The following is a 288,358-nucleotide window of genomic DNA, read 5'->3' on the forward strand; positions in this document are numbered from 1 at the left end:
CCACACCTGTAATCCCAGCCCTTTGGGAGGCTGAAGAGGGAGGATGGCTGGAGCCCAGGAGTTTGAGACCAGCCTGGGCAACATAGTGAGACCTTGTCTCTACAAAATTTTTAAATCAGCCAGGTGTGGTGGTGCACACCCATAGTCCTAGCTACTCAGGAGGCTGAGGCAGGAGGATTGCTTGAGGAGTTTGAGGCTGCAGTGAGCTATGACCTTTCTTTTTTTAATTGGAGAGATGTTTTCTAATGCTAGATGCTGTGAAAGTGGCAGTGGTGCCTTTAACTGCTTCTGAAGGCAACTATATTTCCTTCGTGACTGATATTTTTTCTTAAAAAAAAAAGGCAGGGAGGTAGAGTGTTAACTGAATTCTCTGTCAAATTAAGAGTAAAAATTATTTTCTGTAGCTACTTATTAAAGCACCACCATTAATGTTGGCATTGGCTACTTATTGAGCACCTACTATGTAGTCTTCTAGAGGTGGAAAGGAATTTAAAAATATATGGCATAGTTCCTGCCCTTGAGGGGACTCGCATTCTTACTGGGAATATATGACAAACACATAAAAAGATAATAAACAAGTTACACCACAAGAAGTCACAAAAAGATGAAGAGACTTAAACTGGGTCTTAAGATTGGCAGAGACAAAGGAACTATAGAAAGGGCAAGAAGCAAGAGTGAGGCTGGGCAAGGTGCATGGCTGACTGGGAAACGGTAAAAACCCAGTTTACTTGAGGTAAGTCAGTTCACCTAGGACTCTGAAAAATATGAGATGGTTGCCAGAAAGAAAGAGCCTACTGAAGAGAGCAAGCCTTGGATGTCAAATCAAGAAGTTTGGAATTTCACTGTAGACAAGTTAAAACAGAAGAGTTTCACATAAAGCAATATTTGGGAATACTGTGTTAGAGACATGCAGGATAGATGGGAGCAAAGAGTACTTGGAGGCAGTTAGAAAGCTACCGGAAAACTCCAGGTATCAAGTGATGGGGACTCACCTGGAGAGTAAGTAGCAGCGTCAATTATTACTAGTTTCATAAGCTAGTTTCATAAAATATAACTCAATTATTTCGGAGTTATGCTACAGATGTAGCATCAAGATTTTTCAGAGGATGCTACCAAAATAAAATTGGTGAGGTGTGTGATAGTTTTTAAACCTGTCTAGTAACTGATCAATTTTAGTGATAAACTGAAGATGAAAGGAATTTTATTGTGTTGACGTTTTATTTAATAGGTTGTGACTTCTGTAGTATTTCACTTTCCATGTCCAGTCGATTTGGCATTGTGCTTTCAAGCACTGCCATTCTGGTAATAAGAGAAAAATCTAATTTCAAATGTATTCATTAACTTCAGGGAAATGAAAATCTTAGCTTAAACTTAAATACTGGCAACTCAAAAAACTTGGCAGTGATCCTTTATGTGTTCCAGACAACTACTGTTCAAAATGCAGTAGGTGAGTTCCTAATTTGTCATCAGACAAGAAGAAAACTTGTTAACACTTAGAAGTGAACCTTTGCCTACTTTATCAACAAACGCTTCAATAGAGGAACAGCTTCTGAAGACACCAGTTTGAGTACCAAGACTGTGAATGAACAGAAACCAAATACCCCTAATTTACTATAGGGAACTGCCTGAGAATAAAGACAAATTGTTTAAACCCAATTTTTTTTCTATTATAAATCTGATGTTTGGGGCATATCAAGGATGCTGACCATCTTAGACATATCCATGTGGAAACACAGCACATTTGATCACCCCATAGCCAGGCAGGCCTCGTTGCAATTTGATTCCTCTATCTGAGCCGTTAAGAGCTTGGTTTCTTTACCAAATAGGAAAACAGTCAAGTAATGCAATCCTGAATTTTCACTTTGACCTGCTGTTTGTAGCAACTGCTGTGTGTGAGCCATTGAAGTTTGGTGCTGTTGCCACCTTCTTTTCAGGCTGCAGAAAGTCTTTTTAAGAGGATGTAGCTAAATCACTGCTTTTTTCCTAGTCCATCTGGTCATGAGTGTGTGTGACACTTAAGATCACTAGCAGATGTTGAATACCGAGTACTCAATAAACACAGACTGGACTGTTTCCATCCTCAGCTCAACCCACACAAGGGAAAATGTTTCTTTGCCTTCCTCTCTCTCCAGTTTCTACAGAAATCCTTGTTCCCTTTACTGATTTCCATAACCACAGAACAAGTTTGGAGATCAATGTGTTTTTAAGCTTTGAACCTTCTGAATCATGGTTTAAGCACAAATTCTCCATAACTCAGATTTGCAACATATAAAATACAGTTCTGTTAATTAATCCTTTGACTTAAGGGATGTTAGATATTGCCTTGGGGTTTTTGGAAGACACGAAGCAAGACAGAACTGGCCCCTAACAGTGTAATTAGTCTAAGAACACTGGATGAGTTAATAAGTTAAATGCCTAGGAAGCATAAAATTCACATCCATGTTAAATATGAACATGCTCAATATTATACTCGGGGAATGACTTCAAGGTGGAAGTTTTCATTCTTACAAACGTTTATTTTCCTCCAAATTTATTGTGTTTTTCTGTAATGATGTGAAAAGTCTTCTTTTCCCTTTTCCCCAGTGTTGAGGTTCAAAAAGCCAGATCTTAACCAGAAACTAATCTTCATCTCTTCAATGTCTTGTATGTTGATTTAGTTTCATATGTAAGTATTTATATTAGTTTTCCTCAGGGATTTATACATCGATATATATATATATATATATATATATATTCCTACACAGATATATACAAGCTTTTTATCCTCATCTTACCACTTGACAATACAACTTTAAGTATGTTTTACACAGCTGTTCCTTGGTCAAGGTCATTTGCAAGAGCAAGTCGGTTTCTGAAGAAATCTTGTTTGGTGGGTGAAGGATCCATTGAGGGATTCTCATTAGTTTTTTCCCTGTATTCTGATCCACTGGACCTAAAATCTCAGCACACAGATAAAGTACAGGTTGATTTGGTTTTAATTGTCTTCAAATATTTTATCTATCCCAATTGTTTTGCATTTGTAAAACAGTTGCTTCCTAGAACTGGAATACTTTTTACTCCCCTGAATTTCATGACTCAGGACATGTGTATCTAAGATTTGCATTGAACATAAAGAGAATATCTTTCTAATGCTTTATGGGGACAATTGTGACAACTGTATATGTCAGTGTAAGATATTGTGTAATTACATCATAATAGGGGAACAAAAGCTCAGAAAATTCAAGAAATCCTGTTTTTGATTCAATGAAGTAACAACTCCACAAATTACCAAGGACCTTAAATTAAAATGGATGGAAATCATGGTTCTCAACCAAGGTTATCAAGGACCTTCACTGAATTTGGCATTACATTACAAACTCTTGCTTTTGTTTGTTTTCATTTGTAAATGAAAGATTTATTGAAGCCAACCACACATATATGCTACATTTGGTAGAATGCAGAAATTCATACAGTAATCAGATTGCAGAGATACTATAATCTCAACCACCACAAAAGAGACCAAAGCCAATCAATAGTCAACAACTCAAATCAGTCCATTTGAGTCCCCAGTCGAGGGTGCATTCTTCCTTTATCTTGGTTAAGCCACTTGGGTAATCCATTCCAGCTCTGCACCTTCTCCAGTTTTCTCATGTCAGAAGTCCCTGGAGGGAGGAGGCTTTCTGGAAATAACCTCTGAGAAGCTAGACTGGGGTCCTTTGCCTAGCTTAAACTCTGACCTAGAATGGGTAAAACTAGTCCAGACACTAAGAACCAATATCAAAAAACCTCATGCAGGGTGTATGAAAGTGATGTTAGACATGAAGTTGCTTGTCCAAAGCTCCTATACAACTGACCAAGTTCTCCATATGCTGAGGCTGTCAGGGATGCTTCTACTATCCACCAAAGAAGGATCCATGGCCTGCGAGTCCTTGCACTATCATTGGTTTGCTACTGTTGAGTCCTCACTCTTGTTATTAGATAAGGTAATCATGACTCTCATTTACTGAATTAATGGGCAGAATTCAAACATCTCTTTACATTATTCAAGGAAAGAAGTTGGATCCACAAAGACTAAAAACCCTAACATCTGAAAACCTGATGACTGACTAGATATTTTCACTTTGTCCCCTGATATTCAATATCACAGATGAAGCCATAGCCGCCCACCATGCTTTCTACTTCTGGTTGGTAAGGAACACCTTTCCACTATATCCCAGTGCAGAGAGGAAAAACTATTCTGTCTCTCAACTCCAGTAAATCTGGGTACTCATCAAGCAAGATATCTGGGTGGGATGAGGTTCTCTTCCTTTTCAGGAACGCCCCTGAGTTCTCCCTTGAAAGAGCCTCCACATGGCCCACCCTAAAACTCCAGGCCTTCTCTCATCTTTTACAGATCCCCCTACCTCCAGTTCAAATCATCCCTGATTAGTGCAGTTGTGCCCCAAATTTAGGAAGATATATTTTTGACCATCTCATTCTTTCTCTATGTCTTCCATTATTCAGAAGGCTAGGAATGCCTATTATGTTTCAGGGGCAGGAAGTTGGGGGCAGGATTTGAATTGGGCTGCTATTTCTTCTTGTTCCCCCACAGGACAGTTACTCATCAGAAAGTCATTAGTCAAAACTTGAAATCTTTGCCTCGTATTTCCCCTCTTAGCTACATCTGGTCTATCCAAAACCCAACATGTCACACTTTGATGGTTCCAACATGCAACTGTTTAGTGTTTACCTGAAAATAGGAAAGCTTTGATGTCACCACCAGCCCCAAGGACCACAGAAATCTTCACCAGTTGCGTTCCCATTTCTGAAACAAATGCCAAAATCGCCCTGTCTAGTTTTCAAAGTCCACAAACTCAGCTTAAATTTTTTTAACTGCTCTTCTCACAAATTGTACCTTCCCTATGTCTCCAGTATCTAAATTTCTCTGCATTTCTTGATATTAATTAAACTAACAGCTAAATTGCTCATCCTAAATTGCTCATCCTTTTCGAAATCCAGCATTCTACTATAGCCATGACTAAAAGCTCATTTTCATCCTTGTAAAAATCATTTTATAACTGACCTCTTTATAATGCTTACATGTATATGGCCACCTGAACTCTTCCAAAGGTGTGGCCATTAGGCTCTTAAGTAGTGCATACCTAAATTACTAGGAAATAACCTGCAGGATCAAGGAGAAAAGGCCAGCAGATTTGCTTTTATTCCCTTTCTCTATAAAACAGAAATGGCTTTTGAGCTCCTGGAGCCCTGTGGCTGATTGCAGGGCATATCTGAGCAGACATTATAGGGACAGGCACACTCGCTGGGGAAGGGTACAATGGCTGCCAGGACACACTGACACATAACCATCCAAGTATTTGATGGAAAGAGGAAAAGACAACAGACCTGTTGCTAACTTTTCCTTTCATTCAAGTGACAAAGAAAATAGCACATTGAGTAGGTCATACTAAGTCTAGATTTGCTATAAATAAACCTTGAAAGCTTGTTTGGAGCTGGGGATGGGGGTAGTTGAATCCAGTGCTGCAAAAACCTCTGACTTAAGAAGGTTTGGTTCTCTGATTGGAAAAACTATCCTCCTTGAAAGCTTTAGGAGACATGCATCTGTCTCAAGAAATAAAGGGGCAAGGAAACACCCATCCTGTCGGCCAGTCAGTCAGCCCTGGTAATCAAAGCAACAGCCCTGTGCCACTCCACCTTTACTTCCACTCAGACAACACTTCAGATTTTAAATACAAAGGACAGCACCAGTATCGTGGAGGCAATCTGATTGATGGAGGAGGGACTGATATATGAGAAAGGACAAGAGGACTAAAGGAATCCACTGGCCCTTTACCTAAGGAGAATCCCAAACAGCTGCAAGAGGACTGACAGCAATTAACCAACATGAGTTTGGAGAGCCCAAAGCAAATGAGCATTCATTTAATAAATATTTGTTGAGTGCCTACTATGTGCTACATACTATATCTTGTATTAATAGTTAGGTTACCCTTAAATTGATCTGTAAGCTCCTAATGGGCAGGAACTATTTCTCTTACATCTTTTGTGCTGGAAAGAACCTAGTATATTGAAGACCCTTAACTGAATGGTTGATTTCGAATGGCTTATTGAGAAACATTTGTAATTAAGGTTAAGTAATCTAAAATGTTTACCCCTTCAACTATCCCCTTTAATGTTAAAGTTACATAGGAAATGAAATGGAAAAGGAGAGAGAACTCCAAAGTGGGTAAGAGTGGGAGAGGGACTTGAAATGAGCTTTTAAGGAGACAGAGAATAGGTGAGATAAAGTTATCAATGGATTCTTTAGCAGCCCTGCTTTCTATTACATGGTCTGTTCAACAGCTGAGGCTGGGCATGTACAAAAACTGCTGGGAAGACACCAAAAGAAGAGGATTCACTGAGATAAAATGATTACATACGGGGCCCTGTAGAAGTACTCCCTCTGTGTGTGATTGAGAAAATAGACAGTGATGGGATTGATGGAGGGTGATGACAAGAAGGGAGACACTCTGATGCATGTAAATTTTAAAGTGCTAAAGAGGAAGAGAATGAGCGAGGAAGTAGAATTAATCATTTGGAAGCCATATTCCTTATCTTCCACTATCCCGAAATTTGAGGATAAAAAGAGACAGAGTACCATCTACATTCCCTACACCTAAGCTATCTCACGTGATCCTCTTCCCCACTGTCACATCTGCCATCAAGAATACACGTTGACGTAAGTGTTGCAAGATGTATATATTGAGATGAAGTATCATTTGCCTCAGACTTCACAATAATCTAGGCTTAAGTCTTTGACAGCCTCTGTATAGATCCTTCTAGAATGGGACAGTTTGCCTTCCATCCTGTTCAAAGGCAGGGGAATAAGTATCAGTCTAGCTAACATCAGCCTACCACAGTTAAGTCTGTTCCCTCTAAGAATCCTCATTTAAAATGTTTGAAATCACTTAACATTTCCAAACTTTAAGATATGTAGCCTTTATTCTGATCAATTCTGGGTACCTTTCAGGGACATGTGACCTTGTATCTGCCCAGGACAAATGTGCCTGAGATGGAAACAATCAGAAGGTCATTCTTTTCCCCAAATATTGTGGGTATTTTTCAGGATTTTTTTAATGATGTCAACTTGACTCTCCCTTTTGAATCCTTGTGGGCATGAGCCTTCGGCCCTCCCAGCCTCAGAGGGAAGAGAACCCTTTCTCAGGTTTTCTGTTGCATCTGGCTCCATGCCTAGCTTCATCCCGAAGCAGCATTCTGGGTGTGTGGGGCCACCAGCCAAACAAGCCCCTATGGAACAAAAAGTGTGTCAGTGTAGACAGGAATGAGCCTCCAGAGGGCTGTGGGGGAGGAAGGCAGCGAGCCCCAGACACGACACAAGTGGCTTTGCTGGCACTGGCCCATTTGGACCTGTGAGACCAGGCTCTACAATGGCTCCCGTACTCAGGATTGGCCACTTCTTAAAGTCCCAGGGCTTGCTGCCAGCCTGACCTCCTGACATGCAGGAGGAAAATGGGCTGAATGTCTCTCCTGGTTCCTTCCTATAACTGTCCACAGGCCTGACTTCAGAGTGCAAGTTCCTGTGTAACGGCTGGGACTATGTCGCTCATGATTCCTATACAAGTGTCTTGCATAGTGCATGCATATAAGATTGAATGCTTAATTGATGAGAAGAATGGTGTGTTCTCATCTGAGTTAAAAGCCACTGCCCTTCCTGTGCTACACTGGGGCCTCCCTGACCTTCCTCTCTACCTTATAATGGAGCAAATTTTCCATGGTCCTCATATGAAAACACTCAGAAAACGCTACTTAAGCTGCCTCTTCAACCCATGCAAAGTCTCCGAAGTGCCCACTGCAGCACCCTAAGCACCTGATGGTACTGACTGCCCTAGGCCAGATCTAAAAAGCCAGGAAAGCCTGCCAGACTGACAGTCATCTGTGTGGCTCCACCTTTACTTCCACTCAGACAACACTTCGGATTTTAAATACAAAGGACAGCACCAGTATTGGTGGCGGCAACGTGATTGATGCAGGAGGGACTGATCTATGAGAAAGGACAAGAGGACTAAGGGAATCTACTGGCTCTTTATCTAAGGAGAATCCTGAACAGCCACAAGAAGACTGACAGCAATTAATCAACATGAACTTGGAGAGCCCATAGCAAGTCCTCTACATTATACCAAGGTCGGTGGGGAGCTACAGAAAGCTAAAGCCTGGTCTTCTACATGCTAGGGCTTTAAAATTATAGGTCCGAAGGCTTCATTAATTTCTTGTTTCAGGTGATAAAAAGATGTGATTACTCAGATCAAGCTACAACAAAGTCAAACTACAGATAAAGCAAATATCCACACTAGAAAGGACTCTGGTGATTTCTTCAACAATCTCCCACTAGATGCAGGGACCACTTTCATAGCATCCCTGACCAGAAGCATCTCATGAATCCATTCCCTCAGGCCGTAGCCAGCTCCAGTTCCATGTAGCTGCATTTTTAAGAAATTCTTCCCGTTAGCCACTGCTCCCAGTTCTGCCCTCTGAGTCCAGAGAGGACAAATCCACTCCCTCTGCCTCATGTCACTGGTAAAACATTTTCTTACATCTCTCTGATAAATAGGAATTTGGTGAATCTATTGCTCATTGCTTTCCAACGGACAGCACCCAGTCATTATAAATGACAGTGGGCAAAAAATGGCTGTTTTGGGAATACTGTGGTTAAAAAAAAAAAAAAAAAAAGCTAGGCTCAAGCTGTGCCCTTAGGATTGTGCAGTCCTTAGAAGGATTCAGGAGTCTGGCCGGCCATGGTGGCTCACGCCTATAATCCCAACACTTTGGGAGGCCAAGGCAGGTGGATCACTTGAGGTCAGGAGTTCAAGACCATCCTGGCCAACATGGTGAAACCCCATCTCTACAAAAAAAAAAAAAAAAAACAGCCGGGGGGTGGTGGCAGGCACCTGTAATCCCAGCTACTTGGGAGGCAGGGGCAGGAGAATAGCCTGAACCTGGGAGGTGGAGGCTGCAGTGAGCCGAGATTGCGCCATTGCACTCCAGCCTAGGCAGCAGAGCCAGACTCCATCTCAAGAAAGATTCAGGAGTCTAAATCCCAAGGGTGGGATGGAGAAGTGTCTGTTTCCAGGTTCTCCCACCCCTGTCAATTTGACAGATGTTGGCACTGGGTCAAGAAAGATGTAAGTCTATGATCCTAGAAAGAGGAATACAATTCTCAATTCTTTAAACCCTGAATAAGGTGGGTTGAGGATCCTGCAACAGCATGCAAGCATGCACTGGGTTCCTTAGCAAAACTGAGAGAGAATGCAGGGCTATGGCTAAGTGCAGAGCTGTTGCTCTTCCTTCCTATTCCCCCTTCTCCAGTAACAACAGGCAGAGACCAACAGTCAGAGGCCCACCAATCTCAGTACCACCCTCCCCACAGGAGGATAATTACAATGAGACAAACCAGCAAAAACAAAGTCCTCACTGCAGGGCTGCCCCCAATTCCTCCATCAGGACCATAGTCTAAATCAGCCAGTGACCTCGACCTTCAAGGAAAAGGTGATTTCCCTGTGCTTCCTCACTTATCGGCAACTCTCCAAAGGCAGCAATAATGCCTCTGTTTAACTTTTCCATCTACTAAAATATGAAGACTTGTTATTTAAAACTGACTGCAAGAACATCCTCCACCAAGAGGAACTAAGCAGCAGGAGAAATCTAAGGGAGAGAGAGGTAGGCTGAGCCAGTGGAGATTGAAACAGCAGTCTCTCAGGCAGGCAGTGGCTGGACTGGTAAATCCCTCTACGGTCAAATGCTAATGCTCACCTCTCTCTTCCTTATATTTTATGCTGGGGCGTGGCCACTGCCTCCTAGACTGTAAGACAGTGCTGACCAAAATGTCTGGTGGATGATGTTTAAACAACAACGACCTAGAATCTCAGAAGGCCCACAGGAGGAAAATGCCTTGTTTTTGCCTCCTATGGAATACAGAAACTCCATTAAAGTGATTTCTAACTAGGGCCAAGGCAAATCCACTCATTCAGGGAAAGCACTAACAGAAGTCCCAATAAACATGAATTAGCACCCAGGATGACAACAGGCCCCCAAATGCAGACGTACTGAGATCCCTTAGACAACTTTCCACAGATGGGGAGATGTGATGGAGCACCCAGGACACCCAACCCCAATAGCGGATCCCACTCCTCCCAGTCTAAAGGGGGTTTGATTGTCACCAGCTCATTTCTCAAGGGAACCACCTCTGCCCACTCCTCCTGGGACATATGACTTTGGGAACAAGGAAGAAGGGACAGAAGACAGAAGAGGCAGGGCAGACAGCTGAGTTTGCTTCTACTCTGGGAGATTACAATGAGAAACATCTTCACCCCGCCAGAATTGTGGCTACTGGGTGCAGGCACTGTACTTGAAGCAGTTGTGTGAGACCAGGGTACTTGATACTTATTATTGTTAAAACCTCAAGATTGAGCCCAAAGGGAAATGAGTTACAAGGCTGTCTTGTCTAAGGGCTACTCACTTCTTTTTAAAGAGCTTGCGGAAGGAGCTGCGAAAGCCCCCTTTCTGGTCTTGCCTGGGATTTTGATCGCTGAAAGACGTTTGTTCACTTTCTCTTTCTTCTTTGGGACAGAATCTGGTAGTATCTTCTAAATGCATCTCCTGGAAACAAAAAAGAGGGATTTTTTTCTTTACTCCTTTCCAACGTTATTATGGATCCTGACTATGGGACAATTTTGTGGTGTTGTGACTTTCCTCTCCCATGCCGAAAGATTACCAGTGGGCACCCAATCCCAACTAAAGCAAACCTAGGCTAATGAAGAAACCAGTAGGTGAAAAGAGGATAATTTCCTGCCGAGTGTAGTATTTTCTATGTATCAAGGCAAATAGTCTAGTGTAATATATAACAATAATTAAAGATAAGGAAATAAAATTAGCTAATGTTTAAAAAGAAGACTGCAAGAACATCCTCCACGAGTGAATAAATTCTTATTTTGACACCAACCCTGTCGTGCTAGAAAACCCTCATATCTCCAGGTGTTTCTCTTTCTACAAAATAAGGATGCGCCTTACTTGTAATGCTAGTTTTAAACTCATATTCCTCACTCTCCATTTTAAGCATAAACGAGGGAAGGCATTTTTGAGAAGTCAGACCTGTTTAGAAGAAAATGTCAACTAATACTTTCAACCTGAAAATGTGCCTGTAATACAGTTTTTACAATTCTTAACCTATGCTATTTGGAGTATAAAGTAAAATAAGTTAAAAATAAGGCTGCATCTTTTGTGACCTCTCTAGTTTTTTAAGTGTGAGATGTGCTAAATAGAAGTGCATGTATATTTATATGCATACAAGCCAGATATGCACTTATATATGTTTATATTCCCTATGAACAAAGTATTCACCTTGAGGTGACTATAATTTAAAAGCAACTTTAAAAACAGCTGCTGAATTTTGAATAACCTTTAGAGAACCCCAAGTAGTCAAAGCAAAAACCATACCAATGATGCCCTAGAAGTCTCATGAATTAGATGGGTGACTGCTTGCTGACAGAGAAGCAAAGTGTGAGGATGGATTTTTTTTTTTCCCCAGAAAACATATGGGTCTGACTTTGAGAACTGGGGGTTGCAGATATAGAAATTCTCTGAGATTCTACTAAGATTCATAACTAGACCATGGAGACAGACATGCAGTGTTTCTTAAAGTGTGGTCCCGCCACTACAGGATCAGGTTGGGCCTTTATTTAAAAGGTAGCTTCTTGCGCCCCATCCGACTTTCTGAATCAGAATCTCTGCAGTGAGGCCTAGGTAATCCTTACGCACACTTAGATCTGAAAACGAATGATTTAAGGGAGGGGTCCCCAACTCCCAGTACTGGTCTGTGACCTGTGAGGAACTGGGCCGCACAGCAGAAGGTGAGCAGTGGGGGGGGTGAGCAAGCAAAGCTTCATCTCTATTTATAGCCGTTCCCCATTGCCTGCATTACTTCATGAGCTCCACCTTCTGTCAGATCGGCAGTGGCATTAGATTTTCACAGGTGCACAAACCCTACTGTGAAATGCACATAAAAGGGATTTGGGTGCCCACTCCTTGTGGGAATCTAATGCCTGATGATCTGAGGTGGAGCTGAGACAGTGATGCTAATGCTGGCGAGTGGCTGAAAATACAGATTAACATTAGCAGAGAGGTTTGACCGCACAGAGACCATAATTAATCAATTGCTTGCCGACTCATATCAAAACCCTATCAGTAAGTGGCAAGTGACAATTAAGCTGCATCTGGTGGCAGGCTTTATAGTGGCAAGTGAGTTGATGAATTTCAATGGTACAGCTGCATCTGGTGGACTTAAAAGTAGGTTTGAGACAATTTCAAATCTCCATACGTTCTGGATTAAAGTCAAGGCAGAACATCATGAGATTGCCACAAAGCACTGAAAAGCCTGCTTCCATTTTCAGCATCCGATGTTTGTGAAGCCAGCTTTTCTGCAGCCACAGCAACCAAAATGAGATTACAGAGTCAACTGGACATAAGCAACACACTTTGGGTGTCACTCTCACCCATCACCCCCAGATAGGACCGTCTAGTTGCTGGAAAACAAGCTCAGGGCTCCCACTGATCCTAGATTATGGTGAGTCGTATAATTATTTCATTATATATTACAATGTAATAATAATAGAAATAAAGTACCCAATAAATGTAATGCACTTGAATCATCCCGAAACCACCTCCCGCTCCGCAGCCTGTGGAAAAACTGCCTTTCCCAAAACTGGTCCCTGGTACCAAAAAGGTCGGGGACCACTGACTTAAGGCATGCTTCTGCCCACCTACACTTAATGTTTATATCAATCACCTGGGAATGATCCTAAATTCTGATTCAGTAGGTCTGGGGTGTAAATTCTGCATTTATAACAAGTTCCCAGGCAATGCATTTGCTACTGCCCCCAAGGACCATATTTTGAGAAATGCGCTTTTAGAGACTATTTAGTGACTAAATCTACTAATGGTTTAAGGAAAATCTTTCTATGGAACCATGATCTCAATAGCATTTCATACTTTATAAAGCCTACTCAAAAACTGTATCTTCTTTGGCCTGATCCTCCCAACAACCCTGTGAGACAGGTTGTCTTATTTTGAGATAACTGGAGGCACAGAGAAGCCAAGTGATTTGTCCAAAAGCACCCAGCTACTGGGCAGCAGAGCCAGGACTAGAACCTAGATCTCCTCACAGTCATGTGTTCTCACTAGAGCATACCACTTCTTTCTTGACTCTAAAAGAGACAGAACACTAAAGACTAGGCCTCAGCTGGCTCTGCTGGGCTGGGTGAAAGATATACAAAGGGATGAAACACTAGGAGTTTTGCACATCTCAAAAGCAAAGAGTTGATACCTTTAAGGATAGAGTTTTTGAGGGATTTATCTTTTGCAACTAAAACCCCATCCCACCACCACCTCCAACACACATAAACATGCACATATATACTCAGACATGCAGACATGCACATACATGCTCATGCACATATGTATGCCCACATGGTCTCTGCCCACCTGCACTCTGCATGCAACCTCTCTCTAGGACTCCTAACAACCAGGCCATTTTAAGTTTTTAGATAGAAAAATTGTGTCCAGAAACAGAAATTAGTAACGGGAACTTTGCATGCTTGAAAATGTTAATGCTATTGCTAGAGAAAATGCCTCTCTTAACTGACTTCCATCTGACATTTCCTTGGTATCTCATTTTGAACTGACTTGACGCATGCCTGACACTGTTAGGAGATGAAACTTGCTGTTCAGTATGTGCAATTAACAGTTCCTGACACACTGTTTATTGTTATTTGGTATGTCTGGTAAACAGCCACAAATATATTACTCATTGTTTGCTTCTCAGATATATTGTTATTTCTGATTAATGGTTTTTGCCTTGCAATTGTTGAACCCCAAATTTTTCACAGATCAACTACAAAAGGACATTGCTATCACATATGAAATAAAAGTTCTTTACAGTACAGACTATACTAGTTAGAAGGTTTTGTATGTAAACCTCTGCTCATCCTAAGTCACACTGAATTGGCACTATAATTTCCATTTACTTCCCTTTTCAATAAACTTCTAAACTCTGACACATGCCTAAGATTGATTTCTCCAAAAAGTTCTGCCTAATCAAATTTTACGAAGCTTGGAGTTGAAAATCAGAGCTACAGGAAAATCTGAGAACCCCAGGGAACCTCAGCAGCTTTGGCTGAGCACACTACCACCTTTTTGTCCTCTGCAGGGACCAGACACAGACTTTGCTGGAGTGCAGGTGGGCAGCAAGCTCCAAGGCTCTTCATGATCCCACCCCTTCCTGTTCCTCTGGCCTAATTTCCACCACTCTGACCTGGCACAGTATGCCAGAGAAAAGGCATCACCCAGTTTTTCTCATGCTTCCCCACCTCACTCTTCCCCTAGCCAACTTCTAGGCAGCTTTTACAATCTAATTCAGACATTCAACTTATCTAGGAGGCCTTCTCTGACCACCATGACCCCAAAGGTTTTAAATATCCCTCCCATGTGCTCCCACAGTTTATTACATAATCCTGTGTTCCTGTGTCTCCTTCCTGTACTAAGCCAGGGGCCCCGGAGGATAGAGACTGGTTTATTTCTGAATGTTCAGTAATTAGCACAGAGCCTGGTACAAGACAAGCACTCAGTGTTTGCTGAAAAATGAATGAATAAGTCAGTGATCATCACTGTTTCCATTCGAAAATGAGAATAGTTGGACCGGAAGGGTGGTCGCACAGGTCAGAGCTATCATGTTACTTATGCTCTGCTTAATCAGATCAGAGCAATTATTTGCTCAGAAACTATTAGCACTTCCTGGATAAGTATTTAAAGACCTCTTTAAATGCCCTCCAGGCTTGCAGACACCACAATTAGATATCAAAATATCAAACACCGGTAGACCTGCAGACACAGATGTTGGCCATCAAAATACCTCAACATTCACTGAGGCCAAAGAAGGTGTTTCTATTTTGGGATGTCCCTGTCCCAAAGAAGTTTTCAAATTAATAGGACACTTTTTTTTCCAGTCAAAAGCAAAGCAAGCAGAAATAAAGCTGGCTTTGCAGCAAACTGCGCAGCGAGTCTACCTTGAGCTAGGGCAACTTGCCTCCTCCCTAGCTACAAGCAAGAATGCTGCCCGGAGGAAGTGGGGTACGCTGGGGCGCCGTGTTCCATATTCTCCACATAGAAACGACACCTCACAGGGAGAAGAAACACACTGGCCGGGACCTGCGTGGCGTGCAGTGCTCCGAAAAAAGCGCAACTCTTAACATAAGCAGGAAGAGATTCCCCATAACTCCCTAAATGTGTGTGTGATAAATCAGGTCTAAAGAGTCACGGGCTTCTCTGCTACCTCTGCCGTCCCTCGTGTACCTTATGAGGAATGCTCTTTGGGTCCTGGTACTGGAGAACAGACGCTGCCACTTCCCTTCCAGGGCCCAGCAGTCTACAGCTTGTAGGGCGCGAGGGCTGCCCCTGCTCTCCCTCGGCCTCCGCCTCCGCCCGCCGACGGCTCGCGCAGCCGCCCCCCGAGCGCGCTCCCGAGCCCCTAGCCTCGCCCGGCCCCGCTCCCCTCCACGCTAGGAGAACTCGGGATGCTTCCTGCAGATCTAGACTTGGGGTCGTCGACGCTGTGGGTTTCGATTCGGTTTTACTTTACCCTCCTTACTTCCAAATAGGTCTGTTTTTCGCTTTGGGACCTCTGTTGGGGGAAGAAGGTCCGGGGCGCGCCGCGAGCGGCTACAGCGGCAGCAGCCGGGCCGTGCGGCTGCGCGGCGCGCTCCGCCTTGATGGGCGCGCGGCCGCCGCTGCTGCTGCGCGTGCTGTAGAGGCGCGGGGCCACGCCGTCGGCGGGCGGTGCACGCGGAAACTCCTTGAGAGAGCGGCTCAGCGGCTTGGCCTTGCCATGCGCCTGCGCCTGCGCCGCCGCCTCCAGCTTGTAGGCGCTGCTGCTGCCCGCCGGCGACGTGGCGCTCTTGGGCAGAGGCTGCAGCGGGTGCTCCGGCCGCTCGGCCTCCATGGCGAAGCTGACGGGCCGCAGGAAGCAGATGTCCAGGCTGGACTCGGAGGAGGCGGGCGAGCAGTTCTCGAAGAGGGCCGGAGCCTGGAACGGCTCCTCGTCGTAGGGCGCGGGCAGCGCGAAGATCTCGCCGCCGTACTCGAACTCTTCGTAGGCCGCGGGCACGAAGCCGCGGGCATCGGGCAGGAGCTCGGCCGGGGCGCGCAGGGAGCGCTCTACGTTGCCCAGCGGCTCGGCCGGAGAGGGCTCGAAGTCCATCTCCGGGATGGCCTGCAGGGGCCCGGCCAGCGCCTTCACGTCCTGCTCGGCCGCGCAGAACTGCGTCGGTGCCAGAAGGCTCTCGGGACGCTCGTGCTTCCTGCCCTCCAGCTCCCAGTCACTGGGCTTCCCGGGCTGCATGCTCTCCATCAGGCTTTGCTGCTGTTGACTTTTCTTCACTGGGGGCATCAGATGGCTTTAGGGGGGAAACAGAGTACAAAAGAGGTGTGCTGACGGCGGGTTAGTGCAGGCCTCTCGCCTGCCCGCGGCCCTCCTGGCCGCCCTCCCAGGCGCCTGCGCATGCCACGTCCCAAGCTCCACAAACTTCCACTAAGGCGCTCCCACGAACCCCCGTCCCCAGGCGGAGAGTGGACAAGGCAGTCCGTCGAGCGGAGACCCGAAGGTATTGTCTGAGCTTCTGGGAAATGGCCTGCGGGCCAGGGACGGGCATCACCCCGCGTGGAAGCCCTGACCCTCCTCACCACCCGCGGTGCTCCAAGGCACACCTTCAACTCTCTTCTCTCCCTTGCTTGCCCTAGCAGAGTCATCCAAAATAATGGAAACTCAACTTTTGTTCGACTTGTGGATCTTCACACTCAGAAACAAATTACGTTCCTAGATAAAGTAAACGTGGCATGATCTTGATAACTTCTGAATGAGGGCATATGGAGTTCACTGTACTCTTCTACGTAAATTTGAAATTTTCATAATAAAATTTTAAAAATATTCGTTGTCACTGTAAAGCATGCTATATAATTCATCTCAAACTTCCACCCACAAAGAATTACCAATATGTAAAAAAAAGCTGTCACTCGATATGCCCAATTTCATGGAGGGTTTTTGGTTTTGGAGTCATGGGTAATGGATAATTTACACAGTTTACAAACTAGGATAGGGTACCAGCAGATGGGATGTCCAGTTGTGCTGGACTTACATTGACAGATGTAAACGGACACTGACCAGAAGTGGTTATTCTGCTAGTTTATGTATTCATATTTTAATTCTACCACAAAAATGCACAAAGACTTTGGGAGGCCGAGGCAGACGGATCACCTGAGGTCAGCAGTTCGAGACCAGCCTGGCCAATATGGTAAAACCCCGTCTCTACTAAAACTACAAAAATTAGCCGGGCATGGTGGCACGTGCCTGTAATCCCAGCTAGTCGATAGGCTGAGGCAGGAGAATACCTTGAACCTGGAAGGTGGAGGTTGCAGTGAGCTGAGATCATGCCATTGTACTTCAGTACCAAAAAAAAAAAAAAAAAATGCAAATATAAATGCTAAAACCAATATTTTACTCTAGTGGTCTTAAAATGAAAATTAGGTCTCACGTTAACATGTGCAAGAGTGAGACAAAATATTGACCTCATTTGAATTCTCTTTTAACTTGGAAGAAAGATTGGGGGTTTTATTTTCCATACGCAGGGTGCAGTGGCAGCCATATTGTTCAATCTGGGTATAATCTCCAGGGGTTTCATATTTTGACTCTATTTGTTACATTTCAAAGATGAAGTTTCATAACTGCCTCAAGAGTTGAAGTGATCCATGAAATAAATATCTACTTTCTGCCTCTCTTCCCACTTTCTACACCTGTCCCTTAACATTAGTGCCTTCCTCTGGGACCCAAGCATTGGGTTGTCTGCTTGGCTGGCACATATAGGCCTGATAGGGAAAGGGGACGGTGGAATCTAGGCTGCCCTGCTAACCCACACAGACTGGCTGGGTCCCAAAGGCATTGACCTTAACCTTCCCACAGCAACAGGTGCTTACGTGACAGCAGGGCCAGAACTGGGAGCAGAAGGGTAGGGTTGCAGCATCTCTTCTGAGTGGATCCCGGTGTCACGGACAACCTCAGGGCCTGCAGTGGGGGAAGCATCTTGCCCGGCATTGGCACACTGGGAAGCCAGCCCTCTGTACAGCTTCGCCATGGATGACCTAACAGAATGGAAGTAACGGTTCTCAGGTTGTACGGTGGCAAACTGGCTCTCTGAACACAGATTATGCCAAAAAACATGGAGAGATGTCTCAGATAAAGTTTGCTGTGAAGGTCTCTATCTCCAGGGGCCTTTGCAAACTAAGTTGCTTTGCTTAATAGGGTGCAAGCTGGCAAGAGTAGGGAAGCTGATTCACTGGCTGAAAAGAACTCGGGGGAAGGGTTGGGGGTATGGAGAGACATGTTCCATCACAGGAGCCCTGGCTTGGGAGACAGCATCTTCTTCTGGTCTGAAGCTTCCACAGAAATGATTCTGTTTTCCTCCACAGGAGTTGGGATGAAATTGAAGGAAATCCAGGTCATTAGGAAGCTGTGCTGTGGGCTGCTTCTGTTCCCTCCGAAGCTCAGATTCTCCCTAATAAACCCTTCCTATTTCTCCCTAATATAAAACCTATTCGAAATTCCTCTCCCTTATTTGCTTTATTTTTGTCCATATCACATATCACCATCTTATTTATTTGTTCACTGTCCAACTCTAAAAAGGAAGCGCCACATGGCAAAGATTTGGTTGGGGCCGTTTTGTTCCTTTCAGTATATTCAGTGCATGGAACAGTGCCTGACACACAATAGGTGCTCAATAAATACTTGTTGAACTGATAAAGAAAACTATGTTGTGGCCTTTTAACTGCAATTTTGAACCAGGCAAGTTTAGAGTCGTTGAACTATTTTTGAGGTGGTTAGCAACATGGGATGAGAGTGGGTCTATGTAAGCAGTAGAGTGAAGTGTTACTCTGCTAAAATAATTTCCACCGGGTAGTCAGTGACTTACTCCTGTAGCCAGTCTGACTAGCTCTTTCTCTCCCCTTCTCTCTTCCCTTCTACCTCCCACCACTGCATTTCAGCTACTTAACACACAACGTGGTTACTTGTGAAAGACACCCAGAGTAACTGGTCTTTGACCCTCTAGACCGCACCATCAGAACCTTACTTCTTGAGCTTTTTCCGTTTCTGAATAAGCAAATCTTCATTGCACTGAAACAGCAGGGTGTAGTGTGAGATAAATACTCGGAGGCGCTGGACACACACCAGTAGTAGATAATAGTCAGGGTGCTCCTGCTCTGTGAACTTCAGGACGTTCTGGATGGAGGGGAAAAGGAAGCAGCATTGCATAATTAGCAAGAAAATTTGTTTTGTCTCTTCTGCACCTTACCTTGATCTATTGTGGGAGATTGATAGCCATTTAATCAAAACAACGAACAATACACATGGCCCACCTAATTATACGCTGAAAGTATGACCATACACTGGCTGCTTTCTATCATACCAAGGGAAAATAAGTTACTATCGGACCTGTTTGAGTTGAATGTGAGCATAAAATAATTTCATCTGAAAAGTCAGAAGCATCTCCTAATTAGACCTCTGAAGTAATAGCGGCATTCTAACAATTACTGTCTATAAGCAGTGCCTTAACTCAAAAGAGCCAGACCAATGTTGACAACGTCAGGCATCAAGGCAGGCGAGGGAGGGGGATGTTTATGATCAAGCCTGGTGGCCCCTCCTGTTACATTCCCCGCTGTACATTCCCCGCTGTGCTGTAGTGGAACATGCATGTGACTGGTATTTGGGAAAGCTAAAATGTATCTAGTACTTCCTATCGCCAGGTAGTAAGCCCTTTACGTATACTATCTCATTTAATTTTTACCTCAACCTGCTTAAATAGGTACTATTATAAACTCCATTTAACAAATAAGGAAATTGAGGTACAAAGAAGGTAAATGATCTTCATCAGGTTACACATCTAGTAAATAATGGAGGCAAGGTTTGAACTCAAGTCAGAGAGTAGAACCAGGTCTTGTTTGCCATATTCTACTATTTGCAAAACCTGGGTTTCAGTCCTAGTTTTTTTTACCTACTAGGTGTGTTAACTTGGGTAAATTGTTAACTTTTTTGGCCCTGCATTTTCTCATGTAAAATGTGACAACAATAATACCTAATTCATGGGATTGTTGAAAAGATTAAATAAGATCATTATTGTGAGAAAATGCTTTTAGGATCTAAAGCTATATACAACTGAAAGTCTTTTCAGGGCACGGGTGGTGGCTCACACCTGTAATCCCAGCACTTTGGGAGACCAAGGTGGGCAGATCACGAGGTCAGGAGATCGAGGCCATCCTGGCTAACACGGTGAAACCCCGTCCCCACTAAAAATATAAAATTAGCCAGGTGTGGTGGTGGGCGCCTGTAGTCCCAGCTACTTGGGAGGCTGAGGCAGGGAAATGGCGTGAACCTGGGAGGCGGAGCTTGCAGTGAGCCAAGATTGCACCACTGCACTCCAGCCTGGGCAACAGAGCGAGACTCCGTCTCAAAGAAAAAAAAAAAAATACAAAAGTAAGTCAGGCATAATGGCAAGTGCCTATAGTCTCAGCTACTCAGGAGGCCAAGGTGGGAGCATTGCTTGAGCCTGGGAAGTTGAGGATGCAGTGAGCCAAGATCAAGCCAAGATCACACCACTGCACTCCAACCTGGGCAACAGAGCCAGACCCTGTCTCAAAAAAAAAAAAAAAAAAAAAGTCTTTTCAGTTTCGATACTTTGATACTGGACTACTGGACTACTGGACTACTTCTACCTGAGATTAGTCCCAAGCATTTCTAAGATGCTTTCATTACTTAAGAAGATCAGTCAGCAATTAAACCAGAACAGGTGGGTGGTGGGAAGAAGATCTGGTGGGGGTTAGTGAGCCTCTCTTTCAATTCTTCTTCCTCCAGGATATCACAAGCCCTGCAGGAAAATGGTGTGAAGACATCAGCTCATCATCTTCATGCCTTTTCTGTGACATAAAGCTTAAACATGGCATGGTAAAACCTTGGACCCATGCCAAAAGAAAGTAGTCAGGATAGCAGTTAAGTGAGCAGATTAGATGGATATTTAGATGTCAGGTGGTGGCATTTAGATAGCTGTAAAACCAAAATGGAAAGAACTGAATGAAGTGCTTAGAATCTAGCAGGAGTGGTTATAGAAAGGTCCTGGATCAGCTGAGGTGGAAGTTGCTGGTAAGTAAAGACAGAACTTCAGAGGTAAGCATAATGAGCTGAACATTTTTAGAAATAAAGATTTTAGGCTGGGTGCAGTGGCTCACACCTGTAATCCCACCACTTTGGGAGGCTGAGGCGAGTGAATCACTTGAGGTCAGGAGTTCAAGACCAGCATGGCCAACATGGTGAAACCCCATCTCTACTAAAAATACAAAAATTAGCTGGGCATGGTGGCACATGCCTGTAGTCCCAGCTACTCAGGAGGCTGAAGCAGAAGAGTTGCTTGAACCCAGGAGGCAGAGGTTGCAGTGAGCCAAGATCGCACCACTGTACTCCAGCCTGGGTAACACAGCAAGACTCTGTCTCAAAAGAAAAAAAAAAAAAAAGAGAGAGAGAGATTTTAGCTCATACCACAGGGTATCATGGGTTATGGGGTAATCATAGCAATCGAAGTAAACGCTTCTTAGAAATATTAATGATTCTTGAGGCTTTACAGTATTTCTCAGTTGGGAGCCAAAACCAATAATTATTTAGCATGCAAATCAGTTTGGTGGCTTTCCCACCCATGCCTACCTGCAGATGTATCAGATATTCAGGGATGCGCTGGACTATGTGAAAAAACAACGTGTAGATGTCAGATTTAATCTCTTCATCACCCTGAATGAAAAAAAGGTCAGGTCACTCTTCAGTGTTCCTCCATCTGTGGCAGCAGAACTTGAGTCGGTCCCACCAGAGTAGGAAGGGTTTCCTCCCGGAGCATTTTCTTCCCGGAGATTGTCACAGAGCATTGACCTCTCATGGGAGAGGCCACATGTTCAGGGACATGCCCTAGGAGACAGCTCTTCTCCCATAGGGAGCATATCATATATTTCTTTTGAATCCACCCAAATTTCCAAACTACCCTCTCCTTCCACTCAGTGCAGTTGCAGACAGAAGCCGGCACTCAATAACCTCTATTTGAGTTGAATTAATTCATTAAGACTCTCCAGCAAGTAATCATGACAATGGTGTAGTAATAGGCTCTAAGGGAGACTTGGTGTCTCAGAAGAGTGGAAAAGGGAGTGTCATTAGAAACTAGTCAGCTAGCTGCAGAAAACATGCTGTACTTTCTCTGTGTCCCTTCCTTTTCTCTCTCTTCTCTTTCCCAGGTATTTGCTGAAAGCTAACATGGTAGGCATTATACTGGGTTGGGAGTAGTGGGGGGTTGAAGTAGAAACTTAATAAGACAGAGCCTCTCATCTCTTGTGAAATTTGATTAACTCTTAGTGTTGGGGCTTCTGATACTGTTTGTTCCTATTGATCTGAAATAACTAAGCTGTTATACATGTATATGTGCTTACTGAGCACCTAATGCATCATTGCAGTAGCAATACTTCAAGCAACATGACTAGAGCCACCTTATGATCTTATAAACCGACAAAGGATGACTGAAGTTTAATATTCGGATTCACCTCTTCTGAGACTGAAAAAAACCCGCCACATACAGCAGGTGAGCTGCAGCCTGGAGATCTCTGCATAGAACGCCCATTATAGAACTATAGTTTGTCTATAGTTCCAACGGAATGGAACAGAGGGTCAGTAAGGCAGGGAGAGGACCAACACAATGGCACTGATCCACAAGTGAGTTCCTTTAATGCCAGGTAGTAGTATTAGTGGCTGTGTTCGGGCCATTCCCCAGCCTAGAAAGCAGAGTGCATGTGCTGTATTGACTGCATGGATGAGCAACATCATATGATACCACGTGCAGATGAAGGATAGCATATACATGGTGTTAACTCACCTCTTTCAGGACTACAACATGAACCAATGAGATGCACTCAGGTAGGTCCCTTAGGTAGGCAACATAATAATCCAAGAAATTATTCTTTAAAACAAACATAAAAAATGCATGGTAAGAACCTGAAAACAGGATCTATAATATTTTCATAGAGTCATATATGTAAAAGAAGAGTACTTTGCAGAGATTATCTTATTCATTTAATATGTTCTTTATTTTATATATTTTGAGGCTTTAAAAAATTTATCTTAGACCGGGTACAGTGGCTCACTCCTGTAATCCTAGCACTTTGGGAGGCCAAGGCGGGTGGATTGCCTGAGCTCAGGAGTTTGAGACCAGCCTGGGCAACATGGTGAAACCCCGTCTCTGCTAAAATACAAAAAATTAGCCGGGCATGATGGCGGGTGCCTGTAATCTCAGCTACTTGGGAGGCTGAGGCAGGAGAATTGCTAGAACCGGGGAGGCAGACCTTGCAGTGAGCCGAGATTGCGCCACTGCACTCCAGCCTGGGGGACAGAGCGAGACTCTGTCTTAAAAAAAAAAAAAAAAAAAAAAAATGTATCTTAAAAAAAAATTTTGGTTTTAAGGTAAACATCCCTACTGTTTTGGAATCAAAACTCAGCATCTCCTCCCTAATGAGAGAAAGTGAAATAATAAACCAAGGGAGGAGGGAGGTTCATGTAAGTTGAAAATGTATTTTTTTAGTCATTTAACAATAAAAACATATATTTTATTTTTGTAATTAATTTCATTTCAGTCAATCATCTACATCCAGATGAGGGACTCTGCCCATCCCGCTTCATATCATCCAGATCAGTAGTTCACAACATTTTCTAGTAATTGCATATTTCCACTAATTGCATATTTATCTATGCATTATCCCCTTAGGAAAATCATTCTCAGCTTATAAAGTTATAATAATTCTCAGCAAAAGGAAGAATACTGAACACAAGTAAGTAAAAGTGATATTAGAGGATATTAGTACATTATATCCACTCTAGTCTATAGAAGAAAATAATTTGTAAACTTTGTATTGTTACCCACAGATGAGAATAATTGATACACAAAAATTGATTTCAGGCAAAGTCTGGCTTGCAGACCAATTTTAATTAGCCCACACAATCTTTTAAAAATAAGAAAATTTCCCACAAAACTCTGGATTTCCAGCTTTTCTTAAAATATCAGAAGCTCTGGCAACTCTAGTCCTTTTTTCCTGCATAATGATTGGACAAAGCTAAGTAGCTATTCCTTGTAAAACAACATAGCTGCTCCACTGCAGCTCACACTTCACACCAGTCCATACTGTCTTCACTTCACTCATTGATGCCACTGTCTGGCCCTGTAGGCATTTGAGTTTGCAGCCTCTGGCTTGGATCATGTTTCCTTTGTAGGATATTATAGAGATTGCAAAATTCAAGATAATAGCCACCCATCACATTTAAAGAAAAAACCCCAAGGAATGAAAATTGTGTGTGAAAATACACATGTATAAACAAACTCTCATATGTATATATATGCATGTGTGTGTATATATTTCATGTGTATATATGTACATATATGTGTGTGTATATATATACACATGCATATATATACATGTTTTAATATACATATACATTTTTTCTTTTTTTAATTTAATAGAGACAGGGTCTTGCTGTATTGCTCAGGCTAGTTTTGAAGTCCTGGGTTCAAACAATTCCCCTGCCTCAGCCTCCCAAAGTGTTGGGATTACAGGCATGAGCCACTACACCCAGCCCACAAATATATATACATACATTTATATAAACACAAACACACACACAATACATACACACATCCACATGCATACTCGACGGAGGCAGTTTTAGTACAGTGGAAAGTTTTGAACTAGAAGTCAGAAGACCTAACCTAGGGTTCTGAAAGTCACTCATCTCCAACTACCTAGCTAGCGGGGTGATTTCAGCAAGGCTTTTATATCTCTCTGAATCATTCCATGATCTGTATGTAGAATGAGAAAGTTAGACTAGATCTCAGTGTTTCTTCTAGCTCTGAAATTCATTGCTTCTAGATTCTCTATTAAGAGAAGTAGACAAATGAGACACAAATCCATATAAGTAAAATGTATGAAGGGGTGGAAAAAACCTTACCTCATCATTTGTTAACTTAAGGAATAAATCTCCAAGAACGCCTTGGCGTGGCCACTTCAGGACCCTTTCCTGCAGTGCGTGAAGCAGATCCAGGTGCTGCTGGACGAGATACCGTAAAGAGCCAGGGAAGAGGCTTGAAACAGAATAGAGACGGAATCACACAAACCAGGTGTGGAGAAGAAAGGACCCTACAAAAATACATGCAGCAGGGCCCATTCTCCCGGCCATCCAACATACTCTGAGTCACAGGCCTGCATTTAGGATTTTTAAAAGTTTTTCATTGCACACCTAATAGCAGATATCCTGACTACAAAAAAACAAAACAAAACAAAACAAAAAAACCCTTTACTAATGGCTTCTATACAAATGTGTATTGAACTAATAAAGAGGCCTGGCATGCCACACCTGTAATCCCAGCACTTTGGGAGTTGGGCAGATCACCTGAGGTCAGGAGTTTGAGACCAGCCTGGCCAACATGGCAAAACCTGTCTCTACTAAAAATACAAAAATTAGCTGGTCATGGTGGCATGCACCTGCAATTCCAGTTACTTGGGAGGCTAAGGCAGGAGAATCACTTGAATCCGGGAGGTACAGGTTGCAGTGAGCTGAGATCACGCCACTTCACCCCAGCCTGGGTGACAAAGCGAGACTCTGTCTCAAAATAAATAAATAAATAAATAAATAAATAAATAAATAAATTAAATACAAATAAATAAAGAGCACATCACTTGAAAGACCTTTTTACATGCTCATTTAAATGACACTCAGTGGAAATTCTAATGGATACCTTTTTCCATGTTTTAGAGCTATTCCTATTTGATGTGCAAAATAGTCTATTCTAATTAGTGTTGTAGATGCAGCACTCAGGTGGCATCTATGTGACTATTCTCAGTTACCAGTAGGAGACTGCTATTTAGGTAAGTAGGAAAATTTGTTTAAAGTTGGCAACTAAAAAGCTCAGGGAGTTGTAGGGTACGAGAGGGTTTCTTTTTTCCTTTTCTTCAATTTCTAAGAGGAATACGGGGCCAGGACAGAGTCTTGTCTGAGTAGGCTATTAATACAGTTTCGATGTGTGTCCCCGCCCAACTCTCATACTGAAATGTAATCCCCGGTGTTGGAAGTGGGGCTTGGTGAGACGTGATTGTATCATGAGGGAGAATTTCTCATGAATGGTTTAGCACCATCCCTTTTGGTACTGTCCTACCAAGTGATAGTGATAGTGAGTGAGTTCTCATGAAATCTGGCTGTTTAAAAGTGTTTAGTGCCTCCCGTCTCTCTGTCTTGCTCCTGCTCTGGCCATGTGACATGCCTGCTTCCCCTTCGCTTTCCACCATGATTGTAAGTTTCCTGAGGCCTCCCCAGAGGCTGAGCAGATGCCAGCATCATGCTTCCTGTACAGCCTGCAGAACCATGATCCAATTAAACCTCTTTACTTTATAAATTACCCAGTCTCAGGTATTCTTTATAGCAATGTGAAAACAGCCTAACACAGCTACTGACCAGGCCTGGCCTGCTACTCCCTGAATTTTACAAAGCACCTTTCCTATCTTTCCATCCCTCTCTCCTCCATCTTGCAATGTACCTCCTTTTTTTTTCTTTTTTTTTTTTTTCAGAAGTGATGAAGGGAAGAAGGGAGATGTCAGAGAAGGGTGGGGTGGAGAGGAGAGATAGAGAATCATGGGAGGAAGAGGAAGGGGGACTAGCTGGGTAAGAGTGAGGTGATTAGAGGCCTATAGGAAAGAGGAAGAAAAAAACAAAAAGAAGCAGAGTTTTTCTGGGTTACAGCAAGGATTGGAGCTCTAACTTGGTGATTTAAGGTAGGTTCCTTTATGCTTTCAGCACCGCAAGTTTAACAAACAGGAAAGAGATGGTCTGGTTGTTCTGAACTTACTTGAATATTTCCCAATGGTCAAATGAGAGTAAACTGCTGGACAACTGGGGTGCTTTCCCAAGAAGCAAACCTTTGTTGGAACAATAGGAAGGATGCCAGATTGAAAGGTTTTTTCCAACTCATTTCCAAGCCAAGCAAAGTGACCCCTGTGACTGTAGCTCAGAGGAGACACACAAACATGAGAATAGGGTACCTAGACCCCAGTGAATGGATACGAGGAAGCCTTCCACTCCCATCTTCCACTCCCTCCACCTCCTGTGCCTGGAGCCCCCACATGTGCAAAGGAGGAGAGGCCTCCTGACCTGAGCACTTACAATGGAACAGTGGGCTTAGGAGATCAAAGAAATCCCTGTCCAGATCAGAGAGGAATTTGGAGGGGTGGCTAGGAGATATACTGACTGGGAGAAGACCATAAACCTGATGGAGAAAAGCACAACTGATTGTACTGAAAGAGTAAAATGCTGCACCAGCCAAAGATCTAGGTGCAAAAGATTTCTTCCTACCCAGTGGTTGTAAATGACTTTGTGTAATAGTCCTGGTGTGACCCTGGAAGATATTAGGGCACCATGGGAAGATCTGACTTTGTGATGAATTGTCCATATATGTAGATAATATGTCTTGGATTATTGATTTCCTTTTTCTTTCCTTCATTCACCTCCCTCCCTTTCTTCATCCCTTCTTCTCTCCCTCCCTCCCTCTCTGCTTCCCTTTCTTCCTTCCTTCTCCCTTTCTTTCTAGAGAGCTGCATTCTGCTACACTGTGGTCAGTGTACTTGGAGAATGGCAGAGCTGGTACCAATCTCCTCCTGGACTGCCCACCGGGATGATCGTTTGAGATTTCAGGGTGGGGTCGGAGAAGGCTAAGGCCCCCATCAAGTACGGTGGAAGCACATAAAATTACATGAAAAACAATGACCTATAGTGGGTTCTGTATGAAATATTGAAAACGGGCTTTAAACCTTTTAAACAAATTTAAAAAGGGTATTATTTGAAATTAGGGAGGAGTGTGAAATCAGAAGACAGAGAGCAAAGGGAGAAAGATGGCAAGAAGTCCAGCCACACTTCACCTGTTTCACTCTTTTGCCTGGCGCCAGACCTGACGCCCAGAAGCAACTTTTTCATGAAGACAAAGTATTCAAGGCTCAGCTTTTTTTTTTTTTCTTTCTATTCCTTACTGGGGATGAAATTATGGCAACATGAGTAGTTTATCATTTCTAAAGTCTTTAAAGTTTTTATCTCCTAACAACATAGTACTTAATCAATGAGGGAAATACACTAAAAGCAAGAAAGAAAAATCCAGTTACAGTTTCAGGTTAATAACTTAGCTTTTGCCAGCCCAGAATGAGGCCAAAATAACTCCTGAGCTTGGCAGTAGCAGGTTCCCGCCACCTTGGAGGGGCATGGTCATTAAACGTGTGCCACCTGGTGGTGATCTGTAGCACGAAGCTTGTTGTGCTCTTGGTGGACATAGCACTGGAGTTTAGTTTACAAGGCTAATCAACAATCCTGCTGAGCTGATCACTGCCCCTTCCGTAAGTGTTCAGACAGAACTGTGATCCTGAGGCTGTGACTCTAACTAGGTGAGTCAGAGTCAAAAAAGCCCAGAGCTCCAACTTCTGTGATCCTTCGACAAATGACAGCCTGGGCAACAGAGTGAGACACTGTCTTTATAATAAACTGAAAAATTAGCTGGGCATGGTGGCTCATGCCTGTAATCCCAGCTGGGGATGCTGAGGCAGGAGGATCACTTGAGCCCAGAGGTTTGAGGCTGCAGTGAGCTGTGATTGGGCCGCTGCACCCTTCTCCAGCCTGGGCGACAGACAGAGACCCTGTCTCTAAACAAAACAAACAAATGAACCATAGCCCTCAAGTTCTGCCCAGGTTTTAGCCAGCAGCATGTGCCCCTGCAACTTCCAGCCCTTTCAGCCAGGGGCAGGGCTGGCTTCAAACAGGCTGAGGAAGCTCTTGAGTGACTCACTTTGTTTTAGGAAAAACCTAAGGTTTTATTTAATAGGTTGGAGAAGATGTGGCCACCTCAGGCTTGAGTGTCAAGTTGTACTTGCAGTGGGGGTTATTTGCATCCCAGGTTACTTTCCAATTGGGGTAAAATGCTGAAGGCTTGTGGCTTGTGATGGGAAAATTAGTAAATGTTAATATACTTCTTTTCATCTTTGCATGGAGAAAAATGCCAGTAGAGAAAAGGAACAATCTCATTCTGCTTTGCATTTCCTTCAGCTGGTTTATTTAAAGTACACACAGAGGCTAGGCACAGTGGCTCACACCTGTAATCCCAGCACTTTGAGAGGCCGAGGTGGACAGATCACTTGAGGTCAGGAGTTTGAGACCAGCCTGACCAAAATGGCGAAACCTCGTCTCTACTAAAAATATAAAAATGACCTGGGCATGGTGGTGTGTGCCTGTAATCTCAGCTATTCAGGAGGCTGAGGCAGGAGAATCACTTGAACCCGGAAAGAGGAGGTTACAGTGAGCCGAGTTCACACCACTGTACTCCAGCCTGGGCAACAGAGTGAGATCCTGTCTCAAAAAAATAAAGAAAGAAAGAAAGTACACACAAAGGTTTCAGAAAAGCTTTTAAAAAAGAAGAAAGATAATGAGTGGAGGAGAATAATGAAAATCTAACCCTAAAATAGAAAAACGGCAGCACCACCAAGCTCAGAACCAGAGACTTCATATTCAGTACTAACAAAGAGTGTGGGGTTGAAGCTTTTCTCTGCTTGGTCCATGCAAAGAAAAAAGAGGGTTAGCCTAGCAAATAACTACCATGAATAGCATTATTGCAGGTGTCTTGAAGTAACTACGATCTCACTTTCATAGAGGATTGTATGATAGCTTTAATTTTTTAATCTTGTAGGATTTGAGGGAGAGATCTACTCTTTCCTCCCAGTGATGGGTCATAAGAGAACATCTTAGAAAAATAGGAAGTGGCAGCAAGTCAACAAGGGCCCTCTCTTTTATCTACCCAAATCTTCTGCAGGGTCTGGTCTCTCCCCTACGACCTCCCGCCTGCTGGAGGCTTGCAACAAGGGCTAGACAAACATATCTAGCAGTCCTACTTAACAAATCAACTGAGATCTGAAGTGAACACTTCCAGGCTGTGCAAGAGGGAGGACTGAGTTTTGAAATAGGAAGAGACAACTCTATGCTTCTGGCTCTCTGAGAAACTTTATATACTGCTGTTAAGGCGGTGGCCTTGGGGAAGTGGTATGATGTATAAGAGCACACAATACAGGGTCCAGCAGGCCTGCGTTTGAATCCCGGCACTCATTGGCTCCGCAGCTTTAAGCTTCTCTGGGCTTTAGTTCCTTCATCTGTAAGGTAGGGGTCACGGGGTTCTGCTGAACATTTCGGGAAGTTATAAATCAAGTGCCTAGCAGAGCAGCTGCTTACTACTCCCTTCCACAGTTAACAGTTCTTTCTCTTTTCCCCGCCTGACCCCGCCTCCCCAGATTTTCAGACTAAGAAAAGATGCTGCTGGCTTAGAATCTTCTATGTGGAAGCAAAGCCACACCAAAGGGTACACCGCCTTTAGATTTCATTACCGTAAACTGAGTAGGTCTTTGGCAACATCAAGACAGCTGGAGCCTATAGAGACTGCCAGAGGCCTGCAGCGCAACTGGGAGGATCAAGGAGGGGGAATTGGAAGGGCCAGATGGGGAAGGAAGGACTGCTGAGAATCTGGGCAGCATCTTAGAGGTGAGGCCCAGTCCAGATGGTCACAGCTTTAGCTGGGTCACCTTAGCCTTTCTGTTCTTGTTGCTCTGTATTTTGTGTACCTCGGTTTTGTAGTAAAATAATTCTTGAAAATAGTCAAGCCACTTGTGGGTTTGTCAGGGAGTAGTGGCTCACTCGGTCATTTAGGTAGGAGGGGCAGCAGTGTGTTTTGAGTGTATTGTTGGCAGCCACCAAGTCAAATAGATTTGGGAGGATGGTAAGGAGCAGGAAAATATAATTAAGGGCTTCCCTGGGTAGATTCAGAATTTATGAACCACCAGTGTATATTACCCGATGGAATATTTAAAGTAATAATGCCACATATGTCCATAGTAGTCCATAATCCAGACTTTCCATTCTTTTGGATTGGCCTTTTCCTCAATTTTTCTGGATTATTATATATTCATTACATTCATCTTTTTCACCAAGTCTTACTTTCCTCCTTCCTGCTTTCTCCCAATAGAGAGGGAAACAGAAAAAAGTCTAAAGACTATGAACAGATATAGGTGGAGTGTTGTGACACTGGGAAAGCGTGCTGTTACAACAGGTGGCAGACCCTATGAGCACACACACACACACACACACACACACACCCATGCCTTACCCAGTACTGCAAGATCACCCACACGAATGATAAGGCCCAGGTCCAGAGTTACGTCAGCCCTGTGTCATTTCTCTAATGGCCACTGAGTGCTTCGGTTTGCCATTCACTCTCTTGTGCTTCTAAGAGACCTGTGACCCATGGGGACTCCATGCAGATGGCAACAGAGACCAATGCCTCCCTCAGTGTAGCATTTGTTCCCCCTTTAAGTTTTTAAAAGACATGTTACAGACACTGAAGGCCCAGGAGACTATAATCATTTTCTTACCTTGATGAAAATCTAAGTTTAAGACTTGCCAGGGGTTCCCTGTTGCGATGACCTAAATGTGTCCCCCAAAATCCATGTGCTGGAAACAACCCCCAATGCAACAGTCCTGGGAGGTGGGGCCTGTGGTAGGTGTTTGGGTCGTGAGAGCTCCGCCCCGTGAATGGATTATGTTTAGGTCGTGAGAGCTCCGCCCCGTGAATGGATTACGTTTAGGTCGTGAGAGCTCCGCCCCGTGAATGGATTACGTTGAGGTCGTGAGAGCTCCGCCCCGTGAATGGATTACGTTGAGGTCGTGAGAGCTCCGCCCCGTGAATGGATTACGTTTAGGTCGTGAGAGCTCCGCCCCGTGAATGGATTACGTTTAGGTCGTGAAAGCTCCGCCCTGTGAATGGATTATTGCCACTACAAAAGGGGCCTGAGGGAGTGGGTTCTCCTGCTCTCTCCTGCTCTTCTGCCATGTGAGGCTGCAATGTTCCTCCTCTCTGGAGGACACAACAACAAAGTGCCATCTTGGAACCAGAGATTGAATCTGCCAGCGCCTCGATCTTAGACTTCCCAGTCTACAGAACTGTGAGAGAAGAAATTTCGGTTCATTATAACTTATCCAGTCTATGATATTCTCTCATAGCAGCACAAAGTGAACCGAGACACCTGCCATCACTGCCTCTTGTCTTTTCAAAGACTGTTTCTGGAACTCTTTATAGGCCCCAGAAATCCCAAAGTGGAAACAATAAACCACTTACCTTAAATCCTAATCAATCTGAAAAGCAAAGGCAATGAGTGCATGGATACCTTCTCTCTTTGGAATTCCTCTTTCCATCTGACCCCTGGAATGTGGCTTTTATCTTCAAGATCAGAGAGATGTTAATGACATATTTTCTTTCAGATTCAAGCAGTTCCAGGGCCACAGTCTGTCTTTTAGCTTTAGAAACAAACCAAAGAAGGACTTGATATTAACCATTTCTTCCTAAAATCCCATTAAATGCAAGCAATAAAAGCGATAAAAGGATATTGAAAACAATTTTAAAAAACCATCTGCAAGTTTTTGAAAGGTAGAAAGCAGAATGGAGGCACCATAATTCATTCAGCAGAGCAAAGGGCACAAAGTCTTGGTGTCCCCATCTGCAGCTGGAAAATCTGCTGAGAAGCATCTGGAAAGCTCAAGGATTGGAGACACCAGGGGCAATAGAGATAGTGCAAATAAGTGGCAATGCTGAAAGCAGGAGCAATCATTGAAAGTCTACATATGGGGCAATTGAACCTCCAGATCCTCACCCCCATACCAGATGGCTTCCTCACTTCCTCTCCACGGCAAACAAGAAAAAGGAAACTAGACAAGCCCTGGTTTCTGGGATCTGGGCTAAAGACTTATGACATAGTAGAGTTCAGATGCTAAAATGAAAACAAAGGGACTCAGGGAAGGCTTCATACTGAACAGCGAGACTTCCCTCAGCCTCCTTCCCCTGTAGATCCCAGAGTGCCAGCAGCAGCCAGGTTTAAACTCTTCAGGCAGGAGATTGGAGGGTCTTCCACTTGAGAAACTGAACTGCCCAAGGAAAAAAGATCACAGACACTGATATAAAGAGGTCAGCTATCAGCCAGGCACGGTGGCTCACCCGTGTAATCCTAGCACTTTGGGAGGCCGAGGCGGGTAGATCACCTGAGGTCAGGAGTTCGAGACCAGCCTGGCTAACATGGTGAAACCCCATCTCTACTAAAAATACAAAAATTAACCGGACGTGGTGGCACATGCCTGTAATCCCAACTACTCAGGAGGTTGAGACGGGAGGACTGCTTGAACCCAGGAGGTGGAGGTTGCAGTGAGCTGAGATCGCGCCCTTGCACTCCAGCCTGGGCTACAGAGCAAGACTCTGTCTCAAAAAAGAAAAAGAGGTCAACTATCAAAAGTTAATTTGCCATCTGATTAGCCTATCCATAATGAAGCCCACTGATTGACAAGCTTGGCCAATACAAAATTTCCAGAGTTTTTCTAAGAGCTCTTTCTTACATATATTTAGCTAAGAATGCTCACACTTTTGAATAAAGCTTATACCATAAAAGAATGAGAAGAAAAAAGCATATACACACATATTTTTTTATAAGGAGGGAGGACCCTGAAGAAACAGAGACAATGCAGGATACAAAAGAATAAACATTTTTGATCTTACAATTCATATTCTCAAAGGAATATAAGAAATATATTCCAGTCATTTAACAATTGCAGGATACTATTTTTAAAGAGAGAGGCTAATTTTTAAAAAGGAGAAACTTTTAAACATTGCTTAAAAGATAGAAAAAATTAAAAGGGTAGAAGATGAAGTAAAATAAATCTCCCTTTCTTAAAAAATAAAAATGATAAGAGGGGCCAGGAGCGGCGACTCACGCCTATAATCCCAGCACTTTGGGAGGCCGAGATGAGTGGATCACAAGGTCAAGAGATCGAGACTTGCCAACATAGTGAAACCCCGTCTTTACTAAAAACACAAAAATTAGCTGGGCGTAGTGGCGTGTGCCTGTTGTCCAGCTACTCAGGGGGCTGAGGCAGGAGAATAGTTTGAACCTGGGAGGCAGAGGTGGCAGTGAGTTGAGATCATGCCACTACAGTCCTCCTGGGCGTGACAGAGCAAGACTCCGTCTCAAAAAAGAAAAGAAAAGAAAAAAAAAGATAAGAAAGAGGTGTATTGAAGAAAAAGAGAAGAGCAAAAGATGGCAGTTGAGAAATCAATCCAAGAGGTCCAACATCAAATTAGTAGAAGTTTCAGAGAAAAGAAAGAAAATGGATGAGAAGATATTATCAAATTAATAACAGGAAAAAAAAAATTCCCAGGACATGTATTTCCAGAGAAAAGGACCCTTGTGCCCAGCAAAATTAATGAAAAAGACTCACATCATTATAAGGCATATTACATCACTGTGAAACTTTAGCACACCACGAACAAAAAGAAGATCCTAAAAGTTACCAGATAGAAAAATCAGGTAACGGGCTGGGCATGGTAGCTCATGCCTGTAATCCCAGCACTTTGGGAGGCCGAGGCGGGTGGATCACGAGGTCAGGAGTTCAAGACCAGCCTGCCCAACATGGTGAAACCCCGTCTCTACTAAAACTACAAAAATTAGCCAGGTGTGGTGGTGGGCGGCTGTAGTCCCAGCTACTCGGGAGGCTGAGGCAAGCGAATCACTTGAACCTGGCAGCCAGATGTTGCAATGAGCTGAGATCACTGCACTCTAGCCTGGGTGACAGTGGGAGACTCCATCTCAGGAAAAAAAAAAAAAAAAAAAAAAGAAAGAAAAAGAAAAATTAGGTAACATACAAAAAACTGAGTATCAGAATGGTACTGGACTTCCTAATAGCAAAATTAGAAGGTAGAGGACAGTGGAACAATTGCTTCAAAATCATGAGGAAAAAAGATGTCATATTTGGCCAAATTATTAATCAACTATGTAAAAACATTTTTGCAAAATTATGACAGCAAGAGAAATCTGACATAGCTGGCTCCATCTTGCTTCTAACTTCAAGCTGCCCTTGTACATTCCTGAGCATAGGCTGAGATTTTGGGAGCAATTTAGTTCATAATTCAACTTAAAGCAAGGATGCTAATAGCCCTTCCCAAAACTAACCCCATGCCCTCCAATTTGGTACCCAAACTAGCTTTGAAAAACTAATGAAAGGTCAGAAGGTTAAGATTATGAATTATAAATTCATATTATGAATTACACTAAGATGTAAGCATAGTTAAATGATAATCAGCCATTGTTCTGGAGGTCACAAGATTTGTAACTTCCCTAGTTACTCCTATAGATAACATCACTACTGTAGAACCTAAGATTGGTCTTTTGAGACATTTTTCCAGACTTTTCCATTTCTGGAAGCTGACTGATTCCACCTGGACCCACAACCCATGACTCAACCAGTCCTGTGGCCCTCACCCAGAGGCTGACTCAGCATATGAGGACCACATCCCTGTGATTTCATCTGCAATCAATCAACAGCACCCATTCCATAACCCCCTGCCCAGCGAATTATCCTTAAAAAAACTCCAGTCTCTGAATTTTCAGGGAGATTGATTTGAATAATAAACTCCAGTCTGCTGCGTAGCTTGCTGTATGTTTATTCAACTCTTTCTCAATTGCAATACAGCAGTTGCAGTAAGTCAGCTCCACCTGCACAGCAAGCTGGTAAGAAGGACCTGCCAAGTGATTACATATGCAGAAGCTACTGGATGATGTGTTCCACCAAAACCGGAAGTAAACCAAGAAACCAAGGATACAGAAGATGAAAAAAATCAATAACAGCAACACAGAAACAGAAATCGAACAGAGGAGAAATATAAAGGGAATTCTTAAGAAGACTGGAAAGTCCCAGGATGATGGCAGTACATTGGGCCAAAGCAGAATAGGATGACGGAGGCAAATGCTCTTTTAAAAAAAAAAAAAGATGGCTGGGCATAGTGACTTGTGCCTGTAGTGCCAGCTACTTGGGAGGCTGAGGCAGGTGGATCACTTGAGCCCAGGATGTTGAGGCCAGCTTGGGCAACAAAGGGAAACCCCCACCTCTTAAAAACTAAATGGATAAAAATAAATTAAAAACTAAAAACACTGATGATGTTAAATAGTAAAGTTTCTGTTATATTGCTAAGAAAAATTCAAGATCTATATAAATGAAGAGATATACCATGTTCTTCAAATGGAAGACTCAATACTGTCAATATGTCAATTACCTGATAATTGGAATTTTTAAAAAGAGAGTCTAAAATTAGATACCCATATAAGACCACTTGACTTTCTGCATGCAACAATGGGAAACAGAAGGTATTTTCAATTAATGGTGCTGAAACAACTGGATAGCCATCTGGAAAAAAAAAATGAACCTGGAGCCCTTTCTCACACTGTACATCAAAATTTATTCATGATAAGTCATAGATCTAAATGTGAAAGCTAAAACTATAAAGATTTTAGAAGAAAGCATACCAGAGTATCTTCACAACTGTGAAATAGCAAATATTTCCTAGAAAGACAAGAAAGTCACAAGCTATTTTAAGAGTTTAAAATTGACAGCTGGGTGCAGTGGTGCACACCTGTAGTCCTGGCTACTTGGGAGGCTGAGAAGGAAGAATCACGTGAGCCCAGGAGATCAAGGCTGAAGTGACCTGTGATCGTGCCACTGCACTCCAGCCTGGGCAACAGAGCAAGACCCTGCCTCAAAAAAAGTTGGGCAATGGACTTACTTAGGCACTTTATAAAAGAAGATATATGAATAGCCAATAAGCATACAAAAACATACTTAATACCAGTAATCACCAGGGAAATGCAAATTAAAACTACAGTGTGATACCAGTACACCTCCCTGAGAATGGCTAACATGGAAAGGACTAAACATCCTTCCCGAGTATTGGAAAGTATGTGAAGCAACTGGGCTCTCATACATTGCTAGTGGGAGTATTAGCCAACTGTTTTAGAAAACTGCTTGGCATTTTCTTTTAAAGGTAAGCATAATCATAACCTACAACCCAAAGATTTCACTCCTAGTTATACACCCAAGAGAAATGAGGGCATATATCCCCCTGCTAAAAAAAAAAATTTGTACAAGAATATTCATAGCTAGCTAGGCATGGTGGCTTACGCCTGTAATCCCAGCACTTTGGGAGGCCGAGGCAGGCAGATCACTTGATATCAGGATTTCGAGACTAGCCTGGCCAACACAGTGAAACCCTGTCTCTACTAAAAATATAAAAATTAGCCAGATGCGCTGGTGCATGTCTGTAATCCCAGCTACTCAGGAGGCTGAAGCAGGAGAAACACTTGAGCCCAGGAGGCAGAGGTTGCAGGGAGCTGAGATCACAATATGGCACTCCAGCCTCAGTGAAAGAGCAAGACTCTGTCTCAAAAAAAACTGTCCATCAACAGGAGAATGGATTTTTAAAAATGTGATAAATTCATTCAATGTGATTAATAAAAAGGAATGAATTGTGTGCAAAAATATGCATAAATCTTTTTTAAAAAACATTATGTTGGGAGAAAGAGGCCAGACACAAAAGAGTACACACCGTATTATTCCATTTACATGAAGTTTAAGAACAGAAAAAACTAATTTGTGGTACTAGAAGTCACAATAGTGGTTCTTTGGGTGGATATTGACCAGCAAAGTGCATGAAATAACTTTTTCAGATTCTTTCATGCACAGAAATATGCATATCTTGATCTGGGTGGTGATCACAGGGGATAGACACATGTAAAATGTCTATTAGCTTAAATGTAAGCTCTGTGAATTTTACTGTATGTAAATTCACCTTCAATAAAGTATTAGTAAAAAAAAAATAGTGTCAAACTGTTTTTCTTTTTTTTTGAGATAGGGTCTTGTTCTGTTGCCTAGGCTGGAGTGCAATGGTGCTATCATAGCTCAATGCAGCCTCGACCTCCTGAGCTCAAGTGATCCTCCTACCTTGGACTCCCACGTAGCGGGCACCATAGGCACATGCCAGGAGGCCCAGCTAATTTGTTTTTTTATTTTTTGTAGAGACAGGGGTCTCACTATGTTGCCCAGGCTGGCTCCAACTCCTGAGCCCAACAGATCCTCCCACCCTGTCCTCCCAAAGTGCTGGGATTACAGGTGTGAACCACCATGCCTGGCTAAACATATTTTAAAAACATAGAAGCACAGGAAGACTGCGTACCTAGCCTGAGCCTGCCATTCTCCCTCACCCATGTCCCCCAAAAGAAAACATGGAAGCAAGTACCAGAAAAAACTGTCAAAAGAGTTTAAAATTGTTGGCGCTCTTCTTCATAACAAACCTTTTAATGCTATTTGACTTTTCATGTATTTGATTTTAAAAATTCAAAATAATTTTTAAAAATTACCTCCCCCAAAATAGCCAGGAGGAAATGCCATTGTCTGACACAGTAAGTGTTCAGCAATGATTTGTGATATGAAGGGAAGGAAGGAGGGAAAAAGGAGGGAGGACAGGTTCTCTTGCAGTGTGTGATATTTTGGTGGTAGACTGTTGATGAAAGGCTTGCTTCTAGAAGATTCTACATCACTGGCTAAATAGTTCTGCCTTCTTCTCCACCAACCTTATGCCTTTTTCCCCCCCATAGCACTCCATTACTAAGTGTCTTGAACACGCAGAATCAAGGTGGTAGTCACTGGCCCCGTGACCTCTAATGAGTCCCTTTACCTCTATAGGCTTTAGTTCATCTGAAAAGGAAACCAGGAATTAGGTGGCCTCATGTGTCCACTGAATCTGAACTGCAAGGATTCTCACCTTTGAGTTCAAAGCTCTGGTACATCCCGTTCTTTAAACTATCAGCCTGCATTCCCCCTTGGAACTTACCAGCTAAGGAGGTTTCACATAAAACGGTTTCCAAGGAGCTGTGTCTACCCTGGCCAGCCTCCTTGAGTTTATCTGGGTGGTCTTTCGTGACGTATTCTTCACCCCATTCTTTACCATCCTTAGGCTGCCTCCACATGCCAGATGGGAGATGGCCCTTGGACTGGATATCAGCCGAGAGGCAAGACTTGAGGTTTTCTTCTGCTTCTGGAGTTGTTGGGTTCACTCCTGATGGGGTGGGGGTGGGGGCAGGGAAACAAACAAAAGTGCTATCAAAATCTTTTTTAAAAATATGTTTGTTACCACTTTGGGAGGCCGAGGCGGGCGGATCACGAAGTCAGGAGATCGAGACCATCCTGGCTAACATGGTGAAACCCTGTCTCTACTAAAACTACAAAAAATTAGCTGGGCATGGTGGCGGGTGCCTGTAATCCCAGCTACTCAGGCTAAGGCAGGAGAATGGCTTGAACTTGGGAGGCAGAGGATGCAGTGAGCCAAGATTGTGCCACTGCACTCCAGCCTGGGTGACAGAGTGGGACTCTGTCTCAAAAAAAAAAAAAAAAAAAAAAAAAAGTTACTCTTTTTTTTTCTTTTTTGAGATGTTGTTTCACTTTTGTTGCCCAGGCTGGAGTGCAATTGGGCCATCTCGGCTCACTGCAACATCTGCCTTCTAGGTTCAAGTGAATTTTCCTGCCTCAGCCTCACAAATAGCTGGGATTACAGGTGTGTGCCACCACACCCAGCTAATTTTTGTATTTTTAGTAGAGCCAAGGTTTCACCATGTTGGCCAGGCTGGTCTTGAACTCCTGACCTCAAGTGATCCACCTGCCTCGGCCTCTCAAAGTGCTGGGATTACAGGCATGAGCCACTGCACCCGGCCTTGTTACTAACTCTTAATGAATCTGCCTTTGTTTGGGTACAACTATCCCTTGAGGATTAAATATACCAATTAAGGATTAAAAGTGTACACAGCTGCATGGGGTCCCCTCTGTTTCTGGTCTATACATCCTCTATGCTTTATACATAGTCTTTACTAAATAAGGAGTTTTTAAAAATGAATTTATCAAATAGTATAGCTAATTTATAGTATGTATTGACTCCTTATATCTGCTTCCTTTCAGGTGAGCACACAGATGCTGGAGCACTCCTGAGAAGAGAACACAGAAAGAGGAGGAGGAAGGGTGCCAAAAACGATGTCTTCTTTGGGCATTTTCCCCTTGATCCTAATGCTAGAAAGGAAGGAGAGAGGGAAGATTAAATAATTTATAAAATTCTGATGAATTGTCAATTAAGTAAATTCTTTTTAAAATTTTGTTGTCTTTTATCTTCTTTTGTTTTCCATTATTTAGTCCTTTCTTTATTACCTGCACTACACAGATGTAAAAGTAAATAACTTTTGAATTAAACTATACAGTGTGTGATCCATGGAAAACTTACGTCATGCTACATTAACCTGCAAGTTTTTGGCAAATGTGAATTCATTAGTCATTGAAATAAGCCAGAAAGGATAAAACATACTGGTTTTGTCTTAACCTTCCCTAGCCCTTCTCTCTCCTTGGGTTCAAATGAGTCACTGACCTGCTCTAGTACACATCTTGGAATCTTTGTAACTTCGTAACTTTATCTTTTGTGAGTTCTTTCATGCCTGGTTTGAAACTGAGGAAGTGGACGCAGGGAAGATAGAAGAGGAAAAGAATGGAATTGCTGGAAGAAAAGAAAACTAAGAGAAGAGCCACTTACCAGGACCCATCATTCCCTTCACATTACTGTCTCCTACATGAACAGATCTGGACTCTTGGGCTGCAGAGAAAGGAAAGCATTCATTCAGCATTCGTTCCACTAACATGGACTCAGCACCTTCCGCGAGCCAGGCACTGGGGGCAGACTCAGAGATTCTACAGTTTCATGGGGGAGGCAGCGCAGTAAAAAAAAGAAATTACAGTATCGTGTAGCAAGTGCTATTTTCTCAGCTGTAAAAAGATGCAATAGTGGTACTTACCTCAAGGATTACAACAAAAATAAATAAGTTAGTATTTGTAAACTGAAGTTCTACCTGGCATATGGTAAGAGTTAAATAGTTGTTTAACTATAATGGTGGTGGCAGTGGTATGATGGTAATAATAAAAATACTGTTAAAATGTAAGCCAGCCTGGGCAGCATGACAAAACTCCGTCTCTACCCGCCCCCCGCTCCCCACCCCCCCAAAAATAAAAGAGAAATTAGCTGGGCATGGTGGTATGTGCTGTGGTCCCAGCTACTTGAGAGACTAAAATAGGAGGATCGCTTGAGCCCAGGAGGTTGGGGCTGCAGTGAGCCAAGATTGTGACACTGCACTCCAGCCTGGATGACAGAACAGGACCCTGTCTCAAAAAAAAGAGTAAACCAGACCCTATCACTTCTCTGCGTAGCCCTCCAATGGCTCCCATTTCAGTGTAAAAGCCAAAGCCCTTATAATGAACATACAGCCCTGGAATATCTGCTCCCAACTCATGCCTGCTGTTTCTTTCTTTTTTTTTTTAACTGCACCTCCTGTTTTCTCCCTGGTTCACTCTGCTTTACTCCCGCTGGTCTTCTTGGTATTCCTTGAACACATCAGTCATATTCTCACAGGACCCTGGCACTGGCTGTTCCTTCTCTTCCCCTCAGTAGCCATAAGCGAACTTTCTCATTTCCTTCAGGTCTTTGCCTGGCACCCTGTTTAAAATGACAATTCCTCTTTACTTATTTTTTTTTTACTTAACTTATCACTCTCTAACATACTACATATCTTACTCATCTTGTCTATTGTCTGCTTGCCTCAGAGAAATGGCTCCATGAAGGCTGGAATTTTTGTTGTTTTGTTTATTCCTATATCTTAACACCTAAAACAGTGCCTTGGATGGAGGGAGGGAGAGGAGGGGAGGGAGGGAGAGGAGGGGGAGGGAGGGAGAGGAGGGGGAGGGAGGGAGAGGAGGGGGAGGGAGGGAGAGGAGGGGGGAGGGAGGGAGAGAAGGGGGAGAGAGTGAGAGAAGGGGAGGGAGGGAGGGAAGGAAAATGTCAGGGGGGCTTGAATGCAGAGAGAGAAGTCAAGGGTAACAAAATATAAGTCTGAAGAGAAAAGCAGAGGCAAGTTAAAACATGGCCATGTACTGTGTTAAGGAACTTGGACTTTATTCTGATGGTGATGAGGAATCAAAGAGAATCTAAAAAGGAGCATCCAGAAAGTGGGTGGAAAATCAAAGAAGCAGAGTGTCAGCTAAAAGAAGAGAATGTTTCAAGAAGGTGGGTATCAAGGGTACCAAAAACTATCAGGAGAGGTAAGGAAACCATTTTAGTGAAGTGGTAAGGATGAAAGCCAATATTGAACAGGTAGAATAAATAGGAGGTAAGAAAGAAGAGATGAATAATAAAAGCATATCTTTCAACAAAATTAGTTTTCAATTTTCTCAAGCAAGAATATATCAGGAGTAGGGAGGCTAAACATCTTGAGAGTTTCTTGGGTGGGGAAAGGAACCTAAAGGAAAGGTATACTTGGGCCTGTAAAATGACGTTTTCAAACTGACAAGTTCTACAATTATCAGGCACATAAATGAAGTTGTTGCATCAGGGTTCACATAAATTGGCTGCCTTCTCAGACGGGGGCCGTCAGCCATTTGTGGTAAGCAGCTCCAGATGGCTCCAATTATCCCCACGCTTAGCATTCACGCCCTTATGTTATCCTTCCCCTAAGGTAAAGGCTGGATTTACTGATTAGCCTCTAATTAATAGAATATGGCAGAAAAGACAGAATACCACTTCTAAGATTAGGTTCTAAAAAGACTGTGGGTCGGGCATGGTGCCTCACACCTGTAATCCCAGCACTTTGGGAGGCCAAGGTGGGCAGACCACTTGAGGTCAGGAATTTGAGACCAGAGACATGGCAAAACCCTGTCTCTACTAAAAATACAAAAATTAGCAGGGCATGGTGGCAGGTGCCTGTAATCCCAGCTACTCAGGATGCTGAGGCTGGAGAATTGCTTGAACCCAGGAGGTGGAGGTTGCCGTGAGCTGAGATCGTGCCATTGCACTCCAGCCTGGGCGGCAAAAGCAAAACTCTGTTTCAAAAAAGGAAAAAAACAAACAAAAAAAAAACCCACTGTGGCTTCTGTATTGAGCATTCTTTTAGATCACTTGCCCTGGGAGAAGCTAGCTGCCAAATTGTAAGGCAGCAACTTGCAGAGGCCCATGTTACAAGAACTGGAGCCTGCCAATAACCAAGTGAGTAAGCTTGGTGTAGATCACCCGTGAGTAGAGCCTTCACGTGAGATGAGAGCCATGGCCAGCACCTTGATTACAGCCTTAATGAGACACCTTGAGCCAGAGGCACTCAGCTAAGCTGTGCACAGATTCCTGACTCAGAGAAACTGTGAACCATGAATGTTTGCTATTTTAAGCTACTGAATTTGGGGACAATAGATAACAGTTGTACCATTTTATCGTTAACAGTGGATAAGCCAAGACTTTCTGAGTTTTTGGTTCTTGACCCCTGAGTTTTAACACAATCTGCCACCAAGTATGTGCAGAATGTCTTATCATGGCACATTATTCTTAAATTTCTGCAGCAACTCAGGAGAATAAACTATGACCATGTCTATACAGGAGGAAAGGAAGGAGGAATTGCCACTAAATAGTTCACTGAAATCCATGTGGGCACTAACATCATCTGGATCAGCTGTTTTCAGTGGATTCAACACATTCTGTGATTATTCATGTCCCTGGGGGCTGTTACACATTGTCTAAACATGCACAAATTTACTTTGTAAAGATAATTTTTAACCTTTTATCTTATGAACATGTTTAGCTGCTCCAGACTGGCATTGAACTGACTTTTACATTCTAAGCCTATCCTATACTATACTCTTTCCCAGATAGGATCATCCTTTTATGTAGAGCTGTTCATGTCCTAGAGGAAAGAAAATAGAGCCACCTGCAATGAACCCAGTCCCCAGATGGATCAAGTGAGTTTTCCTAGGCTGCGCCTATCAGTCTCTCAATGAATTACTCAAACAGGTAAAAAAATAAAAATAAAAAGACAGGCCAGGCACGGTGGCTCACGCCTGTAATCCCAGCACTTTGGGAGGCCGAGGTGGGTGGATGACTTGAAATCAGCAGTTCGAGACGAGCCTGGCCAACATGGTGAAACCCCTGTCTCTACTAAAAATACAAAAAATTAGCGAGGCGTGGTGATGCCTGTAGTCCCAGCTGCTTGGGAGGTGGAGGCAGAGGTGGGAGAATCACTTGAACCTGGGAGGCAGAGGTTGCAGTGAGCTGAGATCTCGCCACTGCACTCCAGCCTGGGCAACAGAGCAAGACTCTATCTCAAAAAAAAAAAAAAAAAAAATTAAAAAGGCAAATCTGTACTTCAAAGTATAACAATTAAAAGCCACTTGATTTAGATTTTTAGATTCAGTTATTCAGAATACACATTGTCTATGAGTATATAAACCAAATTGTTCCATTAGTCTTAAGGATAGAAAACCACCAACCCTGCCTTTGACACACTGACAGTTGGTTGAGAAATCATTGAGTCTTTGTCTTGAGGACTTTCTACGTGAGACCATAAATAAGAGGAAATGTCATCTAAACAATGTTAATATCTACATTTATTTTTCTGTCTACAGGTGCTTTGGTAGACATGGTTGAGGATACAAAGACGTGGCAAATTTTTTTGTTTGTTTTTTACTTTTCCTGAGTTGAACATAAGTTAATAACCAAAACTCAGACCTCCACTGGAAAGCCAGTTTCTTCGGTACCATTTTTTAATATCTGTTCTAACATCCCAAAGGTCAGGAATAAGAGTGGTGACTGTTTCAGCCCATAGGCAGCATCAGCTCTGGTTTTCCAGAGAAAGACAGGTGCTGAGTTAGACTGCCAATAAAATAACTTATTAGAGTAAGTGATATTTTTTCTAACATTTCTCTCTTATGGGTTAGCACAGTATTGACTGTACAATGAATTATTTTTAATTCAGTTGAAATTTAGAAGTATCCAGATTAGTATTCTGCCTCCCCAAAAAAAAAATATTTAAAATTGGGCAGACTCTTGTGGTCTCTTAGATCCTCTGGATTCTTCTAAATTTCAGTTACAAGCAGAAAAATTCTACGCAATACACCATTTTCTTTTAACAAAGATGGAGGGTTTAAGCCCATTCTTAAGCCCTAGGAATCAGGGAAAAAATACTTGATTAATTCAGTATGATTTGTGAACTGTACCTTTTTCATAGGCCTGAGACGGCAAAAGGTTGGTAAAGTCTTCGCTTGGAAGAACAGGCTCAGGGATATTGATTGAACGAAAAGGACTTCCTTGTGCTTGGGCAGGCCCGGCCTGGGAGCTGTGCTCTTCTTTTTGAGTTTTCCTAGGAAAGAGAAACAAAGACAAGGCTATTCTGGTTCTTAGTATCTGATAGGTTACGAGGAGATTCAGTTCAGAACAACTCAAGAAAATGTCTAAATTATTAGGTTGAACTATATAAATTGCTATTTTTGAAAATTAAAAGTGGTCAAATACTAGCAATTCATATGGTTCAACTTAATTCATCAGCTCAGCTGGAGAAAAAACTTCAAATATTTACAAATCACCCTTCTAATTATAATATCCACATTCTTATTTTTTTGTTACTGGCTTCCTTCTCATCGGGATCTTTAGAGTTTGCAGTGGTGACAATTTGCTTGAAATGATTTATATTTGCTTAGCAATGCAATTCAAAAGTACCAGGAAGCAGCAAATCCTTTCCTGAAAACAACCTATTCTCCAAGGTCACACACATATTATTCCTACATTTCTATTTTCAATTTGATAATATTAAAAACACGTAAGTTAGCCGGGCGCGGTGGCTCAAGCCTGTAATCCCAGCACTTTGGGAGGCTGAGACGGGCGGATCACAAGGTCAGGAGATCGAGACCATCCTGGCGAACACGGTGAAACCCCGTCTCTACTAAAAAATACAAAAAACTAGCCGGGCGAGGTGGCGGGCGCCTGTGGTCCCAGCTACTCCGCAGGCTGAGGCAGGAGAATGGCGTAAACCCGGGAGGCGGAGCTTGCAGTGAGCTGAGATCCGGCCACTGCACTCCAGCCTGGGCGACAGAGCCAGACTCAGTCTCAAAAAAAAAAAAAAAAAAAAAAAACAAACAAAAAAAAAACACGTAAGTTGAGCACTGTGGCTCATGCCTGTAATCCCAACACTTTGGGAGGCTGAGGCAGGAGGATCATTTGGGCCCAGGAGTTCAAGACCAGCCTGGGAAAACATAAGGAAACCCCATTTCTACAATTTTTTTTTTTTTATTAGCTAGCATGGGGGCCACACCTATAGTCCCAGCTACTCAGGAGACTGAGGTGGGAGAATCATTTGAGCCCAGGAGTACAAGACTGAAGTGAGCTGTGATCATACCACTACTCTAGCGTGGGCAACAGGGCAAGATTCTGTCTCCAAAAAAAAAAAAAGAAAGAAAAAAGGAAAAACGAAACCACAATCACATAAGTGACAATAAAGATTATATATGTTTAATGGTGAAACTTTACTTGATTCAACCTGGTCCAGACATCATTTAACATAAATTTATTTTCAACCCTAGAATTAAAATAATAATTGCATTAGAGATATTTTACAAAATTAATAAAAAAAGAAAATCACTGATGGTGCCACTATCTTAACACAACTCTCATTATTTTTAAGTGTTTCTTTCTAGTTGTTACTTTACATGTTTTTATACTTGTAATCAAAGCATTCATGCCATTTTATGTCACTTTCATTTTACATATCATATTAAATGGATTTTTCTATGTAATAGGTACCATCTGTCTTTGGTATTAACCCATTTTATAATTCTATAACCTCCGTTGCATGCCGAGCTGTGGAGCACAGTGGCCAGCAGGCTGTATACTGAGAGTGGGGAAGGTGTTCCGGGTGTCTCTGCAGAAGCCATTGCTTATGGGTTTGCCTTTGGTACATTTTTAAAAGACACTCACTTGGCTTTAACTTTTCGAGATTCTCTTCGCTTCTCCTGTTGAAGTTGTTCGATTTTCTGTTGCATTTCTTCTTGTTTGGAGGTAATGGCTTGGATCATCGACATGGCATTGCTCAGTTCTTCCTAAAAAAATAAGAATTGCTATGTTTTAACGTGGTACATGGGTTAGCACAGTATTGACTGTACAATAAATTATTTTTAATTCAATTGAAATTTAGAAGTATCCAGACAACTATCATTATGAAACAAAGACAAGGTTATGCTGGTTCTCAATATCTGATAGGTTATTATGGGTAATGTATGGGTTATATATGGGGTAAAAGTATATCACATAGTCTAGCACACTGTACACTTTAAATACATACTTATTGAATGAATGAGAGATTTTAAAAATTTATACTTCCATTGTGGCATCAAATTTTAACACAGAGCTACAAAAAAGAAAACATGAAAGATATTTTTCCGTGATAACTATGAATGGCCCAGAGGAAAAACTCTTATATTTTTCTTTTTTTTTTTTTTTTTTTTTTTTTTGAGACAGATTCTTGCTCTGTCGCCCAGGCTGGAGTGCAGTGGCATGATCTCAGCTCAATGCAACCTCCACTTCCTGGTTCAAGTGATTCTCCTGCCTCAGCCTCCCAAGTAGCTGGAACTACAGGCGCCCACCACCACACCCAGCTAATTTTTGTATTTTTAGTAGAGACAGCGTTTCACCATATTGGCCAGGGTGGTCTTGAACTCCTGACCTTGTGATCCGCTGGCCTTGGTCTCCCAAAGTGCTGGGATTACAGGTGTGAGCCACCATGCCCAGCCAGAAAAAGGCAAGTTTTCTACTCCTGTTACCGAGACCAAAATTCTCTTGTCAGCAGGGAAATTAAAGAGGGGCCTACCTTGAAATAGTTTAATGAATTCTTCATCTCAGTAACTTTTTCTTCCATGGAACATCTGCAGCTCTTAACCTTTTCTTCCAAAGCATATTCTCCATGTTGAATTCTTGACAGTTCTTGCATTGCTTCTGTGAAGCCAGTTTTGAGTTCGGAGGCCAGTGCCTGCAACTAAATAACGCATGAAAAGTTAATTCAATTTTCTGGAAATTATTATAAGTGGCACCATTGGCCCTTGAATTTTTCTTTTGTTTGAGAAATGAGGCTCCTGAAAATCTACAGACCTCATTTACTAGTGTACTTCAGTTTGGACAACTTAAGACAACCTTGGCCCCGTTTATCTAAGAAAAAGAGTGTCTTCTTTATATACAGCACATGCTGAAGCTTGATAAATGACAAGAAAACAAGCTGTTAATTAAGTTTACGAGTGCTTCTACAAGCTTCTATTTATTCTAACACCTTTGATTAAAATGAGATTTGCTTGAAAAGAAACATGTATGTGAATCTTGATCCAATAACTCTTTGAATTCTGTGAAAGAAGAAAATGGGTCATATTCTCTCTGGTTATTATGAGAGGCAAGGAAATTCAGTTCTTGTTTTCTTAAGAAATTAAAGAATAAACAGAAACAACTAAGCATAACTGAGAATTTATTTGAAAGGAAAGAAGGTTTTTTTTAAAAAAAAAAATACTCTTAGATGATATCATGGGAAAGGAGGTAACAGTATTTTCAATGACAGTGGGCTTTAACTCATAAGGAAGGCACAGAAATATCTGGTAGGGTATGGTAGGAGCTCAGAATGTTGTTGATGGTGATATGAATCATCTTCAGCAGTCAGTCCTGGTCATGTAGGTCAACTTTGACATGAAGAAAGAGGTGTTTGGGATCAGGTAGGGTACAAATCCTAGTTCTACCCTAAAGTACTAAGACCTTAGAAATGTTGGTTAACTTTTTTGTAGCAGTTTTCTCATCCATAAAATAGCTATAATAATATCTATTTCACAGGGCTACCTTGAGAATTAAATGAGTAAACGTAGGTAAGCGGCCTACCATAGCATATACTTGGTATACAGATGTTCAAGAAATGTTCATTCTTCTCCCCCTTTAGGTGGTAAATCAAAAAGTTAAGCACAAACAGAAATGTGGAGAAAATGGAGCACTTCTAAAATTCAGTTTTGTTTATTGAACAAATGAAAAAAGCATTTTCAACAGACAGTAAGTTAATAATAACAATAAGATAATAACATTACTTTCTTGACATTTACGATCTTACACTCTGTTAAGTAGAGGAACTCTTAGCTCCACGTGTCTCTTTAAAACAGAACCATTTAGAAGGTTTATTCTATAATCAAGTTTTGTTGTTGTTGTTGTTGTTGTTGTTTTGTCTTGTTTTGAGACAGGGTCTTGCTCTGTCACCCAGGCTGGAGTGCAGTGGCATAATCTCAGCTCACTGCAACCTCTGCCTCCCGGGTTCAAGTGATTCTCCTGTCTCAGCCTCCCAAGTAGCTAGGATTACAGGCATGTGCCACCACACCTGGCTAATTTTTGTGTTTTTAGTAGAGACGGAGTTTCACCATATTGGTTGGGCTGCTCTTGAACTCCTGATCTCAGGTGATCCAACTGCCTTGGCCTCCCAAAGTGCTGGAATTACAGGCATGAGCCACTGCGCCCGGCCTCAAGTATTTTTACGTTAAAGGAATGAAAACCAAAGTCCAGATACCTTAACAAATTTCTTTGAATGTGTATTTCGGAAAATTTTCAGAATCAGGCCATCCACATGATTCCCACCTGCAATGGCACCTCCCACTCACTATACAGTGACTTTGTCTCCTATATCACATTTTAAAAATATAGGATTTTGTGGTTCATTGTGCCTTACAAAGGATTGCTGGGAATAGAGAGAAATAAGAGGAACCAGAGAGATCATTTTGAGGAAAAAAGCAGGGCTTGTCAAGTATTTGGGGCTAGAAGGCTGGGAAACATCATGAGCAATCTATTTTTCATTTCAATCATTTTTAATTATAATGAATCTTTGCAATTGATTTTGGCTTACATCCTAACTCAGTCATCATGGTGGATTAAATCACCAGATCAACCACTTTCTGATCTGGTAATTTTTCATTATGTAAATGTATCTTCTGTAAGCAAAATAAACAAAAGTGATGGCTATATAACATCAAATCAAAAATGTATGCAAGTTTTAAAATTGGAAGAAGGAAAGCTGACATTCTTCTTAGTAACATTCACTTAGGTTTCCTGCTTGGGAAAAAACAAAAAAAAAGGGAACCACTACCCAACAGAAATAGGTTTCATTATCCTTGCTTCCTTAGGCAGAGTTTTCTGCAGAGACCAAAAGGCAGCAGCAGACTCCTAGGAAAAGGACCTTCCTGCCTGCAGAACCCCAGCTCTCAAAAACTTATTAAAATTTCCCCTAACAGCCAGGTGACATAGGAACTCTGGGAATTCTGAAGCTCTTTTTGAGTTGTGTGCCCATTTCCTACCAACATATTACTCTGAGCTCCATGGGTACCTGCCACTGAAGTGTTGCTACTGCTTTGTAAACAGCTTCACAGCCCTGACCAGCCAGGGAGGGGAAGCCGTCAGGAGGACACACACCTGATACAACACGTCACTTTTAAGATGCTGAGGGATCTTAGTATCTTTAGCCCCTACAGAGTGCTTTTCAACTATCAACCTGACCACTCCCTTATAAACAATAAATACTGTGAAGACACGGTCTTAACATCTTTTCTCTGCTCTCTCTTCAGCTTTCTTTTTTGACAGCCCACAGCCCACCCCAAGGATTAGAAACGGGTGTCTACCTTGTTCTCCAGCGAGTTGAACACGTTCCTCATCTCGTTGATTTTTTCATGAAGCTGCTCTAGAGAGGTTATGATCCCTCCATCCTGCCGCTGGAGGCGGGCTCCCACTGGAGGTAGGTTCAGGGAAGACTTGTACTTCGAAGCCTACGGTACCACAGAGGGCATCTTAGGCTCAAAGAAATAGGGGAGAGGAGTCCGAATTCTTCCTATTTCCTGCTCTTAATTTCTGATTCTCAATTTTCTTTCTTTTCTTGGCTTCTTAACTCTTCTTAAGATGAATTTTAGTCAGTGTCTTCCAATTTTTTTTTTCATGAAAGATCCCTCAGGCCTCAAACTTAATTTTCACAAATTTCAACGTGTGTTTTACGGGCATTTCTTCCTTTTTGCCACATTACCCAGGCCAGGAGGCTACCAAGAGGTAAATTAGGGGGACTGGACCTGTGGCTTGGGAACCTTGCAAAGTCATAAATGTCAAGGTTTGGGAAACCTCCCAATTCCTACAATTCTATAAAAGCAAAAGCCAGGTGTTTCGCAGTGGCACATACACGATGGCAAGGAGGCCAAGGTAATTGCTTTGGATTCCCCCCTAAACCAGGGTCACTGCAGAAACAACATGAGTTTTCTGCCAACTTCCATCTTCCAATTGTAGGGCTCTTTATTGATCCCCAGAGGTACAATGATTTAAAATAGAAAGTGAGGAGCAAGTAATCTGAATGTCGAGAGTAAACTTCCCATATCTACTCCTCTACATTCCCTGCAGAGGCTGACCCTTCAAGTCATTCTTGCAGGGCCTTATTGAGACTGACATGCAGCCTGGTGTGCTGGAACTTTATCTTATTGATCCCCGGATACACCACAGGCCTAGAAGAGTTAACTTCTCTAGTATCAGAAGAATATTCCTCAATGGCAAAAAGAGACTGAGTCTCAATCAGGATTTACAAATCCTAGAAAACTTTCAACGGCAGTTTTGATGATGAAACCTATTACTGTAGGACTGGTTCCCATAGTGTTTCAGTTAGAGGTCCTTTTGGAACATCACTTATTTTCTTAAATTATTTTCATTACGGAGAAAAATAAAGAAGAAAAAAGAGAATTGCCAAATAGAATCATCCCAAATTTCATTATTTCAGTACAACCATTAACACTCACATTTCCTTCTATTTTGTTCTATGCATATAAATGCAGATGTTTATATGGTTGAAATCACACTGCAGATATATTTTGATTCTACCTCTCTTTTTTCCCTCCTGATATTCTAATAAGGCGTTTACGATAACCTTCAAAATTTTTCTAAATGTCTACGTTTGATGGCTACATGATATTCCATCCTATGAATTTGCCAGAGTTTACCTACCCATTCACTTTTGTTGGAAATTTATGTTGCTTGTAATTTTTCAATGTTATAACTAATGCTGTCATACTATGTTTTTGTTTTAAAGTTTTGTATATATTTCAGATTATTTCCTTAGAATAAATTCCTAAATATGAAATGCCTGTGGGTCAAAGATGTCAGGTAGTGTTTGACCCAAAGGGAAAGGTACTATATCACAGGGAGGCAATATATTCAACTAATTAATAACTATGCAAATTATATTTGACCAGCGGATTTGAAAAGTTATAGCAATATGGCTGTATATTCTTGGAAACATTATATGTGATATGTAATGTCCTAAATTCATGGATTTAGAAAAACATACCTTGAATAATAAAATATATAAAACAATAGAAATAGAAGAAGCCACAGTGTTTACATTCCTAAGACTACAAGTGAGCTTAAAACACAGTTGGAGTTGAAATCATTAGTGTGAGTGTTGGGCTAGCATTAAATTGTGCAGTTACTATGTCTGTTGCCTTAATTATGGGATCCCCTCTCATGTTATGAGATCATAATTTTAATAATCCATATGCAAAATGAAGTAATCTAGGGTGAAATGATACCACCTGACTCGGGAAAAGAGATCTGATTCAACGACTTTGAGAGGGGTATGTGCAGTGGACAAAGGATAAGAGAAAAAGGAAATACGGAATAGACTTTTCTAAAAGTTTCTAACAATTACACACACTCACCAGAACTAAATATTATTAATTATTATTTGCTAATTAGTCAAAATATAATACTCCTTATTTTAATCATTGCTTCTTTGAGCTTCAACTTTTTCTTCGCTATCTATAATTTTACTTTGGTAAATTGTCTGTGTTATTTGCTAATTTTCTATTAGGGTTTTAGAAGTTTCCATTTTTATTGACCTTCATGAACTACTTATTTATAATTAAACCTTGAAATATTTGTTGTGTCTTTCTGATTTTGTTATTTGCCTCTGAATTTGTTTAACATTTTTTTTATGGAAATAGTTTAAACTGTAATGTGGATGAATTCTCAAATCTCTTTCTTTGTGATTTCTTCCATTGCTTTTTAACTTAGATATTTCACATTTGGAGACAAAATAAATACTCACTTATTTTAAAATTTTATGGTTTGAATTTTTTATATTTAAGCCTTTAATCCACTTTGGCATTTGTTTTGATTGGGGTATGAAGTGAGGATCTCTTCTTTTTTTCCAAAGAACCAGACAAAAATCTTTCCAACACTGTTTGGCACAAGACTGAATGACTGCATGAGACCTCTTGGCTCAAAGCAATACAGACATCTTGTAATATAGTCATCCATTCATTCATTCAACTCATATTTATTGAATATGTATTATATGCCAGGCATTGTACTTTACACTGAGAATACAACAGAGAGCAAAATGGACTAAATTCCTGCCCTTAGAGCTTACATTCTAGATGAGAAGACAGAAAATTAAAAAACAAACAAGGTGATACATACGATAATGTCAGGTAGGGATAGGATCTATCCAGAAAATAAAATGAGGTAGAGAACTACCAAAATATTATATTTTGCTTCAGGTGCCCTCCCTTCTATTATAGATTTTATTCTATTATGGTTAACTCCTCCCCAGCTCCCTCCTTTCTCCTTCTCTTCTTCTTTCTTTACTTCTCCTCTTTCTTCTTCTTCTTTTGGTTAAATGTTGCTTGGAGTAAACAGACTGGGGCTTAGGAAGTGTTCTTTTAAAACAAGGATGGGTTATAATAGCATCACAGAGGTCATATAGACCAACTTCATTTCCATTGCTTTGTGTGTTCCACTGCGAACAGATGTACTAGGATTTGTAGTGCAATAAGATAATGAGGCCACCCCCACTGCAGCTATATTTAGCCAACATTCAGGGAGTGACCTACATAAAATCTATAATAGACTTTAAATCATACCTGACTTTAAAGAGGTACTCACACTCATTCAAATGTCATACACAGGTCAGATGAGAACAGAGGGGAGGTGGACAGGGAAAGCGTCTGGAGGACTTGGACCAGTGAGGCATCAAAGCAGCACTGAGTGAAGACCCATTTTTTTTTGCTTCTAGGCCTTTGTTCAAGCTAGTCTCCCTGCCCAAAACAACCTTACCTATACCTACTTGTCAAATGATCAACTTGTCCTTAAGTACCTAAATCAAATCCTCCAGTCAATACTAAATCATCCCTTCCCCACAGAATTTTATCAACGCCTCTATCACAATCCTTTCAACAGCCTACCTTGTAAGAACTATTATTCTATGTGTTTTTCAGGTTGTGGACACAGAAAAATCAATGAGAATGTCTGTTTCATCTGTTTAATCTGCCATGAGGCCAAGCAGTAGACTTTGCACATAGTAACTGCCCAATAAATGTGTATTCAGTTGAAATGATGCTGTTTCCCCCATTCATCCTATAGCTGGCCTGAGTCTAGGGGCAATATGGTTAAATCATGTTTCCATAATCTTGTGTTGATTTGCTCCAGTTTGGTCTACAGCAAAGATCTTTTACATGATAATTCTGGGAACTAGTTGTCATTTTCACTTCACCGTCACTTAAACTAGACAAATCTAAATAACGTTTCCCCTAAACTATCTACTCTTCTGGACTCCTGTATTTCTGCTTGAGAGAGTACTCTTTTTCCTAGTGACCAGGGCTTAAAACCTTAGATCAACTTTGAAAGCATCCTTTCTCCCAACCCCCACCAAGCTCTGTCAATGTTTTCTTCCTTTTCACGTATTCCAGGAAGCACTGCCCGAAGTCTGGAGAGGAGCATGGGTTTCCCTAGCCCAAGCTACTTTTATATTACAAATTATGTCAGAATAAAGTTTCATGATTTTTAAGAACAGAGATGTACTTTAAATTTACAGTTGGGAGACAGAAGCCAAGTGAATACCACTTAGAGGACCAAGGCAATCTCATATGACTCTTACTGCAAAGATGTTCTGCAGAACTTTCATCTTCCTTGTAAAGCAAATTGTTCCCATTGTTTAAAAAGAGCTTGAAAGTTTTTCCTGAACAGATATTTGAACATTTGCAATGTTAACCCCCTTTTCATTCTCAATTCTCCCTGCTAAAATAGAAAAGTAAGAAAAACAGATCTTGCCCTCTCCTCTCTGATGGAAATGTTATCTTGCAGTGTAATGGCCATGGCGATGGGGGCAGCAAGCAAGAGAAGCAGAGTTGAGGTGGGGGTGATAGTGCTGCATTTCATAAACGGGATAACTTGTCTTTCAATAATGAGTTCTCAGCCAGGCACAGTGGTGCTCACATATAGTCTTAGCTACTCAGGAACCTGAGCTTGAGCCCAGGAGTTAAAGACCAGACTGGGCAACACAGCAAGACCCTGTCTCAAAAAAAAAAAATCAGTTATCTCCAAAGTACACTGTGAGTGGCGAGACCCACTGAGGTGCCTGTCTCACAGCCCTGTTAAGAGAGTAAGTGCAACGATATATGTGGAAGCACTTGTGAGTGCTAAAAACATCTACACGTAAAGAATAGTCAGTCATCACTGTTATACATGGGAGCATTCGAAACAATCGATTTGTCTTTACCTGGTAAATCTGCGTGGAAGGATTATTCACCGGCATATGTTCATTCTCTCCTGCAGGGAGAAAAAGCTTTGTTCAATCAACACTACTCATTCTGTCCCTATCCTCTCCAGATACATGCAGGGAATAAGGAAACTTACAGGATCCTACATTTGTGCCTGCATGACAAGAAACCGATGATTCCAGAGGAACAAAGAATGAGCTGAAGTAGGTGGTGTCCATATTCACACATCCTAATCACTAAACCGTTATCTACCTGATATTCTCTTGCAATAGAAAACCACGTTTTACCACAGTAGGGAAGTTTCTCAACCAAACTGAATGATGTGTGATTACTAAATAGCCAGAAAGGAATTTGCAGGAAGTGTCTCCCTTATGTTCTTGAGGCTAACTGAAATTGACCTGCGGGAACAGTTCTACAGTCAGGAAGGTGGCTCTTCACCAGGCACTTACTGATCTCAGCAAGCCTGCATAAAATATCCTCTACTTCCCCCACCTCTGATCTTTGCCAGACTTCTGAACTCTGCCCTGCTGTCACTGCCAAGTTCAGCTAAGGGAATCTTGCTGTCCTCCTGGGCAAGAGGCTGATAGAAGGAATTGTCAACGGAAAGGTTCTGGGAAAGATGCAGGCAGAAGAAAACAGTAATGTATAATACTAGACTTCAGGAAGCACAGGGCACACACAGAGAAAGTAGTAGGTTGTAGAAAACCATTCACAGGCCAGGCGCGGTGGCTCACGCCTCTAATCCCAGCACTTTGGGAGGCCAAGGTGGGTGGATCACCTGAGGTCAGGAGCTCAAGACCAGCTTGGTCAACATGGTAAAACCCTGTCTCTACTAAAAACACAAAAATTAGCTGGGTGTGGTGGCAGGCACCTGTAATCCCAGCTAGTCGGGAGGCTGAAGCAGGAGAATCGCTTGAACCCGGGAGGCGGGATTACAGTGAGCCAAGATTGTGCCATTGCTTTCCAGCCTGGGCAACAAGAGTGAAACTCCGTCAAAAAAAAAAAAAAGAAAAAGAAAAAGAAAGAAAGAAAGAAAAGAAAGAAAAGCAAAGAGAAAGGAAAAGAAAACCATTCACAACCTAGGGAGAAAAAGAGGTTGGCCTAGAATGCACTTTCAGAACCACATTGGTTGGCCATAAAGATGAGGCAATCCATGTAAAACATTCAGCTAGTTGCTTATCCATTTAGCTTCTTCTCCAGTGTGTCACGTTATATGCATCAAGCAGTTTATAGAGGAAGCCCCTGGTTGCAAACATTTGGTTGTGTGGTTGTGTATATTGTTCTCCTAAGGCATGCTGGTACAGGAAACCCCTCCAGCCTCAGTATTTAAGTCCATAAATAATATATAACCTTAGCCCAGAATTTATACACACAGCAGGCTGTCCCTATAAAATCCATATGATTTGAGGTTACCCAAACTTCCTGCATAGGCTTGAGTAAAGATTATTTAGACAATTTCATACTATGTCCCAACAGCCTGGTATAATAGCAAGAATCAGGGCTTGGGAGGAAAGATCCAGATCCCAGACCTAACTTTGATACTTTGTAGTTGTCACCTGACTTCCCTATGACTGTTTCCTCTTCCGTAAATTGGAGATGATAACAGAATCTACTTCTATATAGTTGTTTCTATATGGTAAAGATTAAAAGAGAAAGCACTTATGCTTCTAGGCTAGTCTAGAAGATGATAGATGTCTAGTAGTTGAATCTGTGTCTTGGCCTTACCCAGCAAGTTGTTCTGAGGCAGTCCTAAAGTTATTGCTAAGAACAATAAAATAACAACACAGACCAAATTCTAATAGCATTTCCTATTTTTTCAGCACCCAGTCTATATTCTTCATAGTCATTATATGATGATAGGAAAATGAAAATAGTTAACATACTGTCATGTCTCGAGACAGTGGTAAGACAAAGCAAAAACCTGCATTCCTTGAATCCTAAGTCCTAAAACAAGACATGGGAAAAATCTGACCTTGCTTTGTTTTGGTTTTTTCCATAGTGCCGGTTACTTCTCTTCTCCAGCTTATTCTTCAACATTGCATCCTCATCGTCCTGCCTCAGGCCACCTCCTCTTCCCTGCACCTGTCAATTCAAATCAAGAGTAAAGGATAACAGGTAAAATTGTCAGAGAAACTGGATTTACTTCATATATTAACTTAAAAAAATTGAAATGAACACAGCTTGAGATACATGCAATTTCAGAAGAGGAAAAATACTGAGTAAACATTTAGCATAAAGGTAAATACATTTTGTGAATACATATGAAATTCATTATTCAAATTTAGGGTAGTTTTTCAATATGCTACATTCTTTTTTGGATCAAATCAATTAATTAAGACATATTGGTTTTACTAGCAAGTTATAGTTTAAGGAAATTTTCTTTTTTTCTTTTTTTTCACACAGGGTCTTGCTCTGTCACCCAGGATAGAGTGCAGTGATGCAATCATGGCTCACTGCTGCCTTGACCTCCTGGGCTCAAGAGGTCCTCCCACCTCAGCCTCCCAAATAGTTGGGACCACAGGCATATGCTATCACACCTGGAATTTTTTTTTTTTTTTTTTGTAGAGATGGGTTCTCCCTATGTTGCCCAGGTTGGTCTCAAACTCCTAGGCTCAAGTGATCCTCCAACCTTGGCCTCCCAAAGTGCTGAATTACAGGTGTGAGCCACCACACCCAGCCCCAGGGAAATTAAGGAGAAAAAATTGAGCAGATATGAAGGCCAATACATCTGTTTCTATTCCATTAAATAGTATGTTCCTTGATAGCCTTGTCCCCACTTTCGGCACCTGGTAGACTCCTTTGCACCCAGGAAATGCTTAGCAAACAGGCCATGTCTGATGTGACCATTGGACATGAAGCTGCAAAGTCAGAATGTAGTCTAGCACACAGTCAGTGTTGTGATACTGGCCCTCTTTTCAGCCATCCAGCATTTTAACCCTTTCCTAAGTTTGAAGAATTCTCCTGCCTTATGAGACTTGATCAAATGCCTCCCACTATAGAGGCTGAAAGCACCAGGTTCTTCTAGCCTTCTTTGCAGCTAAGGCATGACAGATATATGCCTAGGACATACCACTCAGATGCACCTACCCCAATTAACACTGGCAGTTGCAAAAAGAATTCCTAAGGCAGATACTCAATATTCTTTCTACCTTCTAAGACAGCAGTGGCAGCGAGGGTGGTGGTGGTGACCATTATCCGTTACAAACATATTAGGAAATTCCAGGTGCTAGTTTCGGTGCTTTCCTCACTAGAACAGTTGTATTATGTGATTTAGGCACTGCTGCTGGCCATAGAATCCCAAACTCGATTCTCCAGCCTCCCAGCAATTCCGTAAGCTGTCCCTCTCCTTTCAACAAATTCCTCTGCTGCTTAAATCAGCCAGAGATTGTTTTCTGTTGCTTACAACTAAGAAACCTGACTGAAACAATACAAATATATGAACACTATCCAAGATTAAGAAAACACAAGTTTAAACTTTGTTCATCACTTAGAATAGACAAATCTAATCTATAGTGACAAAATGCAGATCAACAGTTGCCTAGGGCAGGAGGTGGAGGGATAACTGGGAAGAGGCATGGGGAATTTTTTTTTTTTTTTTTGAGACGAGGTCTCACTCTTGCCCAGGCTGCAGTGCAGTGGCCTTAGGATGGCTCACTGGAGCCTTGAACTCCTGGGCTCAAGTGGTCCTCCCATCTCAGCCTCCTGAGTAGGTAGGACTACAGGTGGAGGTCAGTATGCTTGGCTAATTTTTTTATTTTCATAGAGACAGGAGTCTCACTATGTTACCGACGCTGGTCACGAACTCCTGGGCTCAAGCGACTCTCCTTCCTCAGTAGCTCAAAGTGCTGAGATTACAGTCATGAGCCACTATGCCTGGCCGCACAGGAAACTTTGTTGGATGATAGAAATGTTCTACTGCTTAATTGTGTCAGTGGTATACGGGTGCACAAATTTGCCAAAACTCATTGAATGTATGTTTTAATTGGGTGCATTTTATCTTACATAAATTATATCTGAAGAAAGCTGATTTAAGACTTCATTATGGGCTGGATGTGGTGGCTCTTGCCTGTAATCCCAGCACTTTGGGAGGCTGAGATGGGCGGATCACTTGAGGTCAGTAGTTCGAGACCAGTCTGGCCAACGTGGTGAAACCCCGTCTCTACTAAAAATACAAAAATCAGTCTGGCATGGTGGCAGGTGCCTGTAATCCCAGCTACTCCAGAGGCTGAGGCAGGAGAATCACTTGAACCTGAGAAGCAGAGGCTGCAGTGAGCCGAGATCAACCACTGCACTCCAGCCTGGGTGATATAGCAAGACTCTGTCTCAAAAGAAAAGGCCAGGCGCGGTGGCTCACGCCTGTAATCCCAGCACTTTGGCAGGCCAAGGTGGGCGGATCACCTGAGGTCAGGAGCTCCAAACCAGCCTGACCAACATGGAGAAACCCTGTCTCTACTGAAAATACAAAATTAACCGGGCGTGGTGGCGCATGCCTGTAATCCCAGCTACTCAGGAGGCTGAGGCAGGAGAATCACTTGAACCCCGGAGGCAGAGGTTGCAGTGAGCTGAGATCGTCCCATTGTACTCCAGCCTGGGCAACAAGAGCAAAACTCTGTCTCAAAAAAAAAAAGACTTTATTATAAAATATGGAGTGTATCCAAACCAAAACAAAAATACTTTTTATTCGCATACTGAGGTTTATAAAGCAAAATAATACGTTGGCAGGGTGGGAGGGTACACACAGGTAAAAAGCCATTGGAAAATAGCTACATGGTTATAAATGACGAATATAAAGAAAGGCCCAAAGTCAAAGCCATATGCTGTTTAAACTCTTGCACATTTTTCACGTAAGCATGAAAGTTATGGCAAGCTAGGGCATCTTCCCTAACTATCTTTAATCTTTTTTCATAGCTGATACAAACATTTCTAAGATGAAAACTTTCTTCTCCTTAGCAATTGTTAATTTACTTGACATCTAATCCATTCTAGGATGAATATAATGAAATCACAGAATATTACCGTCAAAGAGGCTCTAAGAACATTATTCTATCCAAGTTCTTCATTTATAAAAGAAGCAAACGAGACCTAAGGAGGGGAAGAGAAGTGGCCTGCCCAAAGCCACCAGCTTTAAAAATGGTCTTTAGAAGCGATTTCCGTTACTATTTGGGGGAAGAAAATCTTTAAATATGCAAAGCCATACCTTTGTGGGATTTTTGTGGGTGATTTTTCCTGGAGATTTAGTCATTAATCTACAACTAATTGAAAACAAAAAAACAAAAAACCCATATATCATAGGTAAAATGAAAACTTACACATTTTCTGAGCTAGAATATCCTCATGCTCACATGCTCACATATGTACATGTGACCACTTATTTCAAGACATAAGACTTTCTTTTATTTTATTTTTTGTAGAGCCAGAGTCTTGCTTTCCCCAGGCTGGAGTGCAACGGCATGATCATAGCTCAATGTAACCTTGAATCCTTTGGCTTAAGGGACCCACCTGCCTCAGCCTCCCAAATAGCTTGGACTACAGGCATGTCCACCATGCATGGCTAACTTTCCACTTTTTGTAGAGACAGCGTCTCCCCATATTGCCCAGACTGTTCTTGACCTCCTGGCCTCAAGCAATTCTTCCACTTTGTCCTCCCAAAGTGTTGGGATTACAGGTATGAACCACCATGAGACATAATAAACATGTGTGATGGACAGTGAGTTACAAATTTTATGTAGTAAATTACAAAAGCAACAAAACTACATTAGAGGCCAGGCTATGGTGGCTCACGCTTGTAATCCCAGCACTCTGGGAGGCCGAGGCAGGTGGATACCTTGAGGCCAGGAGTTCAAGACCAGCCTGGCCAACATTGTGAAACTGCACTCTACTAAAAATTTAAAAATTAGCCAGGCATGGTGGCACACACTTGTCATCCCAGCTACTCAGGAGAATCGCTTGAACCCGGGAGGCAGAGATTGCAGTGAGCCGAGATGGCATCACTGCACTCCAGCCTGAGGGACAGAGCGAAACTCTGTCTCAAAAAAAAAAAAAAAAAAACCAAAAACCTACATTAGAGAAAATTTGGAAAGTATATAGGGGACTAAGCAACTATAATGTCTCTACTTAAACAGCTATCATGATCACTTGTTTGTATTGCCTGTTAATATTTTTTTCTCTAGAATATTTTACATAATTATTAATGAAGCCTACCTAAAATTTTGTAACTACCTTTCCCACCTATATTATAGCACAAACATTTTATTTTCTTTTAAAAATTGGACCATGGCTGGGTGCAGTGGCTCATGCTTGTAATCCCAACACTTTGGGTGGCCAAGGATGGAGGATTGCTTGAGTCCAGGAGTTCAAGATCAGCCTAGGCATAGCAAGATCCCATCTCTTAAAGGAAAAAATAAAATAAACATGGGATCATTATTGTTGTACAGATAAAATAAGTGAAGAAAAACGTAAAAAAAAATTTTTTTTAAACTGGGCCATTATTATTTATACTGTTTTTATTGTGGCTCTTTCAGCAGAGGTAAAAGTGTTCCTCCCCAATCCCAACTGATGTTAATAATCTTTGGTATTCTTTCATTCTTTTATCCATCCTCATATAATCGCATACAGTCATATACAGAATATACGTATATGGAGTGGGGTTGTCATTGTAGGTTTACATATTGTACTTCTCTGCATCTTACTCTCACGTAATACACTGTGGCAATCTCTCCAAGTTAATTGTTACAGATCTAAGAAATTACTTTTTTTTTTTTGAGATGGAGTCTCACTGTTGCCCAGGCTGGAGTGCAGTGGTGAGATCTCGGCTCACTGCAACCTCCGCCTCCCAGTTTCAAGCTGGGATTACAGATGTGCGCCACCATGCCTGGCTAATTTTTGTATTTTTAGTAGGGACGGGTTTCACCATGTTGGTCAGGCTGGTCTTGAACTTGTGACTTCACATGATTCGCTTGGCTCAGCCTCCCAAAGTGCTGGGATTACAGGTGTGAGCCACTATGCTTGGCCCTAAGAAATTACTTGTAATGACTGCATAATATTCCATGGTACAAATGACTGTGTTAACCATTTCTCCACTGATGAACATTCCCTTTATGTCCATTATTTTGCCACTGCAAACAATGCCACAACGAACATCTTGGTACATACAGCTTTACATATTGGTGCTTTTATTTATGTAGAGTTTCCATAGATGTGGCTAGGCTGCTTTCCAAAAAGGCTATAACTATCCTCATTTCCCCCAGGAATATTTATTGCCTAAATACCTTTCTCCTGCATTCCAGCCAATAGTGGATGTTAACACTTTTTAGTTCTTGTCAGTCAGATGGGTGACAAGTGATAGTTTATAGCTACTTTTGCTGATTGCTGGTGCTATTGAGCATCTCTATGTCATATACTTACTATACATTAAGATTTGCTCGTCTGTCAGTTTTCTAGTCCTCTGATTTGCCTAATTTTCTTTTAGGTTATCGGCCTTTTTTTTTTGTAGCAAGTAGTGAGAGTTTGTAAATAACATGTATTAACTGTTTATTTGTTATACGCAATGTTTTTTCCCATTTATCTTTTTGTCTTTTGACTTTGTGGTCACTTTTGCTATTAAAATATATATATATTTTTTTTCTGAGACAGAGTCTTACTCTGTCCCCCAGTGCAGTGGCACGATCTTGGCTCACTGTAACCTCCACCTCCTGGGTTCAAGCGATTCTCGTGCCTCGGCCTCCTGAGTAGCTGGGATTACAGGCATGAGCCACCACACCCAGCTCATTTTTTGTATTTTTAGTATAGATGGGTTTTTGCCATGTTGGCCAGGCTGGTCTCAAACTCCTGGCCTCAAGTGACCCACCCACTTTGGTCTGTCACAAAGTGGTGGGATTACAGGCATGAGCCACCTCACCCAGCTGGTAGATTGTTTTTGGTTTTTATTCTATTTTATTTTGTCATTAAGCTTATGTTAGCCATAATGAATTGGAAGTTTTTCATCTTTTTCTATAACCTATAAAAACTTCAATTACATTGGAATTATCAGTTCTTTAAAAGATAATAGAGCATAGCTATGAAACCATTTGATCTTGGTACCCTTTTTAAAAAGTAGTCAGATCTTCAAGCCCTTTTGTGTTTCTTCAAAAGAAATTTATCTAGGCAGCTTTTCAACTAGTTAGTCATTTATATTTTCCTAGGAAACTATGTATTTCCTTAAGTTTGTCAAATTTGTTGACAGAGCCTATAGTCTCAGCTACTTGGGAGGCTGTGGTGGAAGGATAATTTGAGCCCAGTAGTTCAAGGCTGCAGTGAGCTAGGCTCGCACTACTGCACTCCAGCCTGAGTGACAGAGCAAGATCCTGTCTCAAAAAAAAAAAAAAGAAAAGAAAATTTTGTTGACAGAGCATAAGCATTTTCCCATATGCTATGTAAGGAATGGTGGAGAGAGAAGGAACATTTGTTGAACAGCTGCTATGTGCCAAACATGATGCTTCATATTTTATTTCTATTGTCTCATTTAATTAAATCTCATATTGATTCTGTTGAGGATGTATCATTATCCCCATTTTCCAGATGAGAATACTGAGGCTTGGGAAAATGAGGTAATAATATGCCCAGGATCATGGCAAAGGGAGCCAGAATTGTAATTTAGGTACATCCATATGATTTCAGAACTGGTTCTTTCATTTATTACACCTGGCTTTCTCCAAATAGTTTCACAATCATTACATTTATTGACTAAGAAATAGTTGCTTGAGAAAATGTGTCATTGTTTTCTTTCCCTCCCCCAATTATTAGGGTATTTTTCTGTTTTTTACGATAATAAGTGGATATAAAAAGGAATAGAGTCCTTTTTCTTCATATTTAGGACATCTTTTCTTAAGCTAAGTTTCCAGAACAGAATTTCTAGGTTGACGAGAATGATTGTGATAATGAATATGTATTAAAGGGTACAGTTTAAAAGGGAGCTTAATAACAGGATTACACAGACAGGTAATATGACTTATTCTGGAAAAAGCCTTGCTATGATTATGAAAGTCCCTTTGAGATCTCACTTGCAGTCTGCTCTTCATTTTGTACTGGGAATCCCTCACTCTGAGCCTAGTAATTCTTCACTCTGTTCTTGATAGCCCTTGAATCACTGCCTGCCTTTGAATAAATAACCATCAGATGCTGCCACATGCCTCTCAACAAGTTAATGTGGCTCCTATTCCTCCCTGACCTTCCTCCTTTCTTTCCATCTCTACGGTTGCAGTGCTAACCTCTAAAAACACCCATTCAGGCCTTGGTAAACTCTCGGGCAAATAATGTTAAATTTCTGGAAAGAGCCTGTTGGTCTCTATATCATGCCTGATCATGATACAAAGCAATGGTTTTCAGTTTATATTTTTTGAAGCCCTCAGGCTTTCTTGAGTCTGTCTTGAGTGGAGAGAGGAAGCCACCAAGCTGGTGGGGTTCTGGGTTCCCCTTCTTACCCCCTTCAACCAGAGTCTCTCTGTTCTTGTCTGATTCACATACTACAGCTTTCGGGGAAGCACTTCCTTTTTTTATTTTTTATTTTTATTTTTTTTTTTGAGACAGGGTCTCACTCTGTCACCCAGGCTGAAGTACAGTGGCAGGATCATGGCTCACTGCAGCCTCAACCTCCTGGGCTCAAGCAATCTTCCTGCCTCAGCCTCTCAAAGTGCTGAATTACAGGCATGAGCCATAGTGACTGGCGGGAAAGAATTTCCTTTGAAAATCAGTTTCTGCTGTTTAAAAACAAAGGTTCTAAAATCACTGATATAGAGAAATAAGAATGTTGAAACAATAAGAAGTTATAGCCATATTTTTGTAAAATTAATTCAGAAAAAAATTTTAAAATAATAAGTTAACAGAAACCTAAAGAATACTGAAAAGTCTCCTGACCCTCCCCCAGACTGACCTAGAACGTGTATCCTCCTCCTGACATACACACATAAGACCACAAAAACTGAGGATTGTCTATTATTTTCCAATTACTGCTGTGACAGAAAAGGAAAGTTTGGCACTTTGGGGAATTGAAATTAATTGAAAGCAGACTTGAGTTAATTTCCATTTCAGTGTCCTTTATTGAATGGGTCTTTAGTGCACATTTCTAATTTAGTAGAATGAGAACTTTTTTATGCTGGGGGGAGGGTGATGAGGAAATACTTTCCCCTGAAACTAAAGTAATTCATCAGGACAAATCCTGCAGCCTTTTTCAAGAAGAGGGTCTATATGATCTTTGTGGTGTAGAAAAAATGCTTTAAACATTATGAAAAGGGCTATTTCCTTTTTTTTTTTCTATAGCGCCTAAAAGCAACATTATTTTGTGACAGTAACACCCTGTTTGTTCATGCTTCGTAGTTTTCAAAGCACTCTCATGTACGTTATCTCACTTGATCACTACAGCAATGCTGTGCGCTGGGCCAGCACATGTTCCATTCATTTTATACCCACGGAAGCCATAGCTTGTACAAATTATTTGCCCAAAGTTACACTGGAAGTTGCTTCAAGTAAGACCAGTAGTCTTTCTATGATTCTCTATCTTTAAATAAACTGCTTCATGTCACAGTATTCCAAAGTACTGTAATTTCAGGTACTACTTTAAGGTACCATTGTCATTAAAAAAAGGTATCAATTCCTGTGTGGGCTCTGATAGTCATCTGAGTAAACAGGTTGAATGGACTGATACAAGGAAAAAAGTTTTGGCAGGTTTGATGAGAGAGATTGAGAGAAAGAGAAATAATACAAAGTAGGACTACAAAGAGGGATGTAACCAGCAATTCAGAGAATATGAAATATTACTTGTAAAATTCGATATGCAATATTTGTTGCCAATTCCTTCCTTCCTTCCTTCCTTCCTTCCTTCCTTCCTTCCTTCCTTCTTTCCTTCCTCCCTCCTTCCCTTCCTCTCTCCCTTTCTTTTTTTCTCTCTCTCTCTTTCTCTCTTTCTTTCTTTCTTTCTTTCTTTCTTTCTTTCTTTCTTTCTTTCTTTCTTTCTTTGACGGAGTCTTGCTCTGTCGCCCAGGCTGGAATGCAATGGCACAATCTCTGCCCACTGCAACCTCTGCCTCCCAGGTTCAGGCAATTTTGCCTCAGCCTCCCAAGCAGCTGGGGCTACAGGCACAAGCTGCCATGCCCAGCTAATTTATTTTGTATTTGAGTAGAGACACGGTTTCACCCGTGTTGCCCAGGCTGATCTCGAACTCCTGAGCTCAGGCAATCCACCTGCCTCGGCCTCACAAAGTGCTAGGATTACAGGCATGAGTCACCACACTCAGCTGCCAATAATTTCTAAAAGCTAGATGAAATGGATAATTTTTGAGGAAAACATACATTATTGAAATTTGTTTTAAAAACAGTAGAAATGTTTTTATCCAGAACAACTATCTGCAGAAAATATTAAAAGGGAAGGTCAAATATCTACTCCCCAATAAGAAATGATTCAGCATCATATCACAGGAAGGTCCTATAAATAACAGTGTCTGTGTTATTTAATCTATGCTATAGAATAGGATGTATGTAAATAGCTAATTTATTCTATGAGGTTCTGAGACCAACTCTAGGATAGCCTAAATAAATAAATAAACATATTCTAAATAAAATGTCAGAAAACAAAAATATAACACTATGATCAGCAAAGCTTGTTCTAGAAAATAAAAATTAATTAATCAATGTAACGCAAGAAAACAAAGAGTACAGTATGACCCTTAGAAGCAAAATGGTAAGGAGATAAGACAATTCTCACAATATGTAGATACACAAGTGTTTAAAACTAGGATACCTCAATGAAAATGTAGCTTTTTATGCCCACCAAACAACAACAACAACAAATCCTTGAATACATAGCAATTTAAAGTGGCAAAGGCAATAAATTAAAGAATTAAAATTAAAATTAAGAATTAAAATTAAAATTAAATTAAATTAAAATACAGGCACAGTGACTCGTGCCTGTAATCTCAGCACTTTTGGAGGCCAAGGTAGGCAGTTAGCTTCAGCCCAGAAGTCTGAGACCAGCCTGGGCAAAAGGCAAAACCCTGTCTCTACAAAAAATAAAAATAAATAAAAAAATAAAAAAGAAATTAGCCAGTCATGGTGGTGCACTCCTGTAATTCCAGCCACTTGGAAGACTGAGGTGGGAGAATCACCTGAGCCCAGGAAGTCAAAGCTGCAGTGAGTCATGATAGAGCCACTGCACTCCAGCCCGGGCAGCAGAGTGAGACCTGGTCTCAAAAAAAATTTTTTTTTAATTAAAAAATGAAATAAATAAAAGAATTAAAATAGGACTCGGTCACCAGACATCTCAAACAATAAGTGGCCTTATTTTGAGAATGGTCCCTGGTGCTCAAGTCAGCCCCTTACGTGACCCTTTCTCAAATATGGGTGCTGCTAGAAACAGGGTGGCTCCTGCCACTGAACCAGGTAACAAGGCCATCACCCCTCCTTAGTTAACTGCCTGCATGGCTGTCCCCTCCCCAGACTGTGAGCAATTAAGGAGTACACAGGGAGTTTTACTCATCTTTCTGTCTCCAGCTCCTGGCACCATTCTCAACATACTCTCAACAAATATTTGTGGAAGTGACCTGAATTCTCATGCAATAGACCACCAGAGAAACATGCTTTTTACTACAACTTGTTTCACATCAACAATAAAGACTTAGTGGTAAATACAGGGAGTTTGGTTTGAAGATAATTTTTATTAGGAAAAAAGCCCTATTTTATTTTAACAAGCAAAGTTCCACTGGCAGAAATATATCCCCTTGTTCCCACTCCCTGGCTTGAAAAACCAAGAGAGAGTAGGCTCTCCTAGAGAACGGTCCCACACCAAAACTAACTGTAGTGATGTTCATCACGGCCAGCAGCCCCAAAGTGCCCAGAGCCAGTGAGAACAGGAGCAAAGCATGCAGAGTAGGTAATTCCATAGCTCAGGAGCACAGAAGGCTCAGAAATGAAATAACAAAGATCCTTCCATCCTCACTCCACTGGCATGTTAATTTTTGTCATTGTTCACCTAAGATCAGTCAGGATAGAGTCAATTGGTAGAGTTAATATGTGTCTACATCAATCAGGAAAAAAAGAACATCAGCATGCTATCACACACACAAAACCAACCGCTGGCCAGAGATTATTTTAAGTTTAAAAACGCCTCATTGAAGACATGAAAACTTCTCAAAAGTTTCAGATCAGGGCTGAAAGTCACTTCCAGGGGCTCTTCTGACTCATTTTAATGCTTGGCATACTTAAATGTGTCAGAACCAGATTTTGTGAGCCTGAATGTCTCATGGTCTCTGTGTCTGGTCAGGGAAGATATGCTTCATCTCTTTTCTTATCCTGATTTGACTCTCTTTAATCTCAATCTTTCAAACAGATTCTCTCCCTGGATTCATCTGAGTGGAAGTTAAAAACCTCCTGGAGGCCAGGCACAGTGGCTCAAGCCTATAAATTTCAGCACTTTGAGAGGCTGAGGCAAGAGGGTCACTTGAGCCCAGGAGTTCAAGACCAGTCGGCAACACAGTGAGACCCTGTCTTTACAAAAAGTTTGGGTTTTTTTTTTTTTGTTTTTTTTTTTAATTAGCCGGGCATGTTGGCATGCACCGGTAGTCCCAGCAACTTGGGAGGCTGAGGTGGGAGGATCGCTTGAGCCCGGTAGGTCAAGGCTGCAGTGTGTCATGATTGTGCCACTGCACTCCAGCTTGGATGACAGAGTGAGCCCCTGTCTAAAAAAAACCAAAAAGCCTCCCAGAGACACTGTGCAAGAGGCAGAGAGCCCCAGTACAATGTAAATATCTACTTCAAAAGACAATAAAGTGACCGTCGCGATACTTTCACTAAGTAAGTCCCGATTGATAGGAAGGAAAGACAAAGAAGGACAAGAGCGCTGTCCTGGGAAACGCTGGAGGGAAAGAACCCTGAGCTCCACAGACAACTCCCTCCAGTCCTAGAGATGGCCCCGATCTGCAGAGGAGTACATTAACATGGAAAAACTTCAGTCCTCAGGAAATGTTCCTTCTGCTAAAGCAGAGGCAGTTGCAGGACTCCCAAGATCTGAACCAGGTGGCTGAGTTAGTAGTACCTTGTGAAATGGATCGTCAGTCACCAAAGCTTAATTTAGGTGAGAGGGGAAACCAGGTTACTGCTGCCCCTCCTGGGAGAATTTTTTCATAGTTCAGATGAAATGACATCCAATTTGGAACTGCCTTTGGCACTTTCAGAACAGCTAGAAAGGAGAAAAAGAGTACAATCCAATTTTCAGAATGACTATAATTTCCCACTACTGCCCAGTGAACAAAGACTCCCAGTGAGCAAAGCCTTCAAAAGTTGGAAATCATAGTTAAACCTTGAAAATCGATGAGTTCAGTTAGAAAAATAACCCACAGCCTGTGCATACTTGACAGGGGTCAGCGATGGTCCCTGGGTACTAAAACCACAGCACTTTCCCCTACAGAGCTAGTCCACTCACAGGCCTTATGCATTCCTACCTAGGGATCTCGGTCCTACAACCCTCTGCTCTCTGTCAACCAAGTCTTGCTCAACCCTCAAAGGGCAACTCATGTCTCATACCGTCTCATACCCTTCATGAAGCCTGCTTTGGCCATTCTCCTCAACTGTCATCTGTCATCTCTCCTCAGCTAAACCAAGGATCATCTTGTTTTTGAGACAGGGGGTCTCACTCTGTCACCCAGGCAGTGCTGCAATCATGGCTCACCGCAGCCTTGACCTCCCAGGCTCAAGCGATCTTGCCACCTCAGCTGCCTGAGTAGCTGAGACTACAAGCATGCACTACCAGACTCAGCCCTTTGTGTGTGTGTGTGTGTGTGTGTGTGTGTGTGTGTGTGTGTGTAGATAGAGACAGGGTTTCACCATATTGCCCAGGCTGGTCTCGAGCTCCTGCACTTGAGCAAGCCTCCTGCCTTGGCCTCCCAAAGTCTCGGGATTATTACAGGCATGAGCCACTGCACCCAGCCAAGTCTCATCTTATAACCAATTATTATCGCAAAGTCCAGCAGCAGAAGCCTAGATATGGGAAAGAGTCAACATTTTTGTTGATCAATGAAAAGCGTAAATTCATCATTAGTTTGATTATTTCTTTTATAATTTCAGCTTATCTCATACATGCCCTCCCTAGAGATAAGGCATACTGAACCCCACCAATTAGTACATTTTTACCACATCTGAAAAGTTTGGAACAATGAGAAAAGGGCTAGAGACTTGCCATAAGGAGGCCAGAACACGCTGGGGCTGGTTTTGCTAAGAAGGGCTGGTTTTGCTAAGAAGCTATTTTTTGATTCCTCAATCCATTATTGCATTATTTCAATGTCCTTGTTTGGAACAAGTTGGGGCAGGAATAAGTTAATAAAAAATAGGGCCGGGCGCGGTGGCTCAAGCCTGTAATCCCAGCACTTTGGGAGGCCAAGACAGGCAGATCACGAGGTCAGGAGATCGAGACCATCCTGGCTAACACAGTGAAACCCCGTCTCTACTAACAATACAAAAATTAGCCGGGCACGGTGGCGGGGGCCTGTAGTCCCAGCTACATGGGAGGCTGAGGCAGGAGAATGGCGTGAACCCAAGAGGCGGAGCTTGCAATGAGTGGAGATCGCGCCACTACCCTCCAGCCTGAGTGACACGGCAAGACTCGGTCTCAAAAAAAAAAAAAAAAAAAAATAGAAGAGAAGTGTTCCATCCCCCTGCCTTCAAACTGAATTACATACTTCTCCTTTGTTCCAGGTAGTTAGATAGCAATCCTGTTCTTCAAATTTTTTTTTTTTTTGAGACAGAGTCTTGCTCTGTCACCCAGGCTGGAGTGCAGTGGCACAATCTTGGCTCACTGTAACCTCCACCTCCTAGGTATTTTTTTGTAGACATGGAGTTTCACCATGTTTCCCAGGTCATGTTATCCTGATTTCCAACTCCTGGGTGAAAGTGATTTGCCCACCTGGGCCTCCCAAAGTGCTGGGATTACAGGCATGAACCACCACACCTGGCTTCTTCAGCATTTTTTAAAGTATGTGAGGAAAGACACTGAACAACCTCACTTGAAGTCTATTCTGGGACTGCTTAAGCATATGCTGTAAGGCAGTCAGTCCCAGTGCAGATTATGCTCTTTTCATCTTGTTCCGATGCCACTGGAAAATGATTCCTTTACCTGAAGACAAGTTGATCTAACAGGGTACACACACGCTGCCCCACACCATTTCCTGCCTTTAATGCTCTTCAGAGGGTCTTCCATTTTGATTTTTGATAATGCAATCTATGAACATTTTCATCAGGCTTCCCGCTGTAGAACTAAATAAAAGCGTTCCTCAAAGAGTCAGGAAGGCAGGGCACCTGCTGGCCCATGCAGTCTGGGAATAGAAGAATACTAGACTGAGATCTAACCCTGACTTCTTACTGTGGGGCCTTAGGAAAGCCAGGCCCCCTCTCTGGGCTTCCATTTCCTCATCTGTAGTATGAGGAGGCTTTCAAAGTCCTGGTAGCTCTAAAATGCTGAGGCTAAAATTTAACAGGATAATTCCAAATATCACTCAGCAGTGTGGTAACACGGTGATATCACCACCAATGGCCTCCCTTCCCCAGCCCTCCAGCCCCCAAAGCCTTCTGTTACTGTTCTTTTGTTTAATCCAAAGAAATCATCACCTCACCCTAAGCTGAAATTATGCTAAACAGTTCATCATTTCTCAATTCCTAGTATTTTCACTATGTAGTTTTACCTATGTTTTAGTATTCAGGTCTTTAAGGAAAGGAAACAAAACTGAGTTTTTCTCTTTCTTTCTTTCTTTTTCTGGGTAAGTGAATGTCCCTGGTCATGCTTATATTTCTTTCCAATGAATACTGTCACTGCGCTGTTCCATGGTCACCTGAAACTCAGTCTGTTGAAATCACATTGGTATCTTTAACCTCTCTAGACTCCCCCTTCAGGTTCCCCTAGCTCTGCCACCGGCACCACCACTGACCCACGCTCAAGACCCCGAATGATTACCTCTCATCCTAAAATCCACCAGTTGTGAAATCCTTACAAGTCTTCCTTGGTAAGGTTTCTTTCATTTTCTCCTTTGTTTTTCATTGTCGCCTCTTTGGTTCCGCCCTGACTGCTTCCCCATGCCTAAACATCTCTAGGAGCATCCTAGTTAGTTTATCCATCCTCTTCACTGCTACTACATTGTTTTCCTTTAAATGTCACTTAGATGATCTTTTGCTCCTGCTCAAAAACTGCAATAGGCGTTTCCTTTTTTCTTTTTTCTTTTTCTGATACAGAGTCTCGCTCTGTCTCCCAGGCTGGAGTGCAGTGGTGCGATCTCGGCTCACTGCCCACCTCTGCCTCTCAGGTTCAAGCAATTCTCCCTGCCTCAGCCTCCCAAGTAGCTGGGATTACAGGCACCCACCACCATGCCTGGTCAATTTTTGTATTTTTAGTAGAGATGGGATTTTGCCATACTGGCCAGGCTGATCTCAAACTCCTGACTTCAGGTGATCTGCCTGCCTCAGCCACCCAAAGTGCTGGAGTTAAAGGAGTGAGCCACTGCACCTGGCCTGTTTTTTTGTCTTCATAAAATAAAATCGAGATCTCAAGGTCCTCCATAATGTCCCTGGCCCGCCCCTCCAGCCTCATTTCTGATGTGTAGGAGGTCTGCCAGCCGCCTCAGCCTTGTTCGCCACTTGCATTCCTACTTTGTCTCTCCCTCTCCCTGCTGCCTGGTCTCCCCCGCTCACCCCACTCCAATGGACAAATCCTTACTCATTCTCCAAAGTCTAATGCAGGCCCATTCCCTCTCTAGAACTTTCCCCCTTCAATCCAATAGGAAATTATCTTTCCTTTCGTGGAATAACTATAAAACTCAATAGGAATCAAAACAAATTTTTCTACTGTTATTCATTTTATGTAAATAATCTCATTTTCGAAGTTCATTGTAAACTTCTTTGAGAAAAGAGGCTATTTTTTCCACCTCTTATTATCCCTGGTACATAGGATATATTCTAACATAGAGTAGAAGTTCAATAAAGGCTTGTTGACAAAGACACTACACTGTCCTAAACACTGGCAGTGGTAACTATCTAGCAAATAATCCCCCTCAACTAATGAATTATTGATAATTAATTGATAAGGTGTTCTCACATCTAAAAATCATGGATGTAGAGAGTAAGGGAGAAATAATTGGTAGAAGAAAATCCAGACTGGGAGAGTAGAACAAAGGGATTTAGTGTTCTATCTAGGCCCTAAAGGACATTAGCAGAGTTGCAGGGTCATAAAATAGGATGATCTGCAATAGCTTAGCCCTTGTTATATATATTAGATTCTAGTGTTTTAAATTTAGAAGCAAACTCAATCCTTTTCTTCCTTCACCCACTTGGGAATGCACCTTAGAATCCTCACTGCCTGGTGTTTGTCCACTTCTTTCCTCTTAACACCTGGAGGGCTTGCCTTTGGCCCCTAGTGTCTGCCATCCATCTGTTCCTGGATGCTCCTGTCTCCAAAACAAATTATGTGATGGGCTTTGAATAAGCCAGTAGATGCAGAATAAATCTAAAAAAAAAAAAAAAAAAATCCATCCCTTGAAAATAGTATTTCCAGCCTAGTCCTTGCATCTTTAACTCTTTCCTATACATTTTTTAGCTTAGGTACTTCCTTTAGCGTGTGGTATAAATCTGGATGTAAAATTCACATGCAAAACAGATCCCTGCTTCTTAAAATCCTGTAAATTCAGTTATGATAGTTTAGTTTTAATGTACTGTTAATTGTCCATTGGTAAAAATTAAATAAATAAGTAGATGCAATACATTTGAGAAGTCATTAAAATGTTTAAAAGACTGTTTGGAGCCGGGCGCGGTGGCTCACGCCTGTAATCCCAGCACTTTGGGAGGCCGAGGCGGGTGGATCACAAGGTCAGGAGATCGAGACCACGGTGAAACCCCGTCTCTACTAAAAATACGAAAAACTAGCCGGGCGCGGTGGCGGGCGCCTGTAGTCCCAGCTACTCAGGAGGCTGAGGCAGGAGAATGGCGGGAACCCGGGAGGCGGAGCTTGCAGTGAGCCGAGATCGCGCCACTGCACTCCAGCCAGGGGGACAGAGCGAGACTCCGTCTCAAAAAAAAAAAAAAAAAAAGACTGTTTGGAATCATAGAAGCCCAGAGAAGCTCATTTGTGGAAATCCTGGGCTATAAGGGATGTGAGGAAGAAGAGCTAGGTTGAACCTCAAGCTATGATTTATCTCCACTAAGGCCTATTTCTTTCCTATCTCTTGGCAACTTCAGAGCCTTCTCAAATTGACAATATCCTCCTACCCGACATCAAGGATAAAAAAGATCTAAGGTCTCTGCTTAAATGTCACTTTATTAGAAAGGCCTTCTTTGACCCATACATATAAGAGAGGAGTCCTGGCCTCTATGCCCTATCTCCCTTTCACTGCTTTATTTTTCTCCACAACATTTACCAATCAAATGATAATGTTATATATTTCTTTGCTCATTGACCATCTTGGCTTATCAGCGCCACCGCATGAGGGCTTGGACATTTTTGTTCGCTGTGTATTCCCCAAGACCTAAACCAGTGTCTAGCACAGAATAGGCCTTGAATAAATAGGTGCTGAATAAATGAATAAACCAATCTCACAGTTCGGAAGGATCAAACGAAACAAACTGCACCCACCACAACTACTTGCAATATGGGCTAAGGAATCAGTGTAGAGTGGTAAAGAAAATCAAACGGAAAGATTATACAGAGATCAGCCAGCCAAGCCCTGTCACTTTACAAATACAGAAAATGAGGTCCAGAGAGGAAAAGTGACTTGGCTACGTCATAAGCTCCTGTTTTGACAGAAAAAATAAAATGATTCACTACAGAGTCCCAATTTCTTATATACATATGATGATTATGGAATCGGATAACACGTCTTTCATCTCAGTGAGGCAGGCCTCAGAAGTAAGTGGTATAAAATGGCCGTCAGGTCAGATGCCTTGCCCAAATATATCAACTTCACTGCCTGTCATCAACATTATGACTCTATTCCTTTGAATCCTGAGAGATTTTTAAAAACACACTTTAATCTGTTCTCAGCTAATACTTCAGCCAGTTGAGAGCAACACCGAGAGCTATGCTAGTTGTTAATAGGGAGTAGAAATGGAGAATTTGAGTCTGAAGTCTGGAAGATGTGAATTAAAATCCCAAGTCCATGGTTTAAATAGCTGGTTGACCTTGGGAAAATTACTTATCCTCTCTGAGTCTGCTAGCTCAGTCTCTGGAATGACCGTAAGTCTCTAGTGGTGATTATTGCTATGTTTTGCAGTTTGGTCCTAGTACAAAGCTGCAAGTTCAGCTCTAGCCTGAGATCAGTAGAGATAAGAGAACAAGCAAATGCAGAAGTCTCCTGAGGAGTCCAGATGTAAAGGTCTTCCAGGATAGGGATGTGTTAGCTTCCAAGGTCTGAAGCACCGAGCTCAGAAGTGAGCCCCACCCGGGAGTTGGTTACTGCTGCAGCTGTCAGAATGCAGAGCTCCCATCCACAGCGCAGCTTCAGCCCAGCAGTGGGTAGGAAGGGAGCTCACCAGCAACCAGCTGCTTGGCAACTCTGGGCCTAAAGTTGGGGTTAGAGTGGGATGAAGGAGCTGCCCTGGCACCAATTTATCAGAGGTGCTAAAACATCCCCGGAAATGTGAGAGGGAGAAAACTAGGTTTATCAGGATTTCTCTTCAGGAAAGTCTCTTGTGTGATTGAATGGTATGCTTCCTTCTGGCATTTTTTTTTTTTTTTTTTTTTTTTGAGACTGAGTCTCGCTCTGTCACCCAGGCTGGAGTGCAGTGGCCGGATCTCAGCTCACTGCAAGCTCCGCCTCCCAGGTTCACGCCATTCTCCTGCCTCAGCCTCCCGAGTAGCTGGGACTACAGGCGCCCGCCACCTCGCCCGGCTAGTTTTTTGTATTTTTTAGTAGAGACGGGGTTTCACCGTGTTAACCAGGATGGTCTCGATCTCCCGACCTCGTGATCCGCCCGTCTCGGCCTCCCAAAGTGCTGGGATTACAGGCTTGAGCCACCGCGCCCGGCCCCTTCTGGCAGTTTTACTGATCATGAAAAAGTAAGAAAAATAAATAAATAAAAAGAAAGAAATGCTTCGATAAGCCCCTTGAGGGCAGGCGTGTGTGTGTGTGTGTGTGTGTGTGTGTGTGTGTGTGTGTGTGTGTGTGTATGTGTGTGTGTTTCGAGTGAGAGTGGGGTATCCTAAATGCAGGTTTGAATAGCAACACATGGTCACCAAAAAGCCTTTAGCCTTCAAAGAAGACTGAGTCTGGTTTTCTGGTGGGATTTTCATTTTGCTGAGTGGTGTAGCCAGTGTGAGGTCAGAGCTGAACTTTACTGATCCTGGACAGGAAGCTGAGCTGAGTACTGCTCTCAAGAGCCTCCTCTTCCACCATTCCTCCAGGAAGAGATCACCCTCTCTTCATTCAAGTGTGAGATATTGAAAGAAAATCCGTTTAAGCAAGTGTCAGACTTTTACTCTGCCTCAGGTATCTTAATTCAGCTCTGTCTGTGGGACCTTAATCTCAAATCTCAGAAACCCCATCTTACTAACTCCACCTCGTCGGCTCTGCAAATCACTACCTCCCCATATCCTGTGGAACTGCTCCTCTAATCAGAATCTGGAGAGGTTGTCTGGGTGGAGCTCCTGGTGTGTCCCTGTAGCCAGTTAGACATTGGTTGATACAATTTTGCTGCTTGTAACAGCTAGTGACTGGACTAGCTGAACTTACTTGGTTTGTTCCTCTATTTCAGAGTAATTCAAATAAAACTTTATAGTAGTTAGTATATGTGATATACATGTGTAGATGATCACAGTTCATGCCTTTCACCAAACACTTTCATGCCTCTGTGCCTTTGTTCCTCCCATCTTCTATCCCTCAAATATCTTTCTTTTTCTAATGAAATACTTCTCATCCTTCGGGCTCAATTCAAGCGCCTCTTTCTCTATGAAGCTTGCCCCAATCCTCTAAGTCGTAATTAGTCAATCCCTCTTCTACTACATTCTCAGACTGCATTATTAGTATTTCTTCCTGCCAGGAATTATAGGCAATAGTCTCTACGTATTTACTTATTTATTTTTCGAGATGGGGTCTTGTTCTGTTGCCCAAACTGGAGCGAATGCAGTGGTATAATCCTAGCTCACTGCAGCCTCGATCTCCAGGGCTCAAGCAACCTTCCTACCTCAGCCTCCCAGGTAGCCGGGACTACAGGTGCACACCACCACACCAGACTAATTTTAAATTATTTTTTGTAGAGGCGAGGGCTCGCTTTCTTGCCCAGGCTGGTCTTGAACTCCTTGGCCTCAAGCAGTACTCCCCCATCAGCCTTCCAAAGTGCTAGGATTACAGTCATGACCCACCATGCCCAGCTGACCATTTCATATTCATATCCATTGTATCTGGCAGGTAATGATTCTTTTTTTAATTTCTTTTTTTTAAATCCACAAATTATAAATTGTATATATTTAGAAAGTATAGTGCAATGTTATGATATGTGTATTCAACATAGAATAAGTAAATCAAGCTAATTAGCCTACCTGTCACCTCATGTATTTGTCATTGTTGTGGTGAGAACATTTCAAATTTATTCCCTTAGTAATTTTGAAATATACGATATATTAACTAAAGTCAGCCTGTTATGCAATAGATCTCAAAAATGTATTCCTCCTGTCTTACTGAAAAGTGTACCCTTTGACCAACATGTCTCCATTCCACCCCCTCATCCATCCACCCCCAGCCTTTGGAAACCATCATTCTACTCTTGACTTCCATGAGTTTGACTATTTAGATTCCACATGTAAGTGAGCTCATGTAGTATTTGCTGTTTGGTGCTGGCTTACTTCTCTGAGCGTAATATCTTATGATCCTAGAGTGCTGGACTTGAAGCCTCAGAATAAACATGGCATATCTCCTTATAGTAGCAATTTTACTCTTTATATTAGCAATTTTACTTTTTATACTAACAATTTTACTTAATTTTCAGCAATTAAAAAATTATCAAATATTTTTAATGTTCAGATATTTTATGGAGGGGAGTGCAAAATTAGCTGGACTTTTAAAGATAACTACATTTAAATCATTTGTTCACATTCCTCTGACATGGGAACTATTTGCAGTGGGCACTCAACACAAGTTTGAGTTGAATTTAATTTCAGGAGATGTTTATAATCAATTATTTCTTTCCCTAAAAAAAACCCACAGAACTTTATTTATTCATATTAACAGCAAGAAGACCATTCTTTTTTTAAAAAAATTAATGAGTTAGAAAAGGCAAACTGGAAAAATCAATGTTATTTCACCTAAATTGTAAATTTTGGCTTAACAAAGCTCACTATTTAAACATGTCTGAGAAACCTTTCAGAGCACTACCCTTTGGCAAAGACCAAATGATTCTTTGTATTTAAAAAATTTTTTATAAGATACATTATACACGTAAAATAGCATATGCAATACATGTACAGTTTACTTTTCCAAGTCTTTACAGTATCTGATAAGTAAAAAATTTAACTGAATAATAAATAAGTATTTATCCAGTGAAATATCCTTGAGACTTTATGAAGCCACTGCCAAGAAGTAGAGCATAAAACTAATATTTTCCTTTTTTTTTAAGTATATCAGGTTAAGTACAGCCAAATAGAAATGAATCAGCTATGATGTTATCTGCAAGCCTTGCTTTATACTACATTGCTTTCAAATCTCAATTATAAAAGCAATACATGCTTAATGTAGAGATGTTAAAAGCCTGACCCACTGGACCCTTTTTTTCTTTCCTGCTCATTGTAGGTGGAAGGGTCAATGGGAAGTCACATGGCCCATCTGGAGCGCCTGGAAGACAGCAGAGGGCATGACAATGGCTAAATCAGGAGCGAGCGATCCACCTTGAGTGACTGACACTAGCTAATCTGTGCATGGGACTTACTGCAGCCAAGGAGTCAATGTGCTGCCCAAATTTTGTGTTTGACATATACCCCTTTTATCTCATACAGTTTCAGAACTTTATTCTCCCAACTTCCTTTGTAAAAGCAATGACTTTGCAATCAATTCCATTTTATTTTAGCAATATATATATTTTCAATAATATATCATTTAGTCAATGATCCCCTCCAAAATCAGAATCAAATAGTCTTATCTACTTTTTATACCTTATTCCGTCATCCGAATTATTATTCCCATGATGATTTATTTAGCCATGCACTAATATAGACTTTCTGCCTACTGATGAAAGTCTTGATCAAAATCATTCCGTGACTCCTGAAGTTCAAATGTCCTAAACCAGCGGACAAACCCCTTTGAGTTCTGGCTTCTGCCCAGCTCTGCAGACTCACCTTTAGTCGCTCCCATACACACTGGGCTCCTATCACAAAGACAGTCATGGTTCCCCATCGATTCTAGCTTCTGGGGCTGTTCCCTCTGCGGACATCCTTCCCCTGCACAAGGCTAGTTGTCAAACTCCTAATGTCCTTCAAAATTTTGTGCAAATGTCATTCTTCCCTGTCTTCTTGATATGTCCCAGGAGAGTTAAGCCCTGTTTTTCTGTGCTGTGGTATAGCATCTTGTCTACATTTCCATTATAGTATTTCTATCCAACTATACATTTAAAAGTCTCACTTCTACAAGATCAGGGGTCCATACCCTCAAGGTTTCCACGAATCCTCTAAATTATAGGCAAAATTGTACAGGTTCATTTTCTTCTTGGGAAAGAGTTCAGAGCTCACAGCAGTCTCTCAAAGGAGTCTATAATTACTCTCTCAAAAATAAACTTAGAACCACTGCACTAGATTGTGAGTCCCTGGGAAACAGAGAGTGAGTTCTAGAGTTCTTTGTGTCTCTGCAGATAGATGCCTAATGTTAGCTGAATGAGCATTTCAGTTATTGTGTAGAGGTAGATGCTTATTCTAGTAAAGATATATAGTAAATTCAGCCTCCTCTGTTTTTTGATTTAAGTAGATAGAAAGTGTGATTCTGTGAAAAGTGTGAATATTTTTCATACATTCAAGTGTGATACTGTGAAAATCCTTCCATATCTTTCTCTTGCCAACTGTACGATGAAAAGTACACTGGGTTGAGCCAGGTGTGGTGGCTCAAGCCTGTAATCCCAGCACTTTGGGATGCTGAGGCGGACGGACCACTAGGTCAGGAGTTCGAGACCAGCCTGACCAATATGATGAAACCCCATCTCTACTGAAAATACAAAAATTAGCAGGGCGTGGTGGTGTGTGCCTGTAGTCCCAGCTACTCGGGAGGCTGAGGCAGAAGAATCACTTGAATCCGGGAGATGGAGGTTGCAGTGAGCCAAGATTGTGCCACTGCACTCCAGCCTAGGTGACAGAGTGAGAATCAGTCTCAAAAAAAGAAAAAAAAGAAAATTACGCTAGGCAAAAAGAAAGATATGGAAGTATTTATACCAAACTACTAACAGTGGTTATGCTTGGAAAGAGGAATGGGGTTAGGGGTAGGACGGGCTTTTAAATCTTACTTAAACTCTTCTGTCATGATCACGTTTGTATTTTATTTTACAATGAGCACTTTTGGGTTTTGAAATTTAAAAATAATGTTTTAAATTATGAGACTTTTTTCTTAAGTGTGTCAGACATCTAGCTTCCAATCCCAGCTCTGCTACTTACTTCGTTTTATGACTTGGGAAAGTTTTAATCTTCCTAAGCCTATGCTCCCTCAACTGTCAAGTGGGCATAATAGTTACCTAGCCCACATGGTTATTAAGTGACAAAGCCCAGCATGAAGTAGGAACTCAGAATACATCACTTCAATGGAAAGTAAATGTCATCTGTTTTTCGCAATCATCAAAGACGTCCAAAATAGAACTTAATTAAAACATAGTATGACTGAGTGCAGTGGCTCACACCTGCAATCCCAGCACTTTCGGAGGCCAAGGCAGGCGGATCACTTGAGGTCAGGAGTTCAAGACCAGCCCGGCCAACGTGGTGAAACCCTGTCTCTAATTTCAAAAATTAGCTGGGCATGGTGGCGTGAGCCTGTAATCCCAGCTACTCGGGAGGCTGAGGCAGGAGGATTGCTTAAACCTGGAAGGCAGAGGTTGCAGTGAGCTGAGATCACACCACTGCACTCCTGGGTGACAGAGCAAGACTCTGTATAAACAAAACAAAACAAACAAACAAACAAAAACAGTTCATTCTTGTCTCAATGCTATAAGCATTCATTCATATATGCAATCAAGTCTGATGCAACGCAGCTGGTTTAGAAGGTGGCTATTTGCCCTTACTGCTAGCTAATTAAGTAATCTCACAATTTGTTTATTTGACGGTTCTCAAACCAAGAAGGGTTATAAAATTCTACAAAGAAATTTATAATACTTCTGCTTCAAGAATGATCACTGGTTTAAGCTAAGCTCTCAGTTTGCCTGTGTTCTTATTAGAAAACAGTTCTTTGCAATTTTCACTCACCTCGTGCCCTGTCTCCACCGGGAGACATCACAGCATGTTTTTTGAAGTCTTCTTCTTGTTTTCTCTAGAAGTTCTGTAAAAAAAACAAAACGCCATTGATAATGATAGCTACCTTGCATTTTATACCATCATTTTTTTCCTATAATTTGTAATTAAAAGTTCTCATTATATATGCAATTCACTGTTGTTATAAATTTCTAATAGATAAAAAACATATACAGTAAAAAAGTAAAAGTCTTTGTTTCTTTTAGTCTTTTAATTTTTAAGTCACTTGGTATTGAGTAAGTACAATCACGTCAGTATTCATATGTTTGGGGGACTATTAAAAATAAATTTCTATGTATTTAAAAACATAGCTGGAGAACTCCAACATGGCTGAGGGGGCATTGCTGAATCAGAAGAGTTCAAAGCAGTTGATGCGACCTTAAAATATTGAAAGCCACAAATCTAGAGTCTTTTCTAATATTCCACATTAAATCACCTACTTCAAGTGACAAGTGAAATGTGTTTGTAATAGGTTTTTCTTTAGAGGCCAATCAAAGTGATCTATACTCAAAATTAAGAACAAATCTATTTAGAAAACATTCTGTGATTTATATAATTTTTGCTGCAGTACAGGCAGTTTGGCCAATTCACCGAATCTTCCTGGACTTCGGTTTCCTGACCTGTATGATTGGCTTAGTAATAGTAATACTCGCCTCACAGCGTGGATGTGAAGAGTCAGGGACCTGAAGCCCGGAGGGAGGGAGACTGGGATGTAGAGTGCGGGGAGGGGCAAAGCCTTACTTGGTCACCTTTTGTCATTTTATCAAGAGGCCTTTATCCTGGGTGAATCTGTTTATTCCCAGCTTGGCTTGCTCTTTTTTTCCTTTAACTTAACAGATTTTTTTTTCTTAAAAGATTACTTTTGTACATAATGCTGTACTTTGTCTAAAGGAATATAAGAGGCCATGTAAGGCTGGATACTGGCTCTGACAGACACTGCTAGTTGCCACCCAGGATTCATTCTCTTTTTTTTTTGGAAACCCAGTTAAAAGACTGTATTCCCCCTCTTCCTCACAGCTAGTGTAACCATGAGTCTAGATTTCTACCCATGCAATACAAGGAGAAACACTGAGTGATCACTGGGAAGTTTCCTAAAAGGGAGAACACACCTTTTTTCCCCATTCTTCATTCTTGCTGGCTGAACACCAGTGAGATAGGTGGAGACCTAGCAACCTTCTTGGACCAAGAGTTGATATACTAAGGATGGCAGAAGAGCAGATGAGAGGAACCTGGGTGCCTCACACCAAGGAACTCATCTAACAGCACTGGACTGCCTACCTTTGTGGGGTTGTTTGTTTGTATGTTTGTTTGTTTTTAATGTAAGAGAGAAATACACTTCTAGCTTGTTTAAGCCCCTATTCTTCTCCCCCCGCCCCCCGCCCCCCGCCCCCTAACCCCGGCATATACAGATTAACCCAACCCTTACTGATATGCTGGTCTTCTAGGAAGCTATCCAGAGCCCAAAAGCAAAAAAAATTTTTTTTGAATAAAAGGCAGGTTTTCTCTCTGAAGCCCAGGCTGGAGTGCAGTGGTGTGATCGTGGCTCACTGCAGCCTCAACCTCCCGGGCTCAAGCAATCCTCCTGCCTCAGCCTCTGAGTAGCTGGAACTACAGGTGCATGCCACCATGCCTGGCTAATTTTTTGTTTTTGTTTTTTTGTTTTTGACAGAGATGGGGTTTTGCCATGTTGCCCAGGCTGGTCTCAAATTTCTGGGCTCAAGTGATCCCAGTGTCTCGGCCTCCTAAAGTGTTGGGATCACAGATATGAATCAGCCTGGCAAGAACGACTTTTAATTCTGGAAAGTTTTCTTATATTTCCTTGGAGCCTATGTGTGCTTTCTGCTAATTAACAACAAAGTCTTCAGTCTTCAGACTCAGAAGTCTTCACTCCAGCCCTTGTTTGTGCCCTGTCTCCCTTGAATTGCCTACATTTTAGATACTACTCACTCATTTGAGCTCCTCAGATAGAAACCTGGAAAATGAGGCAACTCGATCGGGAAAAAAAGAAGAAAGTTTGCCTAAAATTAAGTTTTTAGGGGTTTAAACAGAGTTCACATGCATTCAACAAGTATTTAATAAGCATATACCATATAAAAGGCATTGTACCAGGTGTTGGGAGAAATGCAAGGATGTCATTGTTTCTGCTTCCAGTCTAGTAGGGAAGATGAGACACACAAATAACTGTAACATGTCATGGATTGTGACAAATGAAAAAGAAAAGTGTAAAGTGCCTAAAATTTTCAGAGAAAAGATGTATTCCCTTGTGGGGATTAGAGAAAGCTTCATTAAGAAGACAGGATTTGAGCCAGGCTTTGCACGATATGTAGAAATGGTCAAAAGGGGATCACCAGAGGGGCCAGGCACAGTAGCTCACACCTGTAATTCCAGCATTTTAGGAGGCTGAGGCAGGTGGATCGCTTGAGCTCAGGAGTTCGAGGCCAGCCTTGCCAACATACTGAAACTCTGTCTCTACTAAAAATACAAAAACATGGTGGCGGGTCCCCGCTCTCAGGAGGCTGAGGCAGGAGAATTGCTTGAACCCAGGAGGCAGAGGTTGCAGTGAGCCGAGACTGTGCCACTGCACTCCAGCCTGGCAACAGGGTGAGACCCTGTCTCAAAAAAAAAAAAAAAAAAAAAAAGAGGATTACCAGAGGAACAAAGCACAAGGCCTAGGTGGACTTAGGAACCCTAGGGAGCAAGGAAGGTAGAGTAAAAGGTGTCGTTAGACAGGTAGATTGGGGGCAGATAGAGGGCCTTAAATCTCTTCTTTGGAGCTTGCTCTGCAGTGGAGAGAATAAGTCATTGAAAATGTTTAAGCAGTGGTATAACAAGATCACATATCTCTGGTAAGAAGATGACTTTGTGGCACGGTAGAGGAAAGAGCAGCTGCAGAGAGGCCAGTGAGCAGGCACCTTTAATAACCCAAGTAAAAGATGATGATGACCTGAATTAGGGAAGTGACTCTTAGAAAGGAAAGGAGGGCACAGATAGAAGTAACATTTCAAAAGTTGCTCCATGAGCCAAATGTATGCTTCACCCAAGAAAAAGAGTTGGATAGTCACTCTCAGATTCAGAAGGAGGAAATATGTCCATAAGATAATTTTTAAAATTACTCTAAACTTATTTGAACCGGAAGACTAAAAGAAGGCTGAATATGCTATAATAATGAACTTGTTGGTTCTACAATTTTAGCAGAACCTTAACTTTTGTTTTTCTCATATGTCAGTTGGGGGTGCACTGACTAACCCTGCTACGAGATGGGGAAAGCACATTAAAAAATATCTCAAAAAAGAAATACAGCCATCCTTTCTTTCCCATTGTTCATCCTTTGCCCAGGTGTTACGGTACTTAGCAGATGTCAGTTAGGTTTTTCCCCAGTTATCTATTCACCACCTTTAGGCATCATCTCTACCCACCCCCACCTACTCACACACTCCATAAGAAATCCAATGAAAATTTATGAGGAGGAGATTTTTTAGAGAGCGTAAGAATTTTCCAGTATTTGCTTCTTTATCACTCGCTAAAACCATGCCAACATAGCCTGGGGAAAGGTGGAAAGGGCTGGCATTGCCCCATATAAGGGAATTATATCCTCAAATCATTTGAGATAAGTAGGCCCCAAAGACAAATCCACAACAGTTACTCCCTCATTCTCAGGAAATAAATTCTAGAGATTTCTTCAAATGGATACATTTGAGAATCCGATTAGCTGCCACTTTCTCTTTTTCTGATTATTTTAGGAAGACTCAAACAGATGTTAATACTTACTACCCTGTCTTTTTGTCAATAAAGGCACGAACAGACAACAAAATAATCACGAACATACCAATCAGAAGAGTGCTTCCTGTAATATTAGCATTTATGATTTGTTTTGTTCATCTTATTTGGGGCATTCAAAGTGCTTTACAAATAACATAATGAGTGTTTTTTCCGTCCGTGACTCCCAAGGTGATTCCTGGCACTCTCGAAAGGAACAAGTGATTAGTCAAGTCCTCGGGGCCCAGCAGCAGTAATGCGATGCATGTTGGTTAAACTATGTTTCACACTCATGTAAATTGCGTGTTGGGGGGTGGGGAATCTTCCACACTGTCCTTGAGAAGATTAGCAAGAATTATGAACTTAAAGATTCTTACATTTATAAAAATCCAAAGAGAAATATTGAACAAATCATACTCCAGTCCTAAAATCAAAATCTAAGGATCTTAACCTGTGGTCCCAAGAACAGGATTTCAGGTCACCTGTAAATCTCCTGAAATTGTATGCAAAATTTTGTGTGATTATACCTTTTTTTTTTTTTTTTTGCAGAAATGGTGGACTGGTTTCTGAAGATTCTAAAAGCAATTCTTGACACCAAAAAGGTTAGGAAATGCCGTCATTAAAGAAAAAGAAAGGAAGGAAGAGGGAGGGAGGAAAGGAGGAAAGGAGAGAGGAAGGGAAGGAGGAAGATCAGTTGATCTCTGTATCCACACTGCTTAGTTTATTACTGGCCTGCTATGTTGAAGTACACCCTTATACACAGAGAAAAGGGAAGGTAAATAAAGGGAATTAAGAAAAAGTTAACAATAAGGCCGGGCATGGTGGCTCACGCCTGTAATCCCAGCACTTTGGGAGGCTGAAGAGGGAGGACTGCTTGAGATCAGGAGTTCAAGACCAACCTGGGCAACATGACAAAACCCCATCTCTAGAAAAAATACAAACATTAGCCAGGTGTGGTGGTGTACACCTGTGGTCTCAGCTACCTGTGGGGGCTGAGGTGGGAGGATCGCTTGAGCCCAGGTGACAAAGTGAGACCTTGTCTAAAAAAAGAGAAGAAAATAAAAAAAAACACAATAGTATGATCATCTTCTTTCAAAAGCCTCCAAGTTTTCAAATGAGTTTAGATTGCATTTTCAGAGCCCATGGTATGAAAAATGTAGACATTAATTAATTTTGTGAAAAATGTTTAGAATAAATATTAATCAAAAACTTTTTTATCTAGTATAAATTTCTGATCATTATGTTGAATCCTTCAGAAGTAGCCTTCAATGAAATAGCTATCCCGTTTACAGCAATATGATTTTGTATTAAAAGGGGCTATTAAAAATATAAAAGGGTGATATAAAGAGAGATTTCTACATATTCAGAATACTATTTCAGCATATAAAAACTCACATAATTCCAATACTAATTATAATAGAATGCTACTCTCACTTAAGTAAAGACAGTGTTTAAGTGAAACTCAGTTCTTCTCATTACACGCCAAAGCCCCATGAAGTGCTTAGAATTATGTTTCTCCAATAAAGCCCCCATGTAATTAATCAGTACACATTTCCAATCAGGATGTGTTTTTTGTTCTGTACATGGAGGAGTGAATGCTGAAGATTCCTCTATTCCTTTTCTGTGTTAGAAAGGAATAAACCAATCTCCTTCTATCCCTAATCTTTTTCATTCTTTAATTATTCTTAATCCCAAAGAGGCATGTCCATGTCAGATTTATGCTGCCTAGCATCCTTTCTTTAAGACTGCTCTCAAAATTTAACTCAGCTTCAACTATATTTATTAATATGCAGAACAACTTCAGTCTCCAGTTTATTGATAACCTGCAAAGTGCAGTTAAGACAGAATATAAAAATTAAGCAAGGAAATAAATGAAGGTTTTACAAATTGTTATAACTTTTAAATAAAAGTTATTTCTTTGAATGGCTACCTTAAATAAATGTTAGCATATATCGAATTTAAATTAGTACACCATATGGTAAGGATTGATGGGTTTTCATCTCTTATAAAATTGTTTCCCCTTTCAGTGCCCCTTAAAGCATATAAAAGCGCATACTTACCCCATGTTGCTTGCGGTGGTTATATCATCCTCAGATCAAGGCTTATCTGGGTTCTGAATTAACTTAAAGGTTATAAAAAGAAGGAGTAGAGAGGTTTGACTTCCCCTGAAACGAGACCGTAGTATGCTAACCAGGCTTTTAAATGATGAAAACTAGTGTCTCTTCTAATTACATAAGCTCCAGGTCAAATTCTAGCATCAACTAATCAAATAACTGAACTGCATTTAGTTTCAATGAGTAAAAGGAAGAAACCCATTTAGGAGGAATATCTTTGGTGTATTAGAAAATTGAAAAGTTGTACATTGAAAAGTTATTAATATAGCAATACAAGTTAAATATTTTAAGAGTAAAATGTATATCTTGCTGCCTTAAGTAAATTGAAAAAAATTAGGGAAAATTTAGTTTGCAGCAAAACAGATACTTTTCTATATTTTCCAGAAGTTTTTGAATTTAAATTATATGTCCTGGTCCCTGAAAACATCTTCTCACCTTATCTTAACTTGTCCAGTATTTAACTCTTCATAAATTTCCATACAATAATAATATTTAATTCTAAAGACATGCCAGCTAATGTTAAGCAACATATGCAAAAATGTCCAATTCTTAAAATCTATCTTTGAAAACTTACAAATAGGGTGTTTTGAAATTAACCATAAAGGTATTATTATGAGAAACTAACTAACATGCCATTTTTATTTTAACATTTTAGAAGACATTGCAACCCAAATTTGTGCCAGTACAGCAAAAATAAAAATATACATTTTTTGGCAATGATATATTGAGAAACACAAATATTCAGAAGATTTTGAATAGAGAAATATGACAAAGAAGTTATCTATTGCATACATTATTTTTGTCAGTTTTAGAATATAGAGTTTCAGCAAAAAACATTCAGGTCTTTATTGTAATTTTTAAAATGTAGTTGACATATACTGCTCTGGAAATGTTTAAATTATTTTATGTAAAAAGTAAAGAGATTTTCTGGACATAGAATATATGACAACACACAGATCTACTTTTTCAGAAATTGAGACATAATTTACATATCATACATAAAATTTGTCCCTGTAAAGTGAACAATTCAGTGGTTTTTAGTATATTTTCAAGACTGTGCAACCATCACCACTGTCTAATTCTAGAAACCTCATGCCTCCCAATTCATTCCTCCCCTGGCAACCACTAATCTATTTTCTGTCCCTAAGGATTTGCCTATTCAGAGCATTTCACATAAATGGAATCATACAATATGTGGCCTTTTGTGACTGGCTCCTTTTACTTAGTACAATGTTTGTTTGTTTGTTTGTTTGTTTGTTGTTTTTGAGATGAGGTTTGGCTCTGTCACCCAGCCTAGAGTGCAGTGGCACGATCTTGGTTCACTGCAACCTCTGCCTCCTGGGCTTAAGCAGTCCTCCCAAGGAGCTGGGACTATAGGCATGTGCCACCACAGCTGGCTAATTTTTGTATTTTTTGTAGAGATGGGATTTTGCCATGTTGCCCAGGCTGGTCTCAAACTCCTGGACTCAAGCGATCCACACACCTTGGCATCCCAAAGTGCTGGGATTACAGGATGAGCCACTCTGTCTGGCCAGTACAATGTTTTTGAAGTTCATCCATGTTGTAGTATCAGTACTTCATTTTTTATGGTTGAATAATATTCCATTATGTGGACATTTTGTTTATACATTCATTAGTTGATGGACATTTGGATTGTTTCCAGTTGGGGCTATTATAAATGTCTTAGTCCATTTGAACTGCTGTGAGAAAATACCTTAGACAAGGTAATTTGTAAACAACAGAAATGTATTGCTCACAGTTCTGGAGGCTGTTAAGTCCAAGATCAAGGCACTAGCAGATTTAGTGTCTGGTAACGACTTGCTCTCTTCTTCAAAGATGGCACCTTCTTGCAGCATTCTCTTGTGACAGAAGCCGCAAGCAATCTCCTTCACATCTCTTTTATAAGGGCATTAATCCCATCTATGAGGGCTCTGTCCTTATAACCTAATTACCTCCTAAAGGCCTCAACTCTCAATATTACCACAGTAGAGATTAGGTTTTTGTTGTTGTTGTTGTTGTTTTTAGACAGAGTCTCGCTCTGTTGCCCCCGCTGGAGTGCAGTGGCACCATCTTGGCTCACTGCAGATTCTACCTCCCAGTTTCAAGCGATTATTGTGCCTCAGCCTCCCGAGTAGCTGGGATTGCAGGCGCACACCACCATGCCTGGCTAATTTTTGTATTTTTAGTGGAGAAGAGGTTTCACCAGGTTGACCAGGCTGGTCTCAAACTCCTGACCTCAAATGATGCACCCACCTTAGCCTCCCAAAGTACTGAGATTACAGGCGTGAGGAAATTAGGTTTAAACATGAATTTTGGAGGGACACATTCAGACTATAGCAATGAATAATGTTGCTATGAACATTCGTGTACAAGTTGATTCCTTGTGTACATACCTAGGAACTGCTGAGTCATGTAGTAACTCTATGTGTAATTTTTTTTTTTTTTTTTTTGAGACGGAGTCTCGCTGTCGCCCAGGCTGGAGTGCAGTGGCCGGATCTCAGCTCACTGCAAGCTCCGCCTCCCGGGTTCACGCCATTCTCCTGCCTCAGCCTCCCGAGTAACTGGGACTACAGGCGCCCGCCACCTCGCCCAGCTAGTTTTTTGTATTTTTTAGTGGAGACGGGGTTTCACCATGTTAGCCCATGTTGGGATGGTCTCGATCTCCTGACCTTGTAATATTTTGAGGAACTGTATTCCACAGCAGCTGCACCATTTTATATTCCCACCGCAAATGCATGAGGGCTCCAATTTCCCCACATCATTGCCAATCTTTGTATTGTCTGTTTTTTTTTGTTAAATTTTTATTATTTTTTTAATATAGCCATCCCACCAAACAATGCATGTTCTCACTTAAAAGTGGGAGCTGAACAATGAGAACACATGGACACAGGGAGGAGAACAACACACATTGGGGCCTGTTGCCGGAGCAGGGGAAGGGAGAGTATCAGGAAAAATAGCTAATGCTTGCTGGGCTTAATACCTAGGTGATGGGTTGATAAGTGCAGCAAATCACCATGGCACACATTTAGCTATGTAATAAACCTATACATCCTGTACATGTACCCCAGAACTTAAAATAAAATAAAATAATAAAATAAAAATAGCTATCCCAGTTGATGTGAAGTGGTATCTCATGGTGGGTTTGTGGGTTTAAAGTGCATTTCCCTTAAGAGTAAGTATATTAAGCATTTTTTTGTTTACTTATTGGCCATTTGTATATCTTCTTCAGAGAAACATCTATTCAAATTCTTTGCCCTTTTTTTTTTTTTTTGAGATGGGCGTCTCGCTCTGTCACCCAGGCTGGAGTGCAATGGTGTGATCTCAGCTCACTGCAACCTCTGCTTCCCATGTTTAAGCGATTCTCCTGCCTCAGCCTCCCGAGCAGCTGGGATTACAGGTGCCCGCCTTCACGCCCTGCTATTTTTTGTATTTTTAATAGAGATGGGGTTTCACCATGTTGGCCAGGCTGGTCTTGAATTCCTGATCTCAGGTGATCCACCTGCCTCAGCCTCTCTAAGTGCTGGGATTACAGGTGTGAGCCACTGCCCCCTGCTTCTTTGCCCATTTTAAAAATTGATTTTTTTTTTAAATTTTTTTTATTGTTGGGTTGTAAAAGTTCTTTATAAATTTTGGAAATTAGACTTTTTATCAGTGTCATAATTTTTATTGCTATGGTTTCTGGAAATCTGGAGGTAGCAGTGAGCTCAACCAGTGGGGTGGGGGTGAGAGAGAGGACCACAGGACTACGCCTTTATTAAGGTCCATGGATGTTATCCCCTAGGCTTTCCCTCTGGGGTTGTGGATTGGCTAGTTTAAAGAAAACATGTGGAAAGAGGGAACTTATTTTTGCATGACTTATGTTGACCTTTAGGTTTTATCATGGTCAGCACCTGTGAGATGTGTTGGGTTTGGGTCAGCAGGGTAAGGAACAAGTGGGCTGTATTGCAAACAACTACAAGGGGAAGGAAAGTTTTAACTAGGCCAACAGTAATGGGATATGACTGGACGTCAGACAACTTATGTCAGGCCTAAAAATGGATGCTGAGGCAGCGGCTATGTTAAGCAAATTTCTGACAATCAGATATGATTTGCAAGTATTTTATCCCATTGTGAGGATGGTATTTTCATTTTCTTGATAGTCTCCTTTAATGTATACTTTTTTAAAGATAGAAGTAACAAGAGTTAGCATCCTTGCCTTGTTCCTAATCTTAGAGTAAAAGCTTTTCAATTTTTCACTGTTGAGTATGATATTAGCTGCGGGCTTTTTATATATGACCTCTGTTATGCTTAGGTAATTTCCTTCTATTCCTAATTTGTTAAGAGGTTTTTTTAAAATAATGAACAGGTGCTCAATTTTGTCAAATGCTTTTTCTGCATCTGTTGAGCTGATTATGTGATTTTAATCCTTTATTCTGTTAATGTGGAATATCACATTAGTTGATTTTCGTATGTTGAACTATCCTTGCATCCCAGGGATAAATCTCACTTGGTCATGGTATATGACCCTTTCCAAATGTTGTTGGAAACAGGGGAAACTCTTCATGACATGGGTCTTCACAATGATTTCATGGATAATGACACCAAAAGCACAGGCAACAAAACAAAAAGTAAACAAGTGGGACTACATCAAACCAAAATCTTCTGCACAGCAAAGGAAACAATCAACAGAGTGAAAAGGTAACAACCTACAGAATGGGTGAAAATATCTGCAAATCTGGGCCGGGCGCGGTGGCTCACGCCTGTAATCCCAGCACTTTGGGAGGCCGAGGCGGGCGGATCACAAGGTCAGGAGATCGAGACCACGGTGAAACCCCGTCTCTACTAAAAATACAAAAAATTAGCCGGGCGCGGTTGTGGGCGCCTGTAGTCCCAGCTACTCGGGAGGCTGAGGCAGGAGAATGGCGTGAACCCGGGAGGCGGAGCTTGCAGTGAGCCGAGATCGCGCCACTGCACTCCAGCCTGGGCGACAGAGCGAGACTCCGTCTCAAAAAAAAAAAAAAAAAAAAATCTGCAAATCATATATCAGATCAGGATTTAATCTGTAAAATATATAAGGAATTCTTACAACTCAATGGTAAGAAAAAATTAATAACCTGATTTAAAAATGGGTTAGGAACTGAATAGACATTTTTCCAAAGAAGGCATATAAATGGTCAATAGGTATTTGGAAAAATGCTCAGTGTCACTAATCATCAGAGAAATAGAAATCAAAACCACAATGAGATATCACCTTATACCAGACAGCATGGCTATCACCAAAAACAAAAAACAAATGCTAAGGAAGTGGATAAATTGAACCCTTGCTGTTTTGTCTCTCTAAACTCTCAAATCCTTGGCTGGAATTACCCCAAAAGCAGTGGCAGGGGGATTTCCCACAAGGGAGTCTCCAACTGTCCTGAGATAGGGCTGGCTGGAATACCAAAGAAAAAAACTCTAAGCTCTAGGGTGATCAGTCCAAAGAATGTATTAGGGAAACTTCCGTACAGAGTGCTGCAGCAATCGCTGAGACAGAAAAGAAATGTTATACCCAGGTATGTCTGCAGCAAGGGGATCAGAGTCTGGAGTTTCTATGACAGTTTGAGAAATTTGGCTCAAGGCTGGGGGCCAGTTTCAGTGTTTTGAGCAACAACCCAAATACCTTTCTCAGTGCCTGGGAATGTTCAAGGCCCAGTTTGCATTCAAGCCTGCTGAGAAAAACCTGTAGCCAGCCGGGTCACAGAGTAGTCAAAGTACTCTGTGATTTTTAGTGAGGGCAAAGAAAGAAAGTAGGAAGAACTGGATTACCATACACTTGCCCACTGTTGCTGGGAATGTAAAATGGTGCAGCTGCTATGGTAAATGCTATGGAGGTTCCTCAAGAGATTAAAAATATAACTATTGTGCTTGCTTTGGCAGAACATATACTAAAATTGGAATGATACAGAGAAGATTAACATGGCCCCTGTGCAAAGATGACACGCAAATTTGTGAAGTGGTCCACGGTAAAATAATAATAAATAAATAACAACAAAAAAAAACTATTGTATGAGTCAGCAATCCTACTTCTGGGTGTTTATCCAAAAGAATTGAAGCCAGGTACAGTGGCTCATGTCTGTAATCCCAGCACTTTGGGAGGCCAGGCAGGCCAGGGGTTCAAGACCAGCCTGGCCAACATGGTGAAACTCCATCTCTACTGAAAATACCAAAAAATTAGCCAGGGGTGGTGGAGCACACCTGTAATCCCAGCTACTTGGGCGGCCAAGGCACAGGAATCACTTGAACCCAGGAAGCAGAGGTTGCAGTCAGCTGAGATCACGCAATAGCACTCCAGCCTGGGCAACAGTGAGACTCCTCTGTCTCAAAAAAAAAAAAAGAAAAAAGAATTGCTATCAAGATCTCAAATAAATATTAGTACCCTAAATTCACTGCAGCACTATTCACAATAGCCAAGATGTGGAAACAAAACGTCCACCACAATGAATAAAGAAAATGTGGTATATACATACAATAGAATACTATTCAGCCTTAAAAGAGAAACCCCTGATTTGTGACAACATGGATGAACCCTGAGGACATTATTCTAAGTGAAATAAGCCAGTCACAGAAAGACCAGTACTGTATGACTCCACTTTTAAGTATGCGGTATTTAAAATAGTCAAATTTGGCCATGTTGGGTGGCTCACGCCTGTAATCCCAGCACTTTGAGAGGCCGAGGCGGGTGGATCAGGAGTTCGAGACCAGCCTGGCCAACAAGGTGAAACCCCATCTTTACAAAAAATACAAAAATTAGCTGGGCATGGTGGCACATGCCTATAATCCCAACTACTCGGGAGGCTGAGGCAGGAGAATAGCTTGAACCTGGGAGGCGGAGGTTGCAATGAGCCAAGATCGTGCTGTTGCACTTCAGCCTGGGCAACAAGAGTGAAACTCCATCTCAAAAAAATAAAAAATAAGAAAAATAAAATAGTCAAATTCATAGTATCAAAGAGTAGAATAACGGTTACCAGGGGCTGGGGTAATAGGAAAACAAGAGGTAACTAATAAAAGGCCATGAAGTTTCAGTCAAGCAAGAGGAATAAGCTCTAGAGATCTGCTGTACAACATTGTACCTGTAGTCAACAATAATGTATTGTACACTTAAAATTGTGTTCATTATAGCAAACTAACACAAGAACAGAAAATTCCAAAAACTGGGGCTACCTGAGGGTGGAGGTTTGGAGGAGGGAGAGGATCAGAAAAAATAACTATTGGATACTATGCTTAGTATCTGGGGGACAAAATAATCTGTACAACAAACCCCTGTGACATGAGTTTACCTGTATAACAAACCTGCACATGTATGCCTGAACCTAAAATAAAAGTTAGAAAATAATAAATAAATAAATAAAATGTATTATAGCCTTAAAAAATTTTTTTTTCAAAGAGGGTGAATGTCGACCAGGACACACAAGCACAAACTAAAAAAAAAAAAAAAAGACGACAAAACTCAAACAGAGGATTGGAAATCAACTTTGCCGGCCGGGCGCGGTGGCTCAAGCCTGTAATCCCAGCACTTTGGGAGGCCGAGGCGGGCGGATCACGAGGTCAGGAGATCGAGACCATCCTGGCTGACACGGTGAAACCCCGTCTCTACTAAAAAATACAAAAAACTAGCCGGGCGAGGTGGCGGGCGCCTGTAGTCCCAGCTACTGGGGAGGCTGAGGCAGGAGAATTGCGTGAACCCGGGAGGCCGAGCCTGCATTGAGCTGAGATCCGGCCACTGCACTCCAGCCTGGGCGGCAGAGCGAGACTCCGTCTCAAAAAAAAAAAAAAAAAAACAAACAAACAAAAAAAAAACAACTTTGCCAAGATTTGGATGATTCTGCCGTAGTTATTATAATAAGCAGACTGAATTGAATCATGTAATTTATTTTAAACTAATTGTAAGACAATGAAAATAAAGTTCAAAAAGACGTAAGGAAGTGATGGTTTTATTGGGCAAACTTACAGGGGTAGTGTATGAAGTCATTTCAAATAACAGATTAAGTTGCTTTCCTTACAACTAAAAGCTTCAATTACTACATTTAAACTTTAATTTAACATTAAATCTACAATGTGAAGCACATCTACATGTGAAGTTTTAATTTCAGGTCTGGAGCAGCTGTAAAATGAAAGTTACCACTCCATTCTAGTCCTCGGACATCAGTATATTCCCCTTCACCTTCTACCCTGCAATAGTAGAAAATAAGTTTTTCATTAACAAAGACAAATAATTTACAGTCCAGATATAAGATTGTCTAGCATAATATATACTATGTCTGAAGCATTATATCTTTCACTTTCAAGCTTTGCTTTTAAACCCAGCATCCTGCCTTCACATACTACAAAAAAAAAAAAAAGAAAAAAGAAAAAGAAAAAACAAGTACTATTCCAAACACACACAATCAATTATTTGGCGTCCAAGATTTTAGGATCACATAATCTAAGTTCATACAAAACCAAAACAATGAGTTAAAAAAATGAAGAGTTTACATTGGCTCTCTAGCTTAATTACTTCATTTATTCAACAAATATTTCTTGACCATCAATGATGTTTGAGGTGCTATGCCACTGTACCGGGCCTCCAACAATTTTTAGAAACTGTATTATAAAAGAATATTTAGAATTAACTAAATATAGTATTTAAGCAGCTGGGCACAGTGATTCACACCTGTATACTCAGCACTTTGGCAGGCCGAGGCACACAGATCACTTGAGGTCAGGAGTTCTAGACCAGCCTGGCCAACATGGTGAAACCCCGTTCCTACTGAAAATACAAAAATTAACTGGGGGCTGGGCACGGTGGCTCAAGCCTGTAATCCCAGCACTTTGGGAGGCTGAGACGGGCGGATCACGAGGTCAGGAGATCGAGACCATCCTGGCTAACACGGTGAAACCCCGTCTCTACTAAAAAATACAAAAAACTAGCCGGGCGTGGTGGCGGGCGCCTGTAGTCCCAGCTACTTGGGAGGCTGAGGCAGGAGAATGGCGTGAACCCGGGAGGCGGAGCTTGCAGTGAGCTGAGATCCGGCCACTGCACTCCAGCCTGGGCGGCAGAGCAAGACTCCGTCTCAAAAAAAAAAAAAAAAAAAAAATTAACTGGGTATGGTGGTGTGCACCTGTGGACCCAGCTACTTGGGTGGCTGAGGCAGGAGAATCGCTTGAACCCAGGAGGCAGAGGTTGCAGTGAGCTGAGATCACTCCACTGCACTCCAGCCTGGATGACAGAGTAAGACTCTGTCTCAATAAATAAATATTTAAGCAAATGTACCAGAAAATAATCTTTCAGAACTGCAGTGATTTTTTCTTTATTTTAAGCTTACCTATTTTCATTGAAATTTCCAATATACTTTGCCCCAGTTGGGAATGTGTAAGTCCCCAGTCCATGAAACATATTATCCTTAAATTGTCCTTCATATACTGCTCCTGAAAAATGCTCAAGTCTTCCAAAACCATTCATCTGTTTATAACAAAGGAAATTACCTTAGAAACTAATCTTCAGTTTCCTAAGAACCTTTCAAAAATGTACAAATATAAGTCTATCATCTGCTAATTATTACTTAATCAACGTTGTATTGTCCTTTATTTCCATAGTATAAAGATAACATTTTTATCATTTTCATTCATCTGTGTCTATCTGTGAAGCCCACTAAATCAAATGTTCTGGATCTGGGGCATTTGAACATCAAGGGGTCCATGATGAAGATAATAGGGGTCCTCAAGATACCCTGAATGTATCAGAAATCTTAAAGGGCAACCAGTTTAGTTAGTTCAAGAAACCAGTACAAGTAGTTGTTAATAATTCAAATTTGGATTCAAGCAGACCAAGGTATACTTTCCTGTTTTATCATTTACTAGGTGGGCAAGAAACCTGAGCCTGATTTTCCTCATTTGTAAAATAGAGTATTAATGGTACCCAGCTCATGAGGGTGTTACGAGGATTAAATGAGAAAATTATGTAACAGATTCAGCTTTACTCAATGAATAGGAGATGAGAAAGATAATAACGATGATTAGCTCTCTGCAGTGAGTTTAATATTACTCATAAGTTAATATGTGTTAATATGATCATTCGTTATTTTTATTATATAGTCTACTCATTATAGGAGTTTTTGATTAATGGTGAAATGCCTGGAATCATTAAACCCACAGGGTTATTTATCCACTGCCAGTATTAAAAACAACAACAATACCTTGTCATCTTTCCAGCTTCCTGTGTAGACAATCCCATTAGGAGTGGTATGAATACCTATTCCATTTCTTTCATAGATTCCAGAAGATGTTCTTGTACAGTCGCCATCTAAACAAAGGAGAAATACTGAAGATTATAAATGAGAAAAGTTATATCTGGGCCTAATCGCAACTACACCTCATGGGTTTCTTTGGCTCCCTAGCACTGAAACCAGTGAGACCCGAGATGAGTAAATCCGTGGACGTACAACATCTTGTAACAATTGAGACTCAAAGGCCAGGAAGATTGACAGATCCCATAGGTTTCCAAGGCATATCGTCTAGAGTTAACAGTGGAGTTTTGATTTTAACATCTCTTTATCTATTAGGATTTCTGTTATCTTAGTTAATAAAGTTAATATCCTAATAGTTTTACAAAATTTAAGTCTCTTTTTTTATTCTTAAGCTATTTAATTTTCTGTACAGAAAAAGTAATTGCAGTGTATGCTTACCATACTTGTCTCCATTTGGAAAGATAAAGCTGATCTTATACACTTCTGAAGCTGTTTTAAAAGATTTAAGAAGAATGACATAAGTTTACTTTTTTTTGATAGAGGCAAGGTTTCACTATGTTGCCAAGGCCAGTCTCAAACTCCTGGGCTCAAGGCATCCTCCCGTCTCAGCCTCCCAAAGTGCTAGGGTTGCAGATGTGAGCTACCACATCCAGCCAAACGTAAATATTCTTATGTCATAAGACCTATAACCAATGTGCTTTCAACACTATCCAAATGGACTTACTTCTCAAGATCACAGCATATCATGATTACTTGGCATTTCCATTGTCTAATGTAGGGTCCTGGGGAAATAAACAATTTTGCCTACATGATCTCCTTTAAAATTTATTTATTATGATAGCTTTATTAATATATAATTCACACACCACAAAATCTACCTTTAAAAGATACAATTTCACGTTTTTTAGTAGATTCAGAGTTGTGCAACTATCATCACAATCTAATTTTAGAATATTTTCATTATCCCAGAAAGAAACTCTGTACCCATGAGCAGTTACCCATTACAATTCCCCTCAAACACCCCTCACCCCACAACCCCAAACCCCTGGCAACCACTAATCTACTTTCTGCCTCAAGGATTTGCCTATTCTGGATATTTCCTATAAATGAAATCATACAATATGCGGTCCTTTATGTCTGGCTCTTTTCACTTAATGTTTCCAAGGTTCATCCATGTTGTATCGTGTATCAGTACTTCATTCCTTTTTATAGCCAAGTATATTGTATAAATATGTTGTACAGAAATAGCATATTTTGTTTATTCATTCATCAGTTCATGGACATTTAGGTTGTTTCCAGTTTGGGGCCATTATGAATAATACTGCTATAAACACTGATGTAAATTTTTAAAACATACAGCTTCCTAGGAGTAAAAAAAAAAAAAATTGGTGTACAAATTTTTGTGTGGATATGTTTTTATTTCTCTTTGGTAGCCCATATGGTTTACTGATTGTCCCACAGAGGTAAGGCGGAGTGAGGAATCTTTAAATTGGCAGTAGGAAGAAATGGAAAATAAAGATAGCAAGTGGGGAAGGGCTGGTAGGTCCACACAGAATGAGAATGGTATGGAGACCAAGTGAAAAAGGAAGAAAGAGGACCACAAGACTGAGGGGGATTCTGGGCCTCAGATCCCTGGACACTTAGTGGACTAAAACATTAGAAACTGTATTTTCCGATACTGAAGAAAACTTATGTAGAGAGGGTATGCAGGCATATCCTCTGTGACTCATCCTTCAGAATCACCTGAGATGCTTCTAAGTTTCTTCTCTCTACCCCACATCTACTGAATCAGAGTTTTTATGGGTGGGGCAAGGGAATTTAAAAATTAATTTAGGTGCCAGTTGAGAAAGGCTAGAGGTTCATCCCCTCTGAGGAAACAGAATTAACACAATAGGTAGAGGACTTAAACTGTAATATCCTCAGAGAGAAAGGGAGAGTATTAGTATCTTTGAGATAGGAACAGGTGATTATAAAAAACAAAGAACAATTAGCAATCCAGGAAATGAATAATATAATTGGTGAAATAAAACTTCTTAGAAGGGATGAATAGCAGAATAGATACAGTTGAAAACAAATTAGTGAACTGGAACATTAGGTTGAAAAATGTGCTTAGAAAGTAGCACAAAGTGCGAGTGAGATGGCTGGAAAAATATTTTTTTTAATTAAAAAAAGCAAGTAGCACAAGGAATTTTAAAATAATGGAAAGTGGATCCAAAATGCTACTGTCAGTCTAATAAGAATTCCAGAGGGAAAGAACAGGAGATATTTGAATAAATACCCAAAAATTTCTCAGAACTGAAGAAAATGACTGTTTGGACTACAAATGGGAACTAAGCAAAATCCCACACCTAGACAGGTTACAGTAAAATTTCATGACATAAAGACCAAAGGCCAGTTAGGCTAGTTAAAAACAAGCAAACAAAAACCACATTACCTACAATAAACTACAAAGGACTGACAGTAGCAACAGTGGATTCTTAAAAAAAAAAAAAAAAAAAGGCACTTAACCCAGTGTCTAAACTCTAAATACTAGCTATTGTTTTCTTGTAGCCCCAGGTCAGGTATGGGCTCTCCCACAAAGCCTTTCTTCAACCTCAGACTCCTTCAGGAGCCCTCACAGCACTCTGGGCCTATTCCTACCGTCGTACTTAGGGTTCTAGTAAAACCATGGCTTTGTACCGGGATCCCCTATCCCACCCAGTTCCTCCAGCCCACGAATGGCGGATTAGTCAAATCTCTTCTCACCCTACTGTCCTACTCCGTGTTTAGTACTAATAGTAACAGAACGTCTAGTGAATGAAGGGCACTTCGGAAGCAATCGTTAAATGCCTATGAAGCAGAGCATTTAAACGTAATCATATCAGAAACTGGACTGTTTTCAATTGCCGCTAAAATGTTCTACATTCGAAACTTGGGAATGTCAGAGCTAGAGGGAACCTCACAGAGACCGCCCGGCACCATAGCGGAAACTGAGGCCCAGGGAGGTTGGCACGCGCCTCGGGTGTCTCAACAGCGACAGATCAGAGCTAGATTCCCAGACCAAGGGTTCCCCCGTGCTCCTCGGCTAGACGGTTAGGAAATATGTCATACCCCTACAGGAGTTACCGGAGGCCAAGCAAGTTCTGACTCCACGCTAGTTCGACTTAAAGGAGCCCTTCTCTGCCCGTGTCGTTGGGAGGATGGGCACTCACTTGGCCGAGAGGTGTTAGAGAGATCTTCCAAACTCTGCGACTCCCCCTGGGCGGCCAGCTCTGCAGCCGGGAGAGAACTAGGCGCTAGGACAGCTCCAGGTGCGACTTGGTTGCTGGGGCGACCGGGCACCTCTCACCCGGAAGCGAATAAGCGAGGGGCTGAAGCTGAGCCAATCAGAAGGCGCCAGGGCTGTGCCGCTGCAGCTGGGCCACCGCAGGGCTGCTCCAAGTGAGAACCGGGAGGGTGGCCAAGCCCTGTGGGGACCTCTGACCCTTGGGCAGCACCTCCCGACAGCTGGCTCGGGACCCAACTCTGCGAGCCAGGTACGTCTTCCACTTCTGCTGACAAGTGATGCGCGTTGTGCGCACGGTCTGCGCGTCGCCCTGTTTGTCAGTGTGTCTGCCGCCTCCTGCTCCAGGAGTGGTCGGGATCTGAGGAGCATCGCGGCCCAGTGTTTCATCCTGTCTGCCTGGGGCCGGTGAATCTGGACCAGCAGGATCCCAGGCCCCGGGACCGGACCAAGGCGGAGCTCTGCCGCTGAGGTTGTGCACGCTCAAACTGCAGTGCGGGGGCGGTGGGGCTAGGAGACGAGGCGTGAAATTCAGGCTTGGAGCAGGCTAAGGGGTTGATTGAAGGGGTCAGGCTCCGTTCCCTGTCTCTGTCTGTGTGGCTTTTTTGGGGAGAAGGGTGGGGACGATGTGAGTTCGAAAAAGGATACGAGATCTGGATATCTGGATGGAGCTGGTTATATTGTGATCAGTCAGAGATCTGCCTGGGAGGAGGGTAGTGTGTAGTCACTTTTCAGTGCCTTGGCTGTCAAACAAAGAATACTCTTACAGCCAAACTTAGGTCCCTGTATCCATGGTGAAGAAAGATAGTTGGAATCTTCCCGGGCTAGATGGAATAGATAGTGGAATCTAACCACGTGGATTATACAACCTAATTCCTATTGCCTGGAAAACTCTGGGAGAGTGGTATTGGATACCATTACAGTCAGCAAATCTTCGTTTAAAATTTTGAGCGCATATCTCAGATCTACTTGTAAAAGTAACATTTTCTGGATTGATGTGAGACAACTTGTTTTGAATCAGAGTAAGCATCCTCTTGCTTTTTCCTAATGTTTCTCAGTACACAAATTTACCTGGGCTGCATGGTTTTTGAGAGGAAGTTCTAATCTGTCTGTTTGATTTATTTCCTTTCCGTAAATTTTAGAAATCATAGGTAATTACTGATGCACAACCTTACAGAATTCAGTTTGACCTGTTATTTTTCTTGCCTGTTAAAATTTTAATGACTCTACATTTTTGTGAGTAAAGTTGACATTTGAACAACATGGTTTTGAACTACACGGGCCCACTTAAGGGTGGATTTTTTCCAAACCAACACAGATTGAAAATACAGTATTTCAACTAGGCATAGTGGCTCATGCCGGTAATCCCAGCACCTTGGGAGGCCAAGGTGAGAGGATTGCTTGAGCTCAGGAGTACGAGACCAGCTTGGGCAACAAAGCGAAACCTCATCTCTACTTAAAAAATTTTAAAGTAGCTAGGTGTGGTGGTGCGTCTGTGGTCCCAGCTATTCAGGAGGCTGAGACAGGAGGATTGCTTGAGCCCAGGATATCGAGGCTGCAATAAGCTCTGGTCATACCACTGCATTGCAGCCTGGGTGATACAGCGAGATCCAGTCTCAAAAAAAAAAAAAAAAGAAAGAAAGAAAAAAGAAAAGACAGTATTCCTGGAATGCAAAACACACATACAGAGGGCCGGCTTTTCCTGTATGCAAATTCTACAGGGCTGACTGGAGGACTTGAGTATCCGTGGATTTTCGTATACATGGGGTTCTGGAACCAATCCCCTGTGTATACTGAGGGATGACTATTTCATGGCTCGTTCTCTCAGTTTCTTCCGGATGTCCTTTAAAATGTGATCTCAAAGAGGCCTTACCCAACCACTCTATCTAAAATAACTGCCTCAAGGTTTTTTTTTTTTCTCGATAACACTTAAGTAATAATATATATCTATTTGTTTAATGTCTGTCTTACCCTCTAGAAGGTAAGCTTCATGAAGCAGAAATTTTGTCTTCTTTGCTGTTATATCCCCAGGATCTGGCACATAATAAGTGCTCAATAAATATTTGTGGAAAGAATAAATAGATGAATAAATCTCCATTCCCACATAAGTCATTTTTCCAACCTTCAGTCATTCATTCCACAAATAGATATTGAATTCCTACCGTATGCTAGACACTGTGTTAAGGGTACAGTGGTAAAAAAAAATAGACATAGTCTTGTTTTCAAAGAGCTTTCTGGGAGTAGAAAGGAGAGACAAACTTAAGATAAACACTGAATACATATGTATAATCATCAAGAATTTTGAAGAAAGGAATACCTAGGAAGACCTAGTTTAATATCCACATATTTGTGAGTTTCCCAAATTTTTTCTAGCTTTTGATTTCTAATTCCATTTTGGTTGGAGAACATAGTTCATATTATTTCTTTCTTTTTAAATTTATTGAGGTTTATGGCTAAGCAAGGTGGCTCACACCTGTAATGCCTGCACTTTGGAATGCCAAGGTGGGCAGATCACCTGAGGTCAGGAATTCGAGACCAGCCTGACCAACATGATGAAACACCATCTCTATTAAAAATACAAAAATTAGCCAGGGAGCATGGTGGCGGGTGCCTGTAGTCCCAGCTACTCGGGAGGCTGAGGCAGGAGAATCGCTTGAACCTGAGAGGCAGAGGTTGCAGTGAGCCAAGATTGCACCATTAGCACTCCAGCCTGGGCAACAGAGCAAGACTCCATCTTAAAAAAAAAAAAAAAAAAAGTATTGAGGTTTCTTTTATCACCTAGCATGGTCTATCTTGGAAGATGTTTCATGTGTACTTGAGAAGTGTGAATATTTGTCTATAGACACTTATTAGGTCTAGTTGGTTTAGAGTGTTGTTCAAGTCTTTTATTTCCTTGTTGATCCTCTGTCTAGTTGTTCTACCATTATTAAAAGTGAGGTATTGAAGTCTCCTACTATTATTATTGAATTGTCTAATTCTCCCTTCATTTCTGTCAGTTGTTGCTTTGTGTATTTTGGTGCCTTCTTATTAGGTACATATGTGTTTTTAATTGTTATCTTTTCCTGACAGATTAACCCTTTTGTCATTAAGAAATATCCTATCTCTAGTAACATTTTTTGCTTTCAAGTCTATTTTGTCAGATATTAACATAGCCACTCCACCTTTCTTGTGGTTGCTGTTTGCAAGATCATCTTTTTCCATCCTTTTACTTTTCATTTATTGTGTCTCTGAATTTAAAATGCCTATCCTGCAGACAGCATATATTTGGATCCTGTTTTTTAATCCAGTCTGACAGTCTCTGTCTTTTGATTGGACTGCTTTATTCTCTCACATTTATTTTTATTATCTGTATACTGGGAATTACATCTAATTCTAGTCTACTTTTGGACGTCTGTATGTCTCAATGTCTATTTTTTCCTCTGTTCTTACTTTTTGCTTTCATTTGCATTTAGTCATTAAGTGAATATTTTCTAATGTAGTATTTTTGTGATTGCTTTGGGATTTATGAACAGCTTCAGATTTATACTAGCTTAATTCCAGCAATATTGCTATGGTTTGAATGTTTACCCCCAAAGTTCATGTGTTAGACGTTTAATTTCCAATGCAACAGTATTAGGAGATGGGGCCTAATAACACGTAATTCAATCATGAGGGCAGAGCCCTTATTAACGGATTAATGTCACTAGCATGGGAGTGGGTTAGTTATAGCAAGAATAAGTAATTATAAAATAAGTCTGGCTGCTGGTGCCTTTCTCTGTATCATGCCCACTTCTGCCTTCCATCTTCCACCATGAGATGATACTCAGCAGATGCCACTGTCATGCTCTTGGACTTCCCAGCCTCCATTACCATGAGCCAAATAAACTTCTATTGTTTATAAATTACCTAGTCTGTGGCATTCTGTTATAGCAGAAAACAGACTAAGACAGATATATAGAAGTATTACTTTTATATATCTCTATTCCCTTCCTACCTTTTATAGTATTATTATACATATTATATCTATTAATGTTATATACCCAACTATACTTATTACAAGTATTACTTTACTGTCTGTAGTCATTTTCTCAGCACAGTACAATTATGCTCCCACCAATCTTTGTGCTGTTATTGGCAAATATATTACATACATATTACCTTCCTGTAGGTTACAGGCCCAACGTTATATCATGTACATCTTATTTTATATAATTGCTTTTTAAAATCATTTCAGAGGGAAGAAGAAACAATACATTTATACTGGTTTTCAAATAAATAAATGTCCAATATAAATCTGGATTTTTAAAAAATACTTACACAATTACCTTTACTCTTTGTTTTTTCATGTAGATTTAAATTACCATCCAGGGACACTTGCTTCAACTTGAAGAATTGTTAGTATTTCTTGTGAGGCGAGTCTATGTCTCAGTTTTGTTTGTCTGAGGAAGTTTTCATTTTACCTTCATTTTTGAAAGATAGCTTTTTTTGGTTAACTATTTTTTCTTTTTCTTTTTTTTTTTTTTTTGAGACAGAGTCTCACTCTGTCACCCAGGCTGGAGTGCAGTGGCACGATCTCGGCTCACTGCATCTTCTGCCTCCCAGGTTCAAGCGATTCTCCTGCGTCAGCCTCCCGAATAGCTGGGACTACAGGTGTGTGCCACCACGCCCAGCTAATTTTTTGTATTTTTAGTAGAGATGGGGTTTCACTGTGTTAGCCAGGATGGTCTCGATCTCCTGACCTCGTGATCTGCCCACCTCAGCCTCCCACAGTGCTGGGATTACAGGCGTGAGCCACTGTGCCCAGCCCTATTTTTTTCTTTGAGTACTTTAAATATATATGTCATTACCTTCTGCCCTCCATTGTTTCTGTGGAGAAATCAGTCATTAATTTTATTGGGGTTCCCCTTGTAAGTGATAAGTTGTTTTTCTCTTACTCCTTTCATGATTTTCTCCTTGTCTTTTGACCTTCAACATTTTTGTTGCAACTTATCTATTTTGTGGATCTCTGTGTTTATTTTCTAATAGTTGGAGGACATTGAGCTTCCTGCATGTAGAGGTTATTGATTTTCAGTAAATCAGAGAAGTTTTCTACCATTATTTCTTTGAATATTTTTTCTGCTCTTTTCTTTCTTTCCTTTCCTTCTGGTATTCTAATTATATGTGTATGATACCCTTGATGGTGTCCTACATTTTTCCAAGGCTCTGTTCACTTTTCTTCATTTATTGTTCTCTCTGTTTTCAGTTTGCATAATCAATGTCAGTCTGTCTTCAAGTTCATCAGTTCTTTCTCTTGCTAGTTCATGTTTATGGAGCTTCTCTAGTGAATTTTTAATTTCAATTATTATACTTTTCAACTCCAGAATTCCCATTTGGTTCTTTTTAATATATATAATTTTTTATCTCTTTATTGATGTTCTCAATTTGATATGACATTGTCATCACACCTTCCTTTACTGCTTTAATTGTGCATTCCTTTATTTCTGTGAATATACTTACAATGACTATTTTGAAGTTCTTTTCTGTTAAATCTGACATCTGATCTCACTCATAGACAGTTTGTGCTTTTCCCCCCCAGTGTATGGGTCATACTTAAGCGTTTCTTTGCCTGCCTTGTGACTTTTTGTTGTTAACTGGGCATTTTAGATAACACACTGTAACAACTCTGGGTACTGATTCTCCCCTTTCAGGGGCTTCTTATTGTTATTTGCTGGTTTACTTTTTAGTGACTGGCTAGAATATTTTAGTGAAGTCTATTTCCCTCCCACGATTTTAAGCCTCAGTTGTTGCTCCTCTGGGAGGCACAGCTTTGGGTATGCCCATGGTTGATTGCTCAATTGTTTTCAACAATGCTCTGGAGAGTAAATTCCTTTACAAACTAATCCAACCAAACTATGGCTTCTGTGAAGCAATAGTTTCTGAGATCCCGGTTTAATACTTGTTCTAATCCCAAAAAGGAACTTCCTAGTGGTCTTATTCCTTGGTTTGCTTCCTGCAAACTAGTTGGCCAACAGTCTAAACTGTATCTTCATTTAATCCTGTAATCTCCCTTTCCCCACAACCTCACTATTCTTGAAAGCACCTTTAAGTTTGAACTTCTCCACACTCCATTGTAAATGGAGTCGGTCCTTTGGAAAAAGATGAGGAGCTATCTGTTTTATGGCCTACTTCCCTTTTGCCCTTGGCAGAATCTCTGAGCCCAAGCTGTGTTCCTGATAGAGCGTATATACATTTAAATTTTGTCAAAACATATATTAAATTCATGGAAACTTCTCAACTGGATTTTTAAAATCCTATACTAGGCCAGGTGTGGTGGCTCACACCTGTAATCCCAGCACTTTCAGATGCTGAGGTGCACAGATCACTTGAGGTCAGGAGTTTGAGACCAGCCTGACCAACATGGTGAAACCCCATCTCTACTAAAAATACAAATATTAGCTGGGCATGGTGGCAGGCACCTGTAGTCCCAGCTACTCCAGAGGCTGAGGCAGGAGAATTGCTTGAACCCAGGAGGCGGAGGTTGCATTGAACCGAGATCGAGCCACTGCACTCCAGCCTGGGCGACAGAGCAAGACTGCATCTCTAAATAAATAAATAAATAAAACTCTAAATTAGACCTAACCAAATGAGAATCTAGGATTACTTTCTTTAGTTAAGAAATCTGTGTCAGAGACATTCAATAATATTAGTCCTGAGGTAGAAGTACTTATAAATCTTTTGTGAAGATTTATCCACACTACCCCTAAATTGGCTGGCTCTTTTTATTTTGTAGTTTTAAAATGTTTTCACTGGAACAGATTCAGAATCCTGCTCCAAGATCAGCTCTTTTTACATGTGCATTTTCCTTCATTTCTTTAAAGTAGCCTATATTCATAAGTTTGGCAAACAAAGGATTATCATACCTGTCTGGTTTTATGATGTCTACATTAATTTTTTTCTCTTACAGGTGAAAATGAGTTCTTCAGTAAGAAGAAAAGGCAAGCCAGGCAAAGGAGGTGGAAAAGGGTCTTCTAGAGGAGGAAGAGGAGGCAGGAGTCACGCCAGTAAATCTCATGGGAGTGGTAGTGGTGGCGGTGGCGGTGGCGGTGGTGGTGGTGGAGGTGGCGGCAACAGAAAGGCCTCCAGTAGAATATGGGATGATGGAGATGACTTTTGTATCTTCAGTGAATCAAGGCGCCCTTCCAGGTCATTATAACTCTTTGAATGTTTAAATATGGAAATGGTATCAACCCCTAATGTATGGGACAACAGATGGCTGAGAAGGGAAAAAAAGTCGAGTAATTCTGGTCAAATTAATTGTCTTCCTCTTTGTAACCCATTTCTTTCTTTTTTTTTTTTTTTTTTTTTGAGACGGAGTCTCGCTCTGTCGCCCAGGCTGGAGTGCAGTGGCGCGATCTCGGCTCACTGCAAGCTCCGCCTCCCGGGTTCACGCCATTCTCCTGCCTCAGCCTCCCGAGTAGCTGGGACTACAGGCGCCCACAACCGCGCCTGGCTAATTTTTTGTATTTTTAGTAGAGACGGGGTTTCACCGTGGTCTCGATCTCCTGACCTTGTGATCCGCCCGCCTCGGCCTCCCAAAGTGCTGGGATTACAGGCGTGAGCCACCGCGCCCGGCTTTGTAACCCATTTCTGAAGGCATGATGGGAAATAACAGCTTTTGTGTGTATGTAGGTTGCATGACGCTGTGAATTGAGTGTAATACTGCTGTTATACCCAGTGTTACTCTGAAAGTAAATACAGAAATAGTGTGAGGAAAATTATTTTAAGTATTCCTTAGGCATCATAGATTGATGTTAAAATGATGATGTTAACATTGAACATGGCCAGGCACAATGGCTCACGCCTGTAATCCCAGCACTTTGGGAGGCCCAGGTGGGTAGATCTCTTGAGGTCAGGAGTTCGAGACCGGCCTGGCCAATAGGTTGGAATCCCATCTCTACTAAAATACAAAAATCAACCACGCATGGTGGTGGTCAGCTGTAATCCCAGCTACTAGGGAGGCTGAGGCAGAAGAATTGCTTGAACTTGGGAGCAGAAGTTGCAGTGAGCTGAAATCACACCACTGCCCTCCAGCCTGGGTGACAGAGTGAGACTCCATCTCAAAAAGCAAACATTGAACAGCCTAAAGTGCAACATGACTGTACTGTGTCTTTCTAGTTGATAAGCTGTGTGTTTTCCAGCCAAATCAGCCATCATCTGATGGTGTTACATGTGGTGACCAGTAACAGATGTCTTATCTAGGCTTCTCTCCTATTCAACTTTTAACTAATGAATAAATTATGGGAATTCTAGTAATTCTAATGAGTAATAAAAGTAAACATTTTGCTATTGCATGTTATACAGTATAAATACAATTAGGCATCACTTGTTGACAGAGATGTGTTCTGAAAAATGCATTGTTAGGCGATTTCATTGTTGTTCAAACATCATAGAATGTACTTACACAACCCCAGATGGTGCAACTTACAACACACCTAGGCTATATGATGTAGCCAATTGCTCCTAGACTACAAATCTATACAGCATGTTGCTGTACTAAATATGCAATTATAACACAATGGTAAGTATTTGTGTATGTAAACATGTCTAGTTATAGAAAAGATATAGTAAAAATAGAGTATAAAAGATTAAAAATGGTACCTGTATAGGGCACTTACCATGAATGGAAGTTGCAGGATTGGAATTTGCTCTGGGTAAGTCAGTGAGGGAGTGGTGAGTGAATGTGAAGGCCTAGGATATTACTGTACACTACTATAGACTTTATAAATAGCAAGCAGCATAGTCTCTCTGTGTTGCCCAGGCTGGTCTCGAACTCCTGGGCTCAAGCGATTCTTCTGCCGTGGCCTGCCATAGTGTTGGAGGTGAGCCACAGTTGGCATGAGCCACTGTGCCTAGCCAAGAACCTAACTTCTGAGTTAGCTGCAGCTCTATGATTTTTCAAAACATGTGGATATTATACATTATTGGAGTCCATAGGTGTTCATTCATTCAGTAAGTATTTACTGAATGCACCAGGCACTGTTTTTTGTTTTAGGGACTTCGAATTGCAGCAGGGAGTAAAATATTGTCCTTATCTAGATAGAATGGGATTTGAGATAGAAAAGACATAAACAAATGTATAACATTACCCGTTGGCACATGCTATGGAGAGAAATAAAGGAGTGTAACAGGGATATAAAATACCAAAATAGAATTACTATGTTATGTAGAAAGCCCCCCAATAAGGTAGATAGCCCCCAATAAGATATCACGTGAAGAGAGGCAAGAAGTAAGTAAAGGAATAAGCTGTGAAGTTCTGAGTATAGAATATTCAAGGCAGAGGGAATAGCAATTTCTTAAGGCAGGAATGTGCTTGGAAGGTTTAGGAAATAGCAAAAAACACAGGGCTGGGGTGGCCTCAGGAAACTTACAATCATGCCAAAAGGGGAAGCAAACGCATCCTTCTTCACAAGGTGGCAGGAGAGAAAAGAATGAGAGCCAAGTGAAGGGGGACGCCCTTTATAAAACCATCAGATCTCATGAGAAGTTACTCACTATCACGAGAATAGTATGGGGGAGACTGCCCCCATGATTCAACTGTCTCCCACTGGTTCCCTCCCATGACATATGGGGATTATGGGAACTGCAATTGAAGATGAGATTTGACTTGCAGCCAAACCACTATCAACCCTATAAAGAATGTACAGTTATTACGTATCAATTAAAAATTTTAATTAAAAAATAAAACTAAGAGAAAGTATGAAAAACAAAAGGGATTGAGAAGGAGCTGCCAATGAAGTAGGAAACTAAGAGAGTGGTTTTTGGAAGCCAAGGGACAAAGGTGTTTTAAAGGAGAATAGTCAATAAGATTGAATTGTATGCTTAAAGAGGGTACACATTTGTGGAAAAATGCTTCTGGCAGGTCAAGGAAAATGTGCACTAAGAATTATCCACTGGATTTGGCAATGTGGATATCATAGTTAACCTTGACAAGAGCTGTATTAGCATAGGAAATACTGATTGGGTTGTGTTTCAGAGAGACAAGGAAAGAAAATGGAGACAGAGACAATGATTTTGATAACCTAAATGAGAAGCTTTACTATAAGGGAGCTAGAGGAAGGAGAGATGGGGCAGTAGCTGTAGGGAGATGTGCACTCAAGGGAGGATTTGACTTGGTTTGATTTTTTTTTAAGAGGGTAGACATTATAGTATGTCTGTATGCTGATGGGAATGATCCAAAGAAGAATGAAAAACCAGTGATGTAGAAAGGAGGATAAGTGTTGGAATGATTTCCTTGAGGAGATTAAAGAAATGGCATATAGTTTACAAATAGAAAGACTGACTTTAAGATAAAGGATGGTTCACCCTTAATAACAGGAAGGAAGGCAAGTCACAGGGGTGTACAAATAAATGGTGGTTAAGATAGGAACATGTGAAACTCGCAACTCCCCCTCATTTTTACTGATCATTTCCTCATGATCAGACAAAAAATAAAAGATTATATATGCTGTGTAATTTTTTTATTTCTTTTTTTTTTTAAAGTAGGATCTTGCTATATTGCCCAGGCTGGTCTTGAACTCCTGGGGCTTAAGCAATCCTACCACTTCAGCCTCTTAAAGTGCTGGAATTACAGGTGTGAGCCACTGCCCCTGGCCTTTTTTTTTTTTTTTTTTTTAATAATCAGAAATAAAGATAATTGGGTATTTTAGAAATAGGACCTAATATTCACAAGGAAGAATGAAACTCAGTGGTTTTCAGATTTTAATGCAGAATGAAATGAAATGCTCTTTGTGTGTAGCTTATTTCTTTTCAGAACCCTATAGTGCAGAGGAAACCATCATTAGCATTGCTTTTTCCCAAGGATTCTTGAGTTAGTGAAGCCAGAATTAATGATTAAGAATCTGGTAAGACTTTTTTTCTTTTTTTTAGATGGAGTCTCGCTGTGTCTCTCAGGCTCTAGTGCAGTGGCGCAATCTTGGCTTACTGCAACCTCCACCTCCGAGTTCAAGTGATTCTCCTGCCTCAGCCTCCTGAGTAGCTAGGATTACAGGCACGCACCACCATGCCCAGATAATTTTTGTGTTTTTAGTAGAGACAGGGTTTCGCCATGTTGGCCAGGCTGGTCTCTAACTCCTGACCTCAGGTGATCCAGCAGCCTCGGCCTCCCAAAGTGCTAGGATTACAGGCGTGAGCCACTGCGCCTGGCCAAGAATCTGATAAGGTTTTTTTCCAGCAGTTTTGATATAATGAAGTCTGGTAAATACTATAGAAAATGGAGAATCTCCTCACATTCATTGTCATCTTTTGTAAGATACTTGACAATCCAGTTTGTATTGTGTATATTTGGGGACCCTGAGGAGAGTGTAAAAGTTCTGATCACAGATAATGTGTGTAATTTTGCTCTTTTGTCCTCTATAGACCTAGCAACAGTAACATAAGCAAAGGAGAGGCACGCCCAAAATGGAAACCCAAAGCCAAAGTACCCCTTCAGACTCTACATATGACTTCTGAGAATCAAGAGAAAGTGAAAGCTCTTCTCCGAGACCTGCAAGAACAAGATGCTGATGCTGGATCTGAGTAAATTGTTTTATTTGAATAAACTATGATAGTAAGGAAAACATACTGGCAGTGTGAAGGTCCTGTGCATCTTTGGAATGCTGTGTCAGTACTGATTCTATTGTGGCCATATAATTAGTTGAAAGTGAGTCAAGAGAAATACAAGAATAATTATTCAGCAACAATTTTAGAGTGAGTTTGTTTTGTAGCATCCATGGGATTGCCTTTGTATCTTTATTTTTTTCCAGGGCAGTGCTCATATGGATTCAGTAACTGATTTATCTGTAATCTTCCAGATAAACCCTTGTAATGAACAAGTAGAAGTAGTGTTCAAGGAGCAAATACTGACTTGGTCAGGTGCGGTCTCAGGATTTGCTTATCATGACCATCTGCCTAAGAGAAAGCTTTTATTCTTAAATCTTAGTCGCTCTTTTGTTTGGGATTTCGGTTGAAGGAGTTAATTCCTTCTTTCCATTTACCAGAATTAATTAGTGGCCAGTCATGAACAGCTCATTTTCCATCCTATCTACAAATCTCTTATCTGTTTGAGATTTAGAAAAGGAGATTATGTAGCAAAACGAACAATTAGGGATAGTTATTTTTATGAATGAGAAGACAGAGGATAGCCAAGGTTTCTGTGATTAAGAACATAGGCTCTGGAATCTGCCTGCCTTTGGTAAAATCTCTATTTGCTCCTTAATGTGTAACCTAGGCAGTTACTAATCCTCTTTGAGTTTTAGTTGATCATCTTAAAAAAAAAAAAGGACATTCCAATATTACTTGGCACAGTTATTGGGAAGATTAAAGGAGTTAGTTCATATAAAGCACTTAACACAGTACCTGGCATTTAATAAATGACTGCTAAATGTTAATTGCCAAGGTATAAATTAATAGTTCAATATAAGATTAAATCAGCAACTGAAGAGTAGTCAGGAGCCTATTAATTAAATTCTTAGACCTTTGCTAAATTTTTCTTTGAAGTAAGTAGAAAGTAATATCTAATATATGAAAATGTTGCCTTTGCTAGAAGAGGCATTTCTGGGGAGGAGGAAGACGATGAGCCTGATTGCTGTAACGATGAGCGGTACTGGCCAGCTGGACAGGAAACTTCCCTCGTTCCCGACTTGGATCCTTTGGAATATGCTGGCTTAGCCCCAGTGGAGCCTCATGTTCCAGAATTTACAGTCTCCCCATTTGCAGTGCAAAAACTTTCCAGGTGATTGCTTTAATCATTTTTAGGAGTTGGGAAAGAATTCAAGGAAACTGAAATCATAGAAACCCACTACCCCTCTTTGTGTACTTTCCTATTTTGTGGGTTCCAGCAAAGCCTGCTAGGCCTAATATTCTATCTTATCAGATGGGGTCATTCAGGACGGCTTATTGTTATCAGGGTTGCTTTTTCAAAATACAAGCCCTGCCTATGTATAGTCATAACTTCATATAAGCATATTTAAATGAATTTTACTGTAATGGTGTGATACTGCTTTTTATGTGCCATTTTTGTCATGTTTTGCCCTTGACAGGTATGGTTTCAATATTGAACGCTGTCAAGCAGTCCTGAGGATGTGTGATGGAGATGTGGGAGCATCACTAGAGCATCTCCTTACCCAGTGTTTTTCAGAGACATTTGGAGAGAGGATGAAGATCTCTGAGGCAGTCAACCAGATAAGCTTGGATGAGTGTATGGAACAGCGACAGGAAGAGGCGTTTGCTCTCAAGTCCATCTGTGGAGAAAAATTTATAGAAAGAATTCAGAACAGAGTCTGGACCATTGGATTAGAACTGGAATATTTGACAAGTAGATTCCGCAAATCCAAGCCAAAAGAAAGTACCAAAAATGTACAAGAGAATTCACTTGAAATCTGTAAATTTTACCTCAAAGGAAATTGTAAATTTGGATCGAAATGCAAATTCAAACATGAAGTGCCCCCAAATCAAATTGTTGGAAGAATAGAAAGAAGTGTAGATGATTCTCATCTTAATGCTAATGAAGATGGATCTTTTTTATATGAACTTGAAATTCGATTTTCTAAAGACCACAAATATCCCTACCAAGCTCCCCTCGTGGCATTTTATTCCACCAATGAGAACCTACCTCTGGCTTGTCGTTTACATATTTCTGAGTTTCTTTATGACAAGGCCTTGACATTTGCGGAAACTTCGGAACCTGTTGTATATTCTTTGATAACCCTTTTAGAGGAAGAATCGGAAATAATCAAGTTACTAACGAATACCCATCACAAGTATAGTGTCCCTCCCATGAACGTTCTGCCAGTACCCTCTAGGACCAGAATAAATAATCCTGCCTGTCATAAACCAATGATTCCAAATAATTCTTTTGTTTCTAATCAAATTCCAGAAGGTATGTAAGGCATTGATCTTGTGGAGGGAGGCATTCAGAATGATGGGTTTAGAAGTCAAAGCTTTTAAAGCTGATCCAGGATGGCTTAGTGATCTTGAACAAGCTGAACAAGCCATTCAGTCCCATGGGCAAAAGGGAATGAGAATTCCCTGAACTGTAATTGTGTCCAACTTTAATTGTAAGGCTCAATTGTGTTGCTTAAGGCCCAGTTGTGTTGCTGTGGATAGGCTTCCTGAGTTGAAGTTTGTTGTGATGTGTGTTTATTTTAACCATATAAAATCTGAGGCTTGGAAGGACCTTAAGGTACCTTCTCAGAAAATCTATTTTATTTAATTCATTTGGTTTTCATATGATTACTTCTTATATTATATACTGAATTACTTTCAAATGAAATTTTAGAGATATTTTGCTTTCAATACCACTATCCATACCCTCCTGCTTTTGGTATACTAGATCCCCAGAATTCATTAGGGATAGCTCTATGAATCCCTAAATCCTCAAATACTTGTGCAGGCTTCTAGCCTAGTCTAGATCCAGGTTTACTGTGCAGATTCTTTTTATGTTTTTGAGGATTCTTTTTATGTTTTTGAGATGGAGTTTCACTCTTGTCCCCCGGGCTGGAGTGCAGTGGTGCAATCTCAGCTCACTGCAACCTCTGCCCTCCAGATTCAAGTGATTCTCCTGCCTCAGCCTCCTGAGTAGCTGGGATTACAAGTGCCCACCACCACGCCTGGCTAACTTTTCTATTTTTAGTAGATACAGAGTTTCACCATGTTGGCCAGGCTGGTCTCGAACTCCTGACCTCAGGTGATCTACCTGCCTCAGCCTCCCAGTGCTGGGATTACAGGTGTGAGCCACCACACATGGCCTACTGTGCAGATTCTTACACCACAAGTAAGCCCCTTTCAAAGAATTCTCTGCTGGGTGTAGTGGCTCACGCCTGTAATCCCAGCACTTTGGGAGGCTGAGGTGAGAGGATTGCTTGAGCCCAGGAGTTTGAGACCAGCCTGGGCAGCATAGCGAGACCCCATCTCTACAAAATATATATATTTTCTTAGCTAGTCAGCCATGGTCGTGCACTCTGTCCCAGGTACTCAAGAGGCTGATGTTGGGGGATCACTTCAGCCTGGGAGGTAGAGGCTGCAGTGAGCCATTGCACTTCAGTCTTGGAGACAGAGTGAGACTCTATCTCTTAAAAAGAAAAAAAAAAGGAGGAAAGAAGGAAGGAGAGGAAGGAGAGGGAGGGAAGGAAGGAGGGAGGGGGAGAGAGAGAGAGAGAGAGAGGAAGAAGAGAAAGAGAAAGAAAGAGAAAAGAAAGAAAAAAGAAAGAGAAAGGGAGGGAAGGAGGAAGGAAGGAAGGAAGGGAGGGAGGGAAGGAAGGAAGGGAAGGAAGGGTCCTCTTTTATTTGTTGCTATCTTTCTTTCTTCCAGAGAAACAAAAGAAACGTAAGAGTCCTTGGGTAAACTTCAATGAGTAGAGAATAGTGATGCTGTGCTGAGATGTTAGGGCTGGTCAGTTAGCCAGGTTCACTCACTAACCACCCAACCCACTCCCAGATGCCAGCTTCTAGGGCATGGGATTCAAATATGTTCCTTGGGAAATGACAATTATGTGCCATGGCCTTTTTTTGTAAAATAGTAGTTTTATTGAGACATAATTTATATACCGTAAGATTCACTCTTTTAAAGTATATAGTTCAATGTTTTTGGATTTTTACAGAGTTGTGCAACAATGACCACCTTTTAATCCCTGGACATTATCATCACTGCCAAAAGAAACCCTGTACCCATGTACCATAACAGTCTCTCCTCATTTACCCCTTCCCCCAGGCTCTGGCAACCACAAATCTGCTGTCTATCTCTATGGGTGTGCCTACTCTGGACATGTCATAGAAATGGAATTATACAATATGCAGCTTTTTGAGATGGGCTTCTTTCACTTAGCATAATGTGTTCAAGGTTCATCCATGTCCTAGCACATATCAGTACAGCATTCCTTTTTATTAGTGAGGACTATTCTGTTATGTGGACATACCACATTTTGTTCATCGATTCATCATTTGATAGACATTTGGGTTGTTTTATGTTGTAGGATTTGGGGACACTTGCAAATAGTTGAAACATTCACTGCTAATTATGTTAATGTTACTTTGTTTTTAATTTGATTTAAAAATAACCACTTATGCTTGATAAAAGTTTACTTGAGGATGCATTTTAAGTTCTTTGGCAATAGAAATACTGGAAATGAATGAACTTACTTTATTCAAGTTTTAACTTTTTCTCCATTTTGACTTTTTGTTTGACTTGATACTCTGTTAGACAGCGACTTTCCCGTTTTGTTAAAGAAAGGGCTCTGTATTGAAACGTTTTCTTTTATTTCCTTCAAGTTGAAAAAGAATCAGAATCTGAGGAGTCAGATGAGGATGAAGGTCCTGCACCTGTTATAGTAGAGAATGAAAGCTATGTGAACCTTAAGAAAAAGATTTCCAAAAGATATGACTGGCAGGCAAAGTCAGTACATGCTGAAAATGGTAAAATCTGCAAGCAGTTCCGAATGAAACAGGTAGGGTATGTGAGAGAATGAGTAGCATTGCCTCCCTAATATCTGGATGATGGGATTAGGAATTAGGACACTTTGGCTACCCTCCCTAATATTCTTTTGTTTCATTTTCTCCCTGAGTGGTCAAAATTTCTACAGGCCACAACAAACTTAAGTGTATATGCTAGATGGTTTTGGAAAATCCTGTAGCAGACACACACATATATGCCAAATGGTCTCAGAATCATGTGCCTTTGGTACTGTGACGGACAATCTGGTATGTAAAAGGAATATCAATACTGTGGTTTAATGGCTGGGCACGGTAGCTGACACCTGTAATCCCAGCAGTTTGGGAGGCCGAGGTAGGCAGATCACCTGAGGTCAGGAATTCAAGACCACCCTGGCCAACATGGCAAAACTCCGTCTCTACTAAAAATACAAAAATTAGCCGGGCGTGGTGACAGGTGCCTGTAATCCCAGCCACTTGGGAGGCTGAGGCACAAGAATCGCTTGAACCTGGGTGGTGCAGATTCCAGTGAGCTGAGATTGCGCCACTGCACTCCAGCCGGGCAACAGAGCAAGACTCCGTCTCAAAAAAAAAAAAAAAAACGAAACAAAAACAAATACTGTGGGGTTAGAGCCAGGTGGGCATGGTAACACATGCCTGTAGTCTTGGCTACTTGGAAGGCTGAGGCAGGAGGAGATAATGCCAGCCTGGAAAACATAATGAGACCCTGTCTCTAAAAACAAAACAATACAAATACTGCGATTTACATTAGAAAAAATTAATATATAAACGGAGAAGGATGAGGAAGGACTTTTACCCTGTTTCAAAGACTCAAAGGATAAATAATGTGCCCAAGGTCACATAGCTAGTGAGTGGTTTAGCCAATTCTGTTTCTAAAGTCTATTTTGTTTTTACCCCATTCACATGAAGGTTATTTTAATAGAATTCATAAGTGAACCGTGAGGGCAAAGTTAGAGATAGGGCAGAGGCAAGTTGCTTAACCAATATGGGAATTGGATTAAATACTCTCTTAGGGCACTTCCAGTTCTAAAGTTCTGTCAGTCTGATTTTTGACACCATATAACACCATCACAGATGTAGTGCAATACCCATAGAACATCACAATGTATATAAATTGCACTGTAGATGATAGAAACGAAAAATGAGATATTCAATTTGATCAGTGTGCTAAGTTTATGATAAAATTATATATAGGAAATGGCATGTTCCTGTAAAGTTATTACAGTATTCAAAAGTACAGCCAGAGTTTTAATAAACAAGGCAATGTTTATAGCATTGGCCATTAAATATGAAATTGATTTATATAGTTGTAGTGACTGCCCAAAAATAATGCTTTAGTGAGTGCTTTTCTATTATTGATTTAGGTAAAAATCTGATACTATTTAGAGCTATGCTGTCTGATATGGTAACCCCTACCCATGTTTGGCTGTTTATATTAATTAATTAAAATTAAAAATTCAGTTCCTCAGTAACACTGTTCTTCGCATTTCAAGTGCTCAATAACCACATGTGGCCAGGGGTTGCTGTATTGGACAGCACAGGTATAGAACATTTCCATCAACACAGAAAGTTCCATTGGACAGTGTTGGTATAGAGACCCTTGCTGGGAAGAACTGGATATGTGCTAAGCAAGAGGGCTTTATTTCACTCAGAAAATCTTTCAGTTTATTCAGATGTTGGAAAACTATTTAATGTATAGATTCCACAGCTCATTCTGACTGATTCTCTGAGCAGCATTCTGAATAAAGTCCTCTACATCCAATCCCAACAAATCCAACAAAGGATCACTCAAGGCCAGGAGTGCAAGACCATCCTGGGCAACATAACAAGACTCGGTCTCTGTAATTTAAAACAAAAACAAAAACAAAACTGTAATCCCAGCATTTTGGAAGACCAAGGCAAGTGGATTACTTGAGCACAGGAGTTTGAGGCCAGCCTGAGCAACATGGTGAAATCCTGTCTCTTCAAAAAAATACAAAAAGCTGGGTATGGTGGCACACACCTGTAGTCCCAGCTACTTGGGAGCCTGAGGCAGGAGGATCGCTAGAGCCTGGAGTGGAGATTGGAGTGAGCCATGATTGTACCACTGCACTCCAGCCTGGCAACACAGTGAGACTCTGTCTCAAATGAAAAAAAGAAAAAAAAGAGAAGTAACCCAATGATGTCTTATCTTTGATTTTATTAGGCTTCCAGACAGTTCCAGTCCATTCTGCAAGAGAGACAATCACTCCCTGCTTGGGAAGAAAGAGAAACCATTCTTAACTTACTGCGTAAGCACCAGGTGGTTGTCATAAGTGGTATGACTGGGTAAGAATGCAGTTTATTCATTGGCAGCTTTCATCTATAAATATTATATGCACCCTGGTTACCATAACCAGTTCAACTTGTTAAAAACTGTAACTGGATTTATAGACATTATATACCTCTGCCTTGAGAAATAAGGCAAAACATCCAGCTGAAGACTTTTAACAAGGCTCATGTTTAAATTTAAAGGATAGTTCTAGAACATTTAGCTTGAAAGCTTTTTTATCTTCTAAATTTATTCTGATTTCCTGTCACCCAGGGTGGAGTGCAGTGGCATGATCTCGGCTCACTGCAACCTCTGCCTCCCGGGTTCAAGTGATTCTCATGCCCCAGCCATCCAAATAGCTGGGATGACAGGTGCACCCCTATGGTGCACCACCATACCCAGCTAATTTTTTTGTGTTTTTAGTAGAGAGGGGGGTTTTACCATGTTGGCCAGGCTGGTCTCGAACTCCTGGCCTCAAGTGATCCACCTGCCTTAGTCTCCTGAAGTGCTGGGATTACAAGTGTGAGTCACCACGCCCAGCCTTTATTTTTCTTTTAAAAACAACTTAATTGTGGTGCATTATTTTTCCTGTTTTACATTCTCCTATTTAGCAGGGACAAGTTGCAGACTTTATTTAGTTATGTATTCAAGATTATACAATTTAATAATTACATTTGTGTCCAGACTCAGTGATATGGTAACAATTCGTATCATCTAGTTTATCTTTTTAACCTCAGCCTAATCATAGCCAAATTAATACATATCAAAGGGAAAAATGTAAAATATTTTGATAATCATAAGCTAATACTCCTTTTCTTTAGGGTTCATGTGTAGAGTTTACATTCCTAGAAGCATTTACAGACCTTAATCTAATGTCTGTTCAATAGTCCCAATTTTACAAATGTTACTAAACTATTATTTGATTGTCCTTTTGATTGGAGTGCAAATTCCTAGAATTTCTCACCTCTAGGTAATAAGTCAGGAGGTTGTTTTAGAAAATACCTGAATCTGAACAATTTGTATTCTAATTAGCTTTATCACTTTCCTCATTCCGTATGATTGCTTCTTTAGTTAACTAGCCCTTGAAAACTTCATTTTAGGACTTATTTGTTTTAATATACAGATGTGGGAAAACCACACAGATTCCACAGTTTATTCTGGATGATTCTCTGAATGGACCACCTGAAAAGGTGGCCAACATCATCTGTACCCAACCCCGACGAATCTCTGCAATCTCTGTTGCTGAACGTGTTGCTAAAGAAAGAGCAGAGAGGGTGGGTCTGACCGTGGGATACCAGATTCGGTTAGAAAGTGTCAAGGTTTGTATGCTCTGCTTATTTCCTGGTAACAGAAATTCATGATTTTTAGGTATAAAGAGTTCTGGGGGTTAGGAGATTCATGGGCAATTTGGGATATATACTTTCAGGTTATTTTTAAATTAATGATCACCTTCGGTAGGGGTGAAGTCCTTTTAGAAATATCTTGGGATAAGAACTCTCATGGCTGGGCGCAGTGGCTCACGCCTGTAACCCCAGCACTTTGGGAGGCCAAGGCGGGCGGATCACCTCAGGTCAGGAGTTCGAGACCAGCCTGACCAACATGTAGAAACCCCATCTCTACTAAAAATACAAAAATTAGCCGAGTGTGGTGGCACATGCCTGTAATCCCAGCTACTCGGAAGTCTGAGGCAGGAGAATCCCTTGAACCTGGGAGACGGAAGTTGCAGTGAGCTGAGATCGTGCCATTGCACTCCAGCCTGGGCAACAAAAGCAAAACTCCATCTCAAAAACAAAAAACAACAACAAAAAAACACTCTTACTTGGTTGTACTAAATTTCCTCTGTAAAGCTTTTTATTTTTTATTGACAAAAGTCATCTAGTAAAGACTGTTATGTTCTTGAATGTGGGACTTAATCCATTTAACCAAATAAGGAGCAGACAAATTGAGAACTGATTTCATTATTCACTGTTTTTTAATGCTTTTTATGAAAATCTTAACATTTTGATATGAAGTAGAAAGGATTTTATTACTGTCCCTGGCAAGAAACTATATTTAGTATGGTTTCCTATTAAATGGAACTGCTAGTGTTTTCAATATTCTTTATCACTATCCATTCAAAATGGCTTTCCAGTAATGTTTCCTTTTTTTGAAAATTTTATTAATGGTTTATATTGCCCTTTCCTGTGTAAGTCCTCAGCCACCAGACTGTTATACTGTACCACGGGAGTGCTGCTGAGAAGGCTAGAAGGAGATACAGCTCTACAAGGAGTCTCCCATATCATTGTTGATGAAGTTCATGAGAGGACAGAAGAAAGGTAAAACAAAGACTTTCCTAGTGAACACACACTCACATGAAATGAAGGCATGGCAGAAAAAAATGTTTTCTAGTTCCAATTCAGTTTCATGCAGCTAGTAATGGTAATTTGCCACAAGGAAGACCTATGTTAGAGAAGAGCAACTGGTTTGATTTCCAGGGTCTATAACACTAAAAAGGAAGGACAGCACATGCTCATCACTTATTAGATGGAGTCATCCTATTAGATTAGAAGGTATACTTCACACCATCCTGGGCATTATGCTAAGTTGATACCTTACTCAGTAGAAGTAACAGATGTCATGCATGCTGTGGCTGAATGTATCTTCTTCCTTGTTTATTTGGTCAGTCATTCAGTCCTGACATTGATTCATGTATTTATTGAGCCTGCATTAAATGCCAAGTGATATATTAGTTGCTGGGGATACAGTGAGGAACAAGCATGTATGGCTCCCCCTCTAACAGTCTGGTAGAAAAAACAAATAATGAACAAGTAAATAAGTAAATGATTGCAAATTGGAATAAGCACTGTGAAGGAATAAATGGCATGCTGTGTTTGGAGAGAGAGACCCATAGATGCTCAAAGATCATATCTCTGTAAAATGACAATTTAAATTGAAAACTGAAGTATGGCCGGGCGCATGGGTCATACCCATAATCCCTGCACTTTGGGAGGCCGAGGTGGGAGGATCGCTTGAGCTCAGGAGTTAGAGCCCAACCTGGGCAACATAGTGAGACCATGTCTCTATGAAAAGTAAAAAAAAAAAAAAAAAAGCCAGTAGTCTTTCTACTGGGGATACAGAAAAAAAAAAAATTAGCCAGGCGTGATGGCTCACACCTATGGTCCCAGCTATTCAGGAGACTGAGGCAAGAGAATCAATTGAACCCCCAGTAGGTTGAGGCTGCAGTGAGCTGTGATAGCACCACTGCACTCCACCCTGGTCAACAAAGCAAGACCCTGTCTCAAATAAAAAAAAAGGAACTGAAATATGAGATGCAATCCCAGGTGACAAACGGGGACAAGGAAAGCATGTTTGAAGATTGTGCAGTGGGAAGGGGCTTTGTGAGTCCAGAACAAGGAAAGCCAGTGCACCTGCTGTGTAGCAGCAAAGGGGAAAGTAGCACAGGGAACAAGCAGCAGGAGCCAGACCTTCCAGAGCCTTAAGCGTCGTGAATAATAAAGCATGTGGATTTTACCTTATGAAATTAGAAGTCATTAAAGGGTGAGGCATAAAATAAAAATTCTTGCCAGACACAGTGGTGCATGCTTGTAGTTCCAGCTACTGAGGAGGCTGAGGCAGGAGGATTGCTTAAGTTCGGGAGTTCAAGGCTATAGTGTGCTATGATTGCACCTGTGAAGAGCCACTTCAGCCTGGGAAATATCATGAGACCCCATCTCTTAGGGAAAAAAAAAAAAAAAAAAATTAAAAGTCTCAATATTTTAAGTACTGAAGAGGGCCAGGAAGATGGATGGCATTAATCATAGTTTGTCATGTGGATCATGCCCTAGAGCAGTAAAAGAAAACTAGTAGGGGAAAAAAAAAGAGAAAGTCCTGTGAAAATTATGAAGTTTTCCCAAAAAGTAGTATACTACTATAAATACCTTGAGAAGAAGAAAAATAGTCTAAGTAAATTTGGTGGACTGATAGGAAAGCAGAAAATAGCTAAAAGCAAAACATTAAAAAAAAAAAAAAGGATTGTTGGCGGGCACCTGTAGTCCCAGCTACTTGGGAGGCTGAGGCAGGAGAATCGCTTGAACCTGGGAGGTGGAGGTTGCTGTGAGCCGAGATCACACCACTGCACTCCAGCCTGGGCGACAGAGCAAGACTGTCTCAAAAAAAAAAAAGGAATTGAACAGAGAAGATGTGTAACCAGAAGAACTATTAGAAGAAATAATACATTACTATTATTAGTAAATAAGACATATGAAGTAATTAGAAACTAAAGAAAGCGGACTTTTAGATAAAAAGAATAAACCAAAAGAAAAAGAAATAATTCCTAGAACAAGGCAATAATAAATATTAAATGACTATACAGAAAACGTTGGAAATCTCTAAGGGGCAAATGATCTTTTTGTAGAAACTCCAGAAAACAATGGAAAAAAGAATTAATGGTAAATAATGTCATTTTGCAGCTGTTGGAAATGAACATCTGAAAGAAGAAATTTTTTTAACAAAATCACTGAACAACTTGGAAGAGGAAACCAAATAAAACATTCTCTCAGACTAATGGTATTTAAATGATTGAGTTATAAAGATAAGTTTAAACTTTTAGGGAAAATTATATCCAGTATAATTTTGAATATGAAGAATAGCTTTAGATTCTATAACATTTGTACCTCCACAGACTTAAAGAAATGAGAACATAGCACTGGATTTGGTTCCTGGCTAAAATAGGAGAAAGATTTTTTTTTTTTTTTTTTTTTTTTTGAGACGGAGTCTCGCTCTGTCACCCGGGCTGGAGGGGAGAAAGATTTTTATAAAACCTAAGGATCTGTAGAATATGAACAGTTAAAAATTCAAAAGATGTTCACATCTGAATAAAGATTAATTACACAGTGGAGAAGGGTGCTTCAAGCATTTACAAATACCAGTTTACAGGAAAGGGTATACAAATTACGAGGAAAAGTAGGGGAATATTTGCTAACTCTGATTGAAAAAAGCAAAAACTAATAAAATCTAGAAACAAAAATCAGTGAAAATATTGACAAGATTAAAAGTTGAATATAGAAAGGTGACAGTTGTGTTAGTTTGAAATTTTGATAAATTTTCTAATCACAGAGATAACATGATCATTCTAAAGCATTCAGTAAATATCAAAAAATGTAAAAGAATAATCTCTGTCCCCTATAAAATTGCTAGTTACATGTTATAATTTTGGTCTCTTTTCTTCAGGGAGTATACAGGGAGTTAGAAGAGGGGTATGGTAGTGAGATGTACTTCCACAAACACTATTGGGATCATATAGTTTTGTCATGCTACTTTTGATTTAACAGAATGACAGCATGAGTTAACAAATTATCTTTTTTTTTTTGAGACGAAGTCTCTGTCATCCAGGCTGGAGTGCAGTGGTGCAATCTCAGCTCACTGCAGCCTCCACCTCCCAGGTTCAAGCGATCCTCCATCCTCAGCCTCCCAAGTAGCCAGAACTAGAGGTGCACGCCACGAGGCCTGGTTAATTTTTGTATTTTTTTAGTAGAGTCAGTGTTTTACCATGTTGGCCAGGCTTGTCTTGAACTCCTGAGCTCAAGTGATACGCTCGCCTTGGCCTCCTAAAGTGCTGGGATTTCAGGTGTGAGCCACCACGCCCAGCTGAATTATCTGTAAAATTAAGAATTACATAAGGAAATTCTGAAGTCTGGATATACCATAAATTACTTAGCCATTTGCCTGTTGTTGTTAGATTATTTCCCTTTTCCCTGAAAAAGAAACAAAAATAGTCATAAATGTAATTAAATTAGCTCTTTAAAAAGAGCTAAGTAGTATAAGAATATGCTTTCATTAAAAACTCAAACAGGCCAGGTACAGTGGCTCACACCTACAGGCCTCCCATTCTGGGATTGCTGATTATATGTTTAGTAATCCCAGCATTTTGGGAAGCCAAGGCAAGAGGATCACTTGAGCGCAGGAGTTTGAGACCAGCCTTGGCAATATAGGGAGACACCATCTCTACTATAAAAACAAAAACAAAAAAATTAGCCCCAGTTACTTAGGAGATTGAGGCAGGAGGATCACTTGAACCCAGAAGTTCAAGGCTGCAGTGAGCAGTGATAACACCACTGCACTCCAGCCTGGGTGACAAAGCGAAACCTTGTCTCAAAAAAAAAAAAAAGAAAAAACATTATGGATAAAGTGTAAGTCCCTCTTAATACTCCCAGACCACTGTCAGTTCCTTTCTTAGAAGTAAACTGGTAATACGTCCTTCTATGCATGGATATAGACGTTTACTTTGTTAGAAATAGTTACTTTTGTTTTCTGACCTTTTTTTCTTACACAGATGATATATTCATTTAGTAAGTCAATGGATATTCACTGAGTACTTACTATGTCCCAGGCATTGTTGTAGATCCTGGAGTAGTGAATAAAATTCTTGTCCTTGTAGACCTTCTATTCTAGTGGGAGAGCTCATCAATAAGCAAGATAAATAAGTAAAATACAGAATATGGTAAGTGCTAAGAAGGAAAAATAAAGCAGAAAAAAGACAATAGAAATGTAAGGGAGGAGAGCATTTGAAATTTTAAATAAGGTAGCCAAAGAAGTCCTCACTGAAAAAAATCTTTGGAGTAAGGACTTGAAGGAAGTGAGGGAGCTACCTGTGTGAAGGTTTAGGAGAAGCCCAGTAATCCAGGCAGATTAATATCATGTACAGAAGACCCGAGGTGCATGCCTCAAAGACAGCAAGGAGAACAGTAGGCCGGTGCTAAGTGAATGAGCGGGAGAGCACTAGAAAAAGATGGGGAGCATGGGGTGTAGACCATGCCGTATAGAGCCTTGTTAGTAAGGATTCTAATGAGAAGTCATTGGATTCTGAGCATAAGAGTGGCACAATCCGATTTTTCTTTTCTTTTTCTTTTTTAAGAGATGGGGTCTTGCTATATTGGCCAGGTTGGTTTTGAACTCCTGGCCTCAAGCATTCCTCCCACCTCAGCCTCCCAAACTGCTAGGATTATAGGTGTGAGCCACCGCGCCGGTCAGCACAATCAGACTGACATTCGAAGAGCATTATTGGTTGGCTATATTGAGAACAGATTGCAAGGGGGCAAGGGCCAAGAGTCCAGTTAGGGTGGTGGTATTCTGCCATGTGTATTATTCCAGGCAACTTGGGATTTTTCCTACTAAAAATATGTCTTAGAGGTTTTTTCATGTTATTATCTAGAGCTCTACCTTATTCCTTGTATCTGCTTCATGTTATTTCATAGACTGGATGATATTGTTATAATTAATCATTTCTCAGTTGATGGACATTTGGGTAGTTTCTATTGTTTTATTATTACAAACAATGCTATAATGAAAATCTTTGTATATGCGTCTTTGTGGTACATGTAGGTATCAAGAAGTAGAATGATCAAATTTGTACCCTATACCAGCTAAGAGTAAAAATAAATAATAATTATAAAATTTGATGATAAATCCTGTTGGGATTTTGATTAGTACTACCTGGACTTGGTTTATTTGAGAAATAATTTATATCTTTATACAGGTTGAGCATCCCTAATCCAAAAATCTGAAATCTGAAATGGTCCAAAATCTGAAACTTTTTGAGTGCTGACATGACACTACAAGTGGCAAATTCCCCACCTGACACCTTTGCTCTCTGATGGTTCAATGTACACCAACTTTATTTCACGGACAAAATTATTCAAAATATTATATACAGTTACCTTTAGGCTATGTGTATAATGTATATATGAAACATAAATGGATTTCATGTTTAGATTTAGGCCCCATCCCCAAAATATCTCATTATGTATATGCAACTATTCCAAAATCTGAGAAAATTTGAAATCTGAAACACTTCCGGTTCCAAGCATTTCACATAAACGATATTCAACCTATAATAGTAAGGCTTCACATCCAAGAACATGACACACTGTTCTATGAATGTTACGGGGTTTTTTCCCACAGAGATTTACACATTTCTTGCTCAAAATATACTAAAAGTTACTAATTTTCATGTGTTGAATTTGTTTGATCCTCAGGTGTTTCTTTTATTTTCTCTAGTGACTTCTTGCTGCTAGTTTTGAAGGACATTGTATCGCAGAGGCCAGGTCTTCAAGTTATTTTAATGAGTGCAACTCTAAACGCTGAGCTTTTTTCAGAATATTTTAATTCCTGCCCGGTTATTACTATACCAGGTGAATAAAGTGCATCATTAAATATGTATCATTCTAACAAGCAAATATAATTATTTTAAAGTTTGAGACATAAGTAGATATGTATACCTCTTTCTAGAGAAGTGATTTATTTATAACATAAAATCATAACCATATAATGCAGCTGATAAGGAGGTAACATATCTTGCTGGGAGATTTTTTTTTTTCCTTTCTTTTCTTTCTTTTTGAGACGAAGTCTCGTTCTGGAGTGCAATGGCGCGATCTCAGCTCATGGCAAGCTCCGCCTCCTGGGTTCACACCATTCTCCTGCCTCAGCCTCCCAGGTAGCTGGGTTTACAGGCACCCGCCACTACGCCCAGCTAATTTTTTGTATTTTTAGTAGAGATGGGGTTTCACTGTGTTTGCCAGGATGGTCTTGATCTGACCTCGTGATCTGTCCGCCTCGGCCTCCCAAAGTGCTGGGGTTACAGGCGTGAGCCACCATGCCCGGCCATTGCTGGGAGATTTTAATTTTTTTTAGGGGACTTTTTAAAAAAGTCATAGTTACTTATTTCTAGCATTCCATTGTGTTTAACATCAAAGTTTATAGTGGCAGTCTGTCATAAAGAGGGAACTTGTGTCTGTGACAGTGTATCTGTTCATTTCTGGATTCTGCTAAATTTCTGGATGTTGGTCCACTCTGGCAGAAAGTGAGGCTGGATAGTCTGTGTTTTCTTTTGGCACTTCCACAGTCTCATTGTGGAATTAATTTATCACCCTGAGCTTTGATTTATCCTTCTTCAATTAAATACTAAAAAGACACTTTGCAAACACTGACTGATAAACAATAGTGCAGTTTATTTTAGTTATAGAGAATGCTGGCGATAAATCTAGGGAAGAAATGTTGTGTTTGATCTAGAATACAGTCGTTGAATGTTTAGAGGTCCTCTGTAGTGGAAGTGCGGGGGGGAGGGTATAAAAGGTATAACAGGTAAAAGAAAAAAAGTCTTAGCAAAGGATCATTTCTCTACCTATACACTGTCTTCCGTTTACTGACTGAAATCTACCCTTTCGAATTTCTGTTACCAAGAACTTTTCTTCTTGATACTTTTAAGACCACAGAACAGATAGAACATTAGCATGACAAGCTTTAAGAGAATTTTATATATATAAACTATTTCAAGATGGTTGAATGGGTGTTCTCAGGCTTTTCTATTTTATCTCCTTGTTTTTCTAGGTCGTACATTTCCTGTTGATCAATTTTTTTTGGAAGACGCAATTGCTGTGACAAGGTAAGGAAGATACTAATTAAGATTCAGTGAAAGGACCTGGCATAGTGGCTCATGCCTGTAATTCCAGCACTTTGGGAGGCCAAGGTGGGAGGATCTTTTGAGGCCAGTTCAAGACCAGCTTGGGCAACATATTGAGACCCCCATCTCTTGAGAGAAAAAAAAAAAGATTCATTGAAACTTTGAAAACAGAATAATATTTGACCTTCAATGTACCAGAATACTAATACATGTGTTAGTCTGTTTTTCTAATTTTTCTACACTTGATCTTAGCCAAAAAGCCAAGAAGTGATTTTCTTCTATTTTTTCTGTTTGAACATTTTGTTCTCCCCTCTCTTTCAGTAAACAGGTGGCCAATATTTAAATCCCTCTACTTACTTTTTCTTTTCTTTTTTTTTTTTTCTCTTGAAATAGAGTCTTACTCTGTTGCCCAGGCTGCTGTGCAGTGGTACAATCATAGCTCACTGCAGCCTCAAACACCTGGCTCAAGCAGTCCTCCTACTTCAGCCTCCTGAGTAGCTGGACTACAGACACACACCACCATGCCTAATTTTTTTTAGTGGTTTTGTAGAGACAAAGGTCTCTACGTTGCCCAGGCTGGTCTCAAACTCCTGACCTCCAGCAGTCCTCCTGCCTTGCCTCCCAAAGTGCTGGGATTACGGTCATGAGCCACCATGCCTGGCCCCCTCTACATACCATAACTTTAGCAAGTAGCTTAATCTCTCTGTACTTTAAGTTTAATGAATTAATACTTGCTGATTCTGCTGAGAGCATAAAAAAATTAATGAATTAATACTTGCAAAGTGCTTAGAACTGTGCTTGGCACATAGTGGATGCTCTCAAATGTTAGCAGTTATTGGCCGGGCATGGTAGCTCACACCTGTGAACCCAGTACTTTGGGAGGCCGAGGCGAGTGGATCACCTGAGGGCAGGAGTTCAAGACCAGCCTGGCCAACATGGTAAAACCCCATCTCTACTAAGAATACAAAAATTTGCTGGGCGTGATGGTGCATGCCTGGAATGCCAGCTACTTGGGAGACTGAGGCAGGAGAATTGCTTGAACCTGAAGGCAGAGGTTGCAGTGAGCTGAGACCGTGCCATTGCACCCAACCTGGGTGGCAGAGTAAAACTCTGTTTCAAAAAAAAAAAAAAAAGTTAGCTATTATTATCATCATCATCATTCTTCTCGCGTAGAGTTTGCAGTATAGCCTGAGTGTTAAGGTATCTGTATAAACAATTGTAAGTACTAGGTAGAAAATCTTAACTTCCATTGTATATAAACAGATCTCTCTTCTTTGAAAGCTCTACTTTCTCTTCTTAGTCTTTGATCTTGAGGATTCCCCAAGATTTTCCTTGCACTCTTTCTTCTCACTATTAACTCTCCCTTGGCTACCTTAGACTCGTGTGATTTCAGCTGTCATCCCTGTGCCGAGAACTCCCAGATCAGTATCTTCATTCCTGACCTCTGAGCTCTAGAATGAAACACCCTTAATATCTGGCAGCTTAAATACAAGTCAGGATTTTTCTCCTTCTCTGTTCCTTCCCTCTCTAATAAGCCCCCCTCCTAATTCCATATTCATTTAATGGTACTGTATTCTCAAGCTAAAAACCCAAAACCAGTGGTTCTCAAATTTTAATGTGCAATAAGAATACTTGGGGAGCTTATTAGAATTATTATTTTTTGGGCCCTATCCCACTGCCATTGAACATGAGTTTCTGAGGAAATCATCTTTCAACTAGTTTACCTGTCTTTACTTTTTCAAATTCACTGCTTCCAGAGTACATATATATATTTTTAGACAGCCTCACTCTGTCACCCAGGCTGAGTGCAGTGGTGCGATCATAGCCCACTGCAGCCTTGGTCTCCTGGGCCCAAGTGATCCTGTTACCTCAGAATACTAAGTAGCTGGGACTACAGGTGTGTGCCACCATGCCTGGCTAATTTTTTTATTTTTAGGGAGACAAGGTCTCACTATGTTGCCCAGGCTCAGAATTATCTTTAAACATAGAATTGGTCACATTCCTCCTATTCTTAAGAACTTTCATTGGTTCCCTATCAGTCACACTTTGTGGACACTCAAGGCCCATATCATCTGACCCCAGCCAATATTTAACTTCCTTTCCTTCTTTATTTTCCTACCTACACAAACTTTAGCACTGTCAGACTACTTGTTATTTCTCAAAGATGCCATACTATTACTGTCTGTATTTCTTTTTCCCACTTCCTTCTCTAGTTATTCTTTAACACCCAACTTGAATGCACCTCCATGAAATTTCCTATTTCTGATATTAAAAATTAATCACTTCTTTATTGGAAGTCACAGAGTACTTTTCTTGTGCCTCTAATGACATTTATTTCTGTCTGTCTTACAGTACAGTGAGTTGTTTTGTTCTGTTCTCACTAGTTTGTAAGCTCCTTGAAAGTATATTTATTTTTCTATACCATACCACCACCATTGCCAGAGTCCCTTGTCCAAAAAAGACATTCAGTAAATGTTCAATAAACAAACAAATGGTGAATGTGAAAAGAGTATATGGCATTTAATGGAGAGAAGGGGTTGGAGGAAGTCAGCATTATAGAATCATAGGTTTTTACATCTTTTTTTTAAAAAAGCTACAATACACTTTATGCAAATGAAATCTTAAAGGAAATCATCAAGAAATGAAACATAAAACAGGAATGATCGAGCTGAAAGAATAGCCCACAGTTACTTTGCTCCCATTCCCTTACCTTTCCTTGGGGCTTTAAGCAACATTTATGGCTCCAGGAAAAAAAATTCGAGGCAGTTATCTATGCCAATTTCCCAAAAGATGAGAAAGTAAAGCCCTTTGAAATTGACTTGCTGGAAGTCTCATAGCAGGTTGGTTTAGTGGCAGACCTAGAACTCAAATCCAGAGCTTTTGTTTTCAAATCTATTCATTTTTCTGCTTTGCCATGATGTCTAATAGTGTTGTCACTAACAAATATTAAACTATCCAGTTGTAAGAGTTTTGAAATGTTTTAAGGACCGTCTTAGGTTGATATTCAGCCAACAGCTAGAAACTTGAGTCCAAATTTGATTGCAACAAAAGGGAATCAGCTGCCTGGGAATTATCATAGAAACAAGAGGATCAATAAGATTGCCAAAGAAGACTTAAAAATGAAGAGGGGTGTTACTGAGGCTGTAACTCAGATGTGTTTTCTGAATGTCCATGGCATTATTCCTGGATAGAGCTTTTCTCCAAAGTCTTAGCTGGTTTCCAAGACAGACCTAAAAGCGTTGCAGTGTGTTCCCAACCAGAAATAGGGTACAGCCAGAATCCTGGACTGGTGGAAGAATGGCACATGAACTGGGCAGAAACAGTGACATTTTGCTGAATGAGCACGTGAAATAGGTGAATTCTTTCCCTCCTCACCAACAGAACCACATACACACAACCACATTCCTTTGTCTTTCTCAGGTATATATTACAGGATGGGAGCCCATATATGCGGTCCATGAAACAGATTTCAAAAGAAAAGCTTAAAGCAAGGCGGAACAGAACTGCATTTGAAGAAGTGGAAGAAGACCTGAGGCTCTCCCTTCACCTCCAGGATCAGGATTCTGTCAAAGATGCAGTGCCAGATCAACAGTTAGATTTTAAGCAGCTCCTGGCCCGTTATAAAGGTAACATGCCTCCTGGGGGAATATTATAACTATGCCAAAGATTTCTAGTATTCTTTCTTACCATGATGTGGAAGAATAAAAATATGATTCTTGTTTCATAGCTACATTGCCTTTAATTCATCGGAGAAACCTTAAACCTAGAAAAATAGCTCAGATACATATTTAGAATATAATTGTTACTCTATTTGCCAATGGGTTTTTTTTCTAATTATAAAAGAAATATGTACTCATTAGAGAAAAATTGTGAGGTAGTAAAATGTAAGTTATATTCTTGTATATTTTGTAGCTTTTTATTTTGATGTGATTTCAAATTTACAGAAAAGTTTGCAAGACTAAACAATGAACTCTTATATATCCTTTACCCCAATTCATCAGTTGTTAATGTTTTGCTTCATTTTTTGCTTTATCATTTGCTCTGGATGCATGTATTTTTTTTTTTTTTTCCTGAATCTCCTGAGAGTAAGTCGCAGATATGACGCTCCTTTACCCTGAATACTTTAGTATGATTTTTCTAAGAACAAGGACATTCTCTTACATAACCACAGTACAGTGATCAAAATGAGGACGTTTAACACTGATACAATTATATAATTCACAGTCCATACTCAGATTTGAACAATCATCTCAATAATGTTTATTTTTGCTATATTTTCCTGATTCAGGATCCTATCATGGATCATATATTACATTCAGTCATGTGTTCTTAGTCTCCTTTGATCTAGAACAGCTCCTCATCCTTTGTCTTTTAGTGACCTTGATATTTTTAAAGATTATTTTGTAGAATGTCTATTCATTTGGGTTTAGTATTTCCCCATGATTAAATTTAGGTTATACATTTTTGGCTGGAGCATCACAAAAACGATCTTGATTTCTCAATGCATCATATCAAAAGGCACATGGGCCCTGTGGTGTTGGTTTGTCCCATTATTGGCAATGTTAACTTGTTCACTTGGTAAAGTGATGTTTGCTAGGTTTCTCCCCTGGATAATTACTATTTCTTTTGTAGTTAATAAGTCACTTATAAAGCAATATTTGACATGATTTTAAAATCCTTTAATATCCCACTAGTTTTAGCATTATTCATGGGCTTTTAAAATAACATCTTTTGAGGCCTACCCTGTGCTGAGCTTTTTATGTATGTTGGTAGGTACTTCCTCCTCCCATGCCAGACTCTACTCTTTGTTCCTATGTGGTCTTATATCCATATAAGCTAAACTGAGCCCATAGAAACCCCAGGATTACTACTTTTGCTTTCTTCCTTGAAGCCTAGACTAGAAGCAGATCTCAGCTGCCCTTCTTTCTCCTTTTTCCCTAGACTGTCACCCCTGTTCCTCTTAGTTCTTCCCAAAAAGGGGTGTTTATCATTCATGAGTAAGAGCTTCCAACCCATTACTGCTTCTATAGGATAAGAGGCAAATGAATTTTCCTTTTTCTCCATCTACCAAAGACAGTTCCCAATCCTGAATGTGGAATGGTAATCACCAAGGAATTAAGATATTAGCCATTGTTCTGTTGTTTAGGAAGATAAGCATAGCTCCCTAACATTTTATTTCATCTTCCCAGTATTGAGAGATGTAAAGCTAAGAGAATGGACTTGTATTTTATAGACCTGGGTTCAACTCCAAGGCTCTCATAAAACCAGCTAATGATCTTGAGCAAGTTCTTTATCATCTCTGTGCCTCAGTTTCCTTATCTATAAAGTGGAGTCATTTAGAGGAGTATAATACAAACCCACAAGGATAGTGCCCAGCTAGTAAGTACAGATCTGTGATTCTAATTAAAATATGTCTAACTCAAAAATTTGTGTTCTTTTTATACATCATACCAACTGATAATTCCCATTCCCTTATTCCATTAAATTATGGAACAAGAAAATTCCTTTGAGGTTGGGCACGGTGGCTCACGCCTGTAATCCCAACACTTTGGGAGGCTGAGGCAGGAGGATCACATGAGCCCAGCAGTTCAAGACCAGCCTGGGCAATATATTGAGACCTTGTCTCTACTACAAATGTTTTTTAAAATTAGCTGAGCATGGTGGTTGGCACCTGTAGTCCAGCTACTCAGGAGGCTGAGGGGGAGGATTGCTTGAGCAATGGGATTCAAGGTTGCAGTGAGCTATGATCGCACCAGTGCACTCCAGTCCCAACAGAGTGAGACCCTGTCTCAAAAAAAAGAAAATCCCTTTGGCATCTCTTTCAAAATTTTGGAGTTTTCTTTTAAAATTATCACTGAATCTAATCCATGACTTTCTAATTTTAAGCACAAAGGTTACGAAAGTTCAGAAAGTACCTTTGGGACCTCCTTTTTAAGGAAGGAGAATGGAGGACTTGAGGTCAGGAAACATGACTCTGCCACCAGCTTCTGTATGGTACGGGGCTGATTGCTTAGCTTTTCTGAGCTTCTGGTTCTGTTTTTGTTTTTGTTTTTGTTTTAAAGTCCTTACAAAAATTAGCCAGGCGTGGTGGCGCACGCCTGTTTGGGAGGTTGAGGAATGAGAATCTCTTGAACCCAGGAGGCGGGGACTACAGTGAGCCAAGATTACACCACTGCACTCCAGCCTGGGCAACAGAGCAAGACTCCATCTCAAAAAGAAAAAAAAAAGCCTTGAACTGGTTGATCTCAATGTTCTCTTTCACCTTTCAGCAAATTAAATAATGTTTCCTAGCTCAATTTTTAAGGCATGTTCTAGTTTTTCTTTGAAAAAATTAATAATTGGTCATTTAAAATATATTATTGATTTGGCTGGGCACAGTGGCTCATGCCTATAATCCCAACACTTTGAGAGGCTGAGGCCAGAAGATTGCTTGAGCCCAGGAGTTCAAGACCAGCCTAGGCAACATGGTGCTGCCTTGTCTCTTAAAAATTTTTTTAAATTAGCTGGTGTGGTGGTATGCACCTATAGTCCCTGCTACTCAGGAGGCTGAGGTGAGAGATCATTTGAACCCCAAGGGCCAAGGCTGCAGTAAGCCATGATCATGCCACTGTATTCCATCCTGAGCAAAAGAGTGAGACCCTGTGTCAATAATAATAATTTAAGAAAACAAAACTATGTTCAATTTTCTTTTTTCAATTAGCTGATCCTTTCTTCTTTTTGAAAAGTCTGGCTTTTTGGAATCTTGGCAAAGAAAAGTGATTCCTGCTCCACCTTGCTCACCCAACCACACCCTTTTTTGTGCAGCCTGTTTCTTCCTTTTTTTCATTTTTGACCAACATGGCATTCACTCCACTAGAACAACATTGTTTCAAAACTGCTTTTTTCTTTCTTTTTTTTTTTTTTTTGAGATGGAGTCTTGCTCTGTTGCCTGGCTGGAGTGCAGTGGCGTGATCTCGGCTCACTGCAACCTCCACCTCCTGGGTTCAAGCAAGTCTCCTGCCTCAGCCTCCCAAGTAGCTGGGATTACAGGCGCCCACCACCACCACCATGCCCGGCTAATTTTTTTTTTTTTTTTTTTTTGTATTTTTAGTAGAGACAGGGATTCCCCATATTGGTCAGGCTCGTCTCGAACTCCTGACCTCAGGTGATCCGCCCATCTCAGCCTCCCAAGTAGCTGGGATTATAGGCGCCCACCACCACCACCATGCCCGGCTAATTTTTTGTGTGTGTGTGTGTGTATTTTTAGTAGAGATGGGGATTCCCCATATTGGTCAGGCTTGTCTCGAACTCCTGACCTCAGGTGATCCACCCATCTCAGCCTCCCAAAGTGCTGGGATTACAGGCATGAGCTACCACACCCAGCCGAAACTGCTTTTGTCCCTCTTCAAACTTCTCATATAGAAAGTTTCCCTTCCTTGGTACCAACTATAGTTATTTTGTTCCAATTAAACTGTAGTTAGGGCGATAGGTCATTAGGAGGGCCTGAGAAGAAAGGACAGCAGTCTTTGAAGAGTTAGTCACCCCAACAATATACTATTGCTTTTAAAAGAGCTGAGGCGGCCAGGCGCGGTGGTTCACGCCTGTGTCCCAGCAGTTTGGGAGGCTGAGGCTGGTGGATCACAAGGTTAGGAGTTCGAGACCAACCTGACCAACATGGTGAAACCCCATCACTACTAAAAACACAAAAATTAGCTGGCCGTGGTGGTACGCGCCTGTAATCCCAGCTACTCAGGAGGCTGAGGCAGGAGAATCGCTTGAAACCAGGAGGCGGAGGTTGCAGTGAGCCAGGATCACGCCACTGCACTCTAGCCTGGGTGACAGAGCAAGACTCTGTCTCAAAAATAAAATAAAATAATAAAATAAAAGAACTGAGGCTTGTAGTACATCCTACAGAACTACATCATTTACCAGGTCACGGATAGATTAGGAGATTGTGACTGGGGAGATTGTGAGGGTCTATGAATAGACTCCACAGGTGTTATTGAAGACATTACAATCACATTTATTTTTCAGGGAAAATCCATCACTTATCATTTTCTCAAAGGAACCTAAAGGTTCAGCGAGTCACTGTTATAAAAATGCTGGTGAAAGTTGTGGTCTCTGTCCATTGATTGCCATAGGTTAGTGTTATCTGGACTAACAGCATATCTCGTTCATGATTTGATTGAATCTAGAAGTTTCTAAAATGTATTTGACTTTGAATTTTGTTTCCAGAACGCAAGCTTTCAATAAATATTTGAAGGGTAAAAGAGGGGAAGGAACAAGGAGAGTAAAAACTGGCCTGTCTGGGTCTTTCTAACAGGGGCAGGAACCTGCTCTTTAGGTCATTGTTCAAGCAAAACTTACTTCTGATGAGGCTAGATTTTCTGGGAAACTAAATGAAAAAGGTGGGCTGGGTGTGGTGGCTGTAATCCCAGAACTTCGGGAGGCTGAGGCAGGAGGATTGCCTTACCCCAGGAGTTCGAGACCAGCCTGGGCAACACAGTAAGACCCCGTGTCTACAAAAAATAAAATAAAATTAACCAGGCATGGTGGTGCATGCCTGCAGTCCCAGCTACTCAGGAGGCTGAGATGGGAGGATCACTTGAACCTGGGAGGTTGAGGCTGCTGTGAACTGTGATCACACCACTGCATTCCAGCCTGGGTGACAGAGCAAGACCCTGTCTCTAAATAAATAAAGAAAAAAGTTCATTTCAGTACATTAAATGTTAACATCTATGCTATTAAATCAAACCAACACTCACCTAATTCACAGGCAAATTGTATATGGTATAAATATACAATAAAATACATCAACAAGGTATAAATATCCTTCTCATTTTTACCTTTCTTTCTTTCAGGGGTTAGCAAGTCAGTCATCAAAACAATGTCCATCATGGATTTTGAAAAGGTGAATCTTGAATTAATAGAGGCCTTATTAGAGTGGATTGTGGACGGAAAGCACTCCTACCCTCCAGGTAACTGCTTCTTTATTCAGGCCTGAATGATCCACAAATGAAACACTCAGTCCTTGGCTAAATGGGAGTCTACTTATGATTGTTTGAATTACATGCAAACTCTTTGCACACAGGCTACAAGGCAGTGGGGTTAAGAGCACAGGCTTTGCAGTCTGGTAAACTTCCCAGCTCTGCTATTCAGGAATCTTGTAACCTTGAATAAAGTCCTGATCTTTTTGTTTGTTTCGTTGGTTGGTTTTTTTGTTTTTTTGAGATGGAGTTTCGCTCTCTTTGCCCAGGCTGGAGTGCAATGGCATGATCTCAGCTCACCGCAATCTCCGCCTCCCAGGTTCAAGCGATTCTCCTGCCTCAGCCTCCTGAGTACCTGGGATTACAGGCATGTGCCACCACACCTGGCTAATTTTGTATTTTTTAGTAGAGACAGGGTTTCTCCATGTTGGCCAGGCTGGTCTCAAACTCCCGATCTCAGGTGATCTGCCTACCTCGGCCTCCCAAAGTGCTGGGATTACAGGCGTGAGCCACCATGCCCAGCCTAGTCCTTATCTTTTCTATGCTTCAATTTCCTTGTTGTGAAATGAAGACAGTAATAAATCCTGTTATGTAGAACTATTCTGGGGATTAAAAGAAACCATAGGTAAGGCACTTAGCACAGTATAGTTAAGGCCCAGTAGATACTACCCCTAATACTGGTGAGATTATAATTATAATAATACAGGCCAGGTGTGATGGCTCACACTTGTAATCCCAGCACTTTGAGAGGCCAAGGCAGGTGAATCATTTGAGCCCAGGAGTTTGAGATCAGCCTGGAAAACCCCATCTCTACAAAAAAATGCAAAAATTAATCAGGCATGGTGGCACATGCCTATAGTCCTAGCAAGGGGTTGGAGTGGGAGGATTGCCTGAGCCTGAGAGGTGGAGGCTGCCGTGAGCCATGGTTGCACCACTGCACTCCAGCTTAGGCAACAGAGAAAGACCCTGTCTCAAAAAAAAACCAGAAAAAAACCACACACCACGTTTTGTATGTTATATGTATTACATACTGCATTCTCTTTTGGTTTTTGTTTGTTTGTTTTTGTTTTTTCTTGAGACAGGGTCTCACTTTGTTGCCCAGGCTGGAGCGCAGTGGCATGATGGTGGCCCACTGTAACCTCTTCCTCCCGGGTTCAAGCAGTCCTCCGGCCTTAGCTTCCCGAGTAGCTGGGACTGCAGGTGTGCACCTCCACACCTGGCTAATTTTTGTGTTTTAGTACAGACAGGGTTTTGCCATGTTGGCCAGTCTGGTCTTGAACTGCTGACCTCAGGTGATCCACCCACCTTGGCCTCCCAAAGTGCTGGGATTACAGGCGTGAGCCACTGCACCTGGCGTACATACTGTATTCTTATAATAAAGTAAGCTAAAGAGAAGAAAATGTAACTTAAAAAGTTATAAGGAAGAGAAAATATATTTACTATTCATTAAGTGGAAGCAGATTATCATAAAGGTCTTCATCTTTGTTGCCTTTACATTGAGCAGGCTGAGGAGGAGGAAGAGGAGGGGTTCCTCTTGCTGTCTCAGGGGTGGCAGAGGTGGAAGAAGTGGAAGGGGAGGCAAAAGAGGGATGCATGCTCATTGCAACATTAAGGAAACATTGTAATTTCTGTCTGACTTTGCTCTTTCATTTCTTTAAAAATGTTCCTATGTAGTACCAATCCTTCCCCTGTTTGCTTTGGTTTCAGTGCTGTATCATAGAATGGTCCATGTCATAATAGAAGTTAAAAGTAGTCTTGAACCTTTCTGCCAGATTGTCTAATGTCAGTTTGTTTGCTGGCACTGCTGCTGCTTCTATGTCTTCCTCATTGTCTGGCACTGGTTCGGAAGCATTCATCTCCATCAAGTCGTCTTCTGTTAATTCCCCTGCTGTGGTGTTTGCTGGCTCTTGAATTTCTCCAAGATCCATATCTTGAAATCCTTCACCACTGCCACTATCTCCCCACCTTTATTCTATATCCATAATCTCTTTTATGATTTTCTCAATTGTCTTATAAATCCTGTGAAGTCATGTACATCTGGACACAGCTTTGTCCAGCATCAGTTTATTGTTTTACGCTTGATGGCTTTTGCACTTTTTTTTGTAACTACCGTGGCATCTTCAAGGGAATAATCCTTCCAGACATTCATGATGTTCTCTCTATCAGAATTCTCTTTTGTAGCATTGACAGTCCTTTCCATAAAGTACCCTGTATAATGAGCCTTAAAGGTCTTCATGAACTCCTAATATAGAGGCAAAATTAGAGACGTGTTTAGGGGCAAGTAGACCACTTCAGTGTCTTCGATGTTGAACTCATGGGGTTCTGGGTGGCCAGTGGCACTGTCCAATATGAAAAGAACTTTGGCAAGGTACTTCCTGATTCCAGGGACAAAGCATTGATGGAACCAGTCCAGAAAAGGGGTTCCCACTGGCCAGCCTTTCTTTTACAACCAGAACACTGACAGCTGGTGTTTCTTCTTTCCCTTCAAGACCAGGGGTTAACTTTATAGACAGGGCAGTGCTGATCATGAACCCGACTACATTTGCACAAAAGAGTAGAGTTAGCTTATCCCTTCCTGCCTTAAATCCTGGTACTCATTTCTCTTCCTTACTAATAAATGTCCTTTGTGGCATTTTTTTTCCAGAAGAGGGCACTTTCATCAGTTATTTGAAACCTTTTCAGGCAGATATCGTTTCTCCTCAATGATTTTCTTAATGGCATCTGGGAACTCATCATCTGATGCCTCTTGGTCAGCAGAAACTGCTGCTTCTGTTATCTTGATATTTTAAAAGCCAAACCTCTTTCTAAAATTATCAAACTATCCTTTGCTGGCATTAAATTTCCCAGCTTTAGATCCTCCCTTCCATTTGCTTTAAGTTGTCGTATAATACTTTGTTTTTTCTTGAATCATATAGGTATGCCTTATAGCAATCTTGCACCCACATAAAAACTACATTTTCAATGAGATAAAAAGGTATTTCTCAAAAAGCACAGGGTTTTCACACTTGCTGGCGTAGCTGCAGTGACAGCTTCACAAATTTCTTTTTCTTCTTTCACAATGGCCCTTACTCTGGATTCATTTATCTGGAAATGGCAGGCAACCATAGTTACAGACCTCCATCTGCAGTACATATTCAGCAATTCACCTTTTGCTTGTAATATCATGACTTTTCTCTGCTTCTCGGGAGTACTTACAGCATCACTAGTGGCACTTTGTATAGGTCCATGATGTTATTCAAGGTTTACAGTATTCCACTAAACACAATGAAAAATACACAAGAACCACAAAGATCACTTTTTACTGTAATATACAATTTTCTGACAAAGCAAATGACTTACTTGGAGATGATTAGTGTCACAATACATTTTTTAAGTGGATTCTCACAACACTTGAGCTCACTGCAGTAGCAACAGGAGGTGGCTACAAAATCATTTTTTTAATAAAGTTATTACCCCAGTATACTGCATTATAGTTCATTGTATTCAGTTGTGATTTAATACTGCTTTTTTTTTTTGAGAAGGAGTTTCGCTGTTGTTGACCAGGCTGGAGTGCAGTGGCGCGATCTCGGCTCACCGCAACCTCTGCCTTCCAGGTTCAAGCGATTCTCCTGCCTCAGCTGGGATTACAGGCATGCGCCACCATACCCGGCTAATTTTAATTTTTTTAGTAGAGACGGGGTTTCACCGTGTTGATCAGGCTGGTCTCGAACCCCCAACCTCAGGTGATCTGCCTACCTCAGCCTCCCAAAGTGCTGGGATTACAGGGATGAGCCACCGCGCCTGGCCTGATTTAATACTGCATTTTTACATTTGTTCACCTTTCTCTAGATGCATATGGCACCAGGTATGCTCCATAAGTGTGTGTGTGTGTGTGAGTTTTGATAAATTTAACTCTTTATAATAGGTTTGTGTGTATTTTATGATATACTATTTCATGATATAAATAATAAAATAGGCTAGTATCTATAGGTGTCTTATGCATTCATGACATGTCTCTTTCTTAATTTTTTTCATATTTCTAGGCTATGCAGTTTGTGTGCTAGTTTTTTTTCAAATTGTCACAAATCTCCAAAAATTTTCCAATATATTCATTAAAAAAAAATTGCCAATGAGTAGACCTGTGCCATGCAAACCGATGTTGTTCGAGGATCAACTGAACGCTTATTATGGTTAAACACTATTACTACTACTGTACACAGAGCAATCACTACTTTTCTCCACTCACTGTCTTCCCATCCCGAGAGCCTTCTTAACTTCACTTGCAGTCCCTTGTCCCTAGAATTAATACTCCAAATCTTCTCTTAACTAAATCCTTTATTTTCTTCAGGTTTCTTCTCAATTTACCTCTACAGACCACCCTATCTGTTGTCTTGCCCTACTCCCCTTACTCTATCATAATATCTAAAAATAGGCCGGGTGCTATGGCTCACGCCTGTAATCCCAGCACTTTGGGAGGCCGAGGCAGCCGGATCACTTGAGGTCAGGAGTTTGAGACCAGCCTGGCCAACATGGGGAAACCTCATCTCTACTAAAAATACAAAACCTAGCTGGGCATGGTGGCGGGTGCCTGTAATCCCAGCTACTCAGGAGACTGAGGCAGGAGAATCGCTTGAACTCAGGAGGTGGAGGTTACAGTGAGCCAAGATCGTGCCACTGCTCTCCAGCCTGGGCTACAAGAGCATGACTCCATCTCAAAAAATAAAATAATTCATTTTAATTGTAGCACTTAACAATGTCTGAAATTAGAATTTTGCATACTGACTACCTCCTTCAATAGGATGTAAGCTCCTTAAGAGTAGAGATTTCAGCCAGGCGCCCTGGCTCACCACCAAGCAACAAGAGCAAAACTCCGTCTTAAAAAAAAAAGAAAGAAAAAGAATAGACCGTTCTTGTTCACCACTATATTTCTCAGACCCTAGAACAGTGCCTAGAATATTTAGGTACAGAGTAAATATTTGTTGCATGAATAAATGAATGTAATCATTAAATGGAATAATAGATCAAAAAATTACTTTATGTGGGCTGGGCATGGTAGATCATGCTTGTAATGCCCACCTTGGGCACTTTGGGAGGGCGAGGTGGGCGGATCACCTAAAGTCAGGAGTTCAAGACCAGCCTAGCCAACATGGCAAAACCCCATCTCTACTAAAAATACAAAAATTAGCCAGACATGGTGATGGGCACCTGTAAGCCCAGCTACTTGGGAGGCTGAGGCAGGAGAGTCATTGAACCCAGGATGTGGAGGTTGCAGTGAGCCAAGATTGCGCCATTTCACTCCAACCTGGGTAACAGAGCAAGACTCTGTCTCTTAAAAAAAAAAATATATATATATATATATATAAAATATATATATGTGGTCATAAAGAAGAGAAATGGGAATGGCTGCTTTTTTCTGCTTACACTTTAATCATTACATGGTTTTCTTTTCCTTTTTTTTTTTTTTGAGACAGAGTCTCTGTCACCCAGGCAATGGAGATGCAGTGGCGCAATCTCAGCTCTGCAACCTCCACCTCCTGGGTTCAAGCAATTCTCCTGCCTCAGCCTCCCGAGTAGCTGGGACTATAGGCATGTGCCATCACACCCGGCTAATTTTTGTATTTTTAGTAGAGATGGGGTTTCACAGTGTTGGCCAGGCTGGTATCGAATTCCCGACTCAGATAATCTGCCTGAGTCAGCCTCCCAAAGTGCTGGGACTACAGGCGTGAGCCACCACACCCGGCCCATTGTGTGGTCGTCTAAAGAGACTTGTGAGCCTTAAAAAATTATTTAAATGCCTTATTTTTACTTGGCAAGTAGTGAGTGTTGGCTAATGCAGTATCACTTCACTGGACTGAATATCTTGTTTCTTTTTTTTTTTTTTTTTTTTTTTTTTTGAGACAGTCTTGCTCTGTCGCCCAGGCTGGAGTGCAGTGGCAGGATCTCGACTCACTGCAACCTCTGCCTCCCAGGATGAAGCAATTCTCCTGTCTCAGCCTTCCAAGTAACTGGGACTACAGGTGTGCGCCACCATGTCCCCCAGCTAATTTTTGTAATTTTTTTTTTGTGTGTGTGTGTGACAAAGTCTCGCTGTGGAGTGCAACGGTGTGATCTCGGCTCACTGCCTCTGCCTCCTGGGTTCAAGTGATTCTCCTGCCTCAGCCTTCCAAGTAGCTGGGATTACAGGTGCCCACCACCATGCCTGGCTAATGTTTTTGTTTTTTTAGTAGAGACGGGGTTTCACTATGTTGGCCAAGCTGGTCTGGAACTCCTGACCTCAGATGATCCACCTGCCTTGGCCTCCCAAAGTGCTGGGATTACAGGCGTGAGCCACCGCGCCCAACCTATGTTGTTTCATTCCAAATGAGAAGACTATTGTTGAAAAAAATCAGCCGGGTGTGGTGGCTCATGCCTGTAATCCCAGCATTTTGGGAGGCCGAGGTGGGCGGATCACCTGAGGTTGGGAGTTCAAGACCAGCCTGACAAACATGGAGAAACCTCATCTCTACTAAAAATACAAAATTAGCCGGGTGTGGTGGTGCATGCCTGTAATCCCAGCTACTCGGGAGGCTGAGGCAGGAGAATTGCTTGAACCCGGAGGTGGAGTTTGCAGTGAGCCAAGATCATGCCATTGCACTCCAGCCTGGGCAATAAGAACGAAACTCTGTCTCAAAAAAAAAAGAAAAGAAAAAGAAAAAAATCAAGCATAGCAAAAAAATCATAAATGAAGAAGAAATGTTAGAAAAGTACCTAAATTTTATAATCCCAGCTCCTCGGAGGCTGAGGCAGGAGAATTGCTTGAACCCAGGAGGCAGAGGTTGCAGCCAGCCAAAATTGCACCGTTGCACTCCAGCCTGGCAGCCTGGGGGACAAGTCAAAAAAAAAAAAAAAGAAAGAAAGAAAGCAAGGAAGGAAGGAAGGAAGGAGGGAGGGAGGGAGGGAGGGAGGGAGGGAGGGAGGGAGGGAGGGAAGGAAGGAAGGAAGGAAGGAAGGAAGGAAGGAAGGAAGGAAGGAAGGAAGGAAGGAAGGAAGGAAGGAAGGAAATTACCTAAATTTAAAGCAGAGTAGATATAGTGACGAGGAAGTCAGTGACATATGTGACATATTTGTGAACATTAAAGATATCCCGGACAGATGAGGCACATAAAAATATAGACAAAATTTTCAATTCACAAATAATAGTGTGTTTTATCATCTTTAATTTTGTGGCTTTTTTTTCTTTGTATTTTTCTTTTTGCTTATCTTCTCTTTTAATAAATAATTTTTTTTTTTTTTTTTTTTGAGACGGAGTCTTGCTCTGTCGCCCAGGCTGGAGTGCAGTGGCCGGATCTCGGCTCACTGCAAGCTCCGCCTTCCGGGTTCACGCCATTCTCCTGCCTCAGCCTCCCGAGTAGCTGGGACTATAGGCACCCGCCACCTCGCCCGGCTAGTTTTTTGTATTTTTTAGTAGAGACGGGGTTTCACCGTGTTAGCCAGGATGGTCTCGATCTCCCGACCTCATGATCCGCCCGTCTTGGCCTCCCAAAGTGCTGGGATTACAGGCTTGAGCCACCGCGCCCAAATTTTTCTTTTTGAGACAGAGTTTCACTTTGTCTCTCAGGCTAGAGTTCAGTGGCCCGATCACAGGTCACTGCAGCCCCAACTTCCTGGCTTAAGCAATCCTACAATTTCCATCAGCGTCTCCAGTAGCTGGGACCACAGGCATGTGCCACCATGCCCTACTAAATTTTTAATTTTTTGTAGAGACGGTGTCTCCCTATGTTGCCCAGACTGGTCTCAAACTCCTAGGCTCAAGCAGTCTTCCCATTTTAGCCTCTCAAAGTGCTGGGATTACAGGCATGAACCACCACACCTGACCTCAATAAAATTTTGTGGCATTTTAGCAGAGAGGATCATGGGGTATGTAATGGAAAGAACATGGATCTGATGCCAGAAACCCTAGGTTTGTGTCCAAGTTCCATGCCTACTAACTCTGTGACCTGAGTCTGAAGTTACTGACTCACTAGTAGGAGTACTAGTAGCCTTCTTTTTTTTTTTTTTTTTTTAATTGAGACGGAGTCTCACTCTGTGGCCCAGGGTGAAGTACAATGGCACAGTCTCAGCTCACTGCAACCTCCACTTCCTGTGTTCAAGTGATTCTCGTGCCTCAGTCTCCCGAGTGGCTGGGATTACAGGCATGTACCACCATACCAGGCTAATTTTTGTATTTTTAGTAGAGATGGGGTTTCACCATGTTGGTCAGGCTAGTCTCGAACTCTTGACCTCAAGTGATCCACCCACCTCAGCCTCTTAAAGTGCTGGGATTACAGGCCTGAGCCACCATGCCTGGCCACTAATAACCTTCTCAGTGGATGGCTATGAAGATTAAATGAGATAATATACGTGAGCATTCTTTGTTACTATGAAGTATTTTTTTTAAATGCTGTAAGATCTCTTTCAGCCTTCATCAGAGTTCCAGTTTTGTGATAATTCAGATTCCTCATTTGTTTAGTGGGAAGGATAACTATGACTGAATAATAGGTTATGAGTTCCCTGCTGACAGATGCTTGTTTTATATCCCATTGCACTTCACATGGAGCTGACGTAGGTACCCAATAAATATTTGTGGGAATAAAGGAGAGGCTGGTGAAAACAGTACCATTTTTCTCCCTGAATAAAGCACAAAAGAAGGTGACTATTGTTGAGTGAGTGACTGCTCTTCACACAGAAATATACTATAATCAGTTTTCATGCTTATTTTCTTTAATGTAAAATTTAAAAGCCCATAAACTGTTAATATGATAGGGTTAGTTAATGGGCTGTCTCTAAAATATATCTGAATTTAGATTACCAGATTGGCCAGCCAGTTATAGTTTCCTTTTCTCATTTCCAGTAAAATGTTTATGGATTTTATTTATTAATAGAGAGAATAGTCTTCCTGTCTTATAAGGTTAGGAGAATACCTCTTCCTATAGAAATTTAGGCCGGGCGTGGTGGCTCACGCCTGTAATCCCAGCACTTTGGGAGGCCGAGGTGGGCGGATCACAAGGTCAGGAGCTCCAGACCATGGTGAAACCCCGTCTCTACTAAAAAAAAATAGAAAAAATTAGCCGGGCGCAGGGGCGGGCGCCTGTAGTCCCAGCTACTCGGGAGGCTGAGGCAGGAGAAAGGCGTGAACCCGGGAGGCGGAGCTTGCAGTGAGCCGAGATTGCGGCACTGCACTCCAGCCTGGGCGACAGAGCGAGACTCCGTCTCAAAGAAAAAAAAAAAAGAAATTTAATGTCAAGGCCAGGTGCAGTGGTGCATGCCTGTAGTCCCAACTACTCGGAAGGCTAAAGCAGAAAGATTGCTTGGGCTCAAGAGTTCAAGACCAGCCTGGGCAGTACAGTGAGACCTCGTCTCTAAAAAAATAAAAAAAGAAATAGAAAGTAGCCAGTGGGGCCAAGTGCGGTGGCTCACGCCTGTAATTCCAGCACTGTGGGAGGCCAAGGCAGGCAGATCATGAGGTCAGGAGTTCGAGACCAGCCTGACCAACATGGTGAAACCCGTCTCTACTAAATATACAAAAATTAGCCGGGTGTGGGGCGCGCGCCTGTAATCCCAGCTACTCAGGAGGCTGAGGCAGAAGAACCGCTTGAACCCAGGAGGCGGAGGTTGCACTGAGCCAAGATCACATCATTGCACTTCAGCCTAGGCAACAGAGCAAGACGCTGTCTCAAAAACAAACAAAAAAAATAACCAGTGTACTGAAAAAGTGTATTTAAAGAGCTTAGCTAGGCCAGGCACAGTGGCTCACGCCTATAAACCCAGCATTTTAGGAGGCTGAGGTATGTGGATCACTTGAGTCCAGGAGGTTGAGACCAGACTGGGTAACATGGCGAAACCCTGTCTCTATTAAAAACATAAAAAATTGATGGCGTATACCTGTAGTCCCAACTACACGGGAGGCTAAGGTAGGAAAATCACCTGAGCCTGGGGAGGTTGAGGCTGCAGTGAGCCGTGATCATGCAACTGCACTTCAGCCTGGGTGACAGAGCAAGGCCTTGTCTCAAAAACTAAAAATTAAAATAAAAAAAAGAGCTTAGCTAATAATTCTTGGCATTATACTGATAGACATTATACTTTTCCACACCTCAGTTTTTCTGGTTATAGAAGGATAAATCTCCATTTTGTCCTTATTAAGTCAGAGAATATATAAAACATGTAATTTTTTATTTCTTTAAATCCTCTGGGACTTTACAAAGAAAATAAAAATGATAGTGAAAATTTCTTTTTTCTTTTTGAAAAGGGTCTCGCTCTGTCACCCAGGCTAGAGTGCAGTGGCGCAATCTTGGCTTACTGCAACCTCCGCCTCCCCTGGCTCAAGCGACCCTCCTACCTCAGCCTGCTGAATAGCTGAGACCACAGGCGAAATTCTCAGATTATTGCATATTTTGGTTAAAAACAGCTTTATAATCTATATTAGTGTTTCATTTACTTCATTTATCATATCGATTGTTTTTTAAAAAAAAATTTCATTGTTTCTTTTCTGTGCCTATGCTTACCCACATATTGATTCTTTTTATATACCCAGGTGCTATACTTGTATTTTTACCAGGACTAGCAGAAATCAAAATGCTTTATGAACAGCTACAGTGTAATTCTCTTTTCAACAACAGACGTAGTAATCGGTAAGCTAATAGCTTTCTATATTCTTAATCATCCATTGCAGTTACCTGTAAAGATATCACCCTCTTTGGACCCTGGAAGAGTACGACTCTTCGAGCATACATTTGTTTATGCCAGCTGGAAATGAACAAACCTATTTGCTGCAGGAAATCAGTTATTCCCCTTTTATTAAAGAAAAATATTCACCAGGTGTGGTGGCTCATGCCTGTAATCCCAGCACTTTGGGAGGCCGAGGCGGGCGGATCACCTGAGTTCAGGAGTTCGAGACCAGCTTAACCAATGCAGAGAAACTCCATCTCTATTAAAAATGCAAAATTAGCCAGGTGTGGTGGCGGGCGCCTGTAAACCCAGCTACTCGAGAGGCTGAGGCAGGAGAACAGCTTGAACCTGGGAGGCGGAGGTTGCAGTGAGCCGACATCACACCATTGTACTCCAGCCTGGGCAACAAGAGTGAAACTCCGTTTCAAAAAAAAATTCTCTTCACATAGCATAGTGACTCAGCAAATTTGCATGTAATTTTAGATGTCAGAGCCCCAGAGAGTGGGGGAGGGTGGGGGAAAGGCAGCGTTAGTAACAACAAAGAAGTCCTACCATTATGAGAGAAAATCATCTTCAATAGTTCTGATTCCAGGAGCAAGACACACTAGGTGTGTTTTCATATTTAAGAAGAGAACTATTTGACAAATGAACACTCCCTAAAAATGTAAGAATGAAGTTTCTGAGGTTACGTCATTGTTATCGCCTCTCTTCTCTCTCTCTCTCTCTCTGTGTATTTTTTTTTTTTTTTTTTTTTTTTTGAGACGGAGTCTCGCTGTGTCACCCAGGCTGGAGTGCAGTGGCATGATCTCGGCTCACTGCAACCTCCGCCTCCCAGATTCAAGTGATTCTCCTGCCTCAGCCTCCCAAGTAGCTGGGATTACAGGCTCTTCTCTGTATTTAAAGGAAGAATGATTCTTTGCTGGTTAGTTTGCACTAGGCTTGTTGCTTGTAGAATATCAATTATTTATTCCTCCTCATTATTTATTACTGAATTACACTCCAGCATTTTTCCCAAGTTGGTATGAGGTTTTTGGTTCCTAGAACTAAGTAAATTTTTTGTCAAAATCAGAAAGGACTTTACCATTTATATATTTATATTTATTTTATTTTTTGAGACAGAGTCTCACTATTGTAACCCAGGCTAGAGTACAATGGTGGGATCTCAGCTCACTGCAACCTCTGCCTACTGGGCTCAAGTGATTGACCTGCCTCAGCCTCCCAAGTAGCTGGGATTACAGGTGCCCACCAACACACTTGGCTAATTTTTGCATTTTTAGTACAGACGAGGTTTCACCATGTTGGCTAGGCTGGTCTCGAACTCCTGACATCAGGTGATCTGCCCGCCTCAGCCTTCTAAAGTGCTGGGATTACAGGTGTGAGCCACTGCGCCTGGCCAAGACTTTACTATGTAGAAAAGCTGGGCTCTGAGTACAGATTGTGGAGAAGTTGCTAATACCTGAAGTCATAGTAGAAATTCATCCACTGAAATCCAGTTTCAGTGCTATGTGCTAGAATACTTCATGTGCTTTTATTTCCTTCCAGATGTGTTATTCACCCACTTCATTCATCTTTATCCAGTGAAGAGCAGCAGGCTGTGTTTGTAAAACCTCCTGTAGGAGTAACTAAGATTATAATTTCCACCAACATTGCTGAGACATCCATAACCATCGATGATGTTGTCTATGTCATCGATTCTGGGAAAATGAAAGAAAAGAGGTATTCCATCTTGTGGTGATCTAAGAGAGGGGCTAAAAATGCTTCATTTAGGGAGACACAGTTGTTAATGGCTAATGCTATTAAGCTATATGGGTTACTGTATGAAAAAATACTTAATGAAAACTGCACGTGGATGCGTGAGTGATTCTGTAGCCAAAAGCATGGAGCTTAACATCAAACGGGGATGAAAAGTAATGAATTGCTTTTTCTCTCTTTTTGTCATGTGATTTTATATGTGCTTGTATGAAAAAGGGTTGAATAAAGAAACTGTGTAGTTTGGGAAACTCTGCACTTGATGCCACTTAAATCAGCACTAGCTGCTCCTACCAGGGACTCAACTATCCCAGAATATACAGGGCACTGTGTCCTTCTACAGGAGGAAGCTGGTTCATCTATTCTGCCCATGCCAAGCAGTCTTGGCCACATTTTTATAAAATGACTCAATTTTGTATTTTCTTTTTCTTTATAGATATGATGCCAGCAAAGGGATGGAAAGTCTAGAGGACACTTTTGTGTCTCAAGCCAATGCTCTGCAAAGGAAAGGCCGAGCAGGCCGTGTTGCATCTGGGGTCTGCTTCCATTTATTCACTAGCCATCACTACAATCACCAGCTTTTAAAGCAACAGCTACCAGAAATACAAAGAGTGCCACTGGAACAGCTGTGTCTAAGGTGACATCTGGTTTTTTGTGTTTTGCTTCCAAAAGGTCTAAATGTTTCTCACTCTATTAAGTTCCATGTTTTCCTTTTATTTCTAGAAGATATTTGGCTAAGAATGACCGCCAATAATCTCATTTATTTGCAAAGAAAAAGATCCTTAGTGTTACCTTTACCATTCCTTTTAAATTTCTGCACATAAAGATCTCTTACATTGCAGAGCATGGCCCTAAAATAGAGCTTAAGAATATATATGTAGGGCTGCGCATGGAGGCTCACGCTTATAATCCCAACACTTTGGGAGGCTGAGGAGGGTGGATCACCTGAGGTCAGGAGTTGGAGACCAGCCTGGCCAACATGGTGAATGAAACTCCATCTCTACTAAAAATACAAAAATTAGCTGGGTGTGGTAGCGCACGCCTGTAGTCCCAACTACTTGGGAGGCCGAGGAAGGAGAATCTCTTGAACCCGGGAGGCAGAGATTGCAGTGAGCCGAGATCGTGCCACTGCACTCCAGCCTGGGCAACAGAGCGAGAATCGTCTCTAAATAAAATAATAAATAAATAAAATAAAAATGAAATTTAAGTAAGTGAATTACTGTCAATTCATGTCTTAAAGTGAACTACATTAAGTGAGAAAAGGCAAGGTACCAAAAATATACATGTTAATAAAAATGTGAAATTGTATGTTTATAAGTTGGCAACTTAAAAAGGAGCTGTATGTGAAGTAAATAAAATTTTATGTATGTTACACTTTTCTTTAAGTTGCTGATACTCATAATTTGTTTTTTTAAAATGAGAACTCTTTTTCTGGATGAAGTTCATAATTTAAAACACTAGTTTTTGAAGAGCTATCACAAGGCAGGACACAATGCAGATTAATTTTATAAACAATGACTGCAACTTTGGGCCAGGCGTGGTGCCTGATGCCTGTAATCCCAGCACTTTGGGAGGCTGGGGCAGGCAGGTCACCTGAGGTCAGGAGTTCGAGACCAGCCTGGCCAACATGGTGAAACCCCATCTCTACTAAAAAAATACAAAATTAGCCAGGTGTAGCAGCACAGATCTGTAATCCCAGCTTCTCAAGAGGCTGAAGAAAGAGAATCACTTGAACTTGGGAGGTAGAGTTTGCGGTGAGCCAAGATCATACCATTGCACTCCAGCCTGGGCAGTAAGAGTGAAACTCCATCCCCCAAAAATAAATAAATAAATAAATAAACAATGACTGCACCTTCAGATGTGCGAAGGAATAAGTGGATCATTTAAAATTTTTTAATAAATGCCTTTAATTGTATAGCAGTCAGAACTATCTAAGCTATTCATGTCCAGTTTTTTATTATGGTAAGAATACTTAATATGAGATCTACCCTCTTAACAAATGTTTAATTTTACAACACGGTACTGTTAACTATAGGCATAATGTCATACAGCAGAGCTCTCAAACTTACTCATTTTGCGAAACTGAAACTTTATACCTATTGGACAGCAACTCTCCATTTTCCCCTCATGTCCAGCCCCTGGCAACCATTCTACTGTCTGCTTCTGTGAGTTTGACTATTTTAGATACCTCATACAAGTAGAACCATCCAGCATTTGTCTTTTTGTGACTGACTTATTTCACTTAACATAATGTCCTCAAGGTTTCATCCATGCTGTTGCATATTGCAGAATTTCTTTCTTTTTTAAGCCTGAATAGTATTCCACTGTATGTATATATACTGCACTTTCTTTATCCACTCATCTGTCAGTGGACATTTAGGTTGTTTCCATATCTTGGGTATTGTGAATAATATTACAGTGAACACAGGAGTGGCAAGTATCTCTGCTCTGCAAGATTCTTTTTTTTTTTTGAAACAGAGTCTTGCTCGGTCGCCCAGGCTAGGGTACAGTGGCGTGATCTTGGCTCACTGCAACCTCCACCTCTGGGTTCAAGTGATTCTCTGCCTCAGCCCCCCGTGTAGCTAGGATTTCATGTGTGCATCACCAGCCTGGCTAATTTTTGTATTTTTAGTAGAGACTGGGTTTCACCACGTTGGCCAGGCTGGGCTCGAACCCCTGACCTCCACCTACCTCAGCCTCCCAAAGTGCTGGGATTACAGACGTGAGCCACTGTGCCTGGACTTTCTGCAAGATTCTGACTTCAGTTCTTCTGGGTATATACTTAGAAGTGGGGTTGCTGGATCATATGGTAGTTCTATTTTTAATTTTTTGAGGAATCTCTATCCTGTTTTTCATAGTGGCTGCATCATTTTACATTCCCACCAACAATGTGCAGGGTTCCAAGTTTTCCACATCCTTGCCAGCACTTATTATCTTTTGTCATGAACTCTATTTCATAATTCGATCCTACCATTAAGGAAAGAAGCATTTTGAAAGTTTATAGAGAGAATTTTATTCTGAATATGAGTAAGTTTCAGCATCTGAAAGTGCTTCTGTGGTTTATTGGTAGAAGTAGAAAACACGAGATTTTAAAAATTTGTATTTAAACTTGTCAATTATTCTCACTCACAAGAAATTATTCCTCTGTGTCATCCCACCAGAAATAAAATTGACAAATTGTTATTTTGTTTCCTTTTCAGAATTAAAATTTTAGAGATGTTTAGTGCTCATAATCTCCAGTCTGTGTTCTCTCGGCTTATTGAACCTCCACACGCCGATTCTCTTCGTGCCTCAAAAATACGATTACGAGACTTAGGAGCATTAACTCCAGATGAAAAATTGACCCCTCTTGGGTATCACTTGGCCTCTCTGCCTGTGGATGTGAGAATTGGCAAACTAATGTTGTTTGGGTCCATCTTCCGCTGTTTGGATCCTGCTCTCACCATTGCTGCCAGTTTGGCTTTTAAGTCTCCATTTGTAAGTAAACAACATTCATCTAAACTGGAGTCTCTAAGAGGACGACCATAGGTCTCTAAGGGGACCATGAGGGAATCAAGGGCATGTGAACCCCCTAAAAATTTGCTTGTATGTTAGATGTGAATTTTTTAGGGCACATCTGCATGGGGAGAAGGTCAAAAATAAATTTCTGAAAAGACAAAAACAAATAAAACAAACAAAAAGATTTTTTAGGGAACAATGTCATCCAATTTGTTCTTTATTTCATTACTGTCTGCTCTTTATTCTTTCCTTCTTTCTGTTTAGTTTGCTCTTCTTTTTCTAGTGTCTTAAAGTAGAAGGTTAGGTTATTGTTCTGAGATCTTTCTTTTTTATGTAAGCATGTACAGCTCTCAGTTTTTCTCTAAGGACTATTTTAGCTGTGTCCCATATGTTTTGGTTTTCCTTTTCATTCATCTCAAAGTATTTTCTGATTTTCCTTTTTATTCTCCTGTGACCCTTTATTATTTAGGCATGAGTTGTTTAATTTCTATATATTTGTGAGTTCGCAAAATTTTTTTCATTATTGATTTCTAATTTCAGTCTATTGTGGACAGAGAACATATTTGTACTATTTCAATCCTCTTTAAAATGTATTGAGCTTTGTTTTATGGTCAAGCATATGGTCTATCCTGAAGGGTGTTCCACGTATACTTGAGAAGAAAGGATTTTCTGCTGTTAGGTGGAGTGTCAGTCTGCCTTTTTTTTTTTTTTTTTTTTTTCTTCATTTAAAAAAAATCTTTTTTACCGGTCCTTTCATGATAAGCAATCTGCCTTTATTTCTATCGTGGCTTATTTTGTCTAGTTAGGGGAATCAATGGATGTATTCATTTTCTTCAGTTTTAATGTTATATGTCATCGAATTATAAACTCACAGATCTGCAAAAAGATCTTAGTCCAGCTCCCTGACTTAACAACAAATTATAAACCAGCTGGTCCAGTGGTAGTGAGTTATCTCAATTGATTGTTGAGACTTGACTAGTCTTTAAAAAAAGAAAGAAATGATAAAACCAAGAACCCGAAGAGGTGACATAACTTGCTGGGGGTACACAGTATCAACCTTGTGAACAAGACTTCCATTGCCTTTTCCCAAATCATCTAAACCAACCTCTCACTGACCATTTTCTTTTATTGGAATCAAGAAAGACTCATTAGAAATGTTGATGTCTGGTGTGAGGTTCCATGGTATAATGGTGAGCATTCTGGACTCTGAATCCAGAAATGTTGATGTCTCCCTTCGTTTAGTGATCTGAAGAAAAAACACAAAAAAAGAGAGAGAGAGAAGAAATGTTGATGTCATCCTTAGCCAAAACTGAGCACCTGTCCTTTGCTGGACTCTGTAAACATAATATTCATCTCCCACGTGCAATCCTTTTCCCACTGGCCTGTCTAAAAAGGAAGGAATTTTACTTTCAAGTAGAAACTAAAATTTTACTGCTGTTATATTAGTTATAAGATATTTAAATATACAAAAATTAGAAGCACTATGGTTGGTTTAGAATGATTTTCAGTGGTGTTACAGCTAGGGCATTGGTTTAGATTGCCATGAGAAACTACTGAAGCTCATGCTGGTATCTTTAGAGCCTGAGAAGGCAGAGAAATATCATTGGATTAATGAATTAGTATGTGTAAAGCGGTGAAAATTTACTTCCCTGCTGATTTTACACATTTGTAGGGAAAAGGAAGACCTGTAAACATTTGTAATAAAATAAGAGGATTCTTCCCAGTGTAGATTTTTAAGTAAAACAATAAATAAGAGTAAAACACTAGTGTGGGTATAGTAGCAAGGGAGATTCAAACGTAGAAGATGAATAAGAATCTGTAAAATAAAGAACACAGATAACAGAATGTTAGGTTTTAAATGTAGCTTTAGAATGAGTGGCTCTTTGATGACTCTTGCCACTTGGAACTAAAAGACCCAGAAGAGCTTCTTTTGGGTGGGCAGGCAGACTCACAGAGCAAAGACTGTGAGCTTGCCATTTACCATCATAACTGCCTTTCATTAGCTGACCCACTGATTACACTTTTCCATGCAAAATCCTTTCCCAAGGCATCTGGCTTTAGCAATAGGAAAATGCCATTTGAAACCTCAGATAAAAAGTGTCCTGTAGGACCTGGGGTGTGGTGGCTCATGCCTATAATGCCAGCACTTTGGTAGGCCGAGGTGGGCCAATTGCCTGAGCCCAGGAGTTCAAGACCAGCCTGCACAACATGAGACTCCATCTCTACCGAAAATTTTTAAAAATTCGCTGGCATGATGGGGCACACCTGTAGTCCCAGCTACCAGGGAGGCTGAGGCAGGAGGATTGCTTAAGCCTGGGAGATCAAGGTTGCAGTGAGCTATGATCGCACCACTGCACTCCAGCCTGGGCAACAGAACAAGACCCTGTCTTTAAAAAAAAAAAAAAGTGTTCTTTAAATCTGATTTTCCTCCGTCCTTTAGGTATCTCCCTGGGATAAAAAAGAAGAAGCTAACCAGAAAAAGCTGGAATTTGCATTCGCAAACAGTGATTATCTGGCCCTTCTACAAGCGTATAAGGTAAGCATATGACCTAATAGCTTCGTTTTATTCCATGTTGGCGCTAAAGACTGAGTAAGTTCAGTTTGATTTTCTCCAAAATTTAGGGATGGCAGCTAAGTACAAGAGAAGGTGTGCGTGCAGGTTATAATTACTGCAGACAAAACTTCTTGTCCGGAAGAGTTCTGCAGGTGAGTTGTGTCTGTGGCTTTTTCTTCATTTTGTATTAGAGTAGCTCACCAGAGGGTGCTGCGACTTTATCTTATGTGTCCTGTCTTAACATTGCAAATGTTATTTCTGGAGTATATTTGGCTTTACCAGCCGGGTAAAATGGACTCCTGCACTGTGATATCAGGCTTTCTGTGCTGGACCTTTCCACTGACCTCCTTTTCCTCTTTGTGGTGAATTTTTGTTTACTTATGTGGAGGATAGGGTAGAACATAGGCACTCCGAAGATTGCTGCTTACTGGAAGTCAGTTTTTTCAGTAATTACACCAGGGATGCTTTTTCATTTGTTTGTTTGTTTGAGGCAGAGTCTCCTTCTGTCACCCAGGCTGGAGTGCAGTGGCGTGATCTCGGCTCACTGCAACCTCCACCTCCCAGGGTCAAGCGATTCTCCTGCCTCAGGCACCTGAATAGCTGGGATTACAGGTGCATACCCCCATGCCCAGCTAATTTTTTTGTGTTTTTAGTAGAGATAGGGTTTCACCATGCTGGCCAGGCTGATCTTGAACTCCTGACCTCATGATCCACCCACCTTGGCCACCCAAAGTGCTGGGATTACAAGCGTGAGCCACCACGCCAGGCTACACCAGGCATTCTTAACCGGAATCTCTGAGCCCCTGAAATTGTATACAAAATTGTATGCTTATGCATGTGTGCGTTATTCTGGAGAGATGGACCATAGCTTTCATCAGCTTTTCAGAGGGGTCCATGGCCATCTCTAATCCCCTTACCCTCTCCCCAAAACCAAAGAACTAATACTGAACCAGATTTTGTTATTTTTCTTACATCTATCAGAACCTACTAAGTATACAAGAAAATGTTTAGCCGGGCTTGGTGGCTCATACCTATAATCCCAGCACTTTGGGAGCCTGAGGATTGCTTGAGCCTAGGAGTTTGAGACCATCCTGGGAAACATGGCAAAACCCCATCTCTATAAAAAATACAAAAATCAGCCAGACCTAGTGATTTGGGCCTATAATCCCATCTACTCCAGAGGCTGAGGTGGGAGGATCACTTGAGCCTGGGAGGTCAAGACTGCAGTGAGCCATGAACGCCCTACTGTACTCCAGCCTAGGCCAACAGAGGGAGATCCTGTCTCAAAAAAATAAAAATTAAAAATGTCTTATCTTCTGTATAATGTAGAGACAGGGCTTCTGTCCCCTGTTGCAACAGTGTTTTAGGTCCCCTTCCAAAGTGGGATGAGGCCAGGGACTATGGCTCACGCCTATAATCCCAGCACTTTGGGAGACCGAGGCAGGCAGATCACTTGAGGCCTGGAGTTCAAGACCAGCCTGGCCAACATAGCAAAACCCCATCTCTACTGAAAATACAAAAAATTAGCTGGGCGTGGTGGCTCATACCTGCAATCTCAGCTACTCAGGAGGCTGAGGCATGACAATCACTTGAAACCAGGAGATGAAGGTTTCAGTGAGTTGAGATTGTGCCATTGCACTCCAGCCTGGGCAACAGAGGGAGACTTTGTCTCAAAAAATAAATAAATAAATAAATTCCAGAGTGGTATGAGAAGTCAAAATAATGATGGCACACATCTTTGCAAAGCATATTTTACTCAAAGATTTTGGGGCCCTGCACAGTGGCTCATGCTTATAATCCCAGCACTTTGGAAAGCCAAGGCAGGCAGAACCTTTGAGCCCAGGAGTTCAAGACTAGCCTGGGCAGCATGGCGAAACCCCGTCTCTACAAAAAATATAAAAATTAGCCACACGTGATGGTGTATGCCTGTGGTCCCAGCTACTTGGGAGGCTGAGAATCAATAATCAAAGGGGGGGTATTTATATGTACAGGGTAGTAAGAAATATTTTCTCAAGTCATTAAGATGCTTAAATATAAGATGAGGATATTTCTTTTAAATTATATTTCCTACTAAATTTATTTATTTATTTTTTGTTAGGCTATGTATAGATTTTGCTGTGACTTATGAGGTCCATCAAACAAGAGTTGCGTCTTTTCACTAAACTCCAGCTTAGATTGTAGGATTTTTTTTTTAAGATTTCAATTAAAACCTTGTCATGAAATAGAAACTGTGGTATATTTAACTCCTAGTTATATTATAGTTATCCATGTACACTTGAGACATTCCAAGAAAATACTTAAACCATCATTGAGAGACAGGGTAGTGTTGCTTAGCTTTCAGTTCCTTAAATGATTATTATCTTCTTCTCTTTGTCTGATATGCAGCCCATGTGAGAACAGTAGCCACAAAAGAAAGAAGTTTATACTTTCTTTCTCACATTTGTGCTCAACCACTAAAAGGAGTGTCTGAATCTTAAACCACAGCCAGGCGTGGTGGCCCACGCCTGTAATCCCACCACTTTGGGAGGCCAAGGTGGGTGGATCACCTGAGATCAGGAGTTTGAGAGCAGCCCGGCCAACATGGTGAAACCCCCATCTCTATTAAAAATACAAAAATTAGCTGGGCATGGTGGCACGTGCCTGTAGTCCTAGCTACTCAGGAGGTTAAGGCAGGAGAATCGCTTGAACCCACGAGGCAGAGATCGCAGTGAGCCGAGATCGTGCCACTGCACTCCAGCCTGGGCGACAGAGCAAGACTGTCTCAAAAAAAAAAAAAAAAATCTTAAACCACTTAATGATGTCCCTATTCCTAGGAAAAGATATGAGCCAGCAAGACCATAAGGAAAGAGAAAGAGGAAACATTCTGCTGAGTTCCACCGAGAGCACGAACCACTCTAGGCCTGAGTAAGGAACTGAGAGGACAGGAGCAGCAATGCAAGTAGGAAAAGCTAGACAGTAGACAGTGCCGCAGCACTTGGAGTTGGAATTCCAGTCAAAACCAGCCGCATTTTTTGCTGTCCTAAGAATTTCGTGGAAAATCAGGCCTACCCCAAATCCAATGAAAGTGTTTAAAATTGTAATCTAGAGTGAAATAAATGATCCTTGGATTTACTGAATTTTTGCATTTCTGCATAACTGTTTCACTCTGCCTGCCAGTTTGTGTAAGTGAAAGCTGCTTCTTGGAAATGACCAGACAAGATCCTCTTCCTATCCGAGTGATGAATCCGCTTGAGCCTCATTGCTATCCCCTGAAATAATGCATTTTCGTAGTCACTCATTTTTGTAAGACTTAACACTGTTATGCTGATGCCCTTGCTTAAAGGTTTTTCCCCTTCTTTTAGGAAATGGCCAGCCTCAAACGACAATTCACGGAGCTGTTATCGGATATAGGGTTTGCACGGGAAGGGCTCAGAGCAAGGGAGATTGAGAAAAGGGCCCAAGGAGGAGATGGTGTCTTAGATGCCACAGGAGAAGAGGTAAAGAATGTGGAGTTGGTGCTTGTTTCTCTTTGATTAGCACCTAAATACGATCTTAACCTGAGAACACTTGTAGACATTCTTCCCTTAAGCCTTATGAGCAGTGGGTTAATGGCATTCTTGATTTTCTACTTTGCGCAAATAAATATCAGCTGACCTGGCACAGTGGCTCATGCCTATAATCCCAACACTTTGGGAGGCTGAGGCAGGTGGATTGCTTGAGCTCAGGAGTTCGAGACCAGCCAGAGCAACATGGTGAAACCCCACCCCCACCCCCATCTCTGCAAAAAAATTAACCAGGCATGGTGGTGTACCACCTGTCATCCCAGCTACGTGGGAGGGTGAAGTGGGAGAATGATCTGAGCCCAGGAAGCAGAGGTTGCAGTGGGCTAAGATTGAGACACTGAACTCTAGCCTGGGTAACAGAGCTAGACCCTGCCTCAAAAAAAAAAAGAAAAAAGTATTAAAAAAATTTTTTAAGTGTCAGCTAACACTCATAAGAATAGAGGGGGCTGGGCACAGTGGCTCATGCCCACAGTGGCTCATGCCTATAATCCCAGCACTTTGGGAGGCCAAGATGGGCAGATCACCTGAGGTCGGAAGCTCGAGACCAGCCTGACCAACATGGAGAAACCCTGTCTCTACCAAAAATACAGGCATGGTGGCACATGCCTGTAATCCCAGCTACTCGGGAGGCTGAGGCAGGAGAATCGCTTGAACCCGGGAGGCAGAGGGTGTGGGGAGCTGCCATTGCACTCCAGCCTGGGCAACAAGAGCGAAACTCCGCCTCAAAAAAAAAAAAAAAAGAAGAAGAATAGAAGGTTTTCTGCTCATCATTGCTGTTGTTTTTGGTTTTTAAATTTCATGCTGCTTCTTGATAAATTCATAAAAGGTAGAATAGACTTCCGGTAGAATTTTCTTAAATCAGGCCAGCATTTTTTCTAACACAGGACAGTTTTTTTCTATAACTATAGGAAGAGCACTTCTGTAAGATGAACCTGATGCCCCTGTGTTCCAAGTGCAGTTAGCACTTCCCGGAGATTCTGAACATCTCATGAACCAGAATTTCTTTCTCCATTTATACTTCGGAACACTGGCTTTGTAACTGCTTTGCAAAAGTCTAGAAAGTCATTGTAGGCTCCTTGGAATGGGTCCAATGTGACTGTGGTCCAGTAGATTTGTTTTTTACTTAGAAATAGTTTTTCTAGCAAAGAGATAGAAATTAGATGCTCTTTTTTTGCTTTAAGGTAGAGACCAAATATAATAAAATGGTAAATTCTACGGCACAGACATAACCATATTAGAGCCAGACGCAGTGGCTCACGCCTGTAATCTCAGTACTTTGAGAGGCTGACACAGGCAGATCACTTGATGTCCAGAGTTAGAGACCATCCTGGCCAACACGGTGAAACTCCGTCTCTACCAAAAATACAAAAATTAACTGGGCATAGTGGTGCACGCCTGTAATCCCAGCTACTCGGGAGGCTAAGGCAGGTGAATCGCTTGAACCTGGGAGTCAGAAGTTGCAGTGAGCCGAGATGGCGCCACTGCACTCTGGCCTGGGTGACAGAGCAAAACTCCGTCTCAAAAAGAAAAAAAAGAGGCCGGGCACGGTGGCTCACGCCTGTAATCCCAGCACTTTGGGAGGCCGAGGCAGGCGGCTCACCTGAGGTCAGGAGTTCGAGACCAGCCTGATCAACGTGGAGAAACCCTGTCTCTACTAAAACTACAAAATTAACTGGGCGTGGTGGCACATGCCTATAATCCCAGCTATTTGGGAGGCTGAGGCAGGAGAATCACTCGAGCCCAGGAGGCAAAGGTTGCAGTGAGCAGAGATCACGCTACTGCATGCCAGCATGCCAGCCTGGGTGACCGAGTGGGACTCCGTCTCAAAACAAAAGAAGAAATAGCCATATTACTTGTTAATTAATGCTGTACTTTTCTCATAGGCAAACTCAAATGCTGAGAACCCCAAGCTGATATCAGCAATGCTGTGTGCTGCTTTGTATCCAAATGTAGTGCAGGTAACAAAACATTTTTCCTAGATCCTTCCATTTTTTGTTTGATTTGTAGCCAAGTGATATAAGTTAAGATGTGCATATTAATCATCTTAAAGAGATATATACACATGTGTACGCACACACACACCCTTTTAAACTTAGCATACGTTTTCACTCCTTCAGTTCCCCAAATCTGTTGGGATACATTATTCAATAACACATTTATTGTATAAAATTTTTAATCCTTCTGACATATGATATTCCAAAAATTAAAATAGACATAAATGTCAGTCGGCCAACCTATATGTAACTAACTTTCTATGTTAGTTGGAAACTTGATTCAACTACAGTTTATCTTACGCCCTCTACTCTGGACTAAAAGTAAATAGCCAGGCATGGTGGCTCATGCCTGTCATCCCAACACTATGGGAGGCCGAGGTGGGCAGATCATGAGATCAGGAGTTTGAGACCAGTCTGGCTAACATGGTGAAACCCCGTACCTACTAAAAATACAAAAATTAGCTGGGCGTGGTGGTGCGTACCTGTAATCCCAGCAACTCAGGAGGCTGAGGCAGGAGAATTGCTTAAACTCAGGAGGCAGAGGTTGCAATAAGCCAAGACCATGCCACTGTACCCCAGCCTGGGCCACAGACTGAGACTGTCTCAAAGACAAACAAACAAGTAAATAATAAGGGCCAGGTGCGATGGCTCACGCCTGTAATCCAAGCACTTTGGGAGGCCGAGGCGGGCGGATCACCTGAAGCCGGGAGTTCGAGGCCAGCCTGACCAATATGGAGAAACCCCATCTCTACTGAAAATACAAAATTAGCCAGGCGTGGTGATGCACGCCTGTAATCCCAGCTACTCAGGAGGCTGAGGCAGGAGAATCGCTTGAACCCAGGAGGCGGAGGTTTCGGTGAGCCGAGATCACGCCATTGCACTCCAGCCTGGGCAACAAGAGCGAAACTCTGTCTCAAATAAAAATAAAAAATCAGTGCTTTGCCATAAGACTACCTGTGGCCAGACTACTGGAAACGCTACCTGAGTGTGCTCTTGGACTTTTACCTGAGTTTTGATTATTCATCCCTAACAAGGCACCATTTTCCCCAAAGAGTTTGGATTTGGCAGAATACTGGATCATTTTTCAAAGCCTTCACTTTTTTTATTAAATCCTCAGTTAACGTCTGACTGATTTATGGCTCATTTTCTGCTTAGCACTTGTATGCTTTTTAAACCATTTGAAATGTACTTTTAAAAAATTGTTTGTGCTTTGTAGTGTGGTTATGAAAGGGAAAAAAAGTCATTTGGATATAGATTTACTGGTTTTGCTATCATACTCTAGTAATGTAAGGTCTTACCGTTGGTGGAAGCTGGGTGAAGGGTACAAGGAACTCAGTACTATTTTGCCACTTCCTGAGAGTCTATAATTACTTCAAAATAAAAAGATTATTTAAAAAAGAATGTGGGGGCCAGGAGCATTGGCTCATGCCTGTAATCCCAGCACTTTGGGAGGCTGAGGTGGGCGGATTGCTAGAGCTCAGGAGTTTGAGACCAGCCTGGGCAACATGGCAAAACCCTGTCTCTAAAAAAAGAAAAAAGAAAAAAGAAAAAGAATGTGGGGAAAAAATCATGTGGAGACTTAAAATGTAGAAACAAAGAACATAAATGTGGGATAAGAAGTTTTAGGTAACAATATAGTTTTGAGGCTAAGCCAAAAAGGAAAATGTGATGTATCTGACTGTATATCTAAGAACTCATCAATAAGAAAGACTTGGGCCCTGCTCTGTCGCCTGCCATTGCTCCCCAGGCCCCGAGTGGTTCACGGAGCAATAAAGACAGATTTCAGGTGCCAGGAACTTGCACCTCCAATCCCAGATGCTATGTTCAGCAAAAGCTCCGTGGTTCTGGCCTACAGTGGCGGCCTGGACACCTTCTGTATGTGGCTCAAGGAACAAGGCTATGACATCATTGCCTACCTTGCCAACATCGGCAAGAAGGAAGACTTCAAGGAAGCCAGGAAGAAGGCACTGAACCTTGGGCCCAAAAAGGTTTTCATTGAGGACATCAGCAAGGAGTTTGTGGAGGAGTTCATCTGGCCAGCCGTCCAGTCCAGTGCACTGTATAAGGACCGCTACCTCCTGGGCCCCTCTCTCCCCAGCGTCTGCATCACCCGCAAACAAGTGGAAATTGCTCAGCGGGATGGGACCAAGTGTATGTCCCACAGTGCCATGGGAAAGGGGAATGATCAGGTCCAGTTTGAGCTCACCTACTACTCACTGGCCCCCCAGATTAAGGTCATTGCTCCCGGGAGGATCCCCAACTTCTACACCAGTTCAAGGGCCACAGTGATCTGATGGAATATACAGAGAAACATAGGATTCCCATCCCAGTCACTCTGAAGCACCCATGGAACATGGATGAGAACCTCATGCACATCAGCTATGAGGCTGGAATCTTGGAGAACCCCAAGAACCCAGCACCTTCAAGTCTCTACATGAAGATCCAGGACCCAACCAAAGCCCCCAACACCCCCAACATTCTCAAGATTGAGTGAAAAAGGGGTCCCTGTGAAAGTGACCAGCATTAAGGATGGCACCACCCACCAGACCTCCTTGGAGCTCTTCGTGTACCTGAATGAAGTCGCAGGCAAGCACAGTGTGGGCCATATTGACATCGTGGAGACCCGCTTCATTGAAATGAAGTCCTGAGGTATCTACAAGACCCCAGCAGGCACCATCCTTTACTACCCTCATTTAGACACTGAGGCCTTTGCCATGGACCAGGAAGTGCGCAGAATCAAACAAGGCCTGGGCTTGAAATTTGCTGAGTTGGTGTACACCGATTTCTGGCACAGCCCTGAGTGTGACTTTGCCCGCCACTGCATCGCCAAGTCCCAGGAGCAAGTGGAAGGGAAAGTGCAGGTGTCCATCTTCAAGGGCCAGGTGTACATCCTCTGCCAGGAGCCCCACTGTCTCTCTACAGTGGGGAGCAGTGAGCGTGAACATGCAGGGCAATGGTGAGCCAGCCAGTCGATGCCACCAGTCTCATCAACATCAATTCCCTCAGGCTGAAGGAATATCATCATCTCAGAGCAAGGTCACTGCCAAATAGACCCCTGTACAATGGGGAGCTAGAGCCGCCTCACTTTGCAGATCCCCCAAGTACAGGCACTAATTGTTGTGATAATTTGTAACTGTGACTTGTTCTTTCTGGCTAACAGTGTAGTGGGGCTACCGGGCCCCAGCTTTGTTCCCTGGTCCCCCTGAAGCCTGTAAAAGTGGTCATCAAAGGGAAGGGTGGGGGGCAGCTACAGTGGGGAGCTATAAAATGACAATTTAAAAAAAGAAAAAGAAAAAAAGACTAAGGCCGGGCGTGGTGGCTCACATCTGTAATCCCAGCATTTTGGGAGGCCGAGGTGGGCAGACCACCTGAGGTCAGGGGTTTGAGACCAGCCTGGCCAACATGGTGAAACCCCATCTCTACTAAAAAATACAAAAATTAGCTGGGTGTGGTGGTGAGTGCCTGTAATCCCAGCCGCTTGGGAGGCTGAGGCAGAAAAATAGCTTGAACCTGGGAGGCGGAGGTTGCAGTGAGCAGAGATCGCACCATCGTATTCCATCCTGGGCTACAGAACATGACTCTGTCTCAAAAAAAAAAAAAAAAAGACTAAATAAAAGATCTAATAGAACCTAATAGAAACGTGGGCAAAGGACATGACTGAACAGATAATACATACACAAAAATTATATTCAGTGTTACTAGTAAGAAGAAATGCAAATTAAAACAGCAAAGAAGGCCGGGTGCGGTGGCTCACACCTGTAATCCCAGCACTTTGGGAGGCTGAGGCGGGCAGATCACAAGGTCACAAGGTTCAAGAGCAGCCTGGCCAATATGGTGAAACACTGTCTCTACTAAAAATACAAAAAAAAATTAGGGAGGCGTGGTGGCGGGTGCCTATTGTCCCAGCTACTCGGGAGACTGAGGTAGGAGAATCGCTTGAACTCAAGAGGCGGAGGTTGCAGTGAGCTGCAATTGCACCACTGCCTCCAGCCTGGGCGACAGAGCGAGAGTCCGTCTAAAAAAAAAAAAAAAACAGCAAAGAAATAGCCTCTTTTTACTTTTTAAATTGGCAAAACTGGGCTGGGCAGAGTGGCTCGTGGCACTTTGTAAGCCTGAGGTGAGAAGATCACATGGGGCCAAGAGTTTGAGATCAGCTTGGGCAACATAGTGAGACCTTGTCTCTACAAAAAATTTTTTTTTTAATTAGCCAGGCGTGGTGGTGCATGCCTGTAGTCCCAGCTACTCGGGAGGCTGAGGTGGGAGGATAACTGGAGCCTGGGAGGTTGAGGCTGCAGTGAGCCATGATTGTGCCACTGCACTACAGCCGGGGTGACAGAGTGAGACCCTGTCTCAAAAAATAATAAATAGGCAAAACTTTTTAAAAATTATAATACTGCCAGATGTGGTACCGTGCACTGGTAATCTCAGTTACTTGGGAGGCTAAGACAGGAGGATCACTTTAGCCCAGGAGTTCAAGGCTACAGTTAGCTATGACTGTGCCTGTAAATAGCCACTGCACTCCAGCCTGGGCAACATAGAGAGACCCTATCCCTAAAATAAAAAATAGGCCAGGTAAGGTGGCTCATACCTACAATCCCAACATTTTGGGAGGCCCAGGTGGGAGGATTGCATAAGGCCAGGAATTGAAGACCAGCCTGGGCAACATAGCAAGATCCCATCTCTACCAAAAATAGATTAAAATAAATAAATAATTGTTTGATAATAATGCAAATAAATAAATATAATGCTGGTGCTGTCATGAACCCCCCAAAATGAGTACTCTTACTCAGAGTAGGAATATAAGTTTATACCCCCTTTCTAGATAGCAGCTTTATTCCTAGGGATTTGTTATTAGGAAATAATTAATTGCAGATATGTACAAAGATACAGCTGGGAGAATATTCATTTCAGCACTGTTTATAATTGCAGACAATCTAAATTTGAAATAACAGGGAATTTATTGGTTAAATTATTATAAATTCTTACGACAAGGTCTTATATATCCATCGAAAATTATGTTTTAGGAAAATATGTCACAACATAGAAAAATGTTCTTAATATATTAAGTTTTAAAAAGTAGGTTATAAAAAAAGATTCTATTTTAGTTTCAAGATATGTTTATTTTCAAGATATCATTGAAAATACATCATTTTCAAGCTATTTTATTTATATTATGTGTTTATGGTTTTTTCTTTTTATATATAAAAATATAAATTTGGAAGAGAAGATTAAAATGATATTTACTGGCTGGGCACAGTGGCTCATGCCTATAATCCCAGCACTTTGGGAGGCCAAGGTGGGTGAATCATGAGGTAAAGAGATCGAGACAATCCTGACCAACATGGTGAAACCCCATCTCTACTAAAAATACAAAAATAAGCTGGGTGTGGTGGCGTGCGCCTGTAGTCCCAGCTACTCGGGAGGCTGGGGCAGGAGAATCACTTGAACCTGGGAGGCGGAGGTTGCAGTGAGCCAAAATTGTGCCACTGCACTCCAGCCTGATGACACAACGAGACTCCATCTCCAAAAAAAAAAAAAAAAGGCCAAACACAGTGGCTCATGCCTGTAATCCCAGCACTTTGGGAGACCGAGACAAGTGGATCATCTGAGGTCAGGAGTTCAAGACCAGCCTGACCAACATGAAGAAACCCCATCTACACTAAAAGTACAAAATTAGCTGGGCATGGTGGTGCATGCCTGTAATCCCAGCTACTTGGGATGCGGAGGCAGGAGAATCACTTGAACCCAGGAGGTAGACGTTGCAGTGAGCCAAGATTGCGCCATTGCACTACAGCCGGGGCAACAAGAGTGAAACTCCATCTCAAAAAAAAAAAAAAAGCCGGGCTCAGTGGCTCACGCCTGTAATCCCAGCACTTTGGGAGGCTGAGGTGGCTGGATCACAAGGTCAGGAGATCGAGACCATCCTGGCTAACACAGTGAAACCCCGTCTCTACTAAAAATACAAAAAATTAGCCTGGTGTGGTGGCAGGCGCCTGTAGTCCCAGCTATTCTGGAGGCTGAGGCAGGAGAATGGTGTGAACCCAGGAGGCGGAGCTTTTAGTGAGCCCAGATGGCTCCACTGCACTCCAACCTGGGCAGTAGAGGGAGACTCTATCTCAAAAAAAAAAAAAAAAAAAGAGAGATATTTACCAGTCTGGGTGCGGTGGCTCACGCCCGTAATCCCAGCACTTTGGGAGGCCAAGGCAGGCAGATTGCTTGAGGTCAGGAGTTCAAGACCAGCCTTGCCAACATGGTGAAACCATGTGTCTACTAAAAATACAAAAATTAGCTGGGTGTGGTGGCACACCTGTAATCCCAGCTACTTGGGAACCTAAGGCAGGAGAATTGCCTGAACCTGGGAGGCGGAGGTTGCAGTGAGCTGAGATCACACCACTGTACTCTGGCCTGAGAGACAGAGTGCAGAGTGAGACTCGGTCTCAAAAAAAAAAAAAAAAAAAAAAACAAGAAAGGTGTTGGGATTGGGATTCTCAGATCTCTGGTCCAGTGTCATCAGCTGGGTCACTGCACCTGATCATCAGTACAGAACCAAAATATCAACATAGTTTTCTCCCACATGGCCACAATGTGGTATAGTCACCCAGAGCCACTGCACCTATATTCACACTTCTTGGTGGAAAAAAAAAAGCATGTGCTTGTTCTGCTTTCAGAAGGAAACAAAATAAGAAAGAAAGGGAAGAAACAGGAAAGCTATTCAGGCAAGACTGAGCAAGACTGGTTTTGTGCTTTTGTGCCAAGAGATACTTTCTATGAGAATATATATATTCTATGTCTTTTTTTTTCTTTTTGAGATGGAGTCTTGCTCTGTCGCCCAGTATTATACGTCTATTTTTACAAATACTTGTTGTTTAGGTGAAAAGCCCAGAAGGAAAATTTCAGAAGACCAGTACTGGAGCTGTCAGAATGCAACCAAAATCAGCTGAGTTGAAGTTTGTCACCAAGAACGATGGATATGTACACATTCACCCTTCATCAGTGAACTATCAGGTCAGAACGGTGGTATACACTTAATGTTTACAGGTCGTCCTGGAGTAGGAAACAGTCCCTTAAATTCAGCCACACCATGTTCTATCACTTGCTGTGCCCAGCAGCACCACTGTCTTAGGGAAGATTGAATAAGAATAAACAGACTAGAAATTGGACTATTTCTGGAAAGACTATTTCCATTTGAAGAAAATTCTACTGAATACCAAAAAGTACTCAAGCCTGCTTTCAGATATAAAATTGTTTCTTTGCAATGGTAATTGAAGTCATGAGCTAATTACATCACTGAATCTATGCCTTAAAAGGAAATGAATGACCTATTCTTGCTGATCCCACTTCCTCAGCTCTCAGCCTGCCACTGTGAGGCTTCTGCCCCCACCACTTTACTAAACCCATCAGAAGTTACAAATAACTTCTTAGTTGTCAAAGCCAGTGTCATCCCTTGGTCCTCATCATGCCACCTCTCACATGGTATTTGACATTGCTAATCTCTCTTCCTCTTGAAATTCTCCTGGATGTTATTTTTGCTTCTGAAATATCACTTTCTTCTCTCTCTCTGGTCATCCTCTCTATCTCCTTTATTTGCTTCTCTTCCTTTGCTCTGAAACAGTGGTTCTATCCTTTGTCCTTATTCTCTCACCATCATGCACTCTTCCTGAACCACCAAACGCACAACAGCACTTACACATCCCAACTGCCGCTTACACGCAGACACAGACCCCAGATCTGTCTCTCCAGACCTGCATTTTTTTTTCTGAGCTCTCCCGCTGGAAAGCATCAGCAAATTCTTTTCTTACGCCAACTCAGTTGGTCACCAGGTCCCATCAATGTCTCTTTTTTGACATCTCTAAGATTTGCCTTTTATCCCCACTATCCCCACTACCACTTCCTTAGCTCGAACTCCAAATATCATTTGCCTGAAATTCTATAATAATCTTACTTCTGGTGCTTTCTCTCTCCAACCTTCTACTACTCTACTGCTGCCAGAATTACCTTTACAAAACATCTATTTGACTATGTTAATTCCCTGCTTAAATCTTCATATCCAGAGTGTACCACACATTCTCACATGACTCTTCACATGGTCCTTCCTATACCTTGTCCCCAGGTTTGAAACATTCAGGCTGCTCTATCCTCTGGAACTACTGAGGACCATGTTCACAAAGCCTGGAAAGGATTTCTTTAAGCTTAGAGGACTTTGAGGATCAGGAGGTCATCTGCCCTTTCAGCCTGTTAGGAACCACAGGCCTGAGTTAGCTCCAGGCCCCCTCCTTTTTTTTTTTTTTTTTAATACTTTTGTTTGTTTGTTTTGCATGTTTCTCCAAGAAAGAACTACTCCTCTTTTGAGAATCCAAATCGTTCATGCATCCATGTAATATCTACTAGCGCCTACTCTGTGCCAGGCACTGTTGTAGGCTATTGAGGACAGTGGAAGAACCTAGATGCACACAGTCTCTGCCCTCAAGGAGCTTATGTTCTAGTGAGGGAGACAGGCAATATATAAGTAAACAGAATCTCAGGTAATGCTATAAAGCAAAAATAGAGCAGGATAGAGAGACAGAGAGTGACAGGAGAGGGGCCTTGCACATGGGGTGGTCAGGGAAGAACTCCAGGAGGAGAAAACAACTGAGCAAATCCTAAATGAAAAGCGAGTCATGCAGATATAGAGAAAGGAGAAACATTCCAGCAGAGGACATAAGTGCAAACACCACAAGGTGGGAGTGTATTTGGTGTGTTCCAGGAAGCGCACGAAGAGGCCAGTGGAGAGGGATGATCATGGGTGAGAGTGGTAGGAGCTGCATGGGGACGAGGGGCAGGGTGGGGTAGGGCGGACCAGGTAGCCCTGGCAACGACTTAAGATTTTAATCTTTGGACACCATTGGAGGGTTTTGAGCCATAATTGAACTTAATGTTTTTATTTTTATTTTATTTATTTATTAAGACAGAGTGTCTCTCTGTCCCCCAGGCTAGAGTGCAGTGGCACAGTCTCAGCTCACTGCAACCTCCGCTTCCCAGGTTCAAGCGATTCTCCTGCCTCAGCCCCTTGAGTAGCTGGGATTACAGGCATGCGTCACCGCTCCCAGCTGATGTTTGCAGTTTTGTAGAAATGGGGTCTCACCATGTTAGCCAGGCCAGTTTCAAACTCCTGGCCTCAGGTGATCCACCTGCCTTAGTCTCCCAAATTGCTGGAATTACAGGCATGAGCCACCACGCCCTGCCAGACTTACGTTTTTAAAAGATCACCTTGATTGCTGGGTAGAAAAGACACTGTAAAATGCAAAAATAGAAGTGGGGAGAGCACTCGAGAAGCCATCACAGTGGTTTCTGTGAGATGACAATGGTTTGTACTAAGTTAGTAGCTGGGTGCAGTGGCTCATACCTGTAATCTCAGCACTTTGAAGGGCCGAGGCGGACGGATGACTTGAGGTCAGGAGTTTGAGACCAGCCTAGCCAACATGGTGAAACCCCATCTCTACTAAAAATACAAAAATTAGCCGGGCATGGTGGTGCAAGCCTGTAGTCCCAGCTACTTGGGAGGCTGAGGCAGGAGAATCACTTGAACCTGGGAGGCAGAGATTGCAGTGAGCCGAGATCACACCACTGCACTCCAACCTGGGCGACTGAGCAAGACTGCATCTCAAAAAAAAAAGGCTGGGTGCAGTGGCTCACATCTGTAATCCCAGGACTTTGGGAGGCGGAGGCAGGCAGATCACCTGAGGTCAGGAGTTCAAGACCAGCCTGGCCAGCATGATGAAATCCCTGTCTCTACTAAAAACACAAAAATTAGCCAGGCATGGTGGCAGGGGCCTATAATCCCAGCTACTTGAGAGGCTGAGGCAGGAGAATCTCTTGAACCCAGAGGGCGGAGGTTGCGGTGAGCTGAGATTGCACCAGTACACTCCAGCCTGGACAACAAGAGCAAAACTCCATCTCAAAAAAAAAAAAGAAAGAAAATTTGGTAGCTGTAGAAGTGGTGAGAATATATCAAGGCATTTTGTATTTTGAAAAGACTGCTGACTGGACTTAGTGACGATGTAGATGGTGTGAGGGGGAAAAGAATAGTCAGTGATGACTCCTCAGTTAGGGGCCTGAGCCCCTGGGTGAATGGGAGCGTCATTTCCCGAGATAGGGAACACTGCAAGGAAGAAGAATCAAGAATTCCATCTGGGCCAGGCACAGTGGCTCACACCTGTATTCCCAGCAATTTGGGAGGCCAAGGCAGAAGGATTGCTGGAGCCCAGGGTTTCAAGACCAGCATGGGCAACATGGTGAGACCCTATCTCTAGGAAAAAATATAAAAAACCAAAGCTTTTTTTTTTTAACACAAGAAGTGTGAGATACTTATTAAATGTCCAAGAAGAGATGGCAAGTCAATAGTTACACACGCAAATCTGGAGCTCAGGAAAGTCACGGGCTGTAGATAAATTTGAGGAGTCATTAATGGACAGGCAGTATTTAAATCCATGGGACTGGTGGGGGTGTTCCCTTTTTGTTGCCAGTGACATCACTGTCATCATCTGAGGTTTTTTGTTACAGGTGAGACACTTTGACAGCCCCTACCTGTTGTACCACGAGAAGATAAAAACGAGTCGGGTATTCATCCGAGACTGCAGCATGGTGTCTGTGTACCCGCTGGTCTTGTTTGGAGGAGGCCAAGTGAATGTGCAGCTTCAAAGAGGAGAGTTCGTTGTCTCCCTGGATGATGGTTGGATCCGTTTTGTAGCTGCTTCCCATCAGGTAAACAGAGAACTGGTCTGTTCTATGAGGCTCAGGTCATGAGGGACTTTGATAATATGAAGTTATGAAGTCAAGGGCATTCCTCTAGGAACCAAGGTAACAGACCTAATTAAAAATGAATGATGGCGGCCGAGCCCAGTGGCTCACACCTATAATTCCGGCACTTTGGGAGGCTGAGGCGAGCAGATCATTTGGGGCCAGGAGTTTGAGACCAGCCTGGCCAACATGGTCAAACCCCGTCTCTACTAAAAATACAAAAATTAGCTGGGCATGTTGGTGGGTGCCTGTAATCCCAGCTACTCAGGAGGCTGAGACATGAGAATCGCTTGAACTTAAGGGGCAGAGGCTGCAGTGAGCCAAGATCATGCCATTGTACTCCAGCCTGGGCAACAGAGCGAGACTCTGTCTCAAAAAATAAAATAAAATAAAATAAATGAATGATGGTCTACACTGGGACACTAAGAAAGAGTGAGGCTGAAGTGAGGCCAGGAGTGGAGCCCTGATAAGAGTTCCAGCAAGCATACTGGGAAGGGAAGTCTCGTTATGGGCTGGGGTTGGTATAAAAGGCTAGGACAGAAACTGTAAAGTGAGGGTGCTGGACCTTCCTTATTGTTATATAAATAATAGATGTTCACCAAAGAAAAGTCAGAAAATACAGATAAGCAAAAATAAATAAATAAAAACCACCCTGATTCCACCACTGCTATTTTGAGAAAAAGATAATGGGTCTGAATTCTTCATTTATTGTCAGGTCTCAATTATTCACTATACAGAGTCTCTGTGAAAAACATTTCATGGAGAGTACATATTTAAGAAACAAAACTTCAGCCAGGTGCGGTGGCTCACGCCTGTAATCCCAGCATTTTGAGAGGCCGAGGTGAGCAGATCACCTGAGGTCAGGAGTTCGAGACCAGCCTGGCCAACATGGTGAAACCCCATCTCTACTAAAAATACAAAAAAATTAACCAGATGTGGTAGCGGGCACCTGTAATCCCAGCTACTCAGGATGCTGAGGCAGGAGAATCTCTTGAGCCCAGGAGGCAGAGGTTGTAGTGAGCCAAGATCACGCCATTACACTCCAGCCTGAGTGACAAGAGGGAAACTCCATCTCAAAAAAATGAATACATAAAAATACACACACACAAAAATTAGCTGGGCGTGGTGGTGGGCGCCTGTAATCCCAGCTACTCAGGAGGCTGAGACAGGAGAATCGCTCGAACCTAGGAGGCAGAGGTTGCAGTGAGCCAAGATCACACCACTGCACTTCAGCCTGGGTGACAGAACGAGACTCCGTATCAAATAAATAAATACATAGATAGATAAAACTTCACGTAGACACCTGTAATCCCAGCTGCCAGAGGCTGAGGTGAGAGGATTGCTCAAGCCCAAGAGGTCAAGGCTTCAGTGAGCCATGATTGCACCACTGCACTTCAGCCTGGGTGACAGAGTGAGACTGTGTCTCAAAAAAATAAATAAATAAAATTTCATTTTAACGTCTGCATCTGTTAGAATTCTTATGTTACAAGAAGCGGATATGCCAACTCAAACATTAAAAGAAATTGATTGGCATATTTAACTTTTAACATAGTCTAGAGCAGCAGTGTCCAACAGAAATACAATGTGACCCACATATGTAATTTTAATTGTTCTAGTAGCCACATTTTTAAAAGTAAAAAGAAATAGATGAAATTAATCTTAGTATATTTTATTTAACCTAATACATCCAAAATGTTTTAATTTTAACATGTAATCAATATAAAAATTATTGAGATTGTTTACATTACCTTTTCATATTAAGTCTTCAAAATCGGGTATATATTTTATATTCACAGCACATCTCAGTTTGGGCTGGCCACATTTCATGTAGACATTAGATAAGCCACTTGTGACTAGTGGCTACCTTACTGGACAGTCCAGGTCAAGGCCAGGCAAGGTTGGTTTGATTTAGCAGTTTAGTGGTGACAAAAATGTGGTTAACCTAGTGGTATTGAAGGGCTTGCAATAGCTCCTGGCGTCACATGTATGCAACATACTGTCCAGAAGAGCCAGAAACTTTCTTGCCTACAAGCTCAATCAAAGCTCCCCTCCTAAACCAATTCCTGTGACCAAAGGGATGTCCTGAACTTGAAGACGTGGAGTACCTGAGCCATTCACCCTGGCAAGGCTCACAGTGTGAACCTGAGTTAGAGCAGGGTCCAAACTGCATGGTTCCCATACAGTGGGGAAGGAGCAAAACAGATGTTGGGAAGACATCTACAGTGCCACAGCATCAGCATAAACAAAATGCCATAAAAGCATACAGTGTATCCCAAAGCTACAGAGATTTTTGATTCATCTAATATCTTCCACTTTTTTTTTTTTTTTTTTTTTTTTGAGATGGAGTCTTGCTCTGTCGCCTACGCTAGAGTACAGTGGCGCCATCTCGGTTCACTGCAACCTCCGCCTCCCGGGTTCAAGCAATTCTCCTGCCTCAGCATCCTGAGTAACTGGGACTATAGGCACACGCCACCATGCCCATGCCTGGCTTTTTTTTTTTTTTTTTTTTGAGACGGAGTTTTGCTCTTGTTGCCCAGGTGGGAGTGCGATGGTGCAATCTCGGCTCACCACAACCTCCATCTCCCATGTTCAAGCGATTCTCCTGCCTCAGCCTCCCGAGTAGCTGGGATTACAGGCATGCACCACCACCCTGGCTAATTTTGTATTTTTAGTAGAGACAGGGTTTCTCCATGTTGGTCAGGCTGGTCTTGAACTCCTGACCTCAGGTGATCTGCCTGCCTCGGCCTCCCAAAGTGCTGAGATTACAGGCGTGAGCCACCGCGCCCAGCTAATTTTTGTATTTTTATTAGAGATGGAGTTTCACCATATTGGACAGGCTGGTCTCAAACTCTTGACCTCGTGGTCTGCCCTCCTTGGCCTCCCAAAGTGCTGGGATTACAGGCGTGAGCCACTGAGCCCAGCCCACTTTTTTTTTTTTTTTTTTTTTGAGATGGAGTTTTGCTCTTGCTACCCAGGCTGAAGTGCAATGGCGCGATCTCGGCTCACCACAACCTCCGCTTCCCGGGTTCAAGCAATTCTCCTGCCTCAGCCTCCTGAGTAGCTGGGATTACAGGCATGTGCCCCCATGCCCAGCTAATTTTGTGTTTTCAGTAGAGATGGGGTTTCTCCATGTTGATCAAGCTGGTCTCGAATTCCGACCTCAGGTGATCCACCTGCCTCAGTCTCCCAAAGTACTGGGATTACAGGAGTGAGCCACCACGCCCAACCTATCTACCACTTTTTTTTTTTTTTTTTTTTGAAACAAGGTATTCTGTGGAGTGATCAGTAAATTTTCTTTTCCTTTTTTTTATTTTTTTATTTTTGAGACGGAGTTTCGCTCTTGTTGCCCAGACTAGAGTGCAATGGCATGATCTTGGCTCACCACAACCTCCGCCTCCCGGGTTCAAGCGATTCTCCTGCCTCTGCCTCCCGTGTAGCTGGAATTACAGGCATGCTCCACCATGCCCAGCTAATTTTGTATTTTTAGTAGAGACGGGGTTTCTCACATTGGTCAGGCTGGTCTTGAACTCCTGACCTCATGATCCACCTGCCTCGGCCTCCCGAAGTGCTGGGATTACAGGTGTGAGCCACTGCGCCTGGCCCAAATCTTTTCTTTAGATGAGATGTGATAGAGGCACTTTTTTATAATGGACCTCCTTTAGTCTACTACAAAATGAAAATGTGTTTACGTTTTTTGTTCCTAATGGAGTTAAAATTATATCAGAAATATAAATAATGGTAATCATAACTGGAGTATTTCCCTCCAATAACCTATCCTGCCTGTTCCTCCAAGCACTGCTCAAATTGTAGTTTTCATTTTAGGTGGCTGAATTGGTAAAGGAGCTTCGTTGCGAACTTGATCAGCTTCTCCAGGATAAAATTAAAAACCCAAGCATTGATCTGTGTACGTGTCCTCGAGGATCCCGGATCATCAGCACAATTGTGAAACTTGTTACCACACAATAAAGAGCAGTCTTAGAGAGTGCTTGCTACTCACCTGCTTCTAGCTCACCTGGGAAATAACAGCAGAACCTCTACCTCCAACTAAAGACCTGTTGGGGCTGGCCCTGGTGGAGGAGCCCAGGGCAGGCAGCCCAAGGCAGCTGAGGCAGTGCATATACCCTTAGGGCCATTTCTAACAAAGCCTTGGCCACTCCCAGCACAATTTGGAGTGTCAAGGGTGAGAGCCTAAAACCCAGCTTGCCTGTCTTTGTCTCTGTGACTATTCCGGAGTGAATTAAGTTCACCTGATAACACAAAAGTGAATGTATAATATAATTCTGTTTTAATCTGTGTATTCTTTTTCTCCTACTTTTTACTGGGGTGAGACAGGGGCATGAGGAGAAATTACGCCTTTTTTTTTTTTTCTTTCCCTGTCGTCAAGGCTCAGCTGAGAGAATTCAGAACAGAGAAGGGAAAAAAAACAAAATTATGTGAACAAGAAAAAATAAAATTTCATTTTAGGCTATTGGCTACTGAGTAACCTTGACTTGTGAGGGATTTTTATTTTTACTCATTAAAGGGCAACTTAAAAAAATTTGAAGGAGTTCTCTTTTGGTATTAAAATGCAAGCTGGCCTTATTGATAACACTCCTATTCTTAAAAGCAGAACAATCTGGATGTCTTCATAGTTCTACATTTAGGAATCTTTACTCTCTCTTGTGAACTCAGCCAGACGCAATGGTCACATTTCTCATCACCGAAGAATTTTAATAGCATTCCTGGGGCAGAGTTGGCATGGATGAGGTCAAAAAGGTTGCCATCGGATTTACAGCCATCACAATGCTTTCTATGAAATTGCTTCTTTTCAACCACCACCACTTAGGCTAATGGGGCACTAGCATTTTGGAAAACATCAGGGGATTTACATTCTCCCTGGACATCTATCAGTGTGGCCAGGAAGGATCCCAAATTGCTGAGTAGAAAAAATATTTGTATGTTTGTTTAGACCTCAGGGCTGGACGCAGTGGCTCATGCCTGTAATCCCAGCAATTTAGGAGGCCGAGGCAGGCCAATCACATGAGATCAGGAGTTCAAGACCAGCTTGGGCAACTTGGTGAAACCCCATCTCTATTAAAAATACAAAAATTAGCCAGGCATGGTGACGGGCGCCTATAGTCCCAGCTACTTGGGAGGCGGAGGTGGGAGAATCACTTGAACCTGGGAGGTGGGGGTTGGAGTGAGCCCAGATTGTACCATTGCACTCCAGCCTAGGTGACAGAGTGAGACACTGTCTCAAAAAAAAAAAAAATGGACCTCAGGACAGGGTCACTACAGGTTCCATACTATGGATAGAATTCAAACTAAATCAAAACCATCTCAGTGAAATCAGTGAAAGGTGTTCACTTTTTCAAGGTATTATCTTAGTTAAGTTTTCAGGAAGTCTCCTTGGCTGTCCAAAATGATTATTATTAAGTATATATATATATATTTTTTTTTTTTGAGACAGAGTCTCACTCTGTCGCCCAGGCTGGAGTGCAGTGGCCGGATCTCAGCTCACTGAAAGCTCCGCCTCCTGGGTTTATGCCATTCTCCTGCCTCAGCCTACCTAGTAGCAGGGACTACAGGCGCCCACCACCGCACCCAGCTAGTTTTTTGTATTTTTTAGTAGAGACAGGGTTTCACCATGTTAGCCAGGATGGTCTCGATCTCCTGACCTCGTGATCCACCCGTCTCGGCCTCCCAAAGTGCCGGGATTACAGGCTTGAGCCACTGCGCCCGGCCTATTATCAAGTATATTTAAGCTTCGGTGCATTGAAGAGCTTAGACTCTAAGCAGTATTTTTAAAAGACATCGATTCATGTCATTGCTTTAAATAAAAAACATACATATGCAAGCACCCACAGAATCCAAATTCTGACTTGCTGTTGAAACAAGGCTCCTATTACAGAACTGATTAGGCTGAGACCTTTAGAAGAAATGAAGAAAACTGCATTAAGCCTCTACAAAAGTTTTCCTTTCCTTTCTTTTTTTTTTTTTTTTTTTTTTTTGACGGAGTTTCACTTTTATTGCCTAGGCTGGAGTGCAATGGTGGGTTCTTGGCTCACTGCAACTCTGCCTCCCGGGTTCAAGCGATTCTCCTGCCTCAGCCTCCTGAGTAGCCAGGACTACAGGCATGCACCACCACACCCAGCTAATTTTTATTTTTTTAGTGGAGATGGGGTTTCACCATGTTGGCCAGGCTGGTCTCGAACTACTGACCTCAGGTGATCCACCCACCTCGGTCTCCCAAAGTGCTGGGATTACAGGCGTGAGCCACCTTGCTCAGCCTAAAAAAGTTTTTAAAAATCAGTTTTCACAGCCGGGAGCAGTGGCTCACACCTGTAATCCCAACACTTTGGGAGACCGAGGCGAGTGGATCACCAGAGGTTGGGTTGGGAGTTCGAGACCAGCCTGACCAACGTGGAGAAACCCCAGGTATACTAAAAGTACAAAATTAGCCGGGTATGGTGGCGCATGCCTGTAATCCCAGCTACTCAGGAGGCTGAGGCAAGAGAATTGCTTGAACCCAGGAGGTGGAGGTTGTGGTGAGCCAAGATTGCACCATTACAGCCTGGGCAACAAGAGCGAAACTCCATCTCAAAAAACAAAAACGAAAAAAACCATCAGTTTTCACTCTTGGTGCTACAGTGGTGCTCATGCCGCCCTAGTTAGAGCCATCTGCCCAAGTGGACCTGCAGCGTTTAACACAAGTTTGCCCCAGAGCACTCAGCTGGGAGATAATTAACAGCAAAACTTTCCACCCAGTGAAACTGATTTTCTCAGGAAAGCCAGCTCTTGGATGGTCACTTCCAACCACATGTAGATGCATGAATACTGTCATGGTATAGATGTGCCAGAATGTGAAAAAGGTTGGGAAGCTTTGACATAACGCATTGAGTAAGAATATCCTCGCCCCAAAGACCAAACTTCTTAAGCTCATCATTAAAATAATGACATAAGAAATTAAATAAAATTACTTCTTTATGATGAAAGATCAGAATGCAGGCCAGGCACGGTGGCTCACACCTGTAATCCTAGCATGTTGGGAGGCCAAGGTGGGTAGACCACTTGAGGTCAGGAGTTCGAGACCAGCCTAACCAACATGGTAAAACCCCGTCTCCACTAAAACTACAAAATTAGTCGGGCATGGTAGCGCATGCTGTGATCCCAGCTATTTGGAAGGCTGAGGCAGGAGAATTGCTTGAACCCAGGAAGTGGAGGTTGCAATGAGCCAAGATCGCACCATTGCACTCCATCCTGGGCAATAAGAGTGAAACTCCATCTTAAAAAAAAGAAAGAAAGAAAGATCAGAATGCAGTATAGTGTTTCAAGGATTTTTTTTTTTTTTCCTGAGACGGAGTCTCGCTGTGTTACCCATGCTGGAGTGCAGTGGCGCAATCTCGGCTCACTGCAACCCCTGCCCCCAGGTTCAAGTGATTCTTCTGTCTCAGCCTCCTGAGTAGCTGGGATTACAGGCACCTGCCACCGCGCCTGGTTAATTTTTTTGTATTTTTAGTAGAGAAAGGGTTTCACCATCTTGGCCAGGCTGGTCTTGAACTCCTGACCTTGTGATCCACCTGCCTCGGCCTCCCAAAGTGCTGAGATTACAGGTGTGAGCCACTGCACCCGGCCGTGTTTCAAGGATTTCTAACCCTCAACAAGATGGTCAGCATTTAATGTAATTTATGGAGAGCCTGGTAAATAGTTTTTTAAATATTTGTTTTACTGGCTGGGCATGATGGCTCATGCCTGTAATCCCAACACTTTGGGAGGCCAAGGTAGGTGGATTGCCTGAGGTCAGGAGTTCAAGACCAGTCTGGCCAACATGGTGAAACCCCGTCTCTACTAAAGATACAAAAATTTGCCAGGCGTGGTGGCATGCACCTGTAGTCCCAGCTACTTGGGAGGCTGAGGCAGGAGAATCACTTGAATCTGGGATGTGGGGGTTGTAATGAGCTGAGATGGCGCCATTGCACTCCAGCCTGGGCAACAGGGCGAGACTCCGTCTCAAAAAAAATCAAAATCAAATATTTGTTTTACTTCTATTGGAATCTAGCAAGGTAACAACATTAATAAAATACTTGCTGTGAAACGAATCTGCTCTTCTATTTTGTACTATGACTAATTGGGAAGATCTTAGAAAATGAGATGAGCTAAGCATTCTGATCGAAGGGGTCATAGACTGACAAAGCATGAGCTTTGTCTTCTTCCTCCTCGAATTCCATATCAGATTATTAACAACTCAAACTCCCTGGCAAGTAAAGAACTTTGATCTTTATTCTCCTATTTAATATTATCTGAGCAGCTTAATTTAGATAAAACTCTAAGCCTAGCATGTGGATCTGTAGGCATATGGTAATATATGGGCAATGGTTTGAACATGTTCCTAAGAGGTTAACATAAAATAAGATCTTATGGGCCGGACACAGTGCCTCACGCCTGTAATCCCAGCACTTTGGGAGGTCGAGGAGGGCAGATCACCTGAGGTCAGGAGTTCAAGACCAGCCTGGCCAACATTGTGAAAGCCCATCTCTACTAAAAATACAAAAATTAGCTGGGCGTGGTGGCACGTGCTTGTAGTCCCAGCTACTCCAGAGGCTGAGGCGGGAGAATCACTTGAACCCAGGAGGTGGAGGTTGCAGTGAGCCAAGATTGCGCCACTGCACTCCAGCCTAGGTGACACAGCAAGACTTCATCTCAGGAAAAAAAGAAAAAAAGATCTTGTGAAAGCACTTTGTAAAATTAAAATACAGCAAATGTAAGGCATTAAGACTGAGGATGTGGTTTTTCAGGTGCAGCCCAGGCTGGCTCTTTGGGGACTCCAGTCTGTGTTGTGTTTTCTCGATTGCAAGGCCCACAGCAGGTGAACTCGGGGTGTCACACTATTGAGGTTGTCTCGTGGATGTCACTCAGTTGCCACATAAATAATGGATTCCTGGAGGCAACAGAATATGCTCACACTGCATTATGCTTCAACAAGCCTAGGCAGAGGCTGGCTTTTTCCTCCTAAGTCACACGGGAATTAAGCATAATTCCTCCAGCTTATTTTCCCCCACATACAGGGGTAAAGTTTGCTTAAAATACTCAACTAGTTAATAAATACAAGGCTAGTTGTTGTTTTCAGAAGTTAGATCTTGGTCACGAATCTGTGTCAGTCAATACTTGCGTGATCACAGTACAGAGGTGCCCTAAATGGAAACAACATAGAAACAACTCATTCAGTTTGTCGTCAGAGCAATAGTTTCAGACTGTTCCAGAGTGATAGGCTTCTTCTGTGTCTTTTGGTCCCATAAATGTAAAGCGATGGAATGACTGGGTGAACAGCTAACCGCAATGAATCGTTAACATGGAGAGACTTTCTGCTGTTTCTAAGTTCTCACCTCTAAAATTATTTATCAAAGAGATTGGTCTTAGATGGAATTTGTAGCCAATCACTTATACTTAAGGGGCTTTCAAGTCTTACAAGTTTTAATCATTTGTTTTATCAAAGAGCAGAAAAAGGGAGTTCTTTTGGAGAATCACACATGCCCTGTCATTCATGAACCCTCAGGAATTAGAGGAATCAATGTTTCATAAAAAATACAAGACAGCCAGGCACAGTGGCTCACGCCTGTAATCCCAGCACTTGGGGAGGCTGAGGCGGGAGGATTGCTTGAGCCCAAAAGTTTGAGACCAGCCTGGACAACATAGGAAGCCCCGTCTCTACAAAAAATACCAAAAAAAAAAAATTAGCCAGGCATGGTGGTGTGTGCCTATGATCCCAGCACTTTGGGAGGCTGAGGCGGGAGGACTGCTTGAGCCCAAAAGCTCAAGGCCAGCCTGGACAACATAGGAAGCCCCTGTCTCTACAAAAAATACAAAAAAAAAAAATTACCTAGGCATGGTGCTGTGTGCCTGTAGTCCCAGCTACTTGGGGAGGCTGAGGCAGGAGGATCACCTGGAGCCTAGGAGGTTGAGGCTGCAGTGAGCTGGGATTGTGCCACAGCACTCTAGCCTGGGTGACAGAGCAAGATCCCATCTCAAAAAACCAAACAAACAAAAAAGATACAGGGCAGCAACCCAGACATGAACAACCTGTTCCCCCAGATAGTTCAGCCTCTTTGCCCCATCTAGGCTAGCCCCGGAGCTGCTCCTGAGTCAGTTCATGCCTGGCTAATTGACTAAATAAACCAGGACACAGGGCCCCAACTGAGAGAGCTATGATAAGAGATAGCTTAGAATCTAGTCACCTAGATTTTTTCACCTCTTTGAATTTTTTAGGAGAGAAATGGCAACAAAAACCATTTTGAGGCACTTGTTTGGAAAGCCAACTTCTAAGGGGTGGTCTTAGAAATTCAGCCCAATCTCATAACTACCAGCAATGAAAATCAGCGTTTAGAATGATCCCTGATATGCTACAAACACAATATTGAGAAATCAGGTATAATAATATATAATTGGGCTGGGCACGGTGGCTCATGCTTGTAATCCCAACATTTTGGAAGGCTGAGGTAGGCGGATCACGCGGTCAGGAGTTCGAGACCAGCCTAGCCAATATGGTGAAACCCCGTCTCTACCAAAAATATTTTAGGCCGGGCACGGTGGCTCAAGCCTGTAATCCCAGCACTTTGGGAGGCCGAGACGGGTGGATCACAAGGTCAGGAGATCGAGACCATCCTGGCTAACATGGTGAAACCCCGTCTCTACTAAAAAATACAAAAAACTAGCCGGACGAGGTGGCGGGTGCCTGTAGTCCCAGCTGCTCGGGAGGCTGAGGCAGGAGAATGGCGTAAACCTGGGAGGCGGAGCTTGCAGTGAGCTGAGATCCGGCCACTGCACTCCAGCCTGGGCGACAGAGCGAGACTCCGTCTCAAAAAAAAAAAAAATATATATATATATATATTTTTTTAAATTAGCCAGGCGTGGTGGTGCACACCTGTTGTCCTAGTTACTCGGGAGGCTGAGGCAGGAGAATCACTTGAACCCAGGAGGCAGGGGTTGCAGTGAGCCGAGATCGCACCACTGCAGTCCAGCCTGGACAACAGAGCAAGACTCTGTCTCAAATAATAATAATGATATATTATTATTTAATAAACATTCTCAGAAAGAGCACATCAGTGAGGTGTTTTAAATTATTCCTTCATACAGAAAATGCAGTTACTGCTACCTCCCCATCCTAGGTTTTACTGAAAATGGCCTGAAGGAATTATTTTTCTTCTATGTTGAATGAATTTATACTATAGAGATTATCCATGTCTGATTTTCTTCTATAGTAATAAAAGACATGAACCTCCTGGTGGACAAAAAGAAAACAATAATAAAAGACAGGATAGCAGCCAAGAAGTTTCCTTTATGTCCTGAGATTCCACTTTGAGCAAGCGTTGCTTCATTCCATCCTTTGGTTTCTCTTTTTTTTTTTTTTTTTGAGACAGGGTCTCACTCCGATGCCACTGGAGTGCAGTGGTGTGATCACCGCTCACTGCAGCCTCAACCTCCCTGGGCCCAGGGGATCCTCCTGCCTCAGCCTCCGGAATAGCTGGAACCCAGCTAATTTTTTGTACTTTCTATAGAGTTGGGGTTTCACCATGTTGCTGAGGCTGGTCCATCCTTGAGTTTGAAATGTATTTTAACAACAATGCCTGTTAACCTTTCAAATAAGACTTTATTTGTCCATAGAGATTAACAAATACGGGGCCCTATCCTATACAAAAAGTATAAAGAAGTTTCCTCACCCAGGAGACAATGTAGGCGTTCTTTTATTTTTCTGTTTTTTGAGACAGGGTCTTGCTCTGTAGTGACTCAGGCTGGAGTGCAGTAGTGCGATCTCTGCCTCTCAGGCTCAAGTGATCCTCCCACTTCAGCCTCCCAAGTAGGTGGGATTACAGGCATGTGCCACCATGCCGGGCTAATTTTTTTTTTTTTTTTTTTTACTTTTAGTAGAGATGGGGTTTTGCTATTGCCTAGACTGGTCTCCAACTCCTGGGCTCAAGCAATCCACCCACCTCTGCCTCCCAAAGTACTGGGATTACAGGCTTGAGCCTCTGTACCCGGCTCAATGTAGTTTTTATTTGTTTTAAACAAATGGTTCTCAAATGGGGGCAGTTTTGAGGGGGCAGGAAACATTTGGCAATGTCCAAAGACATTGTTGGTTTTCACACTTGTGGGGTGGGAGGTGCTACTGGCATCTAGTGCTTAGAGGCCAGGGATGCTGCTAAATATCCCACAAGGCACAGGATACCCAAAGAAAAAATTACTCAGTCCAAAATGTCAATATAACCAAGGTGAAGAAAACCCTGCTTTAAACAAAATGAGATAAGTAATCACTAACAAAGTCTAATAGCTATTAGGTGTAAATTATGTCCACAGACATCTCTGAAAATGAAAATATATTTTGGACTACAGAAAGTGAAAATCTCAGCTGGGTTCAGTGGCTCACACCTGTAATTACCCAGCAGTTTAGGAGGCTGAGGCAGGTGCATCACCTGAGGTCAGGAGCTCGAGACCAGCCTGGCCAACATGGTGAAACTCCGTCTCCACTAAAAATACAAAAAAAAAATTAGCCAGGTGTGGTGGCACACACCTGTAATCCCAGCTACTCAGGAGGCTGGGGCAGGAGAATCGCTTGAACCCCCAGGAGGCAGAGGTTGCAGTGAGCAGAGATCATGCCACTGTACTTCAGCCTGGGCAATAGAGCAAGATTCTGTCTCAAAAAAACTAAAATAAAAATACAGTGAAAATCTCTGCCAAATCAACTCTAATAAACATGTACTGTGTGAATAAGAGCTTGTGTGTACATTGTATTGTTATGAAGAATTCTGAGTACTTAAGTATTTGAAGAAATTGTATGTACAAATGAGAAAAGCCTGGCGCAGATGAATAGGGATACATTTACTTTAAAAACATGTTCTATCATTAAATTTTGTTTTGGCTTTTTACAAAAAAAATCACTTTTGTTTTGTTTTTGTTTTTGAGATGGAGTCTCGCCCTTGTCACCCAGGTTGGAGTGCAATGGAGTGACCTCAGCTCACTGCAACCTCTGCCTCTCGGATTTAAACAATTCTTCTGCCTCAGCCTCCCGAGTAGCTGGGACTACAGGCACCTGCCAGCATGCCTGACTAATTTTTATATTTTTAGTAGAGAGAGGGTTTTACCATGTTGGCCAGGCTGGTCTCAAACTCCTGACCTCAGGTGATCTGCCTACCCCGGCCTCCCAAAGTGCTGGGATTACAGGTGTGAGCCACTGCGCCTGGCCAGAATCATTTATGTTGAAAATGTGAAGACATGACTTGTATGTGAATGCTACTACTGCTAAACCTCTGCACTACAAAATTCAAGTTGTCACACTTAGGCCCACATTAAAATGTTTAAAACACACGCATGCACACACACACACACACACACTGTTACCTTATCTTTGAACAAAGTCCAACCTAGTCGACTTTGGCCAATATGCCTTTTCTTTTTTTTTTTGAGACGGAGTCTCACTCTGTTGCCCAGGCTGGAGTGCAGTGGTGCTATCTTGGCTCACTGCAACCTCCGCCTCCCAGATTAAAGTGATTACCCTGCCTCGGCCTCCTGAGTAGCTGGGACTACAGGTGCCCACCACCACCCCCGGCTAATTTTTTTTGTATTTTTAGGAGAGGCGGGGTTTCACCATGTTGGCCAGGATGGTCTCGATCTCCTGATCTCGTGATCCGCCTGCCTGGCCTCCCAAAGTGCTGAGATTACAGGCGTGAGCCACCGCGCCTGGCCTGTTTTGTTTTAAAGTATATGACTCTAGAGGGCTATGACTATAGAATGGGTTTTTTGTTTGTTAGTTTTCTTTGAGAAAGAGTCTCACTGTGTTGCCCAGGCTGGAGTGCAATGGCATAATCTTAGCTCACTGCAACCTCTGCCTCCTGGGTTCAATCAATTTTCCTGCCTCAGCCTCCTGAGTAGCTGGGATTACAGGCACTCACCACCACACTAATCACCACCTGGCTAATTTTTGTATTTTTAGTAGAGACGGGGTTTCACCATGTTGATCAGGATGGTCTCAAATTCCTGACCTCAGGTGATCCACCCGTCTCGGCCTCCCAAAGTGCTGGGATTACAGGCATGAGCCACCACGCCCGGCTGACTGTACGATGTTTAAAGTGAAGCCTGATTAGAAAATTTAGTTTCTAGGCCCAGTAACCCTTCTCCTATAGTGTGAACTGGAAAAATCCATTTGTTTTAGGACTTGATTATTAGTAAGATTACCAGACAGAAGAACAGCAAAGACATGCGATGCTCCTTAGAAGAGAGATGTCTTTACAAATCAGGAGCCATGCTATAGGATGGGCACCAAGGGACTATCCCATATGGTAAAGAAACTAATCCGCTGATTATAGACCAAGAGCAAAACAATTAGTAATTAGGAACATTTCCTTTAATGCTGCCCTTCTGTCTCTGAAATTCACCTGTGCACCTTCCCATTCAAACTCCAGCTGTAGCTATTACTTCTAGCTCATAAATATTTATACCATCCTTTTTTACAGTAAGCATGACTAAGACTGAATTAACGGAAGCATGCAATCTGATTCGTTAACAAGAAAGCCACCAGGCATGGTGGTTCACGCCTATAATCCCAGCACTTTTGGAGGCCGAGGCAGGCTGATCACCTGAGGTGAGACCAGCCTGACCAACATGGAGAAACCCCATGTATACTAAAAATACAAAATTAGCTGGGCGTGGTGGTGCATGCCTGTAATCCCAGCTATTCAGGAGGCTGAGGCAGGAGAATCGCTTGAACCCAGGAGGCGGAGGTTGCGGTGAGCTGAGATCACGCCATTGCACTCCAGCCTGGGCAACAAGAGTGAAACTCCATCTAAAAAACAAAACAAAAAAAAGCCAATTGTACAGTTTATAACTAACGTTTGCTACTTGGCTAGTTTGAGACCCATATTGGGGTTGCAAAAATGCCCTCCACGTTTATGCTTATAATTTCTTTCCCTCCCTCCTTCCCTCTCTCTTTCTCTTTCTTTCTACAGAGTCTTGCTCTGTCGCCCAGACTGGAGTGCTGCGGCACAATCTTGGCTCATTGCAACCTCTGCCCCCCGGGTTCAAGTGATTCTCATGCCTCAGCCTCCTGAGTAGCTGGGATTACACGTGTGCGCCACCATGCCCGGCTAATTTTGTATTTTTTAGTAGAGATGGGGTTTCACCATGTTGGCCCGAACTGCTAACCTCAAGTGACCCACCCGCCTTGGCCTCCCAAAGTGCTGGGATTACAGGTGTGAGTCACTGCACCTGGCCTTAAAATTGCAATTTAACATATTTTAAAGAAGTGTTATGTGTCAGTCACCGTATTAGGAACTCAGAATACAAAGATAAATAGGGATACATGAGAACAGAGAAATAAAGTTTATTTGAATTTTTTTTTTTTTGAGACGGAGTTTCATTCTGTCGTCCAAGTTAGAGTGCAGTGGCGTAATCCTGGCTCACTGCAACCTCCGCCTCCCAGGTTCAAGTTATCTGAATAATTCAATCTGGACCATAATTTAGCCTCCAGAAGGGTCTGAAGAGAAGGGTCTATTGAAATTAAAAGGGAGCTAAGAGATTCAACCAAGTCTCTTAATTGTGGTTTTTAAGACTTTCTCAGGTGGGGCTCTGTGGCTCACACCTGTAATCCCAGCACTTTGAGAGGCTGAGCTCAGAAGTTCCAGACCAGCCTGGGAAACATAGTAAGACCCTTCCTCTACATAAAAAAAAAACAAAAAACTTTTTAAATTAACTGGGTGTGGTGGGTGTGGTGGGTGTGCCTGTGGTCCCAGCTACTAGAGAGACTATGGTGGGAGGACTGCTTGAGCCCAGGTGTTCCGTACTAGCCCTGGCAACATAGGGAGACCCTGTCTCTAAAGAAAGAAAAATGTAAAAATTAGCCAGGCTTGGTGGCGCCCGTAGTCCCAGCTACTCTGGAGGCGGAGGTGGGAGCCCGGGAGGTAGAGGTTGCAGTGAGCTGGGATCGCGCCACTCCACTCTAGCCTAGGTGATGGAGTGAGACCCTGTCTCCAAAAAAAGAAAACAAAAACAAGAAGCACTGTTAAGAACATACAAATAAATGAGAGAGACTGGGAGACGATATTTGCAAATCACTTATCTTCTTTTTGGAGAGGCATGATGATCTTGGCTCACTGCAACCTCCGCCTCCTGGGTTCAGGCAATTCTCCTGCCTCAGCCTCCCGAGTAGCTGGGACTACAGGCACACACCACCATGCCCAGCTAATTTTTGTATTTTTAGTAGAGACGTGGTTTCACCATGTTGGCCAGGATGATCTCGATCTCTTGACCTCGTGATGTGCCCACCTCGGCCTCCCAAAGTGCTGGGATTACAGGCATGAGCCGCTGCGCCTGGCCAATAAATACCCAATTTTAAAAATGAGTGCCTTCCTGGAAGAAGTTGCAAAAAAAATTTTTAAAGGGCAAAATATCTCAATAAACGTTTCACCAAAGAAGATAAACAAATAGTTTAACATGCGCATGAAAAGATGCTCAATATCCTTAGTCACTAGGGAAATGCAAAACAAAACCACAAGGAGATACTGCTTCACAACCTATCTAGAATGGCTGTCACCAAAAACACAGGCTGGGTGCGGTTAGTGCCTCAAGCCTATAATCCCAGCACTTTGGGAGGTTGAGGAGGGAGGGTCATTTGAGCCCAGGTTGGGCAGCACAACCAGACCTCCTCTTTACTACAAAAAAAAAAAAAAAAAAAAATTAGCCCCACGTGGTGGACTGCACCTGGAGGCGGGATTGCTTGAACCTAGGCGGTCAAGGCGGCAGTGACCTATGATTTCGCCATTAAACTCCAACACCTGTGACAGAGCCAGACCCTGTATCAAAAATTAATTAATTAAAAATAAAAAAGTCAGTAAAGTCTAAGTAATCACAATTTTATTTAAAAATATATGGGCTGGGTGCAGTGGCTCGCGCCTGTAATCCCAGTACTTTGGGAGGTCGAGGCAGTCGGATCACCAGAAGTGAAGAGTTTAAGACCAGTCTGACCTGGTCTTAAACCCCATCTGTACTAAAAAAAAATACAAAACTTAGCCGGGCGTGGTGGCACATGCCTGTAATCCCAACTACTCGGGAGGCTGAGGCAGGAGAATCGCTTGAGAATCGCTTGAACCCGGGAGGTGGAGGTTGTGGTAAACCGAGATCGCGCCATTGCACTCCAGCCTGGGCAACAAGAGCAAAACTCCATCTCAAAAAAATAAAGACTACAGAAACAAAGAAAAAAGTATATACATTGATTACAATTACCTAAAAGTCTTTAAAGGATTATAAAGTAATGTGCTAAAGCGAAAAACATGTATGGGTATTGGAATAATTTTATTTTTGCTTGAAAAAACACTTAATGGGGGCCGGGTGTGGTGGCTCACGCCTGTAACCCCAGAATTTTGAGAGGCCGAGGTGGGTGGATCCGGAGTTTTAGACCACCCTAGCCAACTTGGTGAAACCCCGTCTCTACTAAAAACACAAAAAATTAGCTGGGCATGGTGGTCCAGGCCTGTACTCCCAGGTACTCAGGAGGCTGAGGCAGGAGGATCACTTGAACCTGGAAGGCAGAGATCGCAGTGAGCCAAGATCGTGCCACTGCACTCCAGCCTGGGTGACAGAGCAAGACATCGACTCTTAAAAAAAAAAAAAAAAAAAGTGAAATTTTTATCAATTCTCAGCAAATTAAAACAATTGATTGAATGTTTTAAATGCCACTTAAAAAAAAAGTGCATGGAAAAATCAACTTCAGTATCTTTAGAAGAAAAAAGTGGATTTAGGAAATCAGATGAAAAGGGGATGGTGAGAAATCAGTGCAAAGATTGGAAACTTTGCTTCCAAGGAGAAAAAAATACACTGTGGAAGTTGAAACAGCCTTTTATTTTAAAAAGTATTCTTGATAATGTGTTCAAAGACTGCCCTGGCTACCACCCAGAACTGGCAGTAAATGGAGCCAGCTTTGGGGAGGAATCTCCCTCTAGGGAATCTGGAATCACAGGTGCTGACAGCCCAAAGGAGGAACTGGAAACAGGTGAGTGAAACTCCTGGGGAGACTCTTAGCTGAGGAACTAGCTAGGGAAACTCCCTAAGCATGAAGGTTTCTATGGCAGATCAGAATCACTTACCCTTTCAAGCACTCAGGTTTTGTTTGCAGGCAAATTGTTTACACAATCAGGGGACTCAGTTGCCAGGAAACAGTCAATGTCCCCAGCTCATTAGTTTGATGGCAAATAAATCTACCAATATCAAGGCACCAGGCCTGGTCCCTGAGCCAAGATCAAGTCCAATTGATGCTGTGGATTATTTCCTACATGGTTTTTTGTTTCTTTTTTTTGAGACAGAGTCTCGTTCTGTTGCCCAGGCTGGAGTGCGTACAATCTCGGCTCACTACAACCTCTGCCTCCCAGATTCAAGCGAGTGCCTCAGCCTCATGAGTAGCTGGGATTATAGACGCATACGACCACACCCAGCCAATTTTTTTAGTAGATACAGGGTTTCACCATATTGCCCAGGCTGGTCGCGAATCCTAGCCTCAAGTGATCGGCCCGCCTTGGCCTCCCAAAGTGCTGGGATTACAGGTGTGAGCCACTATGCCTGGCTGGCTTCTTCCTTTTCAAAGGCTTCCCTCATCTTATCAGAATCATTTCCATGCTGACTTCAGTCTGTTCATATTCCCCTTCTATTTGCTTTCTGAAGACATCCCAGGGTTTGAACAGGAGAATCTTAGTGACTAGGAGAAAGGCTATGTGTGCTAAATTTTGCTTTCAGGATCATGGAACTTTGAAGTTGCCAGGGAGGAACTTTCTGTTCCCCTAAAGTTTCTGAACTGCTTCCGCAAGTGTGGTCTGGGAATGGTAACATCATTATCTGGGAGTTTGCTGGAAATGCAAATTCCTGGGTCCCAACTAGAACTACTGAATCAGAATCTATTGGGAGGAGGGTCCAGCAATCTGTTTTGAAAAGCCCTACAGCTGATTCTGATGCTTACCAAAGTGCAGGAAGCACTGCGCTATACCAACTTGTTATTAGACAACTATGCAGGAAAATAGCTGTGTTATCAGACTGTATTCAAAGGCCCTGAAGCCTAAATATTTGCTGATTCTGATATTTGCTAAAGTGCAAGAAGCACTGGGCTATACCATCTTGTTATTAGACAACTATGCAGGCAAATAGCTATGTTATCAGGGCCTGTATTAAAAGGCCCTGAAGCCTAAATATTTTAAAATATTTCTTACAGCTGGATGTGGTAGCTCACACCTATAATCCCAGCACTTTGGGAGGCCAAGGTGGATCACTTGAGCCCAGGAGTTGAAGACAAGCCTGGGCAACATATCAAGACCCTGTTTGAAAAAAAAAAAAAAAAAAAAAAAAAAAGCTGGGCACGGAGGCTCTCATGCCTGTAATCCCAGCACTTTGGGAGGCCATGGCAGGCAGATCATGAGGTCAGGAGTTCGAGACCAGCCTGGTCAACATGGTGAAACCCATCTCTACAGAAAATACAAACATTAGCTGGGCATGGTGATAAGTGCCTGATAATCCCAGCTACTGGGGAGGCTGAGGCAGGAGAATGGCTTGAACTCAGGAGGCAGAGGTTGCAGTGAGCCGAGATCATGCCACTGCACTCCAGCCTGAATGACAGAGCAAGACTGTCTCAAAAAAAAAAAAAAGAAACACAAAAAACAGCGGGGCGTGGTGGCTCATACCTGTAATCCCAGCACTTTGGGAGGCTGAGGCGGATGGATCACCTGAGGTCAGGAGTTTGAGACCAGCCTGACCACCATGGAGAAACCCCATCTCTACTAAAAAAATACAAAATTAGTGGGGCGCGGTGGCACATGCCTGTAATCCCAGCTACTCGGGAGGCTGAGGAAGTTGAATCACTTGAACCCGGAGGCAGAGGTTGTGGCGAGCCAAGACTGTACTATTGCACTCCAGCCTGGGGAACAAGAGTGAAACGCTGTCTCAAAAACCAAAACAAAAATTCCACAAAAAAACCAGAAAACTGTAATTCAATAGGTAATGCTGTGTTCCAATAATTTTTTTTTTTTGAGATGGAGTCTCGCTCTGTCGCCCAGGCTGAAATGCAGTGGCATGATCTTGGCCCACCGCAACCTCCACCTCCCGGGTTCAAGTGATTTTCCTGCCTCAGCCTCCTGAGTAGCTGGGACTACAGGTGCGTGCCACCACACCTGGCTAATTTTTTATATTTTTAGTAGAGATGGGGTTTCACCATATTGGCTAGGCTGGTCTTGAACTTCTGACCTCGTGATCCGCCCGCCTCAGCCTCCCAAAGTGCTGGGATTACAGGTGTGAGCCACCGTGCCTGGCCATAAATTTTTATTAACAAATATTGGCAGCAGGCAGAATTTGGCCAGAGCCCACAGTTTGCAGACTCCTGTCCTAGGGAGTCAGGAGCTCAAAGTTCTTATCTGATGTGGAAACTTTGGGGCCATTCTAGACATGCACCTGAAAAGACTCCCAAAGTAACGGGTACTTTTCTTTCGTTTTTTCTTTTTTTTTTCTTTTTTTTTTTTTTCTTTTGAGATGGACTCTCACTGTGTTGCCCAGGCTGGAGTGCAGTGCTGCGAGCTCGGCTCACTGCAACCTCTGTCTCCTGGGTTCAGGTGATTCTCCTGCCTCAGCCTCCTGAGTAGCTGGGCTTAACAGGTGCGCAACACCACAAACAGCTAATTTTTGTGTTTTTAGTAGAGACAGGGTTTCACCATGTTGGTCAGGATGGTCTCTATCTCTTGACCTCAAGATCCACACCCTCAGCCTCCCAAAGTGCTAGGATTACGGGCATAAGCCACAGCACCCAGCCTATATAACAGGTACCTTTTTTTTTTTTTTTTTTTCCTTTGAGATGAAGTTTCACTCTTGTTGCCCAGGCTGGAGTGCAATGAGGTGATCTCAGCTTACCACAACCTCTGCCTCCTGGGTTCAAGCAATTCTCCTACCTCAGCCTCCCGAATAGCTGGGATTACAGGCATGTGTCACCACACCCGGCTAATTTTGTATTTTTAGTAGAGACAGAGTTTCTCCATGCTGGTCAGGCTGGTCTCAAACTCCCGACTTCAGGTGATCCACCTGCCTTAGCCTCCCAAAGTGCTGGGATTACAGGCGTGAGCCACCGCACCTGGCCTATAACAGGTACCTTTCTAATCCAGAACCTCCGTACAGAGTCCTGGCCTCTCACTGGCTTTCAAGGGGGTAGGGTTAAGTGTAGGTAAAGTATGCTTCCTGCATTCTCTTTCCTCAGTAAAGCTTGAACCAGAGAATGGAGACTATAGGCAGAAAGCATTGTAAGTCTGAAGACTGAGTTGAATCTAGTAGGCAAAATAACTGGATTGAGTTCAGCAGCAAAATATCTTGTCACTTTAACCTTTTTTCTCAGAACTATTATCAGGTAATGGTCACTTTAAAGGCTTTGAAAGTCAGCTGGGCGGGGTGGCTCAGGCCTGTAATCCTAGCACTTTGGGAGGCCAAGGCGGGTGGATCACTTGAGGCCAGGAGTTCAAAACCAGCCTGACCAACATTGTGAAACCCTGTCTCTACTAAAAACACAAAAAAGTTAGCCAGGCATGGTGGCATGCGCCTGTAATCCCAGCTAATCAGGAGGCCGAGGCAAGAGAATCACGTGAACCCGGGAGATGGAGGTTGCAGTGAGTAGAGATCACGCCACTGCACTTCAGCCTGGGTGACAGAGCAAGACTCCACCTCAAAATAAATAAATAAATAAATAAGGCTTTGAAAGTTAAGGCTTACATTTTATTAGTAGTCAAAACTTTCAAGTTTCAACCAAAAAAGGGCAGTCTTGATTCAAAAACTATTTCATCATGACACCAAAAGACAAATTCTAAAAAAAATAAAAAATTAAAAAATAAAAGACAAATCTTTTAAAAACAGACACATATAGTTAGTGAGGAGACTTAACAAGACCGTGATCTTACCATAATATTTTATATTGAATCTAACATGTTACATTTTTTTCCAAATGCTTTCCTTGCCTAACAAAAATGGGGTGTAACCCCATCATAAGAAAAGACCCATACAGGTGAAACCCCATCTCTACTAACATACAAAAAATTAGCCGGGTGTGGTGGTGGGCGCCTGTAATCCCAGCTACTCAGAGGCTGAGGCAGGGGAATCGCTTGAACCTGGGAGGCAGAGGTTGCAGTAAGCCGAGATCGCACCACTGCACTCCAGCCTGGCGACAGAGTGAAACTCCATCTCAAAAAAAAGAAAAAAGAAAAGACCCATACAATTCTGAAGTCCCTGTGCTAATTTTATTGCATGGGATGCTATCCTTGCCCTAGTTCATTAATTTCCCAAGGAAATTAGCACTTATAACCCGCTCCTTTGATTTTACCAAAACAAAGAATTACACACACACACACACACACACACACACACACACAGAGTCATGTACCTTTAAAGTCCTACAATCGGATGATGAACTTAACATTCAAAATATTTTATGAGGGATAAAAAATAGTCTTTTTCTATCAGTGTGTTCACACTTCCTGGCCTCTCATTAGGAAGCTGTAAGATGTCCTTCAATAAGATCCTGAACACGAGACAGAATAATCTCATTAGAGCTGCTGCAATTTTCTGGACCATATGGTGGGTCTATAGTCAGGACCCCAGCCACACAGAGAGTCCTTGGAGAATCTCCCTGTTCAGTGATGGGGATGTGGTTCTTCTCAAGCCATTTCTTTAGGCTGTTCTTTCTCTCTTCCAGATCCTCTGGGCTGTACGCTTTGCAGTCTCCAGACGTGAACAAATGCATCAGCTTCTCCCTCACTCTATGGTCCCCTTCATTCACAGTTTCAACAGTCTGCACTGCATGTCCCATAATTCCGGTCACAGACATGCTGCCATCTTCAAGGAAGTTCACAAGGACGATACTTTGGAGGAAAAGTAAGTTCAGAGGCATCATCAACCCAAGTAGGTCACTAAAATAATAGACACTCTACTCTGTTTGAAATTAATCCTGTCACCAACGAATGCTTCCATTTATTCAACAAACATTCACTAAGGATTCTAAATATGTAAACTTTTTGCCCAGCCTACAGCCAATCATTGTGGGATACAATTAAAGGACTAAACAAGAGTTATGAATGCCTTAAATGTGTATTAGAAAAGGAGGCAGGATAGCCAGGCGTGGTGGCTCACACCTGTAATCCCAGCACTTTGGGAGGCCAAAGCAGGTGGATCATGAGGTCAGGAGTTCAAGACCAGTCTCTGGCCAAGATGGTGAAACCCAATCTCTACTAAAAATACGAATATTAGCCGGGCGTGATGGCAGGCACCTGTAATCCCAGCTACTTGGGAGGCTGAGGCAGAGAATTGCTTGAACCTGGGAGGCGGAGGTTATAATGAGCCGAGGTCACGACACTGCACTTCAGCCTGGGCAACAGAGCAGGACTCCATCTCGGGGGAAAAAAAAAAAAAAAAAAAGAAGGCAGGGTAGACTTAACTTTTAGAGTTAAAAAAACAATAACTAGGCTGGGCACAGTGGCTCACACCTGTAATCCCAGCACTTTGGGAGGACAAGACGGGCAAATCACTTGAGGTCAGGAGTTCAAGACCAGCTTGGCCAACATGGTGAAACCCCATCTCTACTAAAAATACAAAAATTAGTTGGGTGTGGTGGCACATGTCTGTAATCACAGCTACTCGGGAGGCTGAGGCAGGAGAATCACTTGAATCCGGGAAGCAGAGACTGCAGTGAGCCGAGATGGAGCCATTAAACTCCAGCCTGGGTGACAGAAAAAGGCTCTGTCTCCAAAAAAAAAAAAAAAAAAAAAAGGCCAGGTGAGGTGGCTCACGCCTATAATCCCAACACTTTGGTTGGGAGGTCAGGCGGGCGGATCACAGGATCACAAGGATCGCAAGGTCAGGAGATGGAGACCACCCTGGCTACCATGGTGAAACCCCATCTGTACTAAAAATATGTGCCTGTAATCCCACCACTTAGGAGGCTGAGGCGGGAGAATCACTTGAACCGGGGAGGTGGAGGTTGCAGTGAGCTGAGATCATGCCACTGCACTCCAGCCTGGGCAACACAGCGAGACTCCATCTCAAAAAAAAAAAAGTTTTTGTGGTTACATTTATTTAAAGTCCTTATCTTTTAGGAGATATAGTGAAGTATATATAAACAAAATTATAGGCTGGGGACAGTGGCTCAAGCCTATAATCCTAGCACTTTGGGAGGCCAAGGTGGGCAGATCACCTGAGGTCAGGAGTTCAAGACCAGCCTGGCCAACATAGCAAAACCCCATTTCTACTAAAAATACAAAAAATTAGTGGGGCATGTTGGCGCATGCGTGTAACCCCAGCTACTCGGGAGGCTGAGGCACAAGAATTGCTTGAACCTGGGAGGTGGAAGTTGCAGTGAGCCAAGATCACACCACTGCACCACTCCAGCCTGGGCAACAGAATGAGACTTCATCCCCCCCTGCAAAAAAAAAAAAAATATATATATATATATATATGTGTGTGTGTGTGTATATATATATATGGTAAGAATAATTTCTATGCCCCATTTCTATGAAGTTGCCTGGTCTGAAAATGTAATCTATAGTCGGAACAGCATTTAGATTCAAAGGCAGTTAAGTTCTCATATGTAGGCTGGGTAAAGTGACTCAGTCTGTAATGCCAGCACTCTAGGAGGCTAAGGCGGGCAGATCCTTGGAGCTCAGGAGTTTGAGACCAACCTGGGCAACACGGCAAAACCCCGTCTCTACAAAAAATACAAAAATTAGACGTGGTGGCGAATGCCTGTAGTCCCAGCTACTCGGGAGGCTGAGGCAGGAGAATCGATCGCTTGAACCTGCGAGACAGAGGTTACAGAAAGCCGAGATCTCGCTACTGCATTCCAGCCTGGGTGACAGTGAGACCCTGTCTCAAACAAACAAAAAATTCTTAGATGAAAGTATTAATAATTAGCCTTTCATTTATCTGCTTTGTCTATAACATACAGGTAGCACAAAGGGGTGTCAAGATTTCAGGCAAGTAGGATGCATACTCACTTGGCAGAGACTGGGTCTGTAGTTAAAACCCATCCTTTATACTCATTCTTCTCACTGGCTGTCACTCGGACCTCTTTGTAAATGTAATCTTGCCATTCTAAGGGGCCTTTCTTCATCCATTCACTCATGATTGCCACCTGTCTAGGTCTGAAACAACCACCAGTGCTGGTTAATATATGTTCCACCTAAGCAAATGTCTTATCCCTAATCTCCATCCTATCCTAGAGACAGAGAACATCTGTGATTTGCCTCAAGTTCGTAATAAGTTACTTAACACAATTAATTATTAATGCATGTACTGATAGGAACTCATACTATAGTTGGGGAAAAGAACACGTGTAAAGGCTGCTTGAGAATTTTTGTTTCTCAGGAAAATAGTTAATATGTACAATTCGGCCTAAAGCAGAGGGGACACCAATTTGCCGCGGGTGCAGTCTGAGGAAATTCACCCAGCACATATCTATTCCGGTGTACAACCACATTCCAAATCGCTTTAACTCTGGCCTGCAGATGATGCTCAAACCCTTCAACTCTGCTTTTCCTTCCATCGACCAAAGGACTTCGTCCCACTCAACTGAAGCAGAGAACTCTCCTGATATCCACCCACGCGTTCTCTGGCTCTGTGTCTCCGCTGGATCCCGCCATCGAGAGGCACCCCCGATTTATGACAACTGTCCTTAAAATTTGTTTGAAGGATGCACAAACGAGGGGGCAGCGGCCAGAGCTCTAGAGCTTAGATTTCTGGTCCTGTCCTGCAGCCACACGACACCTAAGGCTGTACTCAAAACCAAGTGGTACTTAACGTTTAAGTACCTGACAAACGAGAAAAATACCGGTTAAAAAACTCCTTGCAACACTGGGTACTCAGCAACCACGCTTTGAGGAAGGACCGTTGAGAGGAGCCTGCCTGAGACCAGCATGCTTTGCGCCGATCGTCACTTCCTTCCCCCAGAATCCTCTGTTTTGTAGTCCTACTTGGAGGTCTGGGAGTCGCGGGACCTCCAGTGTAGGAGGCGGACAGGGGCTAACGTTCTTCTCTAATAATAATAATAAGCCCGCATGTCCTCTAGGGCTATCCCTCTCCATTGCCACGACGGACATTTCAAATAATCTCTTTTTTTTCTTTAAAGAGGAAAAAGTGGCCGGGCGCGGTGGCTCACGCCTGTAATCCCAGCACGTTGGGACACCAAGGCGGGCGGATCAGGAGTTTGAGACTGGTCAGGAGTTCGAGACAGGTAAGGAATTCGAGACCAGCCTGGCCAACATGGTGAAACCCCGTCTCTACTAAAAATACAAAAAATTAGCCGGGCCTAGTGGCGGGCGCCTGTAATCCCAGCTACTCAGGAGGCTGAGACAGGAGAATCGCTTGAACCCGTGAGGCGGAGGTTGCAGTGAGCCGAAACCGCACCATTGCACTCCAGCCTAGGCAACAAGAGCGAAACTTCGTCTCAAAAAAATTAAAAATAAAAATAAAGAGGAAAAAGCTCGTACTAGGTCCTCAATGATGGTAGACTTGGAAATGCACTTTTGCCTTAGAATCAAAGCACATGAACCCTCAGGGTAAATCCTAAAGCTCTAGGAATGTGAGGTGAACGTGCCGTGGAGAAGAGCGATAGGGCTACTACATACAGGAAAGGGGTCCTGATCCAGACCCCGAGAGAGTTGTTGGATCTCGCGCAAGAAAGAATTCAGAGCGAGTCCGCAGTGCAAAGCAAAAGCAAGTTTATTAAGAAAGTAAAGTGGTGAAAGAACAGCTGCTCCGTAGACAGAGTAGGATGTTCCCAAAAGTAAGAGGAACATGTCCACCCTAGATACAATAGTCCTATATATGAGGAGATGCGTTCTACTTCCAGGGTTTATGATAAAGGATTAATTTTCTTAATTACTGTATTTTGCAAGCATCAATATTATTATCTTTAAAGCAAAATTAGGAATGCCTTTGTTCTCCAGATATTGGGATATCTGGACCCTCCCAAGTCTGGGTCTGTTTAGTAAACTTTTTTTTTTTTTTTTTGAGACAGAGTCTCACACTGTCACCCAGGTGGAGTGCAATGGTGTGATCGGGGCTCACTGAGAACCTCCACCTCCCGGGTTCAAGCGATTCTCGTGCCTTAGCCTGCCCAGTGGCTAGGATTACAGACATGCGCCACCACATCTGGCTAATTTTTGTATTTTTAGTAGAGACGGGGTTTTGCAGTGTTGGCCAGACTGGTCTCAAACTCCCAACCTCAAGTGATCCGCCCGCTTCAGCTTCCCAAAGTGCTGGGGTTACAGGTGTGAGCCACCGCGCCCGGCGGCAAACGTTATTAATATGTTCCCTTAACCATAAACATCAAGAGGCTGGGAATGCCTAACTTTCTGAGAATGCAGCCCAGCAAGTCTCAGCCTCATTTCCCTAGCCCTCACTCAAAATGGAGTCACTCTGGTTCCAACGTCTCTGACACGGCCAAGGTATTTCTTGTTTGCTTGGCTTGTATAGGGCAATTAAAATGCCTGCTCCTTTGGGATGTGCACTCAGTACAATCTTGTTAAAGGTGCAGAAGCTGGAAAGAAATGAACCAAACCGGGTTGAATTTCATCTAGCAGATCACTCTCTATAAACCCCTCCAGTGGAAAAGTGCAAAAGACTTGCTTCTGCTACAGATTTCTGGTCACGCACTTAACTGGCTTCTGGTATGATCCAGAATCTTTTTTAGGACTAAAAAATGGTACAAGGTGCTAAACGCTGAATTCCTGGAAATGTAAAAACCAAGGGAGATTTACAAAAACCGAATGAAAAGACTATTAAAGGTGTAGAAAACATCAAAAATTAATCAGCTTTTCCCTTACTCCTTGAAATTTAAATTCCATGTAATCTTCAAAGTATATTTTGTTATTGTCATCATTTCAATAATCTTTCCCATAGCCTTTATTCATTACATGATTGGCTGATTATATTAATTGTAGTTTTAGTGGATTGTTAGATTTTGCTGGTTAACGCCCTCTGTAAATCTACAAAGAGCTCATATAAGTGCCAATTGTTATCATAGTGTGAAGGAAAACACTTGAACTCGTAAAAATTCAGTCCAAAAGAGTTACAACCAACATGTGACAAACTTCATTTTCTTTTTTTTTTTCTTTTTTTCAGACGGAGGTTCGCTCTATCGCCAGGCTGGAGTGCATTGGCATGATCTCAGCTCACTGCAACCTCTACCTCCCAGGTTCAAGCAATTCTCCTGCCTCAGTCTCCTGAGTAGCTGGGACTACAGGTGCCCGCCACCACGCCCAGCTAATTTTTGTATTTTTTAGTAGACACGGGATTTCACCATGTTGGCCAGGATTGTCTCGATCTCTTGAGCTTGTTATCCGCCTGCCTTGGCGTCCCAAAGTGCTGGGATTACAGGCGTGAGCCACTGTGCCCCTCCAACAAACTGTTCATTTTCTTTATTTTTTGAGACGGAGTCTCGCTCTGTCGCCCAGGCTGGAGTACAGTGGCCGGATCTCAGCTCACTGCAAGCTCCGCCTCCCAGGTTCACGCCATTCTCCTGCCTCAGCCTCCCGAGTAGCTGGGACTACAGGCGCCCGCCACCTCGCCCGGCTAATTTTTTTGTATTTTTTAGTAGAGACGGAGTTTCACTGTGCTAGCCAGGATGGTCTCGATCTCCTGACCTCGTGATCCGCCCGTCTCGGCCTCCCAAAGTGCTGGGATTACAGGCGTGAGCCACCGCGCCCAGCCTCATTTTCATTTTTTTTTTTTTTTTTTTTTTTTTTGAGACGGAGTCTCGCTCTGTAGCCCAGGCTGGAGTGCAGTGGCCGGATATCAGCTCACTGCAAGCTCCGCCTCCCGGGTTCACGCCATTCTCCGGCCTCAGCCTCCCGAGTAGCTGGGACTACAGGCGCTGCCACCTCGCCCGGCTATTTTTTGTATTTCTTAGTAGAGACGGGGTTTCACCGTGTTAGCCAGGATGGTCTCGATCTCCTGACCTCGTGATCCGCCCATCTCGGCCTCCCAAAGTGCTGGGATTACAGGCTTGAGCCACCGCGCCCGGCCTTTCATTTTAAGCTGTACTCTATACTCCAGAATGAAAGACTTTGGCCTGTGTGTGTGTGTGTGTGTGTGTGTGTGTGTGTGTGTATTCTACAAATAGAAACGAGTGTCAAGGTAAACTTCAGTTACTCCCCATCCTTTTTTTTGTTTTGTTTTTGGTTTTGAGACAGGGTCTCATTCTTTCTCCCAGGGTGAAGTGCAGTGCAAGGGCCATGATTCACTGCAGACTGGACTTCCTGGGCTCAAGCGATCCTCCTGTCTCAGCTTCCAGAGTAACAGGGACTACAAGCGTGTGCCACCATTCCCTCCCTGCTGATGTTTGTTTGTTTGTTTGTTTGTTTGTTTTAATTTTTGGTAGAGACAAGGTCTTGCCATGTTGCCCAGGATGGTTTCTAACTCCTGAGCTCAAGCGATCCTCTTGCTTCAGCCTCACAAAGTGCTGGGATTACAGGCATGAGTCACCCTGCCTGGCCAGTTACTCTTTTTAAGGTGATGAGACTGGGGCAATTTCCCTACCTTTTTGCTCCTTTAGCCTTGTAAGTAAAATTCTCAGGAACTGCTGATGCAAATCACTGACTTCTAAGAGACTGGTGCCCAGCCCACTTCCTAACACAAGTTCTCAGAATGGCCCTCTCCTGTAGCTGGTTGTCACTGAGTTCAAATGGGGCTACCTCCTTTCCTAGGTCAGCCCTTACCGTTGGTCCCCCTAGAGCCTTTCACTCCATTTGGTGTCCCTCCCTTCACATTCTCTGCTTTTCTACTTCTCCTCCATCTCCTTCCAAAGATTTGCCAGCCTCACCCTCAAACCCACAAACACACACGTACCTTTCTCTGCCAAATCCAAAATGACTTATTTTATTTATTTATTATTATTATTATTTTATACAGTCTTACTCTGTCACACAGGCTGGAGTGTAGTGGTACCACTTGACTCATTGCAGCCTTGATCTCCCAGGATCAAGTAATCCTCCTGCCTTGACCTCCCAAGTAGTTGGGACTATAGGAACGCTCCACCATGCCTGGGTAATTTTTTCTAGAGATGGGTTCTCACTGTGTTGCTACACTGGTCTTGAACTGCTGGGCTCAAGCTATCTGCCCGCCTTGGCCTCCCAAAGTACTAGGATTACAGGGGTGAGACACAGCACCCGGTCACTTCTTTAACTAACTTCTGTTTGTTAGAACTTGTGCCAGGCACTATTCTAATTACTTTCAAACATTCACTCATTTGGTGAATGAGTACACAGGCTATAGACAATGGGGAAATTTTGATATATGGAGTGGCATGATTCAATTAGTATATTAGAAAGGATTAGAATCAGTAAATAAGCTACAGAGAATCAGGAAATGTTGATTTATGGGATGATGATATGATTAAATTAGTATATTAGAAAGGATGCTGAGAAATTGGATATGGGGAAAATAGTGAAGTATAGAGCAGCTACACCATGAGACATTATATAAAATATACTTTCCTGCTTAGAATAATAGTATTATGAAAAAGACTCCAGAACAACCATCTTTCTAATAGAAAATCTGGGCCGGGCACAGTGGCTCACGCCTGTAATCCCAGCACTTTGGGAGGCTGAGGTGGGAGGATCACGAGATCAGGAGTTCAAGACCAGCCTGACCAATATGATGAAACCCCATCTCTGCTAAAAATACAAAAATTAGCCAGGCATAGTGACATGCACCTGTAATCCCAGCTACTCAGGAGGCTGAGGCAGCAGAATCAATTGAACCCAGGAGGTGGAGGTTGTAGTGAGCTGAGATCGCACTACTGCACTCCAGTCCGGGTGACACAGCGAGACTCCATCTCAAAAAAAAAAAAAAAAAAAAAGGAAAAAGAAAAAGAAAATCCAATTTTAGGCTGGGAGAGATGGCTTATGACTGCAATCCCAGCACTTTGGGAGGCCGAGGCCGGTGGATTGCTTGAGGTCAGGAGTTGGAGACCAGCCTGGCCAACATGGTGGAACCCCATCTCTACTAAAAATACAAAAAATTAGCTGGGTGTGGTGGTGCGTGCCTGTAGTCCCAGCTGCTCAGGAGGCCAAGGAACGAAGAATCGCTTGAACCTGGGAGGCAGAGGTTGCAGTAAGCTGAGATTACACCACTGCACTCCAGCCTGGGCGACAGGGCAAGACATTGAAAAGAGAGAAAGAGAGACAGAGAGAGGGAGAGAGGGAAGAAGGAAGGAAGGGAGGAAGGGAGGGAGGGAGGGAGGGAGGAAGGGAGGGTCCAACTTAGAGAGATGTGTCTCCAAATTGATTAGTGTTATCTACCCTGCCCAGAGGGAAGATTTTACAACCTCAGAGAGGGAAGATTGGTTTCCCTGGCAGTAAAGTGAAGATAAGATTGTTTTCCAAGGATGAAAATGCTTTGGTTGGGTGTGGTGACTCACTCCTTAATCCCAGTACTTTGGGATACTGAGGCGGGAGGATTGCTTGAGGTCAGGAGTTCGAGACCAGTCTGGCCAACATGGTGCAACCCCATTTCTACTAAAAATACAAAAATGAGTTGGGTGTGGTGGTGCTCATCTGTGGTCCCAGCTACTTGGGTGACTGAGGCAGGAGAATCACTTGAACCCAGGATGGGGAGGCTGCAAGGAGCCAAGATCACGCCACTGTACTCCAGCCTGGGTGACAGAGCGAGACTCCATCTCAAAACAAAGAAAGAAAAATCATCTGTTCAATGGAAATGTTAAGAAAAAAACAGAACGAAGGAAAAAGTGCTTCAATAGCACTATATCTATGTTTATGTACAGGAAAGCGACAGTGAGGTACCTTCTTCAAGCTCTAATAAACTGGCACTAAAAATTAAACTAAATGGATGTGAGCACTTTGCTGGGTGCAGTGGCTCACACCTGTGATCCCAACATTTTGTCAAGACCCTGTCTTAAAAAAAAAACACAGCATACACCAAATTTTGTTAGAAAAGAGATTAAGGGCCAGGTGCAGTGGCCCAGACTGTAATCTCAGCACTTTGAGAGGCCGAGGTGGGTGGATCATCTAAGGTCAGCAGTTGGGGCATGGTGGTAGGCGCCTATAATTCCAGGTACCCGGGAGACTGAGACAGGAGAATTGCTTGAACCTGGGAGGCGGAGGTTGCGGTGAGCCGAGATCGTGCCACTGCACCCCAGCCTGGCAACAGAGTGAGACTCCATCTCAAAAAAAAAAAAAAAAAAAAAGGAAAAGAAAAAGAAAACAGCTCTCTCTCTAGTGACAGAGAGAGGACTTCCAAGAGGAAAAGGCCCTCAAGAGCCCTTTGGAATTCTGAAACTTTGAGTTTTGAGAAGTTTCCTACATTGCAGGAAGTGGAAACTTAAATTCATCTTTGCAGAAGATCTTTGCTTTGTGATGAGAAAGCCACCATAAAAACTTTTAGTTGTAGAACTAAAGCAAGTCCTCATCTAACTCCAACATTGAAACCGCCCCTATAAACTTTATAAGATTAATTGGGGAAGAAACAAAAGTAAACCAAGTTTGCAGCACATGCAGCATTAATCTTGAGGTCAGCTTAATCCTGAGGCCAGCTTGATCCTGAGGTCAGCTTAACCCTGAGGTCAGCTTAATCCTGAGGTCAGCTTGACCCTGAGGTCAGCTTAACCCTGAGGTCAGCTTAATCCTGAGGTCAGCTTAATCCTGACCTGCTTCCTCGTAGTTGTTTGGCACCTATTATCCTAGGATCATGTAGACCCCGTTAGAAGATTTTAGTCCCCCATAACTGCTCTAGAGATAACCTGAATGAACATTATTAAAGGGTTTCCCTTTGAGACATGCCTTCAGATCCCACATACTGGTAACACTCCTATGCCAGCTGATCTGCGGGACCTCGCTGATGCCAGCTGGTCTGAGGGACCTCACAAAAAGCTGATTCACCAGAGAATGCAGTTTCCACATCCTGATGATTTCATCCCTTTTGCCCTGACCAATTGATAACCCCAAATCTCTGGCCCCTTGCCCTTCATGATAGCCTTTAAAACCCAAGCCCAGGGCCGGGCATGGTGGGTCACGCCTGTAATCCCAGCACTCTGGGAGGCTGAGACAGGTGGATCACCTGAGGTCAGGAGTTTGAGACCAGCCTGGCCAACATGGCGAAACCCCGTCTCTACTAAAAATACAAAAAATTAGCCAGGCGTGGTGTTGGATGCCTGTAATTCCAGCTACTCGGGAGGCTGAGGCAGGAGAATCTCTTGAACCCGGGAGGCAGAGGTTGCAGTGAGCCTAGATCATGCCATTGCATTCCAGCCTGGGCAACAAGAGCGAAACTCAGTTTCAAAAAACAAAAAAAAAAAACACAATAAAAAACCCAGGCTCAGAACTCCTTGGAGAGATGGGTTTGAAAGTCTTCTCCCATCTCCTCATCTCCTCACTCGGTGCTCTGCCGTCATTAAACTCTCTGCCACATCCCTGCTGTCTCAGTGTAATGGATCTGTTACTGTGCAGTGGGCATACAAACCTGTTCGTCCTATAACAGTGTATTCGGAGAAAACAGTGACATTGCAATTAAACTGAAAGCATCTGCTCTAAAGTTAGACTGAAAAGCCGAATGAGCTGGTGCATTCACAGTTGTATATAGTTGAATCATGTTATAATTTGGTTTTAAAGTACCTATCTAAATGCTGTAGCTCAGTGTTACCTAGATTCCAAATGGATATTTATTAAAATGAAATTACATTCCCCACCACCACCACCAAAAAAAACTACATTATAGTGGTTTAAAATCAGAAAACTTTTCTGAGAGACTGGGTCTTACACTGTCACCCAGGCTGGAGTGCAATGGTATAATCATAGCTCACTTGCAGCCTCAAACTCCCGGGCTCAACTGTTCTTCCCACCTCAGCCACTCAAGTAGCTGGGACCACAGGCGTGCGCCACCACGTCCAGTAGAAAACTTTAAAATCAGACTAAGAACTAGAAATCAAGATAACTATAATTGATTAATTCCAGCTCCCAAAGGCAGCCTCCCAAAGTCCTGGGATTACAGGCATGAGCCACCCTGTCCAACCTAAAATAAACCTTTTTAAGACTCACAGTAAGCACTTAAATATCTGTTGATTGATGTGAGATTTCATTTGCTAGGAGAGAGTTTAGTTCAAGTTTTTCTAAAAAGTCCCTGAGAAAAGAATGCACTATTTAGGGTGGATGATGTCTTAATGTACACACCCTGACTGGACAGACTGGCTACAGGCTTCCAAGTCTCCATCTTTTAAACCAGTGAAAGAAAAAAATCCAAGCTTTTTAGTTTAACTTCAGCACTATCAGTGAACTCCCTAGAGTCTTTCTGCAGCGGAAGATGGGGTAGGCGCACTTCCGCTGCAGGGACGAGAGTCATGATGGCTTTGATCTGTGACACTAGAAAACCTAGTTTGACCAAAAAGTTGATAAATCTGTGGATATAAATCTGTCCACTGCTCCAGTTGCTCCCATCACCAGAGCACTTAACAGTTGCTCATCCATCCACAACAGGAAGGTCAACTATTGCTGGCGATTCTGATCAACACATTGCCTGAAGTCTGAGATCTGTGTCACTGAATTTCAGCCTTTACAAAGTGGGGCTTTTGGCCGGCCACACTGACTCACACCTGTAATCCCAGCAGTTTGAGGGCCAAGGAAGGCAGATCACTTGAGCTCAGGAGTTTCAGACCAGCCTGGGCAACATGGTGAAACCCCGTCCCCTCAAAAAATACAACATTTTGTCTAGGTGTGGAGGCACATGCCTGTAGTCCCAGCTACTCTTGAGTCTGAGGTGGGAGGATTGCTTGAGCCCAGGAGGCAGAGGTTGCAGTGAGCCATGATAGTGCCACTGCACTCCAGCTTGGGCGAGAGCCAGACTCTGTCTCCAAAAAAAAAAAGAAGAGAAAAAAAAGTAAGTGGGGCTCTCACGCTGAATCTCATCAAACAGCTTCTCAGCAAAAATCTTTACCCCTGTCAGGGCAGGAATGTGATAGTAATAAAATGGCAATGCAAGGGTAGCAGCAGCTGCCTCCATTAGAAAATTAATTAGAGCATCTTTGTTTCATGGTTTGAAAAGAAAAGTGCAGTGACATCAATGCCATTGGCTTCTATTTCTTCTGCATGTTGGGCCAGTTCTTATGATTCTTTCAAGCTCAGTACTCCTATATGAATTACTGATCCAACATTTACCAGTTTATTATAAACAATATTATAAAGGATACATATGAAGAAATGTATATGGGGGGCCAGGCCCAGTGACTCACACTTGTATCCCCAGCACTTTGGGAGGCCGAGGTGGGTGGATCACCTGCAGTCAGGGGTTCAAGACCAGCCTGGCCAACATGGTGAAACCCCATCTCTACAGAAAATACAAAAATGAGCCAGGCGTGGTGGTGTGCACCTGTAGTCCCAACTACTCGAGAGACTGAGGCGGGAGAATGACTTGAACCTGAGAGGTAGAGGTTGCAGTGAACCAAGATCATGCCATTGTACTCCAGCCTAGGCGACCAGAGTGAAACTCTGTCTCAAAAAAAAGAAAGAAAGAAAGAAAGAAAGAAAGAAAAGAAAGAAAGAAAGAAAGAAAGAAAGAAAGAAAGAAAGAAAGAAAGAAAGAAAGAAAGAAAGAAAGAAAAAAAATGCATATGGGGGACGGGACGTGGAGCATCTGTGTCCTCCCTGGGTGCACCACCCTCCAGGAATCTCTATGAATTTTCAGCTATCTGGAAATTCCACCTAGTACCCTTTTTATTGTATTGTATTTTTCGTTTTTTGAGATGGAGTCTTGCTCTGTTGCCCAGGCTGGAATGCAGTGGCGCCATCTCAGCTTACTGCAACCTCTGCCTCCCAGGTTCAAGAGATTCTCCTGCCTCAGCCTTCCAAGTAGCTGGGATTACAGGTGCCCGGCACCACAGCCGGCTAATTTTTTGTATTTTTAGTAGAGACGGAGTTTTGCCATGTTGGCTAAGCTCTTCTCGAACTCATGACCTCAAGTGATCTGCCCGCCTCGGCCTCCCAAAGAGTTGGGATTATAGACATGAGCCACCGCACCCAGCCTACTACCCTTTTTAACTATGTCCCTTGATACCACTTGGTAGCTTATTGTTATTGACATATGTGTTTTGGCAGCTGCTGTATGTAGCTTGGTTCACTTAACCATTTCACACAACCTTCTTATGAGGCTTCAAAGCTAAAAATCTTCAGTTTCCCTTGCAGGTAGGACTGGCCATATGAATACATCTAGCCAATGAGATACACATGGAAGTCTCTAAGAAGGCCATCCCTTCTGGAATAAAAAAGGCGAAACCTCCTAGGAAGGAGAAAGATCTTTTTGTCCCTTTACCATTCTTCCTCCAGCCTGCCTGACTTGGACATAAGGCCTAGAGGTGAGGCAGCCTCTTTCCATCACGAGGAGACATGCATGAGAAGGCTTACATGCTAAGTAGAAAGATAAAAGAAAAATCAAAAGAGCCATGAACTATCAGACCTGCACTACCTACCTTCAGATTTCTTTTGTTTGGGACAAATTAATGCCCGTCTAATCCCTGTGTTTTGAAGTGCAGTGGTGCAATCTTGGCTCACTGCAACCTCCGCTTCACTGGTTCAAGTGATTCTCGTGCCTCAGGGTCCCCAGTAACTGGGATTACAGGCGAGCGCCACCATGCCCGGCTAATTTTTATATTTTTAGTAGAGATGGAGTTTCGCCATGTTGGCCAGGCTGGTCTCGAACTCCTGACCTCAAGTGATTCACCCATCTCGGCCTCCCAAAGTGCTGGGATTACAGGTGTGAGCCACCGTGCCTGGCCAAACAAAATCCTTTTCTAAATTATCTCCCTAATAAGGCCCTCAGAAGAGAAACCGACTTTATATCCTCAGCACTGTTCAGTAACTGCATACAGTAGACATTCAATACATATTTGTTTAAGCAATTAATAAATGTGCTCTTCACTGGAAGAAGTTGAAATACTTTACAAAACCCAAAAACATTTAGGCAGAGAGTTTCTTGTTTCATAAGTGACCAAAATAAACAGAACAGAAAAAGTAAATTAACAGGTCAAATTTCAGATTGACAAAGCAAGTAATGACAGGACCTTTGCTCTTTCAAAGAAAGTTCCCTCCACTGCAGAACAATGTAGTAGTAGTAGTATTAGTAGTAGTAGTAATTATAGTAATAAATGTTTATTAGCTCGATCTTAACATAGCAAAACCACGAGACAGATACTATTATTATCCCTATTTTATAGCCAAGGAATCTGAGATACAGCGGCCCAAGTCCACACACAGCTAGTTAGTGGCAGAACTGGGATACAAATTCAGGTAATCAGTCCAGAACCTGCCCTCTTAACCACTATAACCATACTAATTAAATAATAAAGAATATCTCAAGCATAATTATTCACTTCAAAGTCTGTTTTTAATTGATGAAGAAAATGTTTTAAAAAGCAAACCGCTAAATCTTGAAATACCAACTCCTCATCTTGTCTGAGTTGGTTGTTTGGATACCCAAAGTATTAAGGTAGCATGTTTCGTTGATGTGTTTTTAGCAAGCTACGCTTTTCTAGCAACTTCTGTTTTTTTTTATTTTTTTGGTTGTTTTTTTTTTTTTTTTCTGAGACAGTGTCTCCTCTGTCGCCCAGCATGGAGTGCGGTGGCGTGATCTCCGCTCACTGCAAGCACTGCCTCCTGGGTTAACACCATTCTCCTGCCTCAGCCTCCCAAGTAGCTGGGACTACAGGCGCCCACCACCACACCTAGCTCATTTTTTGTACTTTTTAGTAAAGACAGGGTTTCACCATGTTTGCCAGGATGGTCTCGATCTCCTGACCTCGTGATCCACCTGCCTTGGCCTCCCAAAGTGCTGGGATTGCAGGCGTGAGCCACCGCGCCCGGCGCAAGTTCTGTTTCAAAGGGTGACTACCAGGCAGACACACTTAGCCAGACTTAATGACTTGGAAATTAGGTCATTTTTTTTAACCCTAAGGCAAGTAAAACAATACCAAGCCCCATCCCTACAGCTGCTATTTACTCTCAGATTAACCCACTCACAATGGATAGATGCCATCAGTTTAATTATGTTGAAGAGCTGGTCTTATTAAGAATTACACCTTAAGGAGGACAAGTAAAGGGAGGATTACGTGGTAACAAAACTTTTCCTCTGACTGCCACTGCATCTATCTTCTTGGCCTCTCCCAGTTATCTTCAAAGAGTTTATGTGTGTGTAGAAGAAGGAGAGGGCTTTCTTCTCTATTCTGTGGCAAATTATAAACTCACATTCTGCTTCTTACTAAAAAAGGGTAAGAAATACTACTGATCACCCAGGGCGGACAAGCCCCTCTGGTATAAAAAGCCAATAAAAATGATTGTGTATAATGGAAAATCATTCAGAGTCTGTGCCATTCGGTGCATCATTGTTTGGAAATTTGTCTTTTTAAAAATTTTTTAATTCTTCAGCTAAGGCAGCAGAAGAGGTGATTTATTGTATGCTTGTTATACTCAGCCACAAGGGAACAGAGAAATAGTACAGAATGTCACAGTTCCAGGGCAAAGAACCAACATGGGCTGTTTTGGTTACAAGCAAGATGGGTATCAGAGGTAGCATCCGTGATCAGATGGTGATGGAAGCTCTAGATCCACTTAGACAGCAGCATGCAGTCCAACAACTTGTACCAGCATCTCCAGCCTCTGGCATTCCATGTTTCTGGGTACACAAGCTACTGGTTGATTTGGCCTTCTGCCTCATCTTTCTTCTTTTACACTTCAGCCTGTGCATTCGCGTCTTCCTCCACTTGGCTCTCACGGCACAGAGGTTTCCAAGAAGATGGCACTAAGGCCGAGAGAAAAACAATTAAATAAAAATATGTATAGGGCACTGGGATTCCTAGCATAGTGAGTTGTATAAATTATCTAGTGAGATGTTAAAAATGTTTTTGAGGTTTTGAAAATGTTCTCTAACATAATTGATGAATTTATAACATAGAATTCTTTTTAATGTACATCATTTGCCTTTTCGTTTTCAAGAATGTGCTTCACCTCATTTGCCTCTAAGACATCGCATTTTATAGGTATGAGAAAGAAAGAGGGAAAGTCATGGCCCATTCCTTTCTCATTACTGATCAGATTCTTGGCAGCTGCCTCTTGAATTTTTTTCTGCAAAGATATGATTTTTCTACCTGTTAATTACTTGCTCACTGTAGATATTTCACTTCTACTATACAAAACCACACTTTGTGTTTAAGTCATTTTTCTTTGGCTATTTGTTCAAGTGCTATGTGAGTCCTAAACTGTAATCGGGTTTCCATGGAATAGTCTTTGTAATTTCTTACGTTGTCTAGGTTTTTTGTTGCACTGTCATAGTCTCCTTTTAGATAGTGTAAGATTCCCAGTTCATAGTAAGTATATGGCACCAAATAGTGGTCATATTTTAATAATTTCTTCTTTTGAATGACACAATTAAAGTAATACTCAGCCTTTGAATATTTGCCTAAGTGTTTCAGGCATAGGCCTTTCAGTAAATTTAATAAACTTATGTCATCTGTGCCATACACTTTATGTGGATTTTCTTGTAAAAGGTCTTCTCCTTTGTCGATTATTGACAGCCAGCTTGAAATAAGCTCATTCTTTTTGCTCATGACTAGGAAACCACTCCAGGCATATATGAACTCCAGAAGGGGCTGGGCTGTAAACCAGCCTGTTGTAGTACCATAGCGCTGACCCTTCTCTGCAACAAACTTCTCTATTGGCACAGCACTGCCTAAAAATTTGATTTTCAGGCTTTCCACTTTTAAGAAGAGAGAGTTCATATCCTCACTTACTGATTTCACAAAATCAGAAGGAAGCAAAGCCAGGGTGATAGCTTTACTGTACACGTATATTGCCTTGGACCATCTGCTGTGTTGAGACAGTAGATTGGCGTAGTGGTAAGCCTGCCTCCAATCCTGCAGTAAAATGTGGCACCACATGAATTCCCAGTAACAGAGGTGATGAACCTGCTTCCATTCATTCTGAGTAAAAATGCACTCCTGTAATTTTAACTGTGCATTTTCAAAATCTCCTTTCAGCATACTAGAACGTGCATGGAAAAATTTAAATATGACACAGTTTGGAAATTTCTGGAGGTAGACTAGGAAGAGATCCTCTGTAGCAGAATTGTAAACCTTTTCAACACCAAAAGCTACATAGACATAATTGTAATAAAAGAGTAGAGTCAAAAGACTTAAGATATTATTTATATGGGTTTCAGATGCACTCTCATGAAGCAAAGCCAAGCCCACTTCTCTATCACCAGAATATCCAATAATATTGAGTAGTTTAAGTGTCTTTGGTGGCATAAGTGATAACATCAAATTGAATGCTCCAAGTCCAAATTTTATACCTCCAACCAGGTGTTTGTGAGCTTTGCTGTGGTTGTCAGGGATCTGTGTTAATACTTGTTCACAGTCTTTGTATATGTGGTAACTTGACCCAACACTGATCCCGCTTTTAAGAAAAGCAAGCATGCTCTCCTCCTGTAAAAGTGACACAAAGGATTTCAACATCAAACACTCAGCATAACAGACTTCTGCATGCAATTCCTCTTCTGTGATAGCTGTTATTCCCTGTCTACTTACTAGATGAGACAATGTCATTTTAGTTTTTTTTCGGAAATTGTCACAGGTTTTCAAAGCATCCTTTGCAGCCATCATTCCAATCTGTAAATCATGTGGCTCAAAAGTCAGTATGGCCTTGACAACCATAAGGATACCATACATTAGGGAATGGTACATGCTGTTTTTAGACCATGGATGAATGAGATTTATTGCATCTGAGAATCTATTATTTAGAAATAAATACAATCCAGTGGTGCATTCTTCCAAGGAAGATGGTAGATTCATCGTCGTTGCCACAGGGATACTTTCACAGGCATCTTCAAACTTGTCCTCCTGATTACTTTTTATTTTACTTAGAGTAAGTGACATCATTTGTTTCCCCACTTACAGATGAGAAATATCTGAAGTGGAAGTGGAGTGACGTGGTTGTAATGAGGGTAGCTCCTGATCTCCTGATTGAGGTCACTTCTTCCACACAAAGCTCAGTCTGAGGTGTTGCTGTTAAAATAGAGACAAACAAACAACTATCTGTAAGGTGCGGCATTAGGATATTATCATCTATGTCAGACAAGGGGGGGAACAAAAAATAATTTTAGTTACCCAGAAGATGCATTTCTGAAAAGTTCAAATCGGCCGGGCGCGGTGGCTCAAGCCTGTAATCCCAGCACTTTGGGAGGCCGAGACGGGTGGATCACGAGGTCAGGAGATCGAGACCATCCTGGCTAACACGGTGAAACCCCGTCTCTACTAAAAAAAATACAAAAAACTAGCCGGGCGAGGTGGCGGGCGCCTGTAGTCCCAGCTACTCGGGAGGCTGAGGCAGGAGAATGGCATAAACCCGGGAGGCGGAGCTTGCAGTGAGCTGAGATCCGGCCACTGCACTCCAGCCTGGGCGACAGAGCAAGACTCCGTCTCAAAAAAAAAAAAAAAAAGTTCAAATCATTTGGAAGGTACTAAACAAAACATGCTTTTTAAAAAATTTCTAAATTCAACTATAGATGAGGAAAAAATGGTTTTTTAAAAACACTGCAGGCTGGGCGCGGTGGCTCACGCCTGTAATCCCAGCACTTTGGGAGGCCGAAGTGGGCAGATCACCTGAGGTCAGGAGTTTGAGACCAGCCTGGCCAACATGGTGAAACCCCATCTCTACTAAAAATACAAAAAAAATGAGCTGGGCATGGTGGCGCGCACCTGTAATCCCAGCTACTCAGGATACTGAGGCAGGAGAATCGCTTGAACCCGGGAGGCGGAGATTGCAGGGAGCCGAGATCGTGCCATTGCACTTCAGCCTGGGGGACAAGAGCAAGACTTCGTCTCAAAAAAACAAAACAAAACAAAACAAAAACTGCAAAGTAAATCCTTTGTAAGCAAAAGAATTCTTTTGTAACCATTCCTCCAACATATCAATTTCATAAGATCATGTTGTAGAACTGTACTGTGATAGCTGTAAAATTTCTCTATGGAGGCCGGGCGCGGTGGCTCAAGCCTGTAATCCCAGCACTTTGGGAGGCCGAGACGGGTGGATCACGAGGTCACGAAATCGAGACCATCCTGGCTAACACGGTGAAACCCCGTCTCTACTAAAAAATACAAAAAACTAGCCGGGCGTGGTGGCGGGCGCCTGTAGTCCCAGCTACTTGTGAGGCTGAGGCAGGAGAATGGCGTGAACCCGGGAGGCGGAGCTTGCAGTGAGCTGAGATCCGGCCACTGCACTCCAGCCTGGGCGACAGAGCGAGACTCGTCTCAAAAAAAAAATTTTTTTTCTCTATGGGAAGGCCTTGGGGGACAAGAATCTGGCCAGAAAAGGGAATGTATGTAGCTCTCTATTTTCTTTCCTTTTTTTTTTTGAGACAGAGTCTTGCCCTGTTGCCTAGGATGGAGTACAGTGGCGCGATCTCAGCTCACTACAACCTCTGCCTCCCAAATTCAGGAGATCCTCCCACCTCATCCTCTCAAATAGCTGGGGCTATAGGCATGTACCACCATGCCCAGTTACCTTTTTTTTTTTTTTTTTTTTTTTTTTATTTTTTTGTAGGGATGAAGTTTTGACATGTTGCCCAGGCTAGTCTCGAATTCTTGGGCTCAAGTGATCCACATGCATCTGCCTCCCAAAGTGTTGGAATTACAGTTGTGAGTCACTGCACCTGGCCTAAAACTAACTTTTAATGAAATGAAACATTATGGTCAGTTATATAGAACTTTGGACGTGGAGAGAGTTGTATAAACCTAGAAAGATTTCCTAGCATTGTTTCTGTTAGAAAAAAGAAATTCAGACTGGGTGCGGTGGCTCACGCCTCTAAACCCAGCACTTTGGGGAAGCTGAGACGGGCAGATCACAAGGTCAGGAGTTTGAGACCAGTCTGGCCAACATTGCAAAACCCTGTCTCTACTAAAAATACAAAAATTAACCGGGCATGGTGGAGGGTGCCTGTAATCCCAGCTACTCGGGAGGCTGAGGCAGGAGAATCTCTTGAACCCGGGAGGCGGAGGTTGCAGTGAGCCAAGATTATGCTATTGCACTCTAGCCTGGGCAACAAGAGGAAGACTCCATTTCAAAAAAAGAAAAAAAGAAAAAGAAATTCAAATATTAATAGTTGGGCCGGGCGCAGTGGCTCAAGCCTGTAATCCCAGCACTTTGGGAGGCCGAGACGGGCGGATCACGAGGTCAGGAGATCGAGACCATCCTGGCTAACACGGTGAAACCCCGTCTCTACTAAAAAATACAAAAAACTAGCCGGGCGAGGTGGCGGGCGCCTGTAGTCCCAGCTACTCGGGAGGCTGAGGCAGGAGAATGGCGTAAACCCGGGAGGCGGAGCTTGCAGTGAGCCGAGATGGCGCCACTGCACTCCAGCCTGGGTGACAGAGCCAGACTCCGTCTCAAAAAAAAAACAAAAAACAAAAAACAAAAAAACAAATATTAATAGTTGTTATCACAGCATTAATAAAGTATTTGGTAGGAAATCTTTTTTTTCTACTAGGAGTCATTTAATACCTGGATACTGGGGTGGGAGTGGGTACCATGGAAGGCCAATTACAAATAGCAAGCTGGGATTACAGCCAAGAGCCACCACACTGGGCCTTAACCTAGCTTTTAAAAGGTTAGTGATTACTGTTGCTAACAACCTGAAACATAACTGAATCTTAAGTGTAAAAGCATGCATTTATCAGGCCAGGCACAGCCAATTAGCTTGCTACAAAAGCAAAACTCCGTCTCAAAAAAAATAGAAATAAAATAAATAAATAAAAGCTAGGTTAATTATACATTTATCTCACAGGCTCAGTTCTGAGTGGAAAAGCCATGTAGCCCATTAGAAGGGACATTCTTCTTTTTCTCCTTTTATTTATTTATTTTTTTGAAATGGAGTCTCGCTCTATCACTCAGACTGGAGTGCAGTGGCATGATCTCAGCTCACTGCAACCTCCACCTCCCAAGTTCAAACAATTCTCCTGCTTCAGCTTCCCGAGTAGCTGGGATTACAAGTGCGTGCCACCATACCTGGCTAGTTTTTGTATTGTTAGTAGAGACGAGGTTTCACCATGTTGGCTAGGCTGGTCTCGAACTCCTGACCTCAAGTGATCCACCCTCCTTGGCCTCCCAAAGTGCTGGGATTACAGAAGAGAGCCACCACGCCTTGCCAAATTTTTGTGTTTTTAGTAGAGACAGGGTTTCACCATATTGGCCACGTTGGTCTCAAACTCCTGACCTCAGGTGATCCACCTGCCTCCACTTCCCAAAGTGCTGGCATTATAGGTATGAGACACTGCGCCCGGTCCTATTTTATTTTTTTTAATTTGACATTTTTATTTTTCTTTTATTTTATATATAGAGATGAAGTCTTGCTATGTTGCCTGGGCTGGTCTCAAACTCAAATGAGTTCAAGCTTGAGTTCAAGTCTGGGCTCAAGCAATCCTCTGACCTAGGCCTCCCAAAGTGCTGGGATTACAGGCATGACGTGCTGCACCAGCCTGTATTTTTAAATGTTTGTCTTCTGACTATGTTTCTTATATCTGTCTTCACCACTGATTATGACTGGCACTTAGTCATTAAACTAAATTATGCTGGGAGCAGTGGGTCACGCCTGTAATCCCAGCATTTTGAGAGGCAGAGGTAGAGGTGTGCTGAGGTAGGAGGATCATTTGATCCCAGGAGTTCAAGACCAGCTTGGGCAACATGGTGAAACCCTGTCTCTACCAAAAAAAAAAAAAAAAAATACAAAAATTAGCCAGACGTGGTGGGGCATGCCTGTAGTCCCAGTTACTCTAGAGGCTGAGGTGGGAGGATCACCTGAGCCTGGGGAGGTCAAGGCCACAGTGAGCTGTGTGGGTGGATGAGACTCTCTCAAAAATGAAGAGAAGAGAATAAAAGAAAAGAAAAGAGAAAAGAAAAGAAAAAAGAAAAGAAAAGAAAAGAACCTAGGCTGGGCACCGTGGCTCGCCGGGACCAGTGGCTCACGCCTATAATCCCAGCATTCTGGGAGGCCGAGGCGGGTGGATCACCTGAGGTCAGGAGTTGAGGTAAGGAATGTGGTGGTACATGACTATAGCCCCAGCTACTTGGGAAGCTGAGGCACAAGAATCGCTTGAACCCAGGGAGCAGAGGTTGTAGTGAGCTGAGATCGCGCCATTCGCACTCCAGTCTGAGCAACAGAGTGAGACTCCGTCTCAAAAAAAAAGAAACAACCTAAATTAACATTTACCAGATAGTTATGATTATTTTCAATATACATATACTATAACAAATTTAAGATAATCATTTAACTGTTAATACTACAAAAGTCAGGAAAATGTACCAGTGAATACAAAGGACTGATGTCCTTAAAGTAGAAAGAGTTCCTATGAATCAGTAAGCTAGAACACACACCCCAACAGAAAAAAAAAACCAGCAAAGGACAGAAACAAATTGCCAATAAGCATAGCATTCAACCTCATTGTAAATCAACAAAATACAAATTAAAAAATATAAGATTCTTTTTTTTTTTTTTTTTTTTTGAGATGGAGTCTCTCTCTGTCACCCAGGCTGGAGTGCAGTGGCACGATATTTGCTCGCTGCAACCTCTGCCTTCCGGGTTCAAGCAATTCTCCTGTCTCAGCCTCCTGAGTAGCTGGGATTACAGGCGCATGCCAGCATGCCTGGCTAATATTTGTGTTTTTAGTGGAGACAGGATTTCACCGTGTTTGCCAGGCTGGTCTCGAACTCCTGACCTCGTGATCTGCCCACCTTGGCCTCCCAAAGTGCTGGGATTACAGGCGTGAGCCACCATGCTCGGCCAAAAATATCCTTTTTTAAAATTTTTATTTTTAGATGGAGTCTCACTCTGTCGCCCAGGCTGGAGTGCAGTGGCACAATCTCAGCTCACTACAAGTTCTGCCTCCTGGATTCACGCCATTCTCCTGCCTCAGCCTCCCAAGTAGCTGGGACTACAGGCGCCCGCCACCACGCCCAGCTAATTTTTGTATTTTTAGTAGAGACGGGGTTTCACTGCGTTAGCCAGGATGGTCTCCATCTCCTAACCTCATGATCCGCCTGTCTCGGCCTCCCAAAGTGCTGGGACTACAGGCGTGAGCCACCACGCCCAGCCCAAAAATCCATTTTTAAAATCAAATTTGGCAGATTAAAAAATTAACATCCAGTATTAAGGAAGGTAGTGAGAATCAAATACTATTGCAGACTTGTTTTTCACTTCAGCATTACCTGTAACATAAAACATGAAAGCAATCTAAACTTCTTACAAGAGAGGATTCCTATATAATGGATACTATGCAAACAAAATGCTGTAGAAGAATATTTAACGACTTAGAAAATTGTTTATGGCATAATGCACTGTATTAGTTGGGGTTCTCCAGGGAAACAAAACCAGGAGGATATCTATATCTATATCTGTGTTTGTATCTGTATCTATCAATATCATCTATCTATTGAGATTTAGTGTAAGGAATTGGCTCATGTAATTACAGAAGTGAAATAGTTTGAATTTGCAAATCTATCAAAAAATGAAATGTCAATAAACTACAGGATTTTTAAAGAAAACAGTCACAAATAGTGACTGGGAAGGTATAAACTGAATGTGATTTTTAATTTCTTTTTTTGAGATAGGGTCTTGCTGTCTCGCCCAGACTGGAGTACAATGTCATGATAGCTCACTGTAATCTCTGCCTCCCAGGCTCATGCCATTCTCCTGCCTCAGCCATCCAAGTAGCTGGGGTTACAGCTGCATGCCACCATGCCTGGCTAATTTTCGTATTTTTAGTAGAGATGGGGTTTCACCCTGACCTCAGATGATCCTCCTGCCTCTGCTTCCCAAAGTGCTGGGATTACAGGCGTGAGCCACCGCACCCAGTCTTGAATGTGATTTTTTTTTTTTTTTTTTTTTTTTTGAGACGGAGTCTTGCTCTGTCGCCGAGACTGGAGTGCAGTGGCCGGATCTCGGCTCACTGCAAGCTCCGCCTCCTGGGTTTACGCCATTCTCCTGCCTCAGCCTCCCGAGTAGCTGGGACTACAGGCACCCGCCACCTCGCCCGGCTATTTTTTTGTATTTTTTACTAGAGACGGGGTTTCACCGGGTTAGCCAGGATGGTCTCAATCTCTTGACCTCGTGATCCATCCGTCTCGGCCTCCCAAAGTGCTGGGATTACAGGCTTGAGCCACCGCGCCCGGCCGAATGTGATTTTTTAAAAAAGATTCATGGGGCCAGGGGCGGTGGCACACGCCTGTAATCCCAGCACTTTGGGATGCTGAGGAGGGTGAATTAGGAGGTCAGGAGTTCGAGACCAGCCCGACCAATGTGCTGAAACCCATCTCTACTAAAAATATAAAAAATCAGCCAGGCATGGTGGCGTGTGCCTGTAATCCCAGCTACTCAGGAGGCTGAGGCAGAAGCATAGCTTGAACCAGAGTGGCGGAGGTTGCATGCCATTGCACTCTAGCCTGAGCAACAGAGCGAGACTCCATCTCAAATAAAAAAAAAAAAAAAAAAGAGGCCAGGCGCAGTGGCTCATTGTGTAATCCCAGCACTTTGGGAGACCAAAGTGGGCCTGGGCCTAGGAGTTCCAGACCAGCCTGGGCAGCATAGTGAGACTCCCTTCCTCATCTCCCCCGCCCCAACCATCTCTACAAAAAAATTAAAAGCCAGGAGTGCTGTTGCATGCCTGTAGATGCAGTTACTCAGAAGCTGAGGTAGGAGGATCCCTTGGGCCTGTGAGTTCCAGGCTGCAGTGAGTTGAGATCACACTCCAGCCTGGATGGGGGAGACAGACCCTGTCTCAAAAACAAACAAACAAAAACCCACGCCACTGTGTCCTAGAATTATTCTGTCTGGTTACATACCATGGAAAGTTGTTTACTGTTGCTTTTGGCATTGTTTTTTAATTGTTTTGTAGAGATGGGGGTCTTATCATGTTACCCAGGCTGCTTTTGAACTGGACTCAAGCAATCCTCCCGCTTGGCCTCCCAACTGCTGGGATGGCAAGTGTGAGCCACCGGGCTCAGTCTATTGTATTTTTATGCACAAATATCCTTATTCCTTCTTTAGAAAAGCAGCCCCCGGGCCGGGGAGGGGGGTGGCTCACACCTGTAATCCCAGCACTTTGGGAGGCTGAGTCGGGCGGATCACGTGAGGTCGGGAGTTCAAGACCAGCCTGACCAACATGGAAAAACCCTGTCTCTACTGAAAATACAAAATTAGCTGGGTGTGGTGGCACATGCCTGTAATCCCAGCTACTCGAGAGGCTGAGACAGGAGAATCACTTGAACCCAGGAGGTGGAGGTTGCAATAAAGCCGAGATCACGCCATTGCACTCCAGCCTGGGCAACAAGAGTGAAACTCTGTCTCAAAATAAATAAATAAATAATAATAAATAATACAATTATTTAAAAAATAATACTACAGACAGGGTCTTGCCATGTTGCCCAGGCTGGTCTCGAAGTCCTGAGCTCAAGCCATCCACCCACCTCTGCCTCCTTGAGTGTTGGGATTACAGGCATGAGCCACCTCACCTGGCCATTTCATAATACAATGTAACATTCCTTAGAAAACTTTACCATTACCTAGATTTTACACACCTAAACCATCCATTTAGGTAGTATTTGTACCAGTGGGGCATTCCTACATCACATTATTCCTTTTCCTAGTTTCACTCTTGAAGTTGGTCAGAGCACTGCAATTGTTTAACTATTGCTCTCTCTCTCTAGCCTCTCATCTTTTAGTACTGACAGTTGTCCAGTACTTGGCTAATGAGAAATTAATTTCTTTTTTTTTTTTTTTTTGAGACGGAGTCTCGCTGTGTCTCCCAGGCTGGAGTGCAGTGGCCTGATCTCAGCTCACTGCAAGCTCCGCCTCCCGGGTTCACGCCATTCTCCCGCCTCAGCCTCCCAAGTAGCTGAGACTACAGGCGCCCGCCACCACGCCCGGCTAGTTTTTTGTATTTTTAGTAGAGACGGGGTTTCACCATGTTAGCCAGGATAGTCTCGATCTCCTGACCTCGTGATCCACCCGCCTCGGCCTCCCAAAGTGCTGGGATTACAGGCTTGAGCCACCGCGCCCGGCCGAGAAATTAATTTCTTAATACAGTATGAAAGAATTATGAACATGCCTCTTCCTTCCCAGAATGTCCTAACAGCATTCTAGAGGAAACAGAAAATCATGAAATGTGGAAAAAGTAAAGAAAGCTGAATATAGCTGTTTGACTTGACCTACAGTACACACACACACAGCACATACATAGATACATATTAAAGACTAGTATTTGTTAGCATAGGCTACTTATTTATATTAAAAATAGATTATTGGCCTGGCAGAGGGGGAAGCTGGGGTCCAGGAGGCGGAGTCCGAGGTCTGCCCACTTCTCGCCCTGCCTTAAAAAAAAAAAAAAGATTAATGTGCAAAAGGTTTAAATTTGTTTTTCCTTTCTTGTTTTAACATTTTCACATTCAAGCTCAAGTGATGATAATAATGATGATAATGACTTAAAAGTGAAACTGAAATGGTGAGAGAAGTAAGATTAAAAAGGGAACTTTTTCTTTAATATTTATCTGGAAATACCAAATGTAGAAAATGCGGATACATTTTGAAGACTGCTGTAAAAGGCTTATGAATTACTCCGCTTTCCTAAACTAATAATACTGTTAAAATTTAACAGTAGTAACATGTTAATAACTAATAATTCATATTAGGAAATATTACAATATTTGAATTAAGTACTTTTCATATTCAAACCATCTGAGAATGTAATCTAAATTTAACACAGATTTCCAGAGGCAGAAACTTATGTGGGTGAATGTGAATTCAAAAAGAATTAGCAGGAATGAAAGTTCTCTGCACAGTAAAATCTCCCTGATTTGGATTGACATTTAGTGAAAAGAATTGGTTGCCTGTTCTTAGAGAAAGAGTGTTCAGTAGAAAGTAGAATAGTCTGTGGAAATAGTATACAGTACTATGATTTTTTCATGGTAACCAGATTAACAAAGCCTGGCCTTATACTGACCCTGCTTTCATAGGGATAAATAGTATGTAATTAGTTTACTGAACACCTGTCTCCAAGACAGGCATGTCTGTGAATCAGGATTTGAAAGCAATTGGTTATAAATTTTAAAACTGCTTCTGTTTACTATTACTTGCTTAGAAATTTCTTTAGTACAGCTATAGACTTTTTGTTTTGTTGGTAGAGATGGGGGTCTAGTTCTGTTGCCCAGGTTGGTCTCAAAGTCCTGGCCTCAAGCAATCCTCCCACCTCAGCCTCCCAAAGTGCTGGGATTACCGGCATGAGCCATGAAGCCCGACCTAGACTTTGTATTCAGAGTCAAAAAAAGTTTATTGAAGTTTATTAGGAATTATACAGCATAATATGCACTGTCTTTCAAGCAGTTATCTACGCTTGGTTCAACAGTAATTTTCTTTTTTTTTTGAGTCAGAGTTTTGCTCTTTTTTTTTTTTTGAGACGGAGTTTTGCTCTCGTTGCCCAGGCTGGAGTACAATGACGTGATCTCGGCTCACTGCAACCTCTGCCTCCTGGTTCAAGCAGTTCTCCTGTCTCAGTCTCCCAAGTAGCTGGGATTACAGGCATGCGCCACCACGCCCAGCTAATTTTGTATTTTTAGTAGAGACAGGGTTCCTCCATGTTGGTCAGGCTGGTCTCGAACTCCTGACCTCAGGTGATCCACCAGCCTCAGCCTCCCAAAGTGCTGGGATTACAGGCGTGAGCCACTGCGCCTGGCCTCAACAGTAATTTTCATAGCTTCTTAACAGAAGAAATAAGGCTGTACAGAATTTATATTCTATCTTTCAGTGACTATATAATTTTTTTTTTTTTTTTGAGACGGAGTCTTGCTCTGTCGCCCAGACTGAAGTGCAGTGGCACAATCTCAGCTCACTGCAACCTCCGCCTCCCGGGTTCAAGCAATTCTGCCGCCTCAGCCTCCCGAGTAGCTGGGACTACAGGCAAACGCCGCCACGCCAGGCTAATTTTTTGTATTTTAGTAGGGACGGGGTTTTACTGTGCTGCCCAGGCTGGTCTCAAACTCCTGAGCTCAGGCAATCCGCCCGCCTCGGCCTCCCAAAGTGTTGGGATGACAGGCGTGAGCCACTGCGCCCGGCCCCTATATAGTCTTTATAATTATTGTTTAATTCTTTTTTTTTTTTTTTTTTTTGAGACGGAGTCTCGCTCTGTCTCCCAGGCTGGAGTGCAGTGGCCAGATCTCAGCTCACTGCAAGCTCCGCCTCCCGGGTTCCCGCCATTCTCCCGCCTCAGCCTCCCGAGTAGCTGGGACTACAGGCGCCCACCACCTCGCCCAGCTAGTTTTTTGTATTTCTTAGTAGAGACGGGGTTTCACCATGTTAGCTAGGATGATCTCGATCTCCTGACCTCGTGATCCGCCCGTCTCGGCCTCCCAAAGTGCTGGGATTACAGGCTTGAGCCACCGCGCCCGGCCTATTGTTTAATTCTTTTGAGAAGAACCTTGTTAAGACAAACATCACCAAGACTAAGTGAGAACACATATACTCTACAGAGCTTCTATTTCCTTCCTAGAGATTTTCCTGAGACAGACTAATTCTCTCTATAACTTAACCTATTTAAAAAATATGCAGAAAATCATAGCATGACCTGGAGAGAATCCATGCTTTATTCACCAACTAGGCCTCCTTTCCCTGTACTTTACATTCCACACCTATACACACCAAATGAAGTTGCTGAAGATGAAAAAGATAAAAATGCAAATACCTAAAGATGTCCTTTTTTATGTACATTTCCAACTTTTGTGTATTCCAAGAATTTACGATGTAATGTCTATGTTTCTAGCAAAAAAGAACTATTTCTCTATTTGTAGTTGGTGTCTAGAGCAATTCTAATGTAAAGAAGTTTTGCATTTATTTGGTACTATTGAGTGGCTGAGCCGCAAGGCTGCTATTTCCACTGAGTGGAGATACAAAAAGATGACTTATGAGTCCCAGTCCTCAGGATCTGAGTATTGGTGGATCACACGTGTTACAAAACGAAAGCATTAGGAAGTGCAAATCAGTTACTTTGAGCTTCAGATGCAAATAATTTCCAAATTGTCACTGCCCAAAATGCTTTAAACATTCAGGGTTTTGTCACAATTTCAATATAACGGGGGGGGGGGGGGGCGGGACCCCACAGCTCTATTCCTTTGTCTTTCAGACTCCAAGAACTCAGACCGTGGTGGTGACAAACTGGTGACTGACTGGTTGAGAAGAAGTTGGAGGGGGCGTGCAGGGCAGGAGGCTTTACCACCAGTCCCTGGGTGCGTCATCCTTCCTAAAGCCTATGGTGTAAAAACCACCACTCAGAATGGCGGGGCTCATGGACTTTTCACCAGGGCCAAACCTTCGATTACCTCTGATGAGCCCCAAAGATCACAGAGTAGCTGACTAGGCCAGGTCCCCCAAACGGAAAGGTGCGACGGCTGCAACATCAGCGGTTAAATGGTACAGCCTTTCATAGGCCGGTCTAATGCATCCGTACTAAGATTGTTAAGGCTGAGGGTCCCTAGACTGGGGAAAACGAATGGAGGCAGGGGGTAGGGATACGGGAAGGAAGACAAGGAGGGTGTAGAAAAGGGGGAGAGGAGGGGGCGGGACAGCATGGGGAAGGTCTCAGGTTTACGGGCGAGATCGTGGCGTTCCCATGGAAACGTATCCCTCCGCCCATGACCCGCGTGTTCGTTTCTTCAGTTCCTTCCGCGTCGTTTCTCGGCTGTTTCCGCCCAGCTCCTTTGTGCCGCGCAGAACAACGGGATGACGCATGCGCAGAGTCCAGCGGCCGCATATATAAATGCGAACCCGGGCTCTTCCTCGTAGTGCCGCCGGGACTGTTGGCGGGTGTGGGTCTGTGTCAGCTTTTGCGTCACTCGAGCCCTGGGCGCTGCGAGCCGAAGAGCCGAGCACGCGGGTCGGTCATCATGTCGCGTTACGGGCGGTACGGAGGAGGTAAGAGGCTGGAGTCCGGTGAGGGACGTTGCTGTGGGTGTAGTGAGCACTGCGAGGCCGTAGGGTTGGCGCGGCGGTTGGGAGACGGTTATTCCGCGTGCGTAATGGCGGCTTCGGCGCACGCCATACGAAGCCGGAGGCAGCGGGGGCGGGGTGGTGAAGGGAGACAGAGGATGGCGGGTGTACCTCTCTGCCGAGTTCCGTACTCTCGTGCATTTTTGTGGCCCAATCCAGCCTGAAGCAGGGTTGAGATCACGGTTTTCGCGTTGCCTTTCTCGGAGCCGCCCGGCGGCCCCCCCTCCCCCCGCCCTCGGCGGCGGCTGCCATTTTGCGCACATTGACGACCGTGGTGGCGCATTTCCTCAGCGCTTTCCCGCCACTTCAGCGGACAGATGTGGCCGCAGCCGTAAGATCGTGGTTGTGTTTGAGAAGGAACGAAATTGACAGCTGTGAGCTGCGTGTTCTCGTCAAACAATCGGTTAAATTGCGGAATGGGAATGGGGACGTAATCTGCGACTGGCGGCTGGTTTCTTTTTCTCTTTTAGTTCTTTCGAGCACGGTTTATGGCTCTGGGGCGGGGAGCTGGAGTCTTGGGCGAGCCTGTGCCTGGGGCGGTTGCCGCGGAGGAAGAGAGCTGGTGCAGCCCTGCTCTCCCTGCCCGGCCCCTACTGAGGCCCTCCCGCCGCCGACGCCGCTGCCGCTGCGGGCCCGCGCGCTCCCCGTGCGCCCGGGGCTGCCGGGACTCATGGGCGGGGCGGGGCCGGGCCGGGTCCCGCCCCACGCCTCGGTGTATCCTACCACGCATCTCTGTGTTCGGGAGGGTCACTTCGCATTATTTAGAACGTTAAGAACTTTGTGAAAAGTCTAGTTTTTCAGGGATTTGCGGACTTTCACCAGTTTTAGGACTAAGTTCAATCTTGGATAGAGGGCATTTAATGTGCTTTACCCTATCTTGAGGATGGCCCGTTTTAAGGCAAATAATTGATTGAAATTTGGGCCAGGTTTTGCATAACGTGCATTCTTCTATTTGCGTTTTTAAACAGAAACCAAGGTGTATGTTGGTAACCTGGGAACTGGCGCTGGCAAAGGAGAGTTAGAAAGGGCTTTCAGTTATTATGGTCCTTTAAGAACTGTATGGATTGCGAGAAATCCTCCAGGATTTGCCTTTGTGGAATTCGAAGATCCTAGAGATGCAGAAGATGCAGTACGAGGACTGGATGGGAAGTAAGTAAGATGTTATGAAACTTCTGTTCATTAAAATATACTGTGGCTAGATAATAAACTTAGTGCTAAGCTTGGATACTGAAGTCTGGAAGAGACCTTAAATAGCTAGTCAGAGTGTTACTTGCTAAAGGCACACGAAGGTTAAAGAAGATAGCGGAGATGGATTTAGGGCTTAGTAAAGACCGCCAAAGTTTGTGAGGGGGAAGGAGTGGTTGGAAAGAGTTCTTTTTAAATCTAGAAGTCCTGAATATATTTTTAACTGTAGAATTTTGTTAATTTACTTTTATTAGAGTGATTTGTGGCTCCCGAGTGAGGGTTGAACTATCGACAGGCATGCCTCGGAGATCACGTTTTGATAGACCACCTGCCCGACGTCCCTTTGATCCAAATGATAGATGCTATGAGTGTGGCGAAAAGGGACATTATGCCTATGATTGTCATCGTTACAGCCGGCGAAGAAGAAGCAGGTATTTATTTTAATAAAGGAATGGTTGGTATTCTAGTTAATCAAGTAATTCTTTTATTAGCAAGGCAGAAACTAGTGTTTTTCTATAAACTTGAATGTTAATTGTACAGGTGTATTTTACAATTTTTGTTTAATTAAAAAAATGTTACTATATTAATAATCAACCTGGTCAAAACCTTTCAGGTTTCTTCGTTTGAGTCAGTCGCCTTGATTCAGAATGTCACGAGCCTTATGATATCATGCTGAGGCGCCTTGCAAATCCGACAATTAAGATCCTCCTAGACCTTGAGGTGATCAGCATAAGAGGCCAGATCCCCTCGAGTCATCTACACCTAGCTTCACCTTATTCTTTAAAGGGCAGAAAATTTGAGACGGTGATCGCCGTAACAGTAAATTTGGCTTACAATTGGGGCCCCCCTCCGGTTTAGAAAGAGGAACACCAGATTGACCACATTCCCAACTAGAAAAATCTTCTTGCGTCAATCAAGCCTCACCTGGCTCATTTGGCTGTCAGTTTGATCGTCGTTAGATTGAAGAAAACATCTAGATGCAGCGATCGGCTATAGATACTTCTAGATCGTCTAGATCTACTAGACCATGGGCCAAAGAGGGTCGACCTGCAAACTTGCAAGGTTTATTTTAAATACACATTACAGTGTTTTATATTATGTAATTCTAAGTTGTAATTCAGCTTTTAACAAATCTTTTTTTAGGTAGTAAAAAAAAAAAAAAAATACTCAACAACTAATAGGCCCAGAGTTTATTTCCAAATGAGACTCTAAATTTAAATAGTTTTGAGATTTGATTTCAGCAGAGGCACACAAACTCTTAAAAACGAGTTATTGTCTGACATTTTGTTTTTTCTCTAACTTGAAAAATAGGTCACGGTCTAGATCACATTCTCGATCCAGAGGAAGGCGATACTCTCGCTCACGCAGCAGGAGCAGGGGACGGAGGTGAGATCTTGTTTAATTGAAGTCTTTCTGTATTATTATTAAATTCACTGATAGTCCAATACAGAAAGAAAAAGCTCACTAATTTTTTGGAGACAGGGTCTTGCTCTGTCACCCAGGCTAGAGTACAGTGGCATAATCACGACTCACTGCAGCCTTGACCTCTTGGATTTAAGCAGTCCTCCTGCCTCAGCCTCCTGAGTAACTGGGATTGTAGGCACTGCCACCATACCCAGCTAGTTTTTCTTTTTGTAGAAATGGTCTTGCACTGTTTCCCAGGCTGGTCTCAAGCTCCTGGGCTTGAGACCAGTGCTGGGATTACAGGTATAAGCCATTGCACCGTTCCCCAATTGAAGTCTTAACAGGCCAAAAAAAAAATGTGGAGATGGACTTAAAGTTCTTTATTTTAGGTCAAGGTCAGCATCTCCTCGACGATCAAGATCTATCTCTCTTCGTAGATCAAGATCAGCTTCACTCAGAAGATCTAGGTCTGGTTCTATAAAAGGATCGAGGTATTTCCAGTATGTAACACTTTCTTTTCTTACTTGTGTTTGGGTTGTTCACATCTTCACAGCAGTAGAGTGTCTTAAAGACATAATTCAAATGGATTGTTGCAGGGAATATTTGAGATGTAAAAGTTTGGAATTGATATGTAACTTGTAACATAAATATTAATCTAGTTTTACAGATGAAGAAAAGGGCTACTAGAGATTTTAAGGCTTGTTAGAGAGGCCATGGTGGTAGAGAAAGGTCCAAAGCAACACAATTTTAGTGAACACTCTGGATAGGCATATTGCTATAAACTTGTGGCTTCAGATTAGATGATACTAGCTCTGAAAGATGGTAATTGATTTTCCCGACAAAAAGGCCTGTTAGAACCAGGAAAAGAGATTAGAAGCAAGTAGAAACATTTCTCATTTTTGGAATGATGGTGTTGATTGGAGACACTGGAAAGTTGGGGCAGTAGTGTGTACATACAAATGAATGTGGATTTTTTTTTTGGACAGAGACCTGAAAAAACAAACTTAAGAACCAGAGCTTTACTCTTTGTAGGCGGCCTTAAAAGGAGATAGAGTGGAAAAAATTGTAAAATGAGTATTGTAATATGTAATTAATAATATTCCAATATTGTGAGACAGAGCCTCGCTCTGTCGCCCAGGCTGGAGTGCAGTGGTGCAATCTCTGCTCACTGCAAGCTCCACCTCCTGAGTTCACACCACTTTCCTGCCTCAGCCTCCCTGGTAGCTGGGACTACAGGCGCCTACCACCACGCCCAGCTAATTTTTTGTATTTTTAGTAGAGACGGGGTTTCACCGTGTTAGCCAGGATGGTCTTGATCGCCTGACTTGTGATCTGTCCGCCTCAGCCTCCCAAAGTGCTGGGATTACAGGCTTGAGCCACCGCGCCTGGCCCAACAATATTATCTGTATCAATGATAAAACAGTGGTACAGAATGCTACTGGGAGTTAAATTGCTGTTTAGTAGCACAAAACCTTTAAATGCAGGAACTCTGAATCTTGTGGTCTATTTGAGAAAGCTATGGACTATCTCATTAGATATATTTAAAAGATAGATATGTCCGATTTGGTTTGTCTGACAAATTGATGGCTCTCAAACGTAACGATCCAGGAATGTAAAGCCTTATTAAGTGGTGGCTTTCTTCTCGTCTGGCCTTATCACCTGAATTAGTCTCAGTTCAGGGGTCTGGTTATTTTCTTTTTTTTTTTTTTTGAGATGGAGTCTCTGTGTGTCACCCAGGCTGGAGTGCAGGGGCGCAATCTTGGCTTACTGCAAGCTCCGCCTCCTGAGTTCATGCCATTCTCCTGCCTCAGCCTCCCCAGCAGCTGGGACTACAGGTGCACAACGCCATGCCCAGCTAATTTTTGTATTTTTAGTAGAGACGGGGTTTCACCATGTTAGCCAGGATGGTCTCTATCTCCTGACCTTGTGATCCACATGCCTTGGCCTCCCAGAGTGCTGGGATTACAGGCGTGAACCACCACACCAGCTGGGGTCTGGTTATTTTCATCCTGCCTTAGCCTCCTGAGTAGCTGGGACTACCATTGTGCACCACAGTGCCCAGCTGAGGAATCTGTGCCTTAAGTGAGGTTAGTTTTGCTTCCTTCATACCAGTCTTATCAAATGAAAACCATGTGTTTCCCTTGGATGTTACACAGTGTTTGAGAATATTCCTGTACGGGAACTGTAACCAGCTGAGTGATAGAAACGAGTAATTGAAATGGTGGTTCCTTATGTCTCATAACAGTTTGTTTGAAAGTGTGTTTAGAATAAGGCAAGTGGTGTATCTTGCTTAGTCTTAGCTTCTCTACGCCTAACCTACCTAATACAGTGTTGAGTAGTTGTTTAAGGAAATTCCTTTGGATAATTGATATAATTGTGTTTTTCACTTTTTTATTAAGATCCCCGTCGAGGTCAAGATCAAGATCCAGGTCTATTTCAAGACCAAGAAGCAGGTAGGGTAAAAATTTGATTATGCTCTTCTAGTTATATGGCACCAATATCCAAAGAGTTCAAAGTGTTTTTTAATTGTTGAAATTTTAAGTGTTAACTCTAAACTTAGTTGTTAGTGGGAACACAGTACCTTATTTGTGTATGTCCTATTTATTACTGACTGACTTTCCCTGAAAAAGGGAATGTAAAACTGTAGTGAGAAAGACGTTTGTGACTTTGGGGATTATATTAAAGAGGCCCTTGTTAGAACTGATAGGTGCATGGAGAAGCATCCTGAAATTAATATGCAATGTAAAAGATTAATCATGATACAGTAATTGATTCATTTTTTTGAAAAACAGTTGTTGGAAGATTGGCCTTTGTTAGCAACAACTGGTAGGATGTTTTTCAGTTTAAGTGCAGTCTGACATTTTAAGCTTAGGACCTTTGGGGGTTTGTTTTACGGTATTGGTGACTACAAGAAAGGGATTGGTTAGTACTCTTTCTTTAATAGAATTTCTCATGTTTTGACAGCCGATCAAAGTCCAGATCTCCATCTCCAAAAAGAAGGTAAGCTAAATGTTTTGTTGCCAGATCTTGCCTGTCAAGTGTGGCCTCTGCAGAATTTGTTTGCTTACTGCTTTGCAGTCTTTGAGCTCTTTGGAGAATTGGTGCTATATAGATTAAAATACTATGCTAAGTTTCTGAAATGATTGCTTTTCTTGATTCAAGAACATTAGTTTATACTTTAGCTGGAAATATTTAGTCATAAAATGTTAGTGTGATTATGATTGGTCCTGTGAGTACTTGGTAGAAATTTTGGTAAGAAACATGCCTTTTCCCCACATGTAATAGATACAAAGTGAGGAGACAAGTCTTGCAAATAGTTACCTGCATAGTGCTAATGACCAGAAAACTTCAAATAGTTGTCATATTTAACTGCAAGTTGACCTTCCAATTTTGACAAGGAAGATAGCCTAATTTTTTTTTTTCTTTTTTTTTCGAGATGGAGTTTCCACTCTGTCGCCCAGGCTGGAGTGCAGTGGCACAATCTTGGCTCACTGCAGCCTCTGCTTCCTGGGTTTAAGCGATTATCCTGCCTCAGCTTCCTGAGCAGTTGGGATTACAGGCCCACCACCACGCCTGGCTAAATTTTTGTATTTTTAGTAGAGATGGAGTTTCACCATGTTTGGCCAGGTTGGTGTCGAACTCCTGACCTCAGGTGATCCACCTGCCTCAGCCTCCCAGTGTTGGGAGTACAGGTGCGAGCCACCGTGCCCGGCCAGGGTAGCCTAATCTTAAGCCAGGGACAAAAGATGAATATGTAAGTCTCATGACATTTTTAGGTCTTTGCTATAGGAAATTAGTACTTTAGGCTACCTTTGAATTTATTGAAAGTTAGTACGTGTACATGAGAGTTTCAATTGACACTAATTGGATCCAAACCTAATGTTTTTCTTTTTAGTCGTTCCCCATCAGGAAGTCCTCGCAGAAGTGCAAGTCCTGAAAGAATGGACTGAAGCTCTCAAGTTCACCCTTTAGGGAAAAGTTATTTTGTTTACATTATTATAAGGGATTTGTGATGTCTGTAAAATGTAACCTAGGAAAGATAATTCAACCATCTAATCAAAATGGATCTGGATTACTACTCTGTAAATTCACAGCAGTAAGATAATATAAATTTTTGTTGAATGTATTAACATCCTATGGTCTGAAAATGTGGGTTTTTATTTGGCACATTTAAATAAAATGTTTCTAACTAGATTTTTGATTTGTGTTCAATATTAACACATCAATTTGACGAATTTCAGAGTCAGACGTTATAATTGTTAACCTTATTCATACAGACCTACATTCAGAATTGAAAGGTGTTGGTTAAGTCTTGAACATCACTAACTGTTCTATACATAAAACTTGGCCAGGATCTTAAGGGACTTTGAAAATTAAATTTTACCCTTGTAGCTTTGGGTAAGATGACCTTGAGTCCCCTATAATATAGCATGACTGCATCATGACAGATCCTTAAGTTAGCTAATCCGTTTGAAGTTGGTGTTAGTAGGTATTGTCAAACTAATGATCAGTGGTCAGGCTAGTGGGACCGCTGATCTGTCTGTAAATGAGCATGACAGGAACTAAGCAAAAGTGATTAAATGTATGACAAATAGGGAGAAACTGATTTCTGGATGATCTTTATACTAATTGCAGCTTTCAGGCTACTACTAGGTGGCATAGTGTCAATTAGAACTCCCCAACATAGGGGGAATTCTACTCAATGGTCTTTCGTTTCTTTGCTTTCTACATTAGTTATAACCAGTTTTATACCAAAAAAATGCATGTTTGAGGAATTGTCTGAAATAGGGACAAAACACCATGTAAACCAGCTTTGCAAAATTTTCCAGCCCAGATACTACTCCTGTATTCAAATGGATTGTCTTATTCTGAGCAAAGACCTGGTAATCTTCAAGCTAGGTTTTGCAGTTCCCAACCACCAACATTCTTCTATTTTGCCAGGCTGGTGCAAAGTAATTAAAGATGTCAATCAGAAATGTCAATGAGACTAAAGTGGTTTTGTAAATCTCAGCTATATTTAGCAACACTCCATGTAGCTTATTTTTTTTTGGTAGCATCTGGTAGACCTTAGAATGTTATAGCCAGTAGGTTCTTTATTCAGATTTTAAATATATTAAGAATAGTAGGGCAGTAACAGTTACTTTTGAGAGTTTTCTGGTCAAGCTTTTACCAGGCATTCTCTAGCCTTGGTACAAAAAAAAAAAAAAAAAACCCTGCTGGTTGCACAGATACCTAGGCTTGTCCATTTTATGCATTTCAGCAAAGTCATTGGATACCATTGCAACTTGGGAATACTGGTCTGCATCAAGTTTATTTGGTAGTTTGATCGCTAGTATGTTGGAAGTTATTTGGATTCTTTGTTTTTGGAATTTTGACAACTGGCTGAATTATGGTTGGTATAAAGTTATGTGTATAATTGGCAGGCTTATTTATCTGTTGCACTTGGTTAGCTTTAATTGTTCTGTATTATATAAAGATAAGTTTACTGAACAATAAATCTGCAGAGATTGAACAAATAATCCTGATACTTAATTTTTGGAAGCGGGAGCTCTCAGCCAAAAGTAGGAGGCATTAATCCTGTAGCTTTAGGATGGGCAGCTAGCAGCGTCCTAGAAATGAGCATTGAAAGGCTAAAAAGGGTATGGAGGAGGGGTAGGGGCAAAAATGGTTTTAAACAAATTCTACCCTTGGGAAGAGGGCTGTCTGGGCGCTCTTACGTCACATGCAACCTGGCACCCCTGTTACTGATCTCAAAATAAGCTTTGGTGCATCTCCCACTTGTTTTCTGTGATTGGAACTGCCAAATAGATGCTGATTTGAAAAGTGCTGGTCCAGACTCATTCCTTCTAAACTTATAGCCTAGCACTGATGAGGAATCAGTTTTTTTTTTTTTGAGACGGAGTCTCGCTCTGTCGCCCAGGCTGGAGTGCAGTGGCGCGATCTCGGCTCACTGCAAGCTCCGCCTCCCGGGTTCACGCCATTCTCCTGCCTCAGCCTCCCGAGTAGCTGGGACTACAGGCGCCCACAACCGCGCCCAGCTAATTTTTTGTATTTTTAGTAGAGACGGGGTTTCACCGTGGTCTCGATCTCCTGACCTTGTGATCCGCCCGCCTCGGCCTCCCAAAGTGCTGGGATTACAGGCGTGAGCCACCGCGCCCGGCCAGTTTTTTTTTTTTTTTTTTAAATTTAAAATTTTTTTTTGCCGGTGCGGTGGCTCACACCTGTAATCCCCCAGCTACTTGGGAGGCTGAGCCAGGAGAATTGCTTGAACCCAATTGAATAGAGGTTGTAGTGAGCTGAGATCGCGCCACTGTACTCCAGCCTGGGCGACAGAGGAAAACTCCGTCTCAAAAAAAAAAAAAAAATTAGTGTTGCAGTGAATAACTACAGTACACCACTGACAGGTGAACATGCTTATCCAGATCATCCTCGGAAATGGAATTGCTGAGTCAAAGGGTATGTGCATTGTGATTTTTGCTGGGTATTGTTGGTTTGCCTTCATGGCAGTGTATAGGAGTACCTGTTTCCTTGAATCAATTCCTACCTGATGGGCTATCAAACTTGATTTTTACCAATCTCAAGTTGAAAAATGCTCTTTCAGCATAGATTTTTTTTTTTTCTTTTTTAAGACGGAGTCTTGCTCTGTCACCCAGGCTGGAGTGCAGTGGCGTGATCTCCGCTCACTGCAACCTCTGCTTCCTGAGTTCAAGTGATTCTCCTGCCTCAGCCTCCCAAGTAGCTGGGATTACAGGTGCCCACCACCACGCCCTGCTAATTTGTACTTTTAGTAGAAATGGGTTTTGCCATGTTGGGCAGGCTGGCCTTGAACTTCTGACTTTAGGTGATCTGTCCGCCTTGGCCTCCCAAAGTGCTGGGATTACAGGCGTGAGCCGCCGTGCCTGGCCTCAGCATACATTTTTTTTTTTTTTTTTTTTTGAGGCGGGTTCTCACTCTGTTGCACATGCTGGAGTGCCTTGGTACAATCGGCTTACTGCAGCCTCTGAACTCCTGGGCTCGAGTGATTCTGCTACCTGTCTCCCGAGTTGCTGAGACTACAGACATGCACCACCACACTGGGCTTATTTATTTATTTCTTATTTTTCGTAGAAATCTCGCTTTGTTGCCCAGGCTGTTCTTGGACTCCTGGGTTTAAGTGATCCTCCCATTTTGGCCTCCCAAAGTGCTGGGATTCCAGGCGTGAGCCACTATGCCCGGCCAAGTTTTACATTTTGAAGTGGTTGAAAAAAAATTGTTCACGTTTTATGACATGTAAATTGTGTGAAGTTTGAATTGTAGTGTTTATAAAGTTTTATGGAAACAGCCATGACTTTGTTTGCTTATCGGCTGTGACTGTTTTTGTGCTAACAGTAGTGGAGTTGCCACAAAGCCTAAAATATCTACTCTCTCCTTTTCATTTTATAGAAAATATTTGCCAGCCCCGGGTTTAGACATTTGTCTTCAACTTTACAACTTTCAAAACAATTTTTACCTGGAGATCTTGGGTACCAAGATTATTTGTAGGGTTGCCAGGGCCTTACTAAGATAAGACTTTTGGTCTGGGAAGACCGACTTCTCCAGGACTCATTCCTTGAAGTGCTTTGTGAAGCTAGGGGGCAAATTCTAGCCAAACACATTTACACACCATAAAATTGGTGAATGAGATCATAGTAGGGAAAACTTTTACTCTAGGACAGTGGTTCTGATTGCTAGTTGTAGACTAAAATCACCCAGAGTGCTTAAAGACATTTGAATGAAAGAATCACTGAGGGTGGTGAAGCCTGGGTATTAATCTAAACATTTTACCTGGTGATTTTTTTCTGAAAGCATCTGTCACCCAGGCTGGAGTGCAGTGGCATGATCACTTGACTCCCTGACCTCAGGTGATCCTCCTGCCTCAGCCTCCCGAGTAGCTGGGACTACAGGCACGTGCCACCATGCCAGCTAATTTTTGCATTTTTTTTTTTTAAAGATGGGGTTTCGCCATGTTGCTTAGGTGGGTCTTGAACTCCTGGGCTCAAGCATTCCACCACCCTCAGCCTCCTAATGTGCTAGGATTACAGGTGTGAGCCACAGTGTCTCGCCTCTCCCTTGGTTCTAATATGCAACCAGAATTGAAAACCACTGCTCTGGAAGTGGTTTTCGTTATTGAAGATTGGCTTGGTTTATTCTATTATAATAAGGAAGTAGCAGCACTCACACGTGTTTCAAAGAAGGATTCTACTAAGTGTCCTCTAGGTTTCTCTGTCTCCAAATGATCCCATGCTGGAAACAAAACTGAAAAAAACAGAAACGGCATTTTAATTTATATTAGTACCAGTAGAGGTCACTGTGCTCAAGGAAATAATCATCTTTAAAAAAAAGTTAACGTTCTATTCAGAAATTTTGTTTTTTTTTTTTTTGAGACAAGAGTTTTGCTCTTGTTGTCCAGGCTGGAGTGCAATGGCGTGATTTCCGCCCACTGCAACCTTTGCCTGCCGGGTTCGACCTTTTTTCCTGCCTCAGCCTCGTGAGTAGTAGGGATTATAGGCATGTGTCACCACGCCCGGCTAATTTTGTATTTTTAGTAGAGATGGGGTTTCTCCATGTTGATCAGGCTGGTCTCAAACTCCCGACCTCAGATGATCCACCTGCCTCGGCCTCCCAAAGTGCTGGGATTGTACAGGTGTGAGCCACCACGCCTGGCCCTCTATTAAGGAATTTTGAAGAAGTATTTACCAGGTCTCTCTGATGACCTAAACTTCCCTACACTCTGTCACAAAGAAATAAAGCCCTGGCAGGGCCCTGAAGGAGGACAGGGTTTTGTGTGTGTGTGGGTTTTTTTTGTTTTGTTTTTTGTTTTTGTTTTGTTTTGGAGATGGAGTCTTGCTCAGCTGCCCAGGCTGCAGTGCAGTGGCATGATCTCGGCTCACTGCAACCTCCTCTGCCTCCCAAATTCAAGCAATTTATCCTGCCTCAGACTCCCAAGTAGCTGGGATTTAGGCATGTACCACCATGCCTGGCTAATTTTGTATTTTTAGTAGAGACGGGTATCGCCACGTTGGCCAGGCTGGTTTCAAACCCCTGACCTCAGGTGATCTTCCCACTTCAGCCTCCCAAAGTGCTGGGATTATAGGCATGAGCCACCACACCTGACCTAAATTTTTTTTTAGTATAAAAAATTAAGATAAATGTGTTACTTAATTCCTCTTGATTTTTTAAAACTATTTTTTAGTTAGTGGTTGAATCTTAATTTATCACAATGTAGTTCTGATTAATATTCTGGTAAAATATAGAAATTATACTCCAATGCTATTTCCTTTTACTCCTCCCTCCTTTATGCTGTTTTTATGTATTCTAAACTCGATACTGTGTTATAATTATTGCTTTATGCAATCTTATGTCTTTTTTTTTTTTTTCTTTGAGATGGAGTCTTACTCTGTTGCCAGGCTGGAGTGCAGTGGCACGATCTTGGCTCACTGCAACCTCTGCCTCCTGGATTCAAGTGATTCTCCTGCCTCAGCCTCTCGAGTAGCTGGGACTACAGGCGCATGCCACCATGCCCAGCTAATTTTTGTATTTTTAGTAGAGACAGGGTTTCACCATGTTAGCCAGGATGGTCTCGATCTCTTGACCTTTGATCCGCCTTCCTCAGCCTCCCAAAGTGCTGGGATTACAGGTGTGAGCCACCATGCCCAGCCAATCTTACATCTTTTAAGATAATAAATGAAAAATTAGAGCATCTTTCTTTTTAATCCATATATTTACTATTTCTGATCTTCTTTATTTCCATGGATTCTGGTGTAATTTCAGTATGAAGGACTTCCTCCAGTATTTCTCATAAGGCAGGCTTGCTAGCAATGAATTCTCTAGTCTTTATTTCACCTTTGTTTTTGAAGGATAGTTCTGGGTGATAATTGAATCTCTGGTTTTGAAGCACTTTGACCATGTCATTCCACTGCATTCTGGACTCCATTGTTCCAGATGAGAAGTCAGCTGTTCATTGTACTGGTGCTGGTGGTCCCCTATAGCGAGGAGTCATTTTTCTCTTGCCGCTTTCAAATTTTGTTTGCTTTTGACATTCAACAGTTTAAATGTGTCAACAGTTTGATGTACCTAGATGGGAATCACTATCTTGAAGTTTGTTGAGCTTCTTAGATTTATAGATTAATGGTTTTCATCAAATTTGGACGTTTTTTGCCATTATTTTTTCTATCCCTCTCTTTGGACTCCCATTACACATACACTCATGTGCCTATTTTCTCACAGGTCTCTGAGGTTCTGTTCAGTTTTCTTCAATCTCTTCTGTTTTTCAGATTGAATAATTCCTATTACTCTACCTTCAAGTTCACTTTTTCTTTTGCTGTCTCAAATCTACTTCTGAGTCTCTCTAGTTAACCTTTTTTTTTTTTTTTGAGACACAGTTTCACTCACCCAGGCTGGAGTGCAGTGGCATGATCTTGGCTCACTGCAACCTCTGCCTCCTGGGTTCAAGTGATTCTTGTGCCTCAGCCTCCCAGTATTACAGGCACAGGCATGTGGTGACGTCTGGCCAATTTTTGTATTATTAGTAGAGATGGGGTTTCCACTAGGTTGACCAGGCTCGTCTTGAACTACTGTCCTCAAGTGATCCGCCTGCCTCAGCCTCCCAAAGTGCTGGGATTACAGATGTGAGCCATTGTGCCTGGCCTCTCTACTTAACTTTTCATGCATTATTGTACTGTTTTCAACAAACTCTTCACTTGATGCCCCACCTCCTTTTTTTTTTTTTTTTTTTTTTTTGAGGTAGTGTCTCACTCTGTCACCCAGGATGGAGTGCAGTGGCACGATCTCAGCTCACTGAGATTGCCTTCCAGGTTCAAGCGATTCTCCTGGCTCAGCCTCCCAAGTGTCTGGGATTACAGGTGTGCGCCACCACACCTGGCTAATTTTTGTATTTTTAGTAGAGATTGAGCTTTGCCATGTTGGCCAGGCTGGTCTCAAACTGCTGGCCTCAGGTGATCCGCCTGCCTCGGGCTCCCAAAGTGCTGGGATTACAGGCGTGAGCCACCAGGCCCAGCCTACTTGATTCCTTTTTATAATCTCCAGGTTTGTTTTTTTTTCCCCCCCAACATTATTGTGTTTATCTTTTAAGACAGAGTCTCCCTATGTTGTCCAGGCTGGAGTGCAGTTGGCTATTCACAGGTGGGATCATAGTACACTATAGCCATAGTACACTGGGCTCAAGCAACCCTTCTGTCTCAGCCTCCTGAGTAGCTGGGGCTACAGGCACGAACCACTATGTCCAGCTTCTTATGCTTATTTTAAAATTCTAGGGAGTTGCCTTGTGTCTGCACAGCTTAGGGGGCAGCCACTTTCTGGAGAGTTTGTGCTGATACCTCAACCAGTCAGACTTCTGCCCTCCGCTGATGGGTCTGTGTGTAGGCAGGTGAGTAATTTTAATATTCAGGCTGCTTTCAAGTTTATCCTGAGTTTTACTTTTTGTTGAGCCCTTCATCTTTGTTGCACATGCACCCAGCCTCCGATCAGCCAAAAATCTGCTTGCTGCAGCCACGACTGCAACCTCAGGCCAGTAGAGCCATAGGCCCTTCCTGCCTGCACAGCACTGGGATTGTTACTTCTATTGACGATGATTTGGATATGGCTGCCACTCACACCTCCAAAAGGAGTGAACCCTCTTTCAACCACAGCTGCTTGTTCGTCCTCTGCAGAACCTTCATAATTACTGAGTTGGAGGAGTGAGGGGGATGGGAACAGCCCCAGGCAAGAACACTACAGACTCCCACTATTCCTACTCAAAGCTCAGTAGTTTTTCAGACAACATATCTCAGACTGGAAGGTTTTATGTCTGTTTGCAGAGCACCAAAATTGTTCTGAGCCGGGAGTAGTGGTGTGTGCTTATAGTTGCAGGTACTTAGGAGGCTGAGGCTGGAGGGGGGATTGCTTGAGGGCAGGAATTCAAGACCAACCTGGGCAACATAGCAAGACCCCCATCTCTAAACAAAAAAAAAAATGTTTTGCCAAATGTTTTCAGCATTTTAATTGCTTGAACTATAATAAGGAGAGGATTTGCTGACGTCCTTGCCTGACTATAGCTGGAAGTGCTGCCCAAAGCATCTGAGACTTTAACGAAGGAAATGCCTTGATTGGAAAAGGACTGTACTCCTGTCCAAACAGCCTCTTGAAAACTGGTGATCCAATTGCTTAAAATGGTTAAGAGTGAAAATGGGAACTGGCCAGGGACCAGGACACATGCCGGGCTTCCTTCCTGCCCTGTGCTGGTAGTCCTGCATTTTTTTCATGTTCTACTTTCTGTAAACTCTCCAGTTCCACCTCCACAGCATGACATCTTAATCTTTACAGCAATGTTTGTGCAATTATTTTAATATTACATCTTACCTTGTACTTCTTTTTTTTTTGAGACAGAGTCTCGCTCTGTAACCCAAGCTGGAGTGCAGTGGTGCAATCTAGGCTTACTGCAACCTCCGCTTCCCAGGCTCAAGCAATTCTCTGTCTCAGCCTCCCGAGTAGCTGGGATTACAGGCACCCACCACCACGCCTGGCAAAGTTTTGTGGTTTTAGTAGAGACGGGGTTTCACCATCTTGGCCAGGCTGATCTGACCTAGTGATCCACCCACCTCAGCCTCCCAGAGTGCTGGGATTACAGGCATGAGCCACTGCACCAAGCACCTTCTAAAATTTTATTTCTTGCTGGGGCCTTCAGAGACTTTATAAAATCACACAGTTATGCTCACATGCTGTCACACGTCACAATCTATGTCTTATAAGCACATGGAAGGGCTTCTCAAGCAAAGTTCTCGTGTGTTTCATGAAAAAGGACAGATTGGTTGCTGCCACTAAAAGAGTTTCTCCAAATTTTTGCTTGCCTCAGATGCATGGTGTGACAAACGTAGCCAATTTTTTTTTTTTTTTAAGACGAGTCTCACTCTGTTGCCCAGGCTGGAGTGCAGTAGCGAGATCTCAGCTCACTGCAACCTCTGCCTCCCTGGTTCAAGCAATTCCCCTCTCTCAGCCTCCTGAGTAGCTGGGATTACAGGCGCATGCCACCACGCCCAGCTAATTTTTTTGTATTTTTAGTAGAGACGGGGTTTCACCAGCTTGGCCAGACTGGTCTTGAACTCCTGACCTCGGGTGATTCGCCCGCCTCGGCCTCCGAAAGTGCTGGGAGTACAGACGTGAGCCACTGCGTCTGGCCGCCTTTTTACTTGCTTTTATAAACACCATTAATTTAAATGCCAGTAACTTATTTGAGCTGCCCCACAGGCGATGAGTATCCTTACTTGGACTCCTGGAGACTTGGCTTCTTATAAAAACAATACTCTTTTTGGACAGAAGAAAACAAAGCATTTGGCTAATTAATTAATAATAAATTAATTAATTTGGCATTCTCAAACCTAGAGGCCGTTACACTAAGAACTAATTTGTAGTTGTTACATTTCTTTGTTTTGTCTCAGTGGATCCAGGGCTGGAATTGTCCCCATAGTGGCGGCAGGGGAGACCCCACCAGGGAGTGCTCCAAGCTGTCTCGAGATAGGGCAAAGAAAGAAGCTCTAAGCGCCAGGGTGATCAATCCAAAGCATGTATTAGAGGAACTTCCTTACAGAGTGCTGCAGCAATCGCTGAGAGAGAAAAGGGGTGTTGTACCCAGGTATGTCAGCATTGAGGGAGTTTCTCTGACAGTTTAAGGAATTTGGCTCAGGGCCAGAGCCAGTTTCTTTTTTCTTTTTCTATTTTTTTTTTTTTTTTAGAGTCTCGCTCTGTCACCCAGGCTGGAGTGCAGTGACGCAATTTTGGCTCACTGCAACCTCCGCCTCCCGAGCTCAAGCAACTCTCCTGTCTCAGCCTCCTGACTAGCTGAGATTACAGGCACCTGCCACCATGCCCAGCTAATTTTTTTGTATTTTTTTTCAGTTGAGACGGGATTTCACCATGCTGGCCAGGCTGGTCTTGAATGCCTGACCTCAGGTGACCCACCCACCTCGGCCTCCCAAAGTGCTGGGATTACAGGCCTGAGCCACCATGCCCGGCCCAGTGCCAGTTTCTTTTAGTGTTTTAGGGAACAACCTAGACAGCTTTATCAGTGCCTGGGAATGTTCAAGGCCCGGTTTGGGTTCAAGCCTGCTGGGAAAAACCTGCACCTGGCTAGGGGACACAGGTCAAGGCACTCTGTGACTTTTGCTCAGGATACAGAAAGCAGGGGCAACTGGCAACCCTGCACTTGTGAATAAGACAACGTTCATTCTCTTCTCTGGGATTTCCTAAATGATTGCTGGCACCCAGAGTATGAGAACCCTGCATCGAACAGTTTAATCAAATTGGTAGCTGGGTTGCAGTCAGCTTAACAGTTCATCTCTGAGGCCTCTTGGCTAATGTATACATTGGTAACTTTAAGAGTGGAGAGACCTGCAGGCAGCCTCAAGTCACCAAAGTTAACCTCACCAGTGAGAAGACACCTGAGTACGTTGCCCCACCTGACGGGCTGTCGTGGGCAGCATCACACCTGACTTGAACCCCTTCACAGACCCAGCAGAGGGCTGGGTACAGAGCAGGTGCTCAGAAAATCCATGCCGAAATGAATTGAAAAATAAACAAGATCTTTGGTTTATTATCGGTTACAAAGAAAGAGGAAGTATGGAAAGCGACTTCCACTGAGATAGCTTTCCTAACTGTTAGGCAGGAAAATGCCGGGGCTCCCACTGGAGGGCAACGTAGAATCCAGAACACATCCATATTCTCGGTCCATTTCCCAAAGGTCCACGCCTGAGAGACTTAAAGCTGAGTAAAGGAACAAGTCTTTTGAAGATGCAGATTTTGGTTTTATTTCAATTCAGTACAGTATATATTAGTATAACATACTTTTTTTTTTTTTTCAAAATCACCAACCAAAACCCATCACCGATGCTTTGATTGTCTAGGAAAGAAGGAGCCCCCAGCCTTGTCATATAACACAACCTCTGTCCCTGGTGCAATGTCATGCTCACTGTGCTGTGAAAGGCAAGGCTCTCTCTTCACCCTAGTATCTCCTGTCTCCAGTGCTTGCCTGCCTTTCTTCCCAAGCATTGGCCTGGCTGTGCTTTCTCAGTCAACCCAAAGGCTCTTTGCAGGCCTTTTCCTCTCGGAAGTCCCCTCCCTCTCCCTAGAGACAGAGAGAGCTGTTTTCTCTCTCTCTCTCTTTTTTGTGAGATGGAGTTTTGCTCTGTTGCCCAGTGCAATGTCACAATCTTGGCTCACTGCAACCTCCACCTCCCAGGTTCAAGCGATTCTCCTGCTTCAGCCTCCCAAGTAGCTGGGACTACAGGCGCGTGCTACCACACCCGGCTAATATTTTTTGTAGAGACGGGGTTTCACCGTGTTAGCCAGGATGGTCTCGATCTCCTGACCTCGTGATCCACCTGCCTTGGCCTTCCAAAGTGCTGGGATTACAGGCGTGAGCCACCGTGCCCAGCCTCAACTTTTTATTTATTAGCTTGTTGGTCTTCAACCTCTCTAAGTCTCAGTTTCCTCACTTAGCAATCATCTACTGCTGTGTAGAGACAGTCCATCTCCCAGCATGCAGGGTGAGCTAACGTGACATTTGAAAACTCCGGAGTGCTGCTGACAGCGGTTGGAGGTGAAGGAGGAGGAAACAAAAGCAATGCGAGAATAGCTTTAAAGAAAGGAAGGGCGAAAAGTTGAAAGAGGCAGCGTGGAGAGATGGAGCCAACAGCAGCATGGGAGTCCCTGGCTAGGATCAGGGCTTAGATGACGACATCGTTGGTTGGGTTCACTTGCACTCTGAACTGCACAGGGAATCGAGCTGGTCATCAGACATGGCCTGGAGCCAGTCACTGGAAAAGGAAATCAATACCCAGACTGATTCTCACGACAGCCACCATTTGTATGATTTTAATCCATAGAATCATTCTGAAAGCTTCTTAATCTTCACCTTTTTTCTGGACAGGAGACAGGCGGCTGAGCCTAGCCCTGGACTGGATCATATCTTCACACCTTCTTAAGCCGCAGAAAACTTGAACCAGGTGGTGTGGTCATACTCCTCACCAGGCCTCAGCAGCACAGGAGGGAAGTGGGGCTGTGAAAGGGGAAGCAACACAGGTGACATTTGACACCACAGGCTGCAACATTAACCATTCGGGTGTGCTTCTGGACAGTCCTCTAGACCAGTGCTTCGTGGAGGGCCGCCAGTGCGGGAACTGTTTATGATTGGTTCATGGTGAGATAAAGAAGTTTAATCAGAGTGGAAAAAAGCACACTTTGTTAAAGGAAGGCTTTCCTGATGAAGGGAAGCAGTGTGTTGATCTATAATCCGGTGCAAGGTGTAGGCTTTTTTTTTTTTTTTTGAGATGAAGTCTCACTTCTGTTGCCCAGGCTGGAGTGCAGTGGAACAATCTCAGTTAACTGCAAACCCTGCTTCCTGGGTTCAAGCGATTCTCCTGCCACCTCAGCCTCCCAAGTAGCTAGGATCACAGGCACCTGCCACCATGCCCAGCTACTTTTTGTATTTTTACTAGAGACAGGGTTTTGTCATGTTGACCAGACTGGTCGTGAACTCCTGACCTCAAGTGATACGCCTGCCTCAGCCTCTCAAAGTGCTGGGATTACAGGTGTGAGCCACCGCACCTGGCCCTTTTTTTTTTTTTTTTTTTTTCTTTTTTTTCTTTTTTTTCTTTTTTTAAGACAGGGTCTCATTCTGTTGCACAGGCCAGAGTGCAGTGGTGTGATCATGGCTCACTGCAGCCTTGATCTCCCAGGCTCAGGTGATCCTCCCACCTCAGCCTCCCAAGTAGCTGGGGCCACAGGTGTGCACCACCACACCCGGCTAATTTTTCTAATAATCCGTAAGGATGAGGTCCCCCTGTGTTCCCCAGGTTAGCCTCAATCTCAGGTTCAACCAATCCTCCCGCCTCAGCCTCCCAAAGTGCTGGGATTACAGGCATGAGCCACCTTGCCCAGCCCAAGGTGCAAGTTTCTTATTGTGGGCTGGTACTTTCAGGAGTACTGCTTTAGGTAACAACCAGAAAAGAAAGTTATGAGGGAGCACACAGGAGGAGACGATATGGAAGCGCTCCTTAAGTGTGGCTGCAGAAAACGAGAAGGTATTGGTAAGGAGAAACAAACTGGATAAAGGCTTTGAGCTTTCTTAAAACCATGTAAATCCCAAGTCAGTAGCTTGGCTGTGGGTTTTCTGTGACTTGGAGAAGAGAATAAGCATGAACTTTTGAGCCAGGCACAGTGGCTCATGCCTGTAATCCTAGCACTTTGGGAGGCCAAGGCAGGTGGATCGCTTGAGGTCAGGAGTTTGAGACCAGCCTGACCAACATGGTGAAACCTCATCTCTACTAAAAATACAAAAATTAACCAGGCATGGTGGTAGGTGCCTGTAATCCCAGCTACTTGGAAGGCTGGGGCAGGAGAATCGCTTGGACCCAGGAGACGGAGGTTGCAGTGAGCTGAGATCACGCCACTGCCCTGCAGCCTGGGCGACAAGAATGAGACTCTCTCAAAAAACAACCTAACAAACAAAGCCTGAACTTTTGAATCATACAACCTGATCCGAGTGTAGTGAACTCTGTCGTATAGTGTGACCTTGGACACAACTCCACTCCAACAAGCCAGCCTGTGGCATTACCTGATTGACTGCGTCAGGCCAGTTCTGAGTCTCCAGGCAGAAACCAGAGTGCTTAGGATAGACAGCTCCATTCTTGCCCTTTAATGTGCCATCCAGGAAGTTGCCCGTGTAAAACTGGACCCCGGGCTGGGTGGTGTATACTTCTAGTACCCGCCCGCTTGCAGCATGATGCACCCTGGTAAGAAACACAAACCACATGAGTCCAGGGCAGAAAAGCAGGCGGGGAGGAGTAGAAGCTGGGAAGCAGCTTTGAGATAGGAATCAGACCCAGCCACAGAGCAGGGACCAGATATAAGGAGGAGATGAAGGTAAGAAGAGCATGATGGAAAATTCTTCCAGTCTCAAAAGCAAGGCATGAGCAGGTGGCTTTCAGGATCCTCAGTAGCAACGTCTCACTCTGATCTTGGCTTCTTTGGGGCATCACAAAACAGACTCACTCCTGCCAGCTGGGGAGTAAGGAGGAAGGCAGCAGCCAGGTTGGAGAGAAGAAGGTCCTGGAGAGGCTGAGATTCTTTTTTTTTTTTGAAATAGAGTCTTGCTCTATTGCCCAGGCTGCAACCTCAGCCTCCCGGGCTCAATCAATTCTCCCACCTCAGCTCCCCAGTAGCTGGGACTGCAGGTGCACACCACCACGTCCAGCTACTTTTTGTGTCTTTATTTGTTTGTTTGTTTGTTTTGAGACGGAGTCTGGCTCTGTCGCCCAGGGTAGAGTGCAGTGGTGTGATCTTGACTCACTGCAACCCCTGCCCCCATAGTTCAAGCGATTCTCCTGCCTCAGCCTCTAGAGTCGCTGGGATTACAGGTGCCCGCCATCACGTCCAGCTGATTTTTTTTGTACTTTTAGTATTGACGGAGTTTCACCATGTTGGCCCAGCTGGTCTTGAACTACTGACTTCAGGTGATCTGACCACCTCAGCCTCCCAAAGTGCTGGGATTACAGGCATGAGAGCCACTGCACCCAGCCTGAGATTATTTTCTTTTTGAGATGGAGTTTTGCTCTATTGCCTAGCCTGGAGTGCGGTGGTGCAATCTTGGCTCACTGCAACTTTCGCCCCCTGGGTTCAAGCGATTCTCCTGCCTCAGCCTCCTGAGTAGCTGGGATTATAGGTGCCCACCATCACGCCTGGCTAATTTTTATATTTTTAGTAGAGACGGGGTTTCACCATGTTGGCCATGCTGGTCTTGAACCCCTGACTTCAGGTGATCTACCCGCCTGAGCCTCCCAAAGTTCTGGAATTACAGGTGTGAGCCACCATGCCCTACTGAGATTCTTTTTCATAAAGAATTGGGGCTCTCTGCTTGACCTGGCAAAACCACCAGCCTTGTCTCATGAAAGTGAAGAGAAGCTTTTCTAAATTAAACTGTTCCCTTCCCTGGGACTTAAGCAGGCTGTTTTTTAGTTAGGTCTCCCCTCATAACAGTCCTGCTGTGGGTTTTCACTAGATTCACTGTGTTCTTTTTTTTTTTTTTTTTAATCAGGCCTTGGCTGAACATGGTGGAGCCTGTAATCCCAGCACTCTGGGAGGCTAAGACAGGAGGATTGCTTGAACTCAGGAATTTGGGACCACCCCTGGAAACATAGTGAGACTTTATCTCTACAAAAATAAATGATTAAAAAACCTAGCTAGGCGCATGGTCCTTGGGAGGCTGAGGTGGGAGGATTGCTTGAGCCTGGGAGATTGAGGTTGCAGGTGAGTTGCGGTCTCACCACTGCACTCCAGCCTAGGTGATGAAGCAAGACCCTGTCTCAAAAACCAAACAAAGCAAAATAAAACATAAAAATCCAGGCCTCTACAGTGGGGAGTTTCCTGCCGGGTCCTACACTTGGTGTTGAAGGGATATAGATTAAAACAGGCCTGGGTCTTATAGTTTCACTGAGAGGCAAAACACATGCATGAAATAGTTAAAACATCCCCACCACAGGCAGTTAACCAAGAGGTTCTGAGAAAGATGCTTGGAGAAGGAGGGCTAGGATTTGGGTAAATGGGGAGAGAGCAGGAGGGTCTCCCGGGGTGGGGAGAGGAATGTGGGTAAGAGCACAGAGGAGGAAAGTGGGGTGGAGCTGCAGGAACACTGCTGGGACCTTGTACTGGGGCTCAGAGGTCAGGGAAGGGATTTTTTTTTTTTTTTTTTTTTTTTTTTTTTGAGACAGAGTCTTGCTCTGTCACCTAGGCTGGAGTGCAGTGGTGCAATCTCCACTCACTGCAACCTCCATCTCCCTGGTTCAAGCAATTCTCCTGCTTCAGTCTCCCGAGTAGCTGGGACTATAGGCCCGCACCACCACACCCGGCTAATTTTTGTATTTTTAGTAGAGACAGAGAGCTTCACCATGTTGGCCAGGCTGGTCTCGAACTCCTGATCTCAAATGATCCGCCCACCTCAGCCGCCCAAAGTACTGGGATTACAGGCGTGAGCCACCACCCCCAGCCCGGAGAAGGTCTTTGACCTTTTTTGTCACTATTAGGTTTGAGTCATTTTCTCTGCTTTATTCAAAAACTGTTGAGCCGGGTGCAGTGGCTTACCCCTGTAATCCCAGCACTTTGGGAGGCTGAGGCGGGTGGATTACAAGGTCAAGAGTTCAAGACCAGCCTGACCAACATTGCAAAACCCCCATCTCTACTAAAAATACAAAAATCAGCTGGGCATGGTGGCGCATGCCTGTAATCCCAGCTACTCAGGAGGCTGAGGCAGGAGAATCGCTTGAACCCGGGAGGCGGAGGTTGCAGTAAACCTAGATCCCGCCACTGCACTCCAGCCTGGGCGACAGAGCAAGACTCTGTCTCACAAAAAAAACCAACTGTTAATTCCGCAAATATGTATTCATTATTTGCTAGTGCCAAGGATGATACTAGGTGTTAGGGTAGAGGTAGGGCTTCACAAAGATGAAATGACATGAGGAGCTGGGATTTGGTGAGAAGGCGAGAGTGTGCACACAAGTGTCTATCGGTCAAGGCTGGAGGCGGTGAGTGCTGCGGGAGATGCCTAGCCTCCAACTGGCCATGGAGTAGGCAGGCATAAGTCACAGATCGAGAAAACACAAAGCCTCTGGAAGTTCGATGATGGCCAAGGTGACTTACGCTAGGAAGAGTTAAGGCTTCTAACAGAAAATGAGCCTTAAAGAACAGGCAGAGAGTGAGAGAAGGGGTGCTGAGCAGGGGGCCTAGGGGTAATGGCAGGCAGAGGGAGGAGGATACATTCTACAGAGCTCACCTGTGCCATGGGAGCTTTGAGAAAATATGGGATGTGGTATTGGGTCACCTGTAGCACGGTAAATGCCACGGATGTGGCCAGAGGAAAAGCCCCAGAGGAAGATAGGAGGTGGTGTCATTTCTTTCTTCCTTACAGACTCAGGAAGTGAAAAGTACCTCACCTTGCACAAAAATGCTTTTCTTTAGATCCCTTCAGACAGAAATTGTGGTCAAAACCATTGAGATGGAAGTCCTGCAGGTGTTTTCCCAGCTCCACTGGCTTTCTCAGGTCGAATGCAGTTCCTTGCACCGGGGCAACTTCTCCTGATGGGAGGAGACAGAAAACAAAGATGATAAATGCCCAAGTTTCATCTTTATATAGAGCCTCCCCAAACACTCACTGGTTCTACCCTCTCCACCTTCATTTTAATTTGTTAAAGAGATGGGAGCCCAGATCCTGGGAAACATGCAGAGACCCCATCTCTACCAAAATAAATAAATAAATACAAGTGAAAAATTAGCCAGGCATAGTGATGTGTGCCTGTGGTCTCAGCTATTTAGGAGGCTGAGGCAGGAGGACTGCTTGAGCCCAGGAAGTCAAGGCTATAGTGAGCCATGATTGCACCACTGCACTCCAGCATAGGTGACAGAATGAGACTGTCTTCAAAAACAAATATGGAGAGGGTGGGGAAGAGAAAACAAAACAACCCTCAAATAAATAAACAAGTAAATAGAGTATATGGGAGTATGGGCTCAGATTATATGCAAATACTGCACCATTTTATAGAACGAACTAGAGTGTCCAATGATTTAAGTATCAGTAGGGGGTCCTGGAACCAGTCTTCTGTGGATTCCAAGGGACAATGGAAAATATATACTCATAAATATATAGTAACATATATGTAAAAGCCAGAGTTGTTCTGGCTGAATCAAGTACAGGTTCTGAGCAGCTCAGGTGGAAAACCCCAGGATAAGATGATCCACTTCCTCTTAAAATTATGGCCCACCCAGGAGTAACAGCCAGGTGCTAGAACCTTGCACCAAGAATAGAGAATCCCAGGTTCCTCTGTAACAGGCCAAATCGCTCCAGCCCTTTCTTTTTGAAGAGGAAAGAGAAAAGGACTCTGTTTCAGAGCCTGAAACAATGATACAGTTGAGTCTTCTTAAAAGCTTTTTTTTTAGACAGAGTTTTGCTCTTGTCGCCCAGGCTGGAGGCTCCCGCCTCAGCCTCCCAAGTAGCTGGGATTACAGGCACACACCACTATGCCCAGCTAATTTTTGTATTTTTAGTAGAGGCGGGGTTTCACCACGTTGGCCAGGCTAGTCTCCAATTCCTGACCTCAGGTGATCCACCAGCCGTGGCCTCCCGAAGTGCTGGGATTACAGGTGTGAGCCACCATGCCTGGCCTAAAAAGTTTTCTTATAGTCCCAGAGCTGTCTCATATATTTTAAAGGTAAATGCAAGTGATAGGAGGTTAACATACTCTTTTAGGGTGATAATTATTTTTCCCTTTCATGTGGTCAAATGGCAATTTTAGGAACTTGGCTTCTACTGTTATTAGGGAAGAGAATTAGCATGCAAAGTAGGGCTGAAATCTTAAGAGGCTAAGAAAAAGCAGGAACTTGTACCTTACCATTAAAATAATTTAAAAAGTAAAAGAAGAACCAATTGCCAGTCATTTAAAACATTTGGTTCTGCTTTTGTGGGTTCCTAAATGCTGAGAGAACACACAAATCTATCTGAGTAAAAGAGGACATTTCCTTTCTCTCTCTCTCTCTCTTTCTTTCTTTCTTTCTTTCTTTTTTTTTTTTTTTGACATAGTTTCCCCCTGCCTGTTGCCCAGGCTGGAGTGCAATGGCGCAGTCTTGGCTCAATGCAACCTCTGCCTCCTGGGTTCAAGCGATTCTGCTGCCTCAGCCTCCCGAGGAGCTGAGAATACAGGCGCACACCATCACACCCAGTTAATTTTTGTGTAGACACAGGGTTTCACCATATTGGCCAGGCTGGTCTTGAACTCCTGACCTCGAGAACCGCCAGCCTCGGCCTCCCAAAGGGCTGGGATTATAGGTGTGAACAACTGCACCCGGCCCCATTTCTTTTCTTAAACTCAGAACTGCTCTTCAAAAATGTAGTCTTCCTGGTGTCTGAAGACTAGAGTTCTGAGTTCACATACAGCCTCAGGGTGCCTGGGTATGAAGCACTCAAGTGAGACACTGAGGTCCAGGTGATACCAGCCCGCGTGTCTGGATGTCCACTGTTCAACCGAGAGAATCTGGGAAGTGCACAAAGGATTCCTTGCTCTTTTTTTTTTTTTTTTTTTTTTTTGAGACACAGTCTCACTGTGTCGCCCAAGCTGGAGTGCAGTGGCGCGATCTTGGCTCAGTGCAATCTCTGCCTGCCGGGTTCAAGTGATTCTTCCGCCTCAGCCTCCCAAACAGATGGGATTTCAGGGACATACCATCAAGCCCAGACAATGTTTGTATTTTTAGTAGAGACGGTTTTTTGTTTGTTTGTTTGTTTTTTTGAGACGGAGTCCCACTCAGTCGCCCAGGCTGGAGTGCAGTGGCACGATCTCGGCTCATTGCAAGCTCCGCCTCACGGGTTCACGCCATTCTCCTGCCTCAGCCTCCCAAGTAGCTGGGACTACAGGCGCCCGCCACCTCGCCCGGCTAGTTTTTTGTATTTTTATAGAGACGGGGTTTCACCGTGTTAACCAGGTCTCAATCTCCTGACCTTGTGATCCGCCCACCTTGGCCTCCCAAAGTGCTGGGATTACAGGCGTGAGCCACCGCTCCTGGCGAGACACGGTTTCACCATGTAGACCAGGCTGGTCTCAAATGACCCGCTCACCTTGGCCTCCTAAAGTGCTGGGATTACAGGTGTGATCTGGCCAAATTTTTAATTTATTCCCTGTTTAAATTTTTAAATTTTAAACAGGGAATATTTGCACATGCAACCTTTTTTTTTTTTTTTTTTTAAGACAGTTTTGCTCTTGTTGCCCAGGCTGGAGTGCAGTGGCACAATCTCGGCTCACCCCAACCTCGGCCTCCCGTGTTCAAGCCATTCTCCTGCCTCAGCCTCCCTAGTAGCTGGGATTACAGGTACGTGCCACTATGCCCAGCTAATTTTTTGTATTTTTAGTAGAGACGGGGTTTCTCCATGTTGGTCAGGCTGGTCTCAAACTCCTGACTTGAGGTGATCCACCCACCTCAGCTTCCCAAAGTGCTGGGATTACAGGCGTGAGCCACTGTGCCTGGCCACAACCATTTTTTTTTAAACTTTTTTAATTTTTTGAAGCAATTCTCATACCTCAGCCTCCCGAGTAGCTGGAATTACAAGTGCACACCACCAAGCCAGGCTAATTTTGTATTTTTAGTAGAGATGGGGTTTCACCATGTTGGCCCTACTGGCCTTGAAGTCCTGACCTCAAGTGATCTGCTGCCTTGGCCTCCCAAAGTGCTGGGATTACAGGTGTGGCCTTGTAGTTTTATTTTTAATTGACACATACTAATTGTACATATTTATGGGGCATAGTGTTGATGTTTTGATACATGTACACATTTTGTAATAATCAAGTATTTAGCATATCCATCACCTCAAACATTTTATTTATTTATTTTGAGGCAGAGTCTCACTCTGTTGCCCAGGCTGGAGTGCAGTGGCGCGACCTCAGCTCACTGCAGCCTCCACCTCCCCGGCTCAAGTGATTCTCCTGCCTGCGCCTCTGCCTCCCGAGTGGCTGAGATTACAGGCACGCGCCACCATTCTCATCTAATGTTTTGTTCTTTTTTTTTTTTTGAGACGTAGTTTCACTCTTGTTGCCCAGGCTGGAGTGCAATGGCATGATCTCACTGCAACCTCTGCCTCCTGGGTTCAAGCGATTCTCCTGCCTCAGCCTCCCGAGTAACTGGGATTACAGGTTTGAGACCAGCCTGGCCTACACGGTGAAAACTTGTCTCTACTAAAATACAAAAATTAGCTGGGTGTGGTAGCGCACGCCTGTGTTCCCAGCTACTCGAGAGGTTCAGGTAGGAGGATTGCTTGAGCCCAGGAGTTCGAGGTAGTAGTGAACTATGATCATGCCACTGCAACCACACCAGCCTAGGTGACAGAGGGAGACTCCATCTCAAAAAAACAAAACAAAACAAAACTACAAAAAAACTGAGACTCTGTTTAATAGGCACATTTAACTGCATTAATACAGCATATATATATATATTTTATATATATATAAATATGTGTGTGTGTGTTCTGTTGTTAGTTCTGTCATTGTACTTTATAGTATACTTTCTGTTTTTATGACTTCTGTTTTTTTGTTTTTCTTTTTAAATCTTTGGGATGCCAAGGCAGGGGGGTCATTTGAGCTCAGAAGTTCAAGACCAGCCTGGGCAACATGATGAAACCCCATTTCTATTAAAAAAAAAAAAAAAAAATGCAGCTGGGTGCGGTGGCTCACGCCTGTAATCCCAGCACTTTGGGAGGCCGAGGCGGGCAGATCACGAGGTCAGGAGATCGAGACCATCCTGGCTAACACGGTGAAACCCCATCTCTACTAAAAATGCAAAAAATTAGCTGGGCGTGGCGGCGGGTGCCTGTAGTCGGAGGCTGAGGCAGGAGAATGGCGCTGAGGCAGGAGAATGGCGTGAACCCGGGAGGCGGAGCTTGCAATGAGCTGAGATCGCGCCACTGCACTCCAGCCTGGGCGACTGAGCGAGACTCTGTCTCAAAAAAAAAAGCAAAAATTAGCAGGGCATGGTAGTGCACACTGTAGTCCCAGCTACTAGAAAGGCTGAGGTGGGAGGATCGCTTGAGCCCAGGAGGTCGAGGCTGCAGTGAGCCAAAATTGTGCTACTGCACTCCAGCCTGGGTGACAGAGTAAGACCCTGTCTCAAAAAAAAAAAAAAAAAAAAAAAATCTTTTACCATATGGACTGTGTTTGCTTGTGTGCATTTCTGGTAATTTAAATTTAGAAGGTCTGTATTTTTGTTTTAGTGGTTCCATCTAATATATAAGCATTTAATCCTCTTTTTCTTACATAGAATCTGCTCTGAGCTTCTCTTTCCTCCCCTTTTCTCCTTCCTCTGCTACCTGTTAGGTTGCTGACACTTTCATCTGAAGGTATACTAATAAAGGCACTTTTGTCTCCCAGTAGATGGTGCTAGAGACACAATAGAAAGAGGTTGCTTTACAGTCTCTAAACCCTGATCAGTTCTGGCAGGATTCATAGTTGAACTTTTTGGATCTCGAAAGCCAAAGGCCAAATCCGAGATAGCAGTGTGACTCACTTGGGTATGCTTTTGTCCTGCAACACTTACATGATAAACCACCTCCCAGACTTGCATGGTGGCTCATGCCTGTATTCCCAGAGCTTTGGGAGGCCGAGGCGGGCAGATCACTTTAGGTCAGGAGTTTGAGACCAGCCTGGGCAACACGGCGAAACCCTATCTCTACTAAAAATACAAAAATTAGCCAGGTGTGGTGGTGCGTGCCTGTAATATCAGCTACTCAGTAGACTGAGGCACAAGAATCGCTTGAACCCAGGAAATGGAGGTTGCAGTGAGCCAAGATTTCACCACTGCACTCCAGGCTGGGTGACAGAGTGAGACCCTGCCTCAAAAAAAAAGCAAACCAAACCAAACCAAACAAACAAACAAAAACAAAAAGCAAAGCAAAGAAAAAGGCAGCAATAATTTTTCTTTTTTAGAGACAGGGTCCTGCTATGCTCAAGTGATCCTCCTGCCTCAGCCTCCTGAGTAGCTAGGACTACAGGTGTATGTCCAATTTTTATATATATACACATACGTGTGTGTGTGTGTGTGTGTGTGTTTAAGAGAGCGGGTCTCGTTCTGTTATCCAGGCTGTAGTGCAGTGGCATGATCACGGCTCACTGCAGCCTCAACCTGCCAGGCTCAGGTAATCCTCCTGTCTCAGCCTCCTGAGTAGCTAGGACCCCCAGGCATGTACCAGCACCCCTGGCTAATTTTTAAATTATTTGTAGAGATGGGAGTCTCACTTTGTTGCGCAGGCTGGTTTCAAACTCCTGGGTTCAAGCAATCCTCTTGCCTCAGCCTCCCAAAGTACTGGGTTTGCAAGCATGAGCCACCATGCTCAGCAGTTCTTCATGAAACAATCAGACTTGGGGAAAAAAAGCAGGTATTCTCATGGGCTCAGGAAGATTTTAGCTTTACCAACCTATATTCCGAGTGGTAACATGCTTTCTTCTATAACTTTATTTTTTTTATTTTTTTTATTTTTTTTTTTTGAGACGGAGTCTCGCTGTGTGTGCAGGCTGGAGTGCAGTGGCGTGATCTCGGCTCACTGCAAGCTCCGCCTCCTGGGTTCACGCCATTCTCCCGCCTCAGCCTCCCAAGTAGCTGAGACTACAGGCGCCCGCCACCACGCCCGGCTAGTTTTTTGTATTTTTAGTAGAGACGGGGTTTCACCATGTTAGCCAGGATAGTCTCGATCTCCTGACCTCGTGATCCACCCGCCTCGGCCTCCCAAAGTGCTGGGATTACAGGCTTGAGCCACCGCGCCCGGCCTCTTCTATAACTTTAAATGGTGTTCACAATATTTAATTCTTCCTTAAAGCCACAGTCAACTCAAAATCTAACCCATATGAACGTCCTAGTGTGATTGACTCAGGTCAGTCAAAATTGCTTATAATTATCTCCCTTAAGGTATAACTACAGGTAGAAGGCTTGAAGAAACAAAGAAAGCTACAAAATTTTTGTGAAGGAAAGACAGAGGGCGTATATCAGGTCTCTTTCCCTGTTACCAAGCATCTACAAATCAGTGTTTGCTTCAGCTCTTCCCTCTGTAAAATGAAGCTGTTATTTGCTGCCGCATTACATGGAAATATTTGATAAATGGTGTGCTTGAACACCTTCAGGAGGCTGGCATAAAAAAATATATGTAACAGGGCCAGATTTCAGGCTACCACATAGAATACAGAGCAGAGGGCACAGAGGGTAAGACTTTAAGCATGACAAAGAAGCCCTGACTTAAAATTAGAAAATTGGGACAATTCTGCAATGATGAAATTTTTGCTAAATGAGAAGAAGAAAAAGAGAGAAGGCTCCAATCTATCTTGTCCAACGTCATGCACTGACACACTTGGTCATGTGTTTAATGGTCAGCTATATGGAAAATGTGGAATTTGTCCCCCAGATTTGCCATGTCTTTGGGCCCTTTCTCATAACTGGAATGAATGTTCCTTCTGGTTCCCTATGCCCACCACACTCTGGCAAAGTCCAGTTGATTGTTCAAGAATATTCTCTAACATAATTTCCTCTTGTGAAATATTCTAATCTCTATAGCCAGAACCAATCTTTTTTTCTTTGCTCCCATTATACTTAGAACAGACTTTTCTCAAAACATTGATCACATTATGACATAATTACATGATTTATCAAAGTCAAAATAAAATATAGAGATGAATCTCTCAATGTTTTATTTGAGAATCACAGAATTGGCCAGGCGTGGTGGCTCATGCCTGTAATCCCAACACTTTGGGAGGCTGAGATGGACAGATCACTTGAGGTCAGGAGTTCGAGACCAGCCTGGCCAACATGGTGAAACCCTGTCTTTACTAAAAATACAAAAATTAGCTGGGCATGGTAGTGCATGCCTGTAGTCCCAGCTACTCTGGAGGCTGAGGCAGGAGAAATGCTTGAACCGGGAGGTGGAGCTTGCAGTGAGCTGAGATCGTGCCACTGCACTCCAGCCTGGGCAACATAGCGAGACTCAGTCTCAAAAAAAAAAAAGAGAGAGAGAATCACAGAATTGCAATTCAGAGCGCACACACAGCCTGGGTGGTCCTCAGTATGTCCGGAAAACAGAGAGAAGGTTGGGAATTATATATATATATATATATATATATATATATATATATTTTTTTTTTTTTTTTTTTTTTTTTTTTGCTTTTGTTTTTCTGTTTTTTGAGTCAGTGTCTTGCTCTGTCACCCAGGCTGGAGTACAGTGGTTTGATCAGAGCTCACTGCAGCCTCAAACTCCTGGGCTCAAGGGATTCTCCTGCCTCAGCCTCCTGAGTAGCTATGACTATTGGAGTACACCACCATACCAGCTATAATTTTTAAATATTTTTGTAGAGATGAGGTTTCACTATGTTGCCCAGGGTGGTCTTGAACTCCTGGCTTCAAGTGATCCTCCTACCTCAGCTTCCCAAAGTGCTACGATTACAGGCGTGAGTTACTGCACCTGGCCAGGAGTTTTATTAGAAAGAGAAATGTTACATACTATTCTGACAGAACACTCATTGGCACTAAAGAAACTTCTGGGAGCTGGCAGGCTCTGACTGGTGAGTGACAGCAGTAGGTAAAACTAGTGTTAGAGTCACAGCAGGTCATTTTAGCAATTACTAGGGTGAAACTGGTCTTAGGGTTACAGCAGGCTGTTTCAGCTTTGCAGAAAAATCAATTCTTGGAGCAGGTGCTATGTACCCTAAATGCCCTTTTCCCCCAGCCTCTCAATTCTGAGTTAGTTGGGTATGACAAGAATGACCCAGTTTGTATAACCAACTTTCACATATATCAAGTGATTTGTCTATAAGGAATGTGAGTTCCTAAAGGGCAAGAATTGTGCCCTGTTTATCTCTGTACCCTCTGGGCATGAAGCAGAGCCTTTAGTTGATTGAAAAACTGATGAATGAAGGCAGGAGAGGCAGAGAAAAACCCAGAGGCAACTGTGTATATTGTAGCATCTGGTGATGAAGAATGAAAGATCTAGAAAGGGGCTTAGGAATTACCTCATCCCGTCCCCTCACTTTGCAGATGGTGAGCTTGAGCCCCCGGCAACTGAAGGGACTTGCCCGAGGTGACACATCTGCATAGTGTCAGAACCTCCATTCAGGCACTTTCCACCTTCCTCTGGAGTGTCCGACTTGGTTACAGCCCCTTACGCCCCCAACCCCAACAGGTGCTCTTGATTTTTCTCACTAAGAATTTAGAAAATGAACGTGCAGTTTTTCTAACCTTGGTTTATCTGCATATATGACTTCGTGCTTTGGTGCTAAGAATAGAAGGAGATGTCAAAATAGCTCTCTCAGCAACGCTGAGTGTTCAGAAAAATGAAGCGGAAATGGAAAGGGTACCCTCAGAGAGAATGTCACATCCTCTGACTTTAGCTCTGAAGCCACCAGAAAGCCAGGGGTGTCAGCAGGGAGAAGCAGTTTCTGAAGAGGATTTTTTATTCTCCTGGAGGCCAGATGGGTGTGTATTCAGGTCTGGGCAGCAGTGCCTGGCAGATGAGGGGCTATGACCCAATGTTGTAGGGTTACAGCTCTGGGCCAGAGGAGCAGCTCATGCCCTATTTCAGAGAATGTCTGACTGCAGGCAGCATCAAGGGCCCACTAGAGGTTGTTTTCATAAATATAGAGACCAGAAGCTGCACGGTGACAGCTGTGGAGGGTGTGCGGGGTGGGGTTAATCAGGGTTGGGTTTGTTAGGAACATACAAGAAGGAGGGAGGGGGCAAGAGAGTTGAGTGTGTGCAAAGGGATGATTCTCATGATAGACTTCTTAGTAGAGACAGGGTTTCACCATGTTGGCCAGGCTGTCTCGAACTCCTGACCTCAGGTGATCCACCAGCCTGCGTCTCCCAAAGTGCTGGGATTACAGGCGTGAGCCGTCTCACCCGGCCTGCATGATGCACCTTTGTTCTAGGTGGGGGCAGGGGGTGGGGAAGGGAAGGTATAGTTGGGGAGGGACAGTGAAACGGTGATAGTTATGCCAAAGAACTGTATGTTCTTGTGGTGCTGAAGAATTATTGGAGCTGAAAGATATCTGGAATAGCGATCATGGAAGGTTGCAAAGAGAGGTCATGACAAAGTCAAAGAAGTGAGCAGCTGAGAAGGGTGAAGGACAAGATCATTGGAAGAGTGGATCTCAAGCTGAGTGGACCAGGCGTGGTGGCTCACGCCTGTAATTCCAGCACTTTGGGAGGCTGAGGAGGGCAGATCCCTTGAGCCCAGGAGTTCGAGACCAACCTGGGCAACCCGGTGAGATCTCGTCTCTACAAAAAATTAAAAAATTAGCCAGGTGTGGTATGGCACACACCTGTGACTCCAGCTACTAGGGAGGCTGAGGTGGGAAGATAACTAGAGCCTGGGAGGTCAATGCTGCAGAGAGCCATGATCATGCCACTGCACTCCAGCCTGGGTGACAGAGTGAGAGGCCATCTCAAAAAAGAAGCAGAGTGGTCAGAGTATCACCAACATGGATAAGAAAATAATCAAGGATTATGACAAGAGTGATGTTAGAGTGACAGTAAGCCAGGAAGAGGTGGAAGTGACTGGAGGAGGGGGGATGACTTAACAAAGAGAGTTCGTGAGGGTGTTACTCTAGCCACTACGACTGCCTCATTTTTTCAAGAAGATGAAGTAGATCTGATCACTGGAAATAGGACTTTCTAACATTCCAGATCTCTGTCACAAAAGATTAAACCTTCCTCTTTCTATTTGCATTCTTGACAGAGTTAAAATTACCTGCACTCTGAAAGTGAAGGAAAAACTCACTGCCTTCACAAAATTCATCTGCCTTGATTCATATCTCTTGTCTTACATAAGAGATTCACACCCACAGTCTATTATGAGGAATTTGGCCTTTTCCCCATGACTGCTTGTGACAGATTGCATTTTTCAAAGATGGCCACACTAGTCTAGATCCCATCCACAAGCTCTCCTTACAATGTGATGTTGACACTTCTTCACTGAGCGGTGGAGTCTGTGTTTCCTCTTTGGAACTTGGATGGACCTTTTTAACCACCTTAACCAAAAGAATGTGGCCAAATGACGCTGTGTGATTTCTGTGACCAGGTTACGTAAAAGGCTCCAGCCTCACCCTCTCTCTCTCTCAAGGCATTTGCCCTTGGAGCCCAGCCACCATGCTGTAAGGAAGCTCAAGTCACGTGGAGAGGCTGTGTGTGGGCTGTTCTGGCTGACAGCCCCAGCAAGGCCTCCAACCAACAGCCAACATCAACTGCCAGACATGTGAGTGAACAAGCCTTCTGATGATTCCAGCCCTGTTCTAATCTTTTAAGCTGAGGCCCTAGACATCATGTGCAGAAACAAGATGTGCCCTGTCTAAATTCCTGGCCAATAGAAACAATGAACGAAGTGCTGGAGTAATTTGTTGTATAGCAATAGATTGCTAGTATACTGCTAGTATCTAAGAGGTGATGTTTTCACCTCCTAGCACTGACTTCACAAATTCTGACAGGAGACTAATTTTCCTCCCCAGCTCCTCCTTGCCCCCCGCTCCTTTTTTTTTTTTTCTAACATAGTCAGAAGTGCCTTTACATGATTATACCTTAAGAACACTAGTCCTTGCAATTACTTTTGGATGGGGAAAAAACAAACACAAATTTGTTAGTTTACCAATTTTTGAGCATTTTCTACGTGCCAGGCATTAAACTGACCTCAGGAAACCTAGAATCTAGCGGAAGAGACAGATTAAAACCATAACAATTTATTTATTTATTTATTTAGAGACAAGGTCTCACTCTGTCACCCTGGTGGAGTGCAGCGGCGTGATCATAGCTCAATGAAGCCTTGACCTCCCTGGGCTCAGGTGATCCTCCCACTACAGCCTCCCGAGTAGCTGGGACTACAAATGTGTGCCATCGCGCCTGGCTAATTATTATTATTATTATTATTATTTTAGTACAGATGGGGTTTCACCATCTTGCCCAGGCTGGTCTCAAACTCCTGGGCTCAAGCAACCCACCCGGTCAGCCTCCCAAAGTGTTGGTGTGAGCCAACGCACCTGGCCAAAACAATAACACTTACAGGAGAGTGTGAGACATGCAAGGACAGTGGAATTCCTAAGGCTCTGGGGGAGCAGGGAGAAGCAGCATCGAACTCAGCCTCGGGGGTCACAAAAGGTTCTCCGAGGTGTGACAGGATCCTAATCTTTTTTTTTTTTTTTTGAGACAGAATTTCACTCTTGTCCCCTAGACTAGAGCACAATGGCGTGATCTCGGCTCACTGCAACCTCCACCTTCCGGGTTCAAGCGATTCTCCTGCCTCAGCTCCCAAGTAGCTGAGATTATAGATGCCCACCACCACACCTGGCTAATTTTTGTATTTTCAGTAGAGACAGGATTTCACCATGTTGGCCAGGCTGGTCTCGAACTCCTGACCTCAAGTGATCCACCCACTTCAGCCTCCCAAAGTGCTGGGATTACAGGTGTGAGTCACTGCACCTGGCCAGGATCCTAATTTTTTTTGTTTTTTTTTGAGATGGAGTCTCGCTTTGTTGCACAGGCTGGAGTGCAATGGCATGATCTCAGCCCACTGCAACCTCCGCCTCCCAGGTTCAAGCAATTCTTTGCCTCAGCTTCCCAAGTAGCTGGGATTGCAGGCACCTGCCACCATGCCTGGCTAATTTTTGTATTTTTAGTAGAGACAGGGTTTCACCATCATGGCCAGGATGGTCTTGAACTCCTGACCTCATGATCCACCTGCTTCGGGCCCCTAAAGTGTTGGGATTACAGGCATGAACTACTGCACCCAGACAGGATCCTAATCTTGAAGGGTAAATTGGGATTGGCTAACTGATGAGGCGCAGGAGAGAACACGCACAGGACTGGCTCCAGCCACCAGTGAAGGTGCAGCTGTGGCACAGGCAAGACACATTTATACCACACACATTCTACAGGCTCCTAGCGCTAACTTAATTTTGATGGGGAAGACTGAAGAAATGAGGTAGAAAGTGAACTGGGTCTATGAACTTCTGACCAAGCACCGATTACAGGAAAATAGCCTTTTTTGTAATATTTGGCCATGAACACTCTCTCACCTGGGGTGAATTTTAATTCAAAGCTTTTAATTTCTCATGATCTCAAGTCGCTTTTTTTCCCTGCCTGGTGGCCCTCATGCCTGACTCTCTGAGAAGAGGAACAGATGGTAATGACGCTGTAAGAGTTATTGACTCTTGAGTTCATTCATTTTTAGACTCTTCCTTCCCAACAGATCCTCCTTCTAGCCCATCTTCACACAACCCAGTAGACAATCCAGGAATAAAACCACAGTCCTGCCAGACGAGGACTGTATAAAAGCACAGTACCTGTGCTCCTGAGCACAGATACATCCTGTTTATAATAACAATTAAAAATTATTTTAAGGGAGAAAAGAGAAAAGAAAGGAAATCTGACATAGACTTCCTAGAAAAATTTGGGAAATGAGTAGGAAAGAAATTTTCTCCAATAATGTTTTTTCCCCTAAAAAAAGAAATACTTGGGCCAGGTGCAGTGGCTCACGCTTGTAATCCCAGCACTTTGGGAGGCTGAGGCAGGCAGATCACCTGAGGTCAGGAGTTCAAGACCAGCCTGGCTAACATAGTGAAACCCTGTCTCTACTGAAAATACAAAAATTAGCCGGGCAAGGTGGCAGCGCTTGTAATCCCAGCTACTTGGGAGGCTGAGGCAGGAGAATCACTTGAACCTGGGAGGCAGAGGTTGCAGTGAGCTGAGATTATGCCCTCCAGCCTGGGCGAGAGAGGGAGATTCCATCTCAAAAAAGAAAAAAAAAGAAATACTTGTACACATATTAAGCATGTTATTTGGAAACTGTTTTCTGGCTGGGGGCAGTAGCTCACACTGTAATCTCAGCACTCTGGGAGGCCGATATAGGAGGATCTCTTGAGCCCAGGAGTTCAAGACCAGCCTGGGCAACATAGCAGGATCCCCATCTCTACAAAAAACAGAAAATATTAGCCAGGCGTGGTGGTGCGTGCCTGTAGTCCTAACTACTTGGGAGGCTGAGGTGGGAGGATCGTTTAAGCCCGGGAGGTTAAGGCTGCAGTGAGCTGTGACTGTGCCACTGCACTCCAGTCTGGGCTACAGAGCGAGACTCTGTCTCAAAAAAAGAAAACAAAGAAAATGGTTTTATATAATTTGTTCCTTATTTTGCTTTACAAATCTATGCAAGCTGTCTTAGGGCTTGCGTGGACTTACTAACTGATCTTGGGTATTTCTATGCCCTGTAAGATTCAATTTCCCCATTTATAAAATGGAGCTAAGGCCTGGGATGGTGGCTTCCACCTATAATTCCAGCACTTTGGGAGCCTGAGGTGGGGGGATCACTTGAGGCCAGGAGTTCGACACCAGCTTGGCCAACAGGGTGAAACCCTGTTTCTGCTAAAAATACAAAAAATTAGCCAGGCATGGTGGTGTGCACCTGTAACCCAGCTACTTGGGAGGCTCAAGTGTGAGAACTGCTTGAAGCCAGGAGGCGGAGGTTGCAGTGAGCCGAGATGGTGCCACTGCACTCCAGCCTGGGCGATAGAGTGAGACTCTCTCAAAAAGAAAAATGGAACTAATACTAGTATTTACCTGGCACATAGTGTGTGTTCTCTCTCTCTCTCTTTTACACACACACACACACACACACACACACACACTTCCTTAATACAGAGACCAGGTATTAATCACAGCAGAAACCTTTTTTTTCTTTTCTTTTCTTTTTTTTTTTTTTTTGAGACAGAGTTTCACTCTTGTTGCCCAGGCTGGAGTGCAATGGCACAATCTTGGCTCACCGCAACCTCTGCCCCTGGGTTCAAGCAATTCTCCTGCCTCAGTCTACCGAGTAGCTGGGATTACAGGCATGTGCCACCATGCCTGGCTAATTTTGTGTTTTTAGTAGAGATGAGGTTTCACCACGTTGGTCAGGCTGGTCTTGAACTCCTGACCTTAGGTGATCTCCCCGCCTCGGCCTCCCAAAGTGCTGGGATTACAGACATGAGCCACTGCAGCCTGGGCCCCGTAGCATAAATCACGTAAAAAGGAAGGTGCAGTTCTGCCTCCAGGGCACACTGTCATTTTCATAAGAGTACTTAAGGTTTCTGTTTTGTTTGTTTGTTTACTTGTTTTTAGAGTCAGGGTCTCTTATGCTGCCTAGGCTGCAGTGCAGTGGCTATTCACAGGTGTAATCATAGTGCACTGCAGCCACGAACTCATGGGCTCAAGCCATCCTCCCACCTCAGCCTCTTGAGTAGCTGGGACTACAAGCACACACCACTGTGCCTGGCTTATTCTGTTTTCTGAAGCTTCCTCTTCTAGTGATTTTAAAATTGAGAACAATGGTTTTTAAATGATTTTTTTGAGTTATGAAATCCTTTGAGAATATTATAAAAGTTATGAGCTCTCTCTCCAGTAAAATGCACACACACATACAAAATGTTCCCAGAGCCTCTGAAGCCCTGCCGTGCATCCCTGGCTAAGAATCCCTGGTCTATAGAATATGTTCTACTTACGGTGCTGTTCATCACAAAACAAGTTGCCCCGTCACAACCTGATGTTGAAATGCACATTTGGAATCTCACAGTCACATAACCTCAAGTGTTTGTTCAAGAAACACAGATTCCTCCCATAGCAACGTGGCAAAAACTTTGTGTAGTACACCAGGCCTCCTTCTGGATTGTTTATGATTCCTCTATACTCTTGAACACGTACACAACAATCTGACGAGCGAAAGGCACAGAAGCTGGTCTTAATCTGAGCAAATCAACAGCTTTCAGAAGCTGCAGGGAAATGAAGCATCAGAGAAAGTGAAAATTATCCCTAACAACAGCTCAGAAAATAGGGCTGATTAGGCAAACTGTGTATCCCTGGGTTTCAGTGGATCCTAGAAGTCATGGATCACCAATTGCTGTTACCAACCTCCTAGGAGCATCCTGCTCACCTGTTCGGCAGTCAAACTCAAGAGAACAGCCTTTAGAGTCAGGCAGGCCTGGATTTAAATGCTGGCTTTCTTTGCTGTATAAATTTTTGGAGGCTGCTTAGCTTCTCTGAACCTTGATTACGTCATCTGTAAAATGGGGATAACGAGAATCTACCTCTTAGGATTATTGTGATCATTAAATGAAATGAGGCAGGTAAAGTGCTCAGCACCCTCCTCAGCAAGTGGGAAGTACTCAGTAATATGGCTGTTACTATGGGCAGTAGCAGAGGACAATAACAGTGTAACTCTGGAGTTAGGAAAACTCGATTCCAGGCCGGACACGGTGGCTCACGCCTATAATCCCAGCACTTTGGGAGGCCAAGGCGGGTGGATCGCTTGAACCCAGGAGTTCAAGACCAGCCAGACAAAAAGTACAAAAATTAGCTAGGTGTGGTGGTGCATGCCTGTGGTCCCAGCTACTCAGGAGACTGAGGTGGGAGGATCACTTGAGCTCAGGAGGTTGAAGCTAAAGTGAGCTGTGATTGCACCACTGTACTCCAGCCTGGGCAACACAGCAAGGCCCTGTCTCCAAAACAAAAAATAAACAACAAAAACCCCTTGATTCTAGATTTTGACTTCACCAATTACTTACAAGTTTAACTCTGTGCAGGTTACTGAACTCTCCCATTTTTAGCTTCCTCAACTGAGGCACAGGGTTAAACCCTACTTCCAAGTGTAGTTCAGCCAGGCACAGTGGCTCACCTGTAATCCCAGCACTTTTGCAGGCCGAGGTGGGAGGATCATTTGAGGTCAGGAGTTCAAGACCAGCCTGACCAACGTGGTGAAACCCTATCTCTACTAAAAATACAAAAATTAGCCAGGTGTGGTGGTGCACGCCTGTGGTCCCAGCTACTCGAGAGGCTGAAGCAGGAGAATTGCTTGAGCCTGGGAGGCAGAGGTTGCAGTGAGCCGAGATCGTGCCACTGCACTCCCGCCTGGACGACACATCAAGACTCCATCTCAAAAAACAACAACCCTCCCCACCATCAAAAAAACCCCAAAGTAGTTCAATGAGCTCATAGTGCATGTGCTATATGTGTTTAGACACGTCTGGTACATATTAGACACTCAGTAAATACTGGCAATAAAGATGATGATGGTACTAATAATAGTTAATACTTACAAAGCTCTTACTAAATGCCAGGAACTGTTCTAAGCATTTTACATGTATTATTTTTTATTTAGTTGTCACAACCAGTAAGGTAAGTCCAATTATTATCTTTGGATGAGGCCTACAGAACTCAAATAAACTGTGCTAGATCACAGAGCCAGTAAAGATTTTTTTTTCTGAGGCAGGGTCTTGCTCTGTTGCCCAGGCTAGAGTGCTGTGGCACGACCAAAGCTTATCACAGCCTCAACCTCCTAGAATCAAGTGATCCTCCTGCCTCAGCCTCCTCAGTAGCTGGGACTACAGGTGTGTGCCACCATGCCCAGCTAATTTTTAAATTTTTTTTGTAGGGATGGGGTATCTCTATGTTGCTCAGACTGGTCTCAAACTCCTGAGCTCAAGCAATCCTCCTGCCTTGGCCTCCCAAAGGGCTGGGATTACAACTGTGAGCCAGCACACCCGACAAGATTTCAACCTAGACAGAGCTCGAGACCTTGCCCTAAACCACTGTTTTCCTGAGAATAATGTGTCAAAATCAGCCCTGTAAATCAGCGATTCAAGATCATTTCACTAGGGTTTGAGACACTTCCCATTTCTGGCTGGGGCTCCCCTGCCTGCCCCATCAGTTTTCATGGCATGAGGGGCCACCATTGTCCAAGAACAGGAGGACTGCTAGGGCCACATGCTGTTTTTTTTTTTTTTTTTTTTTTTTGAGATGGAGTCTCGCTCTGTCGCCCAGGCTGGAGTGCAGTGGCCGGATCTCAGCTCACTGCAAGCTCCGCCTCCCGGGTTCACGCCATTCTCCTGCCTCAGCCTCCCGAGTAGCTGGGACTACAGGCACCCGCCACCTCGCCTGGCTAGTTTTTTTGTATTTTTTAGTAGAGACGGGGTTTCACCGTATTAGCCAGGAAAGTCTCGATCTCCTGACCTCGTGATCCGCCTGTCTCGGCCTCCCAAAGTGCTGGGATTACAGGCTTGAGCCACCGCGCCCGGCCCATGCTGTTCTAAGAGAACAAGACAGCCTTCCCCAAATCCACTGGCTCAGTCAGCCAATGGCCACTGACTGCTCTAGTATGAGAGAGACAACCCTTCTGCCTGACCACACCAAGAGAAGGCATTCAGGGTTTGCTTGATGATTTCATGAGGGGAACATATTGGGGTGGAAGAATGTTCCCTGCATGCTTGTTTTGCTACTTCCCAGCAGCTCGGGCAGGCTCCGGTGACAACGGCGGGATTAGGGAGCCCATGCTGATGGCAGACCCAGGGCCTCCTGCTCTCCTCCAAAAGTCGCAAGGCTCCCACAGTCACGACTCACAGGAAGCCAAGAAGGGCACCAGGGACAGGTGGCAGACATCCCGACATCGTGAAAAGGGTGGGTAATTGAACTTAGCTAGGTTACATTAATTACCCAGGGTCAGAGAACAGAACCAGGAAAGGAGACAGGGGAAAAATCAGTCCAGTCTTTCTGGTCATTTGGCACAGGAGCAGTGGCACAAAATGGCTTTATGTGGGGGATTTAGACCCCGTAATCTCTATCAGGGCAGCCCCTGCCTGCAAATCACCCCAAATAAACATACAACCTAAATTCAGCCCCAGCCTCCCCTCTGATGAGATTGCTGCCCTGAGCTCCTCCTTTATAGAAATGCAGGCAACACCATGACTGCTCAGCCACCTATGGTTTAGTGGGAACACAGAGGCTTGCATTTGCACTGCTGGAGTCAGAGGCAGGGAGCCCTGAAGCCCAGGGACAGTCTCCTAGATCTAACTATCTGCGGGGATTAACTGGTCATTATCCCCTCTGGGATGTGTGTTCTGCAGGCCCTGCTTTCTATCTGTTCCTTGCATCTAGCCCTGCCCAGAGGACTAATTTCAACAACTATAAATTTGGAGGGTGCGGTCCATCTTGGAAAGGATTCTGGAATGCAGACCTGAAAGCTGTGAGGAAACATGTTTCCCAGGAACCAAAGTACAAATATGTTCAAATACAAATCATGCTTGACCACTCTCTAGGCTTCTCTGAGTGGGTTACAAGACTACAGGCTCAGGGAGCTTCAGGAGATGTGCACCATCGGGCTTCAGTGAGCAGAATCTGTAGGGAATTGCCACATGGCCTCTGACCTTGTGTATGATCTAGGTGAAGATACATATTTTTCTCACAATATGACAGACAGCATGAAGCTAGGGGCAGATACACTTGGGAGGACAGAACCAGGAATCCAAAAGATAGTGTAAAGTAAGGGTAAAATGCTGACTGAAAGAAGAAATTTATGAATAGCAGGAACAGATATGGTCTTGCACTTTTGTCAACAATGAAACAAACAAAACCAACCAATGGACCCTGCTCAGATTTAGATTCTTGTCACTGTTACCCTGGGCACAAAACATAATCTTGTGAGGTCCCACTTCCTCACTTATAAAACTGGGATAACAATAGCCCCTACCTCATGAAGTTGTTATGAGGAGTAAATCAGTAAATGTAGGCAGAGCACTTACTTAACATATTGATGATGATGATGATGATGATGGTGATGATGGTGATGATGATGATGGTGGTGATAGTGATGGTGATGATGGTGATAGTGATGATGGTGATGATGATGATGGTGATGGTGATGATGGTGCTGGTGATCATGATGATGATAGTGATGGTGATGATGATGGTGGGTTTAGTGATGATGGTGCTGGTGATGATGATGATGGTGATGGTGATGATGGTGGTTGTAGTGATGATGGTGGTGATGATGGTAATGATAGTGATGGTGATGATGGTGGTTGTGATGATGGTGATGATGGTGGTGATGGTGATGGATGATAGTGATGGTGATGGTGGTGATGGTGGTTGTGATGATGGTGATGGTGATAGTGATGATGGTTGTAGTGATGATAGTGCTGGTGATGATGATGATAGTGATGGTGATGATGATGATAGTGATGGTGATGATGGTGATGGTGATGATAATGGTGCTGGTGATGACAGTGGTTGTAGTGATGATGGTGGGGATGGTGATGATGGTGGTGGTATGATGACGACGGTGATGGTGGTGACAGTGATGGTGATGCTGATAATGGTGGTGACAGTGATGGTGATGGTACTGATGATGGTGGTGATGGTGATGGATGATAGTAATGGTGATGATGGTGATGGTGATGGTGATAGTGATGGTGATGGTGATAATGGTGGTGACAGTGATGGTGATAATGGTGGTGACAGTGATGTGATGGTACTGATGATGGTGGTGATAGTGATGGTGATGGTGGTGATAGTGATGGTGATAATGGTGGTGATAGTGATGGTGATGGTGATAATGGTGGTGACAGTGATGGTGATGGTAATGATGATGGTGGTGATAGTGATGGTGATGGATGATAGTAATGGTGATGATGGTGATGATGGTGGTGATAGTGATGGTGATGGTAATGATGATGGTAGTGATAGTGATGGTGACGGATGATAGTGATGGTGATGATGGTGGTGATAGTGATGATGATGATGGTGATGATGGTGATGATGGTGGTGATAGTGATGGTGATGGTGATAATGGTGGTGACAGTGATGGTGATGGTAATGATGATGGTGGTGATAGTGATGGTGATGATGGTGGTGATAGTGATGGTGATGGTAATGATGATGGTAGTGATAGTGATGGTGATGGATGATAGTGATGGTGATGATGGTGATGATGGTGGTGATAGTGATGATGATGGTGATGATGGTGGTGATAGTGATGGTGATAATGGTGGTGACAGTGATGGTGATGGTAATGATGGTGGTGATAGTGATAGTGATGGTGATGATAGTGATGATGGTAGTGATAGTGATGGTGATAATGGTGGTGATAGTCATGATAATGGTAACAACGATGGTGGTTATAGTGATGGTGATGGATGATGATGATGGTGATGGTGATAGATAACACATGGTGCTAATCATAGTGCTTCCCACTAGGCAGTCTCATTCCAGAGACTATGTTCTTAATCACCTTGCTATACTAACTCTCATAAGTGTTAAGTGTAATTATTATCATTATTACTGACTAGGAAGAAATGTGGCTGATCCACAGCATGTGTGAAAATGACTTTAAGGATGATGGCTGACAGCAAGTTCAACATGAGTCACATAAAGGCTATCTGTAAGGCGAGGTGTGGTGGCTCATGCCTGTAATCCCAGCAATTTGGGAGGCCGAGGTGGGCGGATCACCCGAGGTCGGGAGTTCGAGACCAGCATGACCAACGTGGTGAAACCCCATCCCTACTAAAAAATACAAAAATTAGCCAGGTGTGGTGGCACGTGCCTGTAATCCCAGCTACTCAGGAGGATGAGGCAGGAGAATCACTTGAACCTGGGAGGCGGAGGTTGCAGTAAGCGTAGACTGCGCCACTGCATGCCAGCCTGGGCGACATAGCGAGACTCCGTCTCAAAAAAAAAAAAAAAAAGGCTATCTGTAATGAGGTGGTGACACTCCCAAGCTACTTTTTGCAGCATGAGTATCACAAGAGGAGAGGCCTAAAGACACACAGAGCAGGATCAGAAGGAAATGACCAGGGGTGGGTACAGTGGCTCACGCCTGTAATCCCAGCACTTTGGGAGGCTGAGGTGGGCGGATAGCCTAAAGTCAGAAGTTCAAGACCAGCCTGGTCAAGGTGGTGAATCCCCGTCTCTACTAAAAATACAAAAATTAGCTGGGTGTGGCGGCAGGCACCTGTAATCCCAGCTACTTGGGAGGCTGAGGCAGGAGAGCCGCTTGAACCCAGGAGGCGGAGGTTGCGGTGAGCCAAGATCGCGCCATTGCACTCCAGCCTGGGCAACAAGAGTGAAACTCCGTCTCAAAAAAAAAAAAAAAAAAGAAGGAAATGACCAGTATGACCAAACCATAGCATAAGAAGAATAGCCAAGACCAGGCATGGTGGCTCATGCCTGTAATCTCAGCACTTTGGGAGCCTGAGGCAGGAGGATCACTTAAGCCCAGAAGTTTGAGACCAGCCTGGGCAACATAGTGAGACCCTGTCTCTAGAAAAAAAATTTTTAATTATAGCCAGAGGACCTGGCATGTTTTGCCTGAATAAAATACTTGGGGGACATGCCAGCCACTTTCTAAGGCCTTAAGCCGGCTACATAGGAACCAAGGCCCAGAAGTAGGGCAGGTGAGGGTGAGCCCTACGTAGACAGATCTCAGCTCAATACAGGAAGGCCTTTCTGACATGTTGACCCAAGATGGATAGTAAGCATCCTGTCCCAGAAGCATCTCAGTGCTGGCGGAATCCAGAAGTCTGGGACTCAAACACTGGATAGGGGAGTAACTATTTTATAGGCTCTAAATAGCTCCTCCAAGTGTGGGCCTAGGACCATCTGACGACCACATGCATCACCCAGGGGCTTGTTAGACACATGGATCCAGAGGCTACACCCCAGCCACTGAGTCTGAATATGCATTTTCGCAAGTTGCACAGGTGATCCGTGTGCACATGAAAGCTGACAAGCACTGATGTGGAGATCATCTGAGCAAGACCCAGGTTCAGGTGGGGTGCCGCTCTGAAAAGCAAGAGTTGGGAGGGACGCTGGGGCAGCAGGAAGAGCACATGGTGCTAGAGTCTAGTCTCCATGCGGATGGCCCAGCTGTGCTTCCAGCCCAGCTGCTCCAATTATGTCTGTTTCTTTATCTAGTCGGGCTCAGAAGAGTCAGTCAAATTTTCATAAGGAGGCCTGCGGTAAAGGGGCTCGTGGGCACAGGTACTCATCTGACACCTCATTAAGCCATCTTGGTAAATCATCTCTAGAATGCCTGTTGTTATTTTAGGAAACAACATAAAGAGGATGATAATTAAAAGTAACACCCTGGGTGGGAATTTTTACTTCCTTCCAGTGGTTGGCAAGTAAAGCACCTTGGGAATTTTTTGGTAAGGTAACATTTCTATACATTTTCACAGATCACACAACATCAAAGCTTGTCTATGCTGCAGCTTTTTTTCCTTTTCCTCTGCTGGTGCTTTGGGTTTGCGGCTTTATTCTATTGCTGGTTTTTTGTCTTATGGTTTTTTTTTTTTTTCCTTTCCACTGAGCATTTTCTGATTTTACTTTGACTTGCAACGTGGGGAGGGTATTGCTTCTGGATGTTACATGACATCCAAAGCATAAAATGCTAAACCAAGCTGCAGGTCGTTTTCAGGTGAAAAGGCAATTTTACGCTTCATGGTTGGGACCATGTAAGGCATTTTCATGGTGGGGTATTTTTCATCTTAGATCCATCAGGATGACATCCAGGGATTTGCTATCTGGTAGAAAGTTCACCTTTCAGTTACCCACTATCTGTCTGCAGTCTCCTAGTCTTGCTGCTCTCCTGCAGGTGCAAGGGCATTCCTGCTAGACCTGCTCCTCTCCTGGGACTGCCAGGCCCCTGATGTGGCAATATTCCCCGGGTTTTCAGGGCCCCTTGCCATGCATCTTCCCTGTCCCCCACGACCTTCACTGCCTACCTGTCTAGGCCCACTGTCTAGGACCTGAGCCCCTTAGTAACACTCCTTGATCCGTCTTACACCCTGTCCTCCTGTTCCTCCTCTCTGATAAAACCCCAGCTTCGGGTCATCCCACCATTTGCCTTCTCTGCTCCTGACTCCACCCTGCCGAGAGAGGAGAAAGCCCACAGAAGCACCCGCTGAGGCCACCACAGATTCACGGTCTCAAGCCTTCCCTGGATTCCTTTGCTCTCTGACAACCATTTTACTTGTCCTAAATCAGCTCCTCTCCTCCAAAAAAAAAAACAAAAACAAAAACAAAACTGTTATCTGACCCCACTTCCCTGCCTCACAGAGGAGCCTTCTCTTTGTCACGGCTTGTTGACAGCACATTCTTTCTTTTCTTTTTCTTTTTTTTTTTTTTGAGATGGAGTCTCACTCTGTTGCCCAGGCTAGAGTGCAATGGCGCGATCTCGGCTCACTGCAAGCTCCGCCTCCCGGGTTCACACCATTCTCCTGCCTCAGCCTCCCGAGTAGCTGGGACTACAGGCGCCCGCCACCACACCCAGCTCATTTTTTTGTATTTTTAGTAGAGACAGGGTTTCACCATGTTAGCCAGGATGGCCTCGATCCCCTGACCTCATGATCTGCCCGCCTTGCCCTCCCAAAGTGCTGGCATTACAGACGTAAGCCACCACGCCCGGCCGACAGCACTTTCAATACCAGTCCTTTCTGTTAACTCACTGAGGCAGCATCTAGGGTGCTGGGACAGATTCCATGGCCCTGTGCTAAAGCCAATGAATCAGAATCTCTGAGGTGGGGCCCAGGGTTCTTTTTTATTTATTTTTATTATTTTTTTTTTAGAGACAGGGTCTTGCTCTGTCACCCAGGTTGGAGTGCAGTGGTGTGATCATAGCTCACTGTAGCCCCTAGCTCTCTGAGCTTAAGAGATACTCCTGCCTCAGCCTCTCAAGCAGCTGGTACTACAGGTGCAAGCCACCATGCCAGGCTTTTTAACTTAATTTAATTTAATTTAATTTTTGATACAGAGCCTCATTCTGTTGCCCATGCTAGAGTGCAGTGGCACGATCTCGGCTCACTGCAACCTCCACCTTCCAGGTACAAGCAATTCTTCTGCCTTAGCCTCCTGAGCAGCTGTGATTACAGGTGTGTGCTACCATGCCTGGCTAATTTTTTATTTTTAGTAGACAGGGTTTCACCATTTTGGCCAGGCTGGTCTTGAACACCTGACCTCAAGTGATCTACCTGCCTTGGCCTCCCAAAGGTGCTGGGATTATAGGCATGAGCCACCACACCCGGCTGCTAATTTTTTATTTTATATATTTTTTGTAGAGATGGGGTCTTGCTGTGTCCTGAACTCCTGGCCTCAGGTGATCCTTCCGACTCAGCTTCCCCAAGGACTGGGATTATAGGTGTGAGGCACTGTGCCTGGCAGAGTTCCGTGTTCAAGAAAGCTGCCTAGTTGGGAATCAGTTATTGGCCTATATTCCTGAATCTCTCCTCACTTTTTGTCACTTCTCAAACGGATACAGTCTGGCTTCTGCCCTGACCACTCTGTTAAATACTTAAACGGGCTCAGGACAACAACCACCACAGCCATGCAGGTTCCCAGGTCTCCTGCCACTTGACCTCCCTGGAGTATTGACACTGTTGGTCACTCCAAGACTTCTAGACACCTCTTCTCCTTCCTTGCCTTCTACCCCTGGCCATCTCCCTTGGCACTTTAAGGTAGACCCTTTTTGGACCTTAAATATTGATGGTTGGTTCCTAGAGTTTCCCAGGGTTTGGTCCTCAGACCACTGCTCTCCTCAATCTATGATTCCTCTCTGGGAAATCCAAGTGGCTTAATCTATAAAGTACACGCTAATGTATGTCTCCAGCTCTCATTTCTCTAACGTCACTCATGGGTCCAACTGCTGGAGGTGTAAGGTCAGGTGTACAGAGGAGATGGACACGCCATAGGCACCCTAACCTCAAATATTTCAAGATCAAATCCACAGTTCCCCCAGCCCCCAGTCCCACGCCAGCTCCCCCCACTCCCCTACTCACGACTCACTGAACATTCCCATCCCTACTGCCCAGCAGCTGCCCTAGAGTCCTGAGGTCATCACATAGCCTTCCTGCTTCCTCATCTACGCATTCAATTCAGGCCTCTTGATTTTTATCCCCTAAATATGATTAAACTGCCTTCTTCCACCTGACCCTTAGTTTGGGTCTCATCTCTTGCTTGGACTATTAAAATAGCGACCCCCCAACCCACCTTTTTTTAAAGAGATGGAGTCTCACTATGTTGCCCAGACTGGACTTGAACTCCTAGATTCAAGTGATCCTCCCACCTCTGCCTCCTGAGTAGCTGGGACTACAGGAAACACCATTGTGCCCGGCTCCAACAACAGCATCTAAACTGGTCTCTGTCTCCAGTCAAGTCCCACCAGAACAGTTGCTGGGGTAACATTTCTTTCTTTTTGAAACAGGATTTCCCTTAGTCGCCCAGGCTGGATCACAGTTCACTGCAACCTCCACCTCCCTGGCTCAAGGGATCCTCCCACCTCAGCCTCCCGAGTAGCTGAGACTAGAGGTGTGGGCTACCACACCTGGCTAGTTTTTTTTTTTTTTTTTTGTAGAGATGGGGTCTCAATATGTTGCCCAGGCTGGTCTCAAACTCCTGGGCTCAAGCAATCCGCCTGCCTCGACCTCCCAAAGTGCTGGGATTACAGGTGTGAGCTACCACGCTCAACCTGGGGTAATATTTCTTTTTTTTTTTTTTTTTTTTTTTGAGACGGAGTCTCGCTCTGTCACCCAGGCTGGAGTGCAGTGGCCGGATCTCAGCTCACTGCAAGCTCCGCCTCCCGGGTTCACGCCATTCTCCTGCCTCAGCCTCCCGAGTAGCTGGGACTATAGGCGCCCGCCACCTCGCCCGGCTAGTTTTTTGTATTTTTTAGTAGAGACGGGGTTTCACCGTGTTAGCCAGGATGGTCTCGATCTCCTGACCTCGTGATCCGCCCGTCTCGGCCTTCCAAAGTGCTGGGATTACAGGCGTGAGCCACCGCGCCCGGCCACCTGGGGTAATATTTCTAAAATGCCAATCTTGCCAGGTCAGTGCCCAGCTTAGAATGCGCTTGTTATCCAGGCTGGAGTGCAGTGGAGCAATTATAGCTCACTGCAGCCTTGGCCTCCTGGGCTCAAGCAGTCATCCCACCTCAGCCTCTTGAGTAGCTAGGTTCACAGCCATGCCCCCACCATGCTCAGCTAATTAAAAAAAAATTTTTTTTTTAGGCTGGGAACAGTGGTTTATGCCTTTAATCCCAGAAGTTTGAGAGGCCAAGGCAGGAGGATTGATTGAGTCCAGGAGTTCAAGAACCTGAGAAATATAGAGAGACCCCATTTCTACTACAAAAAAATAAAATAAAAAAATTAGCCGGGCCCAGTGGCATTCACCTGTAGTGCCACCATGTGAGAACTGGGATTCAGAAAACCAGGATATAGGTCTCCGTTCTGCCATTCTAGCTATGCTATGAATCGGCCATGAAAATTCTCTGGGCCTATTGACTGAATCTGTAAAATCTGACTTCTGAAAGCCCTCTATGATCTAAAGTTAAAATTCCAGTCGGGTGCGGTGGCTCACACCTGTAAACCCAACATTTTGGGAGGCCAAGGCGGGTGGATCATCTGAGGTCAGGAGTTCGAGACCAGCCTGGCCAACATAGTGAAACCTTGTCTCTCCTAAAAATACAAAAATTAGCTGAGTATGGTGGCGGGCACCTGTAATCCCAGCTACTTGGGAGGTGAGGGAGGAGAATCGCTTGAACCTGGGAGGCAGAAGTTGCAGTGAGCAGAGATCGTACCACTGCACTCCAGCTTGGGCAACAGAGTGAGACTTCGTCTCAAAAAAAATAAAAACACTAAAATACAAAAATTAGCCAGGCATGGTGGTGCATGCCTGTAACTCCAGCTATTCGGGAGGCTGAGGTGGGAGAACAGCTTGAACCTGGAGAGGGAGGCTCCACCATTGAACCCAGAGTGGGAGGTTGCACTGCTGAACCGGACGGGGAGGTTGCCACTGCACTCCAGCCTGGGTGACAGCGCAAGACTCCGTCAAAAATTAAAAATAAAAAAATCCCAGCTCATCAGCATGGCCCAGAAAGACAATCACACTATACTCAACTGTAGGGCTGGGCAAATGTGGTGCCTAGGGTGCAAAATTTAAGGAGACACACACTCTCAGGTGCTGACCCTGCACGTGCATCACCCTGAGAGTGAGTGCTCCTTACATTCTGCACCCTAGTCCTTGCCCTGTCCAACTGCCTCTTTGGCTTCTTGGCTTAACAGTCATCCCCACTCCTGAATTCTGTGCTTTGGTACTCTCACTCTCCTTGTGGCTAGATCCTCACAGACACTGAGAGGCTTCTCACAGCTCAGGACAATCTCGAGAAGCCTCCTTCTACCCTGGCTTCTATACTCCGTCAGTCCCACAGGCATTATGTCTACAACTGCTCTGACCACATTAGGTTCTCTCCATCCCTCTGAGCTTCTCAAGGGCAGAGACAGTGTTCTGTCCTCTCTCTCTCAGGCAGCATGTAACAATCAGTAGTAGGTGCTCTATAAATGTTAGCTGAACTGAACACAATTCTGCTCTGGGAACTCACTTGAGTTAACATCAGGTCCATTGCCCAAGGCCCACAGTCCCACTAAGCCCCTTCAGAATGTAGTGACCACTAAGGATGGCTATGCACCAGGAATGAACTAGAGCCAGCCCTTGTCCAGACCTGTGCTGGAGGAAGGGTAGATGTGAACCATCAACTCTCCAAGGGTGGTTGCTCTAGCAAATAATTCCCCTTGTGGCAAATTCACTGAAGGTTAGCCTGCAATTTTCACAGGAATTATACATTGCCTGGCCAAGTGCTAAATTTTGAGCTTTCTTCCTGCCAAATTTCTACCATGCTGGTTCATGTTTGCCAATCTTGTAGTGGTAATGTGTTTTCCAGTAGGGAACATGAGTAGCTTCAGGAGTTTTTCTGGAGGCTCATAAAAAGGATCTTGTGACCATTTCATAGGAAGGATTCAGTAATGTGCCCTCTTAAAGAATACCATTGGTCCTTGGAGAGGTCCTTGGAGTTTTTGCATTCAACCTTGAACACCATCTAGGAGGGACTCAACATACAATAAACAGCTCTCGGGTAAACACATTTCATAGGCTCCAATGTCATGACTTTAACTTTTTTACTGTTTTAACTTTTTTACTGTTATCCAAGTACTTTCTTACCTGTAGCTATATATATATATATATATATATATATATATATATATATATTTATATTTTTTTTTTTTTTTTTTTTTTTTGGAGACAAGGTCTTGCCGTGTCACCGAGGCTGAGTGTGGTACACATCATAGCTCAATTTGCCTTGAACTCCTGGGTTTAAGCAATCCTCTGCCTCAGCCTCATAAGTAGTTGGCATTACAGGTGAATGCCACTGGGTCCAGCTAACTTTTTGATTTTTTTTTTTTTTTTTTGTAGTAGAAATGGGGTCTATATTTCTCAGGTTCTTGAACTCCTGGACTCAATCAGTCCTCCCACCTTGGCCTCTCAAAATTCTGGGATTAAAGGCGTGAACCACTGTTCCCAGCCTCAAAAATTTTTTTTTAATTAGCTGAGCATGGTGGGGGCATACCTGTGATCCTAGCTACTCAGGAGGCTGAGGTGGGATGACCGCTTGAGCCCAGGGGGCGAAGGCTGCAGTGAGCTGTAATTGCGCCACTGCACTCCAGCCTGGATAACAGAGTGAGACCCTGTCTCTAAAAAAAAAATAATAAATAAAATAATGAAAAGAGAATACATGGTAGGGCAACCATAGACTACCATTACTTTGAAAGAGGAAAAAAGATAAGAAAATCCCCTTTGTGGGCCAAGGTGATGCAGCCAGTTCACAAAATATTTTACATAGAATTTTTTATTTTATTTTATTTTATTTATTCATTTATTTATTTTTTGAGACAGAATTTCTCCTTGTCTCCCAGGTTGGAGTACAGTGGCATGATCTTGGCTCACTGCAACCTCCACCTCCAGAGTTCAAGCAATTCTCATGCCTCAGCCTCCTGAGTAGCTGGGACTATAGGCACATGCCACCACACCTGGCTGATTGTTTTTGTATTGTAATAGAGATGGGGTTTCACCATGTTGCCCAGGCTGGTCTCGAACTCCTGAGCTCAGGCAATCTGCCCGCCTCAGCCTCCCAAAGTACTGGGATTATAGGTGTGAGCCACCATGCCCAGCCTTGGATTTTACATAGAATTTAAAGAGCTCATGATCCCCTTGAAGTTCTTTCATCATCTTCCCAGACATACAAGAACCCTAGTTAAGAACATCTGGGTTAGAGATTCTGTGTGGTCTTTGAATCAGGGTGTAAGAAATGGACAGGACCTCAGAGTTCAATGAATATAATCCTCATCAAGTCAGATTTTACAGATTCAGTCAATCAGGCCCAGAGAATTTTCATTGCTGACTCATAGCACAGCTAGTGGATGGCAGAACAGAGACCTATGTTCTGGTTTTCTGAATCCCAGTTCTCACACAGTGTTGGGCTAATATACTGTGTTTAAGGTTGGGTACAGTGGCTCATGCCTATAATCCCAGCACTTTGAGAGGCCAAGGTGGGTGGATCACCTGAGGTTGGGAATTAGAGACCAGCCTGACCAACATGGAGAAACCCCGTCTCTACTTAAAATACAAAATTAGCAGGGCATGGTGGTGCATGCCTGTAATCCCCCCTACTCAGGAGGCTGAGGCAGGAGAATCACTTGAACCTGGGAGGTGGAGGTTGCGGTGAGCTGAGATCATGCCATTGCACTCCAGCCTGGGCAACAAGAGCAAAACTCTGTCTAAAAAAAAAAAAAAAAAAAAAAAAAAAAAAAATCCCACATATCATCCCACCTCAGCCTCCCAGCCTCCTGAGCAGCTAGGATCACAGGCATGCCCCACCATGCCCAGCTAAATTAAAAAAAAATAATAAATTATATATATGTGTGTGTGTGTTTGTGTGTGTGTGTGTGTGTGTGTGTGTGTGTGCCTATATATATATACTGTGTTTAAAACAAATGTAAAGAAGAGAGGAGTGTAGAGAGACTGGCTGGGGGCAAAAAAAGCAATAGTTAATTCCTAGGATGTATAGGTTGGCTATTACTCAGCTTCATTTTTGTGTTCAGTATAGATTAGTTTTCTAGCTTCAACCCAAAGAGACCAAGCCTGAAGCTCCCTACTTTCAATCTGTGACTAAATCCTGATGGATTATCTGAGCAAGCTCTGTGGAGAAGCAAATAGCAGGGCCTGGGCACATCATGAATTCTAAACAGCTGATGTCATTACAAAAACCATGAGCAAGAAAGAATCTACGGTTTCCAGAAAGTGGGGGGGAAAGTTTCTAAGGAGAAAATATGAGTTGTGAAGAAGGAGGGTAAGGGCTATGTAGCAAAGAAGAGGTTACTGGGTGGTCCCTGTAGGCTGGGGGTGGGAGAGGGATGCACAGCAGGGTGGGGTGTGAGTGAGGCATGCTCAGAGATAATTTTTGTTTTTTTGTTTTGTTTTGTTTTGTTTTGTTTTGTTTTTGAGACGGAGTCTCGCTCTGTCACCCAGGCTGGAGTGCAGTGGCCGGATCTCAGCTCACTGCAAGCTCCGCCTCCCGGGTTTACGCCATTCTCCGGCCTCAGCCTCCCGAGTAGCCGGGACTACAGGCGCCCGGCACCTCGCCCGGCTAGTTTTTTGTATTTCTTAATAGAGACGGGGTTTCACCGTGTTAGCCAGGATGGTCTCGATCTCCTGACCTCGTGATCCACCCGTCTCGGCCTCCCAAAGTGCTGGGATTACAGGCTTGAGCCACCGCGCCCGGCCTGTTTTTGTTTTTTGACCAGTGAAATGTTTGATTTTTTTTTTAGTTTTACAATTTTTAAATTTTTATTTTTTTGACCAGTGAAATGAGAGATGGTTTTGGGGAGGCCTGGGAACTGTCTAAGAGGTTTATTAACCTGGAGATTATCAAAGTAAGATTTGCCTTTTAGATAGATGCTTTTACATGGAAGATAGAGGTTAAGTTTTTTTTTTCAGTTAGGTGTTAGAGTGCTGTTGTCCAGAATATGAATCATTCATTCATTGATCCCACTTTATGAAGCCCATAATATAAGCCAGGCACTAATCTAGACAAGAAAAGATAGTCTAAAGCAGCACAGTGACAATGGAGATGGAGTTATATAACCCACGATACACACTGAGGAGACAGATTTGAGAAATACTTAGGAGTTAAAAATCAGTAGAATCTGATGACTAATGAAGGCAGCGGGGAGTGGAATGGAAAGAGTAAGGTATTGACAGATGCTTGAAACAAATATGTCCAATATTTTAGAATTATATAATAAATGTAAAGGAATTTTCTGTCAGGAGCTCCAGAAAGATTAAAACCCAAATGCTAATACATAAAGATCAAAACAGCCTTCGTTTGCAACATCTTTGAATGAGGAGACTACTTTGGACTTTGTTATTTCTCCAAGGCAGAGATAGAGACTTACCCCAGGGAGGTAATTATATCATCTACCGAATTGTAGGTTTAACCAAGAGAGGTTGAAAAAAAATACAAAAGTCTTGCTGGGCCTCTCTCCATAGCCTTGTGGCAAGCGTTTCCTACCAGAATTCTAATTTTGTCAAAATGGGGTTGCTTTCATGTAATTTTAGAATAAGCTTTTAAAAACTGAGAGCATCAAGAACAGCAAGTGAACACAGATGGGCTGGGGGGCAGAGTGAATTGGGTAAATTTTATAAGAATAAAAAAGAAGAGGGGATTTTACTAATGTTACCTTCAAAGGCAAAAGACCTAGTCAAAGCACTCATTTTTGCTTTCTTAATTCCTTATCTACTACTACAAATAAAGAGCACTAAACTTATAAGGAAAAAAAAAAAAGCTATGTGCTGTAAATGCCTTTTAACACACCTCCTTGGTAGTGCACTGTGTTGTATACATCATAATGTCTTGCTGGGCAAGCTGCCCAGCTCACCCCCTAATTCTACAGTTCTGTGAGTTGAAGGTGAAATGTAATATTTACAATCCTGAGAATGAATTAATCCCTGGCAAAATAGAAGGATTTGATTTTCTCATCTGCTCACATCTAGCTGGCCTAATACTTAAGCAGTGCACCAGGGATCTGTTTCTACTTGTTACCATAGGGCAGGGAACTAGAATCAGGTCCTGAAACTAAATGTCTGACATATCTCAGACAAACAAAAACTGACAGAATTCATCACCACTAGACCAGTCTTACAAGAAATGCTCAAGGGAGTTCCACGAAATGATAATTACTATCAAGAAAACACAAAAAATATAAAACTCACTGGTAGAGCACATACACAAAGAAGAAAGAAAAGAATCAAACTTTACCACTATAGAAAACCACCAAATCACAAGAATGAACAATAAGAGGGGAAGAAAAGAACAAAGGATATAAAAAAAAGAAAACAGAAAATAATTAACAAAATGACAGAAGTCCTCACCTATCAATAATAAACTTGAATGTAAACTGATTAAATTTCCCCCCTTAAAATATATAGACTGGCTGAATGGATTAAAAAACATGACCCAACTATGGTTGCCTACAGGAAATTCACTTCATCTGTAAAGACACACATAGACTGAAAGGGTGGAAAAAGATATTCCATGCAAACAGAAACCAAAAGCAAGCAGGGTAGCTGTACTTGCATCAGATGAAACAGACTTCAAGTCAAAAACGATTAAAAAAAAGAAAAAGGTTATTATATAATGGTAAAGGGATCAATTCAGCAAGAGGACATAACAATTCTAAATATATATGCACCCAACACTGAAGCGCCCAGATATATAATATAAAGCAAATTATTATTAGATCTGAAGGGAGACATGGACACCAGTACAATAGCTGGGGAATTCAACAACCCATTCTCAGTACCAAACGGATCATCTAGACAGAAAATCAACAACAAAACACTAGATTTAAACTGCACTTTAGGCTGGGCGCGGTGGTTCACATTTGTTATCCTAGTACGTTGGGAGGCTAAGGTGGGCGGATCACTCGAGGCCAGAAGTTTAAAACCAGCCTGGTCAACATGGTAAAACCCTGTCTCTACTAAAAATACAAAAATTAGCTGGGTGTGGTGGTGGGCACCTGTAATCCCAGCTACTTAGAAGGCTGAGGCATAAGAATTGCTTGAACCTGGGAGGTGGAGGTTGCAGTGAGTCAAGATCATGCTACTGCACTCCCAGCCTGGGAACAGAGTGAGACTCAAAAAAACAAAAAATCCCTGCATTTTAGACTAACAAAGAGACATTTACAGAGCATTTCATCCAACAGATTCAGAAGACACATTATTTCATCAGCACAAGAAACATTCTCCAGAACAGACCATATGTTTGGCCACAAAACAAGTCTAGTAACTGAAATTATATCAAGTATCTTTCCTGACCACAATGGAATAAAACCAGAACTCAACAATAAGGTGAACTTTTGAAATTGTACAAATACACGGAAATTAAACAATATGCTCCTGAATGACCAGTGAAGAAAATTTTAAATTTTATTTTCTTTTCTTTCTTTTTTTTTTTTTTTTGAGATGGAGTCTCGCTCTGCCGCCCAGGCTGGAATGCAGTGGCCAGATCTCAGCTCACTGCAAGCTCCGCCTCCCGGGTTCAAGCGATTCTCCTGCCTCAGCCTCCCAAGTAGCTGGGACTACAGGCGTCCGCCACCACACCCGGCTAGTTTTTTGTATTTTTTTAGTAGAGACGGGGTTTCACCGTGTTAGCCAGGATGGTCTCGATCTCCTGACCTCGTGATCCGCCCGTCTCGGCCTCCCAAAGTGCTGGGATTACAGGCTTGAGCCACCGCGCCCAGCCTTCTTTTCTTTTTAAAGACGGTTCTTGCTATGTTGCCCAGGCTGGTCTTGAACTCCTGACCTCAGGTGATCCACCCACCTCGATCTCCCAAAGTGCTGGGATTACAGGCGTGAGCCACTGTGCACAGCCTAAAGGTTGCTTAATGGATACAAAAGTACAGCTAGATAGGGGGAATAAGTTCTAGTGCTCTAAAGCACTATAGGGTGACTATAAGTAACAATTTATTGTATATTTTCAAATAGCTAGAACAGCAGATTTTGAATGTCCCAACACAAAAAAATGATAAATGTTTGAGGTGATGGACATGCTAATTACCCTGATTTGATCCTTACACATTGTAAACATGTATCAAAATATCACAATATACCCTGTAAATATGTATTAGGTATCAATTAAATATGTATTAGGTATCAAGTATTAAGTATCAATTAAAAATAATAATAGCTGGGGCCAGGTAGGGTGGCTCATGCCTGTAATCCCAGCACTTTGAGAGGCCGAGGTGAGTGGATCACCTAAAGTTAGGAGTTCGAAACCAGCCTGGCCAACATGGTGAAACCCCGCCTCTACTAAAAATACAAAAATTAGCTGGGCATGGTGGCGGGTGTCTGTAATCCCAGCTACTCGGGAGGCTGAGGTAGGGGAATTGCTTGAACCCAGGAGGCGGAGGTTGCAGTGAGCCGAGGTTGTGCCATTGGACTCCAGCCTAGGCAACAAGAACAAAACTGTCTCAAAATAATAATAATAATAATAATAATAATAATAATAATAATAACAGCTGGACACAGTGGCTTATGCCTGTAATCCCAGCACTTTAGGAGGCTGAGGTGGGAGGATCACTTGAGCTCAGGAGATCAAGACCAGCCTGGGCAACACAGTGAGACCCCATCTCAAAAACAAACAAACAAAATAATAAATAAACAAATGTCTGACAAAGCAGCACACGGATCTGGCACTGGAGTGTTCTCTGTCTCTGGACATCCATTATCTACACCCCTATCCTTTCTGGGAAACAGCTTCGGGGAGTTCTACTTCTGGGAAACTACAGGGACAGCCCTGACAACAACAAACAGAAAACACATGCCAGAGGGCCTCAAATGCCCAACAATAGAGTGTGCTCCCATCCTACAGAGCAGCAAATGCTTTATGGGCGTCATTTTTTTTCCTTTTTTTTAATCTTTAAATAGCTAAGGATAATTGCTCTGAAGACGCAAAGCTAAACTAACTGCTAACATCCAAACACAGCCTGACAGTGTAGCTGCAAACTTTGCTCCTGGTCCATGGGTAAAAGGAGCTCTCAGCCTTGCAGAAGCCTTCTGTTGGTGCCGCCTGCCATGGGACAGGAAAGAAGCACCTGTGAGTAAGGGTCATGCACTCAGTACACTGCTGCGACTCCTAAGTGCCGGAATTTCATCTAGAGAAGCAGCTTTAGAAGTTAGGTGATGAATTCTACTCATTTTTTTATATATATATACGTATATACTTAAAATATATATGTATATATAATTTATATTTATATATAATGTATATTTAAAATATAACGTATATATTTAAAATATATACGTATATATTTAAAATATAACGTATATTTAAAATATATATGTATATATAATTTATATTTATATATAAAATGTATATTTAAAATATATATGTATATATATAATCCTAGCACTTTAAAAGGCTGAGGTGGGCAGATCACTTGACGTCAGGGGTTTGAGACCAGCCTGGGCAACATGGTGAAATCCCATCTCTACCAAAAATACAAAAATTAGCTGGCTGTGGTGGTACGCACCTGTAGTCCCAGGTACTCAGGAGGCTGAGGCAAGAGGATCACTTGAACCCAGGAGGTGGAGGCTGCAGTGAGCCGAGATTGTACCACTGCACTCCAGTCTGGTGACAGAGTGAGACTCTGTCTAAAAAACCACCAAAACTCAAAATTGCCAACAGGAAGAAGGCAGGAGCAAAACAGGTGCTCACAGCTGCTAGATATTTGTGGGCCCTGCCTGGGGTAGAGATCTAAATGCTGGCTCTGCATTGAAAACATAAGGGAATTTCTTTGTCTTGCTCTTGCTCCGGCTCCCTCTTACTGCATACCATGGTATCTCTTTTCTTTCTAGGTGATAATGCCCCATCCATAAGCAATTTACTAACAAAATGGAGGACAGGACTTCACTCCTCCCCAAACATCTACAAGGGGAAGGTCCCCTTTTACTGAGCACCATGGCCACAATTTTAACAGTTACTACAAAATAAAAGTTGCTACATTCTCATGATGATGGGTTTTCCCATCACCTGAAAAATTATTTACCGAGTGTCTGTAGCCAGCGTGAAAAACACCCCTAAAGTTTAGATATGCATCAGTATTTCCCTCAAGAACAGCACACGTTAAAAGCTTTCATAAAGAGAAAACAAAAATAAGGAGTTGAAAAACATAAAAGTATAAATGAATAGCCACAAAAGGGAGAAGTTAAAGAGAGACTATGAAAACATATTTGTCTTGCAGAAAGATACAATCTGAGAAGCAACCCTGCAGGACTTGGCTGAAAGTCAACGGGTGGCTGATCAAATGAAGCGATAGGAGCTGTGTAATTTGTCACATCAAGCATCTGCGACAAACCCACACACAATCGGAGGAATGTAGGTGATCTGACAAAAGGCCTCATGTTTAAAATTCGCCCTAAGCTTCCCCAAATCCATCACAAATTTCCCTGCGTAAGCCTTTTTCAGACACAGTTTAGCTATCTGTTCTTGTGACACGAGGTGCATTTAAAGAGTTCTTAGGGGCCGGGTGCAGTAGCTCATGCCCATAATCCCAGCACTTTGGGAGGCCATGGCGGGTGGACCAGTTGAGGTCAGAAGTTCGAGACCATCCTGGTCAATGTGGTGAAACCCCCTCTCTACTGAAAATACAAAAATTAGCTGGGCATGGTGGCGTGTACCTGTAATTCTAGTTACTCGGGAGGCTGAGGTGGGAGGATTGCTTGAACCTGGGAGGCAGAGGTTGCAGTGATCTGAGATCATGCCACTGCACTCCAGCCTGGTTGACAGAGCAAGACTTTGTCTCCAAAAAAAAAAAAAAGAGTTCTTGGGGGTAGGTGCAGTGGTTCACACCTGTAATCCTAGCATTTTGGGAGGCTAAAGTGGAAGGATGGCTTGAGGCAGGGATTTTGAGACCAGCCTGGCAACATAGTGAGACATCATCTCTGCCAAAAAAGAAAAAAAAAAAATCCATGTTGAGTCACATTTGTGTAAGAAAAGAAAAAATTACCTGGGCGTGGTGGTGTGCACCTGTAATCCTAGGTATTTGGAAGGCTGAGCCAGGAAGATTGCTTGAGCCCAGAAGTTTGATGCTACAGTGAGCTATGATTGTGCTGCTGTGTTCCAGCCTGGGCAATAGAATGAGACCCTGTCTCAAAAACAACAACAACAACAACAACAACAAACTGGACACAGTGGCTTGCACCTGTGATCCCAGCACTCTGGGAGGCCAAGGCAGGTAGATCACCTGAGGTCAGGAGTTCGAGACCAGCCTGACCAACATGATGAAACCCTGATTCTACTAAAAATACAAAATTAGCCAGGTGTGGTGGCACATGCCTGTAATTCCAGCTACTTGGGAGGCCAAGGCAGGAGAATTGCTTGAATCCAGGAGGTGGAGGTTGCAGTGAGCTAAGATCGCACCACTGCACTCTAGCCTGGGCAACAAGAGCGAAACACTGTCTCAAAAGAAAAAAACCTCTACACTTTTTTTATTGTTACAATGACAAAAATAGAGGCTTTTCTCTCCAGGAGCTCTAAGTGAAATTAATGAGAATTCTCATGACTCTAGGAAGAGAGATTTTAAAAACAAACATATAGGCCGGGTGTGGTGGCTCACGCCTGTAATCCCAGCACTTCGGGATGCTAAGGCGGATGGATCGCTTGAGGTCAGGAGTTCAAGATCAGCCTGGCCAACATGGTGAAACCCCATTCCTACTAAAAATACAAAAATTGGCTGGGCGTGGTGGCATGCACGCCTGTATCCCAGCTACTCAGGAGGCAGAGGCAGGAGAACCACTTGAACCTGGGAAGTGGAGGTTGCTGCAGAGAGCTGAGATCAAGCCACTGTACTCCAGCTTGGGCAACAGAGTGAGACTCCATCTCAAAAAACAAACAAGCAAACAAATAAACAAACAAAGAAAACCACAAACATATAAACCAGGATTTGGGGTGGAAAGCAGAGGACTAGAATGGTAAGCAAAAGAACTGATTTACAGAGTAAAAGTCATTCATATGCAAAAAGGCCAAAGCTGTTTTAGAGAAGTTTTCTACTGTTGATTTCTGAGGGTTTCAACACAACCAAGCAGCCTTCCCAG

At 42.9% G+C, this 288,358-nt stretch overlaps 7 protein-coding genes, 2 long non-coding RNA genes, 1 other non-coding gene and 1 pseudogene across 46 annotated transcripts in view; 6 read left to right on the forward strand and 5 right to left on the reverse strand.

Moving 5' to 3' along the window:
• Positions 1–2,495: 2,495 nt before the first annotated feature.
• Positions 2,496–87,944, reverse strand: ARHGEF33 (Rho guanine nucleotide exchange factor 33). 21 transcript variants are annotated; one of them, XM_065527643.1, is made up of 20 exons: positions 87,833–87,944; positions 81,972–82,044; positions 61,775–61,942; positions 57,528–57,637; positions 55,555–55,604; positions 50,648–50,791; positions 47,833–47,997; positions 46,944–47,065; positions 45,191–45,333; positions 40,701–40,760; positions 38,964–39,188; positions 32,428–32,557; positions 25,145–25,277; positions 23,025–23,108; positions 21,818–21,901; positions 19,200–19,348; positions 18,049–18,213; positions 15,662–16,475; positions 10,490–10,629; positions 2,496–2,932 (listed from the first exon to the last, which is right to left on the reverse strand). In XM_065527643.1, the coding sequence occupies exons 4-20, from the start codon at positions 57,550–57,552 to the stop codon at positions 2,803–2,805; spliced, it is 2,763 nt and encodes a 920-aa protein (XP_065383715.1). In that variant the 5' UTR covers positions 57,553–57,637; positions 61,775–61,942; positions 81,972–82,044; positions 87,833–87,944; the 3' UTR covers positions 2,496–2,802. The 21 variants fall into 21 exon arrangements, with proteins under 21 accessions (XP_065383715.1, XP_065383719.1, XP_005576113.1 ...); XM_015433763.4 differs by lacking the exon at positions 61,775–61,942 and adding an exon at positions 4,709–4,783 and having other exon boundaries at positions 2,775–2,932; XM_015433764.3 differs by lacking the exon at positions 61,775–61,942 and adding an exon at positions 4,709–4,783 and having other exon boundaries at positions 2,813–2,939.
• Positions 22,603–27,946, forward strand: LOC135966917 (uncharacterized). Its single transcript, XR_010580641.2, has 2 exons — positions 22,603–22,733; positions 27,774–27,946. It is a non-coding gene; the product is annotated as an uncharacterized lncRNA (long non-coding RNA).
• Positions 87,945–93,765: 5,821 nt separating the features above from the next.
• LOC123568576 (U6 spliceosomal RNA) lies at positions 93,766–93,872 on the forward strand. Its single transcript, XR_006691939.1, has one exon. It is a non-coding gene; the product is annotated as a U6 spliceosomal RNA (small nuclear RNA).
• A 1,947-nt stretch (positions 93,873–95,819) lies between these two features.
• On the reverse strand, positions 95,820–101,451 carry MORN2 (MORN repeat containing 2; the record flags this gene model as incomplete). The annotated part of the gene is made up of 5 exons (XM_005576065.5): positions 95,820–96,073; positions 97,207–97,343; positions 98,077–98,183; positions 98,566–98,616; positions 101,319–101,451. Coding segments are annotated over 5 exons (531 nt in total), but the record flags the coding sequence as incomplete, so codon positions are not given.
• A 43-nt stretch (positions 101,452–101,494) lies between these two features.
• Positions 101,495–177,779, forward strand: DHX57 (DExH-box helicase 57). Of its 3 annotated transcripts, none has more exons than XM_074011934.1 (24): positions 101,495–101,861; positions 108,312–108,550; positions 112,763–112,921; positions 113,928–114,116; positions 114,424–115,262; positions 117,650–117,825; positions 120,015–120,136; positions 121,243–121,438; positions 122,310–122,434; positions 128,154–128,287; positions 129,483–129,537; positions 132,976–133,181; positions 138,396–138,512; positions 149,050–149,146; positions 150,726–150,899; positions 151,369–151,569; positions 154,133–154,409; positions 156,871–156,966; positions 157,053–157,136; positions 160,326–160,460; positions 162,410–162,484; positions 169,391–169,525; positions 173,060–173,260; positions 177,119–177,779. In XM_074011934.1, exons 2-24 carry the CDS (start codon positions 108,318–108,320, stop codon positions 177,260–177,262), a joined length of 4,170 nt encoding a protein of 1,389 aa, XP_073868035.1. In that variant the 5' UTR covers positions 101,495–101,861; positions 108,312–108,317; the 3' UTR covers positions 177,263–177,779. The 3 variants fall into 3 exon arrangements, with proteins under 3 accessions (XP_073868035.1, XP_005576127.3, XP_045225404.2); XM_005576070.4 differs by having other exon boundaries at positions 101,495–101,642; XM_045369469.3 differs by lacking the exons at positions 160,326–160,460; positions 162,410–162,484; positions 169,391–169,525; positions 173,060–173,260; positions 177,119–177,779 and adding an exon at positions 159,798–160,098 and having other exon boundaries at positions 101,495–101,642.
• On the forward strand, positions 164,137–165,798 carry LOC141408353 (argininosuccinate synthase pseudogene; annotated as a pseudogene).
• A 17,242-nt stretch (positions 177,780–195,021) lies between the features above and the next one.
• On the reverse strand, positions 195,022–199,214 carry GEMIN6 (gem nuclear organelle associated protein 6). Of its 2 annotated transcripts, none has more exons than XM_005576073.5 (3): positions 199,143–199,214; positions 198,310–198,456; positions 195,022–196,182 (listed from the first exon to the last, which is right to left on the reverse strand). In XM_005576073.5, the coding sequence occupies exons 2-3, from the start codon at positions 198,435–198,437 to the stop codon at positions 195,810–195,812; spliced, it is 501 nt and encodes a 166-aa protein (XP_005576130.1). In that variant the 5' UTR covers positions 198,438–198,456; positions 199,143–199,214; the 3' UTR covers positions 195,022–195,809. The 2 variants fall into 2 exon arrangements, with proteins under 2 accessions (XP_005576130.1, XP_005576131.1); XM_005576074.5 differs by having other exon boundaries at positions 199,123–199,214.
• A 189-nt stretch (positions 199,215–199,403) lies between these two features.
• On the forward strand, positions 199,404–202,649 carry LOC135966916 (uncharacterized). The gene is made up of 3 exons (XR_012422483.1): positions 199,404–199,544; positions 201,437–201,509; positions 202,527–202,649. It is a non-coding gene; the product is annotated as an uncharacterized lncRNA (long non-coding RNA).
• An 8,687-nt stretch (positions 202,650–211,336) lies between these two features.
• LOC102140271 (tetratricopeptide repeat protein 39B) lies at positions 211,337–237,250 on the reverse strand. The gene is made up of 2 exons (XM_015433772.4): positions 237,174–237,250; positions 211,337–214,370 (listed from the first exon to the last, which is right to left on the reverse strand). The coding sequence occupies exon 2, from the start codon at positions 214,242–214,244 to the stop codon at positions 212,523–212,525; it is 1,722 nt and encodes a 573-aa protein (XP_015289258.3). The 5' UTR covers positions 214,245–214,370; positions 237,174–237,250; the 3' UTR covers positions 211,337–212,522.
• Positions 226,180–234,492, forward strand: SRSF7 (serine and arginine rich splicing factor 7). 12 transcript variants are annotated; one of them, XR_012422478.1, is made up of 9 exons: positions 226,180–226,312; positions 227,356–227,536; positions 227,827–228,003; positions 228,186–228,292; positions 228,884–228,958; positions 229,366–229,476; positions 231,376–231,429; positions 231,941–231,976; positions 232,872–234,492. XR_012422478.1 is itself a non-coding variant. In XM_045369470.3 (8 exons), exons 1-8 carry the CDS (start codon positions 226,285–226,287, stop codon positions 232,924–232,926), a joined length of 717 nt encoding a protein of 238 aa, XP_045225405.1. In that variant the 5' UTR covers positions 226,180–226,284; the 3' UTR covers positions 232,927–234,492. The 12 variants fall into 12 exon arrangements, 7 of the variants coding, with proteins under 7 accessions (XP_045225405.1, XP_005576133.2, XP_005576134.2 ...); XR_012422480.1 differs by having other exon boundaries at positions 229,366–229,467; XR_012422479.1 differs by lacking the exon at positions 231,941–231,976.
• The window catches only part of GALM (galactose mutarotase), an 82,876-nt gene continuing 31,630 nt past the window's right edge, over positions 237,113–288,358 (reverse strand). The window contains exons 5-7 of one of the 3 annotated variants that reach the window (XM_005576082.5): positions 249,970–250,111; positions 246,600–246,774; positions 237,113–237,250 (exon numbers count right to left, since the gene is read on the reverse strand). In XM_005576082.5, the coding sequence (XP_005576139.3) occupies positions 237,197–237,250; positions 246,600–246,774; positions 249,970–250,111 (371 nt within the window). In that variant the 3' untranslated portion in view covers positions 237,113–237,196. Of the gene's footprint in view, positions 237,251–243,767; positions 245,043–246,599; positions 246,775–249,969; positions 250,112–288,358 lie in introns of those variants that run through there. The other 2 variants (XM_005576081.4, XM_074011946.1) reach the window with 2 other exon arrangements.

The sequence above is a fragment of the Macaca fascicularis genome, chromosome 13 (genome assembly GCF_037993035.2).
Source record: "Macaca fascicularis isolate 582-1 chromosome 13, T2T-MFA8v1.1".
NCBI lineage: Eukaryota > Metazoa > Chordata > Mammalia > Primates > Cercopithecidae > Macaca > Macaca fascicularis.

Bases quoted from the DNA above. Each gene is read 5' to 3' on its own strand.
- GEMIN6 (XM_005576073.5), bottom strand. From the start codon at position 198,437: ATGAGTGAATGGATGAAGAAAGGCCCCTTAGAATGGCAAGATTACATT. The intron at 196,183-198,309 runs GTGAGTATGCAT...TTTCCTCCAAAG, and splicing joins ACAGACCCAGTCTCTGCCAA to TATCGTCCTTGTGAACTTCC.
- LOC102140271 (XM_015433772.4), bottom strand. From the start codon at position 214,244: ATGATGTCACTTACTCTAAGTAAAATAAAAAGTAATCAGGAGGACAAG.
- DHX57 (XM_074011934.1), top strand. From the start codon at position 108,318: ATGAGTTCTTCAGTAAGAAGAAAAGGCAAGCCAGGCAAAGGAGGTGGA. The intron at 138,513-149,049 runs GTAACTGCTTCT...TTATATACCCAG, and splicing joins AAAGCACTCCTACCCTCCAG to GTGCTATACTTGTATTTTTA. The intron at 154,410-156,870 runs GTAAGTAAACAA...TCCGTCCTTTAG, and splicing joins TGGCTTTTAAGTCTCCATTT to GTATCTCCCTGGGATAAAAA.
- ARHGEF33 (XM_015433757.3), bottom strand. From the start codon at position 57,552: ATGGAAAAAACCAAAACAAAGCAAG. The intron at 45,334-46,943 runs GTGAGTGTCTTT...TCTCTTTCCTAG, and splicing joins TCTCGAAAAGTTAAAGCCAA to GAAAACTCAAAAAGAAGAGC. The intron at 10,630-15,661 runs GTAAAGTAAAAC...TTTTGTTTCCAG, and splicing joins CCTATTTGGAAGTAAGGAGG to GAGATGCATTTAGAAGATAC.
- SRSF7 (XM_045369470.3), top strand. From the start codon at position 226,285: ATGTCGCGTTACGGGCGGTACGGAGGAG. The intron at 228,959-229,365 runs GTGAGATCTTGT...TCTTTATTTTAG, and splicing joins AGCAGGAGCAGGGGACGGAG to GTCAAGGTCAGCATCTCCTC. The intron at 229,477-231,375 runs GTATGTAACACT...TTTTTTATTAAG, and splicing joins AAAGGATCGAGGTATTTCCA to ATCCCCGTCGAGGTCAAGAT.